Source organism: Lynx canadensis, chromosome E1, assembly GCF_007474595.2.
Source record: "Lynx canadensis isolate LIC74 chromosome E1, mLynCan4.pri.v2, whole genome shotgun sequence".
NCBI classification, from domain to species: domain Eukaryota; kingdom Metazoa; phylum Chordata; class Mammalia; order Carnivora; family Felidae; genus Lynx; species Lynx canadensis.
The window spans coordinates 40,064,974-40,346,335 of NC_044316.2; the positions used below are offsets into that span (position 1 = coordinate 40,064,974).

Consider the following 281,362-nt stretch of genomic DNA (forward strand, 5'->3'; position numbering starts at 1 on the left):
ACCTCAAGAGAAGTCTTCAGCCCTAAAGACCCTCAAGATCCTGAAAGGCCCCAAAGAGGGTTGTCCAGATGCAAAATAAAACTCTACGGTATCAGGGGGACTTCAGACCCTGAGACCCCCTCGGGGGGATCCCAGACCCAAGGCCCCACAGAGAGAGGCCACAGACCCAGTGCCGCTCCTGGGGCCCAGACCAAGCCTATGGGAGCGGCGCCCCTCGACACTGACCTGGCCCGGCAGGGGTCTTTCCCAAGCTGAGCTGCCGAAGCCGCCTCTGGTGGGCGCGCCCCCCGCAGTGCACCTGGGCCTGGGCCGCTGAGTTCAGCTGGATGTTGCAGACGTCACAGAGCGTGTAGGACGGCCGTTTTCCTTCCCGCTTGGGCTTAGGCAGTTCTGGGGGCCGAGGGGGGCACTCAGTAGCTCCAGATGCGGGCGGCTCCTTCTCGCCCGGGGGAGATGGGCTCAGTGGCCGCTTCATACCTGAGCAGATAGAGAGGGAGACAAGTGAACCAAGGCTGGGTGTTGTGAATACGGAGAAGGAGCAAGAGGGGTTCAGGACTCAGGAGATACCTGAGTCCCGTGTCCCAGATGAAACTCCCCAGCTTTGGGGCATCCCCAACCCAAGGGTGGCAAAAGGGAGCGTGACGGGGTCCATTTCAACCAAAGCAGCGTTAAAATACAGGAATACTGGGGCTCCTGGGCGGCTCAGTTGGTCAAGCGTCCAACTTTGGCTCAGGTCACGATCTCGCGGTTTGTGAGTTTGAGCCCCGCGTGGGGCTCTGTGCTGACAGCTTGGAGCCTGGAGCCTGCTACGGATTCTGTCTCCCTCTCTCTCTGCCTCTCTGCCCCTCCCCCACTCACACCTTTTGTGTGTGTGTGTGTCTCTCTCTCTCTCTCAAAAAATAAACATTAAAAAAATTAAAAAAAAATACAGGACTGTCTGGAAGAGTGTCACAAATGCCTGCACACCAAGAGGCTGACAGCTGGGGACTCGGCCGCTGGGCAAAGCTCAGAGAGGAAGACCTGGAGACCAGACTGGGCGGGCACCGAGGGGCAGGCGGCAGTGAGGTTAGGGGAGTCACGTTCATGGAAGCCAGGGCCCTATTCTGGGCCCCACAGCAGGCGCTGACAGTCCTGATGCAGGCAGGCATGTGGCGCTTTTGCTGCGGCCGCTAGCCAGAGGGGTGACTGCAGAAACCCTACCTCCCTGTGTCCAGTGCCCGGCCGGGTGACATTCACAAACGTTGACAGTGTGTGAAGCCATCCCCACCCCGGCCCCACGTGGCTCCAGATGTCCCTTGCTGTGTTGGCGACCCAGGGCTGTGGCAACAGTTGATATTTTCAGTTGCGACCTGGGCCCTACTGCCTGCGTCTGCTGAACACAGCTTCTCCTCCCTCCCCCCCTCCCCCCTCTCTTGCAGACACATACCCCACCCCTCCACGCCCCTCATCTGCCACCCACAGTCTTCCCTTTCCAGCTCACTTCTCTGAAATTTTCTTGCCTGACTCCTCAGCCTCTCACTGGCTCTATTCTGGGGGTGGTCGACCCCCTTTCTCACACCGAGCTGTGTTAATTTTCACTTCCTTCCTGGATCAGTGTGCGTGCTCTCCGCCTGTGCTGCATCCTGGGGGCTTCCTGAGGACAGGGCCTGAGCCTTCCTCGTGGGGCCAGAGAATCCCTGAGGTCAGGGACCTGTGACTTCCTCGCCGCCCTCGGAAGGAACCAACACTGATGACCCCGTGACTTTGGACCTCTAGCTTCCAGGACCGTGAGGCAATGCATTGCTGTTGTTTGGGCCACCTGGCGTGTGGTACTTTGTTGCAGTAGCCCTAGAAAACGAATCCAGGGAAGGTCTGACTCTTGGGCTTTGGTAGGTGCCTGGTGGTTTCAAGGCAGCCGTCCCAGAAGCCTGGTGGGGTGGCTGGGGTGCAGTACCAGTGACAGGCTCCAGGCGGCGCAGCGAACATCTAGCTGGAAGCTAAGAGGTGGAACTCTATACCCCTCCCCGCAGGGAGGACCCCACTCCTCCACACTTTTTGGGGGAACCAGGCTGCCTCCCCACCCTGAACCACACCAAACCTCCTGTGCACTGTCTGGGGTCCGGGGCACTGTTCTGTCCACAGAGGGCACACTGGAAGTTTACTCCCCTCACCTTGTGACTGACGCCCCTCTTATGCAGCACTGAGCCCCCACCTACATTGGGCTCTCTCTCACCTCTAGGTGGAGGTCATCAGGGTTATGTGGCTGCCTGCCCAAGTCTCTCCCCCCACCTCCCAGCAGGAGGAAGGAGCAGGAAGAGAGTATCAGATGCAAGTGTTTTGGAGGTGTGTGTGTGGGGGGCGGGGGTCCAACCTGCCAAGGGGGGGAAGAGGCTTCAGGGGAATGAGATTTTCCTGGCCACGCCTAGGAGCACGGCCTGCCCACCAGCGAGGAGACAGGGGGTTTTTGAAATCTCGGAGCAATTTATGACAGGCGGGCCGAGGACACGGGCCACGAGAGCAGACAAATATCTGCCATGGGGCTGATTAAACCCCTGTGATATACAGCCTCTGGGCTCACAGGGCCTGCCTGGATTCCGGGGCTAATTGTGTTCCCCCAGCCAGGCTGCTGGCCTGCTGCGGCCTGCCCTGCTTGACCCAGCCTTCCCAGCTGTCCCTTCAGGAGCCACCCTGCTCCAGCCAAGCTCTGACTCCCAGCCAGAAAATGTGGAGGGGTGGGCATTTTTTAGGGCATGTACACATCGGCCTAACCCCAGGCCAGCACCCCCTGCCCTGGCCCCTGTAAAGAAGCATCACGACTCACCCTAGCTGGACCTACACTTGGACAGGACCTGGTTCACACGTTCTCTTTAACAGAAGAGGAAAACTGAGTCCCACGGTAGGGGAGTGGACTTTTTTTAAAGTACATGAAAAGACAGGGGCATCTGGGTGTCTCAGTCATCCGACTTTGGCTCAGGTCATGATCTCACGGCTTGTGGGTTCAAGCCCCACGTTGGGCTTTGTGCTGACAGCTCAGAGCCTGGAGCCTGCTTCAGATTCTGTGTGTCTCTCTCTTTCTTTCTCTGCCCCTCCCCTACTTGTGCGCGTGCACGTGCTCTCTCTCTCTCTCTCAAAAATAATAATTAAAAAATAAAGCACATGAAAAGACAGCAAAGAGCTGTTTCTAGAAGGTTCCTTGCCTCCCCCTTACCCAGCTACCCAGGCCACCTCTTTATAATACAGCCCTGTTTATTGAGAGCTTACTATGTGCCAGGTGCTTTACACATAGGATCTCTTTAAGCTTCACAAAACCCCATGAGTGGGCACTATTATTAACCTATTATCCCACTTTATGGATTCGAGAACAGGCATTGAGAAGTTTCACAGCCAGACCAGAACCTACACTTGTCTGACCCTGGAGCCCAAGTCCTCAGCCACTGCCCTATCCCACCTGTCCTTAAGGCCTGCCAAGCCCTCTTTTGAACTTCTGGGTGGGGCAGGGGGTGGTTACAAATTCTGGGAAGGACTCCTGGGGACACCTGGTGGGTGGCCCAGCCCTAACAGGCTGGAGGGCCAGGCAGGGAGGTGCCACACCTGGCAGGAAGGGGCCAGAGCAGAGAGGCTGGGAGAGGGGGATGTGAAGAAAGGAGAACTGAACCTGAACAGAGTTCTGAAAAAGACCAAGTGAAAGCAGAGAAAAAGTGCATGCATGTACTCAGGTGTCTGTCTGTCTGATTTGCACAGGAAGGGGGTAAAGCTCCCTGCTCCCACCTTCCCTGAGAAATAGTTAAGGGCTAATGCGGGGGGGGGGGGCGGGGGTGCTGGACGGTGGAGGGGGCCACCCTCTTAAAGGCAGGCTCACACCAGAGCTGGAGAGCTGATGGGGCCACGGTTGCTGTCTGTCTGTGTGTCTGTCCATCCATACGGAGCTGGAGGGGGTGGGGAGTGGAGGCAACAGTCAGGCAGGACCCCAGGGCTCCTTCTCCACCACTCTCTTGCTGAGTGATGAATGGACTTGGGACTTGGCTTTCAGTGGGGCCCTCAGGCACTGCAGTGAGGCAGAGCTCTTGGCCTGCCCACCCACAGAGGGCTGGATGGAAAGGGACCTTGGAAGCTCTAAGGTACAGAGAAGGGAGTTGTTTCAGATGCAGCTGGGGAGGGGGTCCTCAGGAAAGTGCTGCTTTTGCCAGAGGGTTAACGGGAGAGGAAGGTTCTAGGCCTGTCCCCAGCCTTTGGCAGGGCATGAAGGGCTCCCTCACTAAACCCTTAATGAGCCCAATTACACTCTGGTATTTTCCCCCCCGAGTCTGCCAACATCTGCCCTCCCACCTTTCCCAGCCAGGTCCCAGGCCCTGCCTCTGAGCGGGAGCCTGGCTGGCTGGCCAAGCTCGGGCTAGTCGCCGTCCCTCTGGGCTTCAGTTTTCTGTCTTTGGAGAGGGAGGATTGGGCTGGGCTAATCTCTTAGGTCCTTTGCAGGCAGTGTCGCCACTGAAGCACCGAGCAGCTGTCTCTGAAGCAGGGGGTAAAGAGAAGGCCGGGTTGTATCTGTTTCTGTCACCAGAGAAAGGCAGGCGGGTACGGGGAAAGAACTGCCCGCGGTGAGTGCCCACTGCCCTCTGGGCCACTGTACGAACACCCTCTCCGTTAACCCTCACAACAACCCCGTGAGGCTTTACAAATGGGGAAGCTGAGGCTCAGAGTCAAAGAGAGAGGCAGGTGAGTAGGACGAGTTCTCTCCCATTTACAATGCGGGAGCAGGGGGTGTACCCTAACAGCCCCCATCCCAGTCGCTCACAGGATCACCAGCAGGGGTTGGGGAACCTGCCCCACCCACCGACCCAGCTGCAGAGAGAAGTGTCTGGAAGAAGAGAGGTCTTGTCTGTTCTTGGCCTAGAAGAGCGTGAGCCTTCCTGGGCCCAGCTGCCCCCCTCAATACCCCACCTCCCCTCTCCCAAGGCTGACACCTGTCTAGGGTGAGCAAGGGGGAATAAGCCACTTCGGTGCATGGCCACCAACCACAGGGTGGCAACCACCCCAGCCATCCTGTGGACTCAGAGAGCTGGCGTCACCCCAGGGTCACACCCCAGAGGAGCCAGAGGCCCACACCTAGAGGAGTAGGGTGGCCTGAGAGGCGCAGGAGGCCCTGGGATTGGGCAACAGCTGTTCCAGATGTCAGGGGCCAGGTGGGGGGTTTCCATGAGGCAAACCAAAGTGTCCATGTCTGTCTTCCCATTCAAAGTGGTGACAGAGGAAGCCCATCAGCTTCTCCTGGGGGTGCCGGGTGCTGGGGATTTCAAGAGTGAACTGACCGAGAGGTGCTGAAAGTCAACACTCAGCCCCAAGGAAAGGAGAGAGAGGGCACGAGAGGAGAGGGAGAGCCATGGTCCAGAGATGAGGTCACCGTCTCCCACCACTTCCCCTCCCCAGTCTGCCCAGTCCTCACCCCCTATTGGCTGGGTGTCCCAGGGGGGCCTCCTGCCATCCTGACACCCCCAAAGGCAGGGGCTGCCTGTTCTGGGCAGCGATACTCCCTCAAAAGACCCTCAAGCCACCCTCAGGAAGGAAGTCCTTCTTGCTATCTAACCTGCATCTCTCTTTGCAGGGGCCACAGTGGCCGCACAGCAGCTGCTTCTAAGATTGTGATGGTGGGGGTGGCAAGGAAGGGAATATTAGCCTCAGCACCCCTTTTCCTAGCCTCCGCTGCCAGGCAAGGCCTGGGAAACCTGACTTGTGCAGGAGATCCCCTATGCCCCCTCCCCCCTCTCTTAGCACCGGGGCCCAGGATCTTGGTGCACTGGCCTCCTTGTCCGCAGCCTGTTCTCCCCGTCTAGGCCGAGCAGTAGCTCCCCTAAACCCCGTTCCCTGCCGGTGATGGCCCCACCATCAGCACTCCCAAACTAGGGCTGGGAGCCAGAGGGAGCTGGAGGGAGGATGGTTGGAGTCCCCAGACTGTTTGAGAGTTGGGGTGGGAGGCCAGCCAGGAGGCCCAACCTATGCCATTGCTGAAAATGAGGCATTGGGCTTGAGAGGGGAAGGGAGGACAGAAAGGCCTCCAATGACTGGGGATCATGAGAGTGGAGAGGGGTGGTGAGTGTGCTCTCTGTACCCCTCAGAAGACAGTAGGAGACCTCCCCTCCCCTACTCCCTCATTCTATCTATTCCAGGGGCTGATGAAGGGTGGGTGATTTGGGGTTCTCTCTAAACTCCTTAGGAAAAGGGAATGATTTTGTCCAGCTCCCCGTCTCCAGACAATGGTCCCTCCTTAGGGTGGGAGTCTCACCCTCTCTGCTCTGTGGCTCCCAGCCTCCCTCCCCCAGGGGAAACTGGAAGTCCTTCCTGCCATCACTCTTGCCCCACTCCCAGCGTCGGTGTTTGGCTAAGCTGCCGTTTTTTGCCTGCGCCCCCCCCCCGCCCCGCTGCACCCACCCCCGCCAAGGTGGGGCAGGGTCCTTGCCGCTGCCCGCAGCCCTACACCCCCACCTCGGCGCGCGCGGGCCCCCTCAGGCGCTCAGCCCCAGCGGCGCTCGGTCCGGGATGGGGACGGAGCCCGAGTGCGGGCCCCCGCCCAGCGCCGGCGCCTACCTGAAGGGCGCTGCGGACCCGAGCGGGGCTGCATCTAGCGGCCCACGGCCACCCGCCACCCAGGGCGATCCGGATTCCCGGCTCCTGGAGGTGCGTGGAGGAGGAGTCCCGGACTGCGAGTCCCGGGCAGCGCCGGTCTCCCGAGCCCGCCCCCGGCCGGCCCGTGCGGAGCAGGTGCCAGGAGCCGCGCCGCTCCGAGCGGAGCGCAGGAGAGACCCCGGAAAGGAGTTGCGCGGCGGCTCTTCCCAGGAAGAAAGGCGAGGGGGGACCAAGCGGTGCTCCCTGTAAAAGGGCTGGGCCCTTTGGTGAGTATCCTCCCTACTACCCCTGGCCCGCTAGGCATAGAATGCTCCTCAGCGTCTGAGGGGTCCTAGAGCTCCGGGAAGGGAACCCCAAAGTGGCCACGTCCCACCGCTCTGCTGTGATCTCCACCCCCTGCAAATTGCCCCTCTTTGGGGGACAGCTCAGAGAGAAGGAGGAAGCTGACATTCAGGGAGCACCACTGGGTGCCAGGAGGGATCGCATTCAATCCTCATAACCACTCTGCCTGAATGGGTTTGATCCCCATTTTACAGACCAGGAAACCGAAAAGATTGGGATGTTAGCTGGCCCAAAGTCACACAGGAAGTGAGCACCAAGTGGGAGACTCCAGACTGCTCCTAGGATCCCCCTCTGGGGGTCTTGGGCAGGGGGAGGAAATTTCACCCGTGTGTGTGGTGGTGTGTGTGTGTGTGTGTGTGGCACACACACACACACACACACACACACACACACACACACACACACACACACACACACACACACACACACACACACCCCGGGGGTCTTTTCTGATTTCTCCCAGGGAGTCAGTGCATGGTGTCTGGCCCAGAGTGGGGGCACAGTGCAGGAGCATGAAGCCAAGCAGGGGAGGACAGGGGCTGGAGGCAGGACTTCTGGAGAGTGCTGTTAATGGGGAGGCAGTAACAGGGTCAGAAAATTAGTCTCAGAGGAAGGAGACAGAAATGGTTCTTGTATCCAAAGAAGAGGTGTCAATGCTGCTCACCCTTGGTTGGGGTAGGGCAGGCCTCCTGTGGACCAGGCCTGGAGAGAGGAGGTCCCACCATGAAGAGCCCTGGCCATACCCCGCCCACTGGGGCAGGGCACCTGGCAGCCACTCAGTTTCCCAGAACTGCTTGCTGGGCCTCACACCCACCAACTCACTCCTGTCTTGAGGCCTTTGCTCCTGCTGCTCCCTCGGCCTGGACTCTCCCCTGACCTCCGCAGGGTTGTTTCCTTGTCGCTCAGGCCTCAGCTCCAATGTCGCCTCCCCAGGCCCCGTTGCCCTAGCGCCATTATTCTTTGCTCCAACCCCTGCTTTATTTCCCTCTTGGCACATCTCCCAAGTGTCATTCTTTGCTTGGACACTTACCTGTCTCCTCTGTGAGGACACAGTCTTTATTTCCCAGGTGCCTGAGGCACCGGCACAAAGTTGGATGCTTAGCACACAGACGCCGGGTAGACAGTTATGCATGAGTTCATGTCCACTCTACAAGCAAATCCGCAGTGCGTTGCACACTTCAGTTGGGTGAAGTGGATGCTGTGAGTTATATCTTAATAAAGCGGCTATTATAAAAAAAAGCCCATCCGGCAGCACACCCGCCCTCTCACTGATCCAGTCACACCTCTGTCCGTCCCAGTCCACATCCTGTGTCTGTCCACGGAGAATCACAGTTGCTCAGATTTGGAAGGGGTCTGAGAGGTCAGCCTGTCCCTTTTGTAACTTGCCAGAGTTACCCTCTGGCCTCTGCTCACACATGCCAATGACAGGGAGCTCACTGCCTCACAAGACGGCCTATTCCATTGTTGGAGGGTTCTCAGTGACAGAAGTATGGAGGCCTGGAAGCTGTTTCCCTGTAACGCTCCTGCTCACGCACAGGCCCTAGATCTGCTCCTCGGTGGTGCCGAAGGAATGCACACCACCTTCCACAGCCAGCTCAACATGGCTGGCAGCTTCATCCTAAGGGGTCTCTTCTCTAACTATTCTTCCCCTGACATGGCCACCTCCTCCAGGAAGCCCCTCCTATGTTCTTCCTGGACACCTTGTATAGGTCCCTAACACGGTATTTATCACACTCTATTGACGTGTCTTCCCCAAATCCTGCCCCAGCCACCCCTCTGCACCAAGTGGGGTAGTTCCGGGCTTTTATTTATTTTCTTCCACCCAATACCTTGCATGGTGACCAACTGAGCTGAACTAAGCAACTTAATAAACATTTGTTTCCAGGGGCTTTATTATCCTAGTCACATCCCTCTAAGCTAATATAGGCTTTCGATGTCCTTTTTAGGACAGAAAAAGAGAGAATCACTCCCCTGATCCTCAACCCTGTTTTCTCTAATGCTGCCCAGTCCTTAACTTTTCTGCACTCTCGAGTCAGCACTATACAGAACTGAGGGTCCACAAACCCCCCGCCCACCCCAGGGCTATTTCACATGATATGCTGGCAAGTTCAGCCACCCATCTCGTCGCCAAAAGAGTGATTTCTTGAACCGGGAGCACCAGGCCTTATGCTTAGGCTTACTGGCGCTCCGTTTCTGCCCAGCCTGTTGAAATCATTCAGCAGGAACACAGGTGCCAGCTTAGTGCCACCGCAAAGACATGGCTTCACCTAGACACCTGGGAATAACATGCCCCTAAACTCCAACCCCACACACAGACAAAAACATTGCCATTAGTTGAGGCCCTTCTGTATTCTGTATTCTTCCCACACCTTTATCCCTCCCCTAGCCCTGAGGAGTGTTCCTCTTCTCCCTTTGAAGATAAGGACAGGGAGGCTCTGAGAGGTTAGTTCACCTGCTCAAGGTCACACAGCTAGAAAGGGGTAGAGTTGGAACCCATCTGGTTGACTCCAAGGTCTAGGCTCTCTTCGCTCCATGTCATGGTGGCTCTAAAGGCCTGGTGACTTTTCCTGTAACCTCACCTGTGGGGTGAGGAGGAAGGAAGCATGGAAAGCATTTTCATGAGGGCTGGAGGGGCCAGGCTGTGCTCCCTTGCCCACTTACCACTCGTCCAAGGAGGGATTCAGGCCCTGGGTATTGCCTTCCCCTGGCCAGAAAATGACCCTTAGTCTAAATAAAGCTGCTTAGTCTCTAGTTGGGCCATTCAGTTCTCAGGGCAGCCCAGTCTCACTCATCCTGTTATCTCCTCTCCCTCTGTCTTGTCTGTGAAGAATGCCCAGCCCAAAGCAATGCTTAGCTCACCAAAGGCAACCAATACTATTGCTGGACTTGAAGAAAGAACCGCCCCTCACTGTGAGCACCAGAAATGGAGTGGGTTCCTTACTCTGGCTGTGTGGGCTTGGGCAGTTACTTTCCCTCTCTGAGCTTCGGTTTCCTTATCTGTAAAACAGGGCCATTGATACATAACAACACACAGGGTGATGTGAGATCATCCCTGCAGAGTGCCTGACGTAATATGTGTCAATTAATGATATGAGTATCATTAATGAGGTGTTCTGGTCCCCGCTTGAGAGACAGGGCAGTGGGCTCAGAGGGGGAAGGGACTTACGTAGCCCATGGTACCAGCTTGGAAGCAGCCTATATAGGACAGGAGCCTGGTTGTGCCTGCCTTAAAGGCTGAGTCTTTTTTCCCAGCCCACGGGCCTTCCCTGAGTGCTCAATAATTTAATTTCTACCACTAAATTATGAGATGGCTACGCTAATCACCTACTAGTGAATAATACCCAGAGCTCCAGCTAAAGCAAGCCTGTAGCAAAAGGGCTCAGGCTTCTATTCTGATCATGGCCCCAACTGGGTTGGGGTGTGTGCGGAGATTCTGGGCCCCCGGTTCCAGGAGGGTGAGAGAAGCCTTACCCTCAGGTGGGCCTGTTTCCTCCACCACAGGTCCTTTCTATGCCCACCGAAAGGACAGAATCACTAATGGCTTGAACAAGTTCGCCATGATCCCTCCCCCAACGGGGCCAGCCTTTTGCCTCCTAAAATAGCCCAGAGCCACCATGTGCCCAGGGCGGCTCCCCACTGGTTGCAAATCCCCCTGAAATTAAATCCCCATCCTGCCCCAAGCAGGATGGCACCACCTCCAGCCCTGCTGAGCTCCAGGGCTGGCCAGGCTCCCCCCAGTGGAAACTGGGACGGTTGTCCTTCACGGTGACCGAGACATAAATCCCCAAATAATGAGACAGGCGCTGGGAACACAGAACCAGACACGGTGTTAATTGGTTTACTTCTGGGCAGGCGTGATGTAGAGGCAGTAGCAACAGGCCTCGGTTTCCAGCCAGTAAAATGAGTGGGGGGCTGTGTTGACTTCCGGCGTTCCTGGCCGGGGTTTTCTATGCCCTCTGACGGGTCTCCCACCCAGATCTCCAGCAGCCCTTCTTACTTTCCTAGAACACTAACTTCGCATATGTAAAAGGGAGGAAGTGGGGTCACTTGTCCCGGTCTCGAGGTAGGGAGACCCAAATTATCCTTACGTGATCTAGAACCACCTTCTTTCCACTAAAACCAAGCCGAAAGGCTCAGTCCACCTCGGCACGCATCAGGGTGAGGGTGGGGGTGGGGAGGCGGGAGGGCCCAGTGTAGCCTTCCTGCTCATGGTATGAGGCCGGTCGGTGATGGATTCTTGGACGAGCATGAGGGCCTCAGTTTGCAGTGATCAGGATGAGATTATCACATTAAACTTTAAAAGTCTTTGCTCAAAAAGAAGCAGCAGGGGCGCCTGGGTGGCGCAGTCGGTTAAGCGTCCGACTTCAGCCAGGTCACGATCTCGCGGTCCGTGAGTTTCGAGCCCGCGTCGGGCTCGGGGCTGATGGCTCAGAGCCTGGAGCCTGTTTCCGTTCTGTGTCTCCCTCTCTCTCGCCCTCCCCCGTTCATGCTCTGTCTCTCTGTCCCAAAAATAAATAAACGTTGAAAAAAAAATTAAAAAAAAAAAAAAGAAGCAGCAGCTGACACCCTTGACTCCCCCAACTGCCACCATCATCCTCTCTTGGATCATGGCTGCAGATGCTGGCCACTTGGCGGCTCCACTGCACTGGGCAGAGGCAGGGGATGGACAGAATGACCTCTCCAGGCCTGGGCTGCTCCTGAGTCGGGAGAGATGGCAGGGGAGGAGGACAGGGGAGGGATGAGCCTTGTTGTGGGAGTAGTTTGCAGGGCCTCGTGAGCCAGAAGACTTGGGATCAGCACTTACAAAAGGCCACTTACTATCCTGTGACTGGGGACACGCCCCTTTGCTCCACACCTCAGTATCCTCGTCTGTGAAATGGGGACAGCAGGAACAGTAACTACTACTAACTCCCCTGACCCGAGGCTGACAGCTGAGAAGATTAAATAAGATAACATACGGACAATTCCCTGCAAGCTGGAAAGAGCCATCGCTGTGTGAAGGATGGCATTGTTAGTTACCGCAGGAGGGACGGTGACAAGGCTGCAGAAAGAACTTCCTCACGTCTGTGCATTGGAAACCAGTGGGGCAAGAAGAGAGGGGAGACAAATGGGCCTGGGGGGAACCCCCAAAATGTCACCCACGATGCCCCCTCCCACCCAGGGTGCCCATCCCCGTGTCTAGACCGACCCCCTCCCGTTCTGCCCATCATCTTCCCTCGCAAGGCTGGCAGCCCACCCCCAGTCTTTCCCAGTCCAAAGCTGTATCCAGCTTGTGTTTGTTGCCAACGCAACGGAAATTATTTCAACCTCCTCACCCAGCTTGGCAAAGCTGCCTGGGTTGTATAGGAGAGGCTGGAGCTGGAGGAGAGGAAGCTGGGAACTGGGGTGCCCACAGCAGGGTGGCCCCCTCCCCAGAATATTAACTTCGATAGCAGCAATCAAGAAGGCAGTCAGCCTACTGGGGGGACTTCCCCATGCCGCCCCATGGGAGGGAAGGGAAAGGCTGAAGGCCCCGGGGTCTCACCGGGACCTTGGCTACCTTCCCTCTTACTTAAAGAGCTGCATTCAGAGCAGGCCGGGAAAGGCCCTGACTACCAGCCAGGATCAACCCTGCAGAAATTAAGATCTTTGGATTTTCCCGACCCACCCTTCATTTCCTGATGCTCTTATTTAGTTAGTTTGTTCGAAAGAATCCTCCCACCCCAGCCCACCCCACCAGACCTTGGGGCCCTTCCCCTTCCTCAGTATAAGAAGCCGAATCCAGAAGGATGGAGGCAGGGAGAAGCTGAAAATGGCCCTGAGATTCCGGGGTCACCCTGAGCAGGAGGGAGGGAGAGCCTCCAAGCCCACTGTGGCTGAGGGAGATGGTGGGGTGGCCACGGTCCACCTTGCCGGCCAGGGAGAAGTCCCGACCACATCAAGGAGTCCTCCTCTCAAACTGGCTGGTTGGTGGGTGGAACCACATGGCCGTTGCAGGCCATGAAGGAGGCCTTTCAAAACCAGCTGAGAGGTTCCAAGAATGCTCCTGGGATGGGCTTTGTCAACATGCCCCATGCCCCCCTCCAGATCCTCTGTCTGGCTTCCTATAGCAAGGCTGCTCAGTGACCTTAGCCGGGGAGGGGGAGGGGGCATCGTGGGACCCGGGACAGAGACCAGGCTCTGGAGTCGTCAGACTTTGGGCAAGTGGCTTCACCTCTCTGATCTGTAAAATGGGCCCAACGGTATCTACCTCGTGCGATTGTTGGGACAATTAAGAGCTAATGTAAGGAGAACGCCTCCCTTTGTGCCCAGCACAGAGTTGGGGCTCAATAAACTCACTAAGGAAACATTTGTCGGACACCTACTATATGCCAGGCCCTCCCTCCATTCCTCGCCCAGGGGACCCAGCACTGAACAACAGTCCTGAGGAGCCCTCATGGAGCTTGCCAGCCAGGGACAATGGTCACAGCCACTAAGTAGCTAACCACACAGGTCAGGGAAGATGAGTGGCCAGGAATAAGCCTCTCTCAGGAGGGGACAGCTCAGCCTAGACCTGGCTGACTTGAGGGACAGGCCTGCCTGAGGGTCCTCGACTGTAGCTGCTCACTGGAATCACCGGGGCAGCTTTGAAAACTTCGGATGGCTGGGCCCCTCCCCAGGGATTCTGACCGGATGGGGCTGGGGTGGCGCTGAGGCAACAGGATTTGATTTAATTTCTGCCCAGGTGATCCTGATGTACAGCCAAAAGTGAGATCCCCTTGCCCTGCACTTTCCCCAAGTGCCTGTCCATGTGAGTATCACCTGGGGAGCTTGTCCGGCATTGCGGGCTGGGCCACAGCCTTAGGGGTTCAGATTTAGGGGCCGGGCTAAGGCCCAGCACCTGCCTTTCTAACAAGCACCCAGGGAATTCTGAAGAGCAGACAGGTCTAGCGATGTGTCTAGGAGAGTAAGTCTCAGGTCAGAGCTTGGCACGGAGCGCCCCCCACCACGGACCCCAGCCACGCCCACACAGGACCACCTGCCACATTGGTTCCCACTGCCCCATCTCTGCCCTCAACCTGAGAAGTGCCTCCTTTCTCAAACAGGCAAGTCCCGGGCATGTTCCTAGGCTTATCATGAAGCCTGAAGGTCCCCACCGCTGTGGGCGTGGGGTCTGTTTCCCTACTACCGTCGCTCGGCCCCTTGGCCCAAGCCCCTGTGCCATTCTGTCCATGCTTCATGCCCGGCCAGACCCTGGGCTCTCAGGGGTAGGGCTGGCTTCTCCAACCACATGGCGCTGAGCCTGGCATCCCACAGGGTATGCCTCATCTTAGCTGAAGGAGTACCAAATCTACCCCAGCCTCTGCTGGGCGCACTTGCCCCCACAACTGAGCCACAGGTGGGAAAGTTGTGACCCGCCCTGAGAGATTCGTGCTCCGCTCCTTCTCCTGGGTCTCTGATCCCAGATTCCTCTTGTGGAGTCTGACTTCTCTCTCTCCTATTTCACCCTTAGCCCTGCCCTACGGGCCAGGCCCTGAGATGGGAGACATGGCCCAGTTGTGCTCCCCAAGGCAAAGGTGTGCCAGAATATACCCCTATCCCTGCTGAAGAATCAGGGTCACCCTACTCCAGGCGCCTGGCATGATGCCCACCCCTTCCTTTTGGGAAGCAACATAGTGTAGCCATAATGCCTGGGTTAAATCCCACCTCTGCCACTTCCTGTGTGACCTCGGTCTGTGCCTTGGTTTCCCCATCTGCAAAATAAGAATAAATAGTACCTCTCCTAGAGGGTCACTATGGGATTAAATGAGCCAATGGTCATAAAGTGTTCAGCAAACAGGCACATGGTAACCACTGTGTGTGTTTGTTAAATAATGTTTAAAAATACATGATTCTCTGAAGGCCATGCTTTCGTCCGTCAGCAAAGTGGGTCCTGACAATGCACCAGATCTGGAAGGCAGGGATTAAGATCCCATTTTACAGGCTAGGAGACTGAAGCTCAGGAGAGAAAGGGACGGTGTCAGATGACACCCAAGCCTCGGGACTGTGGCACTTCAAGTCCGGTCTCTCCCAGCACCCCTGGGCCCACCTCCCTCACTCCTCAGGCGCCTGCCCTGGCCCAGGTGGGCTCTGTGCCCTGCACTGACAGAGGCCCCTTTGTACCCCTGCCCAGGGCCACACCCTGAGCTCAGAGCAACAGCCAGACAAGCGCCCTGTGTTGGTCTGTTTCGCCGCCAGGTCTGCGGTCACCCTGGCCGCTCCAGCCACGTGCTCTGGCTGGGCGGATCTGAGGGTCATCCCCCCCCTTCCAGCCCCCCATCTCAACCGCGGCAGGGCATCCCTGACCCTCCCTGGGCTGCATTCAGCCAGGAGGCAGACTGGGAGGCAGCCCCAAGGAAAACACCCCCATTCTTGGTCTCCACCCTGTGCAAATTCTAAGTGACCAGACTCTAAGGTGTCTGGGGCCCCAGAGGAAGGGACAGGCAGGAGCTGAGGGGGTGGGGCATGACATGGAGGTTACTCTGGTTACCCTTTCTATCTCCCTAAATCTTTCTTCAATCTGTTTGCTTCTCTTTACCACCTGGACTGGCATGACAACCTTCTCACTGGCCTCCCTGCCTCCACTTCTCCATCTCTCACCTTCCCAGTTTGTTCCCCACGTCCCAGAAGGAGTCTTGCAAAAAGGCAAATCCAATCACATCCCTCTCCTGCCCCAAATCTCCAAAGGCTTCTCCCTCACCTTAGAGAATTCCTATCGTAGCCTGGAAGATCTGGCCTCTGCCCACCTCCCCCAAACCCTTTTCCTCTTCCAACCTACCCTTCCACTGGCTTCCTCCCACAGATTAATGGAGATATAAATACAAGTCTCCGCCTAAGAATACTACCGGTAGAGCTAACACTGATAATGGCTAGAATCAGATACAAAAACACTCCTTATTGACTAAAAGGGATAGAAGAATCCAGTCTTGACCACAAATCTTGTCTAAAATTTCAACCTTCCCATGGGGCGCCTGGGCGGCTTGGTTGGTTAAGCGTCCGACTTCGGTTCAGGTCATGATCTCACGGTCCGTGAGTTCAAGCCCCACGTCGGGCTCTGTGCTGACAGCTCAGAGCCTGGAGCCTGTTTCAGATTCTGTGTCTCCCTCTCTCTCTGCCCCTCCCCTGTTCATTCTCTGTCTCTCTGTGTCTCAAAAATAAATAAATGTTAAAAAAAATTAAAAAAAAAAATTTCAACCTTCCCAAATCGGATGAGTTTACCCAGTCACACAATGGCTGAGACTAAGGTCAGGAGCCTTTGACTGATGCCACATTGACTGATGGATCAAATCTCTGCAGCAAAATTTATACAGCATTGATGCCAATGAAAATAATTCCAGTAAAATTAAAATGGAATGGAAAAAAATGGAAATGTGTTTAACTGTACCATAGAGGAAAAATTGAAAAATCTGATCAAGAAATTAAATCGGATGAAAAGAGTTCAAACTGGAAACCACTTGCTAAAAACGTCTTCAGTGCTGGTATGTTTGGGTTTACAATGTTTGCATTCAAAACATCCTGGGGTCAAAATGTCCAGGTCAAAAGATCCTGTGCCCCTCCGATGTTTTCTTACCACTCCCTACACCGCTCATGAGAACTCCAGCCACACTGGGCTCTTTCTCTCCCCAGAGCATAGCAAGGTCCCCCTTCAGAGCAGAGCATATTCTCAAAACCCATTCTTTCTGCCTGGAACACTCTTTTCCTCCCAGCTCCTACCTCCCCTACTTGTGGCTGATGCTGAAATAACAGCTCCTGGAGATGCCTTCCCTCACTGCCCTCCTTAAGTCAGATTTCCTTCCTGCCTCCTGGCACTCACTCTTCGACCTGTCTTATCCCCCCACCTTGAATTCCCAGGGCAACTTCTCCCTGTCTTATTCCCCCTTGGAATCCCCAGGGCAAGCCTAGCAAGTCTAACACATAGTAGGCGCTCAGTAAATATTTGTTGAATGAATGGATAAAACAGTATCACTAGGGTGAGGGGCAGGGGAATGGGTTGGAGCTTCCAAGGGCCCCTGGAAGGGAAAAGGGCAGAGCAGAGACATATCCTTCCATTCTACCTTTACCCCCACACCCCAACCCCTCCCCCCTGCCTCCCCCCACCTGGCCCTCTTACTCCTGACACCAAATTCCAGAGGAGCCTGTTAGCAGGAGAGAGAAGAAAACAATACCAGACCTGCTTCATTCATGCTCCTCGTTCAGCTTCCCAAGGCCCAGGTCCCTGTGCCAGCTGGCCAGCTGCCCCCCTCCCTAACCCCGCTCCCACTTTTGGCTGTGGGCCGGGCTATTTGGAGAAACTTCCTGATGTCCCCTCTGGCCTTTCCACCTCCACCCCTCATCCTGAAGCCCCGGAATAGCTGTCCCAGCCTCAACCTAGGAACAGTCGCGTTCCCAATTAGCACCCAGATGGTTGAAACCATGTCTAAAAGCTTCTCCTGTCCCTCTCCCCTCAGGAAGCTGCTAACTAGGGCAGCCGATCTCAGAACGAGGTCACAAGAATGCTACCTGCCCTTATAATCCCCTCCCAACCGGAGAGGAGACACGGGTGGGGACCAGGAGTCTCCATTGCAGGCCAGTGAAGACAGAGGAGATGTGGGGGAGGCTCAAATGCAGGGAGAAGTGGGTTCTTTTTGCCCAACGGGCAGCTCTGGTGCAGGCTGGGGAGTGAGGAGTCCTGGGTTCGAGTCCAGACTCCACCTCAGTGGGGATTTCGTTACCTCTCCGGGCGCTCAGAGGGCAGAATGATGCAGTTCTATGTATGGGTCGGTACCACAATCCAGGAATGGACCTCAGCATCTCAGGGAGGTCATTCTGGGACAGATCTTGGGAGGCCCTGAGCCCATTAGAGCATTGTTTCTCTGCTGAAGACTCACGCTAGCTCTGGCTCAAGCCTCAACTGTGAGAGCGGATAGGCAGGGGGGCAGACCTTCTCCCACCCTCTGAAGACCATACCCCATGTGCTCCTCTTTGGGAATCCCCCGGAGAACCCAAGGGATCCAGTTCCCAATACCCTCCCCTCAGTGAGGGATAGGGGTGGTGAGGGGTGTGGCTCACACCTCCCCAACTTGCCCGTCCAGTGAGATGGGGGGTAGCCAGCCTCGGATGGAGGAATCACAGACCGAGACCAGGAGGATAGAAAAGTCTGGGGCCTGAGGATAGAGAAGAGGCGAGTGGGACCTGGGGGAGGGCAGTCTGGCCTCTTGCCTGGGCATCTGAACTGGGGAGAAGTATCTGTGGATTCGGCCCTCACTCCACCCAAGGAAACCTTAGTCAAATAAACAAACAGCCAACACAGCCGCTCCTGTGCGAGAGGCCAGGGCAGTGGCGAGGAGAGGCCCACTGAGGTGGGGATGCCCGAGGAGAGAGCAGGGAGGCTGTTTGGGCAGGCCCCTCGCCCTGGGGCAGTCAGCGGAAACCTCTGGAACAGGGTGGGGAGTAGCCGGTGGTTTGGAGCAGGAAGCGGGGGGCCTGGGGTGGGTGTGTGGGGCTTGGCTGCTTCGAGGGAAAGAAAAGCATCGAGTCCAGCCCCACTCTGGTCAGCGCCTCTCCGGAGTGGGGACTCCAAAGCCCCAACACACTTCCTTCGGCTCCGGGTCAATCAGATCAACCGGACAGACAAGGGGCTCTCCTCTTTGTCACTCTGAAGCCCCGGCCCTGTTCCCAGTCCGTGACCCTGGGCCTGGTGGCTGAAGAAGGAGTCTGGAGCCAAAGCCCCCCAAGTTCTGAAGTTCTTGACAGAAGACGTGGGGGAGGTGGGCTGACGTCCGTCCTCTCCCGAACCTGATCCTACTCTCCCCCTCCTCGCCTGGCAGAGGAGCAACCCAGAAGCCATAGCAGCACACACACCCCCACCCCCACTCCCCCGCCATGCTTTGTCACCTTCTTCTACACACTCAGAGACACTTGGCTGTCCTGTCCCTCTGGGACGCCTCGTGAGAGGAAGACAGAGATCTCAGAGGCACAAACCCGACTCAGAGGCAGAGACGGAGAGCTGTAAAGACAGAAAGATGAACCTGAAAGACGTCTCACAATTGGAGACACAGAAATGAGAGACTGAGGGTGAGGAAGTGTGTGTGTGTGTGTGTGTGTGTGTGTGTGTGTGTGTGTGTGTGTGTGACAGAGATAAAAGGGCAGAGACACGCAGAGAAAAAGAGACTTAGAGAGACAGAGGTGCTCATACAGAGAAAAAGAGAGAGAAAGACACACAGAAAAACAGATGGACCAGAGACAGGGAGGGAGGAGAGGCGGAAATGACAGGTACAGGAGCTGGGGAAGAAGGACTGAGCAGAGAGCACGCGGGGGACACAGGGACAGACGCACTTACACGCTGGGAGGCAGAAAGAGGCTCACAGAGCTACACAAAGACAGACAGACTGAGACTCAGGGCCTGGGGACCCCCCTGACAGATTTGGGGGCCAGAGGTGCCAAATGTCGGGTCCAGTGGGTCCGTGGGGAGTCCCAGGAGGGCACTGCTGCCGTCTTCTGTCCCCGGCACTGAAGCGCTGCAGGCATCTGGCCCCCAGCCACCCTCGAGTAAGCCAACCCTTGGCCACTGGAGCTGGCAGGTCACCCAAGGTGAATGAAAAGTCACCGACCGATAGGGGAGGGTGACACCGTGGCTGTGGCGAAGGCACGCGGGTGGCCCAGGCGCACACGTCAGGGCGGGTCTGCGGGGACCCATCCCCGAGATTGCACTCAGAGCCGTGTCGAGCGTGCAACCGTGAGCCGGTGCAAACGGGCACGTGTGCCTGGCCGTGCAAGGGCATCTGAGTGTGAGCCTTCGACCAGTGCCAATGAGGCCAAAGCGGCAGGTCTGACCCTCAAACAGCCCGATCACAACGGATGAGCGTCAGAGACGGCCACACAAAGGCCGCGTGTCTCTCTCCCGCGAACAGACGGTGTGTTCAGGTGCCACGGGGCACTCAGCTGTAGTCGAGACCAGTGTGCCATTCGTTCCCGCCGGGGATGACTCCCACTGCCCGGCCAGCTGGCCTCCACGCTCTTCTCCATCCAAAGCCCAAGATCTAAACTTACAGGAGGACCCTCGTTACAGACCCATGGCTCCTTCTTGGCTCCGGGCGCGTCTCCCTCTGAGCAGGGCAGCGGGAAGGGTGGTGGGGTCCAGCTCTGACCTCCCCCTGGCCCCCACTGTCACATCCATCCCCCATCCCGCTGCAGTGCCGCTGACCTCCTGGGGCCCAGCAGGGGCCCACGCCCTGCCCCCACTCAGGAGAAAAGCGACCGTGCCCCTCTCATCCATTCCCTCTTAAGCATCACAGGACATTTGAAAGACACTGTCCCACTTTTGGGGTGGAGAATGAGGTCAGCAGGCCCAAGCGGGGACTGCTTGTTAGTGACAGCTGACAGTCTTCATGTCACCTTGAAACTCCTTCCTGGTCCAGGTAGGCGTGTCCTCTGCCCAGTTTCACAGGGCGTGCCGCTTTACTGGGGCACAGCGCGAGCAGGGAGGCAATTCACCAAATACCAGTTTCAGTCACGGATGCTGCCGGGCCCACCCTGAACGTTTGCAGGGCCTGGGGCAAGCCAACAAACTGAATTGAAATATGTTCTAACCTCCCATCTTGACAAGTACACTCCATAACAACCTGGAAGACCAGGTTCCAACTTAGATTTCTCTGACTCCCGGGACTTTTGCAGGAGAATGACGCTATGGAGGGAGAGCTCCTTGCTGCACCACAAGAGACTCAGATGCGTGCGTGTGGACACTGAGCCTCACATCCTGGCTCCATCCTTACGCCTTGCAAACAGCTGCCCCTTAGCCATCTGCAGTCGCCCCTGAGGCCGAGGGGTGCACACGCTAGTGACACGACCTACATTGAGAACAGGCCCGGGGTGGAGGCTTGCAGGGGCTGGGAGCAGGCTGGGTGACCATCCGGGCAGGGACTTCCGGAGTCACAGGTACGGGGAATGTGATCTTGAAGGGAATGCACAGGTTCATCCCCTTGGCCTTCCTGACTCCTCACCCCACAGGGAGAGGAATGGCCAGAGGAGGACGAGAGCGGAGCCCTTGAAAGCACCCAGTGAGGGCAAGGACACTCCCTCCCCTGCCCAGGTTTAAGGGTGCTTACTAGATCCAGCCTTCCCAGCAGCTTCCAGAGCGCGGGCCAGGGACTGAAGCTGCCTTTGGAGGGCAGCTTGGACAATCCCCAAACAGGACTCTCAGTCACTTGTATTATTATCTTCCTGGAAAAATTTAGTGAGGCTTGATCCCAACTTGTGGATTTCTGGAGGTGGGGAGGGCAGGGAGGTGATGACAAATGGGGCATTTTTTTTTTTCAGTTGGTTCTCTAAGCCAGTCTGTTCCCTTGAGGCTTAGCCCCAAGTGGGCTCCTGCTGCCACTGGTCCCTGACCTGTTGGGGTCCCTCTCTTCGCTCTGGACGCAAAAAACCACGGCGACTGAAAGAGAAGGAGGAGAGGGTCCCTGGGCAGCCCAGACGAGTCCAACGGGAATCCAGGAGCCAGCAGGGGGCAGGGGCTGGAGGGGTGGTGGTGGTGAAGGGCACTGCTCTCTCTGGCCAAGTTTAAAAAAAAACCTTCCAACCCCCACCCCCACCCCCTGCAGATCGGCTTTGCTGTCCTACACTGGAGGGGACACTTACACTTGTTGAGCTCTTACCAGGCGCCAGGCAGTATGCAAAGCGCTCTACATGCGTATTCGCACTTAATCCTTACAGCCACCCTATGAGGTGGGTTCTATTATTATCCCCATTTTACAGGTGGGGAAGCAAACGCAAAGAGGTTAAGTAACTTGCCCAAGGTCACACAGTAGGTACAGGTGATAGAACTCAAGTCTAACTGACCGCAATGACCCCACTCTTTCCACTACAGCACATTGCCTTCCAGAAGAGGCAGGCACAGAAGCAGAAGGGATGAAGGTCAGCTATGAGAAAGAACTTCCCAACAATGACAGTTTGTGTGGTGGGAGGAGACAATGGAATGGGGAAACTAGACATACAAAAGAAGCCCTCCCGCCTAAGTTGGATCTCCGTCCGTGAGCTTGTGATGATCTCTAGAAGGTCTTGGGGTCCTGGCTGGATCCAGAGGGCAGCATCCTGACCTCTCTTTTTTCTACAATCTGGGATCCTCTGCTGTACCCCAGCCCAGCACCAGGGCCCAGAGTCTGACCTTCCCTTGTGGCTCAGAGCTCTGAGCATGACATCTGAGCTGTCAGTCCAGGACCTCCTCTTCCAGGAAGCCTTCCTTGAGTACTAGGAGGCAGGACCCCTTTCCTACAACCCAAATGCCAACACGGAAGGTACAAATGCACCCCACGTCTGCAGTAAGGCTCCCTTCTGTGATCATCCTCTCCGACTGGCTCTGGGACATGAACACAGAAAAGATCTACTCAGTCCCCCGGCTCTCTGGGTTCCCCAGACCTTCTGCTCCCTCATCCGCGTTACCCACGTGTATCTGTACCCAGGTGTAACAAATGATGCGGACGCGCCCTGGGTTCACGGGAAAACCCAGGTCCCAGCTCAGCTATGTGCTCTTACCTCATTTACCCACAGAACAGAAGCTGTTTGCTTCACCCTATCCCTCCCGAAGGGTGGGAATAGGATGCGACACTTGGATGAGGCACGGGGCACCCGGAGTCAGCGAAAGGGTCCTCACCCGGAGCCCTGCAGTCACCATCCCCGACCCGCTCTCCTTCAGAAAGCTGCGTGCCTAATGCTCTGTCTCTTCTCATCCCTCAGAGCCCACGCCGGCATCAGGGATAGCCAGCCAGGAGCCTCTAAACTTCGCCAGAGTTTTTAGTCCCACTCGCTAGATGCCCAGCGTCGGGGCGCGCAGACCCAAAAGGGTTGTCCTCACCGTCTCGTGGGGCCCCCCCAGTTTTGAGACGAGGGCACAGGACAGGTGGAGGGGGCTACCTTGTTCTCCCGCGCTGCCCTCGAGGTCCTCAGCGTGGACCAGCCCGCGTCGCCGACTTACCTGCAGGGCAGAGACGGAGCCCGCCGCGGCCACCTGCTCTCGCTGCGCTCGGGAGCGCCGCGGCTCCCGGCTGGCGGGGGGAGGGGGCGGGGCCCGGCTCGGGGGGCGGGGCCCCTCCCGGAGCCGCGGTCGGGTACGGTGGGCGGGTTTATTCAGGGGGACCGAAAGCGAGGAGAGCTTCTGGGCCACTAGGGAGGGTCTGGAGCTGGGCTTATCGAAGGCTGAGAAGGTAGGATCCACCCCCCCCCCCCCCCCCCCCCCCGCTTCGGGCAGCCTAGCCCACATGGCCTGGAGGGAGTGACCATGTGAAGACCCTTCACCAGAAGCAGAAAGCCTAGGAACCCCTCCTTGCCTGAGTTTCCCCTTTCATCCTAGCTCAAGAAAGCTCTCCCAGCCCGGCAAGGTGGGTGAGAGGACACCTCCTCTGAAGTCAGAGTCCCCCATCCAGGGGTCAGCTGTGTAGGGGTTCAGGCCACTGAGGGGGACCATTAGGTGCCCAGGTCATCTTTATCCTCAATCCGTCACTCCTTGCAACACCATCCCCTGCCCCCAACACCAGCTCAGGCCCCTCAGCTGTCACTGTTTAGCCCTGGAATGACAGGCGTCCAGACTCCGTGCGTCCAGCCGCATTCAAGGCCATTGAGCTTAGCACCCCTGGGCCCCTGCCACCCCCCCTCTGCCCCCAGTCGCTAATTTTATTGACCTGAAAAAGGCACGTTGCTGGCAGGGGAAGATAACAACTGAAGGCGAAGTGGGGACCGGATGGGCAGAGGACGGGCCCCAGGAGGCGGAGATGTGACAGCAGGGAGAAGAAGGGTGACTCCTGGAACCAAGGCCGAGGGATGCCTCCCGGAGAAGATGAGGAGGAAGAGAGGCCCCGGGGAAAGGGGTTCCCTCTCGGGCAATGGAGGCCAAAAAAGACTGGAACTGGACTTTCAGCCTCAATCAGACAAGAGACAGATCCAAAAGAAGGTGCTGGGGAAAAGAAAGTGCCTTATTTCCATCTACCCTTAGGCAGGACCCAGGATGTAGCAGGAAGGAAGGAGATTAGACGGCAGGAAGGACTGCCATCCTGCTTTCAAATCTCTGCTCTAGCCCCCTCCCTTCCTCTTGAAGGTGACTCCTGCCTGCTGGGCCTCTGACTACAGAAATAGCCCTTTCCCTGAAGAATCAACCTAGATCTTGCCTTTCTTTTTCTTCCTTGTTAAAATGAGAACAGAAAATGTAGGCCTTTACGAGTTCCCCCGCTCCAGTGCCTACCTGAGCACCACCCCTCCAATCCTGGATTCTCAGCCTCTCCCCAGCCCAGGGAGGTGACCCCGGGGGTTAGGAGAAGATGGAGGGGTGCTGCTGGGGTTGGAGACTCTCAGGAGTTGGAGGGGGCAGGGGGACCATTCTGGATGGCTCTCAAATGGAGGCTTGGGGTGCTCTCTCCAAATAAGGTTACCTGAGAGCCATAAAGAGGGGTGGCTAAAACACCACCACCACCACCACCACCATAACTTTTAACCTTAAAAATATCAGATCAGTGCAGGGGGAAGGGGAGGAGGGAGGAGGGAGGAGGGAGGGAATACATGGGAACAAGGAAACTTTTGAAGGTGATGGCTATGTTTGCTGTCTTGATTGCGGAAGACAGGTTAAGATTTATCAAATTAGGGGTACCTGGGTGGCTCAGTCGGTTAAGTGTCCGACTTCAGGTCAGGTCATGATCTCACAGTTCATGAGTTCGAGCCCCATGTCGGGTTCTGTGCTGATAGCTCAGAGCCTGGAGCCTGCTTCGGATTCTGTGTCTCCCTCTCTCTCAGCCCCTAACTCACTTGCATTCTGTCTCTGTCTCTCTCAAAAATAAACATTAAAAAAATTTTTTAAATAAAAATTTATCAAATTATACACTGTAATTGCAGAGTTTATTTTATGTCATTTATACCTCAACAAATCTATTTTTAAAAAACCGTAACTTTTCTACACCAATTTTCTACTTCTTTATTTTCAATTTATGAGGAGCCTCCAAAAATAGAAGTGGCCTTGGCAGGGAAGGAATGTCAGGGGGTCAAGGGAAGTTGTGGTGATTGCTAGTTTAGTGGGGCTAGCCTCCCGCCTCAGTTTCCCTCCCAATGCCCCCCAACCCGCACGTCCATCTAGTGCACTGGAGTATCTGTGAGTGTGCAGGGAGACTGAGGCTGAGCTGTGGCTCTCCAGTTGCTTCCTTGGCGTGGGAGTCTCAGCCAGCCTGGGTGCCCGGGTTGTCTGTGGCTGGTCAGCAAAACACCCCGACCTGGTGACTCAGACAAGAGGGGCCCGGGCCCGGGCTTCGCCCCGTGGAAGACGGCAGCTGCAACGGGTTCTCCCGCCCCCTGCAGCCTGAGCCAGGCACTGCAGGGACAGGAGGCTCAATCCAGGGTGAAGTCAGACAGGTTCTGGGTACAGTGTTGCAGGTAGTCAAAGTCAGGCACGAGGAAGGGCACGCGGGACCACTTCTTGGCCTGGACTCTCCCTCGGGGTGTCTCTAGAAGCATGCTGCGAACTTTGAGCGCTGGCAGCTTCACTGACTTGTAGATCATCTGCAGACCCCAGGCCTGAGGGTGGGACAGAGATGGCTGGTTTGGGCCACCGTCCTCAGACTGGGCTTTTCTCCTCAAGTTGGGGGAGGAGAGAATCATGCATCCATGAACGCAGGGCCTGGGTCTCCCACCTCAGAGCCGTCTCCCCAGTCACACTGTGGTTAGACCTCTCTCCTCAGATGAGGGACTCCTGGGGCAGAGCTGCTTCCCCCATCCCCGTGAGGATGTCCTGATGGCAGAGGCTGGGCCTCCTCTCTCAGACTGGGGACTTCTGAAGACTCGATTCAGGGCCATGGCCCCAATACTTACCTCCCCACAGTTCCTGCAGTGAATGGCACCCCCAGGCTTCCAGTCCTTGAAGGTTCTGTCGATGACCACAGGCCCCCGGGAGACAGTGTAGTAGATCCTAGAGGGGAATGGGAGTGCTCAGGACGCCCCCCACTTAGCCCCCGATCTTGTGCCCTCCTGCTTGCTGGGCCTCCACCTGGACCTTGGGCTTTTCTGACTGCCAAGAGGCAAAGAGACTTCCCAGGGCCAGAAGACCCAACCTTCAATCAGCCCTGTCTGTGCTGCCTCATTGCATGCCCTCCAACCAAGTTCAGGCCTCAGGACTACCCACCGGGATGATTCCAACTACCCCCCAACAGATCTCCCTGCCCCACCCTTCCATCCCATTCCATCCGCACTCCCAACCCACGCCATCCTTCCGCCAACTGCCAGGGTGATCTTCTGAAAATGCAAACCTGACCTTGACATTCTCTTGCTCAAAATTCACCCAAGACTCCTCACTGCCTCCCAGACAAAGGCTAGACTTTCAGGCCTGACCTTCAATGCTCTCCACAGGCTAGTCTGTCTTCTTCAGTCTCATTCTTCATGGCCTTTCCCACTCAAACCAAGCGGAATCAGTCCTATCACATCATCCCTGCCTGTACGCATCCCCCCTTCCAGCCCAATCCAGCCTGCATGTCCTGGTTGAAGTGCTACCTCCTTAAATGAGAGAGCCTGCGTGGAGATCTTTGGCACAGTGGCCTGGCACACAGCGGGTCCCTAATCAATCCTTAATGAATGGATGGACGAATGGAGGGGGGCAGAAGGTTCCCCTCTAGGGGATGGAGGATGACAGAGTGGCTCAGGGACAACCAGCCCTTCTGCCTTCAGAGTAGGTAGGACGGCGGGGGTTCAGGGGGAGGAGTTTGTGGCCCCTCAGCATTTGGTGTCCTCAATTCCAGCTCTTGCTCAACCACATAGTGGCTGTGGGAGCCTGGACAAGTCATGTAGCCTCTCTGAGCCTCTGTCACCTCACCTGCAAAACGGGGTGGCGATAAAACCTGTCCGCAGATTCGGTACTTGTCAAAACGCTGTTTAAGCTCGCAAACCCTCAGAGCTCTGTCTGGATGGGAGGGGTTCCCGGTCCCCCATCCCGCCTGTGCCCTCCCTCCCATCCCACCGGCCCCTCCCGCTGGTCTCACGAGAAGTTGGGGTTCACGTTGACGTGGTGGGCGCCCTCCACCTTCCGCAGGTCACTCCCGTGGCCCACGGCCACCATGCAGTTGATGCAGAGAAGCTGCACCTGCTCGGCCAGGAACTGCTGCCGCTGATTCTCCCGCTGGGCTGCCTGGGCGGCCCGCTTGACCAGGGCTGCCCGCTGCAGATCCCGGATCTGGAGTCGGAGGGGGACACGACATAGGTGGGGCCCCTGGAGGCCTGCCCCCCGGAATGTGCTCAGGGAACAAAGGGCTCCTGGAGGCCTCAGATCGTTAGTACCCAGAAGAAACTTTCCTCAACCTTCCCTGGGGCTTTTAGAAGCAGCCCTGTGGAGGAAAAGAGTATGGAATGGGGGCATGGTGGGGGCATGGTGGGAGCAGAGCGAGTGTTGTCACTGAGTCTCTGCCTCCTCTTTGGAGGATTTCGTGCAAAGCTGCTGCTTTGGATCGAACACGGGGCATCACTAATAATTACGCTGGATAACAGGTGTAAACGGGGGCCGTCCCGGGCAAGGCTGGATGATGGTGACCCTGCCTCAGGGGAACAGATTGAAGTCCTGGTTCTGGGCTTATTTTGTACATGTGTCTTTGTCCCTCCCTCGCCCCGCCTGGTGCCAGAAGAGCTGTAAGACAGCTCTCACAGATGCACAAAGTATTTGGTGATGAGGAATTAAAAGCTCAGACGAGGCCTGTTCTCAAGGCGTTTGGAGAAGAACCATTGCCTTCCCTGGCAGCCCCACCCTTGGCCTTTACACTTCACGTCCATTTAAGCCTTCCCAGGTGGGCCAAGTTAGCCCCCAGAGGAAGAGGGAGGGTGTGTGTGTGTGTGTGTGTGTGTGTGTGTGTGGGTGGGTGTGGGTGTGTGTGTGTGTGTGGGTGTGGGTGGGTGTGGGTGTGTGTGGGTGTGTGTGTGTGTGTGTGTGTGTGTGTACCTTCCAGGCAGAGCATCCTCAGCCCCCCTCTGTCCGCAGGGCATGCAGGCTGCCCACAGACCTTGGCCTGGTACTCGGCCTCATCCATCTTCTGCACGGCAGCCACGGCCCGCTCCATCAAAGTCTCCAGCGCCTCGTTGGTCAGCTCCCGCCGCAGCTCCCGACTGCCTTGGGTCGCCACAAACGAGTACACACTCTGACCAGCCCGGGCACGGCCCCTGGCCTGAGGAAGGAGATAGGGAGGAGCCTGAGCGGGCCTGGGGTCCCACAAGGATCTCTGAGGGCTGTTGGCATCACGGGGTTCACACACCTGGACCATGGAGATCTCGTTGGTCAGGAGCCCATAGCGCACCACCACATTGCACTGGGGGATGTCTAGCCCCTCTTCCGCCACGCTTGTAGCCACCAGGAGGTTCAGGATGCCAGCCCGGAACTTCCGGATCACTTCTTGCTGGTCTCTCTGGGGCGGAGAAAGAGCATGGTAGGCCAGGTGGGTTCAGGCCTGCCCTCCTGCCAGCCCAGCCTCACCTGGTTCCGGTTTAATCACAATCCTGGCCCCTTTCCCTAGGGAGCCTAAGACTCCACTGCTACCCCCAGTGCCTTGCCCATCTTCCCAGGTGACCACCTAACCCCTGTCTCCGCTAAGGACTCCTAAGGATCCCCACCGCTTTACTCTAGAGGTCTCAGGACTTAGTCTTCTCTAGCAAGGGACCCCAGAGCTCTGATCCTCTGTCCTGAAAACATCCCTTCCCTCTTTCCCTACAGATCCGCAAGCTTCTGCCTCTCTGCCCCCAGGGACCCCCAGATGGAGGAAACCTTCAGTACTGGGGATCTCAGTGTCCACCTCTCTCCCCCAGTTCTCTGCCCTCTGCCTGGGGAGAATCAGTCCCCCATATCTCTGTGCTGAAGACTCCGTCCCCACCCTTTCTCCCCTAGGAACTCCTTCAGCCCCGGCTCCTTTCCCCAAAGCCCACACCTGGGTCATATGGGTGTTCTGGCTGCTGTTCCCAGCCCCAATCAGCAGGTCGGCCCTGATGTCCAGCATCTGCAGGCCCGGCTGCTGCTGAAGCCAGAGCAGGAGAGAGTGAGCGCTCTGGCGGGTCTGGGTGAAGAGGATGCCCCGGCGGCCGTCGGAGCTTCCGAACTGCTCTTGCAGGATCTGTTCTAGCATCTCCAGTTTGGGGTTCTCCGGGCTACGTGTCGCCAGGTCGGCCAGCTCATTCTTGTAGTCTGCCAGAAAAGCCCAAAACAGAGGCACAGAACTCAGGCCTGGAGGTGGGCAGGGCAATGGGAGAGGGCGTGGTTCACAGGGATAGGGCTGCAGGTGGAGAGGGAGCCTGAGGAGCTCGGCTCCTAATTCCCCCTGAACGGCACCACAAGGACATTTGAGGCCGCCCTCTTCCCACCCAGCCAGCCAGGCTTCCACAGGGACCTACAGTATAGAATCCTTTGCAGACATAGCTCACCCAGCACCCCTCTTCAACCCAGCTACCAGGATGACACTTGACCTTTCCATGCTGACCTCTGCCACCCAGGATTAACTAACTCAACCTCAGGTCTCTTCAGAAAGATCCTTGCCCCCCTTCAGCCCCTCAACCTTGCTGAGGTCTCTTGCATTAAACTTTACCCTCTGACCACCTCGCTTGCTCAGGTTAAAGGTACCACACACCCCAGACTTTCAAGGGACAGTCCCTGAACTTAATGGCTTTTAAAAAATCTTTGGCAGTATCATGAATTCGTTTTCATAGCTATGCAAACTTCCACAGATGAGGGCATACATCTTTTGCCCTATCCACGGCCTCGACTTTCGGTTAGAAAAACAGGGCCCCAGTACCCTCACTGGCACCCTCCCAACCTGTGGTGACTCCTGTGCCCCGACCAGTACAGTTCCCACGAGCCTCACCATTGAACTGTGCCAGCAGCCAGCGCTCGGCATGCAGGACCTGGGTCTTAGTGGCGCGCTCCCTGTCGTAGAACTCCCGCAGCGAGGCCAGTGCGTCCACAGCACGGACCGTGTGGTGGATGAGCAGCGCATCGTTGTAGCGCCGCAGGTGAAGCGCGTACACCCGGCGCTGCTGGAGCCCGGCCTCGGCCGCTGCAGGTGGGTAGAGGCCTCAGGGTTTGAGCGGCCACGCCCCTTCAGGCCTCCAGCGGCCTAGACTCCGCCCCCCGAGAGGCTAAGCCCCGCCCCAAAGGCTCCGCCCAGGCAGGTCCCCGCCTCCTTGCCTTCCACGTCCACAGCCCCTCTCACCATCCTGGCTCAGCTCCACCACCTGCTGCTCGTAAGTCTGCGTCCCGAAGTCCCGGCTCAACTCCGGCATATCCAGGCGGTTGTGGATTCGCTCCATGAGCTTCTTCAGCATGTCCCCAAATGGGTCCTGGATGAGAAGAGGGAGTGAAGGGATTCCCATACACATGGGGGAGCAATGAGCACCCAACGGGAGCGCCGATCTCCACGTGAAGCCTCACCGCTCCTGCTGCCCCTGCCCCGTGGTGTTTGAGAAGGAGCTCCGGAGGGAGGCCTGCCGGGATATGAATGAGTCCCGACTGGAGGCAGGGGTCAGGTTGCTGCCCCTGGTTCCTGTTCTGCCTCCACCCGCTACGTGCCCTTGACCTCTGGCCTGAGAACAGCAATCTCTAAGCCCTTGTGCAGCCCTGTCATAGCAGACGCCAGACAGTGTCTGCACCGTGGGAGAGCCTCAGCACGAAGTGCTCCAGGTTTAAAGTTTGCAAAGCACCGGACAGGGTGCTGGAGGGTTTTGACAGGTGCCCAGAGAGGCGTCGGAGTCAAACCAAACAGCAGGCTGTGGGCATGGGCTGCGACTTCCCCATTTCACAGAAGGGAGAAACAGAGGCTCGGATATAAACGCAAGTAACGGGAAGTCACAGAGCTAGGGGAGGTGGAATCAGGGCTCAACCCCAGGTGCCCTAACTTCATGCCAGCACCCCCCCCCCCCCCGCCCCCCGCTGCCCGTATCCCTCCTTCCACTCACCTGGCTGCGCCTGTGGCAGAGGTTGTACTGTTTGCAGGGCTGAGGACTGTGCTCCTGCAGCTGGGGGCGGTAGTTCTGGGGTGACATGATGCGCCACGTGTCCAGGTTGGCACAGAGCTGGGGCAAGAGATGGGGGTTCACCAGACTGGGGTAGAGTCCTATGAGGACAACGGGCAGAACTTTGGGACAGGACAGGTCCCAGCTACCACTGAGCAGGGCCATTGGAAGTGGGGATTCATTTACTCAACAAAATATTTATTGCTCGTCCTCTCTGGGCCCAGTGCTTTTGGAGGCAGTGGGGATCCAGAAGGTCTTATTTTGGTGTCGGGGAGACAGATCGACAAAGCAGGAAAGAATAACAGAATGAGAGGGCTTCAGGCCGCGTTAATGAGCTCTGAGGAGAATGAAACTCGATGATGTGATAGCGTGCAGTGGGGGAGGTCAGGGAAGAACTCTGAAGAGGTGACAACTAAGCTGTTCCCTGAAAGGCAAGAAGGAGCCAGACAGGCCAAGTGCAGGGGGAAGGGCATTCAGGGCAAAAGGAACGGTGACCACAAAGGTCCTGAGAAGGGGGACAAGCAGGACATGCTCCGGAGACCTGAAGAAGGCCTGTGGGGTAGGGGTGAGGGGAGTGTGCGGGGAAATGAGGCTGGGGAGGTAGGCAGGGCTGGGTCGGATGGAACTGTGTAAGCCACAGTAGACAGATGGGAGTCTATTCTAAGTGCAGGAAGAAGCCACTGGAGGCTGCAGCTTCAGTGACAAAGGGGCCTGGACAGTCACCCAGGAGAGCCTGGGTAGGGCTGATGGGCATGGGGCAGGGCAGGGAGGACTCTGGTGGCGGGAGGGTCATAGGAGCCAAGCTGACCTGCAGGATGTGGTCAATCGCCCCATCAAGTGTGGACGCCCCACCAGTGCCTGGGGAGGCTGTGAGACCCAGCACCTGGGGCAGGGGCCGTGTCCTCTGGAGTTTGTGCTGTAGATACCGGCTCAGGATGATGTTGTAGACGGTGTCTTTGTGCGTGTGGTGACACTCATCCACCACAAGCAGGGAGAAGGCTGGGGGCAAACACAGGGGAAGGCTGTGACCTTTGCAAAGCTTTTCCTCCCCCAGCAGCTTTTCTCCATGTAGTCCCCACAGTTCATCTAACTCCCTCCTCCCTTCACAACCCGCAGCCAGGCTCCAGAGACCGGCCGAGGCAGGGATGATTTACCTCCATTTTGCGGATTAGTAAACTGAGGCTCAGCGGTGGGGCTGAGGCTTGCCCCAGATCCTGCATTCTAGCCAGATCTGCTTCTACTAGGGTGTATGCTGGGGTTTGGCGAATGGGGATCTCCTCACTCCCACAAAACATCCCAACAGCTGTACTAGGAGAGATGCCCTGGGGTTGGCAGGTCGAGGTGCCTCAGGTGTGTACTCTTTCCCCTGGCTCAGCCCTCACCGTTCAGCTCCACGTGCTCCTCCTCCTCGGGGCTGGTCAGTGCCATCTGTAGCAGCTCGGCTGTGCAGATGAGCAGGTCATGGCTCCGGGCCAGGTGGCCAAAGCCAGCTCGTGGCCCCATGTCCCCACTCAGGGTTGTAATGGCCCAGCGTTTGTCCAGCATGCGGCTGAACTCCTCGCAATGCTGGGTCACCAGGTGCACCTGGGGGTGGGGAAGGAGTCAGGGAGAGGAAGCTGGATGGGGCGATGGGGAGGAGGCAACGTGACCCCCAGGAACTGGCTGGGGACGGGAAGGGGAGAAAAGCCAGGTGAGCTTAGAGGTGGCCACAGCAGCCCTGGAGATCTGGCAGGCTTTGTGAGGCACCTGAGGAGCCGAGACCCCAACGAGGGGAGAGCGGGCTACTCACCCTGTTAACCAGTACGACCACCTTGGCTCCGTCCACAGTCTCTAGATGCCTCTTGGCCACATAAGCAGCTGCCCGGGTCTTCCCAGCCCCCGTGGGCAGCCATATGATGATATTCCTGCCCTCCAGGGCAGGCATGATCACCTCCCACTGGTAGGGTCGCAGCTCCCTTCTGGGAATGGAAGGAGGCTCAGATGACTGGCCATCCTGGCTCCCTCCCCGCTCCTGGCCAGCCCACTCTGGTGCAGAGCCGTCCCCATCCCACTGGAGGGAGGTGGAGCAGGGCACCGAAGGGACCTACCTGGAATCTGATCTGATCATCTGAAGGGGAGACGAGTAACACAGACTACACCTGACCCCTGCCCTGCCAGTTCTTATCTGCACCACCTGCCGAGGCACAGAGGGTGGTTAGCCCCAATGCCTGGTGTTGGTCGCCAGCCCGGGGTTGTGCTGAGATCGGAAACAGAAACTGAAACTCAGGGGAGGAGCCAGCTCTGTCAGAGATCGGCCTTAGAAATCCCCGTTGCCTGAAAAACCTGCAGGAAAGCACCCTTTCATTCCTCCGGGGTCCTGCCGGCCCCTCCTCCAAGAGTGGTCTCCACCCCACCCCCCACCCTTCTGAATCAGCTGTAACCATGTCCACCCAGGTGAAGGTGGCCCGGTGATTGGGACCGCTGCAGCACCCACACCTGGGCAGGAGTGGAAGTAGGGCTGTGGCCGGGCAGGTGCCATCGTCCCAGGGGCGTGGCACTAGGTATGAGGCTTGTTGGGGAGGGTGGCCCCAGGACAATCTGGGGTTTAATAGACTCCAGCTTGTAGGAGGTACCGGGAACAGGGTCAGCCTGTTCAGGCTATGGACTCTACCAAAGAAACAATCACACAGAGGGGAAAAAGAAAAAAAAAAAAAAAAGCTTTATTGTTCCCTCTGAGGGATTAATGCCAGGAAATGAATGGTCCCCAGGTCCCCCACCCCTGGGGGACAGACAGAACTGTGCAGGGTGAGGCATGGCCACTCCAGTCCCAGTTGAACTTCCAAACCCTGAAGCCCCCTCCCACGAGCTAAAAGTGGCAGTCTCAGCCCTCAAGCAAACAAACAGTGGGCCAGGCGAGGCCGAGGCCTCCAGGACTTCGTGGCTCTGCGGGGACAGGGCTGGGGGCCACCGGGGCCGGGCAGGGTTTATCCTCTAGCCACCAGCCACTGTAGAGGGGCTGAACCCCAGATCCAGGAGATCCCTGCCCAAGGTCAGATACAACGGAGAGTGGGACAGAGCTGCAGGCTTGGGGGTGCCTGAGGATCCAGAAAGGGCTGCAGGGCCCGGGGCTGGAGTGCTTTAAGCTGAGAGGAACCTGGGCGCCAGGGGCACCCCTCAGGATGGGATCAGAACCCAAGGTGGAGACATTCCAGGTCAAGGCTGAGGTCCAAAGCCAGAGGCTACTTGTCAATGAGGCCCCCCTCCTTGAGCTTGAAGTAGAAGAACTTCTCCAGGGCGCTGGCACAGCGGCAGTACTCGCTGTCCGGGGGGTTGTACTCGCGGCAGTTGGCAATGACCCGCTGCAGGTCAGCCACAAAGAGCTTCCGGGTGACATAGTAGCGGCTGCGCAGTCGCTCCGTCATGGTCTTCAGGTCTGGGGCAGCAGGAAGTAAAGGCATGCTTTTAAGAGGCTGAGGCGAGCGGGGCTGTGGGGTCCAGTGAAGGCAGGAGCAGGAGTAGATTTGGGGGCCAAAGAGGAAGGAAAGGGTCGGAATGGAGTGTCCTCACCAATAGGGAAGCGGATGACCTCATAGTAGTCAGGGGCCTCTGACTTCTTCACAGGCTCCATGAAGGGCCAGGCACTGGGGTGTGACTAGAGAGGAAAGCTGAGCTGGAGCCAGGCCCACTGTGCCCCAAGCCCACCTCGTGACCGCCACCCACCCCAGAATGGGTCATGAAGCCAGAGTCGCTGATGCAGGCACCCCCAGAAGGGAACCTGGTCTCCCCACCTTGATCTGGGCCAGCAAGTTTTTGAGGGTTGTGTAGAGCTGGTCTGGATCCTTCAGCTCCTTCCTGGGGTGAGAGACACCACGTCTGAGGCCCTTGGCCCTTCTGCCTCCCCCAACACCCTCTCCCTCCACACAGCACTCACCCTTTCTCCTTCCCCAACGGCTTCCAGCCTGTCTCTCCTGCAAAGTGGGGAGTGGGTGGGGAGAGCATCCCTAAGAATTCGAGAACACACACCGAGCAGGGTGCCCCCTCCCCCAGCAAGACCCCTGCTCACGAATGCCGGGGACACTCTCCACAGGGATCTGCCTCACACCCTCCTTGAAGCAGCTGAGCCCGGGGTAGACCTTTCGGATCTGGGCTTGTTTGCGCTCAATCAGCTTCTTGATGATCTGAGGGAAGGCAGCGTCTTGAGGGGCCGACTCCAGTCCCAGCGGAAACCCTCCCAAGGGCCACAGTCAGAGGCCCTGCCGCTGAGTCCAGGCGCCTCGCCTCCTAACTTCCTTGGGAGGGAAAGTAAGAACCAAGATCCCGGCCCACCCCAGGCCTGGCTCACACACGCACATACCTGTGGTACACACCCACACACGCGTGCTCTCCCCCACGTGCACACGGTAAGCCCCAACGATGAGTGCACGCACATGTGCACACACACCTCCTTCTGCTTTTTGATGATGTGGGACAGCTCCGTGTAGGGGATCCGGGGATTCAGCTCACACTCCATCAATGTTGCACCCTCATAGTCCTTAATGTAGCCCAGGTAGCGGCTCTTGGGAACCTTGATGTCCTTGGAGAAGCCCTAGGGAGTGGACAGTTATGACCCAATCCGTCAACAAGGCTTTTCCAACTTGAATAGCTCTTCCCCCAGGAGCCTCTGAGGGGCGGTGCAGGCCTTGTCTGTTCTCCCGGGTTCCTGGATCCCCTCCTGTGGTGGCTGGTACAATGCTGTGTTGTGTGGGTTCAATCACTCTGTCCCCAGAAAGGTTCCAGGTCAGCTGCCCCTCCCGACTCCCTGGCAATGTTTCCCTGGATGGGAAACATTCCTCCAGCCTGCCCTACTGCCCTCCAGGCCCTCACTCTTCACTGGGGCAGCAGCGCGGCGGGGGGAGGAGGGGCAGGAAGATAGGCGAGAAAGATCTCCTCGCAGGTGCTAGATGAAGCAGGGGACATGAAGGGACTCCCATTCCGTCCACAACAGGGGGCTGGACAGAATGACCCCTAGCCCCAGGCAGCAGGCAAGTGTGCAGGGAGGGGAGGGTCACCTGCTTTTTGAAGTAGCCAATGGCGTACTCGTCGGCATAGGTGAGGAAGTAGAGAATGTTGTGTTTGATGTGATACTCCTTCAAGTGGTTCATCAGGTGAGTCCCATAGCCCTGTGGGGGAGGCGAGCAGGGCTTACCAGGGGGGCCCCAGAGAGGAAGGAGCAGACTGGATAGGATGGAGAGACAGCTAGGGGATCCTGGACATACAGGAGAAAAGGCAACTGGCAGAGGAAGGGGAGTTTGTGGGGAGAAGGTGAAGGAGACTTTCTGAGCACTTATTCTGGGCCAGGTGTGGTGCTTGGTACTTTACAGACCAACTCTCAAGCCAGTCCATGAGGTAAATATTATTACCTCCATTTTTATAAAAACAAAAACAAAAACAAAAAACTGAAACTCAACTATGTTAGGAAACGTGTCCAAGGTCAGACAGCCAGCCACGGTTAAGGCCAGGATGGAAATCCCAACCAGGAAGTTGCCGTCCACGTGTCACTGGTTCCCAGTTCCCAGGCGTCAGAGTTGGGGGGAAAGGGGAAGAGGAATCACAAGAGCCCCACTCAGTGCAACATTTGAACCCTCAAGAGAGTGTCTTCCACACACGTCTAGACCAGGGAGGCACCCTGCAGATCTGGGTTATGTAGAATAGGAGAACCGGGAACCCTACCAGTGGGTCTGTTGTGACAATTCCAGGACAGAACCCAGGACGATCACCCAGCCCAGGGCTAGTGTAAAAATTATTAACTCCCCAGTGTATGTAAATGTTCTTGTGAAGGAAATTCAGGTCCGTTTAAAAGCATTACTGGTTTTGGGCCTCCATCTGTCAACAAGTGTCTTAATATGCAGTTATCAAAGGACAAATGCCACCTTGTGGGGCCCGGAAGAACTGCCTGGCCACTAGAAGACCTACTGGGATTTTTGCTCTGACCCAGTCCAAACTGAGAAGCAGGTGGCCGGAAGGGGCTGAGGCCAGGAACACGCACTCACCTTGACTTGCTCATTTGAGGTGACAGCACAGAAGACAATCTCTGTGAAGCCCTGGGTGGGAAACATGCGGAAGCAGATCCCACCAATGACCCGCCCATCCTTGATCAAGGCCAGAGTCTTGTGCTTCCTAAGGGGAGAGGGGACAGGTCACTGCCCCTACCTGTTGTTCCCCAAATGCTCCCGGGATCCCCACAGCTTTGGAGGGCGGGGCCGCACTCAGTGCCGAGAGCGGAGGAACAAGTATTCCCACAGGTTGGAGGAAGAGGAGGGGGTGGGGGGACATAGGGGGGCCAAGGACAGGTGCCCAGGTGTGGTTGGGGCTCTTCTGGGGACGCACGGGTCAAAGACGAGGCGGGCGATGTACTCCTTGGGCATGCGCGGCAGCTGGTGGGAGAAGACATTCTGCAGCCCCACGAGCCACAGCAATACCCGCCGGTTGGCCTTGGGCGTCAGTGAGTTGCCGATGACATGGAACTCAATGATGCCGCGGCGCTCCTCTAGGCGGGCCGTCTCGTCCCGGGCTGCGTTGGCAGACAGCAGGCTCGTCTGGGCACCAGAGGAGGGCTGGTGAGCCAGGGCCTCAGGCCGGTGAGGTCCCCTCCCCACACTGGTCAGTGAGCCGGGCTGCCCACCTCAGGCCCCAGCATGGCGGCAGGGTCGGTGATGGTGAGCATGACCTCGTTGACCAACTCCATGGGGATGTCGCCCATCACGCGGAGCCGCTTGGCATCCTCCAGGGTCAGGTTCTCTGGGAGCTTCCTCTTCTCACCTGCCGGGAAGGTTGGCAGGGTCTCCCATGGACAGCAAGAGGTTAGGGGAGGGGTGAATGAGGGTCAGGGGTCAAGTACCCACCTGGCATGGGCTCAGCCCCTCCGGAATCCAGACTCAAGGAGCTGTTGCTGCCCCCACCCATGGTGGGGCTGAAGATGGGGGCGCTGGGAACAACTGCCGCGCTGACTGTAGCTGAGGGTGAGCGAAATCAGGGGGAGCGGGGGGTGGTCAAAGGTGGCGATGGGTCCCACAAAGGGATCCGGGCCCTCTAAGTCCCAGACGCACCCTCCCGGATGTCCCCGCGGCTGCCATCCACAGTGCCTCCTCCCCGGCAGGAGGCCAAGCTCAGCCAGGAAGGCCAAGCCGAAAGCCTACAGAGCCTACCAGGGCGTGTACCTGGCCTGGGCACCAGCTGGGTCCCCTCTGAGGGCGGCATGGTGAAGCCCGACTCCCAGATCGGAGAGTTCGCCCCATAGATCTCCTCCTCCAGCATGGACAGGAATCTGTGGGGAGGGTACAGTCTGTCTCCCAACCCTGTCCTCCGACCCACACAGCAGCCTGGACCAGACGCCAGAAGAACTGGAGGCAGGTCAAAGAAACCGTGTTCTCAGGGGGCTGGGAGCTGAAGAAGAGAAACAACCTTTGGCCTGGGGGCAGGGGGCGGCGGGGAGAGACACTCCCCTGCCTCTCTTGAGCCCCTAGTCAAAAGTAGCAGGACTGGACAATCCAGGACAGAGATCAGAGGCCCCGTCTGCCACGGGGTGTAGCACAGGGCGACCGGGTGTGTGAGCCGGCGCCATCCTGTGCTAGGTGGCCAGGCAGGGCACCGAGCCACCCTGCACCTCAGTATCAAAATGGGGGCTCAGAATCTACTCCCTCCTGTCACCTCATATTCCCACCTGGTGGCAGAGGGGGCACTGAAGGGCCTGGATTAGTCAGTAACGGCTTCTCAAGCTGAGCAGCTACGATCCTGGTTTCAAATGAGAGGCAAGTGTTGCAAAACAGAGGAAAACTTTGCAGAAAGGTCTACAACAGGAGTGGAAATCGGTTTCACCTCGAGTGTAACCTCTGGTTTCTCGGCAGGCTGTGGTGGGAAGGGTTCTGAGGCTGTGTCCAGGCCCCGTGGGAAATGATTAGTCACATCTACCAGGGGCGTGGGCAGGGGTAATGTTAGCACTCGGGCAATGTACCTGCCATCCCCAGTCTAGTACACGCAAAGGCAAATGCCAGCAAGTTGCATCTGGGCCCCGGACAAGTCTGCCAGGTAGACACCCAGATCCCAGAAGGCTCATGGAGGGAAAGGAGGGACCATTCCAGGAAGCCTTCCTGGAAAAAAGGGGACAACAGGCGGATGTGAACTGGGGCAAAATCCGGATAGGCCAGAATGAGCCTTACTTTGGGAAGTGGGTGAGGATGAGGGTCCTCTTCTCAGGCACCAGCTTGTCCTTTTCCACCCGGAATTTCTCTAGCAGCTGCCGCCGGGTCACAGTGAAGATGGAGCGGAGAAGGCTTCGCCCAAAGATGTGAGTGGTCTCGTAGCGGGGGAGGCTATCACAGCTCTGGGGCACGTGGCAGTAGCAGAGCCATCTGGAGCCAGTGGGGAGGTGGGAAGTGAGAATGGAGACGTTGAACCTAGGCTGCGCCTACAAGCCTCTCCTCGTGCTGCCCTTGGCTGGGCCTACCTGGTATAATTGACCTTGTAGGTAGCCACGTCCTCGGCCTGAGACCGCTGCCGAAATTGGGCAGGCGTCTCAAGCTTCCAGTAGTTAAGGCAGAGCAGGAACATCTTTGAGAGCTCAAACATCGTCTGCCGCTCCCGAGGGGCGAGGTGACTAAACTTGTATTGCACAAAGTTCAGCACACCCTGAGAAGGGGCGGGCAGGGGACAGAACCAGGAAGGAGACGTGAGCAGCAAGCAGGGGCTTCTCATCCAAACACTGGTGCTTCCCGAGGGCAGGGTAAAGCTCTCCTCTCATTCTGGGGCTCCCGGTGAAGAAAAACTCTGGCCCACTCCCACCCCCATGTCCACCTGAAGCACAAAACATCCTCTCTTCTCTGAACTTCTCCCTTATTCTCAACTTGACAGGATGGGGAACACAGCCTCCTCAGTCCTCCAAGATGCCCCCAATTCTCTTACCACCTTCCTCATCCCACCTGTTCAATATTAGGCTTCTCAAACGGGGGACTGCCCAGGGAGCCCTCCACCACTGGCCGGGTCATCTGCAGGATGCATTTCCGCAGAAGCTGGAGGAAGAGGAAGAAGGAGGGGCAGAGGTCAGCAGAGCTCAGAGCTGCCGACTCCCTAGCCTTGTCTACCGTGCTCATCCACACTCACTTGGACAAAGCTCACCTTGAAGAGGTAGAAATACACCTGCTTAGTGTCTGTGTCCTCCTCCTTATGAACAGACATGAATAGGTTCTCCACGTCCACCACCATACCCAGTAGCCGGTTAATCTCCTCCTCTGACACATTCTCCAGGTGGGACACGTGGTCAGCTGCAAGGATAGGTTACCGGTAGGGTTGGGAAGAATGGACAGATCACCAGAGCTTCCTGTCCCTCTTCACCGCCAGGCAATTTACACCCTCGGTCCCTCCAACCAGCGTGACCAGCAATGAGACTGACTGCTCCTACATCAGTCCTTGGGTGGCCACTGTCTCTTCAGGGCTGGCAAATTTCCTTTCGCTTCCCTTGGGGGATACATGTTCCCAACTCAATCCTTCCTTAGGAGGTATTTTTGGTTCCACAAATGAAGCTCTGTGGCACTTAAATCATCCTGTCCAAGCAGGACCCAGCCTGACCCCGCCCTAGTTCCAAGGGCACTACCTGCCTTACCCAAGGGGTGCTCACAGCTGCGGCATAGCTCGCTCAGGTTGGCAGCTGGCTGCTGTAGGTCCATGCGGGGTGCAGTGGGGGGCTTGGGGTTTTTCCAGCCATTACACTTGCAGGTTTCATTGGCCTGGAGGCAGAAGAATCAGTCAGTAACCCTGTAACCGGGAAGGGGGAGCAGATCCCCAGCCAGAGATTTGCCCCTATTCCCACCCGGGCCCTGGGATGCCCCAGGCCCCGCCCCCTCTCACCCCAGGCCCCGCCCCCACCTTGCAAGCCGAGAAGACCCCTAGCTTCTCAAGCTTCTTGGCGCGCGGCAGCCCCCGGACTTGCGCCTTCCTCTGGCTGGCGCGCTGCTGCTGGCTCAGGCCAGGTCGAGCCGGATCCCCTCCGCTCCCGGTCCCCCCACTTCCTACCCCGGGAGCCCCAGTCCCTGTGCTCCCGGCTGGGGCTGCAGCTGGGGCGGGGGCTGGTGCCGGAGTGGGAGCCGGAGTCGGGGCTGAAGCCGGGCTGGGGGCAGGAGTCGGAGTTGGGGCAGGGGCTGGAGACTGAAGGGGACGGGACTGCGTGGCCGGCGCCGGGGTTGAGGCCTGGGTAGGTTCCGCCATGGCCTCCCCCGCAGCGGAGCGGCGCGGCGCTCCCAGCCCTAGGGCCGCATGGGCAACCGGCGCACAGTGCGCAGGCGTCGCTGCGCCGGGGCATGACGGGAATTGTAGTCTTTCACTGCCGCTCCCTTTGCCTCCGGCTTCCAGACTTTTCTGTCTTGTCTCTTGGTCCCAGACAAGCGAGTGAAGCCTGAGCCATTACCCTAGATTGGCTCCTCCTCACTTCATTCTCTCTTGGAGGCTTCTGGGACAGTGGAGATTGCTGTTTTCTTGGGGACTTGGAGAAGCATCTGAGAAAACAGGCTTCAGTTGAGGGGAATTGTAGATTCTGCCCACGAGGGTGCAAGTGCAGCTCTGGGGCCTGGAGTTGTGATGGCTTCCTGGCACATCCCCTCCTGCCCCAACCCCGGCCCTGGCCTGCACTGCGGACACAGACTTGCCCCTATGATGGAGATTAAAACGCAGCAGTTACCTTTCTGAACCTGTGAAGTTGCAAGGGTGGTGTTGTCTTTGGGATACTTCCACTCTACTCTTTGGTGGACTTTTCTGTATATACGTGATACTTCAGCAATAAAGGATTATTATAAAACCACTGAGCGCCAGGGGTATGGCCATGATCACGAGGGATACTGAGACGGGGATGAGGTAGAAGTAAAGGAGGGCACATCCCAGTGTTTGTGAATGGCTCTCCCCGTAACCCCGTGGGCACCTCGAGGGCAGGGCCCACCTCTTCAATTTTGTCCCGGAACCCAGCCCTGAGCCTGCCACAGAAGGCCCAGGGTCTGATGAATGCAGGAAACCGGGAAGTCGCGTTCGTCTCCCAAGCCCCATCTGTCATCACAGGATTTGTGCGCGGTCAGAAAAAGGGGTTTCGGAGAATGTAAGACCCCATGGCCACATCCCGTTGGCTCTGTCCCAGGGGACAATCCTTGTCCTCGGGACAGATTCTTGGAAGGGCAAGAGCGCAGCGGCTCAATCTCGTCTTCCGCCCGGTGCTTGCGAGCGCTCCAGGGACCGGATCGCACGTCCGGCGTCGTTCAGCGTACGTAGGCGGGTCACAGCCCAGAGCCGTGGGGCCCTGTGACCGAAGCGGGGAAGGGCCTGAGAGTGGGGCAGGAGTCAGGATGAAAGCAGCAGCGGTGCCCCATGGTGGCTGACCACCTGGCCTGTGGAAGCAGGATTCGCGTGGCTGACCCCAAACTGCTGAAGCGGGCCGGCCCGGGGTCACTGAGGGAGCCGGGCTGCGCGAGTGCCTCCCCGGACGTGCGCGCCGCTCCCCGCGTGCCTCGCGCCACTGCCCTTGGATAGCAGTTGCTCACTCGGATGCAGCGGGTCGGTAGCGGTCTCCCCAGCAGGAGCCAGGTGGCATCCCCCTGTCCCAGCGCAGCCCTCGCTGAACAGAACCAGGTGGCCACGCTACCGGTACAGCTGCTCAGGGACGATTCGGCAGCTTCGCAGAACAACTTCCCCGTGGAGGATGGCTTCCAGATGAAGGTGGATACCTACGGCTTCACTCCCGACGAGCTGCTGGTGCAAGTGGACGGCCAGTGTCTGATGGTGACGGGCAAGCGGCAACTGGAGGGCTGCAGCCCGGACGGGGCCGGCTACCGCGTAGCGCACAGGGTGCACCGGCAGATGCAACTACCACCGGACCTGGATCCAGCCGCCATGACCTGCAGCCTGACTCCCTCGGGGCAGCTGCGCGTCCGAGGCCAGTGCCGGGCGCTGCCTCCCCCTGAGGCCCAAACAGGGCCATCCCTGAGACTCCGGGGCCGTGGCTCTAATAAGGGTCAACCTAGCCTGACCCGATAAACAACCCTGGTGTGCAGCAGCGGTCTTGGCGTTCCGTGGTCTTTTCTTGGGGTCGGGGTCAGAGGTCGAGGCATAACGGAGGTAAAGAGGGCTCGGGGAGGCAGGAAAGGCACTTTAAGGTGGTAGTCCACCAAGAATCGGGCCTCTGTGGTCCTGGGAGAAGCTGGGGGCCCGCTCAGTGTGGCCCACTCAGCTTAGCTCACTGCCTGGAGCAGTAGCTCCAGCAGGGAGCAGTAGAGGTCCAGGAGGCTCCACAACCAGCAGAGGGCCCTGACAGACCAGGGACCAGATGGCTTGGACCTGGTGTGGTCTTGGCCTTCTAAACAACACAAGGTTTCAGAGGTCACCTGGGCGGAGGGTGAGAGGACCGAGTCCTTCACAAGCCTGGTCCAGACTAACCGAAAAACCCCAAAGAGGTTGTTTCCGGTGTTTCAGAGACCAACTATTTTCAAATACAAACTGTACATCACCCCAATAGAATCTGGAGGGAGTGGGGGAGAGGCAAGTGCGGGCCCCTCAACTTCAAACTTGGTGAGATTCGGCCCCAGGTCACTCTCACCCTACCCTACCCCTTAGAGCTGGTAGAGCAAGGGCCTATTTCTCTTGGTTACCATCACCACCAGCATCCCTTCACTTTTGTGGGGTGGGGGGTGGGGGAGTGAAGTTAGTTCAAGTAAGCTAGAGCAGATGCGGTCTGATAAACTGCCAGAGAGAGACAAGGAAGACAAGTGGGAGGTCGATCGATCGGCTGACTATATTGACAAGATACTGATTGGTTACATGTTGAAGAAAACATACAATACAAAATACAGAAAAAGTTGGTTCCATCCCCTCCCACCCACCCCCCCCTTACCCACCCACCCCCAAATACTCATCATCGTGATTTGGTCAGAACAGGGCTCAGAGCCAGAGGTCAGGGTGACGGAGGGGGAGGGGGGTTATGGGGAATGGGTTGGTGGCTGTCACAATAATGCTGTGGTAATGCTGTGGTTTCTCTCCCAGCTGTGCGTCAGGGGGTGAGGGGGGGGCTGCAGCCTGATGACAGCCAGCTGAGGGAAGAGCTGCTTCTCCCTTCCCTCGCCCCTTAGGGCCACCACCCAGAACCAAACCCACTCCAAACACAGTAAGGATATGGATGCTCTTGCTGAGTCTGCTAATCAGCAAGAGGGAAAGAAGGGTAACTGCTCCAACCCCCGCCTCCCCACATACAAGGGTGGGGGGGAACAGGGGCACGTGGCTACTACCAGCAGAGGAAGAGTGGGAGAGCAGTAGAAAGGGCTGGAAGTGGGAAGAGCAGAAGATCATATATATTAAAAAAGTGACTTAAGACTTAAAATTGAATTAGTATTTGTACAGAAAGGTGCAGGTGGAATAACTCACTCCGGCCTATGATCAAAATTCTATGGAGAAATCATGGCGGACCCCTCCCCCTGCCCCCCCAGTGGTAGCCCGAGTCGTTAAGTGCGATTGGTTAGAGTGGATTCCAGTCGGGTCGGTCAGGCGGAGGAGGTGGGGGCAGCGGGCAGGCAAGGGGGGCTCAGTTGCTGCAGCACTGGCTCCGGCTGGCTGGGTTGTTCTCCTGGAGGTCCACGCCTCGGTTCCGGCCTGGAGCACCAGCTGCATTCTGGGGCTCGTTCTTGGGAAGCTTCTTAGCTGTTTGGAAGAGGAGGGGAAATATGCATTTGTGGGGCTACCCCAATACTCTTCCAAGTATGCTTGAGTGGAAGCTGGCCTTTGTACCACCCAATCTGGGATAACCCATGGGGGAGCTTCGCTTCTTTGTGCCAGGTGCATGCATTCTGAGTGTTTCAAGAAACTGAGGCAAAGAGGGTGCCTGGGTGGCTCAGTCGGTAAAGTGTCCAACTTCGGCTCAGGTCATGATCTCACCATTTATGAGTTCGAGCCCCACATCGGGCTCTGTGCTGACAGCTCGGAGCCTGGAGCCTGCTTTGGATTCTGTGTCTCCCTCTCTCTCTGCCTCTCTCTCTCTCTCTCTCTCTCTCTCTCTCTCAAAAATAAACAAACATTAAAAAAAACAAACCTGAGGCCAAGAGAGGTTAAATAACTTGCCCCAGGACCACAGAGTTAAATGATAAAACAAGGATTCAAACCCGGGCAGGATGACTCACTACAGAGCCAGATCAGCCTAAAGATCCTAAGAAGTGGGTAGGGGGATGGTGATGTAGGGTTTTCAGTGGGTGGTAATCTAAAGGGTCAGAAAGTGAAATGTTGAGACTTTGGCCCAGGCTGTAGAAACTTCCGGGGTGAACTCTCTATATCTGACAGTCAGATAAAGTGACCCCACAGACTTACCACATACTACAAAACAGCAGCCAGGAGATAGGATAGGACCCTGGTCAGGGGAGGGGAGGGAAGGAGAGCAACTCACCTATTGCCATGAAAATTTCATTCACGTTCATCGCAGTCTTTGCTGATGTCTCCATGAACAGCAGACTGTTGTCTTCCGCATAGGCTTGTGCTTCCTGGTTTAGATGGAGGTGAGAAAGTGGGTAGGAGGGAAATGATGACAGTTGGCAAGGGCCAGGGCCCAGGATAAAAATCTTCCCTCCTCACAGTCGCCTTACACACAATAGAGACAATGCAGGGATTTTTCAGTCCCGAGGCTCTCCTGCTCTGGGTCCCCCCCAAATCTGCACCACACCCAAGGCCCCCGCTTCACATATAGCACCTCTCAGTTCACAAACATTGGCAGATGTTTTACTCAGGTTTTCCTAAGTCCATTCTGCCTTTTGCCCTTCAAAATCACTAAGCTAAAAAAATACTTCTAGAAAGTTATCCTACAAATGCACATGCACATTTGGAAAAAATACAAAAGCATGTGGATGTTGACCGCAGTGCTGCTTCCAGTCGTTTGCTATTACAAACAACCTACAAGTCCATTGGTTAAGGGCCTGGTAAAAAATACACAGTATTATGGGGCACACCCCCATCGATGTAAAGAAAGGGATTCATTCGCATGGGTATATTTTTAGAAAAATAAGAAACTGTGATGAACTTGGGGGAAGGGAGACTGAGTGTCTGGGTTGGAGATTAAAATTTCATTCCATGTATCTTCCTGTACTGCGTAAATTTTACTCGTGCGTGTTTATGTGGATAAAAGTAATTCTTTTTCAGTAAGTTTCATTGAAAAGTCAGTTTACACAAAAAATAAGCAGAAGCTTCAGCTATCCTTATGCATACACATGCCACCAGCCGATGACAAAGAACAAGGAGAAGCAGAGAAGTCCTTCAGGCCCACATTCAAGTCACGAGAGGACAGCAGATGAAAGCGCCCCGGCCTCCCCACTTGGCCCTCCGCACAGCCCCTGAGCAGCCGAGGCTGAGCCAAGCGTGGAGCCGGCTTACTCCTCCCCACCAAGTCCTGTCCTGCCCCCACCTGGAACTCCACGGCTCTCTTGCTGGCCAGGTCCGCCTTGTTCCCTGCAAGTGCGATGACGATGTTGGGGCTAGCCTGCCTCTGTAGCTCCTTCACCCAGTTCTTGGCCCGTGCAAATGTATCCTGGGGAGACAAGGCCAGAATGTCAGAGAGACAGAGGCGGCATTCTGCCCAGGGCCACTCACTTAGGGAAGCTCGAGCTGGCAGAGCCCAAGTGTCTAAGATGCTACCGCCCTGGAGATTCTGGTGAGACACCCCCAAACGACAGAGGAAATCTGCCCACACCCCATCCAGGAACAAAGTGTTGAGAAGTAAGGGGAAATCTTTACTGTGTTGGTGATGTCATAGACCACGATGGCAGCTTGGGCCCCCCGATAGTACATGGGGGCCAGGCTGTGATACCGCTCCTGTCCAGCTGTGTCCCAGATCTCAAATTTGACTGTTGTGTCGTCCAAACAGACCGTCTGTGTGAGGAAGGCCGCTGTAAGAGGGAAGGTGGTGTTATAAGGCAAGAAGGAGCTCAAGAAGCCACCCCCACATATCTCCCCAGTACTGCATGTGGACTCTTTGCTGAGATGGGCCCAGAAAAGCCCCCAGCCCAGCGGCTGAAGCAGGGTAGGTGGTGTTTGTATTTTTCTGCCATGTGTCAAGAGGACTGGGGGTTGCACAGGCCTTACAGACCCACACTAGGCAAGGGCAGAAGGGATATCTGCCCGCACCTGAACCGTTTTAGGAGCACCTCCGAGGAGGACTGGCAAGGGGCAGGAGAGGGAAAAGCCCAGGGGAAAATGGACTCCCAAGCACAGAAGGGTGGGCCCACCACTCCCCCTGTCCCCCTCCCCACCTCCCCTCACAGGGGACAGTCAGGCTGGAAGCCTCCATAGTCCCTCAGTTTGCTCCAGCCCAGGGGTGTTACTGGCCTTCGGTTTCCTGAGGACACTCACACACTTAGCTACACTGGGGCCGCCTGAAAGTACACGCTGTTCCGCTGCCAGGCGGAGGCTGGGTGGCTGGCTTCCCGGCTGCCCCTGCCACCTCCAGGCATGCTGGCTAGCCTCCACCCCCAGCTTTGACCTTGACCCATTCCTGATTGGCCACCCTGTGGTTCTACCTTCAGGGAACACAGTGACCCTATCTTTGGTCTGAGGAGACAAGGGAGCATGTGGTGCTTGTGCACATGCTTCAGGAGGAGTCCCAGAGCCGGGACAGGCAGGTGGGAGTCCCCTCCCCCCTGGGAACCAGGGGCGGATCCCAGAGAGCTCAGAGTGGAAGCCGGCTCCCTGCTCTGCCCTCCCCCCACGCCCCTGAGGGCCCAGGGTGGGGGAAACTGCCTCACTTCCCTGTCTCCAGCTCCTGACTCGGGTGCTGAGGAGGCAGCAGAGGACTGCTGACTCGGCCCGTTTAGTTTCCAGCTGCCTGGAAACCTCCTACCAAGAGGGCAGAGAAAGGGTGACTCAAGCCCAACGTCCGCCCTGGCCCCTAAGGTTTGTACAGGACACTGAGGCAGGGAACTGAGCCCACACCCTCACGGGCTACACGCTGACCACCAGGAAATCAATGATAGGCTCTGAGCTCGAGGGTAAAGGTCAACTTCAGAAATGCTGGCCCGCTCACCAGGCCATTTCCCCATTCTGCAAAGTAGGAGAGGCCAGGACAGACGCACTGCCTGGTACGGTCAGAAGGACCCTCAGAGATCCAGACCGAGCCTCTCCCTTTCAGAGGCCGGGTCAGTGGAAGGCCCTTAGCCAAGGCCGCGCAACAGTACAGTGGCATAATCGGGAGGAGAAGCCAGTTTTGGACTCCCAGCTAAGTCTTACTGGGTGGCGGTGGGGACTCCGGCATGGAGACCAGCTGTTGGATTTGATTCCAGGGCCCAGGTGAGGAAGAGGTGCTGCCGCCGCAGGCACGTTTAGTCCCTCTGGGCAGGCGGCTCCCTTCTCAACGCCAAGGCATTTCTTTGGCATTCCTGAGGCTGCCCCACTCCCTTGTGCCCACTCACCTCCAATGGTGCTCTCCTGGTACTCATGGAACTGTCCCTTGACAAAGCGGAGCACGAGGCTGGATTTGCCCACTGCAGACTCCCCGAGCAGGACCAGCTTAAACTGACAGATCTTGTTCCCAGCGGCTGGTCCGTTGGGTCGCGCTGCACCTCCCCGACCCGCCATGGCCCGTCCTGCTGTAGTGGTACCAGTGAGCGTGGGGCGGGGGCCGGTGCTGCGCGAAGAGGCACTTAGTGAGGACGGGGGACCTCCAACTGCAAGAGAGATCAGCAGTACTGGTCAGGCCAGAGACTGTCGCACAGCAAGGCCTTCTTAAATCACTCTTAAATCACAGGTCTCTCCCGCTGCCCTCCCTGAGGACCTAAATCCTCCCATCCTGCCAACCCCCTGGCCCCCACCTCCCAGAAGTTAGAAGAGCCCGAACTAGGATGTACTACACATCTATTTGCCCTACAATCATCTCAGCAGTGAAAAGTGGTCTCCCAACTCTAGGTTCATGGTTCTGAGCAAACATATTACTTCCCAATCCCAAGTATCACGTACACACAGGAGAACAATGGGCATATGGCAGCCTGGTGACAGTTAAGTCAACAGGCTCCTTGGAGTACCAAAAAAATCACGCGGGAAGACGCCAGGATCCAGATGAACAAACAACGAACCTGTGGTCCCGTAGCTAAGATCACAGCACACCTCGGTGCAAAGCCAGAGTGGATGGTGAGGCTGACCAGGGCACAGGGAGTCCAGATAGAAAGCTCATCAGACAAGGTGCTTGGCCAACCTTGTGGGCACTCAGGGACCAGGGACTGGCCAGTGCAAGTTGTATTCAAAATAGCCATTTTGTCCTGCTGTCTCTAGAAGGACTAACTTTCTCAGTCGGAGGCTGGACTGTGCACTGGAATCAAAGTCCCATTTCACTCCTTCATCCCAAACCTCTTCCCCCTGGTTCTCTCATTTTTGATGGACCAGAAGTCTCACACACATTAAAACACAAAACACACACAAAACCAAACACACACCCAAGCCAGAGAGCTCTGCTGGCAGTCAGAACGGCTGCCAAATTTCCCTTTTCAACAGAGACCTCAGTTCCATTCTCTACTGGCAGAGGCAAAAGGTGACGCAGAGAAGGAACAGGGAAGTATGGGAGGGCAGACACAAATGAGGGACACCGAGACCTGCACCCCAAGCAGCCGGTGTTCCACACTGACATCTTAGTCACTCTGTTAGTGATAGCTTTGGAGGCGCAAAGAAGGATGAGGAGCCTATTTCCAGAAGCCTCTAGAAGACTTATACTAAAAAATACCAGAACGTTTACAGATGAGTACTGTGACGAGGTATTTCATCCTAAACATCTGTATAGCGTCTGAACCTAAGCTGGAAAGAAAAAGCTTTGATTCAACTACCCTTAGCAGAATGGAGTCAATGCAGAGGGGTCTTCAGAACAAGAGTCCAAGGAAGTACAGCCCAGAGCTGCCCCCTCGGCAAAGGGAGTGCATCCCCCTACAGTCAGAGGACGGGGGCGTGAATGAAGAGAAGGGTATCCGTGGGCAGCGATGGGCTATGCTCATGCAAGAAGTTGACGGCAAAGGGCTTGCTTTGTTCAGTCTGAAATCCCTTTTCGCATCCCCGTCCTCCTAGCAACTCATTTAAAAAGTGAGCTTCAGGAAGCATGATTCACTAGCCAGGAAAAACAGTTTCCTTTCTGGATAGCACCAAGGGAAAAGAGGTTTGAACCGGGAGCCACCTCTTCCCCAAGAATACAGGAAGGCAGGCAGTACGGGGAGTGGGGGGGGGGGGGGCGGGGAATCCCTATTAGTAACAAGAAATGCTAGTGGTATGATATTTTACGGTTTTACAGCTTTCTCTTTAAAAAAAAGAGAAATGTTTACTTATATTTGAGAGAGAGACCAAAACAGAGCATGAGCAAGAAAGGGGCAGAGAGGGAGACACAGAATCACAGGTAGGCTCCAGGCTCTAAGCGGTCAGCACAGAGCCTGACGCGGGACTCGAACCCACAAAGTACGAAAACATGACCTGAGCCAAAGTCAGCTCTTAACCAACTGAGCCACCCAGGTGCCCCTACAACTTTCTCTTTTCACCCCAGTCACTGATGTTTGCGAGACTCTCCAGCCCTTGAGGCAGGGTCTGTGCTTCTGGCTTCTTTGAGAGCTTTCCTCATAAGGCCTACCAAAGAAATCCTTTTCAGAGCCGGCTAGCATTCACCGAGCAATTGCATAACCATCATCTCCCTTTAGCTTTAAAACAATCTCCCATTTTTTTTTCACATAAATAGCCTGCCTCTCAGGTGTTCAATGCCCTGTTCAAGGCCACCCAGCATACAGGTGAAGACCTGGATGCGGGTTGCCTGTGTGCTCCTTTACCTCCTGTGCTCCTGGCCCATCTCCCTGCAGTGGGAAGAATGCTGGAGACAACACCCACCCTGTTTCCGGTCGCTGGGTGAGCGAGACCCTGAGACCTTCTTGTGCGGCAGCAGCCGGCTGGCCTGCAAGGTGTGGCTCCAGCCCACAGTCACAGTGATCTTGCAGGCCCTGACTCCTTCCAACTGTGGGAGGAGCCGCCCAGGGCCAGGCAGGCGACAGCAGCAGAGGGAAACCACAATGGAATTACAAGTTGGTTATTACCACAAATCCATGTGACACATCGTCCCGGCTGGGCAGCAGAGCGTGGCTGGGGCACTACAGAAGGAGGTATGAAGGAGTGGGGAGAGGGGAACGGAAGATCAAGTCCCCGATTCCAACAAAACCAAAGCAGCTGGGGCTGAGGCTCCTGGGGTGGGAAGTAATCAGCACCCATAAGTCAAGAAATACAGAGATAACATCTAAGTCTTGTCCCCATCGAATCAGTGGGTTTCCAAACCTGCCCAGACAGAACTTGTATTTTAACAAGCCAGGAGAGACAAGTAACTCTTATCCAGTGGTTCCTGACCTTGTCTGTACTTCAAAATCACCTGTGCAGCCGGCCCCTGGAGGTTCCTACAAAGGTTTGGAGGAGGGTCTGGGATCTGTATTTTTTTTTAATGTTTATTTTTGAGAGAACCCGAGTGGGGAAGGGGTGGAGAGGGAGGGAGACAGAGGATTCGAAGCAGGCTCCTTGCTGACCGCAGAGAGTCCCATGTGGGGCCTGAACTCACAAACCATGAGATCATGACCCGAGCCAAAGCCGGATGCTTAACCAACTGAGCCACCCAGGAGCCCGAAGTATCTGTATTTTTTAAAAGTGCTGTAGGTGCCCCCCCCCCCCCCCGCCACAAACTGGCAGGTGACATATTCTGCCTGGATATTGATCCTGCCTTCCAGAGGCACATGAGCAGGCACACAAGGCACTTTTTATGGCCTCCGTTGCCTCGTGGTATTATCCCTGGCCCCACTGGCTGATCACGTGAACAAAGGTGTTGACCTTCCAAGACAATAAAAACACGGAGGAAGCTGATTTTGCCACAAAGGGCACGCGAAGACATGGGCGTGTTTAGGACAGGCAAAGGCCACGCCCAGAACCCCAGGAAGCTTTATACCCTCCCCTCCCAAGATTGGGAAGCTGAGGATGCACCCAGGCAGGTGGAAAAGGTGAATTCGCACACTGAGCTGGCCTGCCAGCTGGGGGAGGGAATCTCGCTGTGGGAATCTTCTGAACCAGAGGCAAGAATTACCCACGGGTACGGGCAGGTAATGGAATTATAACCAAAAATGCCATAGCAAAAATCTTCTTTCAGATAAAAATCAAATTCTCTTTAAGAGCTAAAGTTGTAGTCAGAGTTTCTTATAAGATACAGAATGGGCCAAAAGATTTTTTTTTTTTTAAACCAGTTTCTCCAACACCAGGAAAAACACACCAGTAGGATGGATTTCCTCCTGGATATTTTCACCAAGCTGCTAAAATGGGCAGAGCTTCAGACCCATGGCAAAAGACTCACCTTGACGTGACTGCTCCCCTTACGCTCCAAGTCAGAACCTTGGTTTGTTCAGAGGCTATGGAGTATAAGCACCATCTCCAATCTCATTATCTTCATAGGAAATGGAAGAGATCACAAGGACTGGGGGCCACCTGACACTTTCCCCCACAATGTACATGAAAGGGCAGAGGGACCCAAGCTCCTAAATATATGCCCAGCCAGTTCTGGAGCCAAGGGCGGGAGAGAGAGATAAACAGCAAAATACTAGACTTACTCTGTCTTTTCTCTGCTCTGGACACTAGAAGGTCAGTGGGTACCAAACTTTTTTTTTTATCAGAATCACCAGGGCATTTAGAAATAACCCTGACCAACTGAATTAAAATTTCTAAAAGTAGAGTCCAGAAAATGTTTTTAAAGTAAGTTCCCCCAGTGATTCTAGGCAGCCGATTTAAGCACAAGAGCTACAGCTGAGGGCACCTGGGTGGCTCAGTCGGTTGATTGTTGGACTTCGGCTCAGGTCATGATCTTGCAGTTCACGAGTTCGAGCCCCACATCGGACTCTGTGCTCTTCAGCATGGGGCCTGTGCTTTAGGTCTTCTGTCTCCCTCTCTCTCTGCCCCTCTCTCTCTCTGCACGCCCTCTCAAAAATAAATAAACATTAAAGAGCTATAGCTGATACAGGAAGGAGGGAGGAATGCCAGAGACAGAAAGGCACCCTTCCAGATCAGTGCCATGGACAACACAGGTGGATCAGACCGTGGGTGGGGACTGATTCCTGGCTTCATGCAACCACTGAAGCCTCTAAGATGCCAGATGCTGCTGCCCTTCACCCTAGCCTCCACTAGATATGTCTCTTCTCTAACCGTGAAGTCACCCACTTCATGCTTTTTGTCCTTCCTGGTAAAAGAGTGAGCAATTCCAGCTGATGGGCGTCTCTCACACTTCCTGTTTGCTTCAGAGACTTCCTCTAGCTGACAGTCCCGGCACAGCCTGGACAGTGAGCTGATTAGGGAAACCAATCAGACTCCGTTGACCAGAGGCTGAGAAGGGCTCACTCAAGGTTAGCCCCTGGGGGGGAAGGACGGAGAACCAAGTGACCCTGCCCAGGGCCTCCTAAAAGGTGGTCCTGGCCAGTGACTCTTCAGCTATACCCTAGATGAAAGCATTCCTGAATATCTAACACCACAAGAGCTGGGCAAGAAACGATGAGAGCAGAAGCAATGTGTTAGCCTGCAGAGAATGAAAAGTGGGGCACAGGAGAAGAGGTAGTTAGGTTCAAAGGTGAAGCTAGAAGACACTAAAAAGCTCGAGTCAGCCAGGGAGATGATTTACCCACAGGCTCCAGAACACAGGCCTTCCTCAAAGGGGAAAATCACCACTACCAGCACACAGGACCAGAGGGCAGACTCACAGAAGGACTACCGGGCCTCTGACTGGCTGCAGACTCAGAAGGAAGAAAAATCTGAAGCAACACAAGCCATGAGCCACATGAGGTACCCACTCACCATTCCCCAGCACAGCTCACAGATTAGGACTTGGGAGACTGGTTTAGTTAGAGCCTGGCTCCACCGTTTACTAGCCGAGTGACCTTGGCCAAGTCAGACAGGCAACTACTGTCAGCTTCAGTCTCTTATCTATAAAACGGTATTGTTTAATACCAATCGCATGGGGTTGTTGTCAAGGTTAAATGAAACAATGCATAGTTCGAATAACACAGTATTAGGCCGAGGGCGAGGCTCTAGCAAATGACAGGTTTCTTACAGTACTAAGGGCCTAACTAACTAGTTTTTTTTTTTTTTTTTTTTCAACGTTTATTTATTTTTGGGACAGAGAGAGACAGAGCATGAACGGGGGAGGGGCAGAGAGAGAGGGAGACACAGAATCGGAAACAGGCTCCAGGCTCTGAGCCATCAGCCCAGAGCCCGACGCGGGGCTCGAACTCACGGACCGCGAGATCATGACCTGGCTGAAGTCGGACGCTTAACCGACTGCGCCACCCAGGCGCCCCTAACTAACTAGTTTTGACTCATTGGTTGCCAAAGCTCAAGGTCCTTGAAGACCTCATCCTCCTCTTTCCAATTACAGAGGAAATGAAGTTGAGGTGAGGTGGCCTGCCTGCAGTCACAGTCAGGTGGTGGCAGAACCCAAGCCCAGGACTTGTAATTCTAGCAGGGCTTCCTCGTCACAGATAGAAAACCCGAGAATATTAACAGTGTCATCACAGCCACTACAAATAACAGGGGTTCTATGTACAAATAACAGCCTTCTATGTAGGCTTTAATGGAATATGGCTTTTAACAATGGAAAAATGATCAAATGTATCAAACTGTAAAAAAAAAAAATACTGCTAGACAGGAATATTTTATATCTTGATTTGGGAGGTAGACACACAGATGTACACAAATGTAAAAATCTATCAAGCTGTCCAAGTGAGATGTATAAATCTTACTACGTGTAAGTTACACGTCAATACAGAATGTTTCCGGAATCCAATTTTGCATACAACAGTGAGAAAGTAAAGCTTACAAATGCTATGAAACCATTCTAGCTTCCCTGTATAGAAGATATTTTCTGCCTCCTCTTTAGTATAACACAATTCAGAATAATAAAGACAATCAAAAAGATGGATGCCTGAATTAGAAGAGGACTAAAAGAGGGGAGCCTGGCTGCCTCAGTCAGAGGAGCACGCGACTCTTGATCTCGGGGTTGGGAGTTTGAGCCCCATGCTGGGTGTGGAGATTGCTTAAATAAATTAAAAAATAAAATAAAAAAAAAAAAACAAAAAAAAATAGAGGGGGTGTCTGGGTGGCTCAGACAGTTAAGCGTCCGATTCTTGGTTTTGACTCGGGTCATGATCTCACAATTCATGAGTTCAAGCCCCGCATCTGGCTCTGTGCTGACTGTGCAGAGCCTGCTTGGGATTTTCTCTCTCTCCCTCTCTCTCTGCCCCTACCTAACGAACACATGTGCTCATGCTCTCTCTCTCAAAATAAGTAAACATAAAAAAAAAAAATAGAGGGCAGAGAAAGAACAAATCTCTCTCAAAATAAATAAACGTAAAAAAAAAAATAGAGGGCAGAGAAAGAACAAAAGTACCCAGCTAACAAGGCGCAAGCTAATAGGATTCAATACAAATAGGACTGCTACACACATACTAAGAATATATTTGTACTTAACTGTGGGCTGAAGAATTTTAAAGTTGCTTAAAGCTTCATAATAAAAAGGGAAGGTGACATTTATGTCTTTTCAGTGAGCAGAAAGGTTACCACAGTGACGCTGTGCACTCTCCAATCAGTCCAGAGGGAGTCTGCAGAGTCTGCAGGGTTTAGGGGGTGCAGGCTGGGGGATGGAATCAAAGAGAGGGGCATCTTCCCGTGTGACCAGTACTATGGGATTGCAACACAGAGGACCTGTGTCCCACCTGGAGGATAACAGAGGAATCTTGGCCATGGAAGCCAGAGGCTTAGAAGGCCAGGTTGAGATTTGGGGAGAACGCTGATGGGGTGTGTCAGGCCAGGGCTGGGGCCCCTCATCCCACCACAAAGTAGGGGATTCAGGATCAGGAGAGCTGGCAGCAGGGGTGGAAGGGGTGCCGCGTTTACACAGTCACAGTAAGAGGACTGCCTTTCCGGGGGAAGGGAAGGAAAGCATCCCAGAGTGCTGCCCAGGGTGAGCTGCGCCCCCTACCACTGCAAGATGCCCTTGAATCTGCCCAAGCCCTTAATCCATCTCCCTTAACTGGGATCAGTTTCAGCTCACTCCCCTTTCAACGAGAACTCTGCTGGGGCTGGCTGCCTGGACTTCCCCACCACAACGGGGCCCTGACACTGTCCACAGGGGCTCCTGCTGGAGCCACTAACAGCACTAACACCTGCAAAAGGGGCCAGGGTGCAGGAGCTCCAGGAGTCTGAAACCCTAGAGGCACATGACCAAGCGGTCCTTTCCACTCTCCAGGCAGAACCGGGCTCCACAGCCCTTTCTCCTGGGCAGGAAGATGCCAAGGTGAGTGAGGCGGAAGCCACCCTTGAGGGACAGATCCCCAGCTTCCTAGAGCCCTGCCCCATTAAGAACATCAAGAAAGCCTTCCCTGAGCTTCGCGCTACTTTCTTGGCTCTCGACAACAGACGATCCTGAGAAGCTGACAGAAGCAGACTCAGCGCTAACTTTCAGGCAGAGGATGGAAACCTCCAGCCCCTGTGCCTATAGGGAGGATGACTGATGGGGGCCGGGCGGGGGGGGGGGGGGGGGAGAACATCACATATCTGCTGACACAGCTTGGTCACTGTGGGCTGCCTGTACTGTCCACAGAAGGGCCCCAGGAGTCATGGGTAGCTCTGAGAACCTCATTCACTGGTCGTGCTGGCCAACAGAGCCAGACGTTCGGGCGGCAGACAGTGAGGAAGGCCAGACAGGCAGGGGACCACCTGCGGCTGCACCAGGCAAAACTCGTCCTGTCTCCTGACTCTAAGAGGCACTAGGGGCCCTAGGTGCTGACACTGACACTCCTAAGAGACTATTCTCCCTAAGGGGACCCAATCTCCCGACTCAGCACACCCCAGTCGGCAGGGTTGCGGTGGACCCTCTGGCCCCAACGGGGCAGCTAAGAAGTCTCAAGCAAAAGCTGGATTGAAGTTTGGTACCTTCTGCGACACAAATCCACACGCAGCTAGCTACAAGATGTGGTGGGAACAGGACTGAAGCAGAGCAGTGGCTCACGGGCCACCACCCAGGTCTTCACTTGCTAGTGCCAGAGAGAGGATGCGAAGAGAGCCGGCCAAGGCACAGGTTCTTCCCTGCTGTGATCCCAGGACAGAGTGCGAGTTACGTGAAAGCCAGTGAGTTCAGACACGGGAGCCCTGCTGACCCACAAGCCTCACAACTACCCTGTATTTGTTCTGCTGATGCAGTTACTTAATTAATCAATTAATTAATTTACTTACTTATTAATTATTTAAAAAAATTTTTTTTAGTGTTTATTTTTGAGATTGAGCAGGGGAGGGGCAGAGACAGAGGGAGACACAGACCCGAAGTAGGCTCCAAGCTCCAAGCTGTCCGCACAGAGCCTGACACGGGGCTCAAACTCACGAACCATGAGATCATGACCTGAACCAAAGTTGGATGCTTAACTGACTGAGCCACCCAGGCGCCCTCATGCAGTTACCATTTACTTAGGACAGTTCTAGCTGGGATCTCAGCAACGCAGAACCCGTCTTCCCCTCTGGCTCTGGAGGGTCTCTGCGGGGGCCAGGAGCACCAGCCGGGCCAGCTGCCACTTCTGCTCCTGCCACATGCCCAGAAAGATGCCAAGAACCTCTGCCGAATGTCAGGGTCATCAGCCACACCTGTTTGTTGGGCTACTCATACCAACAAGTGACCAGCAACTGACATCCCTCACAAACCCTTCCTGTCTTTACCAAAAAAACGAAAACAAAAGAAAGCCAAGTGAATTCACTGCCCTCAGCTCCTAAATAGAGAGCAGAGGGCAGAGACCGTGTTTGAGAAGTGAATGGGGAAAAGAGAATCAGGTATCAGACACCAGCAAACCAAATTCCTTTTGCTCAGACACCACATACACTGTGGTTCAGAGGCTGCCCAACTAACAAGAAACAAGGTCAAAGTTCCCACTGTGAGATCTGAGGGACGAAGGCAACTCTCAAGAGCCTGGATACAAAGCACAGTATTTTAGGCGGGCTTTTTCTTTCTTTTTTTTAAACGTTTATTATTTTTGAGAGAGAGAGAGAGAGAGAGAGCAGGAGAGGGGCAGAAAGAGGGAGGGTAGAGAGGATCCCAAGCAGGCTCTGTGCTGACGGGAGCGAGCCTGATGCGAGGCTCAAACTCAGGAACCCGAGATCATGACCTGAGCCAAAGTCGGACACTCAACACACTGAGCCACCCAGGCGCCCCTGACTTTTTCTTCCTTAATCTTTGCTGAACAAAATGCAGAAAGAGTGCCAGGTGAAGAAACCAGGCAATGAATAAGTCTAAACAAGTTTCAATGAATGAGTCCTACTTCTACTTCCATGGCCCCAAATTATCATAAGACTGGTACAGGTGGCAAGAGGTTGGAGAACTTGGGGGCTTGAGATGAGGAATGAAGAGGGTAGAGAAATTAAGGGCACTGTTACAGATGAAAAGGAGCACACAACAACATTCTCCAAGGCTGCACTACGGGTTTCCTTTGTTTTAACAGCACATGATATCAAGCCAGACACACAGTAGGTGCTCGTAAACAGAGTCTGCAATACACACACAGTAGGTGGTGAACGGAGCTGCAATACAGGCCTGGTTGGGTCTGGCAAGTGATGTGGCAGTTGAAGGCTTAAATCCACATCCACCTGCCAGGCTGCTCACACCCCATCACAAGCCACAGCCCAGCCCAGCCCAGCCAAGGAACCTCTTCACTACCTCAGACAGGACCTCTTAGGTTCCTTCTGCATAGGGGCTAAGAGCACAAGTCTTGGAGTCAGACCAACTCCAGTTCAAGTCCCGGAGCCACCACGTACTGGGGTGACCTGGTGTTGTCACTGGACCCATTTTCCGATACATAAGATAGAAAGACTAACGCCCATCTCCCAAGGCTGCTGGGAAGAGGATACACGTGAGACTTGGCAGAGGGCCTGGCTCCGAGCAATCCCTTCATAAATGTTCCTGGGGCGGGGAAGCCCCGACCCTGGAGGTCCCTACGAAGGAAGGAGATCCTCAATCAGTATGTTCACTCCCTGTTCACATGTTCCTTCTGCTTACAGTCTCCTTGGACCCCATTCTTTAATGTCCCTCATTTGGAGAGAATGCTGAACACATCGATTACGGTCTGAATGTCTGTGCCCCCCTCCCCCCCCCCCACCGCCGCGTTCATACGTTGAAATCCTAACCCCAATGTGATGGTATCTGGAGGTGATTAAGCCATGCGGGCAGCACACTCATGATTGGGATTAGTGCCCTTTTAAAGGAGGCTCCAGAGAGCTCCCTTGCCCCTCCCGCCATGTGAGGACATGGAGAGAAGCTGGCCTGGAAGAGGGCCTTCACCACAGCCCAACCATGCTGGCTGCCCCTCTAATCTTGGACTTCCGGCCTCTAGAACTGTGAGAAATAAATGTCCTTGTTTATAAGCCGGGCAGTCTGTGGCATTTGGGTATGGCAGCCTGAACAGACTAAGACGGCGACTTTTAACAGTGTCCTAGAAAAAGGACCAGTTCACCCTTGATGTCCTGTGTCCTGTCAATAACCCTCACCCTGTATTCTCTGGAGACTGGCTTCCAAAGCCACAAGAATGGAGAGGGGACCACCACTATCCGGAAAAATCAGCAGGGTTGAACCCTCAAACAGGTAAACAATAACCCCTTAAAAAAAGAAGAAAAGAAAGAAAAAGCCCCACAAGAGAAAGCATCTCAAAGCCCAAATGCCCTTCCTTCCATTTCAAAGCCTCTTTCAGGAAAGGGAAGAAGTAGTTCAGTTGTGGAGGGGGGGGGAGGGGGCAGGACTAGGACAGCTGACAAAGAAACCAGAGTTCCTTTTAAAGAACCAGGCTGGAAATGCTAGAGGTTTGGAAATTGGCGTCATTAATCACCACAGCCTCTGAGCAGCTCAGAGAGCAATGTGATGACTAGGAGAGCAGCCAGGGTGAGGAAGGCCACCCACGCCCTCCCCCACTCCCGGGATGCTCTGACAGAGCCACCTGAAGAGGACACACAGGCAGCTAGGAATAGAAGACTAGAGGCTTGTAAACCAACTCCTGTTAAGATCCCAAGTTAGTGTTGCCAGAAGGGCTCAAGTTACACATCTTCAGAGGGCTGACAGTACAACAGGATTTAAGCTATTCAATGATTCAGGATCACAGCTCAAAGTGACAGCCTGCCCTGGGCCTGCCTAGAGCCACAAACCCTCCCAAAGGGGAGGTCTGTTCTTGAATGGCAGCAAAACAACACTGGCCCAGGCCACAGGGACTCCCTTCTAAGGCCGAGTTCTGGAAGGTCTGGCTGGAGCACTTGGCACCTGAAATAGAGGACGGTCATGTATCTTATCTTCCCAAATGGATAGTGAACTCCGGAGCAAACACCAAATCTGACCATTCGGGGATCAGTCCAGTTGTTGGATCAGTCAAAACATCAGGCAGGGGTACAAGAAGTATGAATGGGTGAGTCGAGAAGCAACAGCCTGCTCCTGGGGTCAACTGCCAGGAGTCTCCCACACACATTTCCCAGGGGCATCTTCACCTTGTTGAACTCTGGTGTCTTCAGTGACTAACCAGCAAGACAAGAAACTAATTGAACCCAGCCACACAGGTCCATATCAACATACTTAGAGGAAACAGTTGCTAAAAAAAAGGCAGTGGTCTTGAAGAGATAGCCGATTCTAGGACTGGGGCAGGAAATATGCAAGGTGAGCCTGGAGCATCTAGTAGTGACGAAAAATAAAGAAGTGCTCAAAAGGGGCACCTGGGTGGCTCTGTGGTCAAGTGTCTGACTTCGGCTCCAGTCACGATCTCGAGGTTCATGAGTTCGAGCCCCGCATCTGGTTCTGTGCTGACAGCCCGGAGCCTGGAGCCTGCTTCGGATTCTGTGTCTCCCTCTCTCTCTGCCCCTCCCCCACTCCCGCTCTGTTTGTCTCTCTCAAAAATAAACATTAAAAAAAAAAAAAGTGCTCAAAAAATGAACCCCCCCCCCCACCCCAATGATGGGGTGGGTCAAAGGGACCGGAGAGACCTCCCAGTGACCAGACCTGGAACAATCTGAGCAATAAAATAAAGTAGTACTGGATTACAAACCAAAATATAAATATCCATGAGCCCATACTGTTATAAATAAATGAATAAATCGGGGCGCCTGGGTGGCTCAGTCGGTTAAGCATCCAACTCTTAATCTCAGCTCAGGTCATGATCTCACGGTTTGTGGGATCGAGCCCTGCATCGGGCTCTGTGCTTAAGTGCAGAGACTGCTTGGGATTCTTCCTCTCCATTACTCTCTCTCTGCCCCTCTCCTGCTCACTCTCTCTCTCTCTCTCTCAAAATAAGTAAATTAATTAAATTTTAAAAAAAGAATAAAGAACTGAGGGACAACAAACAAATCTCTCCTATTCCAGAATTCCAAATAATTCACGTAGATACACTGCCCTCGAGGAGAGAAGCACAGTCCCCCACTCGAGTGTGAGCTATACATAATGACCTCCTTCCAAAGAGGACAGTACAGAAAGGGGAGGGGAGACAGCGACTTTCCAGTGGAGAGACCTGACGAACATCACCTCAGCCAGGTGACCAAGGCTGACATCAACAGAGATAAGTCACGTTAACTGCATGTACTCTTGATGTGTGATGAAAGCAGCACTTCACCTGTGTGGTCTTCCTTCCCCTGACTCATAACCCCAGTGTAATCATGAAGAAAACATTAGACGAATCCTAACCGAAAACACACTAAAAAATACCTGAGCAGTATTCCTCAAGATGGTCAAGCTCATCAAAAACAAGGAAAGCCTAAGAAACTGGCTCAGCCAAGAGGAGCCTAAGAAGACACGCCAACTAAATGCAATGTGGTGTCCGGATGGGATCTTGGAACAGAGAAAGGACCTTAGATAAAAGCGAAAGGAATCTGAGTGAGGTGCGGACCTTTCACGAATAATTACGTATCAAAATTGGTTCACTCAGTGTGACAAATGTGCAATATTGATGTAAGAGGTTAATAGTAGCAGAAAGTGAGCAGATGAGAAAACTGAAAGCTGTGCTACCTATGAAGTTTTTCTAAAACTATTCTGAAATAAAGTTAATTAAAAAAAAAAAAAAAGGCAGTGGCTCATCTTGTGGCAAAATGAGATCCAAGGACACCAGTGACCATGAACTCATGTTCCTAAAACAAGTGAACTCTCCACGGAGCCACACTGAGGGGTGCGTGGGAAGAGGGGTGGCAGGAGCCGCATCAGTGGTCCCGAGGTGCCCCACCCCACAGGCACAGGGCCTGAGAGTTTGAAGGCCATGGGAGTAGGTCACAGAGGGAAGGCTGCTCTCACCACTCCTGTCCACACAGCTGCTGGTGCCACTTTCTTAAGATCTCCCCCCTTCACGAATGAGCCCATGCAGATGTGCAAAGCAGCAGCCCCGCGTCAGAGGTGAAGTCACCCCCAGTGATCTTGCTGAGTCCCAGCCTGCCATAGGTGCCACCTCGCCACAAGCAGCCACCGAAGCACAGCTACTGGGTACACGTGCTGCAGAAGGTGGCCAGCGGAACTGTGGATGGCCAAAGCCATGGCCGCCTTTCCCCATGAAACCCTTCACTGGAAAGATTGGAGACTGGGAGACGGCAAACCTCTGGAAATTTAGTCTGTGACCTGTCCCCACCCCCATGTCATCTGCACTGTAACATTCATCCCGTTCACCTGTTTGCTCTCCTGCGTGTGAGCAACTTGTTGGAGGACAGGCCAAAGATATGGGCCAGGCTTCGGGATCCACACTGTGTGAGCTCAGAAAGTGTGTGTTAAAAGATGTGGGCAGACATGTGCTTCAAGGGCACCTATGAATGTCTGCCCTCTTCTTTAACAACCCCAGCAGGGGGCCTTCCATGATGGGGACCATGGGAGGCCTGGACACACAGATAAAACAGGACATGACCCCTCCAGGGCTCAGGCACTAGACAAGGGGTACTAAGACCAAAGTGCAGGGAGGGGAAAAGCCCTCAGCCTACTTAGAGGAAGGGAAGGCTTCACAGAGGAAGTGATGTTCCAACGGCCAACTGCGCTTTAAGAGGAAAAGTCAGGAAATGTGCCTCGGAGGCAGGTGAGGCGGAGAAGAGCCTTGGAGGCAAAGGGAGCACACAGCCCAGAAATGGGACAAGAGGGGAATCCAAGCACAGACTCGATTCTGACGCGACTGGGAGTTCCCCACCATAACGAGGGGATTAGACACAGTACCACCCTCCTGGGGTTGTCAGGAGGATTAAGGAGTCAGGACATATGAATGGCTAAGAAGAGCGTAGCAAAGCTCAAAAAAGTTGCGTTTTTACTTGTATTATTATTCCAATATACAGGAGACGGGGTATTTAATCTGAGAACTACTCTCTTAAAATACCAGGCTATTAATGTGGAAGACTCCTTAAGATATATTCCAATTCTCTGCCATGACTCTTGGAAGCACTATTACCTGGACTTGGTGACATCCCAGTTTATAAATCCTACCCTACAGGGCGCCTCAGGTCATGATCTCAGGTCATGATCTCGGCTCAGGTCATGATCTCAAGGTTATGAGTTGGATCCCTGCGTCAGGCTCTGTGTTGATGGCATGGAGCCTGCTTGTGATTCTCTCTCTCTCTCTCTCTCTCTCTCTCTCTCTCTACCCCTCCCCCGCTCATGTTCTTTCTTTCTCTCTCTCTCTTTCTCAAAATAAATAAACTTAAAAAAAAAAAGTATTATAAATCCTACCTGAAGCAGTGCTTCTCAAATAGCCCCAACAAAAGCACCCCTGATTAAAGTCAGGGGAGAGGAAATGCAAAACTCCAGGAATCTGGGAATCGAACCCAAAGCAGCCTGCCACAAACAAAATATTGTCTTTAAGTTTCTTGTGTTAGCTTAAACTCATGTAAACTTTGCATTCCAATCTGTAATAGATCCATGACTGTTTTAATACAAAAATGCTTAAAACTAAGATGGAAGTGCCTAGAAGATGCAAAGACCCCTCTTAGTCGGTGGCTTGGACTACCCACAGCACAGGACCCCCGCAGGGTCCAAGAACCCCAGATGAAGAAGCACCGTCATGGCCTTAGCATTCTCTTCTGCAAAATGGGAATACAACCCACACCGATTCTGACTGGTATCTGTGAGATGAGACAACATGTAAAACCATGAAGCAGAGCACCAGGCGACACAGCAACACTTATGCTGTGGTACAAATGCTGAAGCAGAATCTTCGGGATGAATTCTAATGTGCCTTCGAAACCCCACTGATCCATAAAATTGCTATTTGTGGGTATCTGGCTATCCTGTGCCAGGCACCGGACTAGCTCCTTTACCCTGTTTCTAATTCTGCAAAATACTTCGTATCCCCATTTTACTGGAAGAAACAGAGGCTCAACAAGATCAAGTCACAAGTCCAAGGCCAGGCGACTATAGAGTCTGGCTGACTCTATAAAGCTGTGCTTTCCACCCTACCGTACTACCTCTCTGTTTACTGGGCAAGGCTCAGAAGAAGGATGTCTCTAAGAAGGACTTGCTTCGTGGGGCTGAATTTGAATTTTGACCTTGCTGTTTCCATGTAAATTCTAGTGAAAGGAGCTACTGGTGGACAGCCACATTCTTCCCACCCGCGAGCAGCAAGGGGAATCAGGGGGTGAAGCAGAAGCCGCGCTGCTGGCTCCCAACACCCATAACCCGGCCCAGAGAGACCCCTGAGCCCACTCACTTTTACTTTCATTTTCTAGCCATCACGACTTTCCCAGAAGTGAATGCTACAGATGTCAGCAAACTCCCGCCCCGAAGAGTACTGACTTGGGACTCATAACTACCATGGTCCCCAGAGGCAGAGGAGATGGGGGTCATGGAGGATAGGAAGGTGGTGTGGGGGTGGGGAAAAAAACAGAAGCAGAGGAGGGCATCAATGACACGGACGCTAAAGGGTCTGCAGTGGGGCCCCTGCCTGCTCACCCTGCGTGCCCATTCCTTGAAGCAGCCCAAAGAAGGGCCCACTCTTAGGGAAAAAGAGGCACGTGGATTCCTAAATCCCAAGCCCCGGTTCTACCACCTTCTAACCAGATGACCTAAGGCTAGCTACTTTAAATTCCTTCAGCATCATCTCTAAAATGGAGATACAAAATCTCATGATCTCCCAGGACTCTTGTAAGGAACAGGTATGAAAAGAACTTTGTTTCTTGGGAGGATCATGTGTGAAAAAACCCTGCAGCTTTAAAATGATTTCTAAAAATCCATCGTTACCACCTCTCTATTGCATGAAGGCAGAAAAGGCCAACTAGTTGAAAGAGGCAAGAGAGGAGAGGCTTCTGTGGCACACAGAGCCCTTCCTCTTTTTGCCAAGCAATGTCAGATCTCTGCTTGGACTCTACAATCCCTGGATACCGGAAGCGGCTGCCTGACTATCGGGGGCACTGATGCCTTCCACATCTCTCTGAAAGGGAGAGCTTCTCCTTCAAAAACCTGTTTCAGAATTCTGGCCGGGAGAGCATGTCCAGACAAAGAGGGTCCCCTCAGAAGGCTGGCAGCCTCATCCTGTGACTCTCAAAGAGTTCCAGAAACCACAGCCCTCGACAGGCGAGATAAGTTTGGTCAGAGACCGATGGCCAGTGAGCAGTCAGGCCTCTCCAGCCCTGCCCCTCAGAGGCACAGGCTGACCAGATTAGAGAAACTAGACTGGCCACAGAAGTCTCCAATAACCTTCCAAAGAAGACCACACTAGTGGTCCAACTGTTGACCCCAATAAGGTAGGCTTTTTTGTTGTCCAATAAAAAACGAAATGAGTGCATCCCAGGTCTAGCTCAAAAGTTTGTAGGAGTGAGACACTGGTGACTGACTGTCCAGAAGAAGTCAGAAAAGGTCTCAAGGCAAAAAAAAAAAACAAAACTGTTTAGCACCTGTAAGGGCAGTAAAGACGGTGCAGAACACTGAAGAGCTACAGAAATTCCCAAAGACTGCATGGCCTTTCCTCCCTTCCTCGGATGTGATAGCAAGGGTCGGTCATGGCCTCAAAGAGTCAGGCTACTCTCGTTAAGGTACAGTCTTGGCCTGTACTTTGGCCACATAACAAAGAACCTCCCAGGCTGGTCTGAGACAACAGCCATTTCACACACCTAAGTCCCAAGCACTAGACAAGGATCAGATGTCAGTACAGGCTGCCTCTTGGAAAGGCTGGGGGGAATCAGCCCTTTCTGGCATGTATCGGAATCCCTTGGGCTACAAAAATCAGCACATCAAGAAGCCAGAGGTGCCACTGTGCTCTCACCTTGCTCCTCCATAATCTACAATTTGTCCAAGCCCAGAAGGGACTGGAGAGGCCCTAGGACTAGAAGTGGCATAGACCTGTTGATCAAGGAGATGTGTGTGTGTTTGAGAGTGGGAAAGAGATGAGCCAGGACCCTTTGATTCCAGATTCCTAATTTTTGGTCTTTTCCCTCCGCCCTAAAGACCAACAGACAGCAGTCCTAGGAGGAGCAGTCCCTCTGAAGCAGCTTGGAAACCACTCACGTGCTCTGGGAGGACAGGGCTGAGCCTGGAGCAAGGGGGAGGGGGAGAGGGGGGAGAGAAAGAAGATAATGAATGGGCAGATCCACCCTGATCTGTGATCTGTAGCTAGGATTAAGCAAACCTCAGCTAAATTTTTCAGAGGCAGGAAGAGAAATACACTCAGAAAACACAACTAGGGAACAATATAACTAGAGGACAGATATGGGGGTGGAGGGGGCAAGACAAGAAGGCAGTTCATCCCTAAAAAGTGGCCAAGACTTCAAATTCTGCTGAGATCCTGGCTGGCTCCCTGGCTCGAGGAAAGAGGGGAAGGGAGGAGCTATGGGAGCCTGTGAGAGTGAAACGCTGTCACCCAGGACCCCTCCGCCCCCCCCCCCCCCCCCAGGAAATCGAGATAAAATTTCTCTAGGGCTGGAGGGGACAACTGTTTTTGTGGGACGGTGTGGGCCGGCGGGGAGGAAAACCGCGACAGACAGCACTCCTCGCCACCTCTATAGAGAAGGAAGACCGCCTCCTTCATACCTAGCAAAGATTCCTCCAGTTCTGGGAGCAGAGGGAGCAGAATTTGGGGTCTCTCTCTCCCACAACTGGACTGGACAGGCCAGAGGAGAGCCCTGGGGGTGTCCCAAGGTTCATAAAGGGCCGGTTAGAGTGGGTAAGAAGGGCCCCCCTTTGGCCCGACGCCTGGGGAGCCCCTTAAGAGGGGGCTACGGGTCGGGGGAGGGGTCACTATCCCCCTAAGCCGGGGTTGGGCGGGAGGAAGTGCTGCCCCGAAGAGGGTTCAACGCGAACGAGACACTGGGTCGCGGGACAGGCACACTCACGGCGGCTCCGGGGCGGCGGCGTTACTTGGGGCCGGGGCTCGGACAGGCTCCGCTCCTCTCCCCCCGGCGGTGTCCCAGGCTCCGGCCTCCACTTCCGCCTTTCAGCCGCTCCGGATCCGGATCTCCACCTCAGACCCGCCCCTCAATACTCCCAGGTGACTGACAGGGCGGAGAGACCAATGGAAGGCCCTCTTGACCGATTTACAGGCGACGCCTGTGGGGGGCACGGGCGAGGCGGGAGAGCGCGCGCGAGGGACGGCGGGACTTGTAGTTCAGAGAACTGGGAGGAGCCGGTGGCCGCCTGGGACTTAGGGTTAGGGTGGAGCCCGCTGCCGGCGAGGCGGAGCCCGGCCGGGAAAATTTTAAAGCCAGGGCTGCCAAACGCGTCACCCTGGGTTCCAGGAGCCCCGAGGGGAGGCGGGTGGCAGAGCGCTGGAAGAGGGCAGACGACTGTGTGAGCAGAATTGGGAAAGGAAAAATATGGTGTGAATGAATAATGCACATGAGGCCGCAGTCCTGAGCACTGGCTAAACCGGAGAAGCCTCTGTCTGCACAGAGCTGCCAAGTCAGCTCTGGGAGCCCGAGTGTTGGGGACATTCTGTAATGAGGAAGGTGACGGAAGTGCTATAGGAAGGGTTCTCTGGAGGTGAACCAGAGAGATCAAAAGGAGAGTTCCTGCCACTGCTCAGCCGTAAGCCAGGACCCTCCTCCTTTGGCTGAACATCAAGACACACCAGGATCACCTCTACCTCTGCCTCCCCCGACCCCGACCCCGACCCCGACCCCGACCCCGACCCCGAACCAGCTCCTGTCTCTGATGCCAAATATGGAGCCGGACTACTTCTGCTTTGGCTCTCCCCATCCATAAACACAGATTAGAACCATTTCTGTTTGCCTCCCCCACCTTGACCTCCATATGGATCAGGACTATTTCTATTTTTCTTTTTTCTTTTCTTCTTTCTTTCTTTCTTTTCTTCTTTCTTTCTTTCTTTCTTTGCTTCCCTTAATGTGGATTAGGACCACTTCTGTCTCCGCCCACCCCCCTCCCCCAACACGGACCGGTATCTCCTCTGCGTTTGCATCCCACTCCCAGGAATACTACTCAAAACTTGTATGGAATCAAAGCTCAGTCCAGAGACAGCTGTGGGCGTTGTTCCTGTGACACCTGCTGACACCAATCATGCTTTGGAGCCTGAGCTGAAGAATCAACCTGTCTGGGACCGCCTGCCGCAAAACTGCCCACACCTAGTTCCATCTGGTCACCAGAGCGCTGCTTTCTAACAATAGCCGTAACCCCCATCTCCCCACCCCTGCATCCCTGCAGTGATCATCTGAGAAGTGAAAGCTAAGAGGGAAGAGAGGACTTAAGAGAGCAAAGGAGACGGGCAGAGTGGAATTCCTAGCAGGTTCTTGGCTAGTGACAAGCTTTTCCCCCCAGACCCTGCTGTACCTAGCCTGTAACAGGTACAGGATTGGTTATACAAGATCAGTGGGGCGTCCCACTGGCTACCTTTCCAGAGCTGGAGGTGGGTCTGAGTCAGGACTCTGTGCCTCTCACACACTGTGTCTGAATCTGTGGCTGTCATGGGTGGGAGGAGGAGGGGTATAACGGGCCCGCAGTGACTCATTAAGGTTTCTACCTCATCCCTGGGGCTTCTGGTGGCGTGAATGTGGTGCCAAGTGGATTGCTCGGCGCCTTTGCCCTTCCTAGAGACAGCAACAGGGCCCTGGGGTGCGGTGGGGAGTGACTGCCCTGTAGGCTCCTCCAAAGCCCTGGAGCTCTCAGACCAACCCCCAGAAACAGCCAGAGCCAACAACTACAAAAATAAAGCATTTATTTCCTATCCAAAAGTGAGCCTTGGGTGTTGGGTGGCAAAGGAGAACTGGAGAACAGGGTGGGTTTGTGAGAAGTCAGGGCCCTGAGTGAGACCGTGTTGGGTGTGGGGAGAACAGGCTCGGAAGAGGTCTGGTGAGGGGAGGGGTAGGGAGTGCCGTGGGGACTGTTTCAAGTTGCTGGCAGCAGAAAAGACCACCTTCAGGGACAGCCTGCGGAAACACAGAAACAGAGATGTTGACAGGCCCAGGCCCAGGGGTAGAAGCTGACATTTCTGGGCCCAGAAAGCACTCTCTGGAGCACAGGAACCCAGAGAGGACACTCTAAGGCAGGAACTGCAAATCCAAATACCTACAGAGACCAGACAAAGAAGTCAAAGGAGGGAAGCCAGCTAAGTGTCAGGAGATGATCCAGAAATGTGGGGACTGTGAAAAAGCGGTGAGCACAGGCCCCATCTCAAGAGGACTGCGGCCACTCAACACCAGTGGATTATCGCCAGTGGAATGTTGGCCCAGGGTTGCCAGAACGCCCCAAGTTTTTTAGAGAAACTGGAATATCTGGATATTTGTGTGAACTCTGATTTTTAGTGTCAGCAACTCATTCGTATTTTACCACACGCGCGCGCGCGCGCGCGCACACACACACACACACACACACACACAAATCTGCGAGAACTGAAGAATACATATCTGGGGGCCACCCGTTTGTTTCTTGTGTGGGTTGAGGGATGGGCTGAGCCCCTGCAGCCTGGGCTGGTAGGGGGAGGTCTAAGGAGTCTTGGGCTCCTCAGATGCCAGCTGCGATCTCAAACCTACCTGTCTCAAGGTGACATCGCTTCCAAGGTGTCCAGCAGAATCCAGGGGCTGGGATAGAAGGCCTCACAATATCACTAAGCTATCTCTGCTGCAGAATCTGCAATCTGTCCCTCTTGCCTTAGACACCAAGATCCTGCCTGCTCTTGCCTCAGTCTTCGTGGGCTTGATCTGGGACCCTCCCCCAACCCCCGGTGCTCCCTGTTATCTACCTGCCTCCAGATCCTGGGGAGAAAGCAGGACATGTCATCTGCCCAGACGGATCGGCACTGCATTCTGTCTCATGCCTGTTGGGTTCCACAGCCTCAGGTGGCTCCCCCTCACAGAGGGGAAGGATACGGGAAGGTTTAGAAAAGGGAAGAGGGTCCGAAGTAACCAGGCTTTGTTAAAAAGTCCAGAGAATGCAGAGCCAACCAGACCAGCCGGTGGCTGTTGACCGGAGGCAGGAGGCCAAGGGGCCCAGTCCCTCCCTGGATGGCAAGCAGCAGTGCCCACCCCAGACGGGCCTGGGCCCAGGGCCAGGGTCAGTGGAACGTGTCTGACCTGGACCGAAAGCTGTGCTGCATGAGGCTTGGGGTCGGGGATGGGGCCTCTGGCACTGGGGAAGGTCCCAGAGGCTCAGGCTCTGAGGGGAAGGGGGACAGCACGGAGAGCCTCAGGTTGGAGGGGGCGGCCCCCATCTCTGCTGTCCCCACACTGGCTGGGCAGTGGACCTCCGCAAAAGTAGTATCCTGGAGGCTGGGCGGTGGTCCAGATAGACAGGGTGAGATGCGTGGAGGCCTCAGCTGGGGACCAGGAGGGTCTGGGAGCCGAGCCGAGACTACTGGGTGGACTGGGGGACCCAGCCTAGCCTGTAGCAGGCCCATGATGTGTCGAAGCTCCCGGCTCAGCTGAGACACTTCCTGGTTGAGGCGGGAGATCTGTTGAAAACACAACAAATCGTTTCCCAGATGCCACAACAATCACCGATCTCCCGGGTGCGCCCCCCTCCACTGTGTACAAAACTCTTTCCCAGCCACTCCTGCTCACGGCCACTGCGAGAAAAAGGCAGGGCAGGGGTTATCTTCGTCTAGATGTAAACACTCAGCTTGTTTCCAAAAAGGCTTTGGGACAGCAGGTATTGCTATCCCCTCTCCTTCACTTTTACAAGAGGCAGAAAAATAGGCTCAAAGAGGCCACAAAGCTGGAAGTGACAGACACAGCAGCCTTACTCTCAGGTGACCCCCGCACACAAGCTCAAGCATCTATTCAGTGTTTTGCAAACTTCAGGGAATACGAATCAACTGAGAAACTTGTCAAAATGCAGATTCCTGGGCCCCGCCCCAGCCATTCCAAATTGGGTGAGGCTCAGGAGTCTGCATCTTCTTAATGGTGCTGACAGACACTCAAGTGTGGGAAACACCACCTAGAACAGTGAGCCCAAGCAGGACTGGCCCTCCATCTGGCCCAACAGGGCCTGGTCCTGCCCCCCAGCCCCAGGGGCTGCCCTCCTGGGATGCAGATGATGTTTATCAGAACCCAGGGAAGGCCCACTCCCTAAGGGTTGGGCCTGACTGTGCCCTGATGACAGCTCAGAGATCCCCTGGGAGGAGGCAGAGGCAGAGCCTTGGCATACAAGATCTGGGCTCTTCCTGACCAGGGTTTAGACATGAGGATCCAGGTCTCCCAGGGCTGAAGGCCTCTCAGCCTCCCTGTCCTCTGACCCCTAAGTTTGCTGAGCATTCCCTTCCCAGGGCTGGGGAAGGAAAAGGACTTGGTAGGGGGCAGGTCCCTAAAGGAGAGAACCCCACAGCGGAGGAGGGAGGAGAGGCTGTCTTTGCGGGCTAGATAGCCTGAGCCAGCCGGGAAAGGGTGGAGGCAGCAGGCACTGAGTACTTACCTGTGCCAGGGGCTGGGCCAGGCATGTGAGCACTCTTATATCATGCTCAACAACTCTGGCAAAAACAGGTTATTTTTCCCATTTTTCGATGAGGAAATTGAAGTTTGGGGTGGTTGTGGGACTTGCCCAAGGTCACCCGGCTAGTGTGAATAACTGAACTCAGGACTCTGGCTCCAAACCCTCAAATGCTCTTACATACGAGGCACATCGCTGATCCCAAGATGCTATCTGCCAAGGTTGGAGGGAAGGAGTCAACCCCAACCTACCTCCTGGTTTAGCCTGCAGACCTTTTCCTTCATCTCCTCAGCCTCAGTGGCCAGTTCCTGGCTGGGCCTGGTCCCTGCAGCCAGAATGGGGTGGAAGGGTGCAGGGTGAGTGCAAGGAGCGGGAGTCTACGGCTTGGGCTGGGTCCCCTCCTCTTGCTGGGCAGGCAGAGAAGAGAGGAGAAGAAGCTCTGGGCTCAGGATGATGGGAAAGCCAGACTCTTCCCTGCCCCTTCCCCTGACCCCTGCCCCAGCTGTACATGCAAAAGCTTCTCTTTAGCATCTGAACACAACATGCTCTTCTCTCCTGCCTTTATCCCAACAACTGCCTTGCTCCACCCCTCAAACTCCTACCCAACCCTTAAGACCCCCTACAAGTGTCTCCTCCTCTAAGAAGGACAGTTAGGGGTGCCCTCCCCTCCTGCCTCAGAGCCTTGTTCCTGTCTCGGTTGTGGCACTTGACACCCTGCTCTGGAATCGTTTATCTGAGGACACAGGTGTGCCCCCCACTAGACTGGAAGCTCACTGAGAGTGCAGGCCAGGTCTGATACATCTATGCTTTCCCAGCACAGAGTCCGGCACGTGGTCAGCCCTTACTACACATGGGATGGACGGCTGAAGGGACGGACGGGTGGACAGATGGCGGGTGAATGGGTGACGGAGAGTGAGGTCTACGGCTGGCCCTTACCTGAAGGAGGGGCCTGTGAGCAGGGCCTAGCGTGCTCATGCCTCCTGCTGAACCGAAAGGTAGGGGCCTCCGCTGTGCTGCCAGAGTCCTCAATGCCATCCACTATCCTGGGATGGGGGCAGTGATCATCAGTCCCATGCGGAGGGGGCAAGGGCCAGAGCAGAGCAGGCGGAGGGTAACTGGGGACAGCAGTGCCAGGGAGCTGGGGAGGAGCAGCAGTCAAAGAGGGGTGGGGTTGCAAGTGTGGTGGATCAGGAAGGGCGGGTGGGCAGATGGGGCAGAGATAGGAAGAGCACTGGTTGGAAGGCTGGGGACGGAGCCCAGAGAAGGTTCTGGAAGCCAGCAGGGGTATGGGGAAGGCAGGGGAGGCTGGCGTCTCACCGGGGACTGAGGTCCGGAGGTCCAAAGGTTCCCAGTGGGGGAATGAGAAGCTGGGGGGGCTTCCAGGCAGCAGAACCCCTGGGGGGGCCATGAGGGGAGGGGCTGTGGCCCCGGCCAGCCAGGGCAGGGGAAGGGAATGGGGACAGGGAAGGGGAGGAGACAAGGGCTGAGAATGGGGGCAGCTCCTCGCCCAAGAGGCTGACCAGGGAGCCCCGGGGCCGCGCTGGGCTGAGGTTGGGCAGCAGGAGGGGCCGGCGGGGCCTGGAACCACCCCCAGACTCCACCCCAGTCTCGGCCTCTGTGATGGATGGTAGGGTCTTGTCTGAGGAGGAGCCAAGGCTTTCAGAGCGGGGCTGTGGGCAGAGGGCAGCTGATGTCAGGACAGTGAACAATAGGCCCCTTCATTAAGCAACAGCCTTCACTGGCAGATGCAGCCACCCATCCCCCCCCCTTCTCCCTGCAGCAGAGGAGCCACGGAAAGGTGCCTCCAGCTCCCAGACTCCCCCATGCAACCTCAAACCCCACCCCACACCTCCCAGGAAGATGGTGTTACCTGGGAGAGGCGAGGAGATCTGGAAAAGCGGCTGAGGCCCTGCGGGGACATAGGGGGGATTCAAGCTGACTCACACCTCCCCCCTCTCCTGGTGCAGCTCTTCCTCCCCATCAGTGCTGTGGGCTTTGAGAATGTGGGGCCTTTTTGTGGAACTGAGTCAGAGATACTTCCAACTCCAACTCAGAGATGTCTGAGTGGCAAAGTAAGTCTGAAAAGCAGTGAAAGACAAAGGCCTAGGGTGTAAACTGTAGACCTGGCCCAGAGGCTAAGCCAAAATGGGGTCAGGAAATATTTGGTGAGTGCCGAAGAGGAAACCCAGGGGATGATGCCCAGTTCAGAGACGGACTTGGAGGAGGAGCACGCGAGGGGGACTCTTTCCAAAGTGAGGTCCCTCTGAGGGGTCTGAGGGGGGTGCTGAGGGGTGGCCAACAGGAAATGATGGGTCAGAGGAGTCGGAAGTAGAAGTGGTGAGAGATGGTCCATGGGGTTAGGTGATGGCCAATGAAGAAGGGTCAGGTGGGGGTGGAAGATGTTAAGCGTGGAAGGGACAATGGAAGGGGGTGCCGGGGATTGAGAAATGATGTTCTCCGGGTGGAAGGAGATGCATGAGACTCTCTCTTGGGATGGGGAGGTCTGCCCTGAAGGAGGGGACCTCGGAGGAGGTGGAGGCCATAGGGGGTCTACATACATTGGTGTCAGAGCCCTGGCGCAGGTTGAAGGTGAGGTCCCGGGGCAGGCCAGCCCGGAAGGCAGCCCCGTACTCAGGATAGAGTCTCAGGACCTCAGCCAGCCCTCTGCTGCTCAGCTGCTGCAGGCCACAGTAGGTCAGTGCCTTCACGTCAGCGCTGGTCTTCAGCACGCAGCTTGGGACTGCCCCTGACCCAGGCTCCTGCCCCGGCTCAGGGATATCTGCCCCAATCAGGTCCCCCTTCCCTGTGGGTAAGGGATGGGGATAGTCAGCTGGGGCAGAGGGACCAAGAGGATATCAGCGGGAAGTGGTCAGTGGAGCTGGGGGATGGTTAGTGTGTTTGAAGGGCGGTCAGAGAAGGATCAATCAATAGGATTGGTGGAAATAATCAATGGAGTTGGGAAAAAGTCAGTGGAGAGTGACTGATGAAGTTGGGAGACAGTCAATGGGAAATGTCAGTATAATCAATGGAACTAGATGATCAGTAAAGAATGGCCAGAGGGGTCAGCTAAAGGGTAAAGGCCAATGGAGTTGAGGGTCAGTGGGGAAGAGTCAATGGAGTTGGGAGATGGTGCAGCGGGAAAGGATCAGTGGAGTTGGGGGAGAGTCACTGGGGAAGGGTTGACGGGTTGATGGCCCATAGGATTAGGGGAGAATCTGAGGGTATGGTCAAAAGGGGATGGTAGTGAGGTGAAGGCACCAGGAAAGAGGACCCCCTCAGCAGGAATTCCACATATCCATTAGGGGTATCCCAGGCCCTAGATTCCTGGCCACACCCAATGCCTCTGGGGGCAGGTTCTGGGGTAGGTAGTAGGTGGTGGTGGGATCCTCACCCAGGATGGCCAGCACCATGTTGTCTCGAAGCACCTCAAGCGAGCCGGAGCAGACGTAGTAGTGTGCCTGCAGGGCGTCCCCACGGCGCAACAGGTACTCGCCTGGAGCGCAGAACGAGGTCTTGATGTGCAGGGAGAGGGCCCGCAGGCAGCCTCTGCTCGCTGCTGCAAACAGCGGCAGCTGCAGGATCTCCCGATTCAGGTGCATAGCGATGTCAGCTCTCAGCTCGTCTGGGAAGTCACGCAGTAACTGCATAAGGGGCATAGGTCATTCTGGCCATCCCCCTGCAGCTGCTACTTGAGTTCTATAAATGTGCTGAGCTGTCTCCAAGGAGAGAACTCCAAAACTTGCCTTTTGCTTTGAAGTTACCTGTGTTTGGCCTTCAAGAAGACCTCTGTGTATCAAACCTCAATTTTGCTTGTGTGTGGACCTCTCAACCCAAGTTCAGGAGCAGAGACTAGGCCTTTTCCTATGTGTCCACTGCCTGTGACTACACACGGTGGTCACTCACACATGTCCTTGGTTACTCAACCCCGTACAAGGATCGGCCCTGGTGGGTCAGCTTTCAACCGGGAGTCAGGAAACTAGAAGTCAGCTCTGCCCCTAAGTCCTTGTGAACCTTGGGCAATCCATTTGCTCTCTCTGGGCCTCAATATCCCCATCTGTAAAACGCAGGGTTACACAAGACCTTGAACATTACCAATGATCTCTGAGGGGCCAAACAATGTTCATAGTTCTATCCTCATCTTATGGAGCCCCTAGGCCACTTGGGCTTGCTGACCTCTCCCTCTTGTCCCCATTTCCTCCCCAGGCTCCTCTTCTAACTTTCCACACTCTGCCCGCATCATGGCAGCCAGCTTCATGACTTCCCTACTCCCTGTGAGCCTGGAGCCCTACCTATGGGTCTAGACCTGTATTTTCAACTACTGACGGAACAGCCTCCACCTGGATCTCCCACAGGCACCACACCCTCATCATGGCCTAATCCTGGACTTTCATTTTCACACCTTCCTCCTGTGATGCCCCCATCATGCCCCTTTGCCCGAACCAGGGACCTGGGGCCCATTCTGAGCTCCTCTCCTGCAACCAGCCGATCACCAGGTCCTCCGGCTCCGGCTCTCAGAGATACCCCCTAGATCCTCAGGTCACTGCCCAGCCTAAAAGTTTTGCAGAATACAATCTAAATTCAAGACCACCCATGAGCTGGCCTGACCCGCCTCCCCAGCCCTGTCTCTTGCACTCCGGTCTCCCTCCTCCCCTCCACAGCACTCACACACCCAGTCCTGAAGGCTCACTGACTTGACTTTCAGTTCCCTGAACTCCCCTGCTCTTTTGTGTCAACATTTCCGGGTCTGTGTTCCTACTCCTCTTTCTGCCTGGAATGGCCTCTGGTAGCAGGCTGATTTCCTTCTTGCCCCTCATGATGTCCCCTCTCCCGTGCCACCTTCCCTGACTCCTCTAGGCCCAGGCACAACGTCCCCTAATTGCTCTGCCATCCCTCCAGCAGAGTCCTATTCACTGCGTAATTATTTGTTTACCTGTCTGCCTCCTTCACCCAACTGGTGTCTCCCTCAGGACAAGGGCTGAGTGTCATCATCTCTGAGCTCCCTGTGTCCCGCACAGAGGCTGGCCCAAAGCGAGCGCTCAGGAAAGGCTGGCTGAGGGGGGTGGGGGTGGGGGATGGCATTAGCTAAGGCCTGAGCTCCCTCTCAGCTCCCGTGTTCTAGTGCCAAGGAAAAGGGATGTGGATGGGGGTCGGTGCCGTGCCCCTTTGAGCAGGGCTTCGCCTCCCGGGACCCCAGGTGTCTCCATCCCAACCGCAGAGAGACGGCGACCCCTCTCCCACTCTGACGCCACGCGCCGGGTCCGGGCACACTACCTCGTTGGCGTCGATGCCGCTGTTGACAGCCCACGTGGTCTGGAAGGACTCGAGCATGCGCTGCTTGAGCGGCCGCGGCAGGCGGTGCACACGGATGAAGTCCTTGAGGTCCTTCATGCGGCGGTGGTAGAGTGAACGGCGCGAGTACATGCGCTGGATGATGGCCGTCACGTTCCCGAACACCACGGCGTGCATCAGCGCTGCAGCGGCGGCAGCGGCAGCGGGTTAGGGACGGCCACCCCTCCCGCCTCCTCCCCCGCCCCAGGACCCACCGTGCCTGTGGACGGCTCTGGGCGCCTGGGGAGGGAGGGGCAGGAGAGCCAGCGGGCTTGGGTTGGCGCCGGGAATAGCCAGACCTGATGTTCCTCTCCTGCCCTCCAGCTAGGTCATGAACTTGGGTTTCCCATTCCCTTCGCAGAAGGCCAGCACGCCCCCCCCCCCCCGGGGACCAGCATGTAGTAGATGCTGAGGAAACGGCTATGAATGAATGCACGACTGTCTGGACGTGGGTGGGCATCTTGCCTTCTCTTAGCCTGTTTCCCCATCTGCACGCTGGGCTTAGCGGGGCCACCCTGGGGCATGGCGGGCCCGGCCTCACCGCCTATGAGCATGGTGCAGATGGAGAAGATCTTCTCCGCGTCAGTGTTGGCGCACACGTTGCCGAAGCCCACGCTGGTGAGGCTGCTCAGCGTGAAGTAGAGGGCAGCGATGTAGGCACTGCGCCGCGACGGGCCGCCCGCCGAGCCATTGACGTAGGGCTCCTCCAGCCGCTTGCCCAGCTCGTGCAACCAGCCTGGGGGGGGGGGGGAGTGGAGGGAGGCAAGGAGCGGCGGCCCAGGCAGTGGAGAGCTGGCCTTCCCTGAGCTGCCTGCGCTTGACTTTGGGCAAGTGTTTACAGAGGCGAGGGGAGGTTTGCACCCGCAGGGACAGAAAATGTCCCCGGTGGTCTGGGCCTGGGACTCCCCACAGTGAACTGGTTAAAGCTGCAAACTTCCTAAGCTCCTGAATGTTTGGGGGGACCCTCCTCACTCTAACAGTTTACTGAGCACCCCTGTGTACAGGGTGCTGGCACTTGACCCCACCATTCTCCCTGCCCTGATGGAACCTACCGTCTGGAGGGGAAAGACACATGAAATAAATGACAGGTGGGCAGTGAGCTACTAAAAGGGAAGTACGGGGCGTCCTAGGAGCCATAATGGGTTAGGGAGAGTTAGCTTAGTGGTGATTGCAAGGAATAGAAAAGTCACTTAGGGGAAGAAGGGAGGGAAGACAAAGGGAGAAGATTCCCGAGAGGAAAACAGGTTCAAGGCCGTTGTGAGAAAGCAGTGCATCCCGGGGAGCTGGAAGGAGGCCAGCATGGCTGCAGCACAGGGCACAGGGAAGAAAGGGAAACCAAGTGGGGAGAGAGAAGGCAGCAGGGCTATGCAGGGTGTGGATTGAGTGGGGACTTTTTTTTTTTTTTTTTTGAGTGTGGACTTTATTTTGAGGGCAGTGGAGAGCCACTGAAAGGGTCGGGGGGAGAAGGAGCACTACCTCTGCCCCAAACACCCTCCTGACCATGAGAGTGTTTCCTGTACTGCTTTGATTGCCTGTCACCGGTCTTGCTCCCCTGCTAGGCTGTGAGGTCTGCCCAGGCAGACCCCTGGTCTTCACTTCAGTACCCCCGTGCCTGACCCAGAGGGAAGAATGTGGGGTGGTGGGTGTGGTGCCAGAGGAGGCATCAGCCCGGGGGCCTGAGTGGACAAGACAGGCGGACGAACGTCAGCGAAAGCCTGGGGTCGGTGGCTCACCGATGTCCCAAAGCAGCGGGTCATTGGCCTCCATCTCCCGGCGCCCGATGACGTACCAGATGCAGGCCATCCAGTGGGCGAGGAGCGCGAAGACGGACATGAGCAGTGTGAGGACCACGGCGCTGCACTGTGAGTATCGCTCCAGCTTCTGCAGCAGCCGCAGCAGCCGCAGGAGCCGCACCGTCTTCAGAAGGTGCACCAGCGATGTCTGCAGGAGTGTGGTGGGGGAGGCTGGGAGCAGGCACGCCTCCGCCTCCTCGGAGCCCCTGTGTCCCCTCCCAGATGCCCTGGAGCCAGGGGAAGCTGCAGCAGGGGAAACCGTCCCTGCTGTCCTGAGAAAGTGACCAGGGAATGTGGCCAGGAGAGAATAATACTAAAACCAATAAAGGCTAACACTTACTACATGTGTGCTTGCTTACTTATGTAAGTACTTACTATATGTGTGTCAGGCTCTGGGCTAAGCACTTACGATCCTCATGACACACTCATGCCTTCAGTTCGGTTATCATCATTGTTCCAGTTTGCAGATGAGTAAACTAAGGCTCAGAGGCAGGGGAACAGACACAATGATCGCTGGCCCCTGCTTGAAGCCCTCAAAGTCTTAGGCACAACCAGCTGTGGACAAGAGCTGGTTGTTGGCGATGACAGCAGTTGTGATGGGAGCCGTCCTCAACCCACAGAGTAGCAAGGTAAGGCGCGAACAGGCAAGAGGCTTGGGGACAGGGGGAGGTTAGGGGCCATGGCCATGGTGGGTGAGCTGCTGATGAGAGGCGCATACCGAAGTGCTGGGGGAAGGAGAGCAGAAAGTGAAGGAGCCTGGGTTTCAAGGTCTTAGCCATTGTGGGGCTTAGGTGGGGGTTATGGAGCTGGTGGCACCTCGTAAGCATCCTGTGTTAGCTAATATTACCACCACGACTGTTGTCATTGTGGTCACCAGTGCTTCGATTAGCCCTCCAAATCTTGGAGACGAGGAGCAGGTACGGAAACTTATCCTCTCACTACTCTGGGAGGGGGCAGCTTGGAAGCTAGGGCTGGGGGCTCTGGGGCAGCGCCGGGGGAACTTGGTATGAAGGCCCTCTCAGAAGCCTCCGCCAGCATCCCCCACAGCCCTGGCCCGGCACGGCTCCTGAGCCACCTCCTGTCCTTTTCTCTAATTTTAGGTGAAGGAGCTGGAAAGGAGGTGGCCCTGCTTCCTCCACATGGACCGTCTCCAGGGCTTAACGCCTGCCTCCAGCTCCCAGAGCTTCTGCTTCCAAACTTGAGTCCTTCAGAGCTTCTCCTAGTCACCTGCCTCTGAGCTCCACTCCCTTGGGGCCCTCCTCTCCTTCTCCTTGGACCAGAGTGTCTCAGGCCTGGCTCCTTCAAGTCCACAGCTCTGCCAGTGCCTACTCATCCTCTATCTTTGCTCTGTCTCCCTCCAGCCCCACACTGCTCCTCCTCCCCCCTTCTGCCACATCGTCGAGTTGGGTGCATGGGGTTCCTGAGAACCGGGGTGGTACGTTAGAAAGAGGAATAGACTAGGAGTCTGGAGGCCTGGTTCCAATCTCCTGCCTGCCGCTGCTAGCTGTGTGACCTGTGGCAAGTCACTTAACCTCTCTGAGCCTTTGCAGCTACCTCTGAAAAAGAGAATCTGCCCTGAAGGGTTACTGTGAGGCTCCTATGTGATGATGTGGGCGAAAGGACTTAGTAAATGTAAGATGCTCCTTAAGGTATCAGAGGAGGGGGACTGCCTGGGAGGAGAGACAGGGGATTCTCTGTAGCTCTCCCCAGGACAGCTGTCCGGCTGGCTGACACAGCCTGGTGGGCACGGGATGGGAGAGTGCAGTCACAGGGAGGGGTGGGGAGCTCTGCTCGGAGTGGCCGGAGCCTCAGGGCAGACATACACACATGCACGTGTGTGGGAGTGTGCACACACGTGTACCCAGCCAGGAGAAGAGGCCCACAGCCCGTTGGCGGCTAGTTAAATCCGGCTGCGCGTAGGTGGTTTCCCACTATAGCTGAGTATGGCAGAGAGAGGAGCGCACAGGGAAACTGCTCTCCACCTCCCCACCCAACAGCCAAGGGGGTCTGGGGACACAGGGTGGGACTCCCTCACTCTGGACTCGAGAGCACCTGCTATCTGCTGGCTGGGTGCAGAGCTGGCCACTCAGGGCACCTCCGGGCAGTCCCCGGGGAGCTGAGAGGGCCCAGGACCTGGCACTGTCTGCCTCCAGATCCACCCCACAGCTTCTGCCTCCTTGTCTTGGCTTACAACGCTCCCCCCAGATGCTCTCTCCCCATCTTCTGCCAGCCAAATCCTGCTCTCTGTCAAGGGTCTAGCTCTGCTCTGTCTCCTGCAGGAATCCTTCCCAGACCACCCCTGGCCTTTTTCCAACTGCAGTGCTTTGGCCTCCCAGGTGCTGGCTAGATTTCAGATCATTTGTACGCACGCCCACTTTCCTGCCTGGAACTCCAAGGTCGGCTAGCTCCTGCCCAGCTGCCAGCAACACCTGGGCCCCATCTTCCTCTCCATTCACCTCTTCTGTTCCTGCTGTCCCCTCCACCAGTCCTGCCCCCTCACCAGCTTAGCTGCCTGGAGGCTGAATCCTTGTCCCTTTTCCCCACCGTGACCATGCTCCACACAGTGCTTTGCAGACAGCTAAATGCTCATCGGTTGTTTGTTAAATAAAAATGTGAAAAGTACCACTCATTTGGCATCAGACCAATGCCGCCTTGGTAGCCCTAGTTAGCTTTTCATTTGTCTCAGCTTCCCTCAGTGATTGTGAGCTGAGCTCCCCGAGAGCGCAGACCCTCCCAGCTCCTTCTGAGCAGCCCACGGCAGGTGCCTGACAACTACATGCAGATGGATGGATGGGAAGGACGGAGTCTGAGTTGGGGTCGGTGCCTTCACAGGAGATGCTGGGCTAACTTGGGAGGCTGGGCTGCAGGGTGGCCTGGGGGTCACTCACCACGGTGATGTTGAAGACATAAAGCAGGTCAAAAGGCAGAGCAGCAATAAGGTCAACGAAGAACCAGGTGGCCAGGTAGTGAAGACCGATGGAACGAGGAGCAGAGACCACCTGGCCGGACTGGGACACATAGGTGGTGCGGAAGTTCAGGATGATATCTGGGGGTGCAAGAGGCTGTTGGTTACTAGGGGGCTTTGTGCCCAGAAACTCAGGCCGAGGGGCCAAGGAAATGAGTAAGCTGGGAACAAGCCTGAGGCCCAGAATGGAGGTGGGGGCAGGGAAGAGGAAGAGAGCTCGGGCTTCTGGCTGGTCTCCAGGGAGGAGTGGTCTAAAGGTTGAAGGCTGAAGGGGTCGGAGGTCAGGGCACATGGACCATTAGGACTTAAAGACCCAGAAATGGTTGGGCTCTGAATGCCTGGGTACTGCAGGCCCAGGATCGAGCAAAGGTTGGAGGAGTGGGTCCCTCCAGCCCACCCACCAGGGTATGTGGGGCAGAAGGTCTAACCCAGGATGAAGAGCATCTCCACGGCGATGTCGCTGACAAGGGTGTGTCGGGAAGTGATGGGGGTGTCATCATCGCCCAAGAAGCAGACATTGTAGGGAACGGTGACCGCAACGTAGAAGGTGGCGAGGAGGATGAGGCCGTCCCACACGGCCTTGGGGACGCTGTAGTGGAGGAGGAGGCAGCGGGACCCCCCCACGGAGGCCACCTTGTACTCGGGCACTGATGGCTTTGGCTCAAACACGTTCTAGGGGGAGAGGGGTGGCGGTTGGGGACATTTAAGGGAAAGAGGAGCCGAGGCTTGGGGAAGGGAGAGGCAGCGGATGGGGAAGGGGGGAGTGGGTGCTGCAGGCATGACCACGACAGGAGATAGAAGGTGCAGGGGAGGGGGTCAGGGGCTGGCACCTAACACTTCCTTCCTCTGCCAAGCAACTGCTCAGGCCCCCTGTTGATCAATCCTGTTTTGAGAGGGGGGTTTTATAAGGATGGGCCTTCCCCCTACTTGAGAGGGAGATTACGACAAATCAGGCACACACCTTAGCTAACTTAGATGCCACTAACATCTCCCTTAAGTTTCTCTTGGTATTTGGGGGCCCTGTGGGGGACGGGGATATCCCAGAGATGAGGGGAGGCTGGCACGGCGCACCCCGTTCCCTGTAGCCCTCAAAACAACACAGAGGGCTGGACAACTGATCCCAAGGCTTTATCAGGGTCCTAGGGCTAGACAGCAGGACCCCACTGGGGGCTCTCTCCCTAGGACCACAGCTTGTGATTTCACTCCTCCCCCGCAAAGGTAACTCTATCATCCAGAGGTAGGTGATGTAACTGCTGCTAGGTCCCTGCCCTTATGATATCATCATAGTAGAGTAACGTCAATCAGAAGGAAGCAAGGGAAATGGGGTTGGAAGATGTGAGGGGACACGATGGGACACAGCAGAGAGTCATACATGAGAAACGGGTGGACAGAGGAATCAGCCACGGGAGGGAGATCAGATAGGCAGGGAGACGGGGAGACAGTAGCAAGGCTGTCTCAGAATCACAGCTGGGAGACGTTGGGGTGCAGACAGGACTCACATTATTGGTTTTCATGCCTCCCTGGCCCCGGCGGCCAAAATGGCCAGTCAGCCGGTGTAGGACAGTACGGCTCTGCCTCCTGGCAGATCGAAGTCTTGAGCTGGCTCCCCTCCTACCAAAACCGCCCGAGTTTTCTGTTGGGAAGAAGGGTGCAAGATAAATGGGGGCGCATCCCATGAGGCCCGGTAGGGAGAGGTCCTGTGTGACTTTCAGCAAGGACCTCTGACCATTAATGCCTCCTCCCCAGGCCTGCAGTTACCATGATTACTGTCACCATGGCCTCCTGAGGGGCCAAGTCCTGGGCCTCCACTCTGAGTGATGTCCTTGAAGGAAAAGAGGAAAAGCACGACCTCTCCCATCTCATTCTTGATGGGCATCATGTCCAAGAGGCACCAAAAGGCTGAGCCTGTAGATGTGGAGAGGTGGAATGGGAGGGTGAGCAGTCCGTGGCACCCCTTTCCCCTTAACCTCCCATGGTTCCTGAGCATAGTCAAAGGGCTTGGCAAAGGTTTAGATCTGGAAAGAACCCCAGAGATTATGTTAGCTGACTCCTTCTCTTCCAGATGGGAGAACAAAGTCCTCGAGAGGATCAGGGATGTACTTGGCGTCACCTAGTCAGCCTGTGGCAGTGGGTGGACCAGCACCCAGACTTCTGCCATGCCAGGCAAATTCTGGGTAAGGCACCTAGGCAGGGCTGCGGGGCTGCAGGACTGCAGGGCAGGCCAGGCCTCCTTACCATCCTTTCGATAGAAGCAGATTTCAGCCCGGTGCTCCTGATGGCCCTCCAGGGCCTTGTGCAGCCTCTGCAGTGCTGGCTCGCTGGTCTCCGGACCGTAGAGGAAGCGGCAGCTGCAGGTTTTCTGCATGACCTCGGTACGGCCGTAGCCTGTGAGCTCACAGAATCCGTCAGAGCAGTACACAATGGGAAAGCCCCGTGGGCCCTGTGCGTTGGCCAGCAGGAAGTTGCTGTCTGTGGGAAGAAGAGGTCAAGGTTAGGTCAAGGCCAGGAGGGGAGCTTAGCTTCAAGGTGGGTAAGTACCTCCCCCAGGCTGTGGTCAGAAGTCAGAGCCAGAAGCTTCCCAGGCTTCATTTGATTCCTGGGTCCCCTTTGGGATATTCTGAAATGAGAGTGCGAAGAGATAGAACAAAAGGACAAGGACGTAAGGGTGGCCCGGGACTGGCACAGGGATCACTGGGGGGTTGGAGAAGGTCATGCAGTCCTTCTGCCTGCATTCAGGCTGGTGAGCTTATACAGAGGACCTATAGTAGTAAGAGCATGGGCTCCAGCACCACACCCCTGCCGCTTTCCAACCATAACCTTGGACAAGTTAATGAACTCTCTTCTGTGCCTCAGCTTTCGTATCTGCAAAGTGGGGGGTAATATATCTTGTTCACATGGTTGTCGTGAGAGTTATATGAGTTACCTGGGGAAAACAGATCCTAGCACTCACTAAGTGCTACACTGACAAGGTACGACAATACCCCCCCCCACACCCCACCCCCCCACCGCCCGCCGCATTCCCACAGCCTGCAAGACACATGCATAGCTGCTACCCTGTCATCCTATTAGAGAGTGGACAGGGCAGAGATTCTGGTGATATCACACCCATTGTATTGATAGGAAACCAAAACATGGGGATTATCCAAACTCACAAATCTCCTTTGTTGGGGGAGAGAGACAGTGATGAGTAGTGTCCTCATTCTCTGCCTTCCAGGAAAGGTCCTCTTTTTAGCATCTCTTTAGGTAATTTCAGGGGGTCTGTCCCAGTGCTCAAAGTCGGACAGGATTGGGCGCTGAAGTTTAGTCCAGCAACCCCAGCAGCAGAACCTGAGCTGGCTCCCTATGGCTCCAATGTGTGGAGGTCGAAGAGGGGCTCTGTGGGCCATCCAGGGGCAGAGTCTCCACTGAGGGAAGGGGCCTGAGACACAACCAGTACTGGGAGCTAAGAGGGGTGACTGTCTGGGGGTGGAGTGGCTGATGGGGGCTGAAGGTGCCTGGGAGGCTTTGGGTCCTGGGCAGCAGCCTCCCTCTTCCATCCCAGGGCCCGTTGCCCGGGTGATGGGAGCTATGGAAACAAGGGAGGTGTCTGTGGGGGGAGAGTGGGGAGGCGGCTAAGGCCCCGGCGGCTCGGTTTCCGCCCGCGGGTACCGCTCCCGCTACCTTCCAGATACTGGCTAGGGTACCCCAAGGGGGCAGGGGGAGATCTCTCAGCTCCAAAGTAGGAAAAGGGAAAGGCGGGAGAAGTGGCAGAGAAGGAGGAATGTGGCTGTCCAAGGTGCTGAACCTGGAATCCAAGCTGGGAGTGGGTGAGCAGAGAGTTCCCTCCGTCACAGGGACCACCCCCTCCTCCTGCCTCACCTCCCTCAGATGCAGACGCGCCAAGATTTGGGGGCGCGTGACCTTAATCCAAGCAAGGTGCTGCCTAAGTCTGATCTTTTCTCTTTCTTTTTTCTTTTTTTTTTCCTGGGGAAGGAGATGCTGGAGCCTTCTGGAAGTGGACTCCAGAGCGCCTGACCGCTTCGTCCCACCTCTGCGTCTCGGATACCCCCCCATACGTCCCCAGCAGAGCTCTGCCCCGCAGCGGGAGGCTCCCACGGCCCCCTCCTCCGTTTTGCGGCACAAAAAGCATTTCCTGACTCAGTCACACTCCCAGTCTTAGCCCCCTGCACTCTTGGCCCTTTCCTCGCCTCCCCTCACAGGACACTGCCAGTCCTGTTCCTTTCCCGGCGACTTGGGGAGTTCCTAGACCGTCAAGACCACTCTCCCCGCCTCGGGTGTCACCATATCCAGGAGACCCGGCGCCGGCGCCGAAGCCGACTTGGCCCCAGCTCCAACACCCAGCCCCAGCCTCGCCCCACTCACGAGTGCCGTCGAAGCGGGTGGCGATGGTGTCCAGAAAGGTGTTTTGCGGGGCCAGCAACCCCTTCATGACCGGCATGGCCTCGGGGCGGGGGGTCGAGGCGCGGCGCTGGGGGGCGTTCAGCGCGGCGGGGCCGGAGGGGGCGCGCTGCCGGCGGAGCCGGGGCGCCCCATGCGCCCGCCTGCCTCCTCCCCTCCTCTCAGCGCCGCCGCCGCCGCTGCCTCTCGGTTCCGAACCTTGCAGCTCTCGGCTAGGCTTGGCGCCGCCTCTGTCCCCCCACCTCCCCACGGGCCAAGTTCTTTCCCCCGGGCTCGGCCCGCACCCGCCACGTGGCCGGTACGGGGAGGGGCCGCCAGCGACACCCTCACCCTTCTCCGCGTTGCTCCTCCCAGGGGGGAGCGGCCCACGCGTGTCTCTCCCAGAGAGATTTCGGGACACGCCCACCTGGAGCAGAGACCACGGAGGTGGGGCGGGGCTTGGTTGGCAGACACTCCCCTTTCCGGGGTGACCACGCCCCCACGCGTGGTTCCCAGGCGACTCCTTGTGGCTCCGCCCTACGGGTTTCCCCGCGCGCCGCCCACGCTGCGGATGGTGTTTGGTTCACAGTGCCGCCTGCTGGAATTGGGATATTTCAGTTCCCTGCGCTCCAAAGTGTGATAGCAAGGTTAAAGAGATTCGTTTGGCCGGTGGGGGGTCGACGGGACGGCTGGAAATGAACTTCTAGAATAGCTTAACCCTCACTCGCGCCCCAGTTTAGGTAAGGAACCTTGGCGAGCTCTGTCTCTGAGCGCAGCCTGGTGGATGAAAAGAGCTTTGGAGTCCATGGGGTAGAATCCCAGCTTTGCTACTCACTGATTGTGTGATTTAGCCTCGTCAAGCCTCCCTTTCCTTATCTGTAAAATTGAGCTAATAATTTTCACCTCATGCGGTTGTGAGAATTTAATAGCATAATGCATGTTTTTGGTACACAATAAGTGTGCTGGAGAGCAATTGTCTCTCTCTTCCTGTAGTTTTGATTTAACCTTCCTTCTCTCAGCTGCCATTCAAGTGGAAGAGAGGCTGGAGGCAAGTTGGGGGCTGAGAAAGATAGTTTCAAGTTAGGCAGAGGCAGTTTGCAAATCTTTAAAGGTGTATTGGTGGTCTTTGAGCTCCATCTTCTCCAAGAGGGAACCAGTGCAGCAGCAAGAATGACCCAGGTGAGACCAGACATCGGACTTTTTCACTACAAAAGCAGAAAATCACCGGGCGGGGGTGGGGGGGTGGGTGGGGGGCAGCTGAGGGTGGTGGCTTAGGGTGGCTGCTTTCCAGAACAAAACAGCTAAAGCCAGTGAGAATGGGAAGATAGGCTGGTGGTCATCTCAGGCCCTCACCAGTGCTCCTCATCCCCAAGTCTGACCTGGGCATTATCTGGAATGTTAGATTGCTTAAAAGTCCCACATCCTTCTGTGTGTCTACTTTTGGATGTTATATTAGTTTCCTAGGGCTACTATAACAAAGTACCACAAACTGGCTTAAACAACGGAAATTTATGTCTCAGTTCTGGAGGCTAGAAGTCCAAGATCAAGAGAAGGCAGGGCTGGTTCCTTCTGAAGGCTGTGAGGGAGAATCTGTTCCATGCCTCTCTTCTAGCTTCTGGTGGGTTGCTGACAATCTTTGGTGTTCCTTGGCTTGTAGATACATCACTCCACCTCTGTCTTCATGTTCACATGGGTTCCCCCTGTGTGTGTTTCTGTAAGTCCACATTCCCCCTTTTTATAAGGACACTGGTCATATTGGATTAGAGGTCCACTCTACTCCAGTATGACCTCATCTTAATTATATCTACTATTTCTATATAAGGTCATATTATGAAGTGCTGGGGGTTAGGACTTCAACATATGAATTGGGGGTGGGGAGGTGCATTCGGCTAAAGTTGCAGGAAAATCTTGCCCCATTTCTGATTAAGAACTCCTGACTCCCAGGTAACTACAGAATGAAGTATAAAGCCTTCACAGTCCAGGCTGCAGGAACCCAAGAGCTTCCCCTCCAGCGTCTCCCCGCGCCCCACACCGTCAACCCTGTGCTGCAGCCACTCGGGAAAATTCATGTTGAATCTCAAATTCTCGGTCTTTTGGGCAAGCTTGGCTCCTCTCCCTTTCCAGCCAGACTCCGCTCCTCTGTGCAACATTCCTAGCTACCTCCCATCCCTGTCTGTCTGTAAAGGTCGAGATACAGAATGACGAGGAGAGAGCATTGAGAGATGAGTCTGCCCCCCCTCCTCCCCCTCCAAGCGTGCACACGTGCGTTTCTCTCCGTACCACTGGGCCTAGCACAGTTCCTTGCTCTGTGTTTTGTGTTCTACCAGCCAGAGCTGAGGTGCTCCAGGGCCGGGCTGCCAGGCCCTCGGGCTCTTTACAGACTCTCACGCCCCCTGCAGGACGGGATGCGACAGCAAAGGAACAGAGACCAGCTTCACTAACAAGAGACTCGTCTTTATTGCCCTTTTTCTGAGGGCTGACACCCGGCGGGCAGCGAGGAGAGGGCAGGGTCAGAACCCGGCCAGAGCAACGGCTCAGACTCCAGACCTTCCCCCAGGCGCCGCAGAGGGAGCGGCCAGGGCGGGACATCTACGCCCGGGGCAGGGGCGCGGCGCTGGCTCTGCGCCTGCGCGGCGGCCCATGGTCAGGATGCCGGCTGCGTGGTTGCCGCTGGCCTGCAGGAGGCGCTGCAGCCGGCCCTGGAGGCCAGGGGGTCCCGGCCGCCGCTTGCCCAGCGTGAGGATGCCGGCCGCGTGGTTGCCCGCGCCGTGCAGCAACTCGTAGAGGCGGCAGGAGCACGTCTTCTGGCGGCAACAGTCGGGCAGGGGCTGCGCTGCCGCTCCCGGCGACAGGAGCGCGGGCGGTAGCAAAAGCAGCAGCAGCAGCAGCGTCACGGCGGCCCAGGGGACCTAGAGAGACGCGAGGCCAGGCGCTGGGGTGGGGGGAGGGCGGGGGGGGGGCGGCGGGTTTCCCGCCGCGCCCACCTTCAGCCCCCTGGCCCAGGCCCCGCCCACTTGGTTCTGCGCCCCCTCCCTCCTGCGGTCCTAACACTCTGCGTCCCCTAGTTTCCCCGGCCTCTGTCTGCAAGACTGTATTAGAGGGCTCCTCTCTGGCTCTTTTACCTACTCATCTCTCAAGCCCCAGCACACCATCTCCTCCAGGAAGCCCTTTGAGACTCCTGGGCAGAGTGATTCCCTCTTTTCTGGGTACCCTTAAGTCTCTCGTTACCCCCATTAGAGCGCTTACCACTCCACCTGAAAACAGGGTGTGTGAGTCTGCACCGGAAGTTTGTTCACTCAGGGAAACAGACCCAGTATAGTCCCAACATGGGCAAACCAAGGACTGGGGTGCAGTCAAGGACCGGCAGGATCCAGGTTGTCTTGTCTGCCTGCTCCCTCACAGGGGAAACTGCATTCTGTGGCTTCTGCACCAGTTTCCTACCCTCTTATGGGCACAACTTCCTCACTTGTAAACGGGTTAAGTAATTCCTATAGTGCAGGCTGCCAGGAGGAGGACATGAGAGACTGCAAACAGCACCTGATACATGAGCTCTCAGGAGCTGGGCACAGTCCCATGCTAGCAGAGGCCGACCCTCCGCCAAGGCCCCACCCAGTCCCCTGCCTCAGAGCCCCCCACCCCCCCCCCAGGAAAAGACCAAGAGTAGAGACATCTCAGACTTCTTTCCAGCCCCCTGAGCAAGCAGTCTCATTGCCCCCCTGGGATGATGAGTTACCCCTCCATCCCCAGGTATCTTTACCTTCGTAGAGGGAGGGTTCATGACGTCTGGAGCTCAGAGTGGGGTAGCCAAGAAAGGTGTTGTCTGCAGTGGTCCAAATAGCCAGGAACTTTGAGGCCGTTGACTGTGACCACTGATCAAGGGCCTGGGGTTTATAGTGCTCTGAGGTGGTGCAGGACAGACGGGTACTTGCGTCTACTCTGGGGCCAGACAAAGGCAAGTCTAAGATTAGCCTCCCACAGGGCAGCCGTCTCCAGGTTGGGCCCAAAGAATGGCCGCCAAGGCTCTCAGAAGCGGGAGTTCGATCACTGTGCCCAGGGTCCCCCCCTTGTCTGTCTGCCTGCTCCCTGGAGATGGGGCGGTCTCCGGGCATTAATGAGGCCACCTTGCACCCAGGAATCTGGGAGCACAAAAGAGGCCCTGGCTGGGGCGCTGGCCTGGGACAATGTATGTGTGTTTGGGGCGGGTGGGGGGGGGGCAACTGCTAATTAGGGCCGGAGAGAAGGCAGCTGTGAGACCCACTCTCCACATGGTGTATGTGGTGGGGGGAGGGCAGCTAGGCAGCAGGCCTAGCTCCCTGTTGCTGTCCCTGGGGTCTGTCAGGTTCCACGGCCCTCTTCCTTAATGGAAAAGTCTTCTTACACCTCTCCCTTCCCCCAGTTCTCTCCTTCCCTCTGCCCCTTCCACGAACCTCCAAGGGGGAAAAGCTTGAAAACTCAGCCTGGGTAGGGGGAGGAAACAGCCAAACCTGGTGTTGTTCTTGGACCTGCCCAGTTTCCCTCCTGTTCAGGTGGCCTGGAGTAGGGGATAGAGTCCCAATCCCACCATAGGAGAGAGTGAACGACCCGGGGCGGAGAGGACCGCGCCATCTCCAAGCCAGAGTCTCTTTTATTCAGGGCATGTCCATTATGCACCTGCTCTCAGCCAGGCCCTGCACAGCACTGGAGGGACAGTGTGCATCAGACATGGCCCAATTTTCCAGGAGCTCCAAAGTCCAGGTGGGGAGGCAACCTAGCATAATGATAGCTTCGTGGGAGAAAGGACCCCCAAAAGGCCTTGCATGCCAAGTAGATTTCCATCAGCTAAGACTGGGGAGGAGGCATTCCACAGAAGGCACAGCTTGAGCAGAGACCTGGAGGTGACAGTGCTTAGCTCATGCAGGATAGTAGGGTGTGGTCATCATAGCTGTGGCTTCCTTCTCAGGGGAGAGGTGGCTGGACAGGTAAGTGAGGGCCAGGGTGGGTCAAAGGGTCTTGCAGGCTAAGCTGATTGGTCTGAATCCTGTGGCCACTGGGGAGCCACAGGAGGGTTTTAGCAGGAAGAAGTTGTGGGGTTGATGGGGGATTGGGTGGCCTGGATGTGGGGCATGGAATCCAGCAGTAATTCAGAGGTAGAACTGGTGACTTGGCAACTGATCAGGAACAGGGACTGTGTTACTTAACAGGAGCTTGTGGGGCCTTGGGCAAGCCTCACAGCCTCAGGAAGCCTCAGTTTCCCCACTGCTAAGATGGGCAGTTAACCCAAATGGTCTCTGAGATTGCTTCCTGTTGTGATACTTCCTGACTTGCAGTATAGCCCCTGCCCATGGAGGTGATTTGTGGGTATTGGGCCAGACAGGCACCTGTGCTAAGCCAGCTAAGTTGAGGAGCAGTCCTTCCCCATTTACGGTAAGCTTGGAGTGGAGAGAGGGAGGAGGAGTGGGCTCTGGGTCTTCTGGGTTGACCTAGGCCATGGTAGGGGTCCCCAAGACCTACCCCAACCTGGAGTGGAGTGTGGGGGGAAAGCCTTGGTGTCCAGAGCTGAAGGTGGGGGAAGCCAGCCTGCAGCAAGAACAGGATGAATGAGACTACTACAGTTTCGCCATAAGCAGACCCTGAGTCCAGAATCTGGGTGCAAGTGGTTTATTTGGGAGGTAATCCTACAAAGCACATGAAAACATGGGGATGGGCAGGGTGGAAGGAAAACCAGTAAGAATTGTGTTAATCAGAGGGTTACCACTACGGGCAACCGGTGCAGAAGACACTTGAGAATTGTACTCAGGGACAGTGACGCTGAGGTCTCTTTCTCTGACGCCTGTCTTTTATTGACTGAGGGTCACTCCTGGGGAACATTAACGGTTAACACGTCCAGCCTGCCCAGTGACTGGGCCTGGAGACACAGGAGACATCGGCAGTATGTGGGAACTCTAGCAGTGTCCTCCGGAGGGCGCCACGGGACTTCAGGGAGGGCACTGCAGGGGCCAGTTGACGTGGGCTCCTCAGAACGGGCTGAACAGCTTAGACCTCCCTCAGGCCTGGGGTTCTGATGGGCAACTGTCACGCGGCACAGAGTCGAAGACCCTGGCCAAGACTTCCCATCCAGAGAGGCCACAGAGGAATGTACCAAGTGGCCTATGAGGGGGATGGGGCAGTGGGCAGGCCTCTCAGCTCAGGACACCACCCTTTTCTGCAGACACTGGGCCAGGTGCCTGTGCCTAAGGACCCGGGGCATCTCAGGAGGATAGGAGGACGAAGGGCAGGCTGCAAGGGCCACCCGGAGTTCTCTGAAGGCCCCTTGCCCCACCAGGTGGACTCTGGCAGGGCCCACGCTGCCCCAGAACCGCAAGGACTTGTAGCGGGGAGAGACTTCCTGAAGGCAGTGGTCAAGCTGGAAACAGAACGGCCTGAGTGAGGCTGGTGTGTAGCTGTGTGGCATGTGGATGAGGGATGCCTGATGGTGCCCAGGGTATGTGTGGTAGGTGTTTCATGTGTCCATATGTGTCTGTGGAATTCATCTCTCCCTTCCCAGAGCCTCAGGGAAGCTCTCCTCCCCGCCCCCCTCCTCCCCATCACTCCACTGCGCCCAGGGCACCTGGAGTCATGCAGGGTAAAGGAGACATGCAGTCCCGTCCTGTCCTATCCCTGTCTTGTTTACCTTGTCTCGATTTTCCTCTGACAGGTTTCTCAGGCCCCTCAGCGCCACAAACACCTCATAGTGGGGAGCCGAGCCCTCGGAGGAATCTGCAGACAAACCCCCATGTTCACACACTTTTGTCAACAGGGCAGCTCCCAACGCCAATGCCGGTGCTCCTACCTGTTCCACCTTACTCTGAGGTTCATGGGAGAAGAGGAATCCCTTGGTAGAGAGGAGGGTAAATGGAGAGGAACCCAAAACCTAATCGTAAATATGAAGCAGGCCCGGAAGGGAAAGGGGGAGAGACTGCAGCAGGAGGGATGGGAGTTAGACCTGAGTGAGCTAGGACTTGTGTTAGGAGCAACCAAAGAGGCCACGTCTTCTGACCTCTTTTCTAAAGTTCTTCCATCCGCATGGAATGGCATGGGGGGCAGCCAACTCAAGAATGGGGGGCAGGAGCTGATGGAGAAGCTTACCCAGAATGCTGCTCTCCACACAGCTGTGGTCTAACAGTTTCGCCCCTGGCCACTGCCCGACAGCCCGGCCCAGGGCCTCAGAGAACACATCCTCTCGAATGTCTTCTCCTCTCACACTCAGGGCCTGGCCCAGCCTGGGGAGGAGGAAGGAGACAGAGGAGCCTAGGGCACAAGGACGGCCCCTCAGCTCCCCAGGGGGTCACGTACCTGCAGACGAACCTGACGACTGGACACCGATTGTAGGCACCAACCACCTGTACCACATCACCCAGGCAGCACCTGACAGGTGGGGGAGTGGGGGGCGAGGTCAGCCCCAGGGGCCCATTCGCTCATATCCCTGGCCTTCGATAGGGTCCCAGAGGGGTGGGCAGGCGATCACCTGGTAAGGCTGTTGTGGTCGGTCAGCACCAGCTCATACTCCTTGCCCTTCTGGGCCTCGGCCAGCAGGACGGTAGAGGCAGCCTCTTCCTGGGCTCCTTTGTTGACTGGGAGCAGCTCAATAAAAGGAGCTCCAGGGGGCAGAAGGTAGAGCCCGCGGGGCTGCTCTGGCCACAGGTTCAGGCCCACCACCCCTGTGGGGAGCAAGCAGCCCTTCAGTGGCCGGTGCCCTTGCTTTCTGCTAGGCAGTAGCCCCTCCCCCGGGCCCCCAGGCCCCAGTTCTCTGAGCAGCTGTTCCCACTGCTGCCCTCCCACCCCTCCTTCCTGGCTCCCCCAGGCTCAGTGTGCCACCTCTGAGGCCCTAGTTGGGAGGAGGCGGTGGTTCGGCGGGTGGCAGACCTGGCGCCAAATGCTGGCACCGTGTGAATTTGTGCAAGTTTCTTAACCTCTATGAGCCTCAGTTTCTGCATGTGTATAAACGGAGCTGTTGGTGTTGGGGGGATTAAATGATTAGGTAGGGCTCAGTGTTTGGCAGCTAGCCGTGTGACCTCTGCCCCCTGCCCCAGCTCACTAGCCTTGAGTCCTGCTGACCTCCAGAGGCAGAGTAAGCCGGGGAGAAGAAGGCTAGCCCTTGGCACCACAATGCCTCCAGGGCAGCCACAGCCTCGGCCTGGCCTCCTGCGTCCAGAGTCACCACCACTTGTAGCTTCGGCCAGAGCCGAAGGGCCAGTCCTCGGGGCCCCTGCTCTAGGGCCTCCCGCAACTCAGTTGCCCGTCTGGGGAGAGGCACCCCCGGGTTCCCGGCAGCTATTGTCTCAGCTAGCTCTTCGCCATCCGCCTCCAGGCCCACAAAGACGTCCAGGAGTTCGGCCGCTGTCCCACCTTCCAGTGCCCGCAGCCCTGGGGACCTCAGTGCCTTCAGCAGCAGGGCCCCAGGGTGCTTGGCTCCAGGGGCGCTAACCTGGCCCAAGGCACGCCAAGGCCAGGGGAGAGGGCAGGGCCAGGGGGACGTAGGGGTCACACAGGCGGTGCCTCCCGGAGCCAGCACTTCTGGATAGGCCTTGTTTAGGGCTGCCAGACCCAGCAAGGTGGCCTGGAGGGAGACAAGAGAGGGTGTTGGCCCTGGGCCTGAGCCAGTCCCCGAGCCCCCAGTTTGGGGGTTCTTTGCCCACCCTGCTGGGAGGGTTTGGCTGCAAGTAGGGGTCTCTAATGGGGCTAGGCTCCAGCCTTCTCCGTTTACCTGCAGAGAGGCCTCTCCGTAGTACTGGGTTGAGGTAGGAGGCGAGAGCTGCCCCTCACTTTCTTCCTCTTGGGCCTGGCTGGCCTTGGTCAGTGGGAGATGGTTCCGGAAGGTGCTTATATCTGTAGCCCAAAGACATCATAAACTCGTCCTGAAGCCACAGTTTCCCAAGAGTTTCAGGCAAGATGGGTGAGACCCTTAATAAGGAACCCAGCATAGGCTTAGGCTGAGCGGGGCTACTGGGGCCCAGGAATGGAAAATTCATCTTGAACAATCCTGAGCCTGGGTAGGTCTTTGCGTTGGGCCCCTCTGTGCTGGCGGTAGAAGGTGAGAGGGAATCCTTGGGTTCTGAAATCTGACTATCCTGTGGGGTTTCTATCTGTTTGGGGCCACCTCCCCAGCCCCTTGGAAACACACCTGTGTTCCCCCTGAGGGGACCGCGGGGCCCCTGGGCTCCCTGCAGACACCACTTCAGGGCCTGCTGCTGGCTCTGGCCCGCGTGCAGTGTGCTCTGTTCTAGTCTCCGCTGCTGCCAGGCGGCCGCCCAGCACAGGGTCCCTGCTGTCACACAGTGCTGGAGGCTAGCAAGCCAGGACAGCCTGGCATCTTGGGGCTGCCGCTGCCAGAGCACGGCCAGCAGTGGCAGCAGCAGCAGCAGGAGAAGGAACAGCAGCAGCAGCAGCATCTCCAAGCAGCTCCTGGGAGGAGGAAGGGACCCAAGTTCTGGTCCTGGAGGGGAGGAGAGGATAACCCATTTCTCCCTCACCTTAAGCCCCCTCTACCGCACGAGAAACCCAGGAAAAAGGAAGTCTGGGAAGAAGCCAGGACCCATCAGGCAGGTGATGCAGAGGAGACAACATCAAGGCCTTGGAGTCACACTGACCTGAGGTCGGACACTGGCTCTGACACTTGGTTAGCCGTAGGGCCCTGGGTAAGTCAGCCAGCTGCTCTGGGCTCCGTTCCCCTGTCTGTAAAATGGGAATAATAACAGCTTCGCAGAAGATATAGACAGGGTTTGACACAGTGCCTGGCACACAGCGGCTGCTCAATGACATGTCCTGCCCACTCCTGGGTGGCTCTGCTGCATCCCAGGATCCACCCTGTCCCCGCTCCGGGCCCCTCCTAAGCCCCGGGGAAGTGGTTCCATGTCCCATGTGCACCTGTCATAGCCCACTTGCGCAGACTCTCAGCACCCAGGGCCCCCTCGGCGGTGGGTACTTGGGTCTCTGTACACAGCCAGTCAGAAAGATGGAGCCGTGGCTTTAAAGGGAGGGGCCCTGATGGGGAAATCCGGTCACGGGCCTGAGGGAGGAGCTGGGGGGGGGGTGCTCTTAAAGGGGCAGCTTGCCTAAGGGCCCAAGCCCAAGCTGGCAGGTGGGAGGAAGCTACCGTGGGAGACTTCAAACTCCTGCTGTCTTCAAACTCCTGCAGGTGAAGGAAGAGAAAGCTGAGTGTGGGAAAGAGTTCAGGAAGCAGCTTGAGTTGGGAGAAGGGCGCACCCCAGGAGAGCAGGTTCAAGCTGGAGAACTGTTAAAAAAAAAAATTTTTTTTTCTCCCAATCCAGAAACCATGTCCACAAAGATCTACCAGCTTTCTCTCACAAAGGTGGTAGAGAAATAAATCCCCTCCCCTGGCATAAGCAACCACAAATCTAGTTGCTCTCCATATAGATTTGTCTGTTCTGGACATTTCATATAAATGGAATCAGAACACGTGGTCTTTTGTGCTGGCTCCTTTCACTTAGCATGTTTTCAAGGTTCTTCCACGTCATACCGTGTAGCAGTAGTTAATTTCTTTTTATTGCCAAATGTATTTCATGGTATGGATATGCCACACCACATTTACTTATCCGTTCATCAGTTGATGGGCATTTGGGGTCATTTCCGTTCTTTGGCTACTATGTATAACGCTATTACGGATATTTGTGTACAAGTTTTTCTGTGGATATATGTTTTTATTTTCTTGCATAAAAATGTGATGAATGCAAGGGATTTACTGCATTCCAATGAATAGAATAGCTGGGTTGCATAAGTAGCTCTGTTTAACTGTGTAAGGAACTGTTAAACTGGTTTCCATAGTGGCTGCACCATTTTACATCCCCACCAGCAGTATATGAGGGTTTCAAATTCTCTACATCCTTGCAAACACTTGTTATTACCCAACTTTTTGATCACAGCTATCGTAGTGGGGTGTGAAGTGACTTGAGTCTGTTTTAATTTGCATGGTCCCCGATGACCAATGACCAAGCATCTTTTCATGTATCTATTGGCCATTTATACACTTCTATGGAGAAATGTCTTTTCAGATCCTTTACCCATTTTTTACTGGGCTATTTGTCTTTTTATTATTAAGCTGTAAGAGTTCTTTATATATTTTGCAGTCAAGTCCCCTGTCAGATAGATGATTTGCAAATGGATTCTTCCATTCTGTGGGTTGTCTCTTCATTTTCTTGATAGTGTCCTTTGAAGCACAAAAATTTTAAATTTTGATGAAGTCTAATTGTCTACTTTTTCTTTTGTTGCTTGTGCTTTTGGTGTCATATCTAGGGACCCATCGTCAAGTCCAAGGTCATGAAGATTTACTCCTATGTTTTCTTCCAATACTTCCATAAAATTAGCTCTTACATTTAGGTCTTTGATTTGTTTTTTCTTGTGGTAAAATATGCCTAAGATTTACCATTTTAACCCGATCCGGTATCCACTTCAGTGGCATTAAGTACATTCACACCATCGTGCAACCATCACCACCATCCATTTCCAGAACTTTTTCTTCTTCCTACACTGAAGTGTGACTCATGAAACACTAACTCCCCATTCCTCCTCTCCCCAGCCTCTGATGACCATGATTCTATTTTCTGTCTTCATGAGTTTGACTACTCCAGGTAGCTAACATAGGGGCATCCATACAATGTCTGTCCTTTTATGTCTGTCTTATTCATTCAGCATAATGTCTTCAAGATTCACCCATGTTGTGGCATGTGTCAGAATTCCCTTCCTTTTTAAAGCTGAATGAGGGGCGCCTGGGTGGCGCAGTCGGTTAAGCGTCCGACTTCAGCCAGGTCACGATCTCGCGGTCCGTGAGTTCGAGCCCCGCGTCAGGCTCTGGGCTGATGGCTCAGAGCCTGGAGCCTGTTTCCCATTCTGTGTCTCCCTCTCTCTGTGGCCCTCCCCTGTTCATGCTCTGTCTCTCTCTCTCTGTCCCAAAAATAAATAAACGTTGAAAAAAAAAATAAAGCTGAATGATATTCCCTTGTATGTCTAGACCACATTTAGTTTACCCATTCACCCACCGATGGACACTTGTGTTATTTTCACCTTTTGGCTTTTGTGAATAACGCTGCTACGAACACGGGTGTACAAATATCTGTTTGAGTCCCGCTTTCAATTCTTTTGAGTATATACCCAGAAGTGCTGGATCACATGTTTAACTTTTTGAGGAATCTCCATGGTATTTTCACAGCAGCTGCTACTTTACATGCCTACCTGCAACGCACATGGGTTCCAATTTTTCCGCATCCCCTACAACAGTTGTTATTTTGTTTTGTTTTGATAACAGCCAATCTAATGGGTAAGAAGTATTTCATTGTAGTTGTGATTTGCATTTTTTTTTTTTTAGAAAAAATTTTTAAGTTTCTTTTTATTTCTTTTGGGAGAGATACAGAGAGCAAGCGGGGAGGGGCAGAGAGAGATGGAGACATAGAATCTGAAGCAAGCTCCAGACTCCGGGCTGTCAGCATAGAGCTCAACTCGGGGCTCTAACTCACAAACGGTGAGATCATGACCTGAGCCGAAATCAAGTCAGATGCTTAACTGACTAAGCCACCCAGGTACCCCATGATTTGCATTTCTAACGACTGAGCATTTCTTGTGTATTTATTGTCCCCCTGTATATCTTTAGAGAAATGTCTACTCACATCCTTTCCATTTAAAAATGGGGCACCTGGGTGGCTCAGTCGGTTAAGCGTCTGACTTTGGCTCGAGTCATGATCTTGCAGTTCGTGAGTTCTAGCCCTGCATCGGGCTCTGTGCTGACAGCTCGGAGCCTGGAGCCTGCTTTGGATTCTCTGTCTCCCTCTCTCTGCCCCTCCCCGGCTTGTGCTCTCTCTTTCTCTCAAAAACCCGGCTTGTGCTCTCTCTTTCTCTCAAAAATAAGTAAACATTAATTTTTTTTTTAAATTGTTGTTGACTTGTAGGAATTCTTTATATATTCTGGATATTAATCCCTTATCAGACATATAATTTGCACATATTTTCTCCCAATCTGTGGGTTGTCTACTCACTCTAACAGTGTCCTTTGATGCACAAAAGTTTTTGTTTTGATGAGGTCTACTTTTTTTTTAAAGTTTATTTATTTATTTATTTATTTATTTATTTTGAGTGAGAGACAGAGCACGAATGGGGTTGGGGCAGACAGAGAGGAGAGAGCAAGAATCCCAAGCAGACTTTGCACCAGGGCAGAGCCCAATGAAGGACCCAACCAACCAACTATGAGATCATGACCTGACCCAAAGTCGGACGCTTAACCGACTGAGCCACCCAGATACCCCGATGAGGTCCAATTTATTTTGTGTTGCCTGTGGTGTCATGGCCAAGAAATCATTGCCAAATCCAATGTCATGAAGTTTTCTATGGTTTCTTCTAAGATTTTTATAGTTTTATCTCTTACATTTAGGTCTTTGATCCATTTTAATTTTTGTACGTGATGTAACATAAGGCTCCAACTTTATTCTTTTTTTTTTTTTTAATGTTTTTATTTTTTTGAGAGAAAGAGTACGCCCACGTGCATGCTCAGGAGAGGGGCAGAGAAAGAGGAGGACAGAAGGATACAAAGCGGGCTCCCCGCTGACAGGCTGACAGGCTGACAGCAGCAGCCCGATGCAGGGCTCGAACTCCCCAACTGTGAGATCACAACCTGACCCAAAGTTGGACACTCAACTGACTGAGCCACCCAGGCGTCCCTCTCCACCCCCCCCCCAACTTTATTCTTTTGCATGTGGCTATCCAGTTGTCCCAGCACCACTTGTCCCAGCACCACTTGTTGAAAAGACTATTCTTTCCCCATTGCATGGTTTTGGCACTCCTGTGAAAAATCAGTTGACCACGGACACATGGGTTTCCTTCTGGACTCTGAATTCTATTCTATGGATCCATACATCTATCCTTATGCCAGTATCACACTATGTTGATTATTGTTGCTTTGCACTAAGTTTTGACCTACTGTGACATGTGACTACTTCAACTTTATTCTTTTTCAGTTGGTTATTTAGGAGTATATTGTTTAACTTCCATATATTTGTGAATTTTCCAGGGCTTATCTTGTTATTGTTATTTGGGTAGTGAGTGGCTGATCATTTTAGTGAGTCCACATACTTCCCACCCCCCACCTCCCTACAGTGCAAAGCCTCTGCTATTGCTCATTCAGGGGGTGCAGACTTGAGTATGCCCAGTCACCCTAGCATGACAGTGATTTTCACCTCTTTCCCTGACCACACCCAGCTGTTAAGCTACATGAATTGTTGGCTAATTGCTATATATTTTCCAACAATGCTTTGGGGGGAGAAATGGCTCCACAAACTGATCCAATCAAATTCAGGTTTCTTTGAAGGGACAGTTTCACGGCCAGTGTTTGAGATTTGTTCTGACCCCGAGAGAGCTCCTCCCGGCTGTCTCTTTCCCCATCTTTCTCTAGCACACTCGCTAGCCCAGCTCAACCTCTACCTCCGATAAAGCTATCTGTTCTCCTGCCACTTGCTTTTCACAACCTCCAAGGTTTCAGAGAGCACCCTTAAGCTTGAATTTCCCTTGCAAATGAAGTCCGTTCTTTTGAGGAGAGATTCGAAGTTTTCTGTTTCAGAGCCTGCCTCTCTGTCCCGCCCCCCCCCTCCTCCGTATATCTTAGCCCTGATCATTCTTAAGCTGCACACCCACGTCTCCTTGGACATTCCAACGTATCCGGATTTGTACTCAATCTTCCTCCCAACCTGCTCCTCTCCCACATCTTCCCCTTCCCATCTCACTGAGGTGCATCTCTATCAATTACTTCCCAAGCCAGAAACCTGGAATTACTCTAGACTCCAATCCTGCTCTCCAGCATTGGTCACAATGTCTGCATAGTAGGCCTCAGGGCCACTGCTGTGGTATCCTCATCTAGAACCTCCTCTCTGACCCACACTGTTGAAACAGCCTCCCCGGATCCCTGCCTTCCTCTTTTGCCTCCCTTCAATCCATCATACACAGTGTCGCTATAGTATTTCCTAAAATGAGACTCTGGCCATTCCTTTGCTTGAAGTCTGGTAAGGTTTCACTTGCCATCATGCTCAGGTGAAGTTTAAACTCTTAGCCTGGCACACTAGGCTTCATCACTGGCCACAGTTCTCAAAGTGTGGTCCTTGCCCCCGTATCACCTGACAACTTGTTAGAACTGCAAATTCTGGGGCACGTAGGTGGCTCAGGAGGTTCAATGTCTGATTTCAGCTCAGGCCATGATCTCATGGTTCATGAGTTTGAGCCCCCAAGGGCTTTCTGCTGTCAGTACAGAGCCCACTTTGGATCCTCTCTCTCCCCCTCTCTCTGCTCCTTTCTTGCTCACTCTCTCTCAAAATAAATAAATTTTAAAAAAAAAATGCAAATTCTGAGGCTCAACCCCAGGCCTACTGGCTGGGACACTCTGGAGAGTTGCCCAGCGATCTGCACTTTAGCCAGTTTTCCAGGAGATTGTGATGCAGGCCTGAGCTGAGAAGCAGACGTCACCCTCTATCCAGCCGTATCTGGCCCTCCTGCATCTCCAGCTTCTGCCTGTGCTGGTCTCTCCACCTGAGCGCCTCTCCTAACTCCCATGTGTTCTTTAGGGGTCAGCTCAAGCTAACTGGTGCCCTTCTTCCATGTTCTCTTGTATTCCCTTACGGCCTCAGGACAGCTTTATTGCAGCGTGAGCCAATCTCCTATCATGTTTGGTTATGTTTGTCATCTTTCCTGGGCCACGATCCTCTTGAGGGCAGAACAATTTCTCCTCCCACTCACAATGCCCAGCTCAGAGCAGGCAACTCGAAATGTGCTTGAAATTTAAGGGTAAGCTTTGTAATGGGAACAGTGTGGAATCAGGAGGCTAGGAGGTACAGACGATCACTCTAATTTTTAAAACATCATATGAACAGGAAGGTAAGAAATGCCCCCTCTGCCATCAAAGCTAGGACACATTCTCTGAGGCCACCAGTTCCGTTTTTCACAGTCACACTGATGATCGCAAATATTTCCCTATCAAAGCCACCCTCCCTCACCATCTCGATGAAAAGAAAAACAGAACTCAATATTGTCCCTTCAGAGGAAGCCTTTATTGTAACATAAAATACACAATTTTGTGACTGCCCCAGATTGTACACAATACTTTTTTGGTGGCTACATACTAATCTGCCTCAACACTAAAATATGTATCTGAAATAATTTCACAAAGTTTTAAAAAGAAAAATTATAAAAAGTATACTTCCACTTTAAGTTCTATTCACTTTTAGTCTCCCCACCCCCCTACAAAAACCCGGCACATACCACACATTGAAACATTTGATGACTTATGTGTGTGCGTGTCTGGGGGCGAGTGAGAGGCAGAGGAGGTCAAGACTTGCCACTGCCTCTTTTGTGGTTTGCAGGAACAGGGAGAAAAGAGAAAACACAACGCAGATAGCGAGCATACCTTTCAGTCAAACATCTCTCCCATCTATCAGCGCAGCCTCAGGAAAACGGAGGACAGGTCAGCGACCGTACCAGCATGGGACCCCTCTGCTCGGGGCAGCCACGCTCTTTGGCTCCTGTCCCCCCAATCTCCAGTGCCAACCGTCAAGGGCAAGCTCTGCCCACAGCACACCCTGGGGCTGGGTCCCTGCCAACGTGAAAGTGTGTCAGTTCCGCCCCGTCGGGGCTGCTGAGCTCCCGGCTGGCCTGCCACGGCACTCAGGGCACTCAGGGCACTCAGGGGCCGGTGCTGGTGAAGTCCAATGGGCAGGCAGGGAAGGGCTCTTTATGACTGGGTCCGAGAGCGGTCAGGCCTCCTCCTCCTGCTTCCCCAACACTCATCCTCATGGGTGGAATTTTAATCAAATCTTGAGGGGTATGTAAAGGGCTTAGCGACATCCTATGTCACTGCTGGTATCATGGAAGGGTCGGCCTGCTCCTCAGAGGCAGAGAGATTCTACTGCCTGGCATAGAAAAATAAATCAGTGTATGAAACCAAGCCAGGGCAAACAGCAGCTTTTAAAAAGTCATCTTCCAATAAATAATTTACTACAGAGGAATATTTTCCTTTAACATCAAAACACTGATAAATTCAGAAGTCATTTTTGTAAAAAAAATATGTTTATTTACTCACATGTATAAAAATAAGGTTTTTAGGGCCATTCTCTCCTGGTGTGGTCATTCCTTCTTTTGGAGAAGGGGGCCGGGGGTGAGTGACCTTTAGGCCTACCCGGAAAGCTATACCTGCTTCCCCCTCTTCCCACCTGACTGCGATAGACCGTTCCTTCCTTCTGGGGTAAAGCTACGGAAGAAATCGTGGACGTTGTACTGAAGCTGTTTTGTTTGGTTTCTGCAGCTTACCAAACTTCCTAGGAAACCCACTGACTGTGTTGCCCCAGATTACCAACGCTGACACCCAGTGGCCCATACCAAGTGGGCAACAATGTCGCTGAGCACACTGGCCCTGGGTTCGAACTGCACCCCCACCGGCCCCTCCCTGAGATGGCCCGTGTGGACGGTGAAGGGAATCGAGGTGACCTGGGTGTGAATGGCACAGGACCTGCCACAGGAAGAAAGGGCTGTGATATCAGATCAGGGTGGGAAGAGCAAAACAAGAAGTCCCGATTTAGAAACAAAACACCAGTCAGCCTGTGCGAGTGGCCACCATCAGTAAGCCGTGGGGTAGCCGCACTCGGGCGGAAGGACGGGCAGACCAGAGGGCAGCTGCCCCGGGTGGCAAGGCAGCTTTCTCAGCGCCTGTGGGTCACGGCCTGGCCTTCCACTCTGGCTGCGACACAAAGGACATCAGCACTGTAAGCTGCGGTTATGTGACCCTCTTTTCTTTTCTCTGGTTCATCAAACGTGTCTGCGCACGTGCACACACACAGAACTGAGGGGCAATTCACACAGTGGATGGAAGGAGAGGGAAGGAAAGAACATGGGTTCAGTGTTACTTAAAAAGCAACTACCCATCAGACAACCCGTGACTTCCCTTGCCCCAACAATCACTGTATGTCCCCGCTTTTTCCCATCCCTACCCAGGAAAACAGGAGTCAGGGAGAGGGAAGGAGGGAGGACGGCTTTCTTTTTCAAAAGGCAATTTGTACATTTCAGAGGAAAGCAGAGACAATCACGGTTATATATCAGTTGCTTGGCAGACACAGTGACAAATCTCACAGGAGAGGTGCTTTCTCCTCCCTTTGTCCTTCTCTGACTTGAACAGCCACATGTCAAAGTTCAGCCACCCTCTGAACACATGGCCAAGTTCCAGGGTTCATGGAACTACTGCCTTTTACACAAGGTTAAAACAACCACAGCCACTGTTTATGGCCCCAGTGCTGCAACTAAACTCTGGACAGCAAGGGGGAGAAACAGCCCAATGTGAAAACTCACGCACACACACACCCACACACCCTCACACTCACACACTCACACACGTTCCCTTCACTGGTGCCACCATGCACAGAAACACTAAAGTCACAACTAGTATTAACACTTCACATTATGAGTATTGTTTCCAAAGAGAAGCGATTCATGGAATTAAAACATCCACAAGAGTAACTCCTCTGGCGAGGACGAAGAAGCTAAAGACGGAGATGGGGGCGTCATGACTGCGCGTGAGGGATCCACTGACTGTCCATAGGTCGGCCCAAGAGCTCTTCCACACGCCGTGCCACATCCATTGTGTCATCCAGATCAAAGTCCCCATCATTGTCAAGGACGGGGTCAGGGCTTGGGAGAAAAAGATAAGAGATAAAGGGAAGGGGAAGGTTGCCCAAGGCCAATGATGAGCCACAGAGACCACCCCAAGCCCCACACCCCACTGGGTGAACAGCCCAAGATGGCCTGTGCCCTTGGCCTGGGCTTCAGGGGAAAGATGCTCCTGATCTGAACAGTGGGGAGTAGAGTCCTTTGCTATCTGGACGGAGAGGCTCAGGCTAGAACACCCACCCCAGCTGTCCCTAACCCTGGCTGTCCACACATGTAAAGCCCATGTGCTCCTTATACAAAGCAAGAAAAATCTACATTTTGAGAGAGAAGAGTAGTTGACGTTTGCCCAACCCCATTCTAAACTACCAATACCTTCTGTTCAAATCTCTGTCTCCCACCTGGGCATATGCTGGTGCCTGGCCTGGGTGGTCTCAGACTTACAGGAGCTCTGGGTCCCTTTGTCCACCAGCCCCCCCGGGCCGAGCCTGAGCCCCAGAGAACACAGCCCCAGCCCCAGCTCCTCCCTGCGGAGCCCCAGAGAACACAACCTACTTCTGTGGGTACATGTTATAATGAGCCTGGGGGCACACGGCTGGGGAGGGGGCCTGGTCCATGTAGGTGGCGCTGGCCCCGGCAGAGTCTGCAGACACATTCACAAACCTGCAGGAGGAACAGGAGAAGCCTCAGTGACCTCAGGGCAGCGGCTGACTTGGGGAGGGCTCAAGGGGCATGTTTACATCTCTTTGGGGTGTGGAAGCACAAAGCGCCCCCTGGGCCTGGGGGTCTGGCTGCGGGAGTGGGGTCCTGGTTCCTGGTCCCATTGAGACTAAGCTCAGTTCCCTCTCCGGCGGCTGAGCCAGGTTTCAGGGGGCCAGGGGGTGCTGGGCCCTACAGGGCCTATAAGCGGGAGGGGCAGTGGTGAGGGGCGGAGGGGGGGCGCGGGGGGAAGGGAAAGGAGGCAGCAGAAGACCAGGGCTGGACCCTGGACACTTACTCAGGGACCACTTGCTTGATCTGTGGCTTCACGTATCCGTCCACCGCTTTAGCTGCCGAGGGGGGGATGGTGATGAGAACCAAAGTTCTCAAAGAAATGAAAATGCAATCTCCCTTAAGAATCACAGCTTTTCTCATGACAGGACACAAGCACCTAATTCTATCTTAGGATCTGATACAAGCACTTAATATTTGAATCTGTTAGGGGGACCTGGTGTAGGAGAAGCCTTAATATTAAAACTGCAAGTTAAGATATCTTCCGAGTTGGCTTGGATGTGTTGATAAATTCTTCAAGCCACAGAAAATGTATGCTCCAGGACAAATCTAAACCAAACATTAATTGCACACTAAGTGTAAAAAGAAAAAATATCTTAAAAGTTTAAAGTCACAGATGTGGCGGAGTGGCAGGATTTGCTTTGTGTCCCAGGCAACAACGCTGGGAGGAGATCAGAAGAGAACACAAAAGGGAACACATTGTCAATCACAGAGAGAAGAACACTGTCGTAATTAGAACTGCCCACAAAAGAAATGGGTTGTCTTGGGAAAAACTGATTTCCCGACCCCTGGAGATCTTCAAATGGAAGGAGTACAAACACTTGTCAGAGGCTGCACAGAGAAATCAAAGAAAGGAATGAATTTGACTTGGTGGCCCCTGGAGTTACTCTGACTCTGGGAATCTCCTCTTTTAGGAAAGGGAGTGTCACGCAGGTGTCTGTGTGCTCTTTTGTGTCTGTGGGCTTTCTACATTTGCGGGTAATCTGATGGTCACTCATCCAGGTGAGTGCTGTCCATGCCCCGTGGCTGGTTAACAAGAACGTCCGTGTGTCTCTCTTTCACTCTCCCCAGAATCCCCACTGGGATGTGGGAGGCTAGGGGACAGATCGGAGAGTGGTATGGTCAGCCATAATTACCTTTTTAAGAGGCTGACTGTAGAAACCCAGTTAAGTGAGTAGTAGGAATGTGATAGTCTGAAGTCGGTGAATGAAGTCTCATTTCTTGGGTATGTGAGTATGGGAATACATATAATCCTAATGATGTCAGACAATGAAGACGACACTAAGGTCAAGAGGATAAAAAGTTTGTCAATGAAACAGTCCAAGATAATGAAATGGCACACGGGGCACAAGTTGCTTGTTACCCTAACCTGCTTCTTCTACGCCTTCAAATGTCAGGAGCTGCCTTTTTATAATACTGCATGCTTTTTGTGCTTTACAGTTTCTAAAGAATTTTATGGATTGGCAAAAAAGATAAAACCCAAAGAAATGCTGTAAAAAATAGGATTTAAAAACCTAAACTAGCTGTGCTAACAGAAAAAGAAACCATGGTAGATTTAATCCAAAATACCGCATAAATCTGAAAAATTTTGGCTTATATTCCCACCTAGAAATAGAATCATCCTTGCAGGGTGGGAAGGCATGATATAAAAGGCTCTATACAGGAAACAGGTTGATGAATGATTAGGCTGTATAGAAAATACAAGTTTTGCACTTCAGCAAAATAAAACTTAAATGTTAAAAGAACAATGACATACTGAGAAAAATATTTGCTATATATAATAAAAGGCTTATTTACTATATAAAAGTTCTTACACCTTATTAGGAAAAGATGGAACCCCGAAAGAAAAATGGACAAGGAATAGAAACACACTTCACAGAAAAAATAGAAACAGCCAGTAACATGGAAGTGAAGAAATAGACTCTGGAGCTAGACTCTTTGAGCTCAAACCCTGGTTTGGTCACTTTCTAGCTGTGTGGACTTTGGCAAATTATGTTACTTCTCTGTGCCTCAAGTGCTCCTATGTAAAGTGAGGAGAGTAACAGACGTACCTCCCAGACCTGTTCTGAGGATTAGATGAGATACTATATGAAAGCTGCCCAGGAAGGGCCCAGTGCACAGGAAGTACTCAACAAATGTCAGCTGTTATTACTCTAGTTACAATTTTGCTATTATCATTATGCGAAAAGACATTTGATCTTGCTTAGAATCAAAGAAATGAAAATAAGAACCAAGACACCATTTTTATGCCAGTCAGACTGGCAAGAATGAAGCCAGTGAACAGAATCTATGACTGGCAGGGGATATGGAGGAGCAGGTGGTCCAACAGACATCGGTGGGAGTGAGAACGGATTCCCCATTCTGGAGGGTGATTCTGCAAAGATCTGTCAAAATGCTTAAAAAGCATGTATATCCTTTGATACAAATTCTACTTTAGGAGTTTATCCCAGGGTAATAGTTGAACAAGATTAACGTACCAGGTTATCTCAATATTTTTTATTTCTTTATTTTTATTATTATTAGTTTTTAAGTCAGCTCTACACTGAACACGGAGCTTGAACTCATGGGCTCGAGATCAAGAGTCACACGCTCCACCAACAGAGCCAGCCAGGCGTCCCCAGCTTATCTCAATATTAATTCACAACAGAAAACTGTGAATAACTTAAATTGTCGGTCTCAAATTTCCTATGACTTCACTCACAGGAGGACTTTAAGATACAAAACAGATAAATATAAGGAAAGGGAAGCAAAAATAATATAAAAATAGGGAGGGGGACAAAACATAAGAGACTCTTAAATATAGAGAACAAACAGAGCGTTGCTGGAGGGGTTTTGGGGGGGGGATGGGCTAAATGGGTAAGGGGCTTAAGGATTCTACTCCTGAAATCATTGTTGCACCATGTGCTAACTTGGATGTAAATTATAAAAAATAAATTATAGAAAAAGAAAAAAAATTGTCAGTCTCTCAAATCAGTGACATCGAATCACTCACTGTACATGGAATTCCATGCAATCATTATAGTGATGTTGTAAGATTATACTTACAGACCTGCAACTCTGCCTATGGTATATATAATTTTTAATTTATTTAAATGTTTTATTTATTTTTGAGAGAGAGAAAGTGTACAAGCAGGGGAGGGGCAGAGAGAGAGAGAGAGGGAGACATAGAATCTGAAGCAGGCTCTGGGTTCTGAGCCCAATGCGGGGCCTGAACTCATGAACTGCAAGATCATGACCTGAGCCAAAGTTGGACGATTAACAGACTGAGCCACCCAGGTGCCCCTCCCTATGGTACATTTTTAAGTGGAAAAAAAATCAGATCACAAAAGATGATGGATAATACGACCCAAACCGTTTACTGAACTCCAAGCCTGACATGATCTGGCACCTCTATTGCTCTGCCCTAACCTCCCACACTTTCCTGCTCATTCAGCTCTGGCCTACTGGGCCCCCCTCGTGGGGTTTTTCAAATACACCAGTCTTACTTCCACCTCAGGGTTTTTGCACTTCTTCTCGGGTTTTGGTCTAGATCATTGTATGGCTAGCTTCCTCATTTCATTCAGCTCTGCGCTGACAGCACCTTCTCAGAGAGACCTTGCCTGACCACTCCACTGAAATGCTACCCCCATCCTCCTCCCTAACCCGTCTCTACCCCTTGACTGTGCTTTCTTGTCTTCATAGCATCCATCACTAAATACATGTATTTGTTTGTTGTCCTTCCACTACTAGGTTGTAACCTCCACACAGGAAGTCCCCAACAAGCATCTTGTGACTGACTGAAGAATACATATCTGCACAGACAGGGAGAATACTTGCTACACTTATTTTTGGTGGTCAATCTCTGAATGAGAGATGCTGTATGTATTTTCTTCTCCATACTTTTCTGGAAATTTTACAATTAATACAGAATACTTTTACACTCAGAAAACAATAAAACCATCTCTGTTTTGAAGAACAAATTTCACCTTTCTAGTTTTATTTGATCTAAACTTGTTTTAAAAGCAATTTGAGGGGTGCCTTGGTGGCTCAAGTCGGTTAAGTGTTGGACTCTTGATTTTGGCTCAAGTCATGATCTTGTGGGTTTGTGAGATCAAGCCCTGAGCTGGGCTTCACATTGGCAGCATGGAGCCTGCTTGGTACTCTCTGTCTCCTCTCTCCCTTCCCCTCCTTCCACCTGTGTGCTCTCTCTCTCTCTCTCAAAATAAATAAAACATTAAAAAATGAATAAATTGGGGCGCCTGGGTGGCGCAGTCGGTTAAGCGTCCGACTTCAGCCAGGTCATGATCTCGCGGTCTGTGAGTTCGAGCCCCGCGTCGGGCTCTGGGCTGATGGCTCAGAGCCTGGAGCCTGTTTCTGATTCTGTGTCTCCCTCTCTCTCTGCCCCTCCCTCGTTCATGCTCTGTCTCTCTCTGTCCCAAAAATAAAATAAACGTTGGAAAAAAAAATTAAAAAAAAAATGAATAAATAAAAGCAATGTGAAAAAAGATAATAAATTTGTTCCCTTCAATTTGATATTTGGGGTCAGCAGCAGATATGTTTTCATATGACTGAAGAATATAGCCAAGGATTTACGACTGCCTTGAATAATACTCAAACAGCAATAACTAAATACTGATTGTGTAGGTTTTCATGCAAGACAGACAGACACACACACACACACACACACACGTACACACACAAAAACCAAAAGAAAACTCAAATCGCAACAAAACCAGATCAGAATGCGAACATTGTTACCAGTGGCAGGCTCGCATGGGACTGGTGTGTAGTATTTGGAGTACACTTCATCTTTTGGCCGATCAGGAAACACGTAGATAAGGTAATTCAGGTCCCCTAAGCGGTCAGCCAGGGACCGGATGGAGAAGTCTCTGGTGGTAAAAGGCATCAGATTCCAAAACATCCTTTCCTCTAGAGCGATAAACAGAATAATCGTATTCTAAACATGATTTCTGAACAGGAAATGTTAAAAAATCCAAACATGCTACAAATTAAAGACTCTCCGTTAAAACTGTCCCAATAAAGATCTCCATTTAAAATTAACCACAGGTTGTAGTTCAAGTCATTTATCAAAGCCAGGGGGGAAAAAAGCAGGTAATGCATATGGCACTTCCCTAGAGAGCCAATGATCTCAGGTAGTTTCAAGTTCAAATGGTTTTTCGGTCCCTCTGTAGAAGAAATAGTTCTTATGGACTCCAATCCTTGATTGCTGTACAAAAGCATCTCAGTGAGACAGGAAGCCTGCCGACAGCCAGAGGCTGCAGAGAGCTGTGAAAGGCTGGGAATATCTTTAAGTTGCAAAAAAACTAGCAAGCTACTCTTATCTTATGTTGAGGATCAGAGGAAAAAACGGTTCTTGGATGGAAAGAATCTGTGGCCATGCCTTTATGTGGATTAGGAGAAAGGAATAATTAAAATGACTCCAACTCATCCAAGTATTTCTTCATTGAAATAAGCTCAGGGTCGAATAAGGCGGCAGACATTTCAAAAGGGAAGCAGCTGAGATTGTGGACACAATGCTGCATTACAGGTAGCCATGTCAGGGTTACACAGTTTCGTTTCTCAAAATCAGTTAACTGTGTTTCCCGTGATGTGATTCTACAAGGGCTGCCTTAGCAGCAGCAACTGGGTCCTGGTGACACCTTTGCACTCCCTTCCTCAGAGCTGACTGCATCACAAATATTCAGTAAGTCATTTGTCAAAGTAATTTTGCAACAAAAGCAGCTAACTAGAGCCAAGATATGTTTTAAAAAGGGAGGAACTCACGAGAATCAAACTTCCAAGCAATGGTGATGCCACCGATTTCAGAGTCGCTGAATCTCAGCAAGAAGGTCCCATCAGGCTTGTTAATGAGTAGGTCATGGGCCTGTTGCTTGTTCACGAAACCCAAAATGGCCCTGGATTGCAAAGGCCAAAGGAGCAGAGGCAGAGTGTGATGTTTTAACAGAGGAAAGAAGAGCTTCAACCTCTATTGACTTAGGAAATAAGGATTCTCACCCATCATTCCAATGAGGCTTGAGATGTTTTTTTAACACTTCCATCACACCATCAAACCACTGCCAGAAAGTGTAATTTCGTCCTGGCAAATTCTCCTGGTTGGAGATACAACAGTGAACACAAGAAGGCCAAGAGTAACACTTGGAATATTGCCTGCATATGATTTAACTGAAAAAAATCAAATGGAAAACAAATATCTACACTGTCAGAATCGTACAAACATACATGCCTGTCCGAGTTTTACCAAATGGTCCTACAATCAAAAAGCTGAAGAGAGAGAGGAAAGAAGGGAAAAAACAACGATTACCAACACCCAGTGGACCCCTGCTATAAACACCTCCACCTGGATCTGAGCTTTCTTTGCTGTTTTTGAATTAGGTCATGTAAAACACCTGGGGGGTGGGGGCCGTAAGCAAAGAAACAAAAGTTGGATTTAAAGTCAAAGATGTGGGGCACCTGGGTGGCTCAGTCATTTGAGCGTCCGACTTCAGCTCAGGTCAGGATCTCACAGCTTGTGAGTTCAAGCCCCATGTCGGGCTCACAGCTGTCAGTGCAGAGCCTACTTTGGATACTGTCCCACCCCCTCTCTTTCCCACCCCTGCTTGCACTCTCTCAAAAATAAAATGCTTAAAGTATACACACACACACACACACACACACAAAGTCAAAGATGTGATAGGTGACATCTGAATTCCCCAATGCTAGAGGAGAAGTTTCCTCTACCAGCATTCCCTTTTGTGGGCTGAGGGTCTTGGGGGGAGTCTGGTTTTGCAGGGTCACACAGCAGCGAGCACCAGCGAGTCCATGGGAAACAGCCATGGACTTCTGGCCACAAAAGCTTTACTTCTTTTGAGATATGTTACCTTTTGCTTTGCTCTGTTTCCTTTATAAAGGAAAAAAATGCACTAGCTGCACACAAAGCCCAGCTTACTTAAATATTCAAAGATCTAGTTTTCTACATAAAAAAAGCTATGTGCTTATCCATCTATTCAGAAACTGGTGATTACGCTGGGCACATTTTATTAGCATCATGAAGAACAAGTGCCCTGGGGCAGGAAGACTCTGGAAGGCATCTGGTTTGGAAGGACTGATCTAATGGCAGCTGGCGGCAGGTCCCTCACCCTGTTGAACTGGGACCAGGACACGGACATGCCATTATAGTCTTCAAGGTGGCTGCTGCTGCTGTTGAACAGTTTCTGTGCCAGGAACACGAGGTTCTCCTTGGTCAGGCCCCGGTTGCTCTGCACTTCGGCCTTGAATTTCATGTTGAGCGCCTCACACAGCTGCGGCCACAGCACTTTGTCGGGCACGGCAAATGGCACCCTGCCCTGCGAGGGAGAGAAGCCAGGATCTTAGGAGAAAACAGTTGCATGATTTATTCATTCCACCCACAAAACAAAAACAGTGATGGCTCAATGTAGTCACACACATTTGTCTTGCTGAGCCTGAGGATAAATTCTAACTTTTATGGCATATGCAGCTCTGTGAGATGCAGAAGGTTCCATTTTGCCTTCTTTACACACAGCCTAGAAGGTAACCTCACACTGTCTATGGTGTTTTGTAAATGAGCTGCTGAACGTACAGTTTAAGCCTACGTTCGAAAGGCTGCAGAAACAAAACGTGACCAATGGTCTGGCTTACGCTGTAAACCCCATGGGAACAGAAATCTGAAAGACTGGTTCTCTAAGGGCAGGCAGAAAGAATGGGTGTGGGCTCACACACGTATGTGCACAGGTGTGATCTTTGCCCTTGAACTCCAGCTCAAACTGAGAAAATTTCATGCTGAAGAGTGGAAACTGTGAGTTGGACCACTTTATTCAGAAACAGTTTACAACATTAATTTTTAATAAACTGTTTTTTTCATCCTATTTGGCCATAGTTCCTCCTCTTCTTTTTTCATTATTACAAAAAATTGTTTTGGAATAGGCAATTCCTTCACATGATATAAAATTTAAAAAGCATGGGAGGGTATCTGATGGAGTCACTTTCTCAACGTTTATTTATTTTTGGGACAGAGAGAGACAGAGCATGAACGGGGGAGGGGCAGAGACAGAGGGAGACACAGAATCGGAAACAGGCTCCAGGCTCTGAGCCATCAGCCCAGAGCCCGACGCGGGGCTCGAACTCACGGACCGCGAGATCGTGACCTGGCTGAAGTCGGACGCTTAACCGACTGCGCCACCCAGGCGCCCCTGGAGTCACTTTCTTAAACCTGTGTCCCACCCAGCAGGCCCAGAGCATGTAATCTAGTTGACCGTGTATGCCTCCACAGGTATTCAATGCTTACCAAGAAACACACATTTTTCCTTTCAAAAATTATAAGTAGTAGCATAAAATCCACATGTTCTGCATCTTCCTTTTGTTCACTTAATTCTATCTCTGCAAGACCTTACTTATAGCAGCACATTCAAGAAATTTCTTTTTGTGGCTGCTATACTCCACAGTCTGGAAGAACAATACAATATTTAACCAGGCCTCCGTAGACAGACATCTGTGTGTCAGCCTAGCAATCTTCAGCTATGACAGACAATGCTGCGATGCACGTAAGTCATCTGACACATATGCAAATAAATCTGTAGAATAAATCCCCAAAAGTATGTACTTATTTTTTTTATTTTTTTTTTTTAAATTTTTTTTTTTTCAACGTTTATTTATTTTTGGGACAGAGAGAGACAGAGCATGAACGGGGGAGGGGCAGAGAGAGAGGGAGACACAGAATCGGAAACAGGCTCCAGGCTCTGAGCCATCAGCCCAGAGCCTGACGCGGGGCTCGAACTCACGGACCGCGAGATCGTGACCTGGCTGAAGCCGGACGCTTAACCGACTGCGCCACCCAGGCGCCCCAGTATGTATTTATTTTAAAACAGTGTGAGATGTACGCCAGTCATTAACACAACTGAAAATGTTAAAAATGCTTATTTATTTAGGCCAGGCCTAAATAAACTTAGGCAATTTATTCAGTAATGGCATGCTGCAGGAGATGTCGAAGTCACATGGGGAGCGAGCTTGGCGGGCAGGCAGGGAAGGGAATGAGAGAAGAGGGGCACTTCTATCCAGGAGGCTTATTAGGAAGCAATGCAGGCAGAGAGTTTTGAGAGGAGACTCAAACTCAAGATTTGTAGAATGGGCACAGTAGGATTTCTGCTAAAAACCTCTCCTTTTGCAGCCAAAATATTGTTCTCTAAAGAGGACCATTGAGATAACTCGGTTAGACTCTTCACGTTAGAGTCACGTTAGACAAGCAGTAACTTTTATGTCCTGAATACCTACCATATGGACTACTCTCCACTGTAAATGTACAACATCTACAACTTTTCCTGATGAAATGTTCTGAAAATGCTCAACAAGCACACACTAGTGGTTTTCTGATAGGATTTGATGTATAAGTCAACAAAACCATATTCATTCCCTCAGACAAAACATCTCGTTCTTGGAGAGACGTGGGATGAATCACATAACCTAAAATTTGGAGCACATTGAATGGCACCCTCATTTATTGGAGGGAAGTTGACAGGAAGCAACTGCTAAGCTACAGTAACCTCCTGAGAGGTCTCACTTCTGGAAGGAAACTGGGAGTCCCAAATTCCATTCATGGTCTCACCCAAAGATTCAAATTAACATTTACTGGGGCGCCTGGGTGGCGCAGTCGGTTAAGCGTCCAACTTCAGCCAGGTCACGATCTCGCGGTCCGTGAGTTCGAGCCCCGCGTCAGGCTCTGGGCTGATGGCTCAGAGCCTGGAGCCTGTTTCCGATTCTGTGTCTCCCTCTCTCTCTGCCCCTCCCCCGTTCATGCTCTGTCTCTCCCTGTCCCAAAAATAAATAAACGTTGAAAAAAAAAAATTCAAATTAACATTTACTAAGTATCGACTATATGACAAGCATTTTGTATTTTGTATGTTACCTAATTTCATTCTTTTTTTCTTAAGTAAACTCTATGCCCAACATGGGGCTTGAACTCATGATCCCAAGATCAAGATTTGCATGTTCTACTGACTGAGCCAGCCAGGAGCCCCTGAATGTTACCTAATTTCATCTTCCTAACAGCACTATGAAGCATTATTATCCCTGTGGTGCAGACACTTAGGGAAACTTAGGCTCAAAGAGGGAAAGTGAACTCCCCATGGTCACAACATAAGGAAACGGTAAGGCGTGAGTTCAGCCCTTGGCCAGACTCCAAGCCTATGCTCTTTCCATTCTCCACATACTCTCTACCGCCCACTGTAGAAAACTACAGTTTTCTATGCTTTCCTGGGGAAGAACACATAAAAGAGATTCAGGACACCAGCATCAAGATCTTGAGACCCACAAGTTCGAGGGATTGACTCACAGGCTCTGCAAAAGCGTTGTCCCAAAGAACAGTGGCCGTCGCATTGTTGTCCTGGCTGCCATGGACAATCACCACCACCGGGAGGGAGAGAGTCTAGAAAGACAAAGGAAAAGGGCTGAGCACCCAGAGCGGCACATTCCTGTCTTGCTTTTGTTTTCCTCTATCACAACATATTCATTCTCTCTTCAAGTTTCAGTAAATGTCACCCGTGAATACAGAATCTCAATGGCTCCAAGAATCACAGGACTTTACACAATGGTGCAATCTTAGAGATTTTTGATATTTTATTTATTTTTTTAATGTTTATTTTTGAGAGAGACAGAGCATGAATGAGAGCGGGGAAGACAGAGATGGAAACACAGAATCTGAAGCGGGCTCCAGGCTCTGAGCTGTCAGCACAGAGCCTGATGTGAGGCTCAAACTCACAAACTGTTGAGATCATGACCTGAGCCGAAGTCAGACACTTAACTGACTGAGCCACCCACGCGCCCCTTAAGTTTACTTATTTTCGGAGAGAAAAAGAGAGAACACAAGCAGGGGAGAGGCAGAGAGAGGGAGAGAGGGAATCCCAAGCAGGCTCTACACTGTCAGCGCAGAGCCTGACACAGGGCTCGAACTCACGAACTGGGAGATCATGTCCTGAGCTGAAATCAAGAGTTGGACACTTAACCAACTGAGCCACCCAGGCACACCATGTTTATTTATTTTTCCCTGTGCAAGCAGGGAAAGGGCAGAGAGAGGGAGACAGAGGATCTGAAGTGGGCTCTGGGCTGATAGCAGAGAGCCTGATGTGGGGGGTGAACTCACAAACCCGGAGATCATGACCTGAGCTGAAGTCAGATGTTTAGCTGACTGAGTCCACCCAGGCATCCCCAGATTTTAGATACTTTAAAAGAGATGTTGCTATGACTTCACTCATATGAGAAATTTAAGATACAAAATAGATGAACATAAGGGAAAGGAAGCAAAAATAATATAAAAACAGGGAAAGGGACAAAACTTAAAAGACTCTTAAAGATAGAGAACAGAGGGTTGCTGGAGGGGTGGTGGGAGGGGAGATGGTCTAAATGGGTAAGGGGCATTAAGGAATCTACTCCTGAAATCATTGTTGCACCATATGCTAAATTAAACAATAAATAAATAAATAAATAAATAAATAAGATGTTGCTTGGATATTTCTGAAGGATACACTAAGTTTCTCAAATGGAGAACAAGAGAAAAGAGAAAGAATATAGAGACATTTCTAGGAAAAAAGAGCAAGTAACAAATGTCTAAAACTTACTACAAACTGTTACTCAAATTCATCTGGAGTGATATTTCTCTAGACTCATTCCTACCTATTTCTCCAGCTATTTTAGTTTATTACTGTAGCTCCTAAGAGAATCTAAGAGATACGGTTTTAAGGATGAAGTCTCCCCAGTTTCTGTTCATTAACAGTAAAGACACTATGTGATCAAAACAACTTTCTTCTTATATAAAGTACACACACATGCGCACACAAACACACACACACACACACACACACACACACACACACACACACACACCACAGCTGAGGGAGGCCTTTACCTTGACCTGAAAAACCAGCTCATTTCCACCAACACTGAACTGTGATTCGAACAGGATTGTAAATTTTTCTTCAGTCACTGACTCTGCTCCACGACGGTCAGACCTCTTAATTCGCTTCAGGGACTGCAAAGGAGAGAAATAAGAGGACAAAGCCCTCAAACAACCAGGGAAAATGTGTTCTTCCTCTTCTCCCATCCTCACCATGTTCCTGAAGTGCGCGCTCAGGGTGCCGGTGGCTTGGTGGTATTCCATCACACAGCAGTTGTTCAGGATCTCTCCACTGTAGTCGCTGCAGAGAAGAGAGACACTCGACTCTAAACTCACGCATCTCGGTAAACGTGGGGTAGAAATTATATAGGGGGGGCAATAAAGAACGTTGTAAAAACCGACATCATTTACAGGAAATGATAGCTGCTGAAATATACAAGAAATAAATATACATTAACATAAAGAAATTTTCTTGATTTATCCCTAGTAGATGAAAGATAATCATATGTTTCTTTTCACAGAAGAAACTCCTTACACTGTTTCTCCGAGAGCCGGAAGGGGACAGTGGGGCTAATGGGGCTCGTATAATGAATGGCGGAGTCCAGCGTGAGGGCTAGGAGGCCCGAGCACTTCTTCCTGTAGTAAGGACGGAGAAAAGAAGCAGACAGGGGGAAGGGCACACGTACTTGCGGGTATTCTCATTCTTGAGCAGTGACTTGGCCTGCTGCTCACTGATGATGGTGGCCTTCACCTGGGGGGGGTTCATGTGCACGTTCAGCTTCCCGCCCACCAGCAGGCGCACCGTCGCTGCAAACTTGGTCTGGGTCTTCAGGACCTGAGGGGGCTGCTTCTCGATGATGAATGTGCTGCGGGGACACAAGTGACCACACCAGACATGATGCCGGCTCAGGGCACAGGGTCTGGTTCCCCTGTGGAGGGAGGCTGCCGGGGCTCAGCAGGCAAATGAAGGCACACGGCACCGCCCCTGTTCCCAGGGAGGCCACTGAGAGTCAGAGGAGATGGCTGGAGGGGAGGCAGTGAAACGACTCAGCAGCTGGCATGGGCTGCGGGGGACAAGGGCAGTCCACATGGTGTCCACAACAGAAACTGGGCAAGGTCAACACCGAGCAGCTAAAGCAACTGAGGACAGAGCGGGGACGGGGACCCGAGGCAAACAGAGACAAGGACTCAAGCAAGAGCCCACCCACCCCCACCCCCACCATCAGCAAAGCACCGCCTGCCTCCCCCATGCCAACCGCACGGGGGCTGGGTGTGGCCCGAGGCAGGAATTACCTGGTCACCAGGGCTGAGATGATGTCTGTGATGGTGGCATTGACCTCAGCTAGCATCTCCTCCACTGGGCCAGGGATGGGCAGCTGCTGGCAGAGGTGCTCAGCTCTGCGGATCTGCTGCCGGTTCTGCCAGATGATCTCGGCCAACTTCTCGCACCTGCACGGGAGCCCCAGGCCAACGGGAGGACAATGGCATCACGCCATCCCCCAGGCTCGAGGCTGGGAGGCTCCAGTCTGAGGAGAACGCCCCAAGACCCAGCTCCGCGCTCACCCAGGAAGGCTTTGCGCCTAAGCCGCCACTCCCGACCACGGAGCGGAGCGGAGCGGAGCAGAGCAGAGCAGAGCGCCCGCCTTCCAGAAACACAGAGAAATACGCAGAGGCAGCAAGCCTGAAGTGGGTCCAATCGGCCCGAGCGTCACTCTGCACACCCAGCCCTGCCCCACTCCCCAGCACGGTGACTCCCTTCCTGGGCAGGGGGCACAGACGGGGCCCCAGAGTCCGCATCAGGAACCAGAACCCCTAGTGAACTAAGTCTTGCCGCAGGACAGAGGGAGCCGGCTGCTCATGGAAACGCAGGAGGCACAACGAGCAGCTGGTTGCACCACTCCCAGCCCCTGCCGCCCCCTCCTGCCCCCCGCCACCCCCCGCCACCCCCCACACACCATTACCAGGACTGCAGCACATCCAGGCTGCCCTCGGGGGGCCCTCCGTTCCCCGCCAGCTGCTGCCGCCGCTTCCACTGGATCAGTTCATCATCCAGAATGATGGTCTGCTGCTTCCGCAGCAGCTGCAAGGTCTTCTGGTGCTTCTCGGCCAGCTCCTGAAGGCAAGTGGGGAGAACACGCCCAACTGCAGGCCTCGGGAGGCAGGGCTGGGGGCCAGGGACCAGGCCCCAGGCCCAGGCCTTCCCCTCTTCCCAACCTGCTCTGCCCACACGCCCCCCACGCCCCCCACGGGAGAGAACGATCTGGCCTCCAGCTCCGCTGGGTCCTGCTCTCTTCCTGGCTCTAGCCCTCTCTCGGCTTCCCCGCGCCCCTTGGGATGTGCACCTCAAGGCTTGGGAGGAGAGGACGCGGATCCCACTCACCACACGGTACTGCTGCAGCGTCTGGGCCTCCCGCTGCAGCCAGGCCTCCAGGGACACCTGCTTCTGCTGGAGGGCCGTCTCCCGGCTCAGGCGCTCCTGCGGATTCAGCTGGGCCAGCTGGGCAAACTGAGCTAGAGGAGGGGACAGGACACCCATGACCATCATCTCCCAGCTTCCTGCAGGAAGCCCAGGGGAACGCACACACACGTTCTGGAGGCCAGACCCTCAAGGGACACATCTGACCGATGGCAAGCTGGCCTTCTGACAGCCAAGGGTGCCAGAGATGAGCAGGCTCTGGTCTCTGGCCTCTCGCCTTTGATCTCCCCTCCTGGGGGTGTGTAGGTGGAAACCTGAGGGTATAGCTGAGGAGGATCCTGCCCCACGGCCTCCCCTCCCACCTCAGTCTACACAGCTGGCTGCCCAGACCTCCTCACGCCACACGGGGTCCAGCTTGGAGCCTCACTGCCTGGTTTGATGTGTGCCCTCACCGTTCACTAACTGGGTGAACTCGTGCATCACGCTTCTGTGCCTCAGTTTGCCCATGTGCAAAATGGGAGAAGCCTGGCCCCTGTCTCGGTGGCTGGCTGAGGACTAAATATGTGGGAACACAGAACACGTTCAAGGAACTGCCCGGCACGCACACGCTGCAGGGATGAGCGTGTCCTTACTGGTTAGGGGGTCCCAGGGCAGGCTTAAAGGGTGACAGAGACCAGTAGCCGCTCAGCCCCACCCCACACATCAGAGCCCCCTCAGGGCAGCCCCTGCCTGCTGGCTTTGTCCCATCTCCAGCTTTGTCCCATCCCCGGGAGCACAGCCCTCTCTCCTAGGGAAGAAGGCATTTCTCTGGGTGCTGGGAGGTGCCTAACGTGTTTGTTTGTCCAGGGTGGGTCACCGTGAGCTCAGCTGACCAACTGGAAGGAGACAGAGAGGAACAGACGGAGAGAGGGAGAGAGAGGGGGGCGGGAGAGGGAGGGAGAGGGAGAGGGAGGGAGAGGGACAGAAAGAGAAGGGGCGAAAGGGAAAAGGCGAGGGAGATGGGGAGACAGAATGCCCAGGGCCCACTGGCAACACGAAAGCAGCAAGATCCTCTCAGGAGAGGGAAGGTTCTAGCACCCAAGGGTGCCAGAGAGGGAGGCAGGTTCTCTCCACACTAGCTGCTGGGAAGCTCATCCATGGCAGGAAAGGGGAGTCGGTGAGGCCTCAGTACCCTCTTACAAAACATCTATTATGAAATTCTCAAGACCCAAGGAAGGCAGAAAGAATGATGCAAGGAACACCTGTCTTTCAGTAACCCGGCTTAAAGAAATCAAACATTTCTCAGGGTGCCTGGGTGGCTCAGTCGTTTAAACGTTTGACTTTGGCTCAGGTCTTGATCTCACGGTTTGTGAGTTCTAGCCCCACATCGGGCTGTCTGCTGTCAGCACAGAGCCCACTTTGGAAACTCTGCCCCCCTCTCTCTGCCCCATCCCCGCTTGCGTGCACATGCATGCTCTCTCTCTCACAAATATAAACAAAACATAAAAAAAAAAAAGAGATCAAACATTTCCACGTTGAAAACTACCTGTACATCCTTCCCTGCTTGCACATCCGTCCCTGCCTCCAAAGGTAACCACTATCCTAAATGCTGGGGTTATTACGCCTTGCCGATCACCTATTTGAATATCCCAGTGTCGGGGTGCCTGGCTGGCTCAGTCCATACAGCATGCAACTCTTGATCTCAGGGTTGTGAGTTCAAGCACCATGTTGGGTGTGCAGTCTATCTAATTTTTTTAAAAAAAGAATATTCCAGTGTCCTTACTTGGGCCTGAGTCAAGAGGAGGTGAGCATCAGCACGTCTTGGGCAAGTTCCTGGCAGGCCGCTGAGGGCCCTCTCACACTGACCTAGGTCCTGCCTCATGGACACACAAGCTGGGACACACAGACTAAAGCAACTCTAACAGTCAGGAAAAGCCCAGAGCTAGAAGACAACTGGAAATATGGTTTGGAGTCCACTCTCGGGGACTGAGAGAGAAGAATACTGTCCAGGCCTGGAACACAGCAGAGCAGTCTGGAGCCACCTCGGAAATCCTGCCCCCATCCCCAGGGAGGCGGTGGTGAGCCCCACACCTGGGCCCAACCTCCCTATGCAGGTGACTCACTTAGGTCTCTCCTGGCACTTTGCAGAAGCTTCTGGGAGGGAGGCCAGCAGACATGAGGCAATTGTCTGCTCCACTGGAGGGAGCTGAGCCTCCCCTTGCACAAACAGATGATAGCCTATGTTTCCCATGGGTGAACTTGATACATGAGACTGAACTGACATGACATGATGGGTACAAACCCAAACCAGAATCAAACCCATATCCATAAATAGGAAACAGAAAACCCAAGAATAGGATTGGAAGTACTATCAACCAGTCAAAGGCTTTGGGTAGAACTAGTAGCCTGAATTCTCCCGTTCCCTAATCTAGGAAGAGGGCCACCCTTTCTCTTGCGTCAGTCTGAGATGGATTCAGATGGAAGAAAACATGCTAGAATCATCTCATCAACACTTATTCATACCTACTATGATTCAGCCAATGTACCAACCTCAGGGTACAGAGATAAGACACAATCCCTTCTCAAAAAATATATAATTAGTATGGAAGACTGAGTTAATAATAATAGCAATATCGCTATAAAATTGAGCCCACAAGCACGGTATTAGAGGCGCACATGCTACATAGATGGGTATGTGTCTGTACAGCTGGTCAAGCAGAGGCTTTTCTGAGATTCTCAGCTGGGCATGCTTGCAGGGAGACAAAATTAGCATTAAAGTCACTCTGCCAAATTCTTAACAAGGCCAATAGGGGGCGCTGGTGGGGCTCCAAGCGTCAGCCTCAAGACTGACGTTTTCAGTACTTAAGTACCTAGCAGGATTTATACCAGGAAAGGGACCCTTTGCTTATCAAGGCTAACTGAGGTGCATTAGCAGGCTCTGTGTCAGGACAGCCTCTCTGAATAACTGCACAAAACATTAAAGGTTTGTCACTACAAACACAGCCCTTAGCCCTTATGCTTTCCCTGCTTGGAGAATTTAACAGTTCAGCAAAGCAGCATTTATGAAACACCAATTATATACAAAAGTACTGTTTACTAGACTGTGAGCTTCTTCCCACAGGAGGAAATTCTTCCCCAGCAGACCAGGAGCTCCCTGGGTGTGGGAAGCCTGAGTGAGACCCACACTCTCCAAAGGCAAGCTCGTGACTCCTCCCCTTCCTAAGTCTCATCCTCCCTGCCAGATCTTTAGAGCACATGGTTCCCGGCTACTCCACAGAAAGGGGAGTGCCTCTGAACAGAAACCCCATTCTCTTCCAATTTGACCTGAACTTCCTTGTAGCCCTCACAACACACACCGCCCAGGCTGCCCTGGCCTCACCCTGGATCCTCAGGCTCTCCTGATACTGGATGATGAAGTACTCTTGAGTCTGCTGCAGCTTCTTCAGCTCATTCTCTGTGTCCTGTGTGACCAGTCGCAGCTCCTCAAACGTCTGGTTGATCTGGAGGTGTTTCTGGGACATGGTGTCAGCAAGACTTCCAACTGGAGAAGTACCCTGAGGACGTATCAGGGGAGGAGAGTGTGGGTGGAAGTGAGCTGGGCAGTGAGGATGGTAGAAAACCTCAGGCCTTGGGGCCCCTGGGTAGCTCAGTCGGTTAAGGATCCGACTTCAGCTCAGGTCATGATCTTGTCATCCATGAGTTCGGGCACTGCATCGGGCTCTGTGTCTCCCTCTCTCCCTGCCCCTCCCCACTCATGCTCTGTTTCTCAAAAATGAATAAATGTTTAAAAAAAAAAAAAGAGAGAGAGAGAAAGAAAACCTCAGGCCTTAATCTGAAGAAAAAGCCAATGCTAGCACCTATAACCTAGCGAAAACCCCAAAAGCAAAATTGTGAGTCAGAGGAATTGCAAACATCATTTGTGAGAACTGGTGTGGAGGGGAGATAAAAGGAGGGGGAAATAGGTGACCTGACCAACTGTGGCACCTTCATATGCCATAATAGAAAGTTCTTTCACAGTCTGGCCTCCATCAGAGTTGCCCAAACAGGGTCCATCTAATTCCCTTCAGAGAGACTAGAAGTGAACACATCCAGGATATACCTGGGTTTTTCTACTAATGATGATGACGCCTCATTCCATATTCACGCACTGATCCAGGGCTATGGACCGTGTGAGGTGCTGGGGACACAGTGGGGAAGAAGGCTGTGTGAACGTACATCATCTGTGTCTTCACTCAAGACCTTATTCTAACTGAGGGAAGAGGCTGAATCTCTCACACATGGTATCATGGAGACCCCAAAGTTCTAGGGCAGGCACAGCAAGGATTTTATGGATCCAGCCATTTAAGTGACCTGGTCTGAGCCATTCCCTCTATGCTTGACTAAGAGAGGGCTCAGCAGAAATCCCTCTTAAGTAATCTCACCTGAACATGAGCATGCCTTTACTCAAAAACTGTTCAGTTGGGGTTAAATTATTTTGCACTTGTTCACATTGTTTTGTGGTGGTAATCTCACCAAGGTCATGAATCAATTAAGATCAGAGACTAGTGTTCTATTTCTTTTGTGCCCCTTAGGACAATGCTCTGTTTATAGAAACATCAACAGATGCACACTGAGTTGTCTTGAGAGATCTGGGTCCAGAGAGAGGGGGGCAAGGAAGGACTTCCCAGCTCTTCTCCCCACATCCATGGGACACTCACATTGTTGGCTTCGCGGACCAGCCTCTGCTCGTTGTACAGAATATGCCGGATGCAGCGGACCAGCTCCATGGGGCAGCGGTCATATGTGTTCTGAAAGAACCCAATAGCAGACATCACTTTGTTCCACTCTGTGCTATGGGGCCTAACCCTACCTCAGAGCAGGGGTAAGATTTTATGATGAGGGGACTCCTGGAGACATGATGACATAATCATGAGCAATGTGGCTCCTCCAATACTAATGGGGGACAAGAAAAGCACATCATAGGAAACCCAATTACAGTGAGAAGGTAAGGTTATTTTATTTCTTGCCTCCTAATTTGCCTAAAGTACTAGGGTGTCATTCTTGGAAACAGGATACATAAATTTCAAAAAGGCCACATAAGAGGAGAAATGACACCACCTTGACCGAGCAGTCAAAATTACTACCCCCAGTGCAAGGAAGATGGATGGTGTATGTCTTCAGATGTGATACCCTGGGAAGGACACAACATCACTTACTCAGGATTCTCATCAGGGATGTGTAACCTGAATCTAATCAGAAGGAGACATGACACAGACCCAAAAAGATGTTCATTTTATCTTTAAAAAACAGATGAGTTGAATTATTTTAAAATGTCAATGTAAGAAAAGGCAAAGAAGGTTGAGAACAGTTCCAGATTAAAGTAGATTAAAGAAACATGACAACCAGATGCAATATATGGTCCTGGGCTGGTGGGAAAAAAATGTCCTAGAGGACTTTATTGTGACTCAACTGACTGTTGACAAAATGGAAATACAGATACAAGATTACTGAAAAGTGTTCTATCAATGTTAAATGCACTAAAGATGATAACTGCACTATAACTATGTATAGAAAACGCACACTAAAGTACTCAGGGGCAAAGGGACACGACGTATGCAACTTACTCTCGAGTGACAAAAAAAATGTGTGTGTACGTGTGTGTAGAGACAGAATATGACAAAGCAAATGTTAACAACGGGTGGATCTGGGCATATGTACGGGTTCTTCGTATCAATCCTGCAACTTCCTATAAATTTGAAATTGTTTTCAAATAAAAAGTTTAAAAACAAAAGGCTACAACCACAAAGCCAAACAGTAAGAACTTTATACGGCGAACATGTAAGTCCACAACACTGGGTTCCAGAGGAGAAAGAAAATCTCTACGGGAAGCACTGAATGAAGGAGAGGATTAAGTGTGACCCAGCCTTCACACCCACCTGGAGCTGCGTGGCATAGTGCCCCAGCTTGATCTTCAGTAAGAACCCATCTTCCCCCACTTGGTGCTCCGCCTTCTTCTGCAGCTCCTGCACCAGGCCCTCCAGGAGCTGGGTGGCCTTAATGTTCTCCTGTGGATTATCAAGATCTATTGAGTCCCTAGGGGAAAAAAATTACATACATATGTATACATACATGCACATGAGCCTGTATAAATGCAGCCTCAACGCATCACGCCTTTTCTTTAGCTAAAGTGATTTCTTCATAATGCTCACTGCAAATTTTAGGAAGCAGTTCAATTCAAACCGACTAGATGCCTAATCGACTATGTTAATCTATCCCTCATCCACTAATTAGCTTAGTGGACTAGATATTTTCTTTTCTTTTCTTCTTTTTTTCTAAACAATGTACTGCCCTTTCTCCTTCCTCCTACTGACTTCTCTGGTGCTTATGCTATCTGCTTCTAGAAATGAAGGGAAAAGGAAAGTGCTTCGTGTACTCTGAAGGAAATAAGGGCTCTGATAACTTCCTATTTATAGTTACCCCTTAAGGGTGTAAGGGGGCACAAGGTCAAGAATGTTCTACATGCTTTTTCCAGCCTTGACTAGTTCTATGTGCTAATTCCACATATAGTATTTCTTAAGTAAAGGCAGGTGAAACAACACTACTATTTCTAAGGAGCCCTGGAAATGAGATATTAGGACAGAAAGTGCCTGAAACTATGTATACAAATCAGACATTTCTATCTATCACCAGTTGCAGATCTGGGACCTGCAGGCAGTGCTAACTCTTCTCGTGAGGCAGAGAAACCACTCCATGGACTTTGTATTCATTCAGAGGCACTGAACTTGTGACAGGGGTTGGATGGCTTCTCTCCCTTCCTGCCTTCCCTCTTTTCCCCACTCCCTTCTCCAACTCTTTATTTTTTAAAACAATTTAGGCAACAATTGCTACTGGGCAGTATGAAATCGCTTAACTCAGCTCACTGAAGAAACCGAACAGCTGTCAGATGGAAATAACATTCAATTACTGCTGACCGGGTCTGGAGCCAAGCAAGAGATCTAGAGGTAGCTAAAAGGCTCCGTCACCTCGAAACCCCTGAAGTTAGTTAGCAAGTAATTTCAAACAAAGGCACAAACAGGTGTGCCACAACACTGATAATGTAGTTCATCACATAATACGCCCAAATCTGCACTCTAAGCAAAGACAGTAGAGAAAACCAAATTTTAAATACGTGTGCTCTCTGAACTAAATAAAATATGTACTAAATAAAAGCTGGGAGGAATGGAGGGCAGCTGCACCTCTGTTTTGGTTGGCAATAATGCTCCTTGTCTGAGGAACCCACTCTTGAGAAGATCCTGTCTCTGAGCAAAACTCATGGAAATCAAGTACTGGTTCTGGTACTTAAAAACTTAATTCTCGGGCGCCTGGGTGGCTCAGTCGTTTCGGCGTCCGACTTCGGCTCAGGTCATGATCTCACAGTTTGTGAATTCGAGCCCCACGTCAGGCTCTGTGCTGACAGCTCGGAGCCTGGAGCCTGCTTCAGATTCCGTGTCCCCTTCTCTCTCTGCCCCTCCCCAACTTGTGCTCTGTTATGTCTCTCAAAAAATAAATAAATGAAAAAAAAAATAAAAAAACCCAATTCTCTGCTTAAAAGAAAAAAGAAAAGAAAGGAAAAAAAAAGCCTTTCTTAGCTTAAACATGAAGAACTGAACATTTTTTTATTGAAATCTTTATGTTCTTAAGAAAACCAAAATAAATAAAATTCAGGCTTTCCTTCATAGCAACACAAGTCTTTTAACATTCATTCGGTGAGAAACTACATGGGAGATCTACTAAATGAAATTTTAAATCACCAGAAACTTTCTACTAACAGTTTTCTGAACTCTCCAAATCATTAAAACAGAAAAGAAAATGAAAAGGAAATGGAAAAGCACTAAGCAAGGTGCAGCCGACATGCTTATATTTAGCTCTTTTTTTTTCTTATCACTTCATTACACGAGGCTGAGATTTTTTAAATTGCCCAGAAAATTGCCTTCCTTTGGTGCTCTCTAGTTTTCAAACAGAAATCTGTTACTAACACATAACCTCAATTATTCCAAGGCAGCATTACTGACAGGTACCCAGCTCTCCCCAGTCGCATAGTGGCCGGCTTCTCCTGGGCTCTGCCAGAGAGGATCCCACCCCGCCATGATGGTGGGGGGCCTGAAGTAGCTGATGAGCACATCAGATCAGACAGACAGGCTGGTGGCCTCCCAACATGCTCCCAGACCCTGAGCAGAGCAGCAACAGCCTGCAATAATGTTGTCAATCTACTACATTATACTAATTCTGAAAGAATTTAAAAACAATTTTATCTCTGCGCATATAAGCAGGAATTCGGAAAATAAAAATAAACACGCTTGTTAAATCTGCCACCAAGACATGACTATTGTTAATATTTTGGTGTACTGGCTTTTAGCCTTTATGGGTATGCATAAACTTTGAAACATAGGGGCACGTGGGTGGCTCAGTCAGTTAATTGTCCGACTTTGGCTTGGATCATGATCTCCCAGTCGGTGGGTTCGAGCCCTGCGTCGGGCTCTGTGCTGACAGCTGAGAGACTGGAGCCTGCTTCGGATTCTGTGTCTCACGCTCTCTCTGCCCCTCCCCCGCTCACATTCTGTCTCTGTTTCAAAAGTAAATAAACATTTAAAAAAATTTTTAAAAACACCAACATCTCCATTGTTAATTTGTTATCAATACATTTTATTAAGTGATATACATATGCATACCTTAGCTGCCCCATTAAGCACTAAATTCTTTGTGGACATGGGCTTTTCATTTTTTTTTTTAAGTTTATTTATTTATTTGTTTTAAGAGAGAGAGAGAGAGAAAGAGTGTGTGCACGAGTGCACGCCAGCAATGACAGGAGAGAGAGAGGAGAGAGAGAGAGAGAGGGAGAGAGAGGGAGAGAGAGGGAGAGAGAGGGAGAGAGAGGGAGAGAGAGGGAGAGAGAGGGAGAGAGAGGAGCCCAAGCAGGCTCCTCACTGTCAGCGCAGAGCCTGAACACAGGGCTCAACCCCATGAACCGCAAGGCCATGACCCTGAGCCAAAACCAAGAACCGGACGTCCAACTGAGCCGCCCAGGCATCCCTGTGGACAAGGGCTTTATCTGTTCCTATCTTACACCCTATAGGCACTCAAAACATATTTGTTAACTGTTGTTTATTAGCAGCAATACTCTAATGCTTTTAGCCAGAGTTTACTAAAGGGGGGAAATCCTATTTTAAAAATCCTAAGAGTTATTCCACCTGCTTAAAATCTAAGCTAGGGTTAAATACCTTCTTATGGGTCATGTCTTTTTTTTTTAATTTTTTTTTCTTAATGTTTTTATTTATTTTTGAGACAGAGAGAGACAGAGCATGAGCAGGGAAGGGGCAGAGAGAGAGGGAGACACAGAATCGGAAGCAGGCTCCAGGCTCTCAGCCGTCAGCACAGAGCCCGATGAGGGGCTCGAACTCACAGACTGAGAGATCATGACCTGAGCCAAAGTCGGATGCTCAACCGACTGAGCCACCCAGGCGCCCCCACGTCGTTTTTTAAAAAATGTACAACTTTTAAAGTCTCCATCATGTTTCCCTTCCCATATGCCCATGTTTCACTAAATCTGATAGAAAAAAACTCTGTTCACTTACCAAGCTTGGCTTTCAATCCACTGGGATAAATAATGTCGCACCTCAATGGGGAAATGCTGACCATATAATGCTTGCATCTGATGAAGGGCATCGCCTTGGAGCTGCTGGGCTTGTATCCACACAGCCATGGTTTGCAACCTGTTAAACAAACAATCAGTGGTTTGGGTGGGGTTTTTGGTTTTTTTTCCCTTCAGCTTTTAAATCCACTAGACTAAATATTCACAGTTATAAAACCTAGAGACAAATGCTTTTAAGCCCTTCTTGGTAGATCAGTATTTTTGAACTGAATTTTAGCTTTAAAAATGTTTCAAAATGTACACATTCAACATGGCCGTGGGAAGGTATATAACTGGGTCTATGAAGCTCTGACTGTAAAACAAACTGAAGTCCTACAAGTAAAAGTACAAAGCCAACATTAGGGGAAGAACTGCCTATAGCTTTGATATCACATATTCTTTACTTTTGTTCCAAACTTGAAGTAATAATAAGCAGTATTTCTGGGGCACCTGGGTGGCTCAGTCGGTTAAGTGTCCGACTTCGGCTCAGGTCATGATCTCATGGTTCAGGAGTTCAAGCCCCACATCGGGCTTGGTGCTGACAGCTCAGAGCCTGGAGGCAGTTTTGGATTCTGTGTCTCCCTCTCTCTCTGCCCCTCCGCCACCCTCTCTCTCCCTCTCAAAAATAAAGAAACATTATAAAAGTAATAATAAGCAGCATTTCAACAGGATAAATAATTAGCAAAGGGATTTTTAAAAGAATCACTTGTTTTGGATCTGGTATTCTGACTTTTAAGAAATATAATAAATGTGCTATTTTGAAAAAGACCCAGTAAAAGAAGAGTGAAAATATCTAAAGCATGAATTGAACCCTATGTGTTATTACTAGTTACCTAAGCTGCAATGCTTTACACATAAAGGGCACAGATTTATCTGGAAAAATGCCCCAAGTGTCACTTTCTGAGTTACTGTGAAGGAATTTATGAAACAATCTTCTGTTATAGTATTTAAAAATCTCTCTGACATAAAAACAATACATTCCAGCTAAGAATGTATTCTCAAACAAAGAATACAAGAACCATTGTATTCCAATAGTAGGTAGATTTTTAAAACATGCTCTTGACTCTAGAAAAGGTTTTATAAAACTACCAAGATGCCTTCTCAGATTTACCAAAGAATTTTTTTTCAATATATGAAATTTATTGTCAAATTGGTTTCCATACAACACCCAGTGCTCATCCCAAAAGGTGCCCTCCTCAAAACCCATCACCCACCCTCCCCTCCCTCCCACCCCCCATTAACCCTCAGTTTGTTCTCAGTTTTTAAGAGTCTCTTATGCTTTGGCTCTCTCCCACTCTAACCTCTTTTTTTTTTTTTTTCCTTCCCCTCCCCATGGGTTTCTGTTAAGTTTCTCAGGATCCACATAAGAGTGAAACCATATGGTATCTGTCTTTCTCTGTATGGCTTATTTCACTTAGCATCACACTCTCCAGTTCCATCCACGTTGCTACAAAGGGCCATATTTCATTCTTTCTCATTGCCACGTAGTACTCCATTGTGTATATAAACCACAATTTCTTTATCCATTCATCAGTTGATGGACATTTAGGCTCTTTCCATAATTTGGCTATTGTTGAGAGTGTGCTATAAAAACATTGGGGTAGGGGCGCCTGGGTGGCGCAGTCGGTTAAGCGTCGGACTTCAGCCAGGTCACGATCTCGCGGTCCGGGAGTTCGAGCCCCGCGTCAGGCTCTGGGCTGATGGCTCAGAGCCTGGAGCCTGTTTCCGATTCTGTGTCTCCCTCTCTCTCTGCCCCTCCCCCATTCATGCTCTGTCTCTCTCTGTCCCAAAAAAAAATAAACGTTGAAAAAAAAAATAAAAAAAAAAACACAAAACATTGGGGTACAAGTGCCCCTATGCATCAGCACTCCTGTATCCCTTGGGTAAATTCCTAGCAGTGCTATTGCTGGGTCATAGGGTAGGTCTATTTTTAATTTTTTGAGGAACCTCCACACTGTTTTCCAGAGTGGCTGCACCAATTTGCATTCCCACCAACAGAGCAAGAGGGTTCCTGTTTATCCACATCCTCTCCAGCATCTATAGTCTCCTGATTTGTTCATTTTGGCCACTTAGCAGAGAATTTTTAATTCATTTGGCAGAAACTCTCTGGGATCAACCCGATTGCGGCAGCAACATCACTTTCATGTACACAAGGTAGTAAAACTGAATCTTGCTCTATGATCCACAGTGTAGAATTTGATGTCAGGCAAGGCTAACTTGAAATCCATCCAAAATGATTTGGCTACTGATTTGCACAATTCTCTTAAGTATATTACGGTTAGGGTGCAGTAAATCAAATCTTGATTTTGTTGAGTACCAGAGACTACACATGTGTGTTAGGAAACAAAAATCCCTTCTCTGTTAGTTGTAGTTGCGCGATCGTATAACACTAAGCTATTTATGGGACAAGTCAGTTAGCCAACAATGAGGTGTGGGGTGGATGCCAGTTACCTATTTTAGACTTGTGCAGTGCTATAGAACACTTCAGCGGTGTACAATTTTATTTAGGGCTTTGGGCATTAAAGCTGGGATCACTGTAAGATCATCCAAGACATCAAATTTCAATGGCTGGGAGTTTACTAGGAGAAAGACTCAGATAAAAGAGCTCTCTCCAGAAGCAATCCCATGTTATAATCCAACATCTGGAAGACATTTAATTGTACAATATAATTTTTAATTAAATGAATCATATCCCAAGATTTTGGAAAATTGGAAAAGATATCAAAGGCTTGTTTTTTGGATAAAAGGTGACGGGATGGATGGGTTGGGTGGAGGTTCTTAGGCACTGAAGTGTATGGAAGAACAATGAAGGAATGAAGAACATAATTCAGGCACTCATCTCTTTTGGTGGTAAGGAACCGGAAAGAAGTAGGACCTCACTATAGCAGTCTTAATGAGTATGTGAACAATACCAACAGATACAAAAATTTTCTTGAATCTTCCATTCATTAGCTGAACTGACCCAAGAGACAAAAGAACAAAAACTGGGGGGAAACATTGGTCTCTTCAGAGGCCCCTTAGGCCACTGAAAGAACGTAGTATTTTCTGGTCCATTGTATCCTCTTGGTCTACTTGACTTTTCTTCACATGATTTATCATTCCCGACATTTATCATATATTTGTTTACTGCCTTCTCACTACGGTGACATCACCATGAACACAATGACTTTGTTTTGTTCACTGTTTCTCTTGGGCCTAGAACTGTGCCTGGCACATAAGCATTCCGTAAATTTTTGTTGTTGGTGAACAAATAAATGTATACACACAATTTGGTCAAATACATCAGGTCTTTTTAAAGTTATTGTGGAACAAGGTATCAGTATAAAATACCAAGATGGGGCACTTGGGTGGCTCAGTTGGTTAAGCATCTGACTCTTGATTTCGGCTCAGGTCATGATCTCGTGGTTCGTGGGATCAAGCCCTGCATCCAGCTCTATGATGACAGCATGGAATCTGCTTGGGATTCGCTCTCCCTCTGCCTCTCCCCACCACACTCATGCTTGCTCTCACTTTCACTCTCAAAATAAATAAACATTAAAAAGTTGAAGAAAAAAAAAAAAGGAAATAAATACAGTACCAAGGCCAGAAAAGGGAACAGATTTTACAACTCAGATGAGTCTGTATTAACAATACTCTATTTGTTCCTTAATAACATATGCCACAATGTGTAATTTTACTTTTTAGTTTTTGTTAACTTATTTTTGTTTATCTTCCCCACTGAAGTCTAAGAACAGTGAGTAAAGGGAGGGGGGCCTGGGTGGCTCAGTTGGTTAAGCGTCCGACTTTGGCTCACATCATGATCTCACAGTTCGTGGGTTTGAGCTCCACATCAGGCTGTGCTGACAACTCAGAGCCTGGAGTCTGCTTCAGATTCTGTGTCTCCCTCTCTCTCTGTCCCTCCTCTGCTCACGCTCTGTCTCTCTCAATCTCTCTCTCGAAAATAAACATAAAAAAAAAAAAAAACAGTGAGTGAAGGGAGCACATTTATTTACTACTGTGTTCCCTAATGCCTAAGTATAATGGCTGCCATGGTAAGGAAGTAATCAAGACATATTTGCTAGTGAATAAATACATACGTGGTAAATATTTCACATATCCTGCTGGTTGAGCATATTCCAAGTATCCATTATTGCTTTAAGAAAGAAGTACAATGGTAATATGCCATATATATAGGAGTACTATATAAATATCATACCATTGTGTTTTAAGTTTTATATTAGTTTTCACTTATTATCAAAGAGCAGAATGCTGAACTCTTAGAATCTGTCAGAATGTTTTTTATGGTTCTAAATATGAACATGTTGTAATATTTTCTAAAATGCTATTTGAAGAATAGCTGGTAAATATAAGGTGGTAACCACCTTATTTTGATAAGTACAAAATACTTTTAATTTCACTACATAAAAATGCTTTGATAGAGCTGGAGAGTAGATTTTGCCTACTAATCAAAAACATATAAAATAAAGGTACAATAAATAGTACAGCATCATTTTCATTTTACTTTTTAACTAAGAGTTATATGTGCATGGAATAGAAGATGAATTACTGCAATTGTCATGTAACAATTTAAAATATACAATTTGGAGAAAAAACCCACCCCACCCCCACTGTACCAGTAGAACCTAGAACCTAAGTAGCGCTTTCCCTCGTACATGCCCAAACTCTTCACACCCATCATTAAGCTATGCCTACGCCTGGCACAAGCCGAGACCCTGTCCTTTGTCACCAGTATTCATTCTGCCACCAAATACTACTCTACATATGCAGTAACTGTCCTCAATACAGGCTTTCTTTTGCTTATTTACAGGCAGCTCTGTCTTCAACGTGTGATGTTCTGACAAGGAAGTGGTTTGTATCTTTGGTAAATCATCACAGGGGCTTCTCTAAAGACTGGGAAATGGATTCACAATCTTATTTTTAGCCAAAGATGAGAATCAGTTGAGTTTTGCTTAGTTGCATTCTTAGTGTTCATAAGCATTCCAAACAACCCAAATTAGCCTTGGATGCAGAATGTCATACTTTCCAAAAGCCTAACGTGCGGAAATCAACCTTATATATTTGGATATATCCTAGGAGTCTCAAATAAAGCAGACTGTCAGGCACTTGTTTAAAAAAAGTTCAAAGTCTAATAGCTCATAATGTTACAGTCTTACTGAAAACCATAAAAATGAATGTCCACTAAAAAATGGTATGTGTGAGTGGGATTTAGGAATAATCTTGTCTCAATAATAAATACACTCTTATTAGATGCCTTCCCTTTTAAAAGTAAAATATAAACCTTTGTCAAGAAAAATATCACTCTAGGGGCGCCTAGGTGGCTCAGTTGGTTAAGCACCCGACTCTGGCTCAGGTCATGATCTCGTGGTTCATGAGTTCGAACCCCATGTTGGGCTCTGTGCTGGCAGCTTACAGCCTGGAGCCTGCTTCGGATTCTGTGACTCTCTCTCTTCTCTGCCCCTCCCCTGCTCATGCTCCCTCTGTCTCTCAAAAAATAAATAAACGTTTAAAGAAGAAGAAGAAGAAGAAGAAGAAGAAGAAGAAGAAGAAGAAGAAGAAGAAGAAAAACATCACTCTCTCTGAAGACTTCTAGAACACTGTGGCCAAGGTCATGGTGCCAAGGTCCTCCAAGCTAAACTGTGGAGGAAGATAAGTATAGAGTACATGACAGTTGAAGGCTCCCAATGCATATACGCCAACTGAGTGAATATATTCTAGTTTGGGGTGGGAGTGGGAGGAGTTAAAATGTGTGTAGGGATCTGTTGCACTGGGCTTGTGTGCATAATTTTTGTTTTTTTTTTTTAAGAGAGGAAGAGAGAGCACGGGCCTGTATGCAAGCCAGGGAAGGGCAGAGAGGGAGAGAGAAAGAGAATCTTAAGTAGTCTCCATGCTCAGTGCAGAGCCCAATGCAGACTTGATCCCACGACCTTGGGATCATGACCTGAGCTGAAATCAAGAGTCGGACGCTCAACCGAGCCACACAGGTGCCCCTCATGTGTACCTTAAAGCATTTAAAAAAAATTTTTTTTAACATTTATTTATTTTTTGAGAGACAGAGAGAGACAGAGCATGAGCAGGGGAGATGCAGAGAGAGGGGAAGACACAGAATTGGAAGCAGACTCCAGGCTCTGAGCTGTCAGCACAGAGCCCGATGTGGGGCTCGAACTCACGAAGTGTGAGATCATGACCTGAGTCGAAGCCAGTCGCTTAACTGACTGAGCCACCCAGGCGCCCCTCTTAAAGCATTTTGTAACTCCTACTCTCCATCCCACCACAACCACCACCCCATCACATCATATCCCGGGACTAAAGTCTCTAAAATGGGAGTTAGAGTTTTGCAGATCATGGCAAATTCACCTAAATAGAGTTCTGTGAGATTCAACTTCTTGTACCTCTCTGTGCCTCAGTTTCCTTATTTATAAGACAGTGCTAATAATACATCCCTTGGGGAGTTGTAAAAATAAGTTAATATGTATAAATGCTTAAAACAGTGCCTGGTTCATCATAAGTTCTCAATTATTATTCTGACTTTACAACCTTAAACTTACAAAGTTGGCTTCCTTCTCCCTGTGTCCAGTTTTTTAATGTTTATTTATTTATTTTAAGAGTGAGTGAGCACACTGAGAGGGCTGTTCTCCCACCACTGAATTAGAACCCCAAGAACTGTGAAGGGTAGTGTAACAAGAGCAAGACTGAGTATAATAAACTCAAAAAAGAAAGAAAGAAAGAAAGAACATCCATTCCAATGTGCTTTTCTGACAGAGAAGACCAAGCCAGCAGGAAGTTGTGCCTTTTCCAAGGACACACCTGACCCCTACTAATTAAAGTATGAATTGTTAGCAACAAATATTTTGATTCATCTAATAAATAAAAAATAAATTTCAGAAATCAGATCAAAAAATGAATTAAAATAATATTTACTACTGTTATTATCCACCATCCAGATTTATCATTTACTATCATTTACTGGATATCTACTATATTATTTATAACAGGGGCACCTGGGTGGCTCAGTCGGTTAAGCGTCCGACTTCAGCTCAGGTCACGATCTCACAGTCCGTGAGTTCAAGCCCCGCGTCGGGCTCTGGGCTAATGGCTCAGAGCCTGGAGCCTGCTTACAATTCTGTGTCTCCCTCTCTCTCTGCCCCTCCCCCGTTCATGCTCTGTCTCTCTCTGTCTCAAAAATAAATAAACATTAAAAAAATTATATTTTATAACAGTAAATACTTTTATGAATCTACTCATTTAATCCTCACACAAATATTAGGAGGTAGGCACTATTATTATCCCCAGTTTACAGATGAGGAAATCAAGGCTCAACAAATTAAACAGGATTGTAAAATGGCATAACAAGTTTGGAAAACAATCTGGCAGTTCTTCAAAGGTTGAGTATGGAGTTACTATATGACCTAGTAGTTCAGCTCCTAGGTAAATGCCCAAGGGAACTGAAAGCATTATGTCCAAAAAAATTTGTACACAAATATTCAAAGCAGCATTACTCATAATGGCGAAAAAGAGGAAACAACCCAAATGTCCATCAACGAAGGGATGGATGATATGGATATAAGTGGAAAAATAAAATGGATAAAATGGAATATTATTCAGACATAAAAAGGAATGAAATACTGACACATGCTACAACATGGATGCACCTTAAAACATTACGCTAAATGAAGCTAGACACAAAAAGCTACCTATTATAAATTCCATTATATGAAATGTCCCAAACAGACAAACCCATATACACAAAGAAAGTTGGTGGTTACCAAGGGCTGCAGTCATGGGAAGTGACTCTTAATGAGTATGTATTTCTTTTGGGGATGAAAAATTTGCTCCGGGTCCCACACCACTGGTCTGTGTTGGATCTGGGGAGTCTACCGCTTTATCGGGTGGCCTTTGCCCTGAGAACTTGTCGTGGTTTGTCATATTATTTTTTGTACTTTTCTGTATGTTTATTATATTTCATAACTTAAAAGAAAAAGAAATTAGAGTAAGAAACCTAATATGATAAGGCTCTGATTTGGGCAAAGGCTTGGACTAGTTGGCAGATGAAATAAGAGATACATAAACATTGCTTCTGATCTGAAAAGTCTAAGGCAAGGAATCAGGATTCAAAACTGTTAACTATATCAGCACCATTTAATACTTAAAGACTTTGGACAGAATATAAAGAGCAGTTCCTTAGTTATGTTTACTGCATTACTGTCAATACCAACATTATTACATATACTAAGTGGTGGTAGTCACCTAACCTAGTAGTAGAAACTTGGAGGGACAGAAAAATGTGAAATAGCAGTAATAGTGGATTAAAACTTTACTCATATTAAACTGAATATCAAGTAAGGTTTGAGTAAAATGATCCCATCTAAAAGTAGGTCAATACCAGAGCCATCTGCTCTTTAAAAAAATTTCTAAACACTACTTTATAAGCAATCAGGAAGGCAATTCTCTAACAAAATCAGATTATTAAACAGATGGGAAGAGAACAGAAAGAATCAAAGCATTTGGCTCACAAAGAAGCAAACAAGGAAAAATTTGCCCAGGCAACATAGAGATGATAATATTCTGGGAAGACAATCAGTCATAAATCTTCATGTTACAGCCAAATCATTACGTACTACTCTGGGAAGAAGAGTGAGAGGAAAGGGGGTGATGGAGAAGCAGAGGAAAGGTAGAGAGAGGGAGCTATCTGTGAAATATACAGATCAAGTCTTAGTGGATTATCATATATTTAAAATGCTCACCTAAATATAAGGCATCTTAGTGAAAAACGCAACCTCAAAAATAAAGAGAGTAGACTCAGACAAGGATCATATCATAGCAACTAAAACCATTAGGTGGTACTTGTTGGGGAATAGGATATTCACAGTCTCAAAGTGTTACCTCACCTATTACTTATTATTCACAAAGGGAAAAGTATATTTTCAGTGGAAGAAAATGATGAACAACCAAATAATCAAATATCCTCAATCATGGAACAAACTGACATTAGAGTAGTCTCCCCCGCTTACACGCAGGGCATATATTCTAAGACCCCTCGGTGGATGCCTGAAACTACAGATAGCACAGAACCCTATATATACTATGTTTTTCCTATACATACATATCTATGATAAAGATTAATTTATAGATCAGGCACAGTAAGAGATTAAAAACAATAGCTAAAAATAAAACTGAACAATTGTAACAATGTAGTATAATAAAAGTTATACGAATGTGGTCTAAGTATCTTATTGTACCACACCCATCCATCCTGTGATGTTAATGCCTACATGAGATGAACTGAGGTGAATGACGTAGGCAAGGTGATGTAGCATTAGGCTACTATTAACCTTCTGACAATATGTCAGAAAGACCGTGGGTAACTGAAACTGTAGAAAGTGAAACTGTGGATAAGGGGGGCTGTTGCATATGCCTCCAAATGTGATCTACTGAAAAGAATACACAAATTAATGTTTCACTTCTACTCATGTAACAGTCAGACAAATCCAAATTGTAAGACTCTTACGAAAGACAGAAAAATGGTAAAGGAGACTAGGAGTGACTGGGTGGCTCAGTCGGTTGAGCGTCCAACTTTGGCTCAGGTCATGATCTTACGGTTCCTGAGTTAGCCACGCATCAGGCTCTGTGCTGATAGCTCAGAGCCTGGAGCCTGCTTCGAAGTCTATGTCTCCTTCTCTCTCAAAAATAAATAAACATTAAAAATTTTTAGATTAAAGGAGACTAAGGGACATGATAACTACCTAGGGCATAATTTTAAAAATAAACAAAACAAACCACATCTCTAAAGGACATTACTGGGACAATTAAAAATTAAAATTTTAAATTCAAATTGAATTTGAATATAGCCTATAGATTGGATATTACTCTGTCAATATTAAATTTCTTGAGACCGATAATGGCATTGAGGTGATACTGGACTTGTTCTTAGCGGATACATACTCAAGCATTTAAGGATAAAAAATGGTCGTGATGGCTGCAGCGGGCTTTCAAAGAGGGAAAGGAAGGTGGTGGTAGGAAGGGTGATAAAGGGAAGGTAATAATTGATCAATGTAGGCAAAGTGTACATGAGCGTTCGTTCATTGTTCTGTCCTTTCCATTTTTCAGTAATTTAGAAGTTTTTCAAAATCAAAATTAAGGGCAAAAATTGCAAGAAAGAAAAACAAAAAACAGAGCAGAGGTTTGACCGTCACCTTGAAATTGTCCCTAGCAGCACATAAAAGTCTGGACTTCTGAGACATTGTGCTGAAGCTGGTAGGACACTGTTATACAAACTGGACTCCTTCATGCCACGCAGGCCTACGGCTTGAATACACGTGCATTATCATCTGTGTTGAAATCCATTAAGCAACCTGAACAACCCATTTGGGAAGAAGCTACATCAATGCCATTTTCCAGATAACTAAAAACATTTTCTGTAGCCCACAAATAATGACCTTCTGCATTATGGAAAGTAAGAAATGATGTGAGACTGCCATGTAGCCCTATGTTAGCCTCAGAATTTCTAATAAATGTTTATAGCTGTACCCATTTTATACTGTTAATCAAGACCAACTCATCTTAGAATGTGGCTTTTGTATAGTTTGGATTAGTTCAGGAAATAAAAATTCCTACCGCAATATACTCAGTTTCTGTACCATTTAAATGAAAGATAATCCCTTCCTTCTTGTTTTGATTCAAAAAGGGCAATTTATTAATAAATCTATATATGTTCCCAATATTTTCCTCATTAAAGTTCACATCTTCCCTCTTACCATTGAGAATTACAGTAGCATTAAGTTTCCATTTAACAAAATTTGCTCTGAAGAGCACCTGACACTAGGGCAATTCCCAGGGACAAGCATTAGTTAAATTAGATAATATACAACAGTAAGAAACTGGAAACAACCTAAATTCAACATAGGAGGATGGTTAAACTATAATATATTAATCTGATAGAGTATTGTGTGACAATTTAAATAAAGTATGAAGACAATATTGAGATATAAAGCAATGTACATATATTTTTTAAATATAAAGAAAAGAATATTAAATGAAAAGTATACACAATGTGTATGCTAAAGAACAAATAACAGAGCAAGGTCAAAGAGAACTATAAACAGTTGTTCCATTTAGGTGAAGGCATTTTGGTACAATTTTTTTTTTAATTTTTTTTTTAACGTTTATTTATTTTTGAGACAGAGAGAGACAGAGCATGAATGGGGGAGGGACAGAGAGCGAGGGAGACACAGAATCGGAAGCAGGCTCCAGGCTCCGAGCCATCAGCCCAGAGCCCGACGCGGGGCTTGAACTCACAGACCGCGAGATCGTGACCTGAGCTGAAGTCGGACGCTTAACTGACTGAGCCACCCAGGCGCCCCAGGTACAATTTTTTTAATAAAGTTTTTGATTTATTACATTTTGTTTAAAATGTAAATTTGAAATATAAATTTAATGAGCATGAGCAATTGTTACTACTCATCCCACAAGAACCAACCACAAAGGGACACACAGAAGACAGAAACAAATACTTCCTACATGACAATATCCAGGTTATGGCACTTTCTTACAAGTTAGGTAGACTTGATTTAAGTAGGGCATGAAATAATAAAAATTCAGAAATTGCAATTCTTTCAAAAGAAGCACAATTCTATCACTTTCAAATACACAGCAACACAACGTGTTTTCAAGTAGTAGTTCAAGACTATTAATGGCTAAGATTAATTTGTAATTTTGACATCTATTTATATTTTATTTAAATCCCCTAAATTGCCTTGCATTCAATAACTTTATTAATGTTATTCTTTCGTTTAACAAACCCTTCTTTTAAAAGTGGTATAAGGGGCGCCTGGGTGGCGCAGTCGGTTAAGCGTCCGACTTCAGCCAGGTCACGATCTCGCGGTCCGTGAGTTCGAGCCCCGCATCAGGCTCTGGGCTGATGGCTCGGAGCCTGGAGCCTGTTTCTGATTCTGTGTCTCCCTCTCTCTCTGCCCCTCCCCCGTTCATGCTCTGTCTCTCTCTGTCCCAAAAATAAATAAAAAACGTTGAAAAAAAAATTTAAAAAAAAATAAATAAATAAAAAATAAAATAAAATAAAAGTGGTATAAAAGTAAATGGCACAAAAATATACTTTGAAGTATTTATTTCAAGTCCAGAAGAAACCAAACAGTGTGTTTGTGGAGAGTAGAAGAAAAAAGGTTAAGAACACTTTGGTAATTTTTGAACTTGAGGGATGAATTTATGGATATTCATTATATACTATTCTCTTATTTTGTGTATGTTTGAAAATGTTCATACCAAAAAGTTCAAAGTACCAATAGGGCAAAAAATGGGTAAACCAGAACTTAGACCAGGTTGAATATTAGTGGTCTCAGGGGTAATGGAGTTTGAATTTAGAAGGCTTTATTGTGACTTCTGAAAGAAACATGGAAAATTGAAAGAAAAAAAAAAGAATGGGAAAGTCATATTTCAAGACAAGAAATACTACAGACTTAGGTTCACATTTGGATGATTTTTCATCCACGATATGACTAAATGTCCCTGCAAACTTGTACCAATTATTAAACAGAATGGAATACACAGAAAACCACTCACAGCAGTGCAAGATTTCCCTTTCAAAAACCACACTTCTATTATCCCTAATGATGCACCTGGCCTAGGTGAAGTCCCTTGATAGTTCAAAGGTAACAATTCAAGGCTATAGAAGATTATACTTACAAGATCAGATCCCGGAAGGCCTTAGCCATCAGTTCCTCACTGTGCTCCTAGGCCAACAGAACTGGGGGAAAGTCTTCGTATTATGTTGATATTGACTGACTTTGTGTCAAGAACCTACACCCAAAGCCTAAGCAAGGTTTGCACTCCCTCTGGGATTCTTCACTATCTCAGGAAGGTTGAACAGATCAGACCAGTTTCCAAGAACAGAAAAGAAGCACTGTAGGGAAATCCTGCTAAGGAAGCCTGAGCTAATTCTCCCTCCCTACACCTTTTCTGCACATCAACACTAATGCTCACCTATCAACAGTATCTTTACTATCAACAGTAAACACTAGGAGAGAAACCAATAATATGTTGGAAAAGCACACGTATCCAGTGAACCCCAACTAAATGGAGAACACTGTATTCTGCCCTTTTTCCATGTAGCTGTATTCTTTGCATTTACCAATAATCATAATCAACTTCATTTTTGCTTACAGTTACTTAAATATAAATCATTTCAAAAAACAAAACAAAACAATGAACCTAAATATGCTTTGGTTTGGGGTGCCTGGGTGGCTTGGTTGGTTAAGCATCCGACTTCGGCTCAGGTCATGATCTCACGGTCCGTGAGTTCGAGCCCCGCGTCGGGCTCTGTGCTGACAGCTCAGAGCCTGGAGCCTGTTTCGGATTCTGTGTCTCCCTCTCTTTCTGCCCCTCCCCTGTTTATGCTCTGTCTCTCTCCGTCTCAAAAATAAATAAATGTTAAAAAAAAATTTAAATATGCTTTGGTTAAAATAAGGGAAGACCAAAATCTGCTCTTTAAGAGAGAAATGTCCCATCAGTTGGTTCCTTTGTTACTCACTGGCTGATAACCCATTTATGAAGCCCGACTGCAGCTTTTGGAAAATGATGTCAGTATGTGGGGTAAAATGCTCACTGTGTTTAAGTAAAACAAGTCCTGTAGGAAAGGTGGTCCCACAATGGATAGCAGGTATGTTAAGAAGCTAATTCTAATTCTGAGATAAAATGACATTTAAATAAAAGCTCACACTGGGGCACCCGGGTGGCTCAGTTGGCTGAGTGTCCGACTCTTGGTTTCAGCTCAGGCCATGATCTCACAGTTTGTGTGTTTGAGCCCCACATCAGGCTCTGTGCTGACAGTGCGGGGCCTGCTTGGGATTCTCTTTCCCTCTCCCTCTCTCTGCCTTCCCCTGCTCAAGCTCTCTCTCTCAAAATAAATAAATAAACTGAAATAAGTAAGTATATAAATAAATGCTCACATCTCAGAAAATCAAAATGCAAAACGTTTGTTCTCTCAGGAAAAAAGGTTGTCTGCTTTAAGAGGTAATACTGATATCAGAACGTTCAACACTAAGATGAGTTGAAATTGTGCACCAAGTAATTGTCCACGTATACCACAGCATTAACATTGGGTCTCTGCAATACAATTACTTTTGCTAAAACAGACTACTTTTTCTGGAAAAGCATTCTCTCTTGCTATGTACTGAGGAGGATATTTCTACACAACTGAGCACCGTGAACTTGAGTGCACAGGACAGAGGCAGTGAAAGCATAACAGCTTATGCCCCAAGACATCAGCCAGGATAACGGCAGAACCCTGCTGTGCATATATGTTCTTTTACAGGCTGCACTGTTACAGGAAGAAGCAAAGAGCAGCGATTTCCTTCCAAAAGGTCAGCTGCCTCAGACAGACCAAACAGAAAGCAGTTAATTCTTGCCAACTTCCCCTCCTGCTTCTGCAGCTAGTACGCAAGAGCATTTGGTTTCCAGTAAAGCTCCAAAGAAAAACAAAGCAAATGTGACACCCAGAACTGAGGCAATGTAAAGTGTCTCACTTGACTAAATTAAAGACAATAAGATCACACAGAGCTACACTTTTTAAACGGCAATGGAACCGTTAAGAACTACCAGATTTAATGTGGACTTAATATGAGGAAAAGAACAGACTTGGAACCATCCCAGATTTTATACCAATGCTCCAGAGTTCTCCACCTAAAAATAAAATAGTATTTTGGCTACAATAAATGTGACAACATATAAGCTCCCTAGTTGATTGATATAAAAATAAATCTTTAGCTTTCCTTTTCTCAAACTGAAGTCACATCAGTTGCCAAACATGCTAAGGCAATGGCCAGGTTCAATGCTGACAATCAGCAGAAGCGCATATATGATTATATAGTTTCTTAGATCAGACATGGGGGGAGAAAAGGCTATACGACTAATAACAAAAAGGGGAAGAGGACAGAAAATATGATTTTAAATCCTCTTTAGGTAGTAACCCCTAGCAGTTATGGAGTAAGACTGAATATCAATTCTGTAATTAATTACTGAATAATTAATATTAACAGAATAATAAGACTGAAGTCTTCCCACTCCCAAAGAAACAACACAGCATTCTCATGTAGGCTTCTTTAAATTAAGCAAGCATCCATACTTTCAATCTTCCTAAAGGCAACAAAATTAGACCCTTTTGAGAATAAAAGTGAAGGAGAAGGAAGGAAAAATGAAAACTTCTTTAAGTTTTCTCAACCAGATGGATTCCTGGCTTAACTACCTACGTACAGCCTAGAAGAAAATGTGACGGGTCCTTCGCAAGGGCTCCTACAGCATGTCATAGGTCTCTATGTGGTTTCTACCTCGTTAGTTTCAGATTGTGGTGGCAACGGAGACAGGAGGCTTTTTCTGAGACAAACTCTTGTTCTAAAGATTCTAGGCTTTGATGATGAAGAGAATGTAACCCACTCTTGACAATACCTCGCTTGAAACGAAGACAATTTGGGGTTTAAGGAAAAACTTATTAGTTTGTTACATACGCTATAACCTAACTGCAGTTAGGTTATAAAACTGTTTCATGTTGGAAACAAAAACTGTTTCACGTTGCAACCAAAATAAACTATTAAATTCCCAAGCCTTTCCTATACTTAATCATCAAAACTTAAATAATAACAAAGGAATTAGCTTGGGAAAGGAGAAAAAAGAGGGTCCAAGCCATAGGAGTAATAAGAATAATTAACAATAGTAATGGCTAACGTTCAAGGAGCTCTTACTACATTATGCACTGCTGTATGCATATCACATACTCATGACAAACATATGAGGCAGTATGATTAGTATCCCCCTCCTATAGATGAAACAGGCTCAAGAGGGAATTTGCCCAAAGTCCTGCGTCAAGCAAGTGAAGGTGCAGGGATTAGCACCTAGGCTGCCCACCTTCGGGGCTCATGCTCTCAATGGTCCACACCTAGTTCCTGACATGATACCTGTGGCCCAAGACTGCTTTATGATAAACACTACAAAATGAATTAACAAAAAGTACAACTCACAAGTAGGTGTGAAAAATTATTTGACAATCCAAAAATGCTTTAAATGGGACTCCCCTTTCCTAAAGGTCAGAGAACATCGAGATGACAAACCTTCAAACAAATCAAAAGAAGCCATGTTAGGTGTTTGGGGGCTCACCTTCACCCCTCTAACTCAATCAGAAATCAGCTAAAAGCTTCAGATTGTAAAATGGAGTGGGAGGAGAATAACGAGAACTGTTCTGGAGGTGAGTAACTTTCCAAAAAGGCCAAAACCTAGATCCTGACCACCTGTGGTCAGAAATTAGCACTGTGACATTTCCTATAAGCAGCAGAGTGGTTACATTTGTTACATTTGTTCCTGAATTCCTCAGTTGGGTTTCCCTTAGATACGTCACCATCCATCATCAATATTTACCAGAGATCATCCTAAACTCAGGTTTTTCTGCTGGAAGAAAACATTTCTCATGAAAGGGACAATATCATTAATACAAATGAGACAACAACTGGTGAAATGTTCTAGGAGGTAAGACAGGATCTTAAAAGCTACTGAAGTCAGTTATCTTGGTAACTGTTTACATTATATCAATAATTAAACATCGACTTACCTAACACTGATGCACACATGAAGTTACAAACAAGGTACAAATGATAAATTCCTGCAATAGTTGATACATGCTAATATGACAAATATAGAAACAATTATGTGAGTGTGCACAGTGCACAATAAATATTAATTCAGTGTTAGGAGATCATGTGGGTTCACTAAGCCACGCCATTAAGTAGTAGTTACTCTGATGTGAAAGACAACTTCTGAATTTAATAGTGCTGTGAAATAAATCAAGGGAAAATCTGGGACAAGGACACCTGGCAATTCCATACTCTTATGAAAGGTGCCCCATACAGTCTTCAATAACTCTAGCTGAAAAGAGAATCAACATAATACTTGTATCCTATGCCTTTTATCATTTTGATCATCCTATTTTTAAAAAGAGGCGATGCTTTATCTCTCTAGAATTAGAATTTACCTTATACCCTGGACATAAGAACCAAGGCAACTTTGAGTTATCTGTTGTTCAACTACTAGACTATATGTTATCCCAGGGCAGGAACCATGTCTCATTCATTTTGATCTCCTCAATACAGTACATGGTGCATAGTAATCAATAATTGCGTGTTAAATATAATTTTTGTAGAATTCTGTGTTACTAGAAAAACCCTAAATTGGGGGAAATGAATAGTAGGTCAGTTATTTCCTTCAGACATTATTTTTAACACTGTGGAAGTCATTAACTTGAATCCTTATTACGGGAATAATGGGACTGAATCACACTTTATAGAAACTGTGATGGAGGTTTTGACTCATCATTGGTGCTAATCAAGGTAAATATAATCGCAATGTACCATTCCATAAATATCGTGACAAGTTTGTAAAATAGAGCCAACACCTCATTGCAGCAATTTCAAAGAGAATTACATGAAATATGATGGTGCTAATATTAAGCTGAAATTCCAAAGAAAGCTTCTCCTTTATGCAAACCAAACCATTTCTTTCCTTTAATTATGTGTCAAGAAAGAAGTTGAGTATAAACGGAAGGCACAACGTTTATCAACAATTCGTTCCTTCGGTTACCATGCATACTACCAAAGACAATCCAGAAAGGTTTTATTATTATGCCAAAACAAGATGATGAGGCTCTACATCCAGAACGTAGATTAACGTTAGAAGGATGACTCAGGACTAATGGCATCGGTCTGATAGACACTGAACCTATTTTTCAATCTCCTGAGAATTCTTCAACTATAGGACCGAATACCAACTCAGGAAGATATTTCTGCAAATACAGCCACCTTTGGCTACAGACTATTTTTTATTTAAGATGTATTTCCATGGAGCAAAGTAAATTTAGTAAGTGAAAATATAGTCTTGAATTGCTATGGATGTCCCCTACCCCTGCCAAAAATGACAAGCTGCTTGCTCAAAAGCTGTCACTAATTAGCAGCTGCTGCTGTAAAGAAAACCAAAGTAAGGCCAATAAAAGCATATTGAACTGCAAGAGGGCCCTATGACAAGAAATAGGAAATGCAAAAATCTACTTATGACCAGTAAACTAGAAATACTGGCAATCTAAATTTGGGAGAAGTGGGGGCAGGGCAATAATGGCAACATATAACCATTAATACTTCTTTAAATGTTTATTTATTTACAAGAGACAGAGAGAGAGGGCACACAGAGGAAGGGCAGAGAGAGAGGGGGACAGAGGATCCAAAGTGGGCTTTGCACTGACAGAAGCGAACCCGATGCAGGGCTCGAACTCGTGAACTGTGAGATCATGACCTGAGCCAGAGTCGAATGCTCAACTGACTGGGCCACCCAGGGGCCTCTATATTCATTAATATTTAAACAAGAACTGGAATATTCCCCCAACATCCTGAAAGTCACAGAAATCCCAGAAGACAGTTATTGAATTCCATGACAAATATTTCCACCTTTCTAACAGGAACTGATCTTGGTTTTGGATAATTTCTCATTGTCAATACTTCTGTCTCTGGCATAGTAACACTTGCATTTGCAGATTAAAAAAAAAAAGTTGAATTTAAAAAATACCTTCCAGGGGCACCTGGCTGGCTCAGTCAGTAGAGCATGCAACTCTTGATCGCAGGGTTGTGAGTTCAAGCCCCATGTTGGGTATAGAGATTACTTAAAAATAAAAATTTTAAAGTAAATAAATAATCAAAATGGCTTTCATATTCTAATGGCTTCGGCCCAAACTCCGAAAGTTATGAACCTAACTGGTGACCCTCTATTTTACAAGTCGAGAAAACGGAGTCAAGGATAGCAGAAAAGATCTGCCCAGAGTCAGTGAGCAAGGCATACAGTGGTAGAAAATCTCTTTACTGGCTCTATGTTCTATGTTCTGTTTAGGAGGCTCTAAAACAGTACATACATTAAGATTAAGATCCTACTTAAAATTTAAATTGCACAGGTTGCGGGGCACCTGGTTGGCTCAGTTGGTTAAGCATCCGACTCTGGCTCAGGTCATGATCTCGAGGTTGGTGAGTTCAAGCCCCACATCGGGCTCTGTGCTGACAGCTTGGAGCCTGGAGCCTGCTTCAGATTCTGTGTCTCCCCCTCCCATGCTCATGCTCTGTCTCTCTCTGTCTCTCAATAATAAATACACATTAAAAATTTTAAAAGTAAATAAAGAAATTGCACAGGTTGCTTTTCAAATCATTCTCCAAGGCTATCCCTCCTCTCTCTTTCTTTCTTTACCCATCAGACAAATATAAATATACTGGGAGCAGTATATTTCTCTTTTCTCTCAACACACCAGGTTCTGTCCTTTAAAAAACTTAGGGATATTTCCTCCTTCAGATTAGTTCTCTTACTCTCTTTCTCCCTCTCCTTCCAGGTAGAATGATAGAAAGCCGTGGACTGTTTTATTTATATTTGGGCCATAGCATCTGCTTGTCTCTGCAGCAACTACTCAGGAAAATAATAATGAAAAAGAAAGAAGGAAGGAAGGAAGGAAGGAAGGAAGGAAGGAAGGAAGGCAGGCATGGAAAGGAAAGGGAGGGAAGGAACGAGAAGATATAAAGAGAATAGAAAACAGAAAAGAAACAAGTTATGAACATGATTTTTTTTTTTAATTTTTTTTTTCAACGTTTTTATTTATTTTTGGGACAGAGAGAGACAGAGCATGAACGGAGGAGGGGCAGAGAGAGAGGGAGACACAGAATCGGAAACAGGCTCCAGGCTCTGAGACATCAGCCCAGAGCCCGACGCGGGGCTCGAACTCACAGACCGCGAGATCGTGACCTGGCTGAAGTCGGACGCTTAACCGACTGCGCCACCCAGGCGCCCCTGAACATGATTTTTTAATGAAGCAACAATTAAACCTCTCTCAGAGCTGTTGTCCCTTAGAGTTTGTCTTAATGTCGGTATAAACAATTACAACAATGTACCAGTAATTTTCCAGTTCATCATCAGGCTATAAGAAGAGAACACTTTGCTTTATGAAACATGAAGAAAGACTAATCTCTGTTATTACTGTCAGTGCAGGTTTATCAGCAAGCCCTGGAGGAGATAAGCCTACAGACATAAAGATTAGGAATCACATTTTCAAAGCTTTAATAACCCCCTAGTGGTATGCAACAAGCTGCTGAATTAAGTTGTCTGGATACTTATTTTGTATGCATCACTGGCTAGGTCTAGGTACAAAGCAAAAACTAAAAACTCAGGGGAAAGACAAAAAAAAAAAAAGACACAAAGGGACAAATGTTATATGATTCCACTTATATGAGGTACCTAGAATAGTCAAACTTCTAAAGAAAGTATGTAGAATGGTGGATACTGGGGACTGCAGGAGAAGGGAATGGGGAGTTACTGTTTAATGGATACAGTTTCAGTTTGGGATGATGAAAAAGTTCTGGAGATAGACAGTGATAGGTGCATGACAATTGTTGCAAGACAATGTAAATGTACTTAATGGAACTGAACTAGTTAAACCGGTAAATGAAATCCAAAGGAAATATAGGGAATTAATTGGCTTTCCCCTCTCTTGTTTTTCTTCCACAGTAAAAGGCATACACGTTCAGCCCTACTGAGGGCTGAAGCGGTCTCTGGATACACACCCTGTCCATTGAGATTAAAGGGGAATAAATGAAATGGAATTAAGGTATCTTCAACACCAGCCAGTGTTTTTGGCTGTCTACTGTATCTGTCTACTGTAAACAAAAGTGGATCAAACCCCCTCACAGAAACAGTAAGCATTTATAAAGAGCACCTGTTAGATGCCAGGTTCTGTTCTAGGTACTGAGGATACAGCAGTGAAAAAAACAGACACGACTTTTATTAAACTTAGACTCTAGTATCAGATATTAAACACTTGAAAATTCAAATAAACACACACTATGCTATACTTCCTAATTTTGGCTTTTAATTTTCTTTCCTTTTTTTTTTTTTTTCCATTGGGTGTAAAGGATACCACCTGACTATTACAAAATCTTACAAGTAAACACTAAAAGTCTGTGTATTCAAACCAACATTTGGGGAAAAGTTTGAAAAGCACCTCCACAAAATCAGATGGAGGTTGAGGACTGGCTTTTGTGAAAGGCCTGGCAATGTGAAAGCAATTTCTGATAAAACCAGGACATCTGTTCATCCCTGTTGAAAGCTGGTCATCTCTACGGAGCTATGTAGTACATGCAAAACAAATCAGGTCTAATAAAGGATTCCACAGTTAAGATCATTTCAGTGCGGTATTAGTCTAGCTTTTTTTCAAGATACTCAGTTTGATATAGAGGATAGCTTTCCTGCCTGATACAATCAAATCAAATCATTTACCTTTCAAAGATGATTTGCAGATTCCATCTCTACAAGGTACTAAAAATATAGGGCAGAGAGTTAAAAACTCCATAGGACTCAAGTTTCTACCTATCAATGCATAGCAGCACAAGATGGCAGGTGACTAGCAAACACTTCGTTTCTTCTTTTTCCCACGGAATAAAATATAGGTCACATTCTACTAAAATAACAAGTACCATTATGGTGAAAACCTAGGTATAACAAAAGTATTTTGAAATACTTGAAAATGCCCCACCTGTTTCCCAATTCAACACAACAATCTTTTGTGCAACATAATGAGTAGAATGAATTTTAAAACAAAAGAATCAGACTCCCTGAAGCATAACAATTTTTTAAAACTTTCATTTTTAAGGAAATATCTTAAATATTCTAAAATAGGCTGTCATACTTGGAAAAAAAGGATTTTTTTCTTTATGGAAATAATCCTCAATTTTATTGAGGAATAATTTATATTCAGTAGACTTTATCAGGATGTTTAAAATATATATATTTAATATAACTAACATATTTAGACACCAAACTAAAATAAAGGGGTTCCTAAGGCCTACCTAGTAGTAAGAGCTAGAATGTTTTATTGAACATTAAGAAGCCAACTAATATGCCTTTGAGGTCAGCCAATATTCAAAGCAACATAGAAGTTCCATCCATTTCTTCAAAGGTTCCTTCTACAATCAGAAATCTAAAAAGATCATTAAGATAAACTAAGTAGAAAAGACTGAAGAATGGAAGGAAGCGGGGCTTAGGCATTACTAGGTTCTAGAATCTCTCTATCAAGTCAGCCTTCTGAAGCTCTGTTTGTTCAGTCTTTCACACACAGTTGGAGTTATCATCTCATCTCCAGAGAACAAAAAATTACTCCCCTCCTTAGGTTATCGCCAAAGATTAAACTAACATTGGAGGAGAACTCTCTTTTGAAAGGAAAAAATTTCATCTGTAACCAGATCTCAAATTCCAAGCACCAACTTTATGTACACCATAAAAATGAATAGCAGCTAACATCAAAAAATTTTCTTTTCGGGGCGCCTGGGTGGCGCAGTCGGTTAAGCGTCCGACTTCAGCCAGGTCACGATCTCGCGGTCCGTGAGTTCGAGCCCCGCGTCAGGCTCTGGGCTGATGGCTCAGAGCCTGGAGCCTGTTTCCGATTCTGTGTCTCCCTCTCTCTCTGCCCCTCCTCCGTTCATGCTCTGTCTCTCTCTGTCCCAAAAATAAATAAACAATGAAAAAAAAATTAAAAAAAAAAATTTTCTTTTCTAGGAAAATTCAGTTTAAACAACAACAACGACGACAACACACACACACACACACACACACACACACACACACACACACACACACAGAAGGAAAACAAAATAACAAAAAACTCTACCTAAAAGTGATTTGATAGCTGAGTTATACCTACAACAGAATGAGCTATTTTATGTTTTAGTTCCAGGGTTGTAGGGTCATAGAGGTGATGAGACAATTTAGGTCAACGCATCAAAGTTCAATACTCAGGCCCTTACACCTTTCTGTAATAAAAATAACAGGCAACTCCCAACATCTTCCCCATATCCTCTTCCTGATCACCTTACAAATGGACTCATGTTCCAAAACTCATTTGCACATGTGTTGTTTGGAACATGGAACATTTTCCCATAGGAACAAAGTTATAGAGAGATCAAAAATACCTAGGTAAACCCCAAAACCTCAGTTGAGGGGCGCCTGGGTGGCGCAGTCGGTTAAGCGTCCGACTTCAGCCGGGTCACGATCTCGCGGTCCGTGAGTTCGAGCCCCGCGTCGGGCTCTGGGCTGATGGCTCAGAGCCTGGAGCCTGTTTCCGATTCTGTGTCTCCCTCTCTCTCTGCCCCTCCCCCGTTCATGCTCTGTCTCTCTCTGTCCCAAAAATAAATAAACGTTGAAAAAAAAAATTTAAAAATAAAAAATAAATAAATAAATAAATAAATAAAAACCTCAGTTGATCTACAATCTTAGAAAACTTAGTTACCCTTTATAATTTTGTTTCTGAAGGAAAAGATGTTAAAATTTCTAGTCAGGAATACCATTAAGTAACAAAATAATTCCTCTACCCCTGTCTATTCTCCAGCCCAGCTACCACACAGCACAGACTAGTCTCCTGTTCTCAAAAAAAGAGAAGGACTTCCAGGAGGTAGATAATGCTTCAACCATGCTTCAGGGTAGCAGTTTAACAAAAAGGAAGTGCATATGTGCATGTTTCTGTGTACTTTGGAGTGGGGGTCTGGTAGGAAGTTTTAGGAATACCATCTTCTTCAGGTAAGAATAGCTTCTGTTCCCTTTATAGAGCAATAGCTTCAGTTCCCAGAGGGCAAGAGATCCTATTTGTTTTTGTTTTTTAGTTTTTTTTAAGTTTATTTATTTTTGAGAGAGACAGAGACAGAGCACGAGGTGGGGAGGGGCAGAGAGAGGGGAAGACACAGAATCCGAAGCAGGCTCCAGGATCTGAGCTGTCAGCACACAGCCCGATGTGGCGTTTGAATTCACAAACTGTGAGATCATGACCTGAGCTGAAGTCAGATGCTTAACCGACTGTGCCATCCAGGTGCCCCAATTTCTTTTTTTTAACGTTTATTTATTTTTGAGAGGGAGAGCGTGTGCAAGTGGGGGAGCAGAGAAAGAGGGGGACAGAGGATCCGAAGCGGGGTCTGCACTGACAGCAGAGGGCTGGTGTGGGGCTTGAATTCACAAACTGTGAGATCATGACCTGAGCTGAAGTCGTCAGACGCTTAACCATCTGAGCCACCCAGGCGCCCCAGCAAACCTAAGCTTTTAAGTTAAATTAAAAAAATAAAGTTTTACTATACTTACTGAAATGTCAGAATGAAATTACACTATTTGAGTTGAGTGGACAAAGTACTGTTTTTAAAAAATTACTTTTCTGTTACCATCTCTGTAGGAAGATAGGTTTAAGACTAAATCTAGTGTTATCTTTAATGGAACTACTGGTGATTATCTACCATCTACTCAAAGAATGTGAAATTCACTTTGAGTCAGATTAAAAATCTATCCTAATGCATATTTCAAAGGAAGTCCAGGGGCACCTGGGTGGCTCAGTTGGCTAAGCATCCGATTCTTGATTTTAGCTCAGGTCATGATCTCACGGTTCATGGGATAGAACCCCACGTTGGGCCTGCACCGACAGTGTGGAGCCTGCATGGGAGTCTCTCTCTGCCCCTCCCCCGCATTCTCTCATTCTCTCTCTAAAAATAAATAAACATTAAAAAAAAACACTTTAAAAAAAAAAAGAACAAAGAAGTCCATGAAAATTCTCACCTGACTTCTCTGAAAAAAAATGTAGTGATCCAAATAAAATGTCCAATAATTACAACAATGTGGTATATGCAGAGACAAACTGATCTCTGGAACAGGAGAGAGAAGCAATGGATCTGAACAGATATAAGAACTTAGAATATATGATAAGCATGTGCTTTATCAGTAGAGAAAGAAGGAGCTGATGGGAAATGGTGGATTTTTTTCTTTTGATAATTGGCCAGATATTTGGAACTGATTTAGGTTAAAATTGTTAATACATGTAAAACATTTACCTCAGTGCTTGGCACATGGTGAGTCACCACTAAATATACTGTTTTCAGGAAGACAAAGCTACAATTCCCACCTCACTTCTTACAGAGAAATAGATTCCAGATGGATGGAGAAACTTTATGCAAAAAAAACACCAAAAACCAAACCCAGAACCACACAACATTCTAAAAGAAAATACAAATGAAAATTTTATAATCTCTCAGTAGAGATGGTTTTTCTAAGCATGTCTTAATAACCAGATCAGAGAAGAAAAAGCTGTTAGACAACATAAAAATTTAACATTTTGTACTGCAAAAAATACTATACAAAGTTGAAAGCCAAGAAGAGAAAAAACTGGGAGGAAATTATTTGTAATATGCAAGACAGAAAGATCTTTGGGAAAACTCAAACAGCTATATAGAAAAACAGGCTAATTATATACAAGGGCAAATCACAGGGGCTCTTGGGTGGCTCAGTCTGTTAGGCATCTGACTCTTGGTTTTGGCTCAGGTAATGATCTCATGGTTTGTGGGATTGAGGCCTATGTTGGGATTTATGCTGACAGCACAGAGCCTGTTTGGGATTCTCTCTCCTCTCTCTGCCCCTCCCCCCCCTAAATAAATAAACGTTAAAAAAAAAAGGCAAATCACAAAGAAACAAAATGGCCAATAAACACGTGAAGCACCATCTGACCTTGCTGGAAATCAAAGAAATACAAATATGAGAGACTAGCAAAGATATGAAGGTTACCAACGCTCAGTTATGGAAGATGTGGGGAAATGGCCATCCCGTTCATGAACTAGTTCTTGTTAGGCATGTTGACTGGGGTGGTCTTTTGGGAGGGTGGTTTGGCACTATCTATGCAGAGAGCTCAGCAACTCCACTTGTAGAACTTACATTAAGAGGATGGTACAGTAAATGCAAAAAACACACTCAGACTAAGAATCTGCACCACACTGTTGTCTATAAAAGAGAAAAACTAGAAACTTAAATATCTTTTTTTTTTTTTTTGAGAGAGAGAGAGAGAGAGAGAGAGAGAGAATGAGAATGCACGCAAGCAAGCAGGGGAGAGTCAGAGGGAGAGACAGAGAATCTCCAGCAGGCTCCATGACCAGCACAAAGCCTGACATGGGCTTGATCCCATGACCCTGTGATCATGGCCTGAGCCAAAATCAAGAGTCCAACACTTAACCAACTCAGCCACCCAGGTGTCCCCAACTTAAATATCCATGAATAGATATTAGTGGATTAACTAAATTATGCTGGGGCTATCCAATGGAATACAGACCTTTAAAATGTTGAAGTAGATTGATATTTATTGAGTTCCCGGGGGAAAATAAGTCCCTCTTGAGTCCCCAGGTAACAAGATCAGACTAGAGGTTTCTAAGTCAGTCCACATTTTATAAATTTAGATCATCTATCTCTTCTCCATATGTGCCCACCTCCACCACCTGTGTTAATGGAGGGCTGGTTGTTTGTTTATATTAGGGGCTTGTAACCTGAGTCCATGGACCTCTTGAAATGTATGCAAAATTTTATGTTTATGTATATTTTACTGGGAAGAGAGTCAATGGTTGCATTATGGTTGCATTAGAGTCTCAAAAGGTCCCCTAATCCCCAAATGGTTAAGAATCTCTAGCAAATATAGTTTAATGGGGTACCTTGTCTAATTTTGCCTTAAAAGCATATGTGATTATACAGTCCATTCATTTACCAGTCAACAAATATTCACTAAGTTTTATCCTGATTGGTAGCCCAATTACTGGAAAATTTTGGAATAAATTTCTTTACTCACTTTGGAAGTGTATTTATTTTTATTTATTTTATTTTAGAGAGAGAGAGAGTATGCATGAATGGGGGAGGGGGGGAGAGGGGGTGGGAGAGGAGGAGGGAGAGAGACAAATATACAGAGAGAATCCTAAACAGACTCTATGCTCAGCACAGAGCCTGATGCAGGGCTCGATCCCAAGACCCTGGGATTATGACCTGAGCTGAAATCAACAGTCAGACACTCAACTGACTGAGCTAGCTACTCCAGTCGCCCCAGAAGTGTTTTTAAATACACAGATGTACACAACCTCAAAAAGCCCTCTGTGGGAATGCAAACTGGTGCAGCCACTCTGGAAAACAGTATGGAGGTTCCTCAAAAAATTAAAAATAGAACTACCCTACAACCCAGCAATTGCACTACTAGGCATTTATCCAAAGGATACAGGTGTGCTGTTTCGAAGGGGCACATGCACCTCAATGTTTACAGCAGCACTATCAACGATAGCCAAAGTGTGGAAAGAGCCCAAATGTCCATCGATGGATGAATGGATAAAGAAGACGTGGTATATATACATACAATGGAGTATTACTCAGCAATCAAAAGGAATGAAATCTTGCCATTTGCAACTACATGGATGGAACTGGAGGGTACTATGCTAAGTGAGATTAGTCTGAGAAAGACAAATATCATATGACTTCACTCATGAGGACTTTAAGATACAAAACAGATGAACATAAGAGAAGGGAAGTAAAAATAATATAAAAACAGGGAAGGGGACAAAACATAAGAGACTTAAATATAGAGAACAAACAGAGGGTTGTTAGAGGGGTTGTGGGAGGGGGGATGGGCTAAATGGGTAAGAAGCATTAAGGTATCTGCTCCTGAAATCATTGTTGCACCGTATGCTAACTTGGATGTAAATTAAAAAATAAATTATTGATTAAAAAAAAAGCCCTCTGGCAGCTAAGAGACAAAAAGCAGATTACAGAGTTTCAAACAAAATTATAATGTTAACTTCTGAAGGAAGTAATTTTTCTACAGACTTTTGAATCTTACATATATTTGAACTCCATTAAAGAGGTAACCATAAGACTTATAGACTTGGAAAAGAAATCTTTGTGAGGATAACCAAGCTCTCAAAATCAGACAAAGACTAGAACACAATCAAGTATCTAGCTCTAAATGAAGAAAGCAATGAATCATTTTGTATATTAATATTCAAATATATTCTACAATTGACTGATGCCATATTATAAAATATATATGCTAAATTTGAGGCCCCAAATTTATAGGATTTTCAAAATATCTCATGATTTGGTAAAAGTGATTCAGGTACATAAAAGAAGAAAGAGAATTATTCTAACTGGTCATAATAATATCATAGTGATAAAACAGATTACAGAGAAAATCAGCAATGATAAATGAACTGAAGCCAAAGGAAAACATAGTTTTGGGTTAAATAAGATTGATCACATTTTCAGGAGGCAGAGGATGTAAGAATAAGCAAAAAGGAACCATAATATCAACAGGATCTATTTATGAAGGCATATTGAGCAATATGTTTATGGTTTTATCTTTAATACACAAAAATATTTATTTGTCTTTATACATTTGAATTAACTACTTATGGATTTAGGTTTAAAACGCACTAAAAAGTACTATATGATTTCTTTTATGTTTTACTTTTCTCAAAACTGACTTAAAGTTCTGTCACAGCAAGTTCCATTATGATAAATTATGAGGCACAATCCAGGTGAAGTAAGATTTTTACCAAGTTGTATTATACATAAAGTAAGTAAGTTGGGGGCACCTGGCTGGCTCAGTTGGTAGAGTGTGCAACTCTTGAAATTGAGGTTGTGAGTTCAAGCCCCACGTTGGGTGTAGAGATTACTTTAAAAAAATTTTTTTTAATTAAAAAAAATTAAAAAATAAGTAGGTCATCTTCTAGGCTTATTATATATAAGCCTAGAATATATATATATACACATATATATGTATACATATATATATGTATACGTACGTACATGTATATGTGTATATATTGTACACATACATATATATGTATACTATATATACATATACACATACATACATATTGTATATACATACATACATATGTACATATATGTATACATAGTCTTAAAATCATATATAATCTTTAAAAATCATATATATGTGCATATATATGTACATATACAATCATATATAACCTTAAAAATTATATATATACATATATATAATTTTTTAAGATTGTAATATTATTTGCTGCAAAAGTGCTAAGACCTAAATACTTGTGCTCCAGAATTCTCCTAAAACATCAAGTTGTAACTTATTTTCATCTTTCTTCTTTAAACTTCTTAAAATGTTAAAATGCTTTTAAACACTAAATTTAATTACAAAGAAACTACTTAATGTGAATTTAATTAAGGCAGAACACAAGTCTCTTGTATTAGCAATGACATATACCCAAGAGAAAGTACCTTTCACTAGAGATTTCCTTTACCAGATACTCCCAAATGAACACATAATAAACATTTAGAGAAGTCATTAAGCATGACTAATGGAATTACAAGGACAAAAATCCATAAACCTAGCAATCTTTGTAGGTATCATCATGACAGAAAAAGCAACGCAAAAGCAAATACAGAAAATATACTGAAATAATACAACGTTTAGGGTCACCAGAACTTAAAATAAACTAGACCTAAATTTTTTTTTCAAATGTTGAAAAAAAACAAACACATCTTCAATATGAAATGAGTGGTAACTTAGTAGAGCTCATACACAGGTAAAGCAATATAATCTCTTTATCACATTTATAAAACAATATAATTCACCATCAGCTTATATATAAAAATATGGACCATTCCAAAGTATAGGAAATAACTCAGTCTTCAAGTCAAATTATTTTAACTCTGAAAACATTAAATGTAATTAGAATGATTTTAATACAGTTCTTCAATAAAAGATGTCATAAACCATACCAAATAAGTATACTAGGCCAAATATTTAACACAAACATCACAAACTACGTATTTTCTGCTCCTAAAAAGGAAATACTAACTGAAAATAATACAAGTTTCTCATTCTAAATCAACACACAAAATTCATTTTAAAAATAACTTTTTCCCCTAGCTTTATTGAGATATAACTGACATAAAACATCATGTAAGTTTACGGTACACAATGTAATAATGTGATACACATATATATTGCAAAATGATTGTCAAAATAAGGTTGGTTAACCGATCCAACACCTCACATAGTTACAACTTGTATATGTGTGCCTGTGTGGTAAGAACTTTTAAAAATCTCTCTTAGCAACTTTAAAATACACAATACAGTTAACTATAGCTGTACATTACATACTCAGAACTTACTCATCTTATAACTGGAAGTTTGTACCCTTTGGCCACTTTCACATAGTTCTCTGCCCCCTGCCTCTGGCAACCACCCATCTGCTTTTTTTTTTTTTTTTTTTATGAGTTTGATATTTTTAGATTCCACAGATCAGGGAGAACATACAGCATTTGTCTTTGTCTGACTTATTTCACTTAGCGTAATGTTCTCTACATTCATCCATGTTGTCATGAATGGCAATGAAAGATTTCCTTCTTTTTTTGTGGCCAAATAATATTCCATTATACATATTTCTCTCATATTTTCTTTACCATTCATTAAAACTAACATTTTTTCTTGACTACAAAGTATTCCCTGTTCATTATTGTTTATTACAGAAAAACGGGAAGATACTAGAAACCACACATACACACACTCAGAATCCTAGAACCCAGAATAATTTTTTAACGCCTACACTTTTTTCCAAGTACAACTTGTATGCGATTGTTTTGCAATTTGCCTTTTCATTTAGTAATATATTGTAAACTTTACCTAAGTCATTAAATATTGTTGTATAACATGACTTGAAATGGCTAAATAGTATTTCATTATATAAGATATCCTTCAATTTAGTTAATTAATCCTCTAATGCTGAACACTGTAGTTGTTTCCAATTTGTTGTTATTTTCAATAACACTACGAGGAACATCCTTATATAGTAATCTTTGCACATATTTCAGATTATGTTATCTAAATGGAACTGTTAGGTCAAAGGATATGTACACTTTTAAGGCTTTCAATACATGTATATATATCAAACTGCTCTTCAAAAAAAGCACCAATTTACATCTGACCAACGAATATGAAGGTACCAGTTTCTCCACATTCCCAAGCAACATGGCTTTTATTTCTTTGATATTTTTAGTTTTGTAAATCATGTCATTGTTTTTATTTGCATTTCTTGATCTCTAGTGCAGAACATAATTCTGTATGAACATTGACCATTTGTATCTCTTCTTTTTTCATTTTCTCTTTGGGAGATCATCTTTTTTCTTAATTTTTTTTATAGTATTTAAAAAATTTTTATTTTTGAAAGAGAGACAGACAGACAGACAGAGTGTGAGCTGGGGAGGGGCAGAGTGAGAGGGAGACAAAATTCCAAAGCAGGCTCCAGGCTCTGAGCTGTCAACACAGAGCTCAATGTGGGGCTCGAACTCACGAACCATGAGATGGTGACCTGAGCTGAAGTCGGACGCTCAACCGACTGAACCAACCAGGCATCCCAACTTTTTTTCTTACTTTTGGTATACAGTCTTTATATATAATAATATTAACTCATAACCTTTTGTCATATATGTTTACAGTGTTTTTCTTATTTTGTCATTTATCTTTGGCTTCTGGCATTTTTTTCATATAAGAAAGTTTTTAATATTTATGCACTTATGTATTTTTTTCCTTTCATGAGTTATTCCATAAAAGCCACAAGGTTGGTATTTCTTACGTTTGCCTTTTTCAAATTTACCAATAGAACAGGAACATAATGCTAAGTTCTTTTCAAACTAGATCTCTCACATTTGGGTAATAAAAATTCAAAACCATAAATTTTGACAATGTCACATTTCTAGGACAAAATTTAAAATGTGTGCTTAAGGTAATAACTTACTTAAGGACCCATTCCTTTCAAATTATGTGCTCTGCTCTGGTATTGCAAAATCAAGAAATCATGCTTCATCACCAACTCAGCATGTAAGTTGTAGCCATGTCATTCAGGAAGCCAAATATTTTCTATTTTGTTTTAATACCTTCAACAGTTAAGGAGGAAGGTAAATTTATACACATGACAATGAATTTAGTGTTTTAACTTGGTATTTAAACTCGTTACAAGATAAACTCATCCTTAAAATATGCTTAGGATATATATGTTTCAGGGTTTCCATATATCATTACAAAATGGAAACAGTAACAACAACACGAAAAGAAGGAATATGTGCGTTGCATCTCTAGGTATTAGACCTTCCATACCTTTTGGAATAAGGCTCTATTATGTCCAATTTTCACTATAATTCTCCCTCACTTTCTACCAGAAACAGATCATAAATTGTGAAAACATAAATCCACAAGGTGGATCGTCTCATTTTATAAAGAGCTGTATAATGCTGTAGATCTCTAGTTTGCTATTTTTCTCAAGCCTAAAAGATTACCAATATATTTTAGATACATGAAGCAAAACAAAAACATAGAATTAACATTATTTCTGAGAGAATGGTTTACCTAGTTCAAACTACAAATGACTGTATTATAGAATGCTGTATTACAAACCTGATAAATTCTAATTTTTAGTACTTTAACAGATTAAGGGCTCAACAGTTTCTATTTATAAATGTTACAATGACATTTGTGAATGTAGCTTATTTAAAACATTTTCCCCAGGTTGAATTTTTAAGTCCCATTCTTCATAAAAACATAACGATCTGCACAGGTTACAGGCTCTGAATTTTAGACAACACAAAATAGTTTTTTCACAAACTTTCTAATTTACTCTCACCTAAAGGCTGGAAAACCCCACTGAAGGTTTTTAAAAACTCATCAGACATAGAGAAAAAAAAAACTGCTTTAATTGTAGGATCTCACTGACACAAACATAAGGAAATTCTGAGTTATAGATACTTCACATTAAGCTTTTTCCACTGACATTGTAACTTCTGTCAACATTCAAAGAAAATTCAACCCTGGTCAAAGGTGACAGTTTGACAATCCTGGAAGACAACATCCTCTGTTTATTTGAACAAGTTTATACTCTCTGCTCAGGGAATTGAAGTTTTTCTCCTCCCTGACTTGACCTCTCAAATTCAAATCAGCACACTTTAGGGTAATAAATTTTGGCCCCAAAATTTAACTTTACAATCTACCTCCAAGGAAAAATGCTGAGACCATCACATATAAAATGGAATACATTTCTGAGACTAGTTTCCAATGGCCTTTGCATAGCTCTAAAACACAAAATAATTGCTTTGGTTGCCTTAAAAATTAACTTCCCAAATTAAAACTCTTTAGTCCTTCTCAGAAATCACAATTAGTAACTCTAAAAAGCTTCAATAAAACAGGAAGAGGGCTGCAAACCCCTTCAAAATAAAGTTGTAAATAAAATGAGCTGGATACTTGCATTTTCAGTCAACAAACACATGTTACATGCTAAACTGGCATAAATGATCCTTTTGTTTGTAATGAGAGGCCAAAGAGATAGCTTATAGCTCTTCTCCCATGATGTATATGGTGATGTTAGTGGAAGAACAACAAAGGAAATTTATAGTTAGAATTAAGACCTTCTCTGTTTTTACAGAATTTCCACTAGGATTATATACATTAGTTGGAAAAATACTTACAATTACCTTCATAAACTTTAAAAATTTCTAAATACATATAATTTTTTTTCTATTAAAAACAAACAAGAGTCCATTTGGGAACACAAATAAAGAAACAGAAGTCTCAAAGAAACCAAATGTCCTTTTGCAGTGCAGTGGTCAGGAACACAGTCCCTGGAATCAGCTCGGTCTGGGTCTGGATCCAGCTCTGCCATTATTACTAGCAATGTGACCTTGGACAAGTTACTCAACTTCTCTGTTGCCACTTCTTCATCTTTCATCTGAAAATAATACCCACCCTCTGAAGATCATGAGTTAAAACATGGCAAGAGCTTATAATAGTCTCTGCTTGGCACACTGTAAATGGACAATGTTAGGTATCATTTTTATTATCTTTCTACTTTTAAGTTTTAGACCTAATTTGAAGTACTTTTTAACTAATTTTCTGATCACTTTTTTTTTTTTCCAACGTTTTTATTTATTTTTGGGACAGAGAGAGACAGAGCATGAACGGGGGAGGGGCAGAGAGAGAGGGAGACACAGAATCGGAAACAGGCTCCAGGCTCTGAGCCATCAGCCCAGAGCCTGACGTGGGGCTCGAACTCCCGGACCGCGAGATCGTGACCTGGCTGAAGTCGGACGCTTAACCGACTGCGCCACCCAGGCGCCCCTCTGATCACTTTTTGAAAGAGGGCATAATTATTATATAGATAACTAGTACATCTTCCCAGATGAGCCCATGGTAGGTAGAGCTATAGCCCACAGTGGTAAATAGTTGTTTTTAATACAAACCATGGATGTGGCTGTTATTAGTAACTCTGGCTTGATCTCCCATATGCAGAAAAAAATCCCCTACAAGGGGAAAACAAGCAGTATTAGAAAATACTTGGGTTTGTCCTACACCATTGCAGGGTAAAGCCAAATTCACTTTACTAGCCTGATGGGCATTGAAAATATTAGTCATCGGAGCGCCTGGGTGGCTCAGTTGGTTAAACATCCGACTTTGGCTCAGGTCATGATCTCACGGTTCATGAGTTCGAGCCCTGTGTGGGGGGCTCTGTGCTGAGAGCTCAGAGCTTAGAGTCTGCTTTGGAATTTGTGTCTCCCTCTCTCTCTGCCTCTCTCTCTCTCTCTCTCTCTACCTCTCTCTCTCTCTCTCTGCCTCTCTCTCTCTCAAAAATAAATAAAACATAAAAAGAAGAAAAAAAAGAAAATATTAGTCATCAAATTAATCCCAACAATAACAATAATTGATTGGCTCATTGATGTATTTCCCCTTGTCTTCCCCAACCTTTCTCTAACTAGTCAGAAAGGAAAGTTTTCATATTTTCTGAGAATCTCATTACTGCTCTCAAACCATACTCTATATCTTAGTAGAATTTAAAAAATGAGTCAGCACAAGCACCTCAAAAAACTAGCAGTGCATAGAATGTGGAGATATTTCTCTTCATAACAGAAATCTGTAAAACATTTTTTTAAAAAAAGAGTTAGAGTGCCAAAAGCAATGGAAGAATAAATGGAGGGTGAGTGTCGGAATAGATCTTGCAAGCTAGCTTCCAAAAGATAAATGTTATGAATCAATATATGTATTTTTCATCTTAAAAGTATTATAATACATGGGAAATAGATGTAATTGTTACAAATAAATCCAGGGAAGAAAATATCCAGTGTGTGACAAATTATTACTCTCCTTTACTGAATATGGGGGGGGGGGAGGAGTGGGAGGTCAAGACACTCTGTATTAAACTCGACTACAAAGTGCACTATGCATAACTGTGCAACATGCTAATGCAGTACTGCCTTCAGTAATGTGATCCAAAATAAAATTTAGGAGAGATAAACTGTCCCTAAACTGCAAACATGTTTGAATCCCAATTTAATTAGGAGTCTATTTAGTCATTTATACTTCTTAGAATAAAGTTAGTTGAGGGTCAGGAAAAGGCCACTTGCTTTAATCACTGGAACAATACTATATGTACTTCTTTCAAGGATGTACTTCTCAAGGCTCCACATAACTTGTATTCCAACATTTATATTAAAGGTGACATACTATGTAAAAATTATCTGGGAGGGTCAAGGAAGAGTTTTATGGCTGAGGATGATTTCTCCTAAGTTCTACTACCATACCCTAAATTTGTCCTAATTCTTATTTAAATTCTCCATGACATTCTGTACGACTTAAGTTGGTCAGAAAAACTGCTATAGTCACTAGTTAATAGGCGGGTTCTATATTACATAAGCCCAAGGCAACCCCTCTTTAAAACTCTGACCTTCAAGACTCCACAGAACACATTTCAACTCTTAGTACTATACATTATGTAGGTACCTGGAAGGAAACGGATAGCTACAGCCCCATTTTTCTGTTCGTTGCACCTTTGTTGTAGTAAGAGTCCTTCAGTTGGGAAAAGATTCAGGAATGTCCTGCCTTCCCAACTGGGTATTTAGTCTGAGTTCGGTAAGGGAGTCATAAAGCAGTACAATGGACAAAGATAACCACATGGCATCTGGTGCTTTATATGTTTAAAATAAAAATGTGACACTACAAGAAAGTCAATATGTGGACCTAATTTTGAAAATACAAACAGGAAGCACCCCCACCCCAATATTACCATTAAAAAAAAAAAAAAAAAAAAGGAAACCAAACCTCAAAGATACCTTCCAAGGAAGTCATGGGTGTGACCAAAACTAACAAAAGTAATAAACGTCATCTAAAACCCTGAAAACACCAAAAGTGAGGGTATTTAACCACCTAAAAATCTAACTCCTGTAAAGTACTCCTCTCTTTGATCAGTAAAAATAGCATAGATTTACATACATAAAGTCTTCTCCAAACTAGCTTAAGTGTTTCAGTAACAGGATCATCATAAGAAGAAAACATCCAATGTCAATATTCTACTTAAAATAAAGACAGAATTATTAAAAATGAATATAATTTTTTTAAAAGTTTTTATCACTGTGATACTCATGACTTAAACGTACAGAAAACTGTCTGATCAATGGAAACTAGATTGTTAAATTTGACTTTCTTATTCCCAGAAATAAGCATAAAACTGTTGTGTTTCCAACATTGCAGGGGAAAAAATACTTCTGATTTTAGAACATTTCTATTAACAAAGCCAAGACTTAAAGAATTTTTTTTTTCCTTTAACCACTACACAAAATTGGGGACAGTGACACTTGAGAGCTAACTTTTCAAGATAATTTTTATTAAGTTCCGGAGTCAAAGTATTCTGCCACTTTATTATGAACTCACTAACCTGGAACTGTCAAATTAACTTGTTAAAAGAATGAGTTTCAAATACTCAAAACAAGTTAATAAAAACTGGAAGTTTTTTGCTTCCTTTTTTTGTAGGAATAATGCGGTAATCTACTACACTCTAATAGAAGGGGAAAAAATGTCTCACTTGGCAGGTAACACATCCAGAGATCTGTGAATACTTTTATGAGATACATACATGTTTACAGGGCAGTAGTAAGATTCCTTTGATTCTACCTTCAACCTGCAATCTAATCTTGCATGTGCTATTTACCTATTTATAACACATTCCTTTTACAAGACTGCTTCTATCACCTACCTACATAAAAACAAGCCAAATGAACCACCACACGCACGTTCATAAATATAAACCTAACACAAATCACAAATAACTTGAAAACCAACACTAACATAACTTGAAAAACTTGACATAAGTACCAAAAGAGCAATAATGACACCCTTTGCTAGTCTTGATGTGGTTTTTGTATATGTAAAGAACATTTTAAAAAATCAATTGAGAGCAAGCAAATGAAGATGAAATGAGAAGTTGGGGCACAATAGGAAGTGCTGACCAAAATATTTATGTTGTAACACTTCAAACAATGATAGCACTTCCCCCCCCCCCACCACCTTCTATCACATATATCACGGAGTACCCATTGAAGAAATACATCCACCTTAAATTTCTTAATACAATCCATATTAATATCCTGTTGGCAAAAACATGAATCCTGAAAAGGCCAGGACTAGGGAGAAGGTGGGATAATTTATTGAGTTGGATATACAGCAAAGATTTTATGTAGTTCAGCTCCAAGTTATGCAATAACCAAACTGCTAGTGATAGAAATCAACTTTTTTTTTTTTTTTTTGCTTCTGAGGTTTTGCTTTTTTGAAAAAAGATCTCTCCATTCCTTCCCTGTATCTCAACCAGGTGCTTGAAATTTTCATCTTCCAAAGACTACGGAACACAAGCAATCTACTAGATAACGCTTACCTGACCAAAGGTGTGGTGGTGTTTTAATTGAACGTGACAGACATCACAAATTGTCTCATGGTAAATTTTTCTTAAAATTGGCAGCCCCTTCTCCCATTTATACTATCAATTCTAACAACTGTAATCTTCCATGAGATGGAAATTGGTACCAAAACAAATAAAAAACCCAAAGCCTTGATATAAAGTCAGTCAATAGGATTCCACCATGTGAAATGATCAGAACTGATCCAATGTTCACGGTGTTACGACATAAAATTAGAAAAATGTGAAAGGTACACAAAATAAAATACATTGTTTTCTAACACCCATTAAATATAAACAATACAATATAAACAAATGAACCATAACAGAAGAATGTTGAAGAAAGAGGCAAAATTATATTATCTTCATCGAACAATAACAGAATTATTTGAGGTAATATACACAACAGCTGAAAGCTTATTATGGCCCAGGCAGCTATCCAACCACTTTGGAAACCTAAGATATCAGTGGATGATAAACATCATTTGAAGACTGAGAAAATGACATAAAGCTCAGTTTAATAATTTGGTGACACACGGCCCTTTCAAGGGGCATTTCCCAAGGACATTCCAGAGACAATTAATGGAACTGTATTTAGGCAAAAATCCACTACTCCACAGGGTTTTGGGCAGAGCACTGATCGAAGAGTCCTCAGACCGACATTTCAGTCCCAGGACGACTGAACAGCTGCGTGAACCGAGCAGATCACCTTCTCCATCTACCTGGGGCCTCAGTTTCCTCATTTGTACAATGAAAGAGAGCGCCATCATTGCCAGGGTCCTTTCCAGCTCTTAACATTCCATGACCCACTTAAAGGTCTGACAGGAGCATGGGGGACAAGAAGAAAAAGAACTGGGCATGGTTCTCCGGGAAAGAGAGGATCGCTATCTCTTTTTGCCTTTAACATTCTTGTGGTTTTCACTAATCTCATCTTCCTAAAAGCTGACACTTGTTTTTCTTCCTCGCCTTTTCCATCACTGCTGGCTACAAGTGTTTGCAAACGCCTCTTACTCCACACAAGTTCTTTCCTCTTTGATCAGCGTGACCATCTTGCCAGATTCCTTCAGCCTCAGACCAGCTTTTGTGACACCACGACTCCCCTTCCGACTCTCCATATCTACCCCGACACCAGGCGCACTTTTTTACTCTTTAGCCCTGGCTAGCAAAAAAAAAAAGGGGGGGGGGGGCACGCCACATCCCACCGCCACACGCACCAGCCCGGGCCTTGGAGGGTCCTGATGTGGGATCCCGCACCCCAGAGCCGTATGGAAACACTCGTATTTGTTGTCTTGACTCCTTATAAGGCACTGTTCCTCGAGGCTAGGCGAACACCTCCCACCCCACCGGGCACCCCCCGAGCTCATCCCACCCCCGGGAGTCGCAGATCCTTCTTTCGAAAAAGGAGAAAAAGCAAGGAGACGCCACCGGCTACTTGGCACTGCAACCCGGAGGTGTGAGGTGGCCCACAGCAGCCCCCTCCGCTGGCGGGGGTCGGCGCCGGGGCCCTTCACACGCCCACCCCGACACACGCGCCCGCACGGTCCCCACACTCCACACCCTCGGCCCGCCACCGCCGCGGCACGACGCCCGTCGCGCGCGCCCAGCGCCCTCGCCCCCTGAGCCCCCCGCCCCCGGCGCGCAGTCACCGAGGCCGCCTCCCGGCCCGCGGAGCGATGGCGGCGGCGCGGCCCTGCCGGGCGTCTGGGCGGCCGGGGCGCGGGGCCCCGCCCGGGCGGGCTCCCCGGCCTCGCTCTCCGGCCCCGAGCCCGGGAGTCGCCCCGCAGCTCCTACCTCGATCGGCCCCTCGGGCGCCAGCCGCCGCCGCCGCCCGCCCGCTCGCTCGCTCCCTCCCTCGGCCGGGCCGCCGCGCGTAGTCGCCTGCGCAGGGTCCCCGCCCGGGGTGACGGCTCCAGCCGCCGAGTCTCCTCACGCCGGGACCCGCGGGGGCGCGCGCGCCGCTCGCGCACCGAGGCCCGAGCGCGCCCCGCGCCGGCGCGCGCTGCTTCCTGGTTCCGCCCGGCGCGCGATCGCGAGCCCCGTGGTCCCTCGCACCCGGTCCGCGGCCGCCCTGGAAGGACCCGGAACCCCTCGGCGCGCCGGGCTGGGAGCCGAGGGGTTGGGGCGGGGGGGAGGCGCTGGCGCCACGCGCAGCCCCTTGTCGCTCAGACGGGTGGCGTCCCCTCTCGGCTCCCGAGCCGGGTTCCCCCCGGGCCACGAGCACATGCTGCTTTGTTTGGGTCGACTCGACCACCACGAGCAGGGCTCGGGCCAGACTGTTGTGGTCGCGTTGATTGGCACCCCCCTCCGCGGCCCGCCACCCGCCCTTCCCCCCGGCTGAGGCCCACGTTCCGGGTCCTATCCCTCCCAGGCCCAGGTCAGAAGTCCACCGCTGCCCCATCAATAATTATCCCGGGTTTGCTCCCTGGAGGGCGTTTCAGCCAGAACTGCCGCTTACCATCCGGGCGGAAAGCCTGAATGGACACAGCGGGAGTTTACACTCGCCAGAGTGTCCACTGTTCCAGAGTGAATGGGGGAGGGGGGGCGGCGGGGGGGAAGGGGCGTCTGACACCATCTCCTTCCCTGGGGACTTTTGCTCGCTCCCGCCAGTTAGAGCTTCGGGGAGGGACTGGCTGCGTTATCAAGAGAAGCAAGAATAAGCACCATCACCTTTGTAAGATCCAGGGAAAGGGGTCTCTGAGAGCCTTTTCCATGTAATGGGGAGGGGGTGTGGTATCTGAGAAGGCAGCCTGAGTCACCCACTCTCCTCTGGCTACATCTCTGGAGCTGGCCAACCGTTTCCCTGGCAACCCGCCAAGGGCCAGCACCAAAGCAAGGCATGTCAGATCTCCAGAAACCTAGCTGCAGGGGCAGAAGGAGAAGGACTCCATACACCCAGAGCTTCCCTTCCCTACAGTCTGCAAATCTTCATGTCCAGAGATGACCAAGATCTGCAAGGCCCCAAGTTCTCCCATAATCCTCCGTTGGCAGCTCTTCCCAGCAGCCTTCCCTTCCCCTCCAGAATAACACCAGCCACAAAGATCTTTGTGTCTGTAGCTGATCACAAAGTCCTTCTCCCCCACCCAGGCAACTGCTTCTATCCCACACTCTGGGCCAACACCTGGCACAGTGCTTTGCCCAGAGTTGGTGCAGGGCGTTTGGAGGCTGGAGCAGGAGGACAGGCTAGAGCAGGAAGCTGGATGGAAGCACCAGCACTGAGCATTCTGGCACCTCTCTGGCAGTCACTGTGCGAGATGTTTCAACACTTGAGCACACTGCATTTCTCTCGAAAGTTTTTGCACCTGCACGCGTGCTGTTCCTCTGCCTGGAATGTACCTCCTGCCTTCGGTGACAGTTGGTCCAGGCAGTGAGAACCTCTCTCCCCCTGTTTCCCTGATGTTCATGCCCCTATTATGGCACCTCTAGCGTTGAAGGACAATCTCTTGTTTATATGTCTCTCTACCCCTGCCAGCACACGATATCCCATGTACCTTTAAATCCACCCCCTGCCCAGCGCAGAGCAGACACCCAATAAACATTTGAGGAACAAACTCTCCACTCTAGGAATAGAAATGGAAACCAGGAGGATTGTGTAGTAATTAAGAGCAAAGAATCTAAAAGCAGACTTGCTGTCAACTCCTCGAGCTGTGTGATCTTAAGCAAGTTTTTGGCCTCAATTTCCTCATTGTAATGTGGTAATAGTAATAGGACTTACCTTGTAGCATTGTTGTAGGAATTAAGTGAGGTAATATGTGTATAGGGCTTCAAATGCCTTAAAGAACTATACAGCTGTTAACTACTATTACTGTTTTCAGTAAAGGCTAAGATTTACACCTCTCTTCCTAGGACTGGTCAGGTCTAGGACTGGATCCAGCTGCCTTGACAGATAGCCGCAGGGTGCCCTGGAGGGTGGGGCAGGTACACCTCTTTATTCCTTCGTCTCATAACCCATCTCTGACTGACCACTATGCACAAAGCTAGATCTGGCTGGCTGTGTGCACAGACACGAAGGACAGAACGTTCTGAGTGACTACCTCAGCAAAACAAGAACATTGTCAACCTGAGAGGAAGGAAGGTCTAACACCTACCTCTCCCTACTTGCCAATCCGGATGAGGTGAGAGCTTCTTCTCTTGGGCCTCAGGGACATAGTCCCCTACGTGGAGGAGACACCAGACTGAGACGTAACACAGAAGGAGTCCTAGAAAGAAAGAAACTGAACAGGAAGCTAGGATCCAGAAAGCCCTACAAAGAGCCCATATAGAAAGTTCTCAGAGACATACCCAGAGATGTAGTGACATCCACTGGAGAGAGAGTTGGTCATCTCTTAGCCAACCCTGTCCTGACCCAGGAGAGAACGACGCTTGGGGAGAGCCTGGAAGTCTGGTGGGTAGCCCTTGTCCATATGTCCAGCCTACTCTCAACCGGGGACTGACTTCAGCCTCCTTCCCTTGCTCTGGAGGACAAGCATGTGGCTACCACAGAAAACAGCTCCCTACTTCACACCTCCCTCAGCCCAGACTGCCCCCAGGGAGAACGTAGGCCAATTTCTGGAAACATCATTGAAACCACAGCCACAACCCCCTCTAGTTAGAGACCCATGCTCGTGTGGTTTCCTTCTCCGGAATGCTCTGAACCCTGGGAATCAGGCTGTCCCTGGGGAACCACCAGCCACACAGAAGGAAGGACCCTTGTGGGAACTTTTCTTTCATAGGGGCATGACTCCTCCTTATTAAGTCAATACAGGCATTGGACATTCAACGGACAGGAAGGCAGATCTCCAGGGCCTTAGAATAGAGATTTGTCACAGCCAGTGGTTCAGGAGAGGCTTTGTCAATGCCAGGGCTTACCTCTGCCAGAGCGTGGGCGGTGAAAGGAGCTGAGTTTTTCAGTTAGATCTGCTTCCAAATCCCAGCTCTGCCAACTTACCAGCTGTGTGACCTTAGTCAAAGTACTTCACTTCTCTGAGGGCCTCATTTTCCCTCCTGTGTGAGTCATGGGAAGTAAAGTATAATAGACATTTGCAAATGCATAGAATCTTTCTGGGATGCATACAAGACTGGAGTAATAGTGGTTGTTCCTGCAGAGGGGATCTAGGGGACAGGAAAGGAGAAAGACTAATTCCTCACCATTTTGAATCGTCTGAGTTTTATATCATGCGCTATACTACCTATTAAAATATTAGGAAGGGGCCCCTGGCTGGCTCAGTTGGAAAAGCATGCAACTCTTGATCTCGGGGTCATGAGTTCAAGCCCCATATTGGGTGTAGAGATTACCTAAATAAATAAAACTTAAAGAAATAACTAAAACATTAGGAAAATGAACTTTCTTTTAGTGAAGAAAGTGGAGAGACAATGTTTGTGAAAGTAACTAAGCGTCATGGCTGGCTTGCAGAAAAGGCATTCGATAAATGTGTGTTTCTCTTTCCTTCCTTCAGCCCAACCCCAGCCAGCTTGCTGGGCCAGGAGGGCCTGGGACGGGGGTGAGGTGAGGGTGGGGAGATGGGATGTGAGCAATGGAGGCGCAGGTCCTTAGACTCGCCTGGGGATTCTCACTTACTCTCTGTCTTGCCCTTGTGCACCTCACTTACCTGGGCTCCCTTCCAGCCAGAACTAAAGGGGTGGTTGCCTCTCTGGAAAGCCGAAGGGGCTCCCACCTGGCTTCTGGGACAGGGTCAGCCTTCCCTCTCCACCCAGAGCTCCAGGGCAATGTGCATTAACCGGAGATGGCAGGGCTGACACAGAGGAGAGAAGAGAGCGTCACCCCAGGCAATATCTTGCTGGCTCGCTGGGTAGGATTAAGAACTCAAGGGGCGCCTGGGTGGCTCAGTCGGTTAGGCGGCCGACTTCGGCTCAGGTCACAATCTCATGGTTCGTGGGTTCGAGCCCCGCATCGAGCTCTGTGCTGACAGCTCGGAGCCCGGGGCTTTCTTCGGATTCTGTGTCTCTCTGCCCCTCCCTGCTCATCTTCTGCCTCTCTCTCTCTCTCAAAAATAAATAAACTTAAAAAAAAAAAAAAAAGAAAAGAAAAGAACTCAAAAGTCAGCCCAGCACCAGACAAGGATAAGGCGGCGGCTGCTGCTGCCATGGGCAGGAAAGCAGGTCAAGTGGGACTAGAGCTGGCAGAGGCCAGGATGAGAGAGGAGAGAGCCTTCTGGGTGCTGTGGGTCAGGATGTGTGAAAGGGAAACAGGGGTCTGTACTAGTGTAAGGGAACCCCGGAGGTGTCGGAGCGTGGAGAAGCCCTGTCCTGTTTGAAGGAACTTCACTAAGCCAACAAATATCTGTGAAGCCTCTACTAGGAACCAAGCAGTGGAACACAGCCCTTTCAGCAACTAGTTAAGAGCCACAAGAAGCGGCCTGAGGTACAGGATTGAGAGCTGCAGGACAGCAGAGGAGAAAATGCCTATTACCTCCACTGGCCAGGGTCCCTGAACACCTCTTAGGTGCTCATCGCTGTGACTGACAATCCTTCACAGCAATCCTACGAGATGGGTCTTGCTGTTCCTCTTTTACAAAGGAGGTGGCTCGGCCCAGAGAGGCGGACTAACCTGCCCAAAGTCACACAGCAGAGCAGGCTTTGTACCAGGTCCAAAGCCTTTGCATTTTTCTCTACACCACACTGACCCCCATGAAAAGGGGGGAGGATGTTACCAGATGGCCAAGGGAGGATGGCATTCCAGGTAGGTGGAATGGCGGGGGCGGGGGGGGGGCATAGCTTGGAGTGAGAGAGGCCAGTGCACTAGGGGACTGCATGACTGGAGCAAGAGTAAAGGGAAGGCCCATGCGTAGGGTGGATTTCAGCACCAAAAGAAGAGCAGGCCAGTAGCCAGCGAGGCAGGGATGGAGCATTGGCCTGGACATCATTTGGGAGCCAATTTTGGAGGCTGGGAGCAGGGGAGTCGGCAGTGAAGATGTGGGTGGGTTTGTGACATAATACACCAGGGAACAATGAGAACCAGGGACAGGGAGAAAGGAAGCCCCTCTAGTCATAACTAAGGAAAGTGGCCAAGTGGTGGGGGTAGCAGGGAAGGAGTCCTCTCCCGAATGTCCCTCTGAGGGCTTGAGGTCGGCTACTGGGCTGGCTAAGGCACAGGAGATTTCTTGTTGGCCCGGAAGGAGGAGAAATGAGGTGAGAAGAGAGACCTGGTGGTCTTCGTGGAACAGGATGGGAGCCAGATTCCAGCCAGGGCTCTGCTCAAGACAGCTGGCAGCCCTGCTAGGGGACCCAGCTCTGTGCCCGCCTCTCCTCTCTCCACCCCCCAGGCTCCAGGGCTCCAGGACCCTTCTGTGTAGTGAGAAGGAACAGCAAAGGCTGGGCTCCATCCTGTTCTCCCGACTGGGGAGGAAATGTGTGCTAAGCACAGACGTCGAACCCCCTCTTCTCCTTGCCCCACAGGTGGCTCTCCCTGGGCAGGTGGCCCGGGCAGCTGGACAGGCTCTCCCTCCCACCCACCCAGTGAGTCCTGAACCCCTCCCGCCCCTATTCTCAGAAACAGAGCAGAGTCGCTGTGCCTCAGGCAGGATGGCCTTGTGTTCTCTGGTAACTTCACTGTAAACTGACTTCCCTGAAGAGGGGTAGAGGAGGAAGGGCAGACAGGCTTCACCCAGGACCCAGCAACTCCTTCCTCTCCCCCAGATTCACACAGAATTACTAACCCTCGTTCCTGCTATGTCTCCAGGGATGAGAATGGGAACAGCTGGGGACAGCATTTCTACAGGGAGGTACCAGGATATGGAGACGGGAGAGGCAGGGACAGTGGTCTTAGGGGTGCTGTATATGCTGAGTGTGGGCCTGTGCCCCCCCCCTTCCAGGAGCTTTGGGGGCGGGGCTGGAGAGAAAGCAGACAATCCCAGCAGAGGCAAGGTGGGAGTGGGGGTGGGGGCGGTGGGAGAAGCCGGAGGTTTAAGCCCAAGGCTTCAGCTCTCCTTCTGCCGGCACAGAGATACTTCCTGGAATGCCTCCAGCTTTCTTGGGAAGGCTCTTCACCCCCACCCTGCCTCCCCTCTGGCTCCCACAAGATGGGAACTCTCCTTGAAGAAGGGACTTGGAGCAGAGGAAACAAAGACATCTCTGTACCGCCTCCCTCCACCCCCAGGGCCAGTTAGGTCAAGGTGACCTTGATCTGTTCTCCCCAGGGAAGGGGGCATGAGCTCAGCCTTCTGGGCTAACCTTGTTTCCAAGGGCAGGCTAGAAACGGGACTCGGGATGACTCTTCCCTTCCTGCATAAACTTAAACCCATCTTCATATAACGCACAGGTCAACAGAGCAGGGGAACGGACTGGCATGGAGACGGTGTGCCTCACTCCGTGCCACAGAACCGTGATGGGCTAGCCCAGCCAAAGGAGACGTCCTCCCTCTGTGGCGTGTGCTGGGGTTGCCGGCAGCTGAGGAAGGCTATCCCGAGACCTCTCCGTGGGGCCGTCCACTTGGGTCCCGGTGTCAGCTGTACACTTACTGGCCAGACAGCTGTGGACAGGTCTCCTTTCTGGACTAATCCAAGGGGATGAATGTGACTCTGCCTCCCTTTGAGGTTGTTGCAAAGATCAGTACAACGATGTTTGCACGTCAACGTGCCACGATTCAGTTCAGGCTGTATGCGTGGTGTGCAAACTACAAACGAGGCTAGGGATTATCGTCATTCCTAATAATATTTTATGGTCAGTCTTCCTTTAGGGAATGTATTCCGTGTGATTTTTAAAAATCCTTCCTCACTGCCCATGTAATGCTATGTCTTGGAATTGGGAATGAGAGGCAATTAGCAGAGGCCTGGGATCCCAACTCAGTCCAGACCTTAGAAAGTTTCTGATCTTCCTGAACCCCATCCCGGAGGCCTCAGTTTTCTCCTCTATAGTCTGGGCCCCTAAAACCACTAGGGTGCTTTGTGGTGGGAAATAGCAGAGACCAAAGCAGAGGATTGAAAGCAAAAAGAAACCCCAAATTTGACATTTCCGGGTAGTTGTGTTATCCGGAGCCACGACCACAATCACCTCTGCCCCCAACCCAACTTTGACACCCTTCCCTCCTTCACTCCCTTGGGTGGCCTTTGCCCATCCTGGGAAAGCTCCAAAGCTCCTCCTCCTCCCCCACTGCTTTGCAAAGGGAGGACAGAGGCACAAGGAAATGGAGAGAAACCCAGACAGAATCAAAGAACCAGAGACAGAACAGACACCCAGAGAGAAAGAATCAAAAGGAGGAGAATCAAAAAGCAAGAGGAGGCAACATGCAGTGAAGGACATTGGGATTCAGGGCCTCAAAGGCAGAGGCCAAATGGGGAGAGAGTCAGAGTCGGTGGGGGGGGGAGAGGGGGGACAGCTGCAGCCACTGGACACAAGGTGGGGGCACAGCATGTGAGCTCACAGAAGGTGCTAGGGCATCTCCACTTAGGCCAACCCTTCCAGTTTTGCTCACTGGCACCTCAGTCCTGGTTTTTTAGGACCCAGGACCACCCTCCTTCCAGTCCAGCCCTGCCCAATCTAGCCAGATGTTTGGTGGGGGCAGCTGCCAGCTGGAGGAGCAGGCCCCTGCAGGCCCTGGGGAGCTGGCTGGACAGGCAGCTGCCTGGAAGTGGGCAGGCAGAGCTCCCACTCTGGATTTGGCACCCCAATAGCACCTTCTCCAGATGCCTAGAAGTGGGTGCATGGCAAGGGTGGTCATCTGTCCTCCAGATGTGGCTCAGAGGACTTGGAACCCAAGGAATCTCCTCCCAACAACTGGCTTACCCATCTTCTGGAAGCCAGAGGCTGGAGGGCACAGAGGCCAAGGTGGGCCCACCCTCCGTGTAGCAGTAGGTTTGGATCTGCCGCTAACAGGTTGTGTGACACTGACCGAGTCTCTTCCTCTCTCCAGCCTCTGTTTCCCCATTTGTAAAATCATCTTTACAGGTCTTCCCAGCTCTGACACTTGACTCTCATTCCAGGTGGTCTCCTAGCTCTGTGTGTCTGGCCCTCCTCTGCCAAATGAATCGGTCCGGAGGGAGGCAAGAAGCAGGCAGAGGCCATGTGCTTCCTCCTCCATGAGACTAAGAGGCTGCAGCCACACATGGAAACGTGTGTGTGAGACCCAGACATCCCAGCTTCTGCAGCTTGAAACTTGGCCTTTTCCCTGAAGTACAAAGAATGAAAGTGGAGGGGGGGAGGTTTACTGAGGGGCAAGAAGGTGGGGTGGGGGGGAGGAGGGAGGGAATGGAGAGAAAAGGGCAGATCCAAGAAGGCGTAGGGAGGGAGGGAGATAGATGAGAATGATTCCCTCCAGGACACATGGTCTTGGCCCAGCTGGGCCCTCCCTTGGTGCTGCCAGTGCCGGCTGCCAGGCCGAGGGGAGGCCCAGAGGAGAGGAAAGCTGGGCAAAGGTGATGGAAGGCTTCCAGCCCAGCCTTGCCCAACTCTGCAGGGGCTCTCAGGGAGGGGGCTGTGACCCATGCAAGGCTCAGGGAGGCTGTTCCCTGCTCTGGCAAGGCCTACAGGCAGTTGTGAGATTGTGAGGATTCAAAACAGCCCTCCCGGACTTCCCAAACCTTTCTGAAGGTAGGACCAACCTCAGATGTGACTGGGCGGGGTGAGCAGAGGGGCAGGATCATTTATGGATCACAGTCTGCCAACTAGGCCATATGCCCACTCTGTGACCCTGGGCAAGCCCCTTCCCCTCTCCCGACTTCCATTTCTTATCTGCCAAATTTGGGGGAGGGGTTCGAAACATATGACTGCCAAGGTTCTTTCCTGTTTCCACTGCAGGAGCGAGTGCAGGGTGGTGGGAGTAATGGAAGGAGGGGAGGGCAGGGCCCTGGTGGTGAGCCGCCTTCTCTGGAATCCCCAGTCTTTCCCCTCCCTACGGCTTTGCCGCTGAGGTCACAAAAAGCTGTGTCCCCAACCCACGTAAACACACATACACACGCACACCCACATTTACATTTACTTTTTAAATCTAGAGTCTCAAAAGATGACAAAGGCAGAGCCAGAAGGCATCTCCAGCTAGTCCACCCCTTCCCTCCTCCCTTTTTACAGGTGAGAAAACTGAGGCCCTGGTTTGGGATTTCCAGAGCCCGGGGTTTCCCGGCACTCCCACCCCCATCCCCGGCCACTCCAGAGCCTGCTGCCCGCCGGTCCGGGGCCGCCGGCTAGGGCTGCCTGGGACTCCCGGGGGACCCCGCCGTCGGGGCAGCCCCCAGGCGCGGCGCCGCCCAGCCTCGCCTCCAGGGGCCCGGCCGCGGCCGCCGCTGCGCACTCGCGGGGGAGCCAGCGACCGAGGGCGGAGGCAAGGAGGGAGCGACAGAGGCTGGGAGGGGTGTTGGCGAGAGCTCGCGCGCTGTGTATGGTCTATCGGAGGCAGCTGACCTTCGAGGAGGAAATCGCTGCTCTCTGCTCCTTCCTGTAGTAACAGCCGCCGCCGCCGCCGCCGCCGCCGCCGCCGGGAGCCCGGGCCGCGAGCGAGAGCCGCGGGGCTGACAGCCGGCCCCGCCGCCGGACGGCTCGGCGCCACCAGGTGGGTGGCCCGGCAGCGCGTCCCGAGCGGCGCACGCGGAGATGGGACGCTCGACTCCCGCCCCGGCCCCCCCGCGACCCCGGAGCCGGAACCCGACGGCCGGCCGGGGCGCGGGAACCGCTGTCCCGGACCGAGAGGGAGCCTGGGCGCGGGCGCCGGCGCGGGCGCGGACGCGGGACGCTGGCCGCGGACCGAGGGAGGGGGCCGAGGGTGGGCGCCGTTCCCGCCCGCAGAGGGCAGGGGGCGCTGTCGCGCTGGACAGTGGGAGACCGTGAGGCACGGCTTGGGGTTTGGGGGGGCGGTCAAGGCGGCGTCTGTCACCGCAGCTCTCCCTTCTTAACCACCCCAGCCACGTGCCCGCGGGGACCGAGCCGTTCAGTGGAAGCCGTCGGTGCCGTTGCCCTAACTTTGGTCTGGAATAATACACACCCCTCCCGCCAGAAATGGGGACTCGGGGTTCGAGGCAGGGTGGGGGGTTCTTGCAGCCCTACCCAGAGGTCCCGTGGGCCTCCGCGTCAAGTTTCTCTTTCAGTTTTCTAGCTGTCCCCCTCTGGGGAAGCCCCGGTGGGGCGAGGGGAGAGGAAGAGGGGGAGGGCACCTGACTTTCGAGAGCCCCTCCCCAAGCCTCCGCGGGTTCCTTGTTGGAGGGCAGAGCGGCCTTCCCCTCCTCACCGTCTTTCTTCCCGCACAGGAAAGCTTGTCTGTGGGAGGGGAGGGGCCTGGCCTGACCGCGGTCCAGGGACGGGTGGGCATGGCAGGGCCAGAGACAGGCCCAGCCCTTGCCTCTGTCGTGGAGACGCCTCTGCAGCCCTCCGCTCGCCCTAGGTGAACGGACATGGCGGGCTGGATCCAAGCCCAGCAGCTGCAGGGAGATGCGCTGCGCCAGATGCAGGTGCTGTATGGGCAGCACTTCCCCATCGAGGTTCGGCACTACTTAGCGCATTGGATCGAGAGCCAGCCGTGGTAGGTGCCCCTCCCCTGCGCCATGCTCTGCGGGTCCCTACCACCCACCCAGGCCCCTTGACCTTTAGCTCTCCTTTTTGTGGTTTCGAGTGATTCTAGTCCCGTCTGTCCCTCCGTGCAGAAGGGGTGGTGTCCCTGGGAAAGGGGAACAGGGAAATGGGACCCTGGGAGGGGAGAGGGGGTGATTCTGGACTCTGATGCTTATGGAGTTGCTGGGAACAAGGCTTGTGGGTTCTGGAGTGCCCTTAGCCTGGAGCCTGGGATTTCCCAGTACCTCTTGGTGCCTGACCTCTCTGCCCAAGGAAGGACAACAGTAGGCTTCTCTCCTCTGCCCTGCCCCAAGGGATGCCATCGACCTGGACAATCCCCAGGACCGAGCCCAGGCCACCCAGCTCCTGGAGGGCCTGGTGCAGGAGCTGCAGAAGAAGGCCGAGCACCAAGTGGGGGAAGATGGGTTCTTACTGAAGATCAAACTGGGGCACTATGCCACGCAGCTCCAGGTGGGTGTGAAGGCTGGGTCCTCAGCAGGGAAGCAGTGTCTGCCTTCTCTTTCCAGCCTCAGAACCCCTGGGTTTTTTCCTGGCCTGGTCACTGACTCACCATGTGACCCTGAGCTAATCGGCAACTTTTCTGCTCTTCAATTTCCCCCACCTCCTCTTTCTAAATCAGACCTGTCAGATTCCCTTACCATACGACAAAGCAAGGGGTAGGGTGTGTTTGTCCCCAAGAAGAGGAAGATGGGCATTCTAAACAGATCGAGCAAAAGGGATGGAGGTGGACTGAGTCCAAGTTCCTTTGCTGGCGAAAAGAAGACTGACAGCTCCTAGAAATGAGGGAATGAGTGAGCGGGGGAGGGGCAGAGAGAGAGGGAGACACAGAATCTGAAGCAGGCTCCAGGCTCTGAGCTGTCAGCACAGAGCCCCATGCAGGGCTCGAACCCATGAACTGTGAGATCATGACCTGAGCTGAAGTGGGACACCGACTGAGCCACCCAGGCGCCCCCTCCTAGGACTCTTTTAAAGGTGGGAGGATCGCTGAAGTCTGTAGTTGGGTAGGAGAGGAACAGAGTTGCCCTGGAGGCAAGAGCTGGATAAAGGAAGCTTTAATGAAGGATTTAGATGTAAGAGGTACCTCCTCCTTCACTGGGGGTCTAGGGGAGGAAGGGGGAGGAGTATAGAGGAGAGAGAAAGTTTCTGTGGAAGCAGGAAAAAGGTGTAGGTGATAAAATAGTCACAGTCAAGCATTTATTGGAAGTTAACTTATATTTCTTAGAGAGCTCTTCTTAAATGCAAGCAGCAGGGTGCCAGGGAAATAAAAAGTCCATCCCAGAACAGGGAGGAAACAGGAGAAAGCTGGAAGAGGAAAGCAAAATAGGAACCCAGGGCCAGGCGTATGGTAGAAAGTACATTGACCTTGGCATCGGATGCCGCAAGTCTTGAGTCATCTGCAAACCCGTTTGCCTCTGGGCAAGTACTTAACCTCTCTGAGCATCAGTTTTCTCATCTGCAAAATGTGGATAATAGTTTCTGTGTGTGTCATACTGTCTATATAGTCAAAGGAGATGGCAGATTGGAAGTGCTTTGTAAACTGCGGGTTTCTAAACCAAATGTGAAGATCTGGGAGGGGAAATCGAGTCAAGGAGAGATAAAGATGTCTGTTGACGGCTCCTGAGGTTTCTCAGGGAAAGCCAAGGCAGAGGCTGGAGGAGAGGAAGGTGATGGGGAGCACGTGGCACTGTGATGGCATAGTGGGAGTGGCGGGTAGCCAGTGGTAACTGCCATTGGGTTCTTTCAGAACACGTATGACCGCTGCCCCATGGAGCTGGTCCGCTGCATCCGGCATATTCTGTACAACGAACAGAGGCTGGTCCGAGAAGCCAACAACGTGAGTGTCCCATGGGTGTGGGGAGAGGAGCTGGGAAGTCCTGCAGTCCTTCCACACGCCTTTTTCTCTAGACACAACTGTGTGGGTTTTTTTTTTTTTAATGTTTATTTTTGAGAGAGAGAGAGAGAGAGAAGAGGGGAGGGGCAGAGATGGAGACCCAGAATGCAAAGCAGGCTCCAGGCTTTGAGCTATCAGCACAGAGCCCGACATGGGGCCTAAACTCATGGCCAGTGAGATCACGACCTGAGCCGAAGTCAGACGCTTAACCAACTGAGCCACCCAGGTACCCCAACACGACTATGTTTTATAAACGCTGGCAAGACAGCACCAGGGAAATAAGGGACATGGACAAGTGTGAGAAGCTGCAGTGCATGTAGGTACAGTCCCTGGCTTCATGCCCCAGGTTGGCCACTTACTAGCTGTGTGACTTGAGCCTCTGTTTTTTCAATTATAAATGGGGTTAGTAATAGTATCTACCTTGTAGAGTTAGTGTCAGGATTAAATGAGATACTGTGTGGGCCAGGGATAGACAGACCAGTGAAACAGAAGAGGAAGCCCTACACATACACACACACACACACACACACACACACACACACACACACACCTGGAAATTCAACCCACGTTATAGATGGCATCACAAACCACAAGGGAAAAGATTTATCATTTTTTTTAATGTTTATTTTTGAGAAAGAGAGAGCATGAGCAGGGAAGGGGCAGAGAGAGAGTGGGGGACAGAGGATCTGAAGCAGGCTCTGCACTGACAGCAGAGAACCCAATCTTGCTTGAACGCAAGAACCATGAAATCATGACCTGAGCCAAAGTCAGATGTTCAACCGACTGAGCCACCCAGGTGCCCCAAGATTTGTCGTTTAATAAATGGTGCTGGGGTGGTGCTCCTGGGTGGCTCAGTTTGTTAACCATCCAATTCTTGATTTCAGCACAGGCCATGATCTCACAGGTTTGTGAGATCGAGCCTGGTGTTGGGCTCCACCCTGACAGTGCAGGGCCTGCTTGGGATTTTCTCTCTCCCTCTCTCTCAGTGCCCCTCCCCTGGTCTCTCTCTCTCTCTCTCAAAAATCAAATAAACATTAAAAGAAAAAAATGGTGCTGGGGTCAAAATTAGAAATGTTCTCCGGTGGTGCCTGGGAGGAGACATGGGACTGAGTTCTGTGTCAGAAGAGCTAACCCTGGCAAGCTCAGAGAGGCGAGGCCCAGAGAGGCAGAAAGGGCCTCACCCCCCAAACTCTGCAATCATGAAGGCATTGAACACCTGCTCGGACAACAGGGCAAACATTTTATTATCTGCAGTAAAGCCAGATGACTTTCACAAAATGACATCACTCGGTAAAGACCAGAGAATAGTGCCTGGAGCTTATTTATTTGTTGTGGCGGACACTGATTTCAGGAATTTTCCAGTTCATCCAGTAAACATTTATGGAGGTCCTGGCTAGGACTAGAGAAACAGATGAAGGCCCAGTTCCCACCTAAAAGGAATTCAAGAAATGATAGATTCTCTAGGGGTAAGCTGGGTACTAAGGAGGCACATATGGAAAAAGTACCTAACTCTGACTGGGGCAGCCTGTCAGGGGGATGTCCTGAGGACAGGGCCGTCTAAGCTATGGGGGTGGGGGAGGGAAGGGGAAGAAGAAAGAGACAGGAGCAAAAGTCACAAAGTATATGTGTGGGCAGGAAGGCAGGAACCATCTTAACACATTTGAAGGATTGCAGGAACCCCCCCCCACCCCGCCCCGTCATCCTGGGGAGAAGGGGGCCACCTGGGGAACCCCAGTGAGTAAAGCCAGAGAAGAGGCAGAAGGCAGGTCACAGAGTCTTTTGGGAAAACTATTGTGTCCCTTATTGACTTATTGCCACCACAGAGCTCTCTGTAAACATATGAATGAATTTAGCTCCAATTAAGAACTACCTGTCTATGTACAGGTGTTGTCATGGGCAGGGGGGAAATGATTCCTTCTCCCAACCATCAGGCTGTTCTTGAGAACCTTTGATTTTGGTTCCACCTACCCCTTGGGGATTTTGTGGTACACAAAAAGGTCCTAGCACCTGGAGAGCTTACATCCTAGTGCATGGGGGCAGACACGAAAGAAAGAAACACATATAAAATCAAGACACTTTCAGATAAGAGTGGTGTTATTTTAAATTGGCCCATCAGGGAAAGTCACTCTGAAAGGGTGCCAGTTGAAATGCCCCCCTTGGGAAGCTTTGGTGCCAACATGTTCCAGAGTAATGGAACAACAAGTGCAAAGGCCCTGAAGCAGGAACGTGTTTGTGTATTTAGGAACAGAAAGTAGCCGGTGTGCTTGGGCAGCAGTGGAACTGGGAGTGGAGTAGGCAGAGGCTATCAGCTAGCGCAGTGGAGGCTGTGGAAGGAGTTTGAATTTTATTCTGCGAATAGTTTACTGGAAAGACCCTGAAAACCGTCTCCTCTCAGCCAGATGTTCAAGGAATAGATCAGACTAGGTCACCCACAAGGCCAGATCCAAGAAAGTGTTATTGATACCTTCCCTGTAACTCCCCTCAGTTACAAGAATGTCTTGAGTGAGGACACAGATGATGTGTGTTCACACAGCTTTGTTCCCCACTGTGTCCCCAGCATCTCACATGGTCCATGGCATTGGATCAGTGAGTGAATGTGGAATGAGGGGTCATCATCATTAGTAGGAAAACCCCAGGTTTCCTGCTCCTGGGACATTCTGAGTTTTAGTCTCTCCAAAGAGAGTTTAGGTGGACCCTGTTTGGGCAAGTCTGGTGGAGGCCAGGACCACACTAGAAATTTCTCTGTGCTTTATGAAGTTGCCATAATCTGCCAGGTCACCTGCTTCCCTCCTTTCCAACTCCACACCAATTCAGGCAAATGACTATCCTTCCGACTCAAATTACCCTTACCTCTTACCCTAGATTTGAACTTTGCAGTCCGAAGTATTAGCGCTCCCCAGGGCCTGAGGTTTCCTGCCATCCTCACCGCCCAGCTCACTGCTGCCCACACTCTCCCCCTGATGTCCCCAGGGTAGTTCTCCAGCTGGGATCCTGGTGGACGCCATGTCCCAGAAACACCTCCAGATCAACCAGACGTTTGAGGAGCTGCGACTGGTCACACAGGACACAGAGAATGAGCTGAAGAAGCTGCAGCAGACTCAAGAGTACTTCATCATCCAGTATCAGGAGAGCCTGAGGATCCAGGGTGAGGCCAGGGCCGCCTGGGCGGTGTGTGTCGTGAGGACAGGAGTGACAACCACTTTGTGAGCTCCTGCAGGGTTGGGGCAGTGTCAGCGTCTGTCTCCATAGAAACCTTACCCAAAGCTTTAGAGAAGTAATGGCCCCTGTGACTGAGCCCATGCTATGGGCCAGGCTTCGGGCCAAGCCCTTTGCGTGCATTTTTCAATCCTACCTTTACAACAGCCCCAGGAAGTAGGTAGCTGTATTATCCCTATTTTGTAGATGATAAAACTGAGGTTCCAAGAGAACAAGTAATTTGGCCCAGATTGCTTATAAGTTGCAGAATTGGGGGTGCCTGTCTGGCTTAGTGGGAAGAGCACGCAACTCTTAATCTCAGGGTTATGAGTTTGAGCCCAATGTTGGCTGTAGACTCTACTTAAATAAATAAACTAAAAAAAAAATAATAATAAGTTGCAGAACTGGATCTCAATTACAGATATGTCATAAAATCCCTGCACTTTACTAAATAATATTCTCTCCCTAATTGTCGGTATTCAGTGACTACCTCAGTGAATGAATGAATATGGACAAAGTGTTTCCTATTCAGGGGAGGACTTAGGTTGGGAGTCTCCTCGTTGAACCAGGCTGGGGACAGGCAGAACTCCAGAAATGCCCTTTCTTGAGCCTCCCTGATAGGAGATGGAGCTGGAGGGAAGAGATTACAGTGGAAAATTCTCCTGTCTCCTAGGGCTGTAGTTTGCCAACGGCTGTCATGATAAGCATGTGGGGAAACAAAACTTAACTCAGAGCCAATTAACTTCCGGTATAATTTGAGAAGACTTGAGACAGGGCCCATCTTCCCCCAATTCCAGACTGACCCCAGAGCTGTTCCATCCCAACCTAGCGAGAATAGGCAAGTATCAAGTGGCCTTTGCTTTTGTTCCTCTTTCTGTACCTTCTTAAGATAAAACCTTAGGTCATTGACTTTAGACCTTTCTTCTTTTCTGATAGGTATATTTAGAGCTTTAAATTTCCCTCTAAGCAATGCTTTAGCTACATCTCATGAGTTTAGATACGCTGTACATTCATAATTACTCAGTTTGAAGTATTTTCTCTCTTTTTCTAAGAGATTTTATTTTTAAGTAATGTCTACACCCGACGTGGGGCTCAAACTCACAACCTCAAGATCGAGAGTCACATGCTCCACTAACTGAGCCAGCCAGATGCCCAGTTTGAAATATTTTCTAATTTCTTTTCTGAATAATTATTTTACCCACACATTATTTGGAAGTGTATTGTCTCTTAGAAGTATATATTTGGGGTTCCTTTTCTAGATGTCATATCATTGATTTCATTTGCTTTTTGTCATTGAATTCCACGATTGTCAGAGAACATACTCTGTATGATGTCAATTCTTTTAAATGTAACGAGACTTGTTTTATGGCACAGCTTATACTCTAGCTTGGTGAACGTATCTTTTGGGCTTCAAAAGAATGTATGTCTCACAGGTTGTTTCATTAAAAAGTAGCAATTTTAGGGGCGTCTGGGTGGCTCAATCCTTAAGCATCTGGCTCTTGGTTTTCCGCTCAGGGTTCCTGAGTTCAAGCCCCACCAAGCTGATAGTGTGGAACCTGGGATTCTCTCTCTCCTTTTCTTCCTGTCCCTCCCCTGTGCACCTGTGCTCTTTCTCTTTCTCTCTCTCAAAATAAGTAAACTTAAAAAATATATTATATTTAATATTAGTGGACTAAACACCTCATTTAAAAGCAGAGATTGTCAGAAAGCACATGAAAGCAAGACTCAACTATATGCTATCTACGTTTTAAATTTTAATTAAAAAATTATTTTAAGATTTTTTTTTTTAATTTTTAAATCCTTTCTATACCCAACATGGGGTTCGAACTCACAACCCCAAGATCAAGAGTCACATACTCTACCCACTGAACCATCCAGGTGTTCCTACATTAAAATGTTTTAAATGTTTATTTATTTTTGAGAGAGAGACGGAGAGACAGAGCACAAGCAGGGCAGGGACAGAGAGAGAGGGAGAGGGGGACAGAATCTGAAGCAGGCTCCAGGCTATGAGCTGTCAGCACAGAACCTGACATGGGGTTCAAACTCACAGACTGTGAGATCATGACCTGAGCAGAAGTTGGCCACCTAACCGACTGACCCACCCAGGTGCCCCTTAAATTAAAAAAAAAACACGTATAAAGATATGCTGTGGGAAAATAGAATAAGAAGTCTAGGGTAGTCATATTAATACCTCACAAAGTGTACTTCAAGACAAAAAGTATTATCAGAGATGAAGAAGGACACTTAATAATTATTAAAGTATTAAAAAGATAATAAATTTCTATGCATCTAATAACAATGCTTCAAAATACACAAAGAAAAACTATTTAAAAACTATTTAAATACTATTTAAGCTCTCCTCCTTTCCCTGCCCTGTTAGTTTTTTCAATACTCTGGGTTCCTCAACAGATTGCCTAAATCAAAGTAGATGTTGAGTAAAAGTTGGTGGGATGATTCTAGCATGTTTTCTTCCATCTGAATCCATCTCAGACTGACACAAGAGAAAGGGTGGCCCTCTTCCTAGATTAGGGAACGGGAGAATTCAGGCTATTAGTTCTACCCAAAGCCTTTGACTGGTTGATAGTACTTCCAATCCTATTCTTGGGTTTTCTGTTTCCTATTTATGGATTTGGGTTTGATTCTGGTTTGGGTTTGTACCCATCATGTCATGTCAGTTCAGTCTCATGTATCAAGTTCACCCATGGGAAACATAGGCTATCATCTGTTTGTGCAAGGGGAGGCTCAGCTCCCTCCAGTGGAGCAGACAATTGCCTCATGTCTGCTGGCCTCCCTCCCAGAAGCTTCTGCAAAGTGCCAGGAGAGACCTAAGTGAGTCACCTGCATAGGGAGGTTGGGCCCAGGTGTGGGGCTCACCACCACCTCCCTGGGGGTGGGGCCAGGATTTCTGAGGTGGCTCCATACTGCTCTGCTGTGTTCCAGGCCTGGACAGTATTCTTCTCTCTCAGTCCCCGAGAGTGGACTCCAAACCATATTTCCAGTTGTCTTCTAGCTCTGGGCTTTTCCTGACTGTTAGAGTTGCTTTAGTCTGTGTGTCCCAGCTTGTGTGTCCATGAGGCAGGACCTAGGTCAGTGTGAGAGGGCCCTCAGCGGCCTGCCAGGAACTTGCCCAAGACGTGCTGATGCTCACCTCCTCTTGACTCAGGCCCAAGTAAGGACACTGGAATATTCTTTTTTTAAAAAATTAGATAGACTGCACACCCAACATGGTGCTTGAACTCACAACCCTGAGATCAAGAGTTGCATGCTGTATGGACTGAGCCAGCCAGGCACCCCGACACTGGGATATTCAAATAGGTGATCGGCAAGGCGTAATAACCCCAGCATTTAGGATAGTGGTTACCTTTGGAGGCAGGGACGGATGTGCAAGCAGGGAAGGATGTACAGGTAGTTTTCAACGTGGAAATGTTTGATCTCTTTTTTTTTTTTATGTTTTGTTTATATTTGTGAGAGAGAGAGCATGCATGTGCACGCAAGCGGGGATGGGGCAGAGAGAGGGGGGCAGAGTTTCCAAAGTGGGCTCTGTGCTGACAGCAGACAGCCCGATGTGGGGCTAGAACTCACAAACCGTGAGATCAAGACCTGAGCCAAAGTCAAACGTTTAAACGACTGAGCCACCCAGGCACCCTGAGAAATGTTTGATTTCTTTAAGCCGGGTTACTGAAAGACAGGTGTTCCTTGCATCATTCTTTCTGCCTTCCTTGGGTCTTGAGAATTTCATAATAGATGTTTTGTAAGAGGGTACTGAGGCCTCACCGACTCCCCTTTCCTGCCATGGATGAGCTTCCCAGCAGCTAGTGTGGAGAGAACCTGCCTCCCTCTCTGGCACCCTTGGGTGCTAGAACCTTCCCTCTCCTGAGAGGATCTTGCTGCTTTCGTGTTGCCAGTGGGCCCTGGGCATTCTGTCTCCCCATCTCCCTCGCCTTTTCCCTTTCGCCCCTTCTCTTTCTGTCCCTCTCCCTCCCTCTCCCTCTCCCTCCCTCTCCCGCCCCCCTCTCTCTCCCTCTCTCCGTCTGTTCCTCTCTGTCTCCTTCCAGTTGGTCAGCTGAGCTCACGGTGACCCACCCTGGACAAACAAACACGTTAGGCACCTCCCAGCACCCAGAGAAATGCCTTCTTCCCTAGGAGAGAGGGCTGTGCTCCCGGGGATGGGACAAAGCTGGAGATGGGACAAAGCCAGCAGGCAGGGGCTGCCCTGAGGGGGCTCTGATGTGTGGGGTGGGGCTGAGCGGCTACTGGTCTCTGTCACCCTTTAAGCCTGCCCTGGGACCCCCTAACCAGTAAGGACACGCTCATCCCTGCAGCGTGTGCGTGCCGGGCAGTTCCTTGAACGTGTTCTGTGTTCCCACATATTTAGTCCTCAGCCAGCCACCGAGACAGGGGCCAGGCTTCTCCCATTTTGCACATGGGCAAACTGAGGCACAGAAGCGTGATGCACGAGTTCACCCAGTTAGTGAACGGTGAGGGCACACATCAAACCAGGCAGTGAGGCTCCAAGCTGGACCCCGTGTGGCGTGAGGAGGTCTGGGCAGCCAGCTGTGTAGACTGAGGTGGGAGGGGAGGCCGTGGGGCAGGATCCTCCTCAGCTATACCCTCAGGTTTCCACCTACACACCCCCAGGAGGGGAGATCAAAGGCGAGAGGCCAGAGACCAGAGCCTGCTCATCTCTGGCACCCTTGGCTGTCAGAAGGCCAGCTTGCCATCGGTCAGATGTGTCCCTTGAGGGTCTGGCCTCCAGAACGTGTGTGTGCGTTCCCCTGGGCTTCCTGCAGGAAGCTGGGAGATGATGGTCATGGGTGTCCTGTCCCCTCCTCTAGCTCAGTTTGCCCAGCTGGCCCAGCTGAATCCGCAGGAGCGCCTGAGCCGGGAGACGGCCCTCCAGCAGAAGCAGGTGTCCCTGGAGGCCTGGCTGCAGCGGGAGGCCCAGACGCTGCAGCAGTACCGTGTGGTGAGTGGGATCCGCGTCCTCTCCTCCCAAGCCTTGAGGTGCACATCCCAAGGGGCGCGGGGAAGCCGAGAGAGGGCTAGAGCCAGGAAGAGAGCAGGACCCAGCGGAGCTGGAGGCCAGATCGTTCTCTCCCGTGGGGGGCGTGGGGGGCGTGTGGGCAGAGCAGGTTGGGAAGAGGGGAAGGCCTGGGCCTGGGGCCTGGTCCCTGGCCCCCAGCCCTGCCTCCCGAGGCCTGCAGTTGGGCGTGTTCTCCCCACTTGCCTTCAGGAGCTGGCCGAGAAGCACCAGAAGACCTTGCAGCTGCTGCGGAAGCAGCAGACCATCATTCTGGATGATGAACTGATCCAGTGGAAGCGGCGGCAGCAGCTGGCGGGGAACGGAGGGCCCCCCGAGGGCAGCCTGGATGTGCTGCAGTCCTGGTAATGGTGTGTGGGGGGTGGCGGGGGGTGGCGGGGGGCAGGAGGGGGCGGCAGGGGCTGGGAGTGGTGCAACCAGCTGCTCGTTGTGCCTCCTGCGTTTCCATGAGCAGCCGGCTCCCTCTGTCCTGCGGCAAGACTTAGTTCACTAGGGGTTCTGGTTCCTGATGCGGACTCTGGGGCCCCCGTCTGTGCCCCCTGCCCAGGAAGGGAGTCACCGTGCTGGGGAGTGGGGCAGGGCTGGGTGTGCAGAGTGACGCTCGGGCCGATTGGACCCACTTCAGGCTTGCTGCCTCTGCGTATTTCTCTGTGTTTCTGGAAGGCGGGCGCTCTGCTCTGCTCTGCTCCGCTCCGCTCCGCTCCGTGGTCGGGAGTGGCGGCTTAGGCGCAAAGCCTTCCTGGGTGAGCGCGGAGCTGGGTCTTGGGGCGTTCTCCTCAGACTGGAGCCTCCCAGCCTCGAGCCTGGGGGATGGCGTGATGCCATTGTCCTCCCGTTGGCCTGGGGCTCCCGTGCAGGTGCGAGAAGTTGGCCGAGATCATCTGGCAGAACCGGCAGCAGATCCGCAGAGCTGAGCACCTCTGCCAGCAGCTGCCCATCCCTGGCCCAGTGGAGGAGATGCTAGCTGAGGTCAATGCCACCATCACAGACATCATCTCAGCCCTGGTGACCAGGTAATTCCTGCCTCGGGCCACACCCAGCCCCCGTGCGGTTGGCATGGGGGAGGCAGGCGGTGCTTTGCTGATGGTGGGGGTGGGGGTGGGTGGGCTCTTGCTTGAGTCCTTGTCTCTGTTTGCCTCGGGTCCCCGTCCCCGCTCTGTCCTCAGTTGCTTTAGCTGCTCGGTGTTGACCTTGCCCAGTTTCTGTTGTGGACACCATGTGGACTGCCCTTGTCCCCCGCAGCCCATGCCAGCTGCTGAGTCGTTTCACTGCCTCCCCTCCAGCCATCTCCTCTGACTCTCAGTGGCCTCCCTGGGAACAGGGGCGGTGCCGTGTGCCTTCATTTGCCTGCTGAGCCCCGGCAGCCTCCCTCCACAGGGGAACCAGACCCTGTGCCCTGAGCCGGCATCATGTCTGGTGTGGTCACTTGTGTCCCCGCAGCACATTCATCATCGAGAAGCAGCCCCCTCAGGTCCTGAAGACCCAGACCAAGTTTGCAGCGACGGTGCGCCTGCTGGTGGGCGGGAAGCTGAACGTGCACATGAACCCCCCCCAGGTGAAGGCCACCATCATCAGTGAGCAGCAGGCCAAGTCACTGCTCAAGAATGAGAATACCCGCAAGTACGTGTGACCCCTTCCCTGCCTTCCCCTCCCCAGGCTCTGGACTGGGATCTCAGATCTACTCTACAGCTAGGGTCCTGGACACTGGGGACAGCCTCCCTCACTGTAGCCATGGACCAGTGTCTCTCCAGTTCATCCCGGCTGTCCTGTTGTATACTTTGTTCTGCTTTGACGTATAGTAGGTCAACGTGGGTTGCACTGTTGGGTTGTTCAAGTTCTTGGGCTGATCACTGGGATGTAGCTGCAATCCGTGCAGAGTTTGGCTCTGTGGTCACCCAAGCCAGCAGAGCAGGCCTCAGTCATGAGAAATGTAGTGCGTTGGACAGGAGAGATGTAAGGCTCTGTGGAAGTGAGATTGGTAGTTGTGGGGCAGAATGATAGTCTCTGGACGCAGGACCAGTGAGGGTGGCTAGTGAGAGAGTGTGGAGAGAGGAGAGGGAATACCTTCAGACACAGAGAACATGGGCCTTGTCTGGAAGGAGAGCATAGAGCAGGTCGGCGTGGCTGGAGAACCTGGAGTCCAGGGATGAGGGCCGGCCCCCCACAAAGGATTCAGGGAATGAATGAACTGATGAATGAATGAATGAGGGAGTGAATGAGTCAAGTGGGAGACCTGGTCCCGTGCGTTCAGTGTCTATTGTGGGTTCTGGGAATGGGATGATAAAGCAAAGAGGTTCTCACTCTCTTAGAGCTTACAGTTTGGCTGGGGAGGGAGATAGTTATATGCTTTTCGAAATACGGTGATGTCAAAACGTGATAGATTCTTGAAAGATAATGAAAACAGAGTGATATCATAGTGTCTGGATAGATGTGCCATCACCACTCGGGTGGTCAAGGAAGGCCTTTCTGAGGAGATGTTTGAGTTGAGACCTAAACCAGAAGGTCAAGTGTTTCTGGGCAACGGGAAGAGCAGGTACACAAGTCTCGAGGTAGCAACAAGTTTGCATGTTCAGCAAACAGACAGGCAGCATGGCTCGGTCCTGAGTGAGGGGAGAGGAACCCACTGAGGCCAGGGAGCTGGGCAGGGTTTGACCATGACCATGGGGATCCTTGTGGGCTATGGTCATGGTTGTTGGGTTTTTTTGGTTTTTTGTTTGTTTGTTTTTTAGAGAGAGAGGGCACAAGCGAGCAAGGGGCAGAGAGAGGGAGAGAGAGAAGCAGGGCTCACCCAAAGCGGGGCTCGAGCTTACCTGATGCGGGGCTTGAACTCACCAACCCTAAGATCGTGACCTGAGCCCATCTGATGCTTAACCAATTGAGCCAGTGAGGCGCCTCTGTTCTTTTTTTTTTTTTTTTAATGTTTATTTTGAAAAAGAGAGAGTGCACGAGTTGGGGAGGGGCAGAGAGAGAGAGAGAGAGAGAATCCCGTGCAGGCTCTGCACTGTCAGCACAGAGCCCGATGCTGGGCTCGATTTCACGAACTGTGAGATCATGACCTGAGCCGAAACCAAGAGTTGGATGCTTACCCGACTGAGTCACCCAGGTGTCCCATGGTTTTTATTTTAAGTGCACTAGAAGCTGCCAGAGGGCCCTGAAGACCCCCACGTCAGTTCCAATGCTGAGGGAATTTTTAACCTAATGACAGAGACCCAGACTTTGGGTAGACTTTGGAGACTTTGCTGTACCCTCAGGTTAATGAGAAAGTAAGCCCGAGACACGGCGAGGAACACTCTCAGGGGATGGGGCAGGGGCTGCTGGCAGGGCTTTCTGGCATGAACATCTGGCTGAGGGAGCGCACAGAGCCATGCTCCTGGCCTGGGGCCCATGTGGCGATGGGGCTCCCCTGTCCTTCACAGCGACTACAGTGGAGAGATCCTGAACAACTGCTGTGTGATGGAATACCACCAAGCCACCGGCACCCTGAGCGCGCACTTCAGGAACATGGTGAGGACAGGGCCTGAGCCCTGGAGGGAGGGTCTGCCCAGGGCTGAGTCCTCATAACCAGCCGCTTCCTCCTCGTCCCCCTCTGACCTCCCACTCTGCAGTCACTAAAGAGAATTAAGCGTGCTGACCGGAGGGGCGCAGAGTCTGTGACGGAGGAGAAGTTCACAGTCCTGTTTGAGTCTCAGTTCAGTGTCGGCAGCAATGAGCTTGTGTTCCAAGTAAAGGTGAGGCCCCGCTTCTGCCAACCCCCCCGGGTCACCCAGAAAGGTGAAGACCCACCTGAGGCCACCTGGCTGGTTTGGGGAAAGCCAGAGAGCTCTGGATCCTCACACGGTCACGGACCATTTAGTCGTGAGGCTGTCAGAAAGCCTGCTCGCTAGGTTATAAGCTGGCACCAGCCACAGAACTTAGGCCATGGACCAAGAAAAAATGTGTCCTGAGTTTTTTTGTTTGTTTGTTTTTGCTTTGGTTTTGTTGGGAGGGCCTGTGGGTGGGATTGTGGGTGAGGAGCGAGGGCTGGGAGTCTTGCCTACGTGAGGGCAAGGTGGTGGTCGTGTGCCTTCTACGTTCACTCTTTTGCCATAGACTCTGTCCCTTCCCGTGGTTGTCATCGTTCATGGCAGCCAGGACCACAACGCTACCGCCACTGTGCTGTGGGACAACGCCTTCGCCGAGCCGGTGAGTACTCGTGGGACCGCCACTTCTGCCCCCTCCAGGCCCTAGGAGTCTCCCTGCGTCAGCCCCAACCACTTGGGCCCTGCTGGGTGGTCCCCTGCCAACCCCGGGGCCACACTAGAGCTGAGTTGAGGTGACGGGCAGCTGGTGTGGGTGCACTGCCCGTGGCATGTCCTCGGCTCCATCTGGGCTCCCGGGACTCAGGACTGGGATCTCCTGGGTCTGTGAGCTTACTCAGCCTTTGGGCTCTGGTCTCTGATATTCCTTTGGCTTGTGTTTTGGGTCCCTGATCTCTGTCCCAGACGCCTGGTCTGGGTCTCTATCACTGCGTATCTAGCCCCTCTGCCTTTCTTCTGCTTGTGTTTGTGTCGCCTTTTCCGAGTCAGTCTCAGTCCCTTCTTGCATCTCGTAGTATCTGTGTATCTGAGTGTGTTTGTGTAAGTATTTCCTACGCCTTCAGTCTGCCTTTTCTTCTCTCCCTCGCAGGGCAGGGTGCCATTTGCCGTGCCTGACAAAGTGCTGTGGCCGCAGCTGTGTGAGGCGCTCAACATGAAATTCAAGGCCGAAGTGCAGAGCAACCGGGGCCTGACCAAGGAGAACCTCGTGTTCCTGGCACAGAAACTGTTCAACAGCAGCAGCAGCCACCTTGAAGACTATAATGGCATGTCCGTGTCCTGGTCCCAGTTCAACAGGGTGAGGGACGCGCCGCCAGACTGGGACCAGTCTTTCCCCACCTCACAGACAGGTTACTGGCTTTGGCCAGCACCCCATCCTTCACCCCCAACTGCCCTCTCCTACAACCGGGAGAGACGAGGGCTAGTACCCCAAGGAATGGAGGCAGGGGGCAGCAAGAAAAACGCACTCAGCTCTGAGAGCCAAAGCAGAATAATGGAAGGAGCTGGGGGGCTGGGAGTCAGGATCCTTGAGTCCCTGTCCTAGATATGTTAACTAAGTGGCCAGGCCCTTCCCTTCTCTGTGCCTCAGTTTCCCCATATAAACCTTTGGGCAGAAATTACTTCAGAGGTCTTGCCCAGCTTGGACAATTCTAGGTACCTCCTACCCGCACCCCTGTGTCTGAAAGGCAAGAGGCAGTTTCCCCTCTCGTCCCTAAGCTACGGTTGGGGGCCATGTCCATTTATGGACCGCTGGAGTGCTGGGCAGGTAGGATGAGGAACTGGGAGAAGGTATTTGTGAGGACAAGAGGGCACTGTTTCCTGGGCCACCTGTGACAGCGGGGCCACATACCCTGACTTGGGGTATCCTGGGGGCTCTCAGGAGAACTTGCCAGGCTGGAACTACACCTTCTGGCAGTGGTTCGATGGGGTCATGGAGGTGCTGAAGAAGCATCACAAGCCTCATTGGAATGACGGGTGAGAAGCGGAGGGGCCTGGGGGTTGGGAGGGCATGGGCTCAGGGGACACGGGCTGCTGGCCCGGGAGTGACACTGTATGCTCCGTATTTCTAGGGCCATCCTAGGTTTTGTGAATAAGCAACAGGCCCATGACCTGCTCATCAACAAACCCGATGGAACCTTTTTATTGCGCTTTAGCGACTCTGAAATCGGGGGCATCACCATTGCCTGGAAGTTTGACTCTCGTGAGTGCCCTACTTTGCCCACACTTCAGCCCAGGAGCCCTGACGACCATTTCCTTGCTTCCCATTCTCCACCAGGCCTGCATCCTTGGAGGGTTCCCCAGGGGAAACAGACCTCAAAGTAGAAGAGTGTTGCTCAGAAATACATTCCCTTTCTACTGTTTTCCATTGCGGAGAACCTAAGATCACTGGCCCCATAGCCTCTGGAGTTGCCAGGGGACTTCTTCAGCAGTTCTGAGTTCTCCCTTCTCTGCCCTGCCCTAGTCTTGCTGGTATCGACTTGCTTGGTTTGCCGGGTAGAATGTTCTTGCGGTCACTTACTCGCCTTATGCCCAGGAGCACAAGACAAGGGGGAGGGTCGCAGAGCAGGCTAGTAAAGGCCCAAATGTCTCTGCAAGTCAGATCTAAAACCCCATCGCCCTGACCCTCCTCTTGAGGGTGGTGAGTGGTGGGAACGAGCTTGTCCTTTTCACAGCTGACCGCAACCTTTGGAACCTGAAGCCGTTCACCACGCGGGACTTCTCCATCCGGTCCCTGGCTGACCGGCTGGGGGACCTGAGCTATCTCATCTATGTATTTCCCGACCGACCCAAGGATGAGGTCTTCTCCAAGTATTACACCCCTGTGCTCGGTGCGTCCTGCCCTGATACTCCCGAGCCCTTCCTCAGCCTGTGGACAGAGCTCTCGGGGGCTTAGGCAGCCGTGACTCCTCAGAAGAAGCCAGGGGCCATTTCCCCCAGGGGGGCTGGACCCATGGTTTGGTGCCGAGCACGTGGAGAGGGTATTGGGGCTCACAACTGAAGAGGGCAAACAAAGCTTCTGACCCGGCTTTCTCCCCAGCTGGGTGGATTCTCACGTCTGCACCCCTGAAGGAGGAGGCTGCCCCACTGGCAAAGGAAGGGGGGGGATAATCATACCACAGATAGTGCACAACTCCCATCTTAATCAGCTGCTCTCACGGCTCCCCACCCTCAAACCTACCTGTAAGGGGAGAGTAGGAAGCAAAATGGACAGGTTTTTCTCCTTCAACCTGTCCCCAGTCCACTGTTGGGTTTGCTGCTTTGTGTTGATTCAGTTTCCTCGACAGGGGTGGGGCAGGGAGAGAGAAAGCAAAGGACCAGAAAACGGAGCAGGAGAAGGGATGAGATTGAAGCCAGAGTTCTGGGTGGCTGTCAGACTGGGTCCACCAGCAGGTGTTTATGGGAGTCTGGGAAATCTCATCCCCGCTGAGGCCCCGCAGTGGTGCGGGTGGGAGACCGACTTCATGGGGTAGGTTCCCCTTCCTGGGAGCGCCCAGACACTTTGGTTCTCATCACCCACCCCCACCCCCGCCACTTCCCCCACCCTGGCAGCTAAAGCGGTGGATGGATACGTGAAGCCACAGATCAAGCAAGTGGTCCCTGAGTAAGTGTCCAGGGTCCAGCCCTGGTCTCCTGCTGCCTCCTCTCTCTTCCCTCCGTGTTCCCCTCACCGTTCACTGCTGCCCCTCCCGCTCACAGGCCCGGTGGGGCCCAGCACCCCCTGGCCCCCTGAAACCTGGCTCGGCCCTGGAGAGGGAACTGAGCTTAGTCTCCATGGGACCAGGACCCAAGACCCCACTCCCGCAGCCGGACCCCCAGGCCCAGGGGGCGCTTTGTGCTTCCACACCCCAAAGAGATGTAAACATGCCCCCTGAGCCCTCCCCAGGTCAGCCGCTGCCCTGAGGTCACTGAGGCTTCTCCTGTTCCTCCTGCAGGTTTGTGAATGCGTCTGCAGACTCTGCCGGGGCCAGTGCCACCTACATGGACCAGGCCCCCTCCCCAGCCGTGTGCCCCCAGGCTCATTATAACATGTACCCACAGAAGTAGGTTGTGTTCTCTGGGGCTCCGCAGGGAGGAGCTGGGGCTGGGGCTGTGTTCTCTGGGGCTCAGGCTGGGCCCGGGGGGGGCTGGTGGACAAAGGGACCCAGAGCTCCTATAGGTCTGAGACCACCCAGGCCAGGCGCCAGCATATGCCCCGGTACAGGGAGGGAGATCAGCTGGTAAAAAGCATAGAGCATAAGCTGTATATAGCAGGGTCCTCACTCCTGGTGCTGACTAGCTGTGTGACCTTGGGAAAATTATTGAACCTCCCAGATGGTCTGTTTCCTCATCTTTAAAATGGGGGCAAGAATACCTTTCACGTGGGATTGGGGTCAGGCTTGAGGTCAAGCATTTAGCTCAGGTGAGGCTGTTGTAAGGACGGCTACAGACGGGATGGTTGTTCTTAGCAGTTGAGTGTTAACAGGGTATTAATTGCTTCTCTCTGGAGTTCCCAAGGTAGAGAATTAATTCTCTTCTGGGCTGTGGGTGGCCCCAGCTGGATGTCTAGGTACCTGGGAGATACAAGCTACAGTGGGATGATGGCCGTAGGCTTGAGGGTCACAAAGACTGCAGTGCCAATCCTGACTCCGTTTGCCAGCCAGGGGGCCCTGAGCAAGTTTCCTACCCTGGCCGAGCCTCAGTTTTCCCCTCTGTAAAGTGGACTAAATACCCATCTTACAGGTGGCTAAGGATTGGGGCAACGTGGTTAAAAGGCCACTGTAGACAGCCTATGACTGAATGGAATGGCGTTGTGGTGGGCAGAACTCCCTGACCCAACCGCCTCGTTGTGCAGAGGAGGAGAGGGACAGGGACAGGGGAGATGAACTCTCTGAGCCCACTCAATGAGCCAACGAAAGTTGAGACTAGCGCTTGAGTGTCTCCCAGTGAGCCAGTGACTGACGTTTTCAACTGGGAAATGGTGGTGGTGTCCAGCCAGAGCCGGTCCTATTCCCATGAGGCTGTGGTCTGAGCGGGGAGCGGGCCAGGGCCTGTGACACATGCCAGCTCCCTCCGACCTCCCGCTCTCTCTCTCTCTACCAGCCCTGACCCCGTCCTTGACCAGGATGGAGAATTTGACCTGGATGAGACCATGGATGTAGCCAGGCATGTGGAGGAACTCTTACGCCGCCCGATGGACGGTCTGGACCCCCGCCTCTCCCCGCCTGCTGGTCTTTTCACCTCTGCCCGAGGCTCGCTCTCGTGAATGCTTGAATCCCCCACTTCTCTTTGGGAACAACGCTCAGTGTGAGGGGTTCATATGAATTGTGATGTTAGCATTGCTGTGCATACTGATGCCTCTGCTGGCAGCACATGTGCAGGTGTGTGTGCGCACGGGCACACGAGGTGGGCCTGCCTTGCCTTTGCCCTCTGGGTACGTGGTTGCGGCGGCACCACCACCTTTCTCTTCAGATCAAGGCATCCCAACAGCCCGCCGGGCCCATCTCTGTTGTGGAAGGGGGCTCAGCTTCCTCTGCTCAATGCAGGCAAACCTATTCCGCCGCCGGGGCCTTTACTGCCTAGCAGCTGTTTGAATGAAATTAGTCAAGAAGGGGCACGGAGACAGGTAACTGCCTCTAAGCTTAAGTTTTGCTCCTGAGTTAGAAGCTTTGCCTCCCAAATGCGCGCATACGCTTTTATGTACGTGCATCTGTTCTCATGCACGTGTGTTGGTCTATTGATTCTTTCGCTCGGGAGGCTGGGGTTCAATTTTGTGTAATATTTTATACTTCACATAATGAATATGGACTCGAGACTTTTTGTGAATGGAGAGCTTATCTAGACCACAGCCCTCACACAGCGCAGATGGGTCATTTGAGTCTGGGTCTGTCAGAGCTGCTCTGAATATGTAGCTTCTTAGCCTCCTGGCGTCCAGCCAGGGGACTTGGGCGTCCCATCTGTGGTGCTGTTGCCCGGTCCTGCTATCTCTTTTCAACCGCTATCCCCTCCCATGCACCCGGCCCCAACCTTCTTTCCCCGGCTGTCTGCAACCTTGGTTGCAGGAGAGGTGGGAGAGGGGCAGGGACTGGTCTAGGCCATGGCGGGCAAACAGGGGGCCAGGGACTTTGCAGGGTGGATCCCCTCCCCTCCTGGAAAAAACCTGCAAGAGACAGCCGCAGACCAGCCGCACGCTGCCTGCCTGTGGAGCCTGGAGTGAGGGGTAAAAGCTGATCTCGTTCCCCCTGTGCCTGGAACAGGCCTCGTCACAGTTGCAGAACGTTGAGGTCTGAGAAGGCCTTGCTCCCAACCTCATGAGCTCCTCCCTCTGGGGCAGTAGGTGGTGGAAGGTCGAGTCTCAGGTTTAAACATCTCTGAAGGAAGGTGGGGACGAGAAGAGGGATTCTTGTGTACTTTGTACATAGGCCACCAGTGTTTTTGAGTAAAGTATTTTTTTCATAAATTTGCTGGTGTGGCTCTTAGTTGGGCAGCCTTGGGTAGTGTGGGGGGCGGTCACTGGAGCCAGTTATTTTCTTCACTCCCGCGTGGCTGATGCCGTAACCTGTACCCTGCTCCCTTTTCTGTGTGTCAAGGGTGCCCACCACCCCTGGAACGCCGTCTGTGCTTCTGAGGAGACAAAACTAGGGTTTGAGGCCTGGGGAAAGGTGGGGCAGGAATTCTGGGGTGGAGGCAAAAACCGTGCTTGGGGCTCGCCTTATCAGCTGCTGCTATAAGCAATCCTGAAGTCTTTGGCCCAGGGCCAGGCCAGTGCCAGGGGCAGCAGAGAACCTCACCGTGTTCCCTTCTCCCCGGGCTTCTTCCCGAACACCAGCAGGTGGCACCATCCCGTTGCCACCAGCGTTTTTCAACCGGCCAACCGGCGACCGACCGACCGGGAGGGAAGGAAGTTGGGCCAGGAGGATGGTCTCCCCATTTGGACCCCCTGGCACGCTGCCGGTCCAGGGGAGGTCACTGAGGCCCTTGGGGGAGCGGGCTGGGGAGCCAGGACCTGCTGGTGAGGTTTCTTCAGAGCTCAAAGCAAGGGAAGAGGGGTTTGCAGCCTGCCCGAAGGAGGCGCAGGGGCCCAGCAAGGGGGCTGGCGGGGGTGAGGAGGCAGGGAAAGCAGCCGCTAATCTCCCCTTCCATCTCTGCAGGGGGAGGCGGCTGGCTGCTATCTCACCCAGCGGCGGTCTCCATGGCACTCGGCACAAGGGGAGGGGGTGGGGAGACAGCCGAGTGGGCGCGTTGATGTCTGTGAATTATCACCACCGGCTGCCACGCCGTCGGAGGCAGCCAGTTAAGTGCTTACGTCCATCCCCACTGAGAGAACTGAAGAGAAAGTGATAATGGAACAACTGTGGAGGGGAGGCCCTGGGTGGGGTGGGAGTATCTACACCCCAAGCCCCCTTTGGTAGCTTATCTGACCCCAGACAGGTTGGCGCAGCTTGCAAAGGCCTGAGGAGAGAGTGGGGGGAAGGAAGAGGGAGCAGGGAGGCCTCCGCGGAGACCTTTGTGCAGAAAGAGTACAAACCTGGCTCCTCCCGTCACCCCTTTACCTGGAAGCTGCCGGCCGACCTGAGATGGGGGTGGCACCGTGCCCCAGAGCTGGGCCCCAGGGCGTGGGCTAAGGTGGCAGCCTGGGAGCAGGGGCAACCTGGGAGCAGGCTCGGCCTAGGTGTGAGGCCCCCCCAGAACTCAGGCAGGGGAAGGGGACTCGCCAGCAGCCAGAGGCAGTGCTGCCACGCCCTCAGACAGTTCCTATATAACTTTTATTTCTGGAAGTTAAAGTAGATACAGCAATATACAAAACAAAAACAGAAACAAAAACTCCACAATAATATAAATTTTTACACTATGAAGTATACATTGGAATTTGACGCAGTGACCGGGCCAGTGGCATACAAACCACTGCGCCGGCAGGTTGAGCCATCTATGGGAACCCCTTGGCTGGGCGGGGGACGGGCAGGGGGAGACAGTGGAGAGAAAGTGGGCAGGTCCTGGAGGGCTCCGTTCTTTTAGGGAGGGGCCAGTCTCTGCCCCTCTCAGAACTCTTGCTACTATCAGAGTTAAAACCTGATACACATGCTACCTCAAAGCCATGAACGTTACAATATCTGCTCCAGGGGAGCCTGGATCCTTGCCCCACGTCCCTCTGATCTAAATCTCTCAATTTCTGAGTTAAGCTTATTATAAACTGAAGAGTGTTGCTGGAGAAGGGAGAGCTCTGTACTACCTCCCAACTGTTTCTAGGCAGGACGACAGGGATGGCCGAGCACAACCTGTTTGTCTTGGAGAGAAGGTCCTCATCCCCTTAATTCTGAAACTGGTGAGTGTGGGTAAAACAAATAGCGCTCCACAGAAACTCTGACCGACTGAGATAAGGTGGTCTGGGACCACCCAAGCTAGTCGGGCCTCTGGATTGGGGCGGCGGGGGGGGGGGGGGGGGGTGGACCAAACATCAGAGACCATGAAGTGTTTCGAAATGCACAGTAAATGGGAGCTGTTCTCCCTCATCCGCGGGGCCTCAATGGGGAGGAGATGGTCACCAGCACTGGGGGGAGGCCGAGGTGCACACCCTCAAAGAGGGACAGACTTCGAGTTTATCACTAAGCCTTTGCCCCTGGGTTAACCACGTGAAGTGATTAAAGGTGCCTCGGGAAACCACCAAGAAACCAGGATAAAAACCATATTCCCTGAGCTCAACTAGACCCTTGGCTGGGGCCCCACAGTCTGAGTCATGTTCGATCTCTAACTCTCACCTTCTTATTCCAGGATTCCTAAAGCAAACAGGACAAGGGGGCCTTCAGACACTGGAAGGAGCCATACACAAGGGGGGTCAGGTGGAGAAGGAGGAAGGAAGGATCATCCCATCCCTTATAAGGCACCCACAGGAACAACCCAGGCTCTGGAACAGGAGCACAAGTCCAGGCAGACGGGGGACAGGTTGTAAGCACTCCTCTGCGCAGCCTTACCTACTAACAGGCCGACACATTAAAGGGGAAAATAAAAACTTTGTTTATTAAAAAAAGTCTAGAATGTTTCGGTTGTCCTTCAACCTTCCTATGTCAAAACCAAAGGCCAAGCCACAGCTTCAGATGTCTTTTAAAGAGCTGGATCTGAAGCCCATTTCCGGATTTCTATAAATTATCAGCCTGAAGAAAGCTGAATGCCTAAAGCACCAAGAAGGCTACTGACTGAGTTTTCTTAAATACAGAAAAGGCTATGCCGATACAGTGTTTTTTTTGCCCTTGAAAAAAAATTTTTTTTTTTTTTTTTTAATTTAAAAAGAAACCTCGGGGCTGTGAAAGTCCTATCTTCTATTTGGATGTTAGCAAGGTTAAAAGTGCAATGTCAGCAGTAGCACAGCTACAGGCAGCCTGTGGCGGCCGCTCGCAGGAGCAGGCGGAGGGCTGTGCGGGCACCGGGAGGCACTTGTCTAACAAGGCAAGCTGCTGAGAAAGGAGGGCGGGGGAGCAAGAAAAGACAAGAACGTTTCCTTTCTCCCCCTCGTGCCACCCCTTCCGCATCCCCTGATGGCGGTCTCAGAGAACACGTTTCTTATTTGCATTTAGGTCAAAGCGTATCACTCACATTCATTCATTTCTCTATTGTGAAAAGTGCCCAGGTCGCTCAAAGGTAGCAGGAGTAGGAGATTTAAAAAAACAAAAACAAAAACAAAAACAAAACAAAACAAAAAACCCAACAAAACAAACAAAATCTGGAAGCACAGAGTTAGAGGAGTTTCAGACGATCTGGGGGTTGGCTGTTTAAGGGGTGGTGGGACACAGGGAGGTGCCTCCGTCATCTCTGTCTGCAGCCTCAGCCCGCCGCTCCTCACATTGGGGAGGTGGCGCACTCCGAGGTCAACTCCATGTCGAACGTGAGGGATTCTGGGGGGGAAGACCGGGAGAGCCAGTTCAGTTGCCTGAGCCCCAACAGCTGGCAGGGCACCCCCCGTCCCCCGCCCGAGCCCTTCAAAGGACAGAGGCTCAGCCCACTGCCCCCACGGCCAAGACAGGGTCGGATCGTCCAGATTTACACTCCTCCCTACAAAGTCTTGCCTTCTGGAAGGGCTCAGTCCCCTTCTTCCCTTAACTCGTTCCCAACCGTCCACATGTAAAGAAGATCTAAGGCTGTCCCGTTGAATGTGGCCGCCTGGAAACACAGGTGGCTACCGAGCATCAAAATATGGCTAGTCCCAGTCGAGGTGGGTGTAGCTGTGAAACACCTAGCACGTTTCAGAGACTTAGCACAAAAACAAAAATCTCATCAACGTTTTCTTACGTGTTAAAACGCTAGCGTTTGGGATTTATTGGGTTACAGAAAATGTATCATTAACGTTAACCTCCCTTGTTTCTTTTCACTGGTTTTAATATGGTTATTAAAAAAGTCGCACTTACGTGCGTGGTGCACGTTTGGTTTCCAAGGGACAGCGCGGCTCTAGGACCTCCCTCTACCGGTCTGCGTGGCCAGCTCTGGGTTCTGTGCGTGGGACCGTGGGCCCGGCACACAAAGGGGGCACACTTCCCTCCCAAGGACAAGGTCTGTCGACCAAATACTCACCAAACTGCCCTCCTGCTGAGGGTTCAGCACCTTCACCATTATTTCCAAACTGCATCAATGAATCTAAAGTGCGGGGGGACATCGGCAGGTCAATGGTATTGCTGCAGGTCGTTCTGTAGGAAATGGGGAGCAGCAGGAGGGGAAAGGGCCGGGTTGACAAGACACAATGGAGAAAAAAAAAAAAGAACAAAACACACACACACAAGCCATCAAACTCTGGTCTCCAACAGAAAAATAAAAGCTCAAGCTTTTTAAACACACAGGGTCACTCTGAGTACTACGCGTAGCCCAGGGCATTCCAGCCCCTCTCAGGGTAGCTCTCACCCAGTGTCCTACTCCCGGGATAACTGAGGACACCAGAAATGAAGGCCAAATTTAGAAGGGAAGCCACTTACGGTGTCACACAGATAAACTTGGTCTTCAGGTATGGGGCAGCACCTGGGAAGAAGAAAACTGGGGCTTACTATGGTGACCCCACTGTGGGTAGAGGGCAGGTGGAAGCCGGCCGCCTCATTGGGGCAGACTTGCCCCTCCCTCCATCCTTGAGCGGAGATCGTTTTGAACCTGTCTCCCCTCAGGGCTGCCCCGTCCACCACTATGTACTATCTGATGTTCTAGGTGCTTGCAGCTGGGTAGTTCAGTTCTTGCTGCTACGCTTTCCAGAGCTGCAGAGACTTCTGAGCACACACCCTTGTCCCACCTGAGCCTAGACCAATGCCACCTTTGTGTGTTCATTCTTTCCCTAGATGATGTGAACATTTAACTGCCCGTGTGTGGTCTGAGGATCGTATTCTGGCCTGGTCGGCTCTCTTAGGTAACTTCTCTGCATGCAGGAATGGAGCCTATGCAGTCTGGGCTCCAACACCCCCGTCCTGCTGGGACACCAAAGTCACCAAGTCTTGAAGAGAATATGCAGATTGCTAATGCAGTTCCAAAGCCCAGGGTCACACCTTCCATTCCTACGGCACTGATCTGCCTCTCCCACATTTTTAGGTGAGTATAGGAGTAACCCCCCAGTTGGGTAACTACACCGCACAAAAAGCGGCCGCTTTATAAAGGAAGGCTGGCTGGTATTGCAGCACCGTCGACTCTGGGCTGGAAAACAGGAGGCCAAGGCCTCGTTATGTCTTCGGCAGCTAGGAGACCTGGAGCAAAGCACTTTCTACACCAAGAGGGAGGCGGAAGAGGGAGGCATCCATCTCCGTCATTTGTAATTCTTGTTCCATACTTAGAAATGTGAGGACTGGAATAAATGAATTTTAGGTGCTCAATGTTTACACCAAGAGGTCCAGGAGACTTGGAGATACTGGCACGACATCTGGGAGAGTCAGGTAAACAAATCACTTGGGGGGCATGGGGCCCGGTGGGTGGGCCGAGAGAAGCACAGTTAAAAAGTTTGAGGTTTATAGACAGACCAAGGGATCAGAAAGTATGGTGACAATCTGAGAAAAGGCATTGTCAGGGGGTCGTTGGACTGCCAACCAAGGTTATTTTTGGCCAAGAAATAGATTCATACGGTGCAGAATCCAAAGATGTACCCAGGCAGGGTTCTGGTGTCTTGTAAATCCACTGTGACGCAGACCTGAGGGGAGCTGACATCTCAGACAGAAAAGGATTTAGTTCCCCAGCGATCAAGGTAGCTGAGAAAACTAGCTTCAGCCTCAGATTCAGCAAGAGCAGAAGCAAAGGAGAAACAGGACTATACGCCGAGCTCTGGCTGTGTACAAGGTTGTACGTATACTTCATCCAATTTGTAAGGTAAGGGGGCTGTCATTTCTAAAAAGGGACTCTCCCTCAAGCCATCGGGAAATACTGTGTGGGGTCTGGTGGAGAAGTAAGGAGGAAGGAAGGGTCCTGGGAAGATCATCTATCCCTGGGGACAAAAATATTTTCATGATGGAAAATGGGAGGAAACAGGCACAGATCCACGTCCCCGAGGACTCCCACTTTAATGCAGGGGCTCCACTGGCACGCCGCCCCTCCCCCCCCATCACCTCGTTCCTGCCACCCCAAGCCCCTCAGTGCCCACTGCATACACCTGCCTCCCTGGGAGTCTGGCAAAGCACTCAAGTCACTAGTTCCTCTCTCTTGTGCCGGGGTGGGGTGGGGGTGGGGGGGGTCTTGCCCCTGAGGAAAACACTAGTGACTCCAAGCAGGAAAGGACCTTGCTTCCCGGTCACACAGGATGGGTGATGATAACAGAGGACACAGCCTCAATTGGGAACTTGGATCTTGAAAGCAAAATGAGCCAAAGGGACCAGCACTTGGACCTAAATGTCCTCAGCAGAAGGAACAAAGAGTAGAGTGTCAGGGCTGATAAACAGATCTCCCAACTGAAGCCCAGCTGGAAAGAAAGATAAGTAGCAGACAGGAAGTGAGAGTTAGCTCTTCTACAGTATGAATAAAACCCAACACCAGAACAAAGGGAAGAGGAAAGTCAATTGCCAAGTAACTCAAGTTCCTTCTTCCAAGTCCCAGTCTTCCCCATCCAAGAAATTCCTCGCACGGGATCTCTGTGAACAGGTAGGAATGTGCGTGTGAGCTCTTTGCACAAAGACAATTTTTCCAAAAGCAACTGGGGTGGAAGCTACCCTCAAGGGATCACTTCAAAGAGCTCTCCAACTAAGGGAAGTTAAATAAAAACAAAGAATGGCAAATCACAGACTCCCCAACAGGATCTGGACAGAGAAGAACCCAGAGAGCCAAACCAGCAAGTGCCAAAGGCACAGACCAGAGGGGCTGCTCCTCCTTGCGGAGGACTAATGGTTACAAGCTTACTATGAAACATTTGCTATACGACTTACATAGATACCTGTGCTCTTGCACATCAAACAACCGCTTTATTTCAATAGCTGCATGTTCTCAATCCCAATTCCGCACCCTCCCACCGTTTGCAGGCTCCTCTTCAATCGCCACGCCCCCCACCCCTCCCCGCTCTGCTCGTAAACCACGTTCCAGTGCTGCTAACACTCATTTCCTCCAGAAAGCCTTTCTCCATCCCGCTCGACACTGCTCACATTGTTCAGCGATGGGGAAAAGGAAACATGCTAGACTCAAGTCTGAGTCGCAAACCTTCCAGTGTAAGAAGCGGTGTGCTGACAGGGCATCCTGTTACTTAAGAATTCTGTCCTCGCGCTCTCTCGGCAGTATTTTAGATGTTTGGGGTGAGTTGAGTGTGTGTGTCTATTTCCCCGTTTAGCCTGCTGGGTTCTCTGTAGGACAGAGACAAGTGACTTTGATGCCCCTCCTCTCTCCAACCCTAACAGCCACGACCAAAAAGCACTCACTACTGAGTGCTTATTTCCCATAAGAGGAATAAAGGTCACCAGGCTCTTTGGGCAGTGACCTACCTATCCCCCAAGAATCCTGCAATTTCCCACTTTTTCCCAGAAAAAGTGCCCAACGCGGAAAATCAACAACTACCTGGGTCAGCTTCAGGATGCTCCTGGCTTTCTGGTCGACAATACTTTCCAAACGCCTCCTCCTTAGGAATGTCCGGGTAGAGATAAACCAGCGGAGACACGAGGATGTTGGTAGCATCCATGATCTTATAGCCCATGATGATTTCAGCAAACGACATGTTGTTCAGCTGCTGCTTGGTATATGGTTCCACGGACTGGATCTGGGTCTTGCCTGTCATCGGATATGGGAAGGGAGGATAACGGCCAGGTAATCTTAGAGAAAACTACCTGATTTATTTTTCCTTGAAAGGGAATGGCTTATGCCAACCTAGTTCTTGAGCCTCAAATATCCTGCCCAGTCACCTGGCACTATAAAAATGCTCAGCTGGCTTCTGGAGAGGTTACCCAGTTGGGTCGTCAGCAATATACCTGAATAACTACTTGCATGAGCTAGATTAACAGGGTAAATTAGAAAGGAGATGAAGAATGAGATTTAAATCGGAAATCTGTAGGCAAATATTAGCTCCTGAAGAAAGCAAAACAAAATTGCCAAACAATCCTCCAGCTGAAAGAATTTGGAAGAAAAGAAGTCACTGAAAAATGTTTTTACAAGTCCAAGGCAGGGGAGTGCGAAGCCCATCTTTGCCCACTAGGGGGCAATAGGTACTTGAAACTAGTAGTGGCCACAGCGGAAGCAGCAACTGCCACCAGGTGGGGCGGGTGAGAGTCAAACTTACCGCTGATGTCCTTCTCCACCCAAGTGAAGGTGACACCTCCTTCTTTGCTGCTTTCACTGAATCTTAGCAGGAAGGTGCCTGGGGGCTTGGTGCTCAAGATGGCCCGCTCCCGCTCCTTACTGATAAAACCCATTATGTACCTGGAGCCAAAGAACAGCAACAAGATCTGGGCTGATGGGGTCCCGCCCCTGGCCTGCTGAGAGCAGGCGACGTGTTACACATGTGCACTCTGCCGGACACAAGAGCTTCAACCTACCCTTCATTCCAAAGAGCCAGGATGTACTTTTTCACAAGATCAATGATATTGTCTAGCCAGACCCAGAAGGAGAAGCCTTTGCCGGCCATGTTTTCCTAAAGAGAAGAATAACGAGAAAGCCAAGTCTACTATCCCAGCCTTTTCCTTCTTAGGGACACAGTGCCACCAAAATCCCCAGGCCCATCTACCCTCAAGTAGGGCCTACGGGCCGCTAGACCATGAGTCTACAGCCTTCAGGCCCAGTGCCGTCCCCGACAACCTCACGAGTGGGCGTCCCTCCCGCTCCCACTCGGCAGCGACAAGGATTTAACAAGATGGCTTACTTTGCAAAATTTAGCCCATGTAATCTGACACCCTGAATAGTTCACACCAGGTCCTGCAAGGAAAAGAATAAAGCAGTGTAACTTCCAGCTTCAAATCAAGGATTTTATTTCTTTTTTTTTTTTTTAATTTTTTTTTTCAACGTTTATTTATTTTTGGGACAGAGAGAGACAGAGCATGAATGGGGGAGGGGCAGAGAGAGAGGGAGACACAGAATCGGAAACAGGCTCCAGGCTCTGAGCCATCAGCCCAGAGCCCGACGCGGGGCTCGAACTCCCGGACCGCGAGATCGTGACCTGGCTGAAGTCGGACGCTCAACCGACTGCGCCACCCAGGCGCCCCTAGGATTTTATTTCTCAAGACAGAACATACATTCATGCACATCTGTCCCACAGTGGGCCAAGTCACCATCGGTTTTCATGTATTTAAAGGTTCCCACCGTTGTGTCCATGTATGTGTGCACACACAGGTACACACACGTACACAGATGTACAAAATCCCATCGTGTGATCACCTGCGTTGTTGTTTAGACTGGCAGAGGTGGTGGATGACGTATCGAGGGTCCGTCCCCCCACCCCCCGCGACTCTTCCTAGCCTCATGTGGTGGCAGCTGGTGCTCAGGGACCAGCAGCACACAGTAATAAACTGACAGTGTCAGAGGGTCACATTTGGCGGTGGCACAGGATAAGGCTACTTACAGTCCAGGTAGCATGTAAAATAGAACAGTCCACTAAATTTTTTTTTCCCAGAGGAAAAAATAAAAACAAGCCTACAGTTTATTGAAGAAATGGACATGGACGTCAAGCTTTTGCCTCTGTCTTCTAACATGCACTTAAAAAATAGCTTCCTGGGGCGCCTGGGCGGCTCAGTCGGTTGAGCGTCCGACTTCAGCTCAGGTCATGATCTCACTGCTCATGAGTTCGAGCCCCGCGTCGGGCTCTGTGCTGACAGCTCAGAGCCTGGAGCCTGCTTCAGATTCTGTCTCCATTTCTCTGCTCCTCCCCTGCTCGTGTTCCGTCTCTGTCTCTCTCACAAATATGAAAAATAACTTAAAATAACTTAAAAAAATTTTTTTTAATTTAAATAGCTTCCTAAGGTTAGCCAAAGTAGTGCTCTGGGAGGGTGAGGGGTCCAGCCACCAAGAGAAAAGAAATCTGCCTCCCACCTCAGAAATGATCACCAGGAGGCATCTCTACTCCACCCCACCTCCCCAACTGCTGGAGCACATGTTTTCAGGCCCCAGGACAGTGTCTGGCTCAGCAAATTTTCCTGAATGAACAGCCCCACAGGCCAGACTCCTTCTCTGAAGAGGGCAACAGGGAAAAGGGGGAAAATGCTGACCTAAGAGCTTCTCTGCCAGCGTCGTCAACTGCTCGATGCTCAGGCCTCGCTTTGTGGTGGAGGAGAACTGCCAGCTCAGCACCTCAGCCACTTGATCCCAGGTTCCAATCGGGGGCTTGGTGAAAAAGTTCACGTTCTGTTGAAAACGACACATTTGCTCATTTTTTTTTTTTAATTTTTTTTTTTAACGTTTATTTATTTTTGAGACAGAGAGACAGAGCATGAACGGGGGAGGGTCAGAGAGAGAGAGGGAGACACAGAATGTGAAGCAGGCTCCAGGCTCTGAGCTGTCAGCCCAGAGCCCGACGTGAGGCTCGAACTCACGGACCGCGAGATCGTGACCTGAGCCGAAGTTGGACGCCCAACCGACTGAGCCACCCAGGCGCCCCAACACATTTGCTCGTTTAGATGGAGACGGTGGTGCTTGGTGACCCACGCTAGGACCGCGACAATGGTTTCTGAAGGATGGGCGCTTACCTTGGGGTTGTTGGTCAGCATGTTATACCACAGGATAGATGCCCAGGCATTAGGCATCTGACAGATGTTGGAGATCACCACAACTGGCAAGGAGTGGGTCTGTGGAGAGAGTGGGGAATAAGCTGGGGAGGCAGAGGGCCCTCACAGCTTCAAACGTCTCTTCAGTCAGACCTGCAGGTTTCGAATAAAAGAATGTGTCTTAAATCACACCTACTGCCAGCCCTTAGGGAGGAACTCGGCTGAGTCAGCTCAACACCCAGAGTGGAGAGAATGCCAAATGCGGGTCACAGGACACAACCAGGAACTTAAAAAATCTGACATGCTCAAAGCTGGACTCACAGTCCACAGACTCCCCGTTTATAAAACCTGGGAGGCACTCTCCGAGAATTGAAGCTGTATCTGCCCGTTAAACAGACAGGTCCCAGTAGGCAAAGACTAGGATTCTTGCTTTTCCGGGTATAGCTTTAATTTAAAGATGAAGGAAGTTGATAGAAGAGAATGCAAATGCCATGATTTCCTGTACACTAAAAACAGTGGCTGTCTAAAAAGCCTATTTTGCCCAAACATTATAGAGTCCATTATAATTTCTATGCACAGATTAATAATATATTAATTAATTACAATTTCAGTACTTTCATATACTGAAAGCTGAGTATACAGTTGACCCTTGAACAGCATGGGTTTGAACTGCATGGGTCCGCTTATACTTGGATGATTTTTCTTGATCTAGAGTACTGTCCTATAAACGTATTTTCTCTTACAATTTTCTTAGCAACATTATCTTTTCTCTAGCTTACTTTATTGCAAGAACACAATATATAAAGCATATACATCATTCTACCTTCTGTAGAAAAAATCCCAACTAGAAGTTCTTGTCCTGAATCACCCCTGCATGCAGCCCTGTCCCAACTCTGTGGCAAAACTCACCTCAAGGTCAATCTTGAGGCCCTGGTGATACACCTCAGTCTCAAAGGTGATCAGGTGCAGCTCCTCGGTGACAATCAGGGAGGCCTACAACGAGAAGGGCACCCTCTTCCTCAGAGAGAATGGCCTTGGATACTAACAGCCATAGCTGAGGAGAGTGAATGCCACAGCCTCATTGCACCAAGAAGGGTGATCCACCGGGAGGCCATGGACACACCAGGGACACAACACTGAGAACACGCCCTCTTCAGTGCTACGATCTTCAACCTCATCTTTTACTGGTTTTATTACAATACTATAGACCCAATAGGTTATTTACCAAATGGGTAAGGTGCACAGAAAATCAAAACAATGAACACCTGTACCCACTACCCAGTTTAAGCGAAAGATCATCACCACGGAGATGCTCGGGATGCCCTTCCCCATGCCCTTCCCTGGTCCCTCCTCCCTCAGATGTAACCGCTATTTTGTCTTTTGGGTTTATCGCTTCCCAGTTTTCCTTTAGGGCTTTACTGTATTTATATCTCTAAATACTGTATGCATTGTTCAGTTTTAGAGGTCTGTGAACCTTACACAAATCATACCCTATATATTCTTTAGGACTCGCTTTTTGCATCCCTGGGGTTGTATGAATTTGCTGTTGTTCATTTTCACAGCTCTAGAGTATTCCATCATATGACTCTACCACGAATCCTTTATCTACTCTAGCAGCGACGGTATCTGGGTTATATTTAGGGTTTACAATCAGGCTGCTGTGACATTTTGTACATGTCCCTTGGTGCACATGTGCAAAGATTTCTCTATTGTTAAATCCTGGGAGTGGCACTGCTGGTTTGTAGAGTACGTTCATTTTTTTATTATGTCCAGTTGTTTTCTGAAGTGACAATTTATACTGCCACCAGCAATATGGCAACCTTATTTTCAGTAAGACTTCTCAGTGAATTCTCAGAGACACAATTTCAATTCGTTTTTAAAACACTATCTTTTTCCTAACTATAGAAATAACATATGTCCAGTTTAAAATGCAAATATCACAGGGCGCCTGGGTGGCTCAGTCGCTTAAGCATCCCGACTCTTGATTTTGACTCAGGTCATGATCTCACAGGTCATGAATTCGAGCTCTGTGTCGGGCTCTGTGCTGACAGTGCAGAGCCTGCTTGGCATTCTCTCTCTCCCTTAAAATAAATAAACTTAAAAAAAATAATAAATCAACTTTAGAATGCAAATATTACAGAGACAGCATAGTCTTAGATACTAACAGCAAAATAAATACATAAGCATTGTTTGGTATACATTCCTCGAGAATGTTGTTGTTTTTTTAAGTTTATTTATTGGGGCAACCGGTGGCTTAGTGGGTTAAGCATCTGACTTCGGCTCAGGTCATGATCTCATGGTTCATGAGTTCGAGCCCCAAGTTGAATTCTGTGTTGACAGCTCAGAGCCTGGAGCCCACTTCAGATTCTGTCTCCCTCTCTCTCTCCCTGTCCCTCCCTCACTTGCGCGTGTACACATGCGTGAGCTCTCTCTCTCTCAAAAAGAAACATTAAAAATAAATAAAATAAAGTTTATTTCTTTATTTTGTGGGGGGAAGAGGAGTTACACTTGTGAGTGGGGGAGAGGCAGAGAGAGAGAGACCAAGAATCCCAAGCAGGCTCTGCGCCAACGTGGGACTTGAACTCACAAACTGTGAGATCATGACCTGAGCCAAAATCAAGAGTCAGAAGCTTAACTGACAGAGCCAACCAGGCACCCCACCTCCCCACCCAGAGAATTTTGTATTGCATATGTGAATAGAACAAAAACAGTATAGTACACTTTTTAAACAAATATGCTAATATTCTACTCGAATTATTTTGCATCTTGCTTGTTCTTTCTTTTTTTTTTTTAAGTACGCTCTATGCCCAACATGGGGCTTGAACTGACAACCTTGAGATCAAGAGTCACACACTTTACCGACTGAGCCAGCCAGGCACCCCGCATCTTGCTTTTTCTAAACAGATATGCCACATACATTTTTCTATGTTGTTGTATATAGACTCCTTCACTCTTTACAGTCAACCATTAGAAATGCACTTTTTCTCACTAAAGGCCTGCTACATTTTAGAGAAGAGGAAAGAATGGGCAGGGCACAAATACCAGAAAAAGAATAGACTATCACAATCTTTTAAAATGATTAAAAACTAGTTTTGGTCACATTTGCCTATTTTATTTAAGTTTATTCTTGACACTGAGAATCCCGTAATCTGAATCAAATGGAGGAAGAGAATAATAGAAATAAGGGGAACAGGTTTTATTCTTTTTCTTAAATGTCTAATTCAGATTTATTAAACCTACTATCCCACCTCAGTGAGAAAATCAGGACACCAAAAATGAAGCCAGGCAGTCTCAGCGGGCAGGAGTTGGAAGGGGAATTTGGAAAGCCCCAGGCAAGGTGGAAGCTTCTTTTCCACTAAATGGGTGTGGGTAAGTCAGCCAGGGACTTTCCACCCCTCCTTAAAGATGAGCCAACTCCCAGGACAATCAAGAAAATGCTCCAAGCCAGAGAACTCCACGGCAGAGTGACTTCTGACCATGTCATTTTTGACACATGGTGACTACATTTTCCAAATGACTACAGCTTAACCACAGGTTGGGGTCTCTAATTCAGGCCAATAAGAAGGCTCTTTTTCTCTCCCCATTAAAGAAAACCCTCCCAGTTGGTTTCGTCCCCCAAAAAACTTACATCACAATTGGCTCGGCCCCCGTTACCACATCTTTGCTCTCTCAGGGTCTGTAGGAAAAGCAGAGAGCACCTGGGTCACGTGAGGCTCCCCCCCCACCCCCACCCCCCTCTCCCTCCACCAGGTGCCCTTGGAGAAGGGGATCCAGGCTTCTCCATGTACCAGATGTTTGAATTCTGCAGAGAGGCTGCCGTTGTTGGACTCTTCCATGTTCATCACTTTCGTGTTTGTGCCCAGAATGTTAAATTTCCGGGATCTGAATCACAGGAGAAAAACCAACCACACAGGTGATGGAGCAGCCAGAGGACAGAGTCAGATTAAACAGATCAAAAGGAAGCCTTTAGGCTGAACTCACCCTCTGAGAGCTGCAACATCCCCGGAGTCTCTGTTAAGAATATAAACTGGTGTTAATAAGACTGGCCCCGTTTCTTCGCAAAGTCTACTCTACCCGTAATGTACTCTGCTGGAAAAAAAAAACCACTGTTCTCCTGGGAATTTCTGTAAACGATTCAATTACATTTTGTACGTGAAATACGACAACCCTGTACAAGCCTGCCCAATATCAATTTCCCCCTCCCAATAGACCCTTGCATCTGCTCAGGTATCCTTCCAGTCCCCGCCTCCAGGGGATCCTGATTGTTCATTAAGTACATCAGAACATAGCACTCCACGGTGTGGTGGTCCCAGGGCGAGGACATGACCTACGCTGTCTCAGACTGGGAAGGAATTACAACACGGGCAGGATTTATTTTCCATAGCTTCAACTGAACATGAGCAAGGAAGCATATGACCTTACTTATACTGCAACTCAGAAGGGAACCTCACAAAGCCAGTGATACTTATGATGGCGGGGAAGGCACACGGAAGATTCTGGGTCCAGGATGACATAGGTGAGTCACTGATCTCACTGTCAGGAACTTGCCCTAACTCTGCATTTCCAGTTATACTGGGCTGCAAATTTCCTTATTATTTAAGCCACACTGGGTTTTCTGTAAAGGTTTACTACTCCCTGTAACTCAAATCGTCCCATTTCATGTTAGCTGGAAACAATCTTCCTAGCCTGTCCGGTCTTTCAGCTCTATGTGTTTGAACATACAGCTTTTTATATAGTCACATTTCTCAGTCTTTTCCTTTCTTATTATTTTATTACTTTTTAAAGTGTTTTTTTTTTGTTTGTTTGTTTTTTTTTTTTTTGGAGAGAGCAAGAGTGAGAGCGAGTAAGCGGGGAAGAGGGGCAAAGGGGTAGAGAGAGAGAGAATACCAAGCAGGCTCCACACTCAGTGAAAAGCCCGATGTGAGACTTGATCCCATGACCGTGAGTTGGACATTCAACTGACTGAGGCACCCAGGTGCCCCTATTATTTTAGCACTCTTTTTTTTTTTCAACGTTTATTTATTTTTGGGACAGAGAGAGACAGAGCATGAACGGGGGAGGGGCAGAGAGAGAGGGAGACACAGAATCGGAAACAGGCTCCAGGCTCTGAGACATCAGCCCAGAGCCTGACGCGGGGCTCGAACCCACAGACCGCGAGATCGTGACCTAGCTGAAGTCAGACGCTTAACCGACTGCGCCACCCAGGCGCCCCTTTTTTTAAATTTTTTTTTCAACGTTTATTTATTTTTGGGACAGAGAGAGACAGAGCATGAACGGGGGAGTACTTAGCACTCTTTTAAAAGTGCTTCTCCATTGCTACATATTCATGAATATAGCTACTATTTATTAAATAGAGTATTTCGTGTCGGTTTACAGATTAAAATTGGTCAAATTTTAAACCATTCAGAAGATATCTTTCCATATATCACAGGTTAAAAAATTTTTTTTATTAATGTTTATTTACGTTTTGAGACACACACACACACACACACAGCATGAGCAGGGGAGGGGGCAGAGAGAGAGAGGGAGACACAGAATCTGCAGCAGGCTTCAGACTCTGCGCTGAGCTGTCAGCAGAGTCCAACGTGGGGCTCGAACTCAAGAGTGGTGAGATCATGACCTGAGCCGAAGTTGGACACTCAACCGACTGAGACACCCAGGCGCCCCCCATATATCACAGTTTATAACTTAAGAGTCTATGTTACCAGGAAATTCTCTCTCATGTTTAACCTATAGAGCCTTTTTTTTAAACTTTTTTTTACGTCACAGCTTTGACATGTAATTGATGAATAATAAAGTACACTATTGAAAATGTATTTGGATAAGATTTGACACACACCTATATATACTACACACACCTATGAAATCATCAGCCCAAACAAGGTGATGAACATATCCAACGTCCCCAAAGTTTCCCCAAGCCCATTTGTAATCCATTTCCCAATCCCACACTCCACCCCACCTTTGTCCCCAGGCAATCACTGGTCTGCTTTCAGTCACTATAGGTGCATTTGTATTTCTAGGATTCTATACGAATGGAAGTATGTATTCTTTTTTCTTGGTCTGGCTTCCTTCACTCGGTGTAATTATTTTGAGATTTCTCATGTGTGGCTGGTATCAACGTTCAGTCCTCTTTATTGGGAAGTGATATTTCATTTACGGATAGACCACAAATTACGAAGCAACAGTGGAGCAATCGGTCAGCGCAAGCTACTTAACAGATATGCCGCAAGGTGTCTATTCACTTGCCTGTTAATGGACATTTATGTACAGCCCTTTGCGTGCACATATGCTTTCGTTTCTCTTGGGTTAATACTGAAGAGTGGAATGGTAGGCTTATAGGGTAGGTACATGTTTAACTTTGTAGGAAACTGCCAAGCTCTTTTCCCAGAATGGCTGTACCATTTTGCCATTTTACCATCATTATGTTATACGTTCACTTATGCTTTTAAGATACATTAGCTGAAACATATAAATACATCTGATGGACAGCAAAACATAAAACGCTAATTTCTCATTCAAATCCCCCCTGCCCCCAATATCAGGTTGTCCCAAAACTACTTCCTGAATACTCCATCCTTTACTAACTGATTTGACATGTCATTTTTAACGTATATTAATTATTTATATAAACTTGAAGCCCATTTCTGGACTCAAGATTTTGTTGCCATGATCAGTTTATTCCTGCCCTAGTAACACACACATTTAGTAACTGAAACTCTGTGATACATTTTAATGTCTGGCAAGGCAGCTTCCCATTATTTTTAGTCACTAAAAAAATGTTTTTGAAAGTGAAATGGTGGTTGCCCGGGGCTAGGAGGATAGGGAAATGGGGATTTGTTGTTCAATGGATGTAAAGTTTCCATGTCGCACAAGGAAGTAGTTCCGGAAATCTGCTGCACAGCAGTGTGAATATACACAATGCCATACATTTAAAAATAATCAAGAAGGTAAATTTTACATATTAATTTTTTATCATAATTAAAAATAACACACCCTTTTTTATTTTCATTATTTATGTTTATAAATATTTGCTTTTTTTTTAAGTTTATTTACTTATTTTGAGAGAGAGAAAGAGCGCACACATACGTGAATGGGGAAAGGGCAGAGAGAGGGGGAGAGAGAATCCTAAGCAGGCTCCACACCCAGCGTGAAGCTCTATGCTGGGCTCCATTTTACGAACTGTGAGATCATGACCTGAGCCAAAACCAAGAGTCTGATGTTTAACCTATTAAGCCACCCAGATACCCCCAAATACATCCTTTAAAAAACAAACAAACAAAACAAAACAAAACAGGGGCACCTGGGTGGCTCAATCAGTCAAGTGTCTGACTTCGGCTCAGGTCATGATCCTGAGTTCGAGCCCCGCATTGGGCTCTGTGCTATGGAGCCTGCTTTGGATTAGCTCCCTCTCTCTCTGCCCCTCCCCCCACTTGCACACTGTCTCTCTCTCAAAAACAAACGTTAAAAAAAAATTTTAAAAACCTTTCTTTGCTTATTTTTCTCATCTAAGATACAACTTGAAAAGCAAGTCAAAGGTTTAAAAAATTCTATTCACATTTTGCTTGGTGCCATATTAACTGAGAAGAATTAACATCTTTATGATAAAAATCCACAATCCAGGAATATGATCTGTCTTATCACTTTTTACAATATCCCCTCCTGATAAAATTTCATAATTTTCTTCAAATAGATCTTACACATTTCTGTTATGTTTATCACAATATATTTTTTACTTTTGTTGCTTATTGTGAGATTATGCTAATATGTGGTTGAAGTTATTAATTTTTGTTTATTTTTATTAAGACTACCACCTTCCTGGGCGCCTGGGTGGCTCAGCTGGTTGAGCGTCCGACTTCAGCTCAGGTCATATCATGGCTTGTGAGTTTGGGCCTCACGTCGAGCCCCTGTGCTGACAGCTCAGAACCTGGAGACTGTTTCTGATTCTGCGTCTCCTTGTCTCTCTGCCCCTCCCCCCTCCCCCACTTGTGCTCTGTCTCTATCTCTCAAAAATAAATAAATGTTAAAAAAAAAAAAAAAGACTACCACCTTCCTCAAGTCCCTTATTTCATTAGTAATTATTTTCCAGTTCATTCTCTTCATGATTTCCAGATAAATAATTACGTCACCAAAAATTAAGGATACATTTTCCTTTTTCAAACCTCTTCAAAGTATATGTGCATTTTAATTTTTGAAAGGTATTGCCAAATTTTGAAAAGTATGTACCCGAGGGGTGCCTGGGTGACTCAATTGGTTAAATATCTGACTTTGGCTTAGGTCATGATCTCGCGGTTCACGGGTTCGTTCGATCCCCACGTCGGGCTCTGCGCTGACAGCTTAGAACCTGGAGCCGGCTTCGGATTCTGTCTCCCTCCTGCCCTTCCCCTGCTCACGTTCTGTCTCTCTCTCAAAAATAAACAAACATTAAAAAAAGAAAAAAAAAAGAAAGAAAAGGATGTATTCCATTGCGTGGTGAAGTGTGGAACAATAAAAACCGTCAACTTTTCCCCATATAGTCAGGGTTTTATATGACATGCATAAATTACACTTACAAGTAAAAAATTAAAGAAAAAGAGGGACCCACAGTCACAATAGCAATTGAAACTCATATCCGTACCACTAGCTTTGTGGTTTTGGTCAGGGCAAGGCTTCTGACAATTTTTGTTCAATAAATGAAGCTCCTTGAATGGAAATAGTCTCTAAGTTCACATGGTATCTGTTAAAGTTCTCATTTCTCTGTCTCTCATTTGAAAAAAAGAGAAAAGAAGAGCAAAGATACGGAGTACTTACTTGTCAATGCACACTTTAATTTTAAGCTGATAATTTAACTCAGGGAATTTGACCAGCAATCTATTTCAAAAAAGAGGGGGAGAAAAAGTTTGAGTAAAGGGAAAAAAAAAATCAGTTTCAAAGAAAAGTCAGTAGGCTCCCCCAGCAACGTCTACTTGAAGGAATATAAAATTCACAACGCTTTATTTCCAAAAGGTGAATGAAGCACAATCCCAAATCCCTCTTCCTGCTTAGTGCCGTCTTTGACCTTATGTTGAGTATCACCCCTTCAGGTCAAGAGGTCCTGAAAGAAAGCCTAAGAAATCCGAACTTGGACAAGGTTGTGAGAGATTCAGCGAAGGATAATAAAAGCCATTTCATGAGAAATATTACGGGAATACGTGCTCTGCAGCTGGTATTCCTTCTATTAAACTTGAAACCTAACGCCATACACCAAGCTTCTGAAGAGGGAAATTTCACTACGGAAGGGCAAACCCCAAAGCACCTGTTCTGACTTGGGTGTGAAAGTCACACCCCACCCTCCAGGCTCACCACCCACCTGCTCTAATTACCTCTTAGCTTCTAGATCACTAAGCCTTTCTCTTTCCCTTAAAATCCTCAGGGAAAAGTAGGCTCAGAGAACAGAAAATAACCAGCATTATTTTGCCTCCCTTGCAGGGCAGAAGGAGACACAATGAACTAAGACCGTGGGCTTGACATTTCAGGAAGATGCCCACGTAACCTCGAAAAGAGGTAACCGTTCCTTCACTTCTGACAGAAGAGTCAAAGAGCAAGTTGATATTATGCCAACAAATTCCATACCCACCATACTATCGCCTGTGATGCCTGGAAAGAACAACCCTGGCCACCAACTCTCTTTCATCCTAAGAGCATCTCTCAGTGATGTATCTACCAGAAGAGGAAGGACAGGGCCCACCTGACTTTGGTAGTGAACTGGACGCCAGTCTTGATGACCAATGGCCGGTCGGGATGCATGGGCATGCAGGGCTGCCGCTCAACCACAAAGGCACTGAAAGGCACAGAGAAGGACGGCAGTCCATAAGCTTCCTGGTGAAACGGTCTTTGTCCTGTGCCTCCAAAGTGAAGGAGGTGTATGTGGCGGGGGAGGGGCAGTGATGAGAGAAAGAATTCTAAGTTACCTTTTCATTAAGTTTCTAAACAGCTCCACAATCCTCTCCTCCAGCATTGGCCGGTGCTGTACAATGGGATCCCCTTTGTAGGACACTTTTTGCTGCAACTCCTCCAGTTTCTTAATTTGTTGGCGGGTCTGAAGTTGAGATTCCGCTAACGAGGTTATCCTGCCAATAAAATAAGAAAGCTACCAGGCACCTGAGTGCGGCACCAGTGAGGGTTAGAGAAGGGGAAGGGAATCCCACCACCATGCAGTCCCCTAAAATAAGAAAGGGTCATTTTTTTTTTTATTGTGGTAAAATATACATAGCATAAATCATTGGCATTAAATAAGGAAAAGTGGAGGTGGGTGGGGGGAGCCTGGCTGGCTCAGGCGGTAGAGCATGTGACAGCCGATCTCCGGGTCAAGCCCTGAGTTCAAGCCCCACGTTGGGCATAGAGCTTACTGAAAAATAAAATAGGGACGCCTGGGTGGCTCAGTCGGTTGAGCGTCTGACTTTGGCTCAGGTCATGATTTCATGGTTCATGAATTTGAGCCCCGCGTCGGGCTCTGTGCTGACAGCTCAGAGCCTGGAGCCTGCTTTGGATTGTGTCTCCCTCTCTCTCTGCCCCTTCCTTGCTTGTGCTCTGTCTCTCTCTCTCTCTGTCTCTCTCTCAAAAGTAACTAACATTAAAAAAAATGTTTAAAAAATAAAACAAAAATAAGCAAAAGGGAATTTCTTTTATTTTTATTATTATTTTAAATAATACCTTCCTCAGGATAAGAACAGATATGCCCTAAATGAAGGATGAAAACTATAGGTGAAATACGACCAGCATTAGCATTTCTTACTTTACAGCACAACACTCCCATTTGCAAATTTAAGTACTGATGAACCTGAAATCATTAATCACATTGACTGGGAAATGACCTCAGATCCTTTTGGGTTAATGCTTCAAGTTTGTGCTTTTGCCATTAAAAAAAGAAAATCAATTAATGTAACCATAAGAACTGTGGTTAGAATATTTCACTCATTTTGAATTATTAAATTGATTTTTGCTTATTCAAAAAAAAAAAAATAATACCTTCCTCAAATTTAACATTTCAGAGAGGGAGCTAGGCGTAAGGAAGAAGTGTTAAAACATACCCCTAAGAAGCATGAACGGAGTTATCATCAGGAGGTAACAAGCATTGGAACCCAGCAATGGAGAATGTGAAATATGAAATTTGGCACTGTCTTCATCCTAACCTGTCTTTGGACCAAAATGTGGGGACTGGGGAAAGGCTGACAATTAGGTGGCCCAAGAAGATGGGTTTGAGCTCGTTCTGCCGCTCACTGTCCGAGCAATCCTGGCCAGGTCCCTTCACCATGCGGACCTCGATGTCCCCTTGCATGAAAGAAGGGGTTGAACTACATGATTAATAAAGACTAAAAGACCTCAAAGAGAGAAAGTGAAAGATTTTAGGGTTGGGGGGGTAAGGAACAGGGCAGCTGCTGGGATTTCTGGGCTCCCTGACTCTCTTCTGGCACTTCCATTCTCCTATTTCCAGAACTCAAGCTTTTTGGTTCCCTGATCAGAAAGCACTTAAAACAGCTTTCAGTAAGTTGACAAAACTCAGGGTTACTGAGGATATGAACAAACAGGCTTTCTCAGGCAGAGCTGTCCTAAGTTTCCAATTTCATGCTCTACGTGTCTGGTGGTTCCCCTTTATGTCAAGTTTCTCATAATTTAAGCTGGTGCATCATGTTCACTGTTGGGCCTTGCACGTCAAGGATATTCACCAAGACCTGCTGCATGAATGAAAGCAGAAGAGCAGATAAAGAATGATCCCACTGGGGCGCCTGGGTGGCTCAGTGAGTTAAGCGTCTGACTTTTTATCTCGGCTTGGGTCATGATCTCAGCGTTCATGAGACGGAGTCCTGTGTCGGACTCTGTGCTGACAGCACAGAGCCTGCTTGGGATTCCCTCTCTACCTCTCTCTCTGCGACCATCTCAAAATAAATAAACAAACATTAAAAAAAAAGGTAACCAAGGGGCGCCTGGGTGGCTCAGTTGGTTGAGTGTCTGACTCTTGATTTCAGCTCAAGTTGTGCTCTCACAGTTTGTGAGATCGAGCCCCACATAGGGCTCTGTGCTGATGGTGTGGAAACTGCTCGGGATTCTCTCTCTTCCTCTCTCTCTCTCCCTCTCCCTCTCAAAATAAATAAATAAACTTAAAAAAATTTTTTTAATTTAAAAATTTAAAAAAGATAACCAAAATTAAATAAAAAAGATGGGTGCCTGGGTGGCTCAGTCGGTTAAGCGTCTGACTTTGGCTCAGGTCATGATCTCACAGTTTGTGAGTTCAAGCTCTGCATCGGGCTCTGTGCTGACAGCTCAGAGCCTGGAGCCCGCTTCAGATTCTGTGTCTCCCCCTCTCTCTGCCCCTACCCTGCTCATGCTTTGTCTCTTTCTGTCTCAAAAATCAATAAAAACAGGGGCGCCTGGGTGGCGCAGTCGGTTACGCGTCCGACTTCAGCCAGGTCACGATCTCGCGGTCCGTGAGTTCGAGCCCCGCGTCGGGCTCTGGGCTGATGGCTCAGAGCCTGGAGCCTGTTTCCGATTCTGTGTCTCCCTCTCTCTCTGCCCCTCCCCCGTTCATGCTCTGTCTCTCTCTGTCCCAAAAATAAATAAAAAACGTTGAAAAAAAAATTAAAAAAAAAAAAATCAATAAAAACATTTAAAAAAAGAAAGAAAACGTAGGTGACTCTCTTTACATATATATGTACAATAACAAACGTCCAGAGGAATGGTCATTGAAATTTTAACTATAGGTACCTCTGAATGATTGGTTTTTTAAAAGACTTTTCCTCTTTCTATTTATTTTTTGTATTTGAATTTTTTTCCTTTATAAAGAGCATGTATTATTTTAGATTATTAAAATAACTAAAACTCAAACTTTAGTCTGTGCCACATAGTTACACCAAAAGCTTTATTTAAGCTATTAAATAAAACATGCTTATATGTAAGAGATGAATCACTGGGTTCTACTCCTGAAGCCAATACTACACTGTATGTTAACTAACTTGAAATAAATTAAAAAAAAAAAAATATATATATATATATGTACTTAAAATATAGTAACATAAACACATTTTTATCAAAAAGGTGTCCAGGGTTGCCTGGGTGGCTCAGTCAGTTAAGCATCCGACTTAGGCTCAGGTCACGATCTCACGTGAGTTCAAGCCCCACATCGGGCTCTGCGCTGACAGCTCAGAGCCTGGAGCCTGCTTCGGATTCTGTGTCTCCCTCTCTCTCTGTCTCTCCCCTGCTCACGCTGTCTCTCTTTCTCTCTGTCTCTCAAAAAAATGGACATTTAAAAAATTAAAAAAAAAAAAAAAAGGTGTCCAAAAAGGTGAAACTCTTTAGACTCTTAGACTCGATTTGAATATAAAAAGTCTCCACCTTGGAGACGGAGCACCAGCCCCGGAGGCCTGCAGTTACGACCAGGATTTCAGCACAGCTTTCTAGAAAGAAAGGGAAAACGTCTCTGTCATCTCTTACCAGTTTTCTAGGCGGTCGAGGCAGATGTTGGGCGGGCCCCCGATGCACGCAATCTGCTGCCGCCTCTTCCAGTCAGCCAGCTCTTCATCCGTGAGCGTCTTCTGCACATACTCCATGGCTGACAACAGCCCCGCCAACTCACTCACGATGCTCTGGTCGGAAACCCAAACAAAGTCAGAAAACATTTCCTCAGACCGTCTCTAACCACACTCTTTAGTCACTTCCAGAAAAGGAGCTTATTAGAAACCAGGCAAGGTCTGCCACAAGGCGCGGCGGCCGCGCAGGTGAGGGGGATGCTCTTACGCGCCGCATCTGGTCCAGCGCCGTGAGCATCTGTTCCAGCTGCTGCATCTTCTGCCTGGTCACGGACTGGTTGTTTCCGTTCAGATCCTGCATGTCTGCGGATGAAGGAAAACCTCCTTGACCTGACGGGATACTGGCACGCTTCGCATCTGGCTCCCGGAGGCACCGGTTACCCCCCCCATCCCCCCACCCCCGTGTGCCAACGCCCGCCCCCGCCCCTGCCGCAAAGTCTGAACGGGACGCCAGACACAGAAGTCCTGAAACTCAAGTCACTCACTTTCTACAGCAGATTTTAACGTCTCTAATAGTCACTTGCCTCCTTGACTCTTGAGGGTTTTATAGTTGAAGTCAAAGTCATCCTGGAGGTTCTCTACCACTTTCATTTTCTGTTCTAGGTCCTGTTTAAGACAAAACAAAAAAGAAAAATAGAAGTAAAAAAAAAAAAAAAAAAAAAGATTTTCCCGGGGGAAGAGGGAAAAGAAAGTTTCTGAGAATTAAAATGAAGCCAAAACCTCAACAGAGACACACGCAGGACCCACAGGCAATGTCCCCAAGGAAAGGCTTCCTGCCCACGACTTGCTTCACCTGTACTCGCTTCCGAACATCTTGCAGGTGCTGCTCCAGCATCTGCTGCTTCTCCGTCACCACGGCGGCCGTGGGGTGGTTGGCCTGGCCCCCTTGCTGCCAAATAAGGGAGCGAACACCCGTGTGAATGCAGGAAACGTGGGGGAAAAAAAGCACCTCTGTCCAGTCTCCATCCCACCCACACCCTTCCCGTCTGGCCGAGGTGCTGCTGCCGCCGTGAGGGGAAGGGAAACAGAGGCAGCGTGCCGGGTGTCATCAGCACGGTGCCCAGGAGGCTCTCCCGTAGTTTTGCCCGTGTCCTGGCCTTTTTTTGCCCCAGGCCACACTAAAAAGCCACTCTGTGTCGCCCTAGGAGACCACATGTTGAGCTAAGACATGGTCCCTACCTGCAAAAACTTCATTCTAGGTAACGTATGTTAAAAAATTCAGAACACTGTCTCTGATTCTGTGTCTCCCTCTCTCTCTGACCCTCCCCCGTTCATGCTCTGTCTCTCTCTGTCCCAAAAATAAATAAACGTTGAAAAAAAAAAATTTCAGAACAATTATGACAGCAGATTTTCGATGCCCATTTAGTGTAGGTGGTGCCCGACACGTTTTTGCGGGATAATAAAAAACCACTGTTCCAGAGGTCAAATGCTACATGAAGAGAGAATACCTCAGGGGAGAAGGGAAGGGTGGTGCCTTGAAAAGGTCGGAGAGCCCCTGGAATATAAACATGGTAAATTCTGTCAAAGTAACAGAAAATCTGGGCTCCTGGCTGGCTCAGTCAAAGGAGCGTGTAGCACTTGATCTCAGGGTGGTGAATTTGAGCCCCATGTTGGGTGTAGAGATTACTTAAAACGAATAAATTAAAAATTTTTTAAAAGACCACATAAAAGCTGCAGTGATCAAGACAGTCTGCTGGCATAGGACTGAGGAATCCATCAACAGAACGGAATTGAGAGTCTAGGAAAGACATTATAGACCCAGTTTTTCAAAGCAGAAATTCGCAAAGACAGACTTCACACTGAGTCACCGGATTCTCCTGGCTTTAGGTTCTGTAATCTTGCAAACAGATCTCTATTTGTGCCGCTGGCTCATGTCAAGCCCCAACTACTGATCTCTCTGACTTCTAATCTGTTCTCTATACTGCTACCAGGAGTCTTCAAAAGTGATCCAAACATGCCAGTTCTAGAGGGATCCATTCTCTCCCTCTCCCACGGCCCCCATCCAAATCCAGAGAACACAAACTTCCCTGAGAAGTTTAGGGAAGGCAACCTCCACCCCTATTTATTCTCTTCATAGGGGGAGTGACTCATCTGATCGGTGAGATTAAGAGAAACACTCTGCACTCGCAGATCTTCGAAGAACCCAGCATGTTAGCTGGTGCCTCTCTCCTCCACCTCTGCCTTCCTGGGGCACCCCCAGGGCAGGAGCGAGGGCCTGGTTTCTAGAAGTGGTTCTAGAGATCCATCTCTCAGTGTTAAGTGGGTATTAGTCTATGGTCTCTGAAACTCCACATGGATGTATACTGCTCTGCAAACCCAATCTCTCCATCCCAACATCTAACACAGGGGCAGGCATCTGGAATCCCTCGTGGTCACCTGCCCAAACTATGTTTTCCAGTCTCATTTGACCAACAGCACAGCGGATATTTTAGTCTGTGTTTGGCTGCCACGTCTATTTCTAAATTGCCATTGCACTTAAAGGGGAAAGGATGTGATTGATTACCACCCACAGAAGCCCGCCTCTAGTACCCTTGTAAGAATTACTGGCTCCCCACTGATTCCAGGTATATCATCTCAGCCCAGCACAGACAGACGTTTCACATAATCTGGTAACAAGTTAAACCTTCCCTCCCTGTCGGTCACCCCAAACTACCCACTCTTCCCCACATACAGCATGTTTTTCACACTCTACCTCCCCACACACTGTCTGCTCTGCCTGACATGTGCTTCTGCACAAGCACACCTGAACTTATTCACCTTCAAACTCAGTGCCACCATTTGCTCTCCTGTAAAACCTTATTCAACTACTGTAGGCAAGATTACTCACATCTTCCTCTATGTTTCTCTCACTTTGACTGACTGTATACCTTCAATCCCAACTAGACTGAGAGCAATGATTAGCAGGGATCACATCTACTCGTCTTCCTATCTCCTGGTGCTTTGCCCATAAGAGACACTTCAAAATATGCCAGATGATGACAACAGAGAAAATAACAGTAGGGCCTGGGCTGAAGCCTCAAATATCCAACTTGTAGTTCTAGATCAAGGGCTGCAACTTTTTCTAAAAAGGCCAGGTGGTAAATATTTTTGGCTTCGTGGGTCATACAGGCTCTGTTGTAAATACTCAGCCTTGTCACCGCAGCATGAAGGCAACCACGGACAAGGCATACGTAAATGGGTGTGGCTGTGTTCCCCAAAATTTCGTTTGCAAAATCAGGCATGGCAGGCTGGATTTGAGCCACGGGCATAGTTTGCCAACGCCTGATCTCTAAGATTGGGAACATCCTTAGGGCACCTACCTCTCATGATAAATAAAGTTGGAGCCTCTACCCAAATTGACTTAAATCGAATATTTTTATCTTATGGGACAGGATGCAAACATAAAGGTTCTCCCCAACAGAAAGCTCTAGTGATGCCTGGACAACCTCCCTATCTCCAGTGTCTCGAACAGTGAGTGTTATCAGTTACCCTTTCACCTATATCGGAGCACGGCAGTTTCCGCTTAAAGTTCTTCCGTGGGTTCCCGTTTCTTACAGGAGTGGTGACAGTGATCATGATGGTGACAGTGATTGTGATGGCAGCAGCAGAAAGCAGTTAATGCTCATTTCACATGTGTCAGGCACCGTTCTAAGCATTTTACAGGCATGAATTAATTTAGCTCCATGAAGTAGGAATTATAGTCATTCCTACTAGAGGAACACCCCCATTGCCTGAGGCTCCACAGCAAGTGGCAGAGCTATGGGGCTCAAACCCAGGCAGTCTGGCCACAGGACCCTTGCAGCAAACTGCTTTTCCAAAGCCCAGCTGTTGGGCATGACTAAAGAGATGTTCACAATATAGCCCTTGACTAGCTGATCATTCCTTATCCAACCAGATGCTGAATTTTCCACACTCCTCCCAAGAATACACACGTTAAGGTTTCCCTGTCTGAACACGATCTTCTCTCTGCCTGGAGGGCTCTCTCCTCATCAGCCTGGTGCACATGTAATCAGCCTTACGTCTTGGCTCAAACACAATCTCTCTCTCCGTGATACCTTCCCTGACTCCCTCAGTTAGACTTAAATGTCCTTTCTTCTATGTTCCTGCTACATCTTTGTCTTGCAAGAGAAAACAATGGTACACTTATGTTCATAACGGCATTATTCACAAGAGTCAAAAGGTGGATGTCACCCAAGTGTCCCTCAACAGACAAATGGATAAACAAAATGGGGTATACATACAGTGGAACATTATTCAGTCTTTGAAAGGAAGGAAATTCTGACATGTGATATAACAAGGATGAACTGTGAGGAATTACGGTAAGCGAAATAAACCAGTCACAAAAATACAGTGTTATGATTCTACTTCTAATAAGGTCCCCAGAGTAGTCAAATTCACAGAGACAGAGAGTAGAATGGTGGTTGCCAGTGACTAGAATAAAAGGGGAATGAAAAAGAGCTACTGTTTAATGGGTACAGAATTTTACTTTTGCAAGATGAAAAGCATTCTGGAGAAAGGTTGCACAATAATGTTACTGAACTTAACACTACTGAACTATACGCTTAAAAATGGTTACGATGGTGGGGCACCTGGCTGGCTCAGTCGGTTGAACGTGTGACTCTTGGTTTTGGCTCAGGTCATGATCTCACGGTTCATGAGTTTGAGCCCCACATCGGGTGAGCTCTAGCCCCGCTCCGGGCTCTGATTCTCTCTCCTTCTCTCTCCTTCTCTCTCTGAACCTCATGGGATTCTCTCTCTTTCTCTCAGAAAGAAATAAATAGGGATGCCTGGGTGGCTCAGTCACTTGAGCATCCAACTTCAGCTCAGCTCATGATGTCACGGTTCATGGGTTTGAGCCCCATGCTGGGCTCTGTGCTGACAGCTCAGAGCCTGGAGCCTGCTTCGGGTTCTGTGTCTCCCTCTCTCTCTGCTCCTCCCCTGCACTCTGTCTCTCTCAAAAATATAAAATAAAAATTATAAATAAATAAATAAATAAATAAATAAAATTAGATAAAATTCTTAAAATATTTATCCTGAATGCATTCATCTTCCTAAACTCTGGTTAGTTCCAATAGTTTATTTTTCTTTTTTTTTTTTTCTTAGCTTATTTATTTTGAGAGAGAGAGAGAAAGAGCGTGAGCAGGGGAGGGGGAGAGACAGAAGGAGGGAGAATTGCAAGCAGGCTCCTGTCAGCATAGAGGTGTATGCAGGGCTCGAACCCAGGAACCGTGGGATCATGACCCAAGCCAAAATCAAGAGTCAGACACTTAACTGACTGAACCACCCAGGTGCCCCTCCAATAGTGGTGTTTTTGTTTTTTGTTTCTTTTTAATTATTTCCCTTGGATCTTGTAGGAAGCCCTATCCATCTATAAATAATGACAATTTTGTCTCTAGCTTTCCAACATTTATGCCCTCATTCCTTTTTCTGTCTTACTGTATTGGCTGAATCCTTCAGAAAAACATTAATGGCAAGAGGCATCCTCAATCTTGTAACTGCTTTTAACGAGAATAGTTTAGTGTTCCATCATGTGCATACTGTTCTGTTTGGTTTCTGACAAATATTCTTTATTGTGTTAAGAAAGTTCTGACAAATATTATTTACTGTGTTAAGAAAGTTTCTTACTTCTTATCTAGAATGGACACTACATTTGTTGTGTAACAAAAATGAAGGTTTTTCTTCTTTATCTTACTAATTTTATGAATTACATTAATAGAATTCCTAATGTTGAGCCATCCTTGCACTCCTAGAATATAAGCCATGGTTGGTACCCTAACTAGAATACCAAAATCGTAATCATTTTCTTTACTTACACTGTCTTTTTTGGGTTTTGATATTAGGATTATTCCAGCCTCATAAAATAAGTTGGAAACATCTCTTTTCTTTCTAGACTTTGGAAGAGTTTGAATGATAACAGAACAATCCATACCATGAAAGTCCGTTAAAATACAACTTTTAAACCATCGGGCCTATTGGCTTTTTTTTTTTTTGGTGGGAAAGGGAGTGTACAGTTTTTTAAAAGTCTTTTTCAATATATATTTATGGTCACTGATCTATTTAAGTTTCGTTCTTCTTTTTTAGTATATTTTAATTTTATATTTTATTGCATTATAAAATTGTTTGATTTTTCTGTTTCTCCCAGACCACAACCTCCTCTAAAGCAAGGGGTCATGATAACTAGCACAACACAGTAAGATATATCCACACATACACACATAATAGATTGGATGTTATAGATATTTTAGATATTCTACATAGATAATATATTAGATGTTCTAGATAGATATGTCTATCATGTATCAATATAAGTGATATGTCTGTCATATAACAACAGAAGTGATGGGGCCAGTGGCATGGAACTGTTTCCCAGTGGAAGTTAGTGTCATGTTCTCTCTATCCCCTAGGCTAACCACATCTCTAGCTCTAGTGAGGATATTCTCAAACTTAAGCACAAAAGAGAAATGCACATGAACCTGAATGATTCAGTCTCAAATAATATCCAAGGTGGCACCCAGGAACAGTACCTTATCATACCCCACTTGTGCAAACGTGAACTGGTACAGTCTTTAGAGAAGGGAATCTAGATCTATGAAACTAAAATATATATACCCTTTGACCCAGCAATTCCATGCCTGGAAATTTATCATAGAGAAATCAAAGTGCAAACATAAAGTTGTATAGGGAGACATTGCAGTAGTGTTTATAATGGGGGGAAAAAAACCAGGATGAAGCAAATGTCAAAGAAAGAATAATTGAATAAAGTATAGCAAATCTATACCACAGAATATTATAGAGCAAATAAAGAAAATGAGTTAGCTTTACACTACTGGACTTAGAAGGATTTATATGACATGATATTAAATGAAAAAAGCAAGAGGCAGAGAAGCAAAACCATTTAAATATGATATGTGTGTGTGTGTGTGTGTGTGTGTGTGTGTATGTGTGTATTTTCTGTAATCTATATGAGTCTGGAGAAAGGTATGAAACCATATACACCACACTATTAATGTTGGTTTCCTGGGAAGAGATAATAAAGGAAGGGAGTGACATTGCAGATTTTTGTAAAACTTTCTTCCCTGTACCATTGTGTAATGTTAAAAAAAAAATTTTTTTTTAAAGGAGAGTGCATTATATACTCAAGAAAAAAAAATGAATTCTTTTCGTTGGATAGAAGAAAAAACACCAAAACACCCACTTCTACCATGGAGGTCGGTGCACACCCTAACAACTGGGTAAGAGCAAGCACATCTTTGAACGTCAGAAGGAAAGCACATCTTCAATAGTGCTTTGCTTCTTCCCACGGCTCACCTGGGCTGCAGTGGCTGCAGTCTGGAGCAGGCGGGACTCTTCCCACAGGCACCGGGCCACAATTCGGGCAATCTCCATTGGCTTCTCCAGATACCTGCTCTGTAGGTGGGAGAGAGAGATGAAAAGTAGTAGCAGCAGACTAAGGAAATGCGGATCCAATTTTGCTGACTTAAAGCTAACTTCCTCATAGATTGATGAGCATTACATCTACTATATGAAACAATCAAACGAGGGTCTCAGAGCCTGACCCCCACCAGTGGGAGATGAAGGGACGAACAGGAAAAAGATTGTCACAATGAGCTGTACACCTGTGACTGAAGACATGTTAGTCTGAGTCTTTGGACAGTATGTTATCCTGGTCAAAGGCAACAGACTTTGTCTAAGAGTATCCAGTTATGGTCAAACATTTAACATTTAAAAATAAGTCACTGGAGCACCTGGGTGGCTCAGTCGGTTGAGCATCCGACTTCGGCTCAGGTCATGATCTCACGGTTCGTGGGTTCAAGCCCTGTACTAGGCTCTGTGCTGACAGCTCAGAGCCTGGAGCCTGCTTCAGATTCTGTGTGTCTCTCTCTCTGTCCCTCCCCTGCTTGTGCGCGCTCTCTCTCTCTCTCTCTCAAAAATAAACATTTTTTAAAGTTTCTTAAAAAATGAATAAAAATTAAAAAATAAAAATAACTCATCTTCCTATGAAACCACTAGTTACTGATCATGTTATTAACATGCTAACACAATATAATTAACATAACAATCCTAGCATTACCTCAACAGACAAAAGAAGTGGATTTCAGATAAAGATGCTCAAGGGTGGGTATACAGAGGTTTGAGAAAGGGCTACTAGCTTCTCCTTTGATTGAAAGTACAAGATAGGATCTCAATACTTAGCCAAATGAGAAAAGAAATACTTCCTGGACAGAAAGTGAACACCCTACTCTGCGGGGGTCAAGTTTCTCATCACACCTGAAGGAACTGCTTGATTCTTCGCAGATTGTGCTGATAGAGAACATTCGATTCCTGTAGGAAACGGCTGTACTGCTGGTCAATCTCACCCAAGAGATTATGAAACACCAAAGTAGCATGTGATTCTTTGCTGGCCGCATATGCCCTAGGAAAAGGAAGAAGGATACAGAATGATTCTGAAACCTACACACACACATGTGCATGCACACGCATAGAAACCACCATCAAGGAGGGTAGAAAACAAGGCAAAGCCGATGCTTTAACCCACTCATCACTTAGATTCACCTTGCTGAGCAACAAGAAATATTATGAATTTGATGATTATTAACAATTATTCCAGATCCCAGTAGCCACTGTCAGAGTCTATATTTATAAAAATATTCAGGTGAAGTGGACAGATATGCTGTTGTGCTTTTAAATTCTTAGCTCTGAGGTCAGATTAGTAGTAGCTAATAAGCAATCCCAGGCTGGCACGGTCTATCTCCATCCTCTCTGCATCATCTCCCTGGCCCCTCACCAAACTCTAGAAAAACTAGGTCACAGGCCGGAATTAAATGAAAATTAATAGGTGGATCTGAACACATTAAAATGAAGGAAACAGTCATTGGAATTCTGTGCCATTATCTCCTCTATGAAAGAGTCTATTTCTCTTATCTGTGTCTCTTCCTATAACTAAAAGGGAATCAGAATTATGGGCCCGAATCTCTACCCATGCCAGAACTTTCATTGAGATAAAAAATATTTGTAGCACATGCCTGGAGTGTCAGAACACACAGAGGATCTCACCAAGTCAATGAGATCCAAATCAGCCTTCAAAACATCCACCACCAAGCAGGCTGCTTCAGTGTGCCAAGAGACAGTTGCCCGCACACACTTCTAATACAGAAAACGTTTTTACAAGACCGAGAGTACCTCTTTATCTCCTGATCTCTTTCACCCCACCACCTACACCCCTAAGTTTTTTGATGAAATAGGTAGCACAGAATGAAGCTACAGCACGTTACGTCTCTTGACTCAAACCAAAACCTGACAATTTGGGGAGTTTCTCAGGAAGGACTTACCAATCTTGACTCTCGATCCAAGGGGCCAGAAACTGCCGCAGCTCCATTGGGAAGCTGTCACTGTACAGCTGATGAAGCTGCTCCAGGTACCGTGTGTCGAGCTGCTGTAGCTGATTCCATTGGGCCATCCTGCGGGAGTCAGGGGTCCCAGCTGTAAACCAAAGTGTTCATACGGTCACTGCAAGCCCAAGTAGGAGTCAATAATCTAGAAACACCCCACCTACCCAGCACAGGCATCAGGTCTGCGCTTAGGAATAAAAGATGCTTTGGAAAGGATCCTGCGTGTTTCTCCCCGTGTACAACAATACGTACACATTCACAGTCTCTAACTCTGGAACCACATCGCAACTTCTTATTGGCTAGGATGTCAAGGTCAGCATGGCCTCTGCCAAGTTCCAGAATCCATTATCTACCAGAAGTATGTGAAGCTGAAAAATTACATAACTTCCAGGTTTCCACTTCCTCATCAGAGGAAGAGATCATAATTTCTATTTCTCATGGTTGTTGAGATATTTCCAAAGAACCCAGCCCAGTGCCTGGCACACAACAGATGCTGAACAGATGTTAGCTCCTTCCTTTCCACCCAGTCCCCCCTTTTCAGTGGGTGAACTGGAAGGAATATACACCAAACCCTAAACTAAAACCAAAATGCGGAATGTGGCTGCTCAGGGAGGACGGAGAGCAAAACTCAAGGAATACAGGTTTAAAAGTATAAGCAAGGACCTGCCTGGGATTCTCCCACTCAATGAAAAGTAATTTTGTTTTGAAAGTTCTCATTCCGGGATGAGAAAGAAGAGATGCTAAATACCAGGCATACAAGTTTTGTCCCCAGGCATACAAGCTCATGAATACACCAGGGAAATGCTCAGGTATGAGAAACCAACCTGGCTAATCACCTTTAGTCCTCTTTCTGAATAGCTTGGGTCACGGAAATATCTTTTTTTTTTCAAAAAAATTTTTAATGTTTGTATTCATTTTTGAGACAGAGAGAGACAGAGCATGACGGGGGAGGGTCAGAGAGAGGGAGACACAGAATCCGAAACAGGCTCCAGGCTCTGAGCTGTCAGCACAGAGCCCGACGCGGGGCTCGAACTCACGGACCGCGAGATCATGACCTGAGACGAAGTCGGCCGCTTAACCGACTGAGCCACCCAGGCGCCCCCCCTCCCCAGTGGTCTTTTATACTGAACAATGAACAATCTAAGGAACACCATCCAAAAGAGATGTAATGCAAGCCACATACAGAATCTTGGGTTTTCTAGTAGCCATATTAAAAAAACTAAAAAGAAACAAGTAAATTAAAATTTTTTAAATTGTTTATTTATTTATTTATTTTTTTTTGAGAGAGACAGAACGCAAGTGGGGGAGGGGCAAAGAGAGGGAGAGACATGGAATCCGAAGCAGGCTCCAGGCTCTGAGCTGTCAGCACAGAGCTCAATGTGGGGCTCAAACTCACAGAGAGTGAGATCATGACCTGAGCTGAAGTTGGACACTTAACCAACTGTGCCACCCCAGGCGCCCCACGAGAGCATGAAACTCTTGATCTCAGGCTTGTGAGTTCAAGCCTCGTGTGAGGCATAGGCTTACTTAAAAAAATAATAAATAATAAAATTAAAAACACTCAAAATATATAGTATAGGGGCGCCTGGGTGGCGCAGTCGGTTAAGCGTCCGACTTCAGCCAGGTCACGATCTTGCGGTCCGTGAGTTCGAGCCCCGCGTCGGGCTCTGGGCTGATGGCTCGGAGCCTGGAGCCTGTTTCCGATTCTGTGTCTCCCTCTCTCTCTGCCCCTCCCCCGTTCATGCTCTGTCTCTCTCTGTCCCAAAAATAAATAAACGTTGAAAAAAAAAATTAAAAAAAAATATATAGTATATATATACATATCTATGTAGATATATACATAGGTATATATATCTACGTAGATATACATAGACATACATATCTATCTACATAGAGTATAAAATGTTATCACTTCAACATATAACTGCATAAAAATTAAAGAGATACTTTACATTCTTCCTTTGGTACTGACTTCTCTAAATCCGTTGTGTACTTTACACTTATAGCACAGACCTGAGGTATTTCCCTCCTCATGTACCAAGGGCTTAAATTCCACTGATGAAAAAATTCAATAAAGCAAAGAGATGAGAATTTCAGAATGAGATATTTGCCCCAATCAGACCAATACGTTTCCACAAATAAATTCAATTTTCCAACAGCATTAGAGGGGAATTAAGTAAGTTTCCTGGGTGCTTGGGAATTTTTTTTTTTCTAAACAATGTCTTCTATCCTCTTAGGAACCTCCCAAACACGTTCATCTACCATGCCTTTGCGGTTGCCCCTCTCCTTGCCACCCCCAAGACCAACCTGCCACAGGACAGATGCTGCTTGGGCAGTGGTACATGTATACCAAACACTGGCTGGAATGAAAGGGGTAGCTGAGGCATTATAACCATGGCGTGTGTCACCCTCAATAAGAAATCAAAGGCCATTAGAATTCTCTTACAATATTCACATTAGGGCCGGGTTAAAATCTGCCTCAGAACTAAAAGTGTCAAGATCTGCCTTATGTTTCTCAGGATGTGATCTGCATAGAAATCTGTATAATATGTCAATTTATGTAGAGTCTACTGCACACAAATGTGTTGAAACTCTAGATTTACATTAATTCAATATGGGGGCCACTAGCCACATGTGGCTACTGAGCACTCAAAATGTGGCTAGTTCAAACTGAGATATACTGTAAGTGCAAAATGTACAGTGGGTTTTGAAGACTTAATACAAAAAAAAAGAATGTAAAATATCTCACTAATGTTGGGGCGCCTGGGTGGCTCAGTCGGTTAAGTGTCCGCTCAGGTCACAATCTCGCAATCCATGGATTCGAGCCCCGCGTCGGGCTCTGTGCTGACAGCTCAGAGCCTGGAGCCTGCTTCCAATTCTGTGTCTCCCTCTCTCTCTGCCCCTCCACCGTTCATACTCTGTCTCTCTCTGTCTCAAAATAAATAAACGTTAAAAAAAAAAATTAAAAAAAAATATCTCACTAATGTTGAAATGATAATATCTTGGATGTACTGGGTTAAATAAAATATATTATTAAAATTAATTTCACTAAATCTTTCTACTTCTAATGTGGCTACTAGAAAATTTAACATTACAGGGGCACCTGGGTGGCTCAGTCTGTTAAGCGGCCGACTTCGTCTCAGGTCACGATCTCACAGTTTGTGAGTTCGAGCCCCGCACCAGGCTCTGTGCTGACAGCTCAGAGCCTGGAGCCTGCTTCAGATTCTGTCTCCCTCCCTCTCTGCCCCTCCCCCGCTCATGTTCTGTCTCTCTCTCAAAAATAAACAAACATTAAAAAAAATTTTTTTTAATTAAAAAGAAAATTTAACATTACATATGTGGCTTGCATTCTATTTTTTTGGATACTGCTTTTCTTGTGTAACCAAAAAGCTATAGTTTTCCTAATAAAGGATTTAAAGAAAAATAGACAACTTTTTTTTTTTTTTTTTTTTTTAAGTACACTCTATCCCAATGTGAGACTTGAAGTCCCAACCCTGAGATCAAGAGTTGCCTGCTCTACAGACTGAGCCAGCCAGGGACCCCTAGACACTCACTTTTTATAAAATTCAGTGTTATAAATTGATAAAAAATAGACTAATTATTTAATTGCTTATCTTGGATACAAATGTAGAGCCATCACAGTCTATTCCCTGATGTTCCATGTTAGAGCCACAAAGCAACATCCCATCACACCTGCTCAATTAGAGATGAATGTTGAGGTCGCACATGAATGTCTGCATTTTCAAACCATTAAAAAAATTACAAGTTCTTGAAAATTGCCCAATTCATTTCAAGTCCACAACTCAGAGGGGTTTTTGTTGTTGAGGTTTTGGTTTTAGTGGGGAGACAACACAAATGGGATATAGTTAAGTAGTACAATAATTATGTCATTACTTAGACCAGAAACCAGTTACTAGTTTTTTCCCATAAAATTGAAGCAAAAATGACTGACGTTATGCTCTGCTTCTTAGTCTAATCACTCTAGGTAATATCGTAATAGCTATCCTATTTTTTTTTTTAATCAATGTAAATTGAAGGCAGAGAGCAGGTAGTATTTTTAAGGAGAACATGGGCAAAGAGTCAAATAGTGCTGATCTCCTTACAGGCTGCTTAGCTACAAACCCTATTTCATTAACAGCAGCTACAGGGCAATCAGCCCACATGCTCTTCATAAGAATTGCATATCCTTAAGAGATCACTAGCCAGATTGTCTACGAAAACCATTGCCAACTAGCTTGTGGCAACTGTTTTACTGGAAAAAGTTTTACAAGAGCCTACTTTATTTCACAATCTCAGTTCTGGTTTTCCAAATCACAAATTAATCTAAAGAGCTCCATGTAAGGTCTAACTAAAGTGTTTCTCATCTGCAGAATAGGGGGAAGCCTGTGATTTAATAACCACTTTCACTGAACAGCAGGACACACAGAAAATGATTTGCACAATTTGAATGCCAAGTATCATTCTGGGTGCACAGGAGAGAAATGAGTTCATTCCATACAGGGGCTGGCTTAGGGCATGACATCGGGCGTCGTTCTCTCAAGGTGTAAGTGCTAAGTTTAGGTTAGCAGACAGGAGGTGCCAGCATAGGAGGGGAACCTCAGTGTGATCGTGTTCTCTACAACTTTAGAGAAAAGAAAAATAAAAATGAAACAGTAAGTCACCAAAGACTTTCCGGACTTTTCAAAACAGGAATTTCTCAACCCCTTGGGGATAACTTACCAACAAGTCATAAAGCAAACAGCTATTGTCTAATGGGGAACTTATTACTGTAAAGATCACTAAAAAGTTTATCCAAAGTCACAGTTCTCATTTATGTACTGCATTCTAAGGAAACCAAGAGATGTGTTGAGAAACACAAATCAGGACTGCTTACGAAAGGGATTCATTACATCACTATATAAAACTTCATTTTAAATTCAGATTTGCAGTTCACATCCATGCACCAGTGCGTTTATGACACGGGCAGTGGAGTGAGGGGCCAAAGTGAGGAGAGAGACAAAACCCAGGGGCATACAACAATCCAAAACAGAAAGTGATCTAAAGATAATTTCTGTTCCACCTTGCAATGTGTCACAAGATTCTCCTTTGGGTGTTAGCCACAATCTATGTTCGAAATACCTGTATTATAAATACAGCATAGACATATTTTATTGGTTGCCTATTCTAACATCCTCTTTGCTGTTAGAAAAGGCCAGTGACTAAGGCAACCAAAGTGTAAAGTAACAGAAATCCAACAGATAAAATCACCCAGGGGCGCCTGGGTGGCTCATCCAACTCTTGGGTTTGGGTTCAGGTCATGATCTCATGGTTCGTGGGTTTAAGCCCTGTGTCAGGCTCCACACTGACAGTGCAGAGCCTGCTTGGGATTCTCTCTCCCTCTCCCTCTCTAAAATAAATAAAATAAACATTAAAAAAAAAAAAGGGGAAAAAAAAGATAAAATCACCCATATCCTACCATTCCACTCTCCAGAACTACAATTGCCATGTTCATGTAATACCTTTTAACCTACTCAGAGTGTGTATATATTTTCTCTCTTCTAAAATATTAGGGGTGGGGTGCCTAGGTGGCTCAGTAGGTTAAATATCCAACTCTTGATCTCAGCTCAGATCTTGATCTCCGGGTCATCAGTTTAAGCCCTGCATTAGACTCCACACTGGGCATGAAGCCTACTTTGAAAATTAATTAATTAACTAATTAATTAAAATATAAGGGGTACCTAGCTGGCTTAGTCGGTGGAGCATGCAACTCTTGATCTCGAGGTTGTAAATTCGAGCCCCACATTGGGCTAGAGATTACTTAAAAATAAATCTTAAAACATTAGGACCATTGTAATTTTACAGCTTTATATTCACTTTTAATTTTTTTAAATTTTTATATATGTATATAGAGAGAGAGCATGTGAGTGGGGGAGGAGGCAGAGGGAGAGGCAGAGAGGGAAAAAGGGAAGGGGAGGGGAAGAGGGAGGGGGAGGGAAGGGGGAGAGGGAAAGGGGGAGAGGGAAAGAGGGAGGGAAAGAGGGAGGGAGGGAGGGAGACGGAGAGGGACAGAGAGAGAGAGACAGAGACAGAGACAGAGACAGAGAGAATCCCAAGCAGGCTCCATGCTTAGCACAGAGACTGACAAAGGGCTCAACCTCACAACTGCGATATCATGACCTGAGCCCAAAATCTAGAGTCAGACACTCAACCAGCTGAGACACCCAGGCACCCCACAGAGCCTACGTTTAAATATTACAACTTTAGGGTGCGTGGGTGGCTCAGTCATTTAAGCGTTCAACTTCGGCTCAGGTCATGTTCTCGCCATTTGTGGGTTCAAGCCTTGCATCAGGCTCTGTGCTGACAGCTCAGAGCCTGGAGCCTGCTTCAGATTCTGTGTCTCCCTCTCTCTCTGCCCTTCCCCTGGTCACACTCTGTCTCTCTGTCTCTCAAAAATAAATGAATGTTAAATTTTTTTTTAATATTACAGCTTTACCTATTTAACCATTTGTAATTTAACTATTCATAATTACCTTAGACATTAAGACTTTGGAATTTCAAATTAGAAAAAGATAATTCAAAATAAGTATGCTTGTATAGTAAACATATAATATCGTTGCTTACAAATCCAAATAGTACCTTTATAAGGTAGAAGATCAAGTGTTTGCCTTTATAATAAGTTTATATATAAATCTAATTTTAATTTCCTTAAAAGACAAAATATTAACAGCTGAGTGCCCAATCCAACTACACCTATTGTAATATTCAAATATATTTAGTTACAAATAATAGGATTTGCTTTAAAGTCAGAAACCAACTCTTCCTTGTAAAAATGGACACTGAGATCTAAAAGAACGTGAATTATAGTTCCCTACTAACGTGACAAATTTGAGTATATAGAAGAAGTACTAAATTACTGGGGAGTAGAACTCAGAAAAGTGAGAAAAAGGACAATTTTTTTTATTAAAAAATTTTTTTAATGTTTATTTATTTTTGAGAGAGAGACAGAGCATGAGCAGGACAGGGGCAGAGAGAGAGGGAGACACAGAATCCGAAGCAGGCTCCAGGCTCCAAGCTGTCAGCACAGAGCCTGACGTGGGGCTCGAACTCACAGACCGTGAGATCATGACCTGAGCCACAGTCAGACGCTCAACAGACTGAGCCACCCAGCTGCCCTATATCATCCAGTCATCTTTGACAAAAGGATTCCGAGAACTATGAATTACCAAGGTCTCCAGTTATTTCAGATCTAGTAAGTGTCAAGGAATTTCTTTCTTTTTTTTTTTTTTGATGTTTCTATTTATTTCTGAGACAGAGAGAGACAGAGCATAAGCGGGGGAGGGGCAGAGAGACAGGGAGACACAGAATCAGAAGTAGGCTCCAGGCTCCAAGCTGTCAGCACAGACCCCGATGGGAGGCTCGAACTCACAAACCGTGAGATCACTACCTGGGCCGAAGTCAGTCGCTCAACCAACTGAGCCACCCAGGCGCCCCTCTTTTCTTTTTTTTTTAAGTTTATTTACCTATTTTGAAAGACAAAGACAGCACAAGCAAGGAAGGATCAGAGAGAGAGAATCCCAAGCAGGCTCCATGCTGCCAGCATGGAGCCAAACACAGGGCTTGAACCCATGAACCTCCAGATCATGATCTGAGCCGAAACCAAGAGTCAGAAGCTCAACCAAACGTGCCACCCAGGTGCCCCAGTGTCAAAGAATTTTTTAAAAATGGACGTATTCTCCATACTTGATTTGGGATCGGCACCATATTTGATCACAAATATCTCAGATGAAAGGCGCAACAATATAAACATAATTCCCTCTAAACTGAAAGTAACACAATTAGACAAGCTTCATCAATTACTCAGTACTCAGTTTATGGTTGAGGTTGCCCGATCACAGGTCTGAGCTCTGGATAAAAACCACAAAACAGACCAAGTGTGTGCGTCACTTGGTGACACTTCCACTCCCCCAACCAGACAGACTCCGAGGCAGGGTGGTGTGAGGTCAAGCACAACGGGAGGCTCTGACACTGGATGGGCCTGGGTGCAAACCCTGCCTGCCATTTTATCAGCTATTTCTTTTAAAGACATTACTGGACTACTGAACAGGCTTTTTCTTCAGTAAAATGGGGAAGGACCGCTCTTTTGGAAGACTTATAAAAGTTAAAAAAAAAAAAAAAGAAAAACAAATAAATAACAATGGCTTTAAAGCATGTCCCCCATGTGTTGCTGGGGGCACAGTAGTGCTGGCTTTTTCCTTCCTCCCACAACATTCCTTTCATGGGTACTTCTTATGCTAAATCCACTTCCTCAATGCCCTGGGGAACAGATTAATGTATCAGATTAGCCATGTTAAATAATAAAGTCAGTTTACCTTGCCATGTCAAATGCGTGCATTTTAATGGGTCTTTGTGTCCTATGCTGAGGGAGGGAGTTTGTAACACTGTGATTTAGTGTAAGTATGTAACAGGAGAAAAGAAAGACAGGAGGGTCCCATGGCTCTTTGATCAAGTTATCTCCTTACATAGTTCACCTAAGGATAGCTCCAGGTCCTAAAAAGACTAAAGGTGAAAACAACTATGTGATATCCAAATGAAAGAAAAAGATGGAAAGTAAGAACCTTGGTTTCAGAGCAGGCCAAATAACCAATGACTATCACTAAATTTATATGGCACTTACTATGTTCCAGGCACTGTTTTAAGCACTTGCCATCTATTTATTTACTCATTTCATCCTCACAACTCTGTGACCTAGATATATTTGTATCCCCATTTTATAGAGGAGGAAACTAGGTACAGAATTTTAAGTGATTTACCCAAGGTCATACAGGTAGTCATGGCACAGAGCTGGAACCCTAATCCACATAGTCCGTTTTCAGAATTCCTGCTCTTCACCATCAGCCCAGAGTGGGAGTTTTCATTGATTCTTAAGTAACCCATGAGTCAATCATGATATCAAGCCAATGTGATCCTATGGTTTTGTTTTAAGTAAGCTGTCTGCCCAACACGGGACTTGAACTCAAAACCCTGAGATCAGGAGTCACATGATCTACCAACTGAGCCAGCCAGGTACCCCCATCTTATGGTATTTTAAACAGGCATATACAGTGTTTGAATGAAAGAATCTATCCGTCCCACTGTAAGTGGCCCGCATCTACAATGAATCTCTAATTACACCACAATTTAACAGTGCACTAAAAAACAAGCACATTCAGAGCAGGCAATCAAGTGTGGGGAGTCGGAGAACTTGAATGTTTTGCCCAGTAAGAAGACTTGGGGAACAGGAAGTGGGGTTCCAAGAGGGTAAGACAATTACAGAAGTTTGGCTCTTCGATACGTGGAGATCCGTACATGAAAGGGTGAAACACTTCAGAGACAATCTGCTTCCTCGTTAACACCTACCCCAGATCCTGCCCTCTGGAGTATGCCCTCTGCCAACAGAGATTCCCGACCCTGGCTGCAGATCAGAATTACAAGAGCAATTTTTTTTTTCTTTGAAAGTAGAGGTGCCTGGGAAATCAAACCAGATTTGTCAAAGTGGAATCACTGAGGCAGGGATCCACGTTTTGCTATTTAACATCTCTCGGATGATGCTAACGTGTGGCCACTTTGAGAACCCTGGAATGAGAGCAGGGATCAGGGTTCAACTCTGGAGTCACCTGAGCGGCTTTCAGAAGCCAGATGCTGGCCCTTACTCGGGATGTACTGAATAATAATCTCCAGGCCTGGGATCCAGGCAGTTGTAATGAAGCAGAACACTGCAGTGACTGTATAAAGCCTATGGCATGAGATGAGGTTGGAGAAATATGAACCCTTGTCCAGGGGCAATAAGGAAGTCTGAAAAGTTTTAGGCAGACTGGTGACAATTTGATTTATATTTCAGAAAGATCCCTCAGGCTGCCATAATCAAGGTGAGATTTGGCAGTGGCAGCAGCCTCAAAGCTGTTTTGAGGTGGACGTCTTCCAGAGATATTAAAGAGGGAGGTGGGAGGGGGCTTGGTGACTGTCTCAAGGGCAAAGGTGACCCAGACAAAGGGAGGAGTAAGGGACAACCTCCCAGGTTCCTGCGGCCTTTGGTGTTCAAATGCAGATTAAATGTTCACCCTGAGAAATGTCGCAGCAGTAACTCTGACGCTGGGAGAGCCGCGGGGCTGGGTGGCCTCCAAAGACTATTCGGTCTGTAAATTACAATCAGGCTCCATCCCCTCAAGACATTAAGATTGCTGCAACCCAAGAATAAATGCTTTGGGGGAAGTAGCACATTGCTATTTAACAGAAAGGGTCTGGGGCTTGTACTCTGACGCACAAACTCTCCCATTCCCCGCCCAGAAAAGGAGTCAGGAAGGGAAAAGAAAATCAGCCAGAAAGCTCAGAGCCAAAACACACATGGGCCATGATGAGAGCTTCTGACTGTCTCCCTGCATGTGCTTGCTTGCCACCAGTCCATTTTCCACATCTGATCTGAACACTCCCCTATGTTAAATCCCTCTGATGACTTTGCATTGTTCTTGGGCCGAAAAACAAAATATGTAAAATCAAAGCAGACCAGCGTTGTGCTTCCAGCACGGATCCAGGTGCCCCCACTTAGGTGTGTGGGAGCAAGTGGCAGCCAGTTAGCCTCCCTGTGCTTCATTCAGTTTCCTCACCTATGAGAAAGGACAGACAACAGGACGTCACATGATCACCGTAAGGACTAAATGACTCAATGTGTAGAAGCACTTAAGACACAGCTGGCACAACATGTTAAGTGTCTGTGTTATTAATGTGACCGATGGCCTGGTGAGCCCTGTCTTTCTTGCCTCGGCTGGCCCCAGCCTGCTGGCTGAGCTCCCGGCGCTCGCTCTGCTCTTCTTTTAGCTGCTCAAAAACACCAAGACGCCCCTCACCCCCCACCGGACCCTCCTTCTGTCCCTGCCGCCGCCGGGGACCCGAACACCAGGACTCCATAACCGACACGTAACCACCACCACTGGATGCCAGCTCCACTAGAGCTTGCTTGGCTGCTGCCCAGTAGCGTGTTCTCCCCCTCACCCCCCAGCATCCAGCACAGTGCCCGGCTCGTGACAGGTACTCCAAAAACACGCACCAAACGAATAAACCGCGGGGATATTATCCCTTTATTGAATCAGCCAGATTCTCCCAGGCGAGGACACTGCATCTAGGAAGAGTTATTCTGAGGGCCAGGCCAACCAACCTCAAGATCAAAAGTCGCGTGCTTTACTGACTGAGCCAGTCAGGCACCCCAATTTTCATTTTTATTTTTTTAAAAAAAGTTTTTGAATGTTTTATTTTTGAGAGAGAGAGAGAGAGAGAGAGAGCGAGAGAGAGCGCGAGCATGAGTGGGGAAGGGAAGAGGGAGAGGGAGACACAGAATCTGAAGTAGAGTCCAGGCTCTGAGCTGTCAGCACAGAGCCCGATGCTGGGCTCGAACCCACGAACCATGAGATCATGACCTGAGCTGAAGCCGGACGCTTGACCAACTGAGCCGCCCAGGTGCCCCTATTATATATTTTATTTAAAGTAGGCTCCACGCCCAATGTGGGGCTTGAACTCAAAACCCTGAGATCAAGAGTTGGATGCTCTACCGACTGAGCCAGCCAGGAGCCCTTTGCCAACTCTTTAAAACAGAAAGAGTATAGTCCTTGAGAAACAACTGGATTGGGCAAGCAAAGTGTCATGTCAAAATTTCCAGGCTTGAGGGCAACTGAAGGGAGAAGAAGCGCAAGAGGCTGGTAGAAGCCTGTGGGTATTGTATCTTTGGACAAAGCCCCAATTACAAAGTCAGAAAAGCATCCACTGATCTGGAATGCTATGTAAGTTATTAATATTCTTCAAAGACAGGAAATTGAAATAAACCAGAGAAAGGGAGCTTAAATTTCTGAATCTCGGTATCACAGACCCATAATATAGCTCACTACTTACTGGAGAGAAGCAAGAACCTTTTCCCAAGTTTGTTCAGGCCACTTCCCCTAAAGAGATATTAAGGTAATCCTGGTCACTTAGTACGCAGCTATGCACAACTGGGGCTGACAACACACATCCATGGATCCTGCGTTGGAACCCCTTCCTTCAAAGTTACTGTGGTTTAGGGCAGAACCTCAAATTCAAAGGGCATTTGTGGTGGTTATAAAACACGGCCCTAATTTCTTTAATACTCCTCCAATTGAGACAAGGGGTCTTTGTCCCCTCCCCTTGAATCTGGCCAAGGCCACGACTGCTCCAACCAACAGAGTACAACAGAAGTGTCGATATGCAACTTCCAAGCCTCCCGTCCGATTCTCTTTAGAAGGCTCGTTCCCCAGAACCCAGCCAACACCCTGTGAGAAGCCCAAGGCAGGAGAGGCCATGTGAAGGCACTTGGTCTGCAGTCCCAGCTGAGATGAGCCTTTGACTCATCCCAGCCTGGGCATCAGATCTGTGGGTGAAGCAGCCTCCGGACGATGGCTGCCCTGGACGTTCAAGGCAGCTGTGGGCCCAGACACTGTGCAGCAAAGACAGCCACCCCTGCTGTGCCTATCTGAATTTCTGCCCACGGCATCCGTGGACGTAACAAAATGGTCGGGGCTTTGTGCCACTGAATCTGAAGGGGGTTATTGCATTTGATAACTACAGCAACATCTTTACTAACACAGTGATAGAATCCATGTTTACGGAGTCTATCTTCCATGAGAAAAAGAGTTTGCGGGTTTTTTTATTCTAATTTTTTAAAATGTATAATTTACATCCAAATTAGTTAGCATATAGTGCAACAATGATTTCAGCAGTAGATTCCTTAGTGCCCCTTACCCATTTAGCCCATCCCCCCTCCCCCAACCTCTCCAGTAGCCCTCAGTTTGTTCTCCATATTTACAAGGCAAAGAGTTTGCAGTGTTAAAGGAAAAGGCTTCACTGTTAAAGCTAGTTTAATAGTAAAACCCTTCTCTCTCTGTGCACTCACTCTCCATCTACAAATTGACAATACCCAAGTTTACATCCCCAGCCCTATCCTCTCTCACGAGCTCCAGTCTTATACCTGACTGCCTATTCAGCATCTCCACCTGGATCTAAAGAGCACCCCAAACCAACCTCCTCATTAAAGACCTCTCCCGGCCAACTTCCCCATTTTCGCAAATGACAACTCCATTTTTGCATGGGCTCAGGCCACAAACCTTGAAAATAAGCCTTGGGGCGCCTGGGTGGCTCAGTCGGTTAAGCACCTGACTCTTGGTTTCAGCTCAGGTCATGATCTCACAGTTTGCGAGTTCGAGCCCCGCATCGGGCTCTGCACCACTAGTGTGGAGTCTGCTTCGGATTCTCTTTCTCTCTCTCACTGCCTGTCCTGTGCTCTCTCTTTCTCTCTCAAAATAAATAAATAAACGTTTAAAAAAAAAGAAAAAGAAAAGAAGCCTTCATTCCAACCTCTCTCCTCTTCCTTCCAACATCCAATCCATTAACAAATCCTGTTGGCTCTACTTTCAGAATGTATCTAGAATGTGAGCACCTCTCACCATCTCCTCTGCTGCTACAATCTTAATCTGAGCCAGTGTCACTTCTCACCTAGCCCACCTCCTACCTCGCTGCCACCATGTGCTAAATTCCTAACTGGTCTTGGTGTGCTCACCCTTGTCCCTCTGCAGTCTAATCTCCACATTACAGATCCTTTCAAGAGAGAAGTCCTATCATTCCATTCTTCTGTTCAAAGCCCACTCAGAAAAAAATCCAAACCCCTACCTCAGCCCACCAGACGACCCATTTCGCTCCTGAAGGCCTCTCTGACCTCCTTTCCCACTGCTCTCCCCTTTGCCCACACTGGTCCCCTTTCTACTTCTGGAACATACCATGCCTGCCTGGAAAGCTCTTTCCCTGGACTACTATGTGGCTCGCTCTCTGACCTCACTCACATCTCTGCACAAAATATCCCTTCACACCACTCCATGGAAGAGAGCACATCCACCCCGGCTGAGTTTTTCTTCACGGTACTCGACAGCCTCCAACATACCACGTGTTTTTTATCTCCTTCCGCCACCGCCTGCTAGGGGATGTAAGCTGCACAAGAGCAAAGACTCTCTTTTGCTCACTGCTACCTCCCCAGTACCTACAGGATGTTCAAACATTTGTTGACTAAATGAATGAAAATTATATAAGTGTGTGTGTGTGTGTGTTTTAATCTGCAACATTCTTCTAGCACAGAGAAGACTGAAATGCCTTAAAAAGCTAATGAACTTCATGGAAGAACATATACTGGTCTTCCTTCAGCATGAGCTAATAGGTGCAATGATTCATGCAGATTTACCAGAAGAGACAAGCAAATGACAAAATTTCCCAAAAGAAGAGCTTATACTAAAACGCAAGCCTCAGAAGAAAAATTTTTGAAATACAAAGCTAGGGACACCTGGCTGGCTCGGTTGGCGGAACATGGGACTCTTTGATCTCGGGATTGTGAGTTCAAGCCCTGTGTTGGTCTTAGAGATTACTTAAGGAAACAAAAATAAAATAAAATTTGAAAAAACCTTAAAAAAATAAAATATAATAAAGTTAAATGGATATAGTCGTTTCTCCTTAAATGCAATAATGAGACTTTAGCACCCTGATATCATCTAAAAGAGGGTATATTTCACGGCATGTGCCCGTTGGTAGTTATCTGGGAATCTAAGAAATTACAGCCTAACTTAATATTGGCATACAGACACTGAAATAAGGCATCTCAGAAAACAGAAAAACACTTGGATGAGTAAGTTTATTTTGAGATATTCCCAAAGTAAAAGGTCTAAGACCCAACCTACAGTCATAGTAAACTGCTTTACACAGTAAATCAATTGCCTGCTCTTCAATGCTTTGCCCTCAAGACACTTGGGCTCCAACTCAATAACAAAAAAAACATTTCTGCTATTGTTGTTCAAGAGCTCTTAAAATATATAAAATCCAACCTGCTCACTTTACAGACATAAAAACAGACCATTGACGTGAGCGTCGGGAACAAAATCCGGCAGGCAGCCTCTTGACTTAGTTTCCGGTTCTTTCCACCACACTATGACTTAAGAGGCAAGGAGTGGATGGAGCCTTAAACTTTATAACTGGAAAAAATGTGGTTAGAGAGGAAAAGACGACTGACTGCAAAGAGAAAATCATCTACCCAGGCAGAAAATGAGGGTCATAGTTGTTATTCTCTTGAAGAGGTATTTTGTTTTTGGGCTTAAAAAAAAAAAAAAAGTTGACCACATAAATGTGACCTCACCAGAGAAAAATGCACAGAAACAAAATGCATCATTTCTCAGAGGTTTTCTTTCCTTGTTGCTCAGTGTTACTGAGATATAATTGACACATCACATCATGTTACTTTTAGGTGCACGAGCTAATGGTTTGATATTGTGAAATGACCACCAGAAGCTCAGCTAATGTTTTTTCTTGAGATGAGAACGTTTAAGATCTATTCTCTTAATAATACAATACAGTATTATTAACTATGGCCACCCTGGTATATATTATACCATCTCACAGGTTTTCTGGCCCATCTGTGACATTTAAGAGGACACATGTAAAGGTGTCACTGGCTCACTAAACACTTGAGTGCCTCTGCCAAGCCACGAGGGACAGAAAACTGGAGAATTCATAGTCCCCAGCAGAGCAAGAGGAATGTACAACGTCGGGGGCCACACAACTCTAAAACAAGGCAAATAGTGCTCGTGGGAGTTGTACAATCTGGTCCGTACCGTCAAAGAAGATATGGTTTTGAAAGAAGAGCAGACATGTAACAAGATAATTACATGTAAATGGAAATTACATGTAAATGGACATGAGAAGGCAGATACTTTACAAGGTATAGAGTCTCTCCAGGAGAAATGGTAACGCTAGAGAGGAAGGGGTAACCAGTCTCGGCACTGGGAATTAGCATGTGCAAACACACAAGTGCTCCAGAGAACATGACATAGGTCTCTTGGTTCACCATGATCCAAAACCTCACGAAAGTGGTAGTAAAGCAGGGGCAGTGGGGGGCGCCTGGGTGGCGCAGTCGGTTAAGCGTCGACTTCAGCCAGGTCACGATCTCGCGGTCCGTGAGTTCGAGCCCCGCGTCGGGCTCTGGGCTGATGGCTCAGAGCCTGGAGCCTGTTTCCGATTCTGTGTCTCCCTCTCTCTCTGCCCCTCCCCCGTTCATGCTCTGTCTCTCTCTGTCCCAAAAATAAATAAAAAACGTTGAAAAAAAAAATTAAAAAAAAAAAAAAAAGCAGGGGCAGTGGGTATAAACCCACAAGGACAAAGAATGGGAAATGACGTAACAGTGGACAAAAGCTATCAATAAAGTTCTGGAATCCAGAAAGTGGAGACATGATCACTGACCTAGAACAGCTGAGAAAACTAAATAGTAAGTGCCTGAAGAAGGGATTTCTAACCAGAGGTACACTGTATGACCCCCCCCAAAAGTTCAAAGTTGGAGAGGGTAGGTATGGTTGATGGCAGGGATGAAACGTTTAGCTGAAAATAAGAGAACTCATTGAAAAATCTGTATTATTGAAACTCCCCCAAATAATTACCTCTCTCTGAACCCAGCAAGAGACAGAGTACTTACTGTCTGGAGAAAGCCAAGTACAGACCTGGGGACACCAGACACAGATGAGGGCGAGACGTTCACTGAACTAAAACAACAGAGATTAGGTGAGAAGCTACATACATCAGGTCCCAGAATCCCGGCAGCCAGGACTTTCCCCAATCACTCCACAGTGAAGCTCGACAAGCACATGAGACCATTCAACTTGAACTGAGAACTAAAAAGTACTACACTTTTTGTTTCAAGTAAGCTCTAAGTCCAACATGGGACTTGAACTCACAACCCCGAAATCAAGAGTCACATGCTCTATCGACTAAGCCAGCCAGGTGACTCTAAGAACTACCACACTTTTGAAGAAAACCTCCAACGTGAGAGAGAAAGACAGTGAAACAGAGAGACAGAGAAAGGGGGGAAGGGAGAGAGAGATGAACACAAGAGGAACCCAAGAATCGGAGAATACTAGGAGCATATAAACATTTCACAAAACTATGAAACCTTCAGAGAGACAAGTTATACACATTAAACAGGATTAGGATGAAAATAAAGATGAAAAAGACAATGATAACTGAAAAAGGACTCTGGAAGTTGAAAATGACAGCCAAACTTAAAATTAAGTAGATGGCTTGAAAGATAAGAGCCAAGGAAACATCCCAGAAGATACTCTAAAACCAAAAAGATGGAATACAGAAGCAGAGGGGAGACAAAACAAAACTCTGATGATCCAATATCTGACCAAGAGGATTCCCAGAAAAAGAGAACGGAAAAATGGTAAGGTAGGAATTATCAAAAGAAAGAATAAGAATTTCCCTTTCCAGATGGAAAGGGGCCCATCTACTACCCAGTCCAATGAATGAAAACTGACCCACACTAAGGCACATCCAGTGAGATTTCAACACAGGAAATAAGTTATACAAGCTTCCAGAGAAAAGAACTGGGTCTCTTGGAGAAGATAAGAAATCAGAACAGCATCGACTTTCGGCACAAACACTGAAAGATTCAAAGCCAACTGAGCCAACAAGGCCTTCAGAATGATGAGCAAATGATGTGATGCCCAAATAATCATTCAAGTGCGAAGAAAAATAAAAGGTATTTCAGATAACTCAGGTACTCAAAAAACTGACTTTCCACACACCTTTTCTTGATAGCATGTTACTGGAATGTGTGCTTCAGCAAATGAAGAAGACAGGGGATCTGGGAAAAAGGGAATCCAACATAGGAGACCCTGACTGCAGCAGGACAGGGATGGGGGTGGGGGTGATTGCCAAGAAAATAAAGACTAGATGGCCAGTGTGTTTAAGCATTTGAAGTAAACTGCTAGGCATTTGAGAAACCTGCCAGAGCATTTGGGGGAAGTTGGCAGTAGATATAAAGAAAACTAAGCAAGTTTTAAAAATAAAAATATTAACTCCAGGAAAAAAAACAAATATTTGTATATGAAAGGAAACGCAATCGTAATACGCTGCTTGGCTTACCAGTGAGCAATACTTAGTCAAAATAATACACATCGTTGGCAGTTTAGCCCAAGTGGATTAAAACTTATGACCACTCTACTATAAGGGATGGGAAGGAACGGTGGTGGCGAAAGAAATACATCCTCACCAATGACAACAGGAAGTTAAACAGTATCTAAAATTTTGATAGGTCAAAAACGGCAGTGTAAGCATATTACTGAAAAGCACGAAAGTAAATAGGAGCAGAAAAAGCCCAATACTTGGAAAGTGGCAATCTGGGAAGCACTCTGCTTAGAAGTAAGGAGGAGTGGGACAGAGGACTGTTGTTTGCGATGTAAGTCAACGTCTTCAATTTCTAAATTATTGATATGCATTTTTGGGTAAGAATCATAATTCTGTTTTCAAGTGAAATGCTTAATGCCAATAAATGCCATAAAATAAAATGTAGGTACCATCCTTTCATCGTCCCTCGGAAGGAACCTCCTTACTTGACTCATTCATCCATCTGTTCATTCAGAAAAGAAAAACACACCAGTCAGGAACCAAGAGCCAGGTATGGAGTGACGAACGAAACAGGTCTCTGCCCTCCTTGAGATGGAGGAAGACAGACAAGTAAATAAGGAAGTAATTACCACTTGTGATAAGAGCAGTAAGATGACAGGATAGTGAGTGACTGGGGTCAGGCTGGCATGCTCTAGATAGTCAGGGAAGGCATCTTGGAGGAAGTAACTATTTGTCCTGGCTTCTAAAGGAATACAGACCTCTTGATGTTAAAACCTTAGCTTGGAGTTTCCAGGACCAAAAAGACAGTGTAAATTCAAATGTTAAAATGGCAGGCGTATGCATAGGAATTCTTTTTTTTTTTTTTAATGTTTATTTATTTTTGAGAGACAGAGTGCACGCGGGGGAGGGGCAGGTGGAAAGGAAGACAGAATCCGAAGCAGGCTCCAGACTCTGAGCTGTCAGCACAGAGCCCCATGCAGTCAGTGCTCGAACTCCCGAACCATGAATCGTGAGATCATGACCTGAGCCGAAGTGTGGCTTAACCAACTGAGCCACCCAGGCATCCCTTAGGAGACTTGGCTGCTCCAACTCCTCACCAAGACCAAAGGCCTGGTCTCCTGCCCAGAGTGGCCTTTAAACTAAAACTCCTTGGTAAAGACATAGATAAATGCCACACTCCCAACCCCATGTTAAGCCGTTGTCTTCTCCCTTTTTTTGGTAAGGTTCCATTTGCTTTTTGCCTCTGTAGGTTTCCCCAGTTTTTTTTGAACGCTCAGTTTATCCAGCATTTCTTGGTGTTTTGCACAACAGGGTTTTCAGGGTATCCAGTCTACCACAGAGCTGGAACAGAAGTCAGGATGAGACAAGAACAGGAATTTAAGAAAACTTCAGAGGTAACGCTGACAGGATTTGCAGATGACTTGAAGAGAAGCAGGGGTATGAGGAAACAGGAAAATGAAAGAGATTCCCAGATTTGGGGTTTGCACAACGGGGTACGTGATGATGCCATTTACTTCGACTGGGGAAAACTGAGTGGGGAGAACAGCACAAGCTTGTGACAAGAAACTTTAAGAGTTGTGTTTTAGGCAAGATGCACGGGAGACAACACCAAGCTATCTGAGGGGAAATGTCAGGTAGGCAGCAGGACACAGGGATTGGGAGCCTGGAGAGGCCCAGGTTGGGAGTACACCCCTGGTGATCATCAGAATGGAGATGATGTTTAAAGCCAAAATAATGGATGAGATAACCTGGGGACAGAATATAGAAGAAGGAAGGAAAAGAAAGCCCCAGACGGAGGCCTGAAGTCCTTCAAACATGAGTGTTCAGGTAGAGGATGAACCAGGAAAGGAAGCTGGGAAAGCCCAGTAAGACAAAGAAAAACCAGAGGAATAGGCTGTCACAGAAGCCATTTCATTTCATTTCGTTTTGTGAGAGAGAGAGAGTGAGAGCAGGGGAGAGGGGCAGAGAGAGGGAGAGAGAGAGAGAGAGAGAGATACATTTAGACATTTGAGAAATATGGGCAGCTGCTCAACCAACTCAGCCACCCAGGCACCCCCACAGTGTTTAAAGAAAAAAGGTTATTTGGGGCGCCTGGGTGGCTCAGTCGGCCACCCAGTTGGTGTCCGACTTCGGCTCAGATCATGATCTCACAGCTCCTGAGTTCCAGCCCCGCGTCGGGCTCTGTGCTGACAGCTCAGAGCCTGGAGCCTGCTTCGGATTCTGTGTCTCCCTCTCTCTCTGCCCCTCCTCCATTCGTGCCATGTCTCTGTCTCTCAAGAATAAACATTTCAAAAAAATTAAAGAAAAAAGGTGTTCACTTGTGTCCAATATCACTAAAAGGGTGAGCAAAATGGTGACAGAACCCATCCAATGTGGTACTGCAGAAGTCTCTGGTAACACTCCAGCCCACCATACCTAGTCTTTCCATCAATTAGGTTAATGTTTCTGAACCCCAAGACAAATTCATCAAGATCACAAAGGTACTCAACCCACTCTTGTTACTTTTCTTCCTAAAAGAAAAGTCCCACTGGAAGACTATTTTTTCACTTTTGTCACTTAATCTGACACACACAAAGTAATTTTTTTAAATTTTTTAACTGTTTTTATTTATTTTTGAGAGAGAGAGAGAGAGACAGAGCATGAGCAGGGGAGGGGCAGAGAGAGAGAGACATGGGATCCAAAGCAGGCTCCAGGCTGTGAACTGTCAGCACAGAGCCTGACGTGGGGCTTGAACTCACAAACCACGAGATCATAACCTGAACCGAAGTCGGACGCTCAACCAACTGAGCCACACAGGCATCCCAATAAGTAATTTAAAAGGGCCCAAGAAGAATGACCTCTAGAGATAGTGATTATTCTCCCTCAAGAGATTTAGAAATCTCCAGAATTTCTCCACTATTCCAATCTACCTAGGGTCAGAAATGTTCAGGTCTTAAGAAGGAATCAACACTATCCAACGTATTACATGTCACAGCAGAGAGATTACTCTAACCATAAAGATCGGTATTTAAATCTGTACTCTGGACTATGGCCCTCTGGCCAGCCCTAGACCCAGGAGGTTCTGAAAATTAAATTTAGGAAGAGGAGGGAGGCAAGTACTTCATTTCATTGTCCTCAGTACACTAACCATAAGCATCCCCAAATTTTTTTCTGTATGAGCTTGAATTCCAGAAGAGATATTTATGCCAGTTAAAAACGTTTTAAGGAAGAAAAATTAAATACATCCAAAATATACATAGAACTCTTAAAACTCTCTCAAAAAAACAACCCAACTTAAAAATGGGCAAAACATCTGAACAGGCATCTCACCAAAGAAATACCCATGGCAAATATGCATATGAAAAGATGCTCTTCATCATACACCCATAGGGAACTGCAAATTAAAACAATGATACCACTACACCCTTATTAGAATGGTCAAAATCTGGGGCACCTGGGTGGTGCAATAAGTTAAGCATCCAACTCTTGATCTCAGCTCAGGTCATGATCTCACAGTTTGTGAGTTCGAGCCCCGCATCGGGCTCTGGGCTGATGGTGTGGAGCCTGCTTGGGATTGTCTCTCCTTCTCTCTGCCCCTCCCTTGTTTGTGCTCGCACATGCGTTCACTAGCTCTCTTTCTCTCTCTCTCAAAAATAAATAAAAAACTTAAAAAACTTTAAAAAAAAATGGTCAGAATCCAAAATACTGACAACAGCAAATGCTCATTCATTGTTGGCGAGAATGCAAAATGGTACAGACACTTAGGAAGATAGTTTAGCAGTTTCTTATAAAACTAAACATACTCAACATATGATCTAGCAATCGTGATCCTTGGTATTTAACCAAATTAGCTGAAAATGTGTATCTACACAAAAACCTGCACATGAGTATTTATAGCAGCTTTATTCATAATTGCCCAAACTTGGAATCAATCAAGATGTCCTTCAATAGGTGAGTGGATAAACAAACTGTGGTACACAGAGACAATGGAGTATTAATCAGCAATACAAAGAAACGAGACTATCAAGCCACAAAAAGACAGGGAGTGTTGCTAAGCGAAGGAAGGCACTCTGAAATTGGTACACACTGTCTAATTCCATCTATATGGTATTCTGGAAAAAACAAAACTATGGAGACAGTAAAAACGATCTGGCTGCCAGTGGTTTGGGAGAGGGATGAGACGGTTTGGGAGCACGGGATTTTTTGGGCAGTGAGATTACTTTATGTGACACTGTAATGGAGGATACAAGTCTTCATCCATTTGTCAAAATCCACAGAACGTGTAACAAAGTGAACTCTAATGTTAACTGTAGGCTTCCCGTTAATAAAGTATCAATATTGGCTCAAGGGGCACCTGGCTGGCTCAGTCAGTGGAGCTTGGGACTCTTGATCTTGGGGTTGTGAGTTCAAGCCCCATATATGGTATAGAGATTGGGGCACCTGGGTGGCTCAGTCAGTTAAGTGTCTGACTTCGGCCAGGGTCATGATCTCACGGTTCATGGGTTCAAGCCCCACGTCAGGCTCTGTGCTGACAGCTCAGAGCCTGGGGCCTGCTTCAGATTCTGTGTCTCCCTCTCTCTCTGCCCCTCCACCACTCATGCTCTGTCTCTCTCTGTCTCTCTCTCTCTTAAAAATAAATGAACTTTAAAAAATTGTATTTAAAAACATATATATACTGGCTCATCAATAGTAACAAATGTACAGCACACTAATGCAGGATGTTCATAACTGAAGAATCTCTGGGGGAGAGAGAGGAGAGGGTATATGGGAACTCTGTACTTTCTGCTCTATTTTTCTATAAACCTAAAATGGCCCTAAAAAAAAAAAATATATATATATATATATATATATATATGTATATATATATATATATATATATATAGTCTATTAATTTTTAAAATGTCTGAGTTGGGAAGCCTGGGTGGGTCAGTCAGTTAAGCGTCCCTCTTTCGGTTTTGGCTCAGGTCATAATCTCATGGTTCATGAAATCAAGCCCCACATTGGGCTCTGCACTAAATTAGCGCAGAGATTGCTTGGGATTCTCTCTCTCCCACTCTCTCTGGCCATCCCCTGAGTACACGCTTGTACTCTCTCTCTCAAAATAAATAAAACAAAACAAAAAAAAATGTATGAGTTGATGGGGCGCCTGGTTAGCTCAGTCAGTGAAGCATGCAACTCTTGGTCTCAGGGTTGTAAGTTTGAGCCCCACGTTGGCTATAGAGATTACTTATACTTAAAAAATCTTATGGGACACCTGGGTGGCTCAGTTGGTTAAGCGTCTGACTTTGGCTCAGGTCATGATCTCATGGTTTGTGAGTTCAAGCCCCATGTCAGGCTCTGTGCTGACAGCTCAGAACCTGGAACCTGCTTCAGATTCTGTGTCTCCCTCTCTTTCTGCCCTTCCTTCACTCACACTCTGTCTCTGTCTCTCTCTCAAAAATAAATAAACGCTAAGAATTAAAAAATAATAATAATCTTAAAGAAAAAATAAAAAAACAAAATAAAATAAAATGTATGAGTTGAGCTTTATGAAAAATATCTTTAAAGATAAATCTGACCCATGGGGGTGCCTAGGTGGCTCAGTCTGACTTCGAAGTCTGCTTCGACTCTGGCCATGATCTCTCAGTTCGTTGAGTTCGAGCTCCACATCGGGCTGTCTGCTGTCAGCACAGAGCCCTCTTTGGATCCTTTGCTCCCTCTCTCTCTGCCCCTCCCCTGCTTGTGCGCTCTCTTTCTCTCTCTCTTTCAAAAATAAACATCAAAAAAATTTTTAAGAAAATCTGGCCCATAAAGTTTAAATTATATTCAAGATAGAATATGAGCTATCTCCCCATAAATAAAAATGTTCTATTGAGTCTTCTCAAAATGAATAATATACTTGGAAAAATAAGTCACCTCATGTACATCATAGTTTTGCATGATGTAAGCACTCAGAAAAGATGATCTTATCGCATCCACATAAGAGGTTATGAAAAGGCTCAATTACTCATGAAATTATAATTCAACAATGTGAGGTAGTGGACATGGTTTAAAAAGAGAAAGAAAAAAATGAAGAATTTAGAAACATCACTGCATCGGGGGCAGTTCATGATCTAAATTCTAAAAACCACACAGGGATGGATGGATGGATCGATGGATGGATGGATGGATCATCACACCCATGCAGAACCTGACCTGAAGCATGAATTCAGGTGGGATTTTCCAGTCAATCACTCAGCCAAAGAGAACCCGGAGGTGGCTAAGATAATGTAACAATCCTGTCAAGTAGACTTTGTTCCCATTTTACAGATAAAGACAGAAATGTTAAGTGACCACAAAGATAATTATACAAGCAGAACACAAACTTGGGAGTCTTCAAATTCCCAGGCTAGTGGAATCAAATTATCTGTTTCTAAGTCTTATCTCTACTATGTGATCTCTGACACGAAAATTCCTCCTCTAATTGGTTATACAAACAATTACAAGAAAGGAACATGAGAATTTTATTTACATTACACGCAATAAATCAAAGTTAACTTCATTATAAAGACACGTCTGAAACAGATACGTCTGAAATTTATTATAAAGACGTGTCTGAAAATAATTAAACCAGCCAGAAACTGTCTTAATATATATAGCCCATCAGTAAAACAAGACTAAAAATTAATCTGGTAAAGGTCATGATTCTTTCGGTAACCATAATCCACCACTGATTAATATTAAGGTCCATAAATACCAAGAAGAGTAAACAGAATTAAAAGAAATCTCCAGGGGCACCTGGATAGCTCAACTGGTGAAGCGTGTGACTCTTTAAGTTTGTTGTTTGTTTGTTTATGTATATATGTATGTAATCTCTATACCCAGCATGGGGCTCAAACTCACAACCAGGGTGGTATGCTCCTCCCACTGAGCCAGCCAGGCACCAAGAGTATGGGACTCTTGATTTGGGGATGGGGTGTACAGATTACTTAAAATCTTTAAGAAGAGAAACAAATAAAAAGAGAGAAAGAAAGAAATCTTTTTTTTTTCTTAGTAAACTACAGTTCTATCGTTTATCTTTCTCTCTAAAACAACAACGATTTCTAAACCCTTGACTTCACCAATCTGAAAGAAGACTTTACAGCTTATCGGCCTTTAAAGCTGCGTTTCTCAAACTAAGGACCACCTGCATCAGAATATCTGACTGCCTGTTATAATGACCTTAGACCTAGTAAATCAGACTCCCTGGGGCAAAATCATAGAGTCTTCTTTTTCTTTTTTACAACAAGTACGGTGGGGGTTCTTGTGCTAAAATCTTTCGACCAGCAGTTTTCAAACTTTTTGCTCTCAGGACCCCTTTATATCCTTAAAAATAAGGACCCCAAAGGTTGCACCTATCTGTATTTACTGTATTTGAAATTAAAACAGAAATTTAAAAAATATTTATTAACTCATTTTAAAAATAATAAACCTATGTTAACATAAGTAACATTTCTATGAAAAATAACTTTATTTTCCAACACAACAACAACAAAAATTAGTGGAAAGAGTGACACTGTAAAAGTTTTGGAAATTTCTCTAATGCCTGGCTTAATAGAAGACAGATGGATTCTCATATCTGCTATTGCATGCGATCGGTTGCAGTATGTTGCTTTGAAGCACATGAAGAAAATGTGACATCACGCTAGTTGGAAGAGGGAGGAGAGTATCTTAATAGCCTTTTCAGATAATTTTGGATATTCCTTAACACCACACCCAAATTCAACAAGTGTAGTTTCTTTTCTTTTTTTTTTTTAATGTATACTTATTTTTGAGAGAGAGAGAGAGAGAGAGAGAAAGAGAGAGAGAGAGAGAGAGAGAGAGAACGAGGAGCACAGGCTAGCAGGGGAGGGGCAGAGAGAGAGGAAGGCAGATAACCAGAAGCAGGCTCCGCCCTATCAATGCGAAGCCCAACTTGGGGCTTGAACCCATGAACTGTGAGATCATACAAACTTGAGCCAAAGTTAGACGCTCAACCAGCCGAGCCACTCAGGTGCCCCAACAAGTGTTAGTTTCCTTCTTTCTTTCTTTCCTTCTTTTTAATGTTTATTTATTTTGGGGAGAGGGAGAGAAAGAGCATAAGCAGGGGAGGGGCAGAGAGAGAGGGAGACACAGAATCTGAAGCAGGCTCCAGGCTCTGAGCTGTCAGCACAGCCTGATGAAGGGCTTGAACTCATGGACTGCAAGATCATGATCTGAGCCAAAGTTGGATGCTTAACCAACTGAGCCCACCCATGTGCCCCAGCAAACAGTAGTTTCTTAAAGATTCGATGCAATGTGGATTGCATTCTGTTGGATTTCAATGAACTTTTCATACTCAGCTGCATTGAGATCCATTGGTCTATCCTGCATTTTGAATAGAATGTTTTCCCAAGCATGATTTAGTAATGTACTGCATTAATCATTTGGAAAACACTATTTCAGAGACACATAGACTTTCCAGATGTCAACACATTTCATTATAATAAAACTATTAAAAAGTCACATTTGTTTTACCATAAAAAAATTACATTCATTAATATGGGAAAGCCATCAAACTCACAATTTTTCTTGCAAATTTTCTCAAATTCTGATTTTCACTCGAAAGCTTAAACTTTGTCATTGGCAACAAACATTATCGGTTGTTTTCCTTGAAGAGACAGCTTCTTTTCTTTCTTTTTTGAGAAAATGTCTAACAATATCCCAGTTGGTCTGTCATTCTTTCAAAGAAAAAATGAAAAAAGTAGCTAGTTGGAGACTGTAATTGAAATGTTTCCACAAGAGCTCTTCCTTGAGACAACCATCATACTTCCTTACCCAGCAGAAGTGTTTTTTATACATGCCTCCCATTTCATCACAGAGTATCAAAAAGGCACATTCTCCACAGTTGAAAGATAATGAAATTAATATTGTTTACTGTTGTATCATGGACATTCTTAAGTGAAGTCAGTTTTTCTTTCTGAGAGCGCACTAAGTACAATAACTAGTGTAAATGCCAACTAAATAAAAGGCACAAATAACATTATGTAAATGGCTTTGAAATTGAACTCAAAGACACCCCCCCATCGCCCTCCGGGCGCCCCGGAGAGATCTGTGGACCACACTCTGAGAAGTGCCCCTATAGACAACTCAAACAAAAACATCAAAGAGCAGCTCCTGCAAGGGAACAATACAAAAACTAAAAAAACGGCTCCTGTCCCCATTTCCCCAAGGACACAAAAGAGTGTGTTGTGTTTTAGGCCTGGCGTGGTAGAAATTAATGGAAGCTGGGCTCTGGCATCACAGGTATATGAACAACACGCTTTCAAAAAAATTGAGTGGGCAGCAGGCATAACGTGAGGGTGGGGGAGTTGCAATATTCCTACCTGCCCAAGTGACAGACTGGAGTTTCACTTAGTGACACAGCTAGGCTTCTCCCTAGATAGAATTAATGCTTCAGAAGAAGAATCTGCATTCTGTTAACAGAAAAGCTACATTTCTAAACAGTATGCGTACGATGATTAAAACATTTAAAGTACAGATGTACAGATTTATTCATATGTGCCTGAAGACAAATATGAGGATATTTACAATATTGTTTTTTCTTTTTTTTATATGTTTGTTTATTTTGAGCAAGAGAGAGTGTGTGTGTGTAAGCAGATGAAGGGCAGAGAGAGAGGGAGACAGAGGATCTGAAATGGGCTCTGTGCTGAGAGCAGACAGCCCAATGTGGGGGTCGAACTCAGGAACCATGAGATCATGACCAGAGCCAAAGTCAGATGCTTAACCAACTGAGCCACCCAGGTGCCCCCACCATATGGTTTTCTGTCTTTATATTTTGCAATCTATGACTATCATTAGATTAAACAAATTATTAAAATAAAAAAATATTTTAAAAAGGAGGGGGGGCACCTGGCTGGCTCAGCCTGTAAAGCATGTGACTTTTGATCTTGGTGTCCTAAGTTTGAGTCCCATGTTGAGGGACAGACTGTCCTTAAAAATAAAAAAAAAAAAAAAAAAAAACTAAATAAATTATGACATCCACAGCCTGAATACTACTATGCAGGTCTTAAAAACCTTTTCATACTGATTAAACTTTTTTTTCCCTAAAATATTGCTTTCACCATAAAGAAACCTGCAGTCTGGGCACCGAAAAACAAGACTGATATATTCTTGCTGCAAATCTGTGGTTAAGACTAGCATTCATCTTTCCTAGGGAAAGGGGAAGTGGTTAAATCCACGGACTGGATGGTGTGTGGGTCTTCTCTCTGCCCCACCTGCAGCCTCATTCTCCCTTGCTTGGAAGATATTCTCACTGGGTATATAAGAATGGTACTCTCATTGTAAATCTCAAGGTAAACTGAGGCAGGAGTCTATGGCATCACACAGCTGTATAGAGGGCACTTCTGATCCTTGGGATATTTCTGCAGAAATAGGATTTTTTTTTAAATTAATAAGCTCTGGGGCACCTGGGGTTTCTCAGTCGGTTAAGGGTTCGACTTCAGCTCAGGTCATGATCTTGCGGTTGCCGAGTTTGAGCCCCACATCGGGCTCTGTGCTGACAGCTCGAAGCCTGGAGCCTTCTTCCGATTTTGTATCTCCTTCTCTCTCTGCCCCTCCCCTGCTCGCAACACTGTCTCTCTCTCTCCCTCAAAATAAAGAAGCATTAAAAAATTAAAAAATAAATAAATAAAAATTAATAAGCTTTACTTTTTTGAGCAATTTTATTCAAAGCAAAACTGAGCAGAAAATAAAGAGTTCCCATAAACCTCCTGTCCCCCAACAGGTACATCCTCCCCCACTATCGACATGTGGCACCACAGTGGTACACCGAGAAGCAGGGATTTTAGATGGCTCCATGAACCCAGTATTCTCCAACACAGTTATTAGGACCCTAAAGTGTCCCACGTGCTTCTAACCACTTACAGTCCACCCTTATTTATGCACTTAAACACAAAAGGAAATAACACACAGAATTTAGAATAAATATTGACATGGCTTCAGAATGCTTCAATTATTCCACCTGCCCCATCCATAAGACAGTTACCACCCTAACTATGCTTTATTTGTGTTAAAGTTCCAATAAATTCGCTTTCCCTAAACATACTGATAAAACGGGGCCCAAATACAAAACTGATTTGTCAGACAAAATCAGATTAAATATTTATCGCGTCTAAACCACAAGTAGAAAAAAAATTCAAAGGCCGACTATTTTAATGCTAACCTGATGCAATATTGCACTTTGTTTGGTTTACCGGAGAGGTAATTACTCGGCTAACATCTGGGCTTTGGGGTTTTGAGGATTACACTGGTGGGGAGAAAAAGGGAGAACAAAGGAAAGTGTAATGCTTTCCGTTTGGTCAGAAAAAGTGTTTGCTAAACAGCAAAAACAAAATTAACATTAGAAAAGATGTGAAAAAAACATGCATTTTAGGAAGATTTCACCTAAGCAGGTGCTCAAGTTCAGACTCAAATCCTCCATTTCTCATAACCAGAATGAGTGGTCAGGAGGTCAGGATACCGAAAACTAATAAAATCAATCGACAAAGCGGGAAAACAGGTGGTTAACACCAGACCGGGCAGGGTTTTCCTAAACTGAGCTCACCTTCGCTAATCTAAATCAGTTTTCAGAAACGGCTTCTACAAAAACTACCCAAATATCCCCCTAATAATTTGTGCTCCTCCTCCACAATAGGGAAGCCATTTATTTACCAGAAAGTTTACTTTCTCTTTCAGGCTCTGCTGGCTTCCTCCTGCCCCACATTCGGGCCAGAAGCAACGGGGCGGCCTTTCTTTCCTGACTTCTCGGATCCCAAACTGGAGAGCTAGTGTGAGAAAACCAGTTTCAAGGAGAAGCTGAGCGGTTCTTCTTAACCGCAAGGCTATTCTGAATACAGATGCGTTTGCAAAGGAAAGTTACAAGAAAACAAAGCTCTACTCCTCCCGTGAAAACATACGCACTCACACACATACACTACATTTGCGCGTGCACACACACACACACACACACATGCACGCGAAGGGACAAATCACCTCCCAGCCTCAGACAGATCATTCATTCCACTTGGGATTCCGCCACACCCCCAAACCGTGGGCTGCCCCACCTTCCTTGTCCGACTCCTCTACCCCTCAAACCTTCAACATTATCTGTACTTTTGGTGTTAGGAAGAACTCCAAGGGACTGTTAAAATTCCTAAGTGGTAATACATTTTTAATGTGTTGAGTATTACTTAAAATAAATGGACCACAATCATAGGCTTTGGAAGACTCAAAGAGACCTATAACAGGGGCATTCGTGTAAACAGAAATTTACAGTTTGCCTATTCCTTTTACGTGACAGACTCCATCTCCTCCACCACAATGTAAATCCCCCTGGTCCCTATTCATTTAGTTTCTTTCCTATTAGCTTAGAATCTCCTAATTACTCCTTCTTTCCTTTGGGTTATTAATGGCTACCATGAATCACAACTTGCCCGACTTTGTAGGTAGATACTGCAGTTTTTAATAATATTAATTATTAGCACTCACATTTTAGCTATCTGCCAGGCATTGTGCAAAGTACTTTCTATACATTATTTTACTTAATCCTCACAACTGCTCTACAATGGAACCTGGTATCTGTATTTTATGGCTAGAGAAACTGAAGCCCACAGAAGTTAAAGCAACTGACCCATGGTCTAAGAGGTGCTGGATTTGGGATTGAAGCCCAAGGAGTCTGACCTCATAGCCATTCTTTCACCTCCTATAGCAACTTTGGACCACGAAACCCTGAAACACACAGCCCAGCATTTCTACACTTATAAGAACAGTTACCTTAGGACTGCTCAAAATAGAAGTTCCTTGTCCGATGTAGTTGAAAAATCAAAGGTCAGGTAAAAGTTCAGTGATTAGAAAAGACACTTATACTTATGGATGGGTGTAGCAGACAGAAAAGCCAGATGATGAGTTTTACTTATTGTACCGGGAGTGGGGGGGGGGGGGCAGATTGCCTTCCTTATTGTTCTTTCATTAGGCGATTAAAAAGAAATTTGCAATAAATATGTCCAAGATATACTGGTAAGTAGAAAAAGAAAAAACCGGGAGAAATGCAGACCAAACTATTAACAGGATATATATAAAATACACAGTTTATTTTTCTACAAATTTAAATTGCTTATAATAGCATACTGTTCTTTTGTAAGCAGGACAAAACAATTTAGTTTAATGAAACATGAACCCAATAATGAACAGAAGAGAAGGGGTAACAGCTTCCTTTCCCCTCTGTTCTGTTCTCCTAAATTAATAACTTCCACTTGTAGCTCCCTGGACACCCTATGCTGTTTTAAGCTTCTGCCCATTCTCGTTCCCTGGCCTTGAATACAACTGTTCATTACTCAACTTTGTCAGGAGAATTCCTATTCATCCTACAAAACCCTATTCATAGGTATTCCAACCTGACAGAGCCCCTCTGTGATAGAGCCTTTTTCTCATCCCTGAAGAGAATTAATCTCTCTTCTGGGACATTTAATAAGGACTTAGATTTATGGAGTTCCTGGGGCACCTGGCTGGCTCAGTTGGTAGAGGAGGAAACTCTTGATCTCAGGATCGTGAGTTCAAGCACCATGCTGGGCATAGAGATTACTTTAAAAAAAGAGGAAAAAAAAGAAGATTTATGGAGTTCTTACAACGTGCCAAGCATTACGCTAAGCATTTTACCTACATTATCTCATCGAATCTTCAACAGGCCTGGGAGACAGGCACTGTTCTCTACTTTTACACCTAAGACCACTGAGACTCAGGTTCTGACTAGGATGTAGCAGGTCCGGGATCTGATCCCAGACCTGTTTGGCTCCAGAGCATGAGGCTTGAACCACTACCCTGCCATCTCCCCTGCCCTGAGTCCACACTGAAGCAGCACACACCCTGGTCCACACAACACCTCCAGTTCTGTGAAACTGTATTTCATTACCCTTGGATGCCGCCTAGCACAATAATTGGCTCTCAATATAAAATACTTGCCGATAATAAATTAATTAAAATAAAACAGAACCGTTTGCCAATCTCACCTAAGATCTGCAGTAATCCTAACATGATAAATGAGAACTGAGAACAGAAATTCATTCTTCCATATGCTATTCCTTTTAAAAACTAGAGACTTTTCAAACAGCTGACCACTAAAGTCCCATCTGACCATCCTAAAGTGTGCCCTAGCAAGCCAAGGTTCGTACTGACACATGTGTAACCATGAGATTCGTTCTTTTCATCATAACCAACAAAGACTGAAACAACCCAGCAATGTCATCCTGCTGGACCTCACCAAGGCTGCTCCAGGACACCAGGACTTCAAGATCTGGGGATGTCCCTAAGTGTTCTTCTGGTGGTTTTTATGAATGACTTAAAAGTTACAGTAAAATTGTATAGTAAATATGGAATGTCTTATGGACATTATATGGAATGTTTTATGTCTTATGGAAGACATAAAATGTGAATGGTCATTTGCAGCCAATTAAAAACCCTAAAAGACACTTCTGCACTGAAGAACATGAATCTGGTAAGTCAGAACACCTCTCTTTGGGAGCTGGCCCAATTTATAAGGTCAGGCCCAACGACAGCTCCCCCAGGGCAGAAGCCGTGTGCGCTGATATACTTTGTACAAATTAACCAATGCCAGGCATGTGCTTGACACATAGTAGGCACTCCACAATTAAACACCAATAGTTGGCCTCAAAAATCTTTAAAAGGACAAAAACAACTTCCATGGTCTGGCATTCAAGGCCTCTGGTGAGTGGATACTCCTCCCCTACTTACCTTACTCATCTATCAGGATTTTGTTGGTGTTGTATCACCATACCTCCTCACCCTAAATTCTTTATCCCTATCAAATTCCAACCATTATTTGGGACCCAGATCAAATCTCTCCTTTGGCAAGAAGACTTCCCAGACCACTCCAGGCCTCATAATCTTTCCTTCCTCTGAAGACCTGTAGTGCTTAGTGCAGCACTGTTCAATAGAACTTTCCAAGATAATGGAAATATTCTCTAGCTGTGCCATATATATATGTACACACACACACACACACACACACACACACACAAACACATACACACATTTTTTTAAATATATAATAGCTACGGGGCGCCTGGGTGGCGCAGTCGGTTAAGCGTCCGACTTCAGCCAGGTCACGATCTCGCGGTCCGTGAGTTCGAGCCCCGCGTCGGGCTCTGGGCTGATGGCTCAGAGCCTGGAGCCTGTTTCCGATTCTGTGTCTCCCTCTCTCTCTGCCCCTCCCCCATTCATGCTCTGTCTCTCTCTGTCCCAAAAATAAATAAACGTTGAAAAAAAATATATATATATAATAGCTACCTTGTTGGACAGTACAGGCTTAATGTCTCACCAGCTCTTTGAGGACATGCTGCACTGTCTGGATAAAGCATTTATCACATCCCCTCAGTGGACTGCAAGTTCTGTGAACAAAGCCTCTGATTCTTCATAGCAACTTTGCATTGCAAAAAGTAAATATCTGGTGAATCTGTACACCACCTCTGAGGAAACTATAAGGTAAAAAGGTGCTATAGACTCAGCATCTGGAATGCACTACGTCTGCCCCATCTCATATCTGAAAGTCAAGACAAGCAGAGGCGGGGAGGGGGAGAAAGCAACTTTCTGGAGACACAAATGATCACTGATCAAGCCACAAGGCACTCTGGATCAAACGGCATTTTAGGTCACCACTATCCTTTACCTACAAACTTGCCTAAATAAGGATCTCTTTCCATTAGCAAATAGCTTAGCTATTTATTCTGATGATAATTATGCTAACTAAAAAGTTACTTCCCAAGTCAGACTCAGATGCAGCAGATGGAAAAATAACCTAAACAAAACCTACTTGTACTTCTTTTTCCACCTGTTTGTTGGCTATCTCCCTTGGAGTCTTATAGCCTATTCGTGGTATTTCCCTGTCCAGATATATGTTAGCATTTCAGTGACACTTTTCCCAGCAGGGCCTACAATCACTATAAATTAAGACCTAATATTTTCTCTTTTATGGTTGACTAATATTCCATTGTGTACAACTGTAACACATCTTGTCAGTTCATCTGTCAATGGACACTTGGGCTGCTTCCCATATCTTGGCTATTATAAATAGTGCTGCAATAAACATAGGGGTGCAATAAAACAAAAAAGACCTAATACTTAACATAGATAATCAAAATAATACAAAATATACTTAAGGACAAGTTCTACCACTATGGCACTCTGCTGCCTTGGGCACCCACCTTGTTCCTTTAGCCTCAGTTTCCTTATCTATAAAATGAGATTAATGTCATGTGTACAACCTACCCCTTGCATGGCAAGTCATAGCTGTGGATAGTTCTAAGTACTCTCCCCAAAAGTACTATATACAGAAATAGAAGATTCATGAATTTGCTGGTGGTTCCCTGTGCCGGATATGCTAACAAATATAGTGACTTTAAGATCAACCCTCCAATATCTACAACATTTTTTTTTTTTTTTGTATTCCAGACTTCTTTCTCCCATCCCACTATGCAAATGTCTGAGCAAAAATTCTGCTAGTATTCCAGTCTAGCACATGTAACAAGGAAATAAATGTGTTGACTCAGGGAACACAGACATATTTAATATAAAATAAAACAGAAACTTGGCTGAATCAAGTCATAACACAGTCTAAATCCACATATAAAAGACTGAGATGATTTATAGTTCTGATTTATTCAAACCAATGGTTTACCAGCACAGCCAAGCCAAAAAGTTGCAACCCATACCCAGAACATAGCCTGCAGATGCACACATGATAAAAACCAGCAGGTATACATTATGCACATTTTTAATTTAAAAAAAGTGTGTCAATACCATACACCCACTTGATATAACACAGAGAGATGTACGCTAAACATGGAAAAAGCAACTTGGATGACGGTTTGAATTTTGCTAACTTAAGCCCAACCACACCTCCCAATCACAGGTAAAGTTTGCACACATGGCTTTGCCAAGTCCAGCCTGTCTTTGTTTCCCTCTGCGTTTACCCAAGATCTTGGCTCTAAGACAGAAAACTCCCACTCTCGATTGGTTCATTCTGTCCTATGCAATTAAGCAACACCACAATCCAGTAAACGCAAGGGCTCAATTATTTATCTTCTGGCCAAGTTTACCAGGTGTTTATGAAAGAACAATGTCAAGAAGGAAAGAGGTTTATTTCTTTCTAGAACTGGCTTGATAGGGACTTTGTTTTTAGAAGGGGAGGAGGGAAGCAGGGTTTAACCTAGAAAAAAAGACGGGAGGGAATTTAAAAAGAGTACAAGACTGTCAATTTCCCTACAGGAAACTTGATTCTTATGCAATAATCTTACCCACAGCCAGCGGGGCCGTGGGGGGAAGACACCTATTTGTACCTCTAGAGGGGTACAGCTGGTTCCCAGAGGAGAGGGAACAGGGCAAGGCCGAGGAATTGGCTCAGCTGGGAGCCACCGGGCGCGCTGGGGAGCGGGGAGAAAGCTCTTTCCAACAGCCCCCCCCCCGCCCCCGCCCGTGATCTCTGCAGGCGTGACAGTTGCTCCTGTGGCCGGAACGTCCCCAGAGCCCCAGGGAGCAGGAAGTCGGGGGGCTGTCCCTCACTTCTGCCACCCCCACCCTAGAGTGCCCTCGCCCCACTGTTCTCCCCTCGAGCCCATTCTCTCTTCCTCGGCGTCAGCCCTTTCTCCAAAGAACGAAACTTCCTCCCAGCGCCCCCTGTCCTTTCAGAGGCCCGCTCCTGTCATCCCGGGAGTTGTCCCTTCTGAGCGACCCTCGAATCTCCACGTATTTCCCCCCGCCCCACTGAAGTTCGCATCCACAACTCCCCCAAACACTGCAGAGGCTCCCGGCCCCTCCGGCGCCCTCCGGGATCCCCAGACCTGGGGGCCGTCGGGGGGGCGGCCCCACCCTTCACCCCCTTCACCTGTTTCTCGGGCTCAGGCCCGATAGGCCGGGGCTGCGCTTGCGCCGGAATGTGGGTCGCGAGGCTCACTCAGGCCGCCGGGCCTCTCCTAGCAGACGTGGAGAGACAGCGCCGAGCAGGGGTGCTCGTCAAGGATCCGGTTCGGGCTTGCTCGCTCCGCGGCGACGTCGGAACCCCAAACTCCCCCTCCCCGTCTACGCCGCCGCAGCTCCGGAAACCGCTGAATTACAGCCTCTCCAACCAATCCCCGCCTAGCCCCAGCCTGGCACAGACACGCCGCTTCTGCATAATTCATGAGACGGCCAGTTTTCCCCGCCACCCAGAGGCACTGGTGCAAGTACAGTACACCCGAAGCCCCACCCTCTAACCAATGAGGAGAGCCTCTGGGGGGAAGGGCGGAGCCAAGAGTAGACTGGGAACGCCCCAGTGCTGGCTGTTCCGAGCGCTTAGTGCTCCTCCCTCCGCTACAGCGGAGAGGGAGCCGCGGCCTTGGGCACAGAAACCCGGGGGGAGGGAGGGAAAATGACCGGAATGTCCTGCTGAAAACTCAGCTGAGTTCCTGGCAATGCGTGACGTCAGGACACTTTAAATGCCCCTGATGCGGCTCTCTTCTGCCCGCTCTCCCTTTTCCCAGCTCTTGCCTCCACGTGGGGGCGAGGTTGCGAGCCACTTACCACGTGGGAATCAACCAGTTAGACAATCCCCAGGTATCGCCAGATCCTCAGGGGGCCCAACGCCTGAACTGGGTTTCTGGGGACAGCAAAAAGAACATGGGTGACTCCCGCCTGCTTTGAACTTCAGTTTCTGCGTGAGTCGGGACACACACACCCGGAAACATGACGTGGAAATAGAGTAATTACTAGAGTGCGTGGGGAGAGGGTAGTGGATTTAACCCTGTCCTCCGTTCCGCCGCTTCAAGCATCAAACGCCAACGGCTGGCACATTGGCGGGTTCACAAGAAGGCAGACGACAGTGCATAAGAGGATTGACACATGTACACATTATTTTTATGGGTCTGAGCTGAAATACTTGAAATTGCCTGTCTTTTTCTTTTTCGTCCCGTCTATTTCAAATCCAAGTTTTACTGCATCGAAGCCAGTAGATTATAGGAAATACAGACATTTTATCTTACAAAATAGGGGATGTACTTTGCATAATGGAATGGTGTGTGTGTGTGTGTGTGTGTGTGTGTGTGTGTGTGTGCCCATGCGCACGTGCTGTCACTATCAGGGTTTTTTCCTTAAAAAATTGTTTTTTTTTAGTGTTCATTTATTTTTGAGAGAGAGAGCGCGAGCAAGGAAGGGGCAGAGAGAGAAGGAGACAGAATCTGAAGCAGGCTCCAGGCTCTGAGCTGTCAGCACAGAGCCCGATGCGGGGCTTGAACTCACCATCTGTGAGATCATGACATGAGCTGAAGGAGGATGCTTAACTGACTGAGCCACCCAGACTCCCCTATCAGGATTTTTTTAAATCACAGCTATTAATATTCGTACTTATTGTGTTTAATACAAAAAGGTATAAAGATGAAAGATGGTTATGGCACCACCCAGATAAGATAACCCCCGATAAGTTTTTTTCAGTGAAACTTTTCATTTCGTGTTTTAATGAAACATGTTCATGGTTCAAAAAATCATACAGTTCAGGAAATTCAAAAATTAAAAATGAACATCTGTCGCCTTCTGCTACCAGTTCTTCAACCCAAGAATGGTTATTCTTAATTTCTGATGAGAAAATCAATGACTCTTAACCTTTGGGGAGGGGGGAGCATTACAGATCCTTCTGAGAGTCTGCTGGAGACTATGGATTCTAGCCCCCAAAATACACAGCATGACTTTTACGCACAAATTCTGATGGCTGCCCAGATACCTGAAGCCCAGCCAAAGACTCCCGATTTGGATCTTAGGACCACCTTAAATAATCCAAGTGAGAGGTGAGAACATCTACAAGCACAAGTAGTAAAGTGGCTGATGGTGGAATTGAGTTACCCATTGCCCTCCTGTAGACCCAGCCCAGTATGGAAATTACTGAATTTATCTGATGTGCATGTTTGTGTGTGTTATCAATCACTGTGTTTATTTCACCACAGAACAGATACCCTTACCTTCCATCTCACCTAAACTCTGCTTTAGCTGTACTATTCCATGCAGTTGACTGATGGGTCTGATATTTGTTGCATTATTTACTGCATACAAAGCACCTACGGACTCATTACTTCTCTTCTTTTTCACAATAATTATGTGTAGCAAATAGAAGAAGCCATATTATTTACCAATAGGAAACTGAGGACAAAATAGTGTGATGTTCTCAAGGTCACAGAGATACTCAGAGGTATACCAGGTGAGTTTGGAGCCAGGTTTTTGGACTCCCCATCCCATAGCTTTGTTCCACCCACTCAAACCCTGGCCTCTTCCCCTGACTCCTCAGCAGATGGCCATTGTTTCCCTCACTGCCCTCCCCCACATGCACACATAAAATCTACCCCTAAGCCTATCTGTTCCACCTATAAAACCTCTCTCCAGCCCAGCCACTGGCTTTTCTCCACCCTCTACGGAATCCCCCCAGCTTACAGATGGCAGTTTCTCCCACGTAAGCCAATGCTTTGACCTGAACTTTCTTTTCCAGCCTCCTTCCCTCCATAACAACACCTTAAACTCCCAAACTGAATTTATCACCTTCCTCCAAACATGTCAACACCTTCTGTTACCTCATGCTTTTGTAGATCTGCTTCCCTCCTCCTGGAATACCTCCTCTTTCCTCATTCACAACCGGGAAACTCTTCAAAGTGCAGTTCCAACATTACCTCTTCAGGGCTTTCCGAGATTCTTCCTGGCAAAGTTAATCTCTTCTTCTGGACTCCTTTAACAGGTTGTATGCCCCATTTAGTACAGCATTCTTCACCTTGTACTTCATTAGCCTACTTCCTGATACATAAAATTAATAATTAACATGTATTAAGTAATTACCATGTTCCAAGAATTATGCTAAGCTTTTTATGTAGATTATTGTATTTGATCCTCACCAGAACCCCAGTGAGGCAGGTACTTTTGTAATTCTCATTTTCAACTAAGAAAATTATGGCTGAGAAAGTGAAAGACTGGTCCAAAGTCCCACAGCTAGAAACTGTGGACAAACTCAGAATGAGAACCAGGTCTGGCTGACTCCAAAGCCTGGACTCTGCCTACATGCTTAAAACATATCCCAGGGGTGCCTGGCTGGCTCAGTCCGTGAGTGTGCAATGCTTGATCTCGAGGTCATGGGTTCAAACCCCATGTTGGGTGTAGAGATTTCTTAAAAACAAAAACAAAAACAAAACAAACATATCCCCCCTGAGCTGTAGGTTCCTAGAAGCTTGAACCCCCTTCATGCTCATTTTCATAATTCCAGCAGCTAGCATCTAGCCCAGTTCTGGGCTAGAACTCACCGAAGCATGAATTAAATATTAATAAACATATTTTGAATAATCATATCAGTAATAGCTAGCCACGGAGTATTTACTATGAACTAACCACTGCTCTGAACATGTATTATGTAACCCATCTATTAACTCAATCCTTATAATGACCCCATGAGGAGGATACTGTGATTTTACAGATTAAGAAGATGAGGCTTACCCAAGGTGAAGTGACTTACCCAAAAACATCAAGCTGGTAAATGGCAGAGACAGGATTGAAATCTACGTGAGTCTGATTTAAGAACGTGAATAGCTGCTCTTTCTTGACTATATCCCCAGGCTTAACCCTCCTCCTGGATCCCCAAGGAAGAGTTTAAAGGAGAGGAAAAGTGAGGCTCCCACCCTCCACCCAACAAATGAATAAAGGCAGAATCCCAGCCCCAGCTCGTTCAAGCATATGGTGGTTTATAAACATGTCTGCAAATTCCTTGATACTTCTCCCTTTTAAAGGAAGAGTCTGCTTCCGCTCCCTCAGTAACTTACTTCTAATAAATAGAACACAGTGGAAATGATGCTGCGTGACTTCTGAGTTTAGGCCATAAAACACAATATAGCTTTCACCTGACTCTTTCCCTGACACTCACCCTTGGAAGTGTTGTGAGGAAGCCCAGGCTATGCGTAGAGGCCACATGAAGGTGTTCTGGCCAACAGTCTAGCTAAGGCCCAGCCGACAGCAGGCATCAGCCATGAATGGAAGCAGCCTCCAGATGATTCCAGCCCCCCATCTTTCAAGCCACCCCAACAGAGGCCAAGTGAAGCAGAGGTGAGTCATCTTTACTGAACCTTACACAGATTACAAATTCATAAGCAAAATAAATGTTGTTGTTGTTTTAAGCCACTAAGTTTTGGGGTGGTTTGTTACATAGCGATGGGTAGGGAGGATAAGTTTCCATTGATCTCTTCAGAGAGACTCAGGAACTATAAGCTAGATCAGGAACTGAGACTGATCAGACTTTGTAAAGTTCTAGAAACTTTATTTACTCCCTCTTCCCTGGAGGAATTAGCAGTTGAACTCTAAATCAAGAAGAAGGCATGGCAAAGAAGAGATTTAGACAAGAATCTCGGGGGTGGTAAATGGGTGGCGAGTCACTGCAGTGACCAAAGGAGGCACGGGGCAATGTGTGTATGTGATAGGACCCCCCTGGGGCTCGGCAACAGAAGGGCTCACCAGGACTGCCCAACTCCCCCTCACTCAAATAAGAGAAAAGAGTATCTCTTTTTCCTCCTGTCTGAAGAACAGTCCTCCCTCCTCAATATTTTCAAGCCTAAGCTCTTTCCCTGTGCTGCTTAAAATATCATTCATGTCGGGGTGCCTGGGTGGCGCAGTCGGTTAAGCGACCGACTTCAGCCAGGTCACGATCTTGCGGTCCGTGAGTTCGAGCCCCGCGTCAGGCTCTGGGCTGATGGCTCAGAACCTGGAGCCTGTTTCCGATTCTGTGTCTCTCTCTCTCTCTGCCCCTCCCCCATTCATGCTCTGTCTCTCTCTGTCCCAAAAAATAAACGTTGAAAAAAAAATTAAAAAAAAAATATCATTCATGTCATTCTGTCCCTTCAGTGGCTTCCCATAGGGTTTAGGATAAAGGAGTTCTGCTTTTTCTCATTCCTGTCAAGGCCCTGCCTATCCCACCAACCTGCCTCCTGCCCACTAAATTCCAGCTAGTCCATTTCCCACCTCAGGGCCTTTGCACATCCCATTCTTGTTCCTTCTCCAGCTTTGGCACAACTAGTTCCTCCTCACCCTACTGGTCTCACTTGCTTAGAGAAGCCTTGTCTAAATACTCCCACCTACAGTTGCTCCCAGAGTGTTAATCACTATGTGCTATTTCCTGTGGAACTCTTATCATACTCGTCATTTTATTTACCTGTATACAGTCTCTTATCTGTCAGTTCCAGGAAAACAGATCTTACCTGTTTGCTGCTCCCTTGCCTCCTCAATGCTGGGCATATACTAGGTGCTCAATAAAGACTTACTGAACAAATAGAAGTGCTCTTGGTCCCACTCTTCCCCTCTCTGAGTTTTATTAATTCCCCTCTGCCTCCTGACCTTCTCCACTTATTCTTCACTTCTGTCTCTGAAGATATTCCTTCTTTCCTATCTTGACCCTCAAGTTATCCCTCTTTCCCATCATGTTCCCCATGTCCCCACCCCCGCTTGTGCTACCAAAGTGGCTTCTGCCCTCTTTCTCCATAGGACTGTGCTCTTGAGGGCCACCAAGAATCTCCTCTTAATCAAAGCTAATGTCTTCTTTTTGTCATTTTATTTAACTTTGCTACAGAATGTGGTACTATCAACCGTTTCCCCTCCTCTCTCCTCGACATATTTTCCTCCCTTGACCATTGCAGCAGTCCATAGAAGCCATTGCATTAACTAGAAAGCTAATGGAGCTAAAGTGAGACACACTGGGTTTGAATCCTGGCTTTGACACAGAATAAACTGTGGAGCCCTGGGCACGTTCCTTGCCCTCTCCGAGCCTCAGCGCCCACATCTTCAAATAGAGAACATGATTCTGACCTTGGTTAGTTTGCGTTAAGATGTTTTTGATGGGGCTCCTGGCTCGCTCAGTTGGTGGAGCATGCGACTCTTGATCTCGGGGTTGTGGGTTTGAGCCCCACATTGGGTGTAGAGATTACTTCAGAAAAAATAAAAATTTTTTTGACTTTTTTTTCTTTTTTTGAGACAGAGAGAGACAGAGCATGAACAGGGGAGGGGCAGAGAGAGAGGGAGACACAGAATCGGAAACAGGCTCCAGGCTCTGAGCTGTCAGCACAGAGCCCGACGCGGGGCTCGAACTCACGGACAGTGAGATCATGACCTGAGCCGAAGTCGGACGCTCAACCAACTGAGCCACCCAGGCGCCCCTAAAATATTTTTATTTTTTATTTTTTATTTTTTTATGAAATTTATTGACAAATTGGTTTCCATACAACACCCAGTGCTCATCCCAAAAGGTGCCCTCCTCAATACCCATCACCCACCCTCCCCTCCCTCCCACCCCCCATCAACCCTCAGTTTGTTCTCAGTTTTTAACAGTCTCTTATGCTTTGGCTCTCTCCCACTCTAACCTCTTTTTTTTTTTTTTTTCCTTCCCCTCCCCCATGGGTTCCTGTTAAGTTTCTCAGGATCCACATAAGAGTGAAACCATATGGTATCTGTCTTTCTCTGTATGGCTTATTTCACTTAGCATTACACTCTCCAGTTCCATCCACGTTGCTACAAAGGGCCATATTTCATTTTTTCTCATTGCCACATAGTACTCCATTGTGTATATATACCACAATTTCTTTATCCATTCATCAGTTGATGGACATTTAGGCTCTTTCCATAATTTGGCTATTGTTGAGAGTGCTGCTATGAACATTGGGGTACAAGTGCCCCTATGCATCAGTACTCCTGTATCCCTTGGATAAATTCCTAGCAGTGCTATTGCTGGGTCATAGGGTAGGTCTATTTTTAATTTTCTGAGGAACCTCCACACTGCTTTCCAGAGCGGCTGCACCAATTTGCATTCCCACCAACAGTGCAAGAGGGTTCCCGTTTCTCCACATCCTCTCCAGCATCTATAGTCTCCTGATTTGTTCATTTTGGCCACTCTGACTGGCGTGAGGTGATACCTGAGTGTGGTTTTGATTTGTATTTCCCTGATAAGGAGCGATGCTGAACATCTTTTCATGTGCCTGTTGGCCATCTGGATGTCTTCTTTAGAGAAGTGTCTATTCATGTTTTCTGCCCATTTCTTCACTGGGTTATTTGTTTTTCGGGTGTGGAGTTTGGTGAGCTCTTTATAGATTTTAGATACTAGCCCTTTGTCCAATATGTCATTTGCAAATATCTTTTCCCATTCCGTTGGTTGCCTTTTAGTTTTGTTGGTTGTTTCCTTTGCTGTGCAGAAGCTTTTTATCTTCATAAGGTCCCAGTAATTCACTTTTGCTTTTAATTCCCTTGCCTTTGGGGATGTGTCGAGTAAGAGATTGCTACGGCTGAGGTCAGAGAGATCTTTTCCTGCTTTCTCCTCTAAGGTTTTGATGGTTTCCTGTCTCACATTTAGGTCCTTTATCCATTTTGAGTTTATTTTTGTAAATGGTGTGAGAAAGTGGTCTAGTTTCAACCTTCTGCATGTTGCTGTCCAGTTCTCCCAGCACCATTTGTTAAAGAGGCTGTCTTTTTTCCATTGGATGTTCTTTCCTGCTTTGTCAAAGATGAGTTGGCCATACGTTTGTGGGTCTAGTTCTGGGGTTTCTATTCTATTCCATTGGTCTGTGTGTCTGTTTTTGTGCCAGCCTAAAATATTTTTAAATAAAAGAATAAAATGTTTTTGATTGGAAGATACTCTCAAGTTAACTGTGAAGCATGGCAGGTAAAACCCAGATCCTGGCAGGGTCCACTGCTCGGGCACCCCACCTATGCAGCAATGTGCCCCCGGGCTGGCTGTTTAACCTCTCTGAGACTCATTAGAGAAGTTGATGAGTATCCTCATCAATGAAATAGGAACTATGAGAGCATCTCCCTCATAGGTTGTTATGACGATTAGATGAAGTAACAAGCAAAGCATTCAATATAGCATCCGGCTCACTGCACCCCTTCAACTTATGTTAGCTATTATTATCTTACGCAAAATAAAAAAATCACAAAATTGGAGAGACTTATCAGAAAGAAACTGAGATGGCTTCCAAATTTCAATAAAGAGTTGAACAGCCACACCTTGGGAAGAGCAATTTCAGGAACCTCACCAGAGAAGGTTTTTGTAGAACATCTCACTAAAGCTCTACCTTTCCTTTATTACGACCTGAGGCTGCTGCTGAAAATGTTCAGTCTCTGTGGCTGTTGGTTCAAAATTCTAAATTGATGGCATAGAGGATTTCATTGGCCCAGAAAGGACCAGATATCCATCTTGACAAGGCAGCTGTGAACAGGGGCAGGGGTCCTGGTCACCCAGCAGAGACACAGCCCTGGAGAAAAGGGCAGGGACTTTTCTGAGCAGAGGAACATCCAATACCCATCAGAATTACCTGAGATAATGTTTATGGAAGTGCCTTACCCAGAAAGATGACCTTTTCCCTCTCTGACCATCCATGGTTGACTTTGCTGCCCCCACCCCACCATCCCCACGACTTCCTAAGGTTGGGCACTTCTGCCTTTAACTTTTTTTTTAATTAATTAATTTATTTATTTATTGAGAGAGAGAGAGAGAGAGAGAGAGAGAGAGAGAAAGCGTGGGAGGGGCAGAGAGAGAGGGAGAGAATCCCAAGCAGTCACCATGCTGTTAGTGCGGAGCCCTACACGGGGCTTGAACCCATGAACCGTGAGATCGTGACCTGAGACGAAATCAAGAGCTGGACGCTTAACCACCTGAGCCACCCAGCACTCCTGCTTTTAATTCTAAATTCCATCCTTTTCTCCCTCTGACCCCCCTCCCTTGGCAAACTCATCTATTCCTAGCACCTCAAAGGAACACCTCTCTTCTGACAACTCTTTTGTGCTGAGTCTTATTAGGTGCAGATAAATTACTTTATCTCCTGGGTCTGCAGAAACTTCCTCTGTAAAATGATTCTTACTGTTGCCTCATCTATAAAACAAAACCTCTTTTGGGGCGCCTGGGTGGCGCAGTCGGTTAAGCGTCCGACTTCAGCCAGGTCACGATCTCGCGGTCCGTGAGTTCGAGCCCCGCGTCAGGCTCTGGGCTGATGGCTCAGAGCCTGGAGCCTGATTCCAATTCTGTGTCTCCCTCTCTCTCTGCCCCTCCCCCGTTCATGCTCTGTCTCTCTCTGTCCCAAAAATAAATAAACGTTGAAAAAAAATTAAAAAAAAAAAACCAAAACCTCTTTCAGTTCCAACATTCCATAATTCTATTAACTGTTCTTTGGTTATGCCTTCTGCTTTCCTGCCCTCTTTGCCTTTCTGCACACTGTTCCCTTTGCCTGGAGAACTTTCCCTGTCCCACATCACTGCTTTCACTTAATTACCACTTTCTGAGTACCTACAATGTTAATGGCTATCTCTTGGGTCCTGCCTGGCTCTCAACAAGTCCTCCTTTCCTGGGGCTTGCTCCTCTCCCCACTTGCAATCATATACTGAAATGGGTCCTTTCAGCCACGTCTGTATTACATGATCCTTTCCTCCTGGCCATAGATTATTAAATCCAGGATGAACACGGATGTTAATTGCCTTAATCAGATTTTCTTTGCCAGGAATCTGGAATTTGAAACTGAGAGGCATAGAACCTGGGAGCCCTTAGAGCGGAGTTCCATTAATGTCAGCATGTTAGAGAAGGCTATCCATCAACTCCCTCTCAGAAGTCCCTGGAGATGCCCTGATGCCTATTCTTCCTAACTTAGCCATTCAGTGATTCCTTGGAGTCCACAGGGTATCTTGGCAGCCTTCCAACATAAGCAACTTTTTCCCATTTGGCCAATGTCTTTTTTTTTCTTATATTTTCAACCAAAGAACCATTAACCACTGTGATTGTATTTGAGACACTGTTAGGCTCTGGTGACACAAAAATCATCTAAAATACTGTCTCAGCTCTCTAACAACATCTATTTGAAATCCTACCCATTTTTAGGATAGTAGCTTAGAAGCCACCTTCCTACTTTAAATGTCCCCATATTCCCCAAGCAGGATTAGTCCCTTGCCAGTTATTGCCATTGCATTTTGCTTTACCTCTCTTACAGTCGTCTCTTTGAGCTCTTTTGTACATCTGCCTTTCCCACTAATTGCAAACCCTTTAAAATCAAGAGCTAGATGTGTTGTTTTTTTTTTAGTTCTTGGCTCCTAGCACAGTATCACAAACAGATCACTGGGAAAGAACATCTGTTGTTTTGTCGGCCTATCATCCTCTCCCCTGTTGATAACAGCAACCCAATTTTCATTTGGGAAATCAGCCTTTCTCACTCTCTATTCCACGGTTCTAGAAGTGATACATACCCTAGATTTGGTCAGAGGCACAGTGGTTTGGATCTATGACCTAACAGGGCCAATGGACATCATATCTGTGATTCTGGCCAGAAGGATTTGGAAAGAAACCCTCTTAACTAGGGTTGTTTAGCTGTTAAGCCACAAGCCTGAAGTTATTGATGACCATCTTTACCCGCACATGGGGAAAATCTGATTATTAATAAAACAAACACAGTGGAGGGGCACCTGGGTGGTTCAGTCAGTTAAACGTCTGACTGCTGGTTTCAAGTCACGCCGTGATCTCACCGTTTGTGAGTTTGAGCCCCATATTGGGCTCTGTGCTGACAGTGCAGAGCCTGCTTGGGATTCTGTCTCTCTCTTTCTCTGCCCGCTCTGCTTGCTCTCTCTCTATCTCTCAAAATAAATAAAAATAAACTTAAACAAAACAAAACAAAAGAGGGCACCTGGGTGGCTCGGTTGTTAAGTATCTGACTTTGGCTCAGGTCATCATCTCATGATTCATGAGTTCGAGTCCCGCATCAGGTGAGCTTCAGCCCTGCTGAAGCCCTGCTTCCCTCTCTCTCTCCCTCTCTTTCAGTCTGTGCCCCGAATTGGGCTCCATGCTGACACCTCAGAGCCTGGAACCTGCTTTGGATTCTATCTCCCTCTCTGCCCCTCCCTGGTTTGCACTCTGTCTCTCTCAAAAATAAATAAACGTTAAAAAATGTATATATGTATTTTTATATATACAAATATATACATTTATATACATATATATTTATATATTTATATTTCTTGGAGTGCCTGGGTGGCTCAGTTTTTTGAGCATCCGACTCTTGGTTTTGGTTTAGGTCATGATCCCAGGCTCATGGGATCGAGCCCAGCATCAGTCTCTGTGCTGAACATGAAGCCTGCTTAAGATTCTCTCTCTCTCTTTCTCTCTCTCTCCCCCGCCCCTCTCCCCTGCTCTTTCTCTCTCTCTCTCTCTAAAATAAAGGGAAAAATATATATTCCTTTATCTTTACTTATTCTATCTCTGTCTGGCAGTAGTGTGGAGAATGGATTGGAAAAATAATCTATTTTTAAATTATTATTTGAGAGAGAGAGAGTGCATGCATAAGCAGGGAAGAGGGGCAGAGGGAGAGAGATTCTTAAGCAGGCTCCACACTCAGAGTGGAGCATGATGTGGGCTCAATCCCACCACCCTGGGATAATGACCTGAGCTAAAAACCAAGAGTCAGAAGATCAACTGACTGAGCCACCCAGGCGCCCTGGAAAGAGAATCTAAAGTCATTTCAAATACTCTGGGTGGGAGCAGATGAAGGTCTGGACCAGTCTAAGACTGACTACAGCTGTTTCCTTCTGACCCCGATGAAAAGTTACCTCTTTGGAATAGGACTTTGAAGGTACCATTTAGAGACCTGATAACTCAATCTGAGACTGTACAGGAACTTCCTTTGATCCTGGGTCACATTTGATGGGATCCTTCGAGAGACAATACCCCTAGTTTATTGTCTGCTTCTAACCCATGGAAATACTGCTAATGATGGGTGGGCAACTTCATGACTGGTTGGTGGAAAAAGGGCTTTGTAGCTGTGGGACCTTGGAATTCCATAAAATCCGATTGGTAGGCAGTTGACTCTCTCATCAGTGCCTGAAACCAGCCCTCCTCCTCCCCTCAGCAGCAAGGGAAGAGGAAAGGGAGTAAATTCTGATTCAAGGAAGTTTCGGCCCCACACTGTTGTGTAAAGAAGGAATGCCATGGAGCAGGAGCCAGCAGAAATGTGGCTG

The 281,362-nt window shown here is 48.8% G+C and overlaps 10 protein-coding genes across 23 annotated transcripts; 2 read left to right on the plus strand and 8 right to left on the minus strand.

Annotated features, from left to right (window-relative positions):
- Positions 1-24,843: 24,843 nt before the first annotated feature.
- Positions 24,844-33,175, minus strand: DHX58 (DExH-box helicase 58). The gene is made up of 13 exons (XM_030294990.2): positions 33,000-33,175; positions 32,702-32,870; positions 32,295-32,496; positions 31,721-31,911; positions 30,856-30,972; positions 30,114-30,240; positions 29,766-29,957; positions 28,839-29,092; positions 28,173-28,322; positions 27,924-28,085; positions 26,916-27,106; positions 25,756-25,852; positions 24,844-25,461 (listed from the first exon to the last, which is right to left on the minus strand). The coding sequence occupies exons 1-13, from the start codon at positions 33,017-33,019 to the stop codon at positions 25,276-25,278; spliced, it is 2,058 nt and encodes a 685-aa protein (XP_030150850.1). The 5' UTR covers positions 33,020-33,175; the 3' UTR covers positions 24,844-25,275.
- A 410-nt stretch (positions 33,176-33,585) lies between these two features.
- Positions 33,586-43,196, minus strand: KAT2A (lysine acetyltransferase 2A). 2 transcript variants are annotated; one of them, XM_030294988.1, is made up of 19 exons: positions 41,597-43,196; positions 40,789-41,414; positions 40,526-40,649; positions 40,042-40,187; positions 39,846-39,935; positions 39,374-39,555; positions 39,087-39,278; positions 38,088-38,194; positions 37,773-37,883; positions 37,553-37,689; positions 37,258-37,466; positions 36,921-37,047; positions 35,940-36,050; positions 35,333-35,476; positions 34,955-35,069; positions 34,823-34,859; positions 34,680-34,743; positions 34,459-34,543; positions 33,586-34,324 (listed from the first exon to the last, which is right to left on the minus strand). In XM_030294988.1, the coding sequence occupies exons 2-19, from the start codon at positions 41,125-41,127 to the stop codon at positions 34,131-34,133; spliced, it is 2,514 nt and encodes an 837-aa protein (XP_030150848.1). In that variant the 5' UTR covers positions 41,128-41,414; positions 41,597-43,196; the 3' UTR covers positions 33,586-34,130. The 2 variants fall into 2 exon arrangements, with proteins under 2 accessions (XP_030150848.1, XP_030150849.1); XM_030294989.1 differs by having other exon boundaries at positions 40,789-43,196.
- HSPB9 (heat shock protein family B (small) member 9) lies at positions 42,448-42,936 on the plus strand. The gene has a single exon (XM_030294612.1). It carries the CDS (start codon positions 42,448-42,450, stop codon positions 42,934-42,936), a length of 489 nt encoding a protein of 162 aa, XP_030150472.1.
- A 475-nt stretch (positions 43,197-43,671) lies between the features above and the next one.
- On the minus strand, positions 43,672-67,337 carry RAB5C (RAB5C, member RAS oncogene family). The gene is made up of 6 exons (XM_030294991.2): positions 67,234-67,337; positions 48,333-48,587; positions 46,663-46,814; positions 46,334-46,456; positions 45,326-45,419; positions 43,672-44,589 (listed from the first exon to the last, which is right to left on the minus strand). Exons 2-6 carry the CDS (start codon positions 48,496-48,498, stop codon positions 44,474-44,476), a joined length of 651 nt encoding a protein of 216 aa, XP_030150851.1. The 5' UTR covers positions 48,499-48,587; positions 67,234-67,337; the 3' UTR covers positions 43,672-44,473.
- Positions 67,338-69,630: 2,293 nt separating this feature from the next.
- On the minus strand, positions 69,631-86,297 carry KCNH4 (potassium voltage-gated channel subfamily H member 4). Its single transcript, XM_030294987.1, has 16 exons — positions 86,222-86,297; positions 84,095-84,328; positions 83,618-83,764; positions 83,359-83,492; positions 82,288-82,531; positions 81,783-81,940; positions 78,835-79,042; positions 77,643-77,837; positions 77,045-77,244; positions 75,165-75,414; positions 74,332-74,576; positions 73,644-73,682; positions 73,091-73,443; positions 72,710-72,816; positions 72,025-72,098; positions 69,631-70,799 (listed from the first exon to the last, which is right to left on the minus strand). The coding sequence occupies exons 1-16, from the start codon at positions 86,295-86,297 to the stop codon at positions 70,404-70,406; spliced, it is 3,060 nt and encodes a 1,019-aa protein (XP_030150847.1). The 3' UTR covers positions 69,631-70,403.
- A 2,380-nt stretch (positions 86,298-88,677) lies between these two features.
- On the minus strand, positions 88,678-90,079 carry HCRT (hypocretin neuropeptide precursor). Its single transcript, XM_030296802.1, has 2 exons — positions 89,994-90,079; positions 88,678-89,145 (listed from the first exon to the last, which is right to left on the minus strand). Exons 1-2 carry the CDS (start codon positions 90,012-90,014, stop codon positions 88,771-88,773), a joined length of 396 nt encoding a protein of 131 aa, XP_030152662.1. The 5' UTR covers positions 90,015-90,079; the 3' UTR covers positions 88,678-88,770.
- A 9-nt stretch (positions 90,080-90,088) lies between these two features.
- On the minus strand, positions 90,089-96,233 carry GHDC (GH3 domain containing). Of its 5 annotated transcripts, none has more exons than XM_030296799.1 (10): positions 95,842-96,105; positions 95,376-95,687; positions 94,959-95,080; positions 94,310-94,811; positions 93,720-93,912; positions 93,548-93,619; positions 93,341-93,474; positions 92,886-92,971; positions 91,727-91,792; positions 90,113-90,172 (listed from the first exon to the last, which is right to left on the minus strand). In XM_030296799.1, the coding sequence occupies exons 1-10, from the start codon at positions 96,011-96,013 to the stop codon at positions 90,125-90,127; spliced, it is 1,707 nt and encodes a 568-aa protein (XP_030152659.1). In that variant the 5' UTR covers positions 96,014-96,105; the 3' UTR covers positions 90,113-90,124. The 5 variants fall into 5 exon arrangements, with proteins under 5 accessions (XP_030152661.1, XP_030152659.1, XP_030152660.1 ...); XM_030296800.1 differs by lacking the exon at positions 90,113-90,172 and adding an exon at positions 96,119-96,233 and having other exon boundaries at positions 90,181-91,792; positions 95,376-95,656; positions 95,842-95,926; XM_030296801.1 differs by lacking the exon at positions 91,727-91,792 and having other exon boundaries at positions 90,089-90,172.
- A 6,033-nt stretch (positions 96,234-102,266) lies between these two features.
- STAT5B (signal transducer and activator of transcription 5B) lies at positions 102,267-169,160 on the minus strand. 2 transcript variants are annotated; one of them, XM_030296794.1, is made up of 19 exons: positions 169,015-169,160; positions 129,525-129,662; positions 125,850-126,006; positions 124,632-124,721; positions 123,314-123,488; positions 119,920-120,050; positions 119,501-119,652; positions 118,833-118,988; positions 118,226-118,405; positions 117,753-117,840; positions 117,552-117,674; positions 115,983-116,075; positions 112,777-112,983; positions 111,656-111,750; positions 111,425-111,555; positions 110,399-110,569; positions 105,888-105,939; positions 105,446-105,553; positions 102,267-104,914 (listed from the first exon to the last, which is right to left on the minus strand). In XM_030296794.1, exons 2-19 carry the CDS (start codon positions 129,650-129,652, stop codon positions 104,788-104,790), a joined length of 2,364 nt encoding a protein of 787 aa, XP_030152654.1. In that variant the 5' UTR covers positions 129,653-129,662; positions 169,015-169,160; the 3' UTR covers positions 102,267-104,787. The 2 variants fall into 2 exon arrangements, with proteins under 2 accessions (XP_030152654.1, XP_030152656.1); XM_030296796.1 differs by lacking the exon at positions 169,015-169,160 and having other exon boundaries at positions 125,850-125,978; positions 129,525-129,613.
- A 9,437-nt stretch (positions 169,161-178,597) lies between these two features.
- LOC115500831 (signal transducer and activator of transcription 5A) lies at positions 178,598-203,078 on the plus strand. 4 transcript variants are annotated; one of them, XM_030295552.1, is made up of 21 exons: positions 178,598-178,699; positions 179,525-179,662; positions 180,006-180,162; positions 181,457-181,546; positions 184,574-184,748; positions 189,634-189,764; positions 190,032-190,183; positions 190,697-190,852; positions 191,280-191,459; positions 193,256-193,343; positions 193,445-193,567; positions 193,929-194,021; positions 194,505-194,711; positions 195,294-195,388; positions 195,484-195,614; positions 196,087-196,242; positions 196,964-197,015; positions 197,347-197,454; positions 198,494-198,591; positions 201,638-201,713; positions 202,160-203,078. In XM_030295552.1, the coding sequence occupies exons 2-20, from the start codon at positions 179,535-179,537 to the stop codon at positions 201,700-201,702; spliced, it is 2,385 nt and encodes a 794-aa protein (XP_030151412.1). In that variant the 5' UTR covers positions 178,598-178,699; positions 179,525-179,534; the 3' UTR covers positions 201,703-201,713; positions 202,160-203,078. The 4 variants fall into 4 exon arrangements, with proteins under 4 accessions (XP_030151412.1, XP_030151413.1, XP_030151411.1 ...); XM_030295553.1 differs by having other exon boundaries at positions 198,494-198,556; XM_030295551.1 differs by having other exon boundaries at positions 201,638-203,078.
- On the minus strand, positions 201,138-269,590 carry STAT3 (signal transducer and activator of transcription 3). 5 transcript variants are annotated; one of them, XM_030295555.1, is made up of 25 exons: positions 269,229-269,423; positions 259,878-260,034; positions 233,351-233,501; positions 232,290-232,434; positions 231,330-231,428; positions 224,836-224,931; positions 224,567-224,648; positions 224,251-224,345; positions 223,948-224,099; positions 220,431-220,589; positions 220,208-220,300; positions 219,292-219,351; positions 214,483-214,512; positions 214,290-214,383; positions 214,130-214,177; positions 211,411-211,494; positions 210,484-210,582; positions 210,007-210,142; positions 208,668-208,720; positions 208,345-208,439; positions 208,089-208,228; positions 207,371-207,583; positions 204,346-204,388; positions 203,951-204,063; positions 201,138-203,277 (listed from the first exon to the last, which is right to left on the minus strand). In XM_030295555.1, exons 3-25 carry the CDS (start codon positions 233,476-233,478, stop codon positions 203,222-203,224), a joined length of 2,313 nt encoding a protein of 770 aa, XP_030151415.1. In that variant the 5' UTR covers positions 233,479-233,501; positions 259,878-260,034; positions 269,229-269,423; the 3' UTR covers positions 201,138-203,221. The 5 variants fall into 5 exon arrangements, with proteins under 5 accessions (XP_030151415.1, XP_030151414.1, XP_030151416.1 ...); XM_030295554.2 differs by lacking the exon at positions 259,878-260,034 and having other exon boundaries at positions 269,229-269,590; XM_030295556.2 differs by lacking the exon at positions 259,878-260,034 and having other exon boundaries at positions 207,374-207,583; positions 269,229-269,442.
- Between the last annotated feature and the right edge of the window lie 11,772 nt (positions 269,591-281,362).

What these genes read in the sequence shown, in the direction of transcription:
- KAT2A (XM_030294988.1), bottom strand. Translation starts at nt 41,127, where the DNA reads ATGGCGGAACCTACCCAGGCCTCAACCCCGGCGCCGGCCACGCAGTCC. An exon ending in GCCCGCCTCGTCTTTGACCC is followed by an intron (nt 37,048 to 37,257) that starts GTGCGTCCCCAG and finishes CTCTCCCCTTAG; the next exon opens with GAAGCACAAGACTCTGGCCT. An exon ending in CCTCAAATGAGCAAGTCAAG is followed by an intron (nt 36,051 to 36,920) that starts GTGAGTGCGTGT and finishes CCTCCCCCACAG; the next exon opens with GGCTATGGGACTCACCTGAT.
- HSPB9 (XM_030294612.1), top strand. Translation starts at nt 42,448, where the DNA reads ATGCAGCGGGTCGGTAGCGGTCTCCCCAGCAGGAGCCAGGTGGCATCC.
- STAT3 (XM_030295554.2), bottom strand. Translation starts at nt 233,478, where the DNA reads ATGGCCCAATGGAATCAGCTACAGCAGCTCGACACACGGTACCTGGAG. An exon ending in GCCTCAAGATTGACCTTGAG is followed by an intron (nt 210,583 to 211,410) that starts GTGAGTTTTGCC and finishes CTCTCTCCACAG; the next exon opens with ACCCACTCCTTGCCAGTTGT. An exon ending in GCTGGCAGAGAAGCTCTTAG is followed by an intron (nt 208,721 to 210,006) that starts GTCAGCATTTTC and finishes TTTTCCTTGCAG; the next exon opens with GACCTGGTGTGAACTATTCA.
- LOC115500831 (XM_030295550.1), top strand. Translation starts at nt 179,535, where the DNA reads ATGGCGGGCTGGATCCAAGCCCAGCAGCTGCAGGGAGATGCGCTGCGC. An exon ending in ATCTCAGCCCTGGTGACCAG is followed by an intron (nt 190,853 to 191,279) that starts GTAATTCCTGCC and finishes GTGTCCCCGCAG; the next exon opens with CACATTCATCATCGAGAAGC. An exon ending in TATAACATGTACCCACAGAA is followed by an intron (nt 197,455 to 198,493) that starts GTAGGTTGTGTT and finishes TCTCTCTACCAG; the next exon opens with CCCTGACCCCGTCCTTGACC.
- DHX58 (XM_030294990.2), bottom strand. Translation starts at nt 33,019, where the DNA reads ATGATCAGATCAGATTCCAG. An exon ending in GGAGCACGTGGAGCTGAACG is followed by an intron (nt 31,912 to 32,294) that starts GTGAGGGCTGAG and finishes GTTTGCCCCCAG; the next exon opens with CCTTCTCCCTGCTTGTGGTG. An exon ending in AGAACACCCATATGACCCAG is followed by an intron (nt 28,323 to 28,838) that starts GTGTGGGCTTTG and finishes TCTCCGCCCCAG; the next exon opens with AGAGACCAGCAAGAAGTGAT.
- HCRT (XM_030296802.1), bottom strand. Translation starts at nt 90,014, where the DNA reads ATGAACCCTCCCTCTACGAAG. An exon ending in TGAACCCTCCCTCTACGAAG is followed by an intron (nt 89,146 to 89,993) that starts GTAAAGATACCT and finishes GCGTCTCTCTAG; the next exon opens with GTCCCCTGGGCCGCCGTGAC.
- KCNH4 (XM_030294987.1), bottom strand. Translation starts at nt 86,297, where the DNA reads ATGCCGGTCATGAAGGGGTTGCTGGCCCCGCAAAACACCTTTCTGGAC. An exon ending in CCATGGTGACAGTAATCATG is followed by an intron (nt 83,493 to 83,617) that starts GTAACTGCAGGC and finishes TCTTCCCAACAG; the next exon opens with AAAACTCGGGCGGTTTTGGT. An exon ending in CCTCCGGACCTCAGTCCCCG is followed by an intron (nt 72,817 to 73,090) that starts GTGAGACGCCAG and finishes CCCCCATCCCAG; the next exon opens with GATAGTGGATGGCATTGAGG.
- RAB5C (XM_030294991.2), bottom strand. Translation starts at nt 48,498, where the DNA reads ATGGCGGGTCGGGGAGGTGCAGCGCGACCCAACGGACCAGCCGCTGGG. An exon ending in CCAGGAGAGCACCATTGGAG is followed by an intron (nt 46,815 to 48,332) that starts GTGAGTGGGCAC and finishes TCCCTCTTACAG; the next exon opens with CGGCCTTCCTCACACAGACG. An exon ending in AGAGAGCCGTGGAGTTCCAG is followed by an intron (nt 45,420 to 46,333) that starts GTGGGGGCAGGA and finishes CATCTAAACCAG; the next exon opens with GAAGCACAAGCCTATGCGGA.
- STAT5B (XM_030296794.1), bottom strand. Translation starts at nt 129,652, where the DNA reads ATGGCTGTGTGGATACAAGCCCAGCAGCTCCAAGGCGATGCCCTTCAT. An exon ending in TGGTCCGCGAAGCCAACAAT is followed by an intron (nt 123,489 to 124,631) that starts GTGAGTGTCCCA and finishes ATACGTCCTCAG; the next exon opens with GGTACTTCTCCAGTTGGAAG. An exon ending in CGCTGCAGCAGTACCGTGTG is followed by an intron (nt 119,653 to 119,919) that starts GTGAGTGGGATC and finishes ACTTGCCTTCAG; the next exon opens with GAGCTGGCCGAGAAGCACCA.
- GHDC (XM_030296797.1), bottom strand. Translation starts at nt 96,013, where the DNA reads ATGTCATTGAGCAGCCGCTGTGTGCCAGGCACTGTGTCAAACCCTGTC. An exon ending in GTCGTCAGGTTCGTCTGCAG is followed by an intron (nt 93,475 to 93,547) that starts GTACGTGACCCC and finishes CCTCCTCCCCAG; the next exon opens with GCTGGGCCAGGCCCTGAGTG. An exon ending in TGTGGAGAGCAGCATTCTGG is followed by an intron (nt 92,972 to 93,340) that starts GTAAGCTTCTCC and finishes GTTTGTCTGCAG; the next exon opens with ATTCCTCCGAGGGCTCGGCT.